The sequence below is a fragment of the Pseudophryne corroboree genome, chromosome 11 (genome assembly GCF_028390025.1).
Source record: "Pseudophryne corroboree isolate aPseCor3 chromosome 11, aPseCor3.hap2, whole genome shotgun sequence".
Taxonomy (NCBI): Eukaryota; Metazoa; Chordata; class Amphibia; order Anura; family Myobatrachidae; genus Pseudophryne; species Pseudophryne corroboree.
This window is the reverse complement of record NC_086454.1, coordinates 126,405,982-126,694,339: the sequence shown is the minus strand read 5'-3', so window position 1 is coordinate 126,694,339 and position 288,358 is coordinate 126,405,982. Positions and strand designations below refer to the sequence as shown.

General features: G+C 46.1%; 2 protein-coding genes across 6 annotated transcripts in view; one reads left to right on the top strand and one right to left on the bottom strand.

Annotated features, from left to right (window-relative positions):
* The window catches only part of LOC134969091 (lamin tail domain-containing protein 2-like), a 211,852-nt gene extending 195,097 nt beyond the window's left edge, over positions 1 to 16,755 (bottom strand). Inside the window, exon 1 of one of the 4 annotated variants that reach the window (XM_063944798.1) lies at positions 16,454 to 16,755. In XM_063944798.1, the coding sequence (XP_063800868.1) occupies positions 16,454 to 16,609 (156 nt within the window). In that variant the 5' untranslated portion in view covers positions 16,610 to 16,755. The remainder of the gene's footprint in view (positions 1 to 16,453) is intronic. The other 3 variants (XM_063944797.1, XM_063944795.1, XM_063944796.1) reach the window with 3 other exon arrangements.
* Positions 16,756 to 125,646: 108,891 nt separating this feature from the next.
* Positions 125,647 to 224,789, top strand: RASSF7 (Ras association domain family member 7). 2 transcript variants are annotated; one of them, XM_063944793.1, is made up of 6 exons: positions 125,647 to 125,803; positions 200,085 to 200,280; positions 202,160 to 203,055; positions 208,012 to 208,180; positions 214,776 to 214,871; positions 224,424 to 224,789. In XM_063944793.1, the coding sequence occupies exons 2-6, from the start codon at positions 200,178 to 200,180 to the stop codon at positions 224,453 to 224,455; spliced, it is 1,296 nt and encodes a 431-aa protein (XP_063800863.1). In that variant the 5' UTR covers positions 125,647 to 125,803; positions 200,085 to 200,177; the 3' UTR covers positions 224,456 to 224,789. The 2 variants fall into 2 exon arrangements, with proteins under 2 accessions (XP_063800863.1, XP_063800864.1); XM_063944794.1 differs by lacking the exon at positions 214,776 to 214,871.
* Positions 224,790 to 288,358: the final 63,569 nt, after the last annotated feature.

Genomic DNA, 288,358 nt, shown 5'->3' with positions numbered 1-288,358 from the left:
TACATGTAATGGCCCCCCCAGTAGTAGCGTCCATAATGCGTGCGCACACAGACGTACCTCACACACACAATTCACACATATATACACACATGCACACCCATCATACACACACACACACACACACACACACACACACACCCACCATACACACACACCCCCCCCACCATACACACTCACATATATTGCTCTGCAACTGCCACTGGCAAGGAAGTCCAGCCTTATGGTTCAGGAGATTTTGTGATGAGTCAGTGGTATTTGTTTTTTTTATATATAGATTTCAGATATAAGTACTTAACCAACGTTCAGATATAAGTACTTAACCAACACTGGGTCCCAGGTGAAAACAGAGACTGACTCATCCAGAGCCGGCGCTTCCATTAGGCAGCTTTAGGCAGCTGCCTATGGGCGCCGGTACCTGAGGGGGGCGGCCCGCTGAGACTGCCTGGTAGAAAAATGAAGGATGTCTCTGAAAGAGAGATACCCTTGTTTTTAGATTAAGGGTCGGCGGGCATAGGAGCAGCGCAGGTGTCATCAGCTGCTCAGGGAGTTAGGCACAGGTGACTCCCAGCCATAGAGATCAGCACCACTGCCATCAAGAGAGGACGCAGAGCTGACAGGCAGGCGTCAGGGACAGAGGAGGACAGCGCGTTACCTACCGCTGGAACTTCCAGGTTCCCTGCAGGCGTCTAAGTGGCATTGCACTTGCGCAGAAGCTGAAGCTGTACCCGGCCAGCACTTTCAGCTGCAAGTCCTGAATTCTTGCCAGCAAGGACCGTCGGACAAACAGCGCTTGACCTGAGCCGCCCCCACAGCACAGTATAGTCGCCAGGCAGAGGAGGAGTAACGAATCTGAGGTGAGGAAGAATCTCCCCTCAGCATACACAACACTGAACTGCCAGTGCAGTGCGGGAGCTTGTATCCCCCACGATGCTCTCTTCCTCCACGATGTTCCCAGGTGAGGTCCTGTGTCCCAGCTCCCCCCTGATGTCCCTAGGTCCAATATACCTCTTCCCCCCCTGATGACCCTAGGTCCTATGTACCTCTTCCCCCCTCTGATGTCCCTAGGTCCTATGTAACTCTCCCCCCCACCGATTTCCCTAAGTCTTATGTACCTATTCCCCCCCTGATTTCCCTAGGTCCTATGTACCTCTTTCCCCCCCCCCTGATTTTCCTATGTCCCATGTACCTCTTCCCCCCCTGATTTCCCTAGGTCCTATGTACATTCCACCCCCCTGATGTCCCTAGGTTCTATGTACTTCTCCCCCCCCCCCCCCCCGATGTCTGTAGGTCCTATGTACCTCTTCCCTCGCTGATATCCCTAGGTCCCATGTCCCTCCTCACCCTTCTCCCATCTTGTGCCCAATGTTCTGTGTCACCCTTTCCCCCTTGTGTACTGTACATATCCTGTGTCACCTCCCCCCATGTCTTCAGTTCCTGTGTCCTCCCTCCCTTCCTCCCTCCACCCTCATGTGCCCAGGTACTGTCACCTTCCCCCCCTCATGTGTAAATGTCCTGTGTTACCTTCCAATGTCCCCAGGACCTGTGTCCCACCTCCCCCCCCTGATGTCCCTAGGTCCTATGTCACTACTTCCCTTTCCCCCCATCTTGTGCCAATGTTCTGTGTCACCTCCTCCCACTCATGTTCCCAGGTACTGTCACCCCTTCCCCCTAATGTGTCCAGAGCTTGTGTCACCCACCCATATCCTGTGTCACCCCCCTGTGTCCCCAGGTCCTGTGTCCCTCCTATCCCTCTCTCTACCCTCATGTCCCCAGGTCCTCTGTCATCTTCTCCACCTCTTGTGTACTGTACTTGTCCTGTGTCACCTCCTTCCATGTCCCATGGTTTTGTGTCCCCCCTCTCCCTCATGTGCCCAGGTCCTGTGTCACCTCCCAGGTCCTGTGTCACACCCCCTCATATCCTTAGGTTATGTGTCCTCCATCCCCTCCTACCCATGTCATGTCCCCATGTCGGCCCTCGTGTGCCCATGTCCTGTGTCACAGCTTCACTGGGCTCCTCCATCCCTTCAGGGGGCAGAAAGATTAAACTTTGCCTAGGGTGCTTAGAAACCTTGCACCGGCCCTGGACTCATCCCATACAAAAACAAAGGTGTTGGATTTTAGGAAGGCTGATTTTGTAGGGATGGGAAAATGTGTAAGCAATTCTTTGGCAGAGTGGAGGAACTTGGAAGAAAGTGGCAGGACAGGTGGGAAACATTAAAAAGTGCAATATTAAAAGCAACAGACCTTTGTATCAAAAGTGTTAGGAAAAACACAAGAAAAATGAAGCCAGTGTGGTTTGCGAAAGAAGTAGCAAATATTGTGAAAGCAAAAAAGATGGCTTTTAGGAAATATAAGCAGATACAAAATAATGAAGACAAAGGGATATATCTTGTTAGACAAAAGGAGACTAAGAAGGTAATCAGATGTGCAAAGACACAAGCTGAGGAGAAAATGGCCCAGGGAGTGGGTAAAGGAGGCAAAACTTTTTTTTAGGTATATAAGCGAAAGGAGAAAAACAAAAGGTGGAATAATAAAACTAAAGACAGAGACTGGGAGTCTTGTTGAGGGAGACAATGTTATAGCAGATTATCTTAATAATTATTTTTGGTAAGTATTCACTAATGAAAGAGAGGGGAAGGGGCCACAGTTAAGTCGCAGGGATATTGAGGAAGATGAAACAAGTACATTTACAGAGGAGAAGGTACTAACAGAACTCTCAAAGCTGAAAGTGGACAAATCTATGGGGCCAGATGGGATACATGCAAGGATACTAAAAGAACTTAAAGAGGAGATGGTAGCACCATTGACAGAATTATTCAACCAGTCATTAGCTACAGGAGTAATTCCAGAGGACTGGAAAAGAGCGAACGTAGTCCCACTGTACAAAAGTGGAAGCAAGGAAGAGGAAAACAACTACAGAGCAGTGAGTCTTACATCAGTAGTAGGGAAACTGATGGAAACACGCAAAAATAAAGAAAGAGTTGTAGATTATCTCAGATCCAGCAATTTACAGGATCCCAAACAGCATGGATTCACTAGGGGGAGATCATGTTAAGCAAATCTTATTGACTTTTATGACTGTGTGACTAAAGTGATGGATAAAGGTGGAGCTGTGGATATAGCTTATCTAGACTTTAGTAAGGCTTTTGACACTGTTCCACATCGCAGACTGCTAAATAAATTTGGAAGCTTGGGATTGGATACTAGGATTATTAAATGGATAAGATCTTGGTTGCAGGACAGAAAACAGAGAGTTGTGGTAAATGGAGTGCATTCACAGGCAGTGGAATACCCCAGGGATCTGTACTTGGACCAGTGCTCTTTAATATCTTTATTGGTGGCATTGCAAATGGCATTAAAGGGAAAGTATGCCTTTTTGCAGATGACATAAAGGTATGTAACAGGGTACACACACCAGGTGGGGTAAAACAAATGACTGAGGATCATGGTAGACCAGTCAAGAGTGTTGCAATTACAGTTTAATGCCAAAAAATGCAAAATCATGCACTTTGGTCTCAAAAATCCAAAGGCTAAATATAGTATAAATAGCACTATACTGGAAACTACTGAGGAGGAAAGGGATCTAGGAGTCACTATTTCAGGTGACTTAAAGGCAGGTAAGCAATGTCACAAAGCAATGAGGAAGGCTAGTCAGATGCTTGGCTGCATTGGGAGAGGAATCAGCAGCAGAAAGAAGTAATAATACCACTGTATAGGTCATTGGTACGGCCTCATCTAGAATACTGTGTTCAATTCTGGAAGCCATATCTTCAAAAGGATATGAATACATTAGAGACTGAACAAAGAAGGGCAACTAAAATGGTGCATGGCCTACATCACAAAACATACCCAGAAAGACTAAGAAATCTCAATATGTATAGTTTGGAGCAGAGAAGGGAAAGGGGGACATGATAAAAGTTTTCAAATATATCAATGGTTTTAACAAAGTCCAGGAGGGAAACATTCTCCAAATGAAGAGAAGCAATAGGAAACAAGGACATGCACAGAGACTGGAAGGGGGGAAGTTCAGGGGAAATTTGAGGAAAAATTACTTCACAGAAAGGGTAGTGGACAAGTGGAATAGCCTTCCATCAGAGGTGGTAGAGGCTAAGACAGTAGAGCAATTTAAACATGCATGGGATAGACATAAGGATATCCTTACATAGAAATAAGGATCAAATAAGGTTTGAGATAAAAAAAAATATGGTACAAAAAGGGGCAGACTAGATTTTCCAAGTGATTCGTATCTGCTGTCAAAATTCTATGTTTCTATGTAACCAATTTCCAGTCAGGATAGGATAGTGTCTCAATTATCAGAGGTTAACCGGTCACTTGAGCTAAACATTGCCGAACCTCTCAGAGAGCAATAGGAGGAAAGGAGACATAGATATTTTGACTCTTAAATGCATTAAAGGAAAGCTTGATAGTGCTCATCTGCTGTGTAAAGGGTACCAATAGCTCTCCAAGTGACCTTAAGTGTTGTGTGAAAATCTTTACCTTTTGACCTCAAAGGAGGAGGCCTAAGGAGAGTGAGAAGCTAAAGGAGACGAGGGCCCTTTGGAATAGAGTCAGCCTATCCCTGCAAACCTTACATATTTAACATACAGCGGGCGGAGCTTTGCCTGTCATCCCAGCATTTATAGCACTGAGCAGGGCAGCATTAGAGGCAGGACGGGCAGAGGAAGAGTTGGATTATTCTCCTCAGCGCTAGCTGTTGTAAGGAGTTTATCTACAGTGGTGATTGAGCTGCAGTATGATTCTCCTGTTGCCTAAGGCTACGGCCACACATAGCAGCCAAGCAGGTCCCACTGAACAGGACCTGCTTGGCTGAGAGGGGGTTTTTGTGTGCACACGGATCCTGTTTTTGGCTGGGAGGGGTTTTTTGTGTGCACACGGATCCCGCAGAACAGGATACAGCCAGTGACACACGGGATTTCAATAGCACACAGTGCGGCGCAGCCACACTGTGTGAACACATACATTGATATGTATGTGTTCACCTGAAAATCCGGTTGTCCTGCCATCCGGCTCAACCGCAGCATGCTGCGGTTGGTTCCTGCGGTGGTGGGACTGCCGCACATATGTGGGCGACTGCATAGGTGCCCTTGTGCAGTCTCCTTCCGACCAAGCGGGTCCCGCTGAATTGGACCCGCTTGGCCGCTATGTGTGTCCGTAGCCTTACTGTGACTGCTGCAGCGGGGATAGCAGCTACAGTAAGTGGTAAGATCTACATAAAGAGATTATTTCTAGGGGACTGAGTACAGGACTATATGGTTGGGTTTGCATGCAATATTAACAATCTGTTTTACTCTACCTCTCTCTGTACTCTGCTATATTATCTATTTATTGAATGTCCACAAAATATATTTGTGACTTTGCATAGTCTGCTTGGAAGAGCTAATTAATACCAAGTGTCTTACTTTTAATACAACTAATTGGCGACCTGACTAACAACCGCATGCTGCTAATGAGAATTGTCATCTAATTATTTCTGTCGGCTAATTACCCTACTAAAAAGCTGCAAGGGACAATACACATATACAATAGCTTGAACTGAGCTTAATGTGTCCTTTTTGCTTGAAATACTGTTCAGTAGGGAATTGCATTATTACAATTGTTCTTTATGAAAAGAACTGATGATTCCACCGTTTAAATAGCATATTCTTAATCATGTTATTGGTATACTTATGTGTTTTACATGTTATATAGTTTATGTTGATGTACAATTGTATGTTATTAATAAATGATCAATTAACTGATACCGCTTCTCCACTGACAAGAATATCCAGGGTTATTGCATGTGAACCCGGGACTTTAGACAGTGGAAAGGGCTCATCCTTGGTCCAGTAACTCAGGAATCCAACCGTCCTAGCAAGTAGGGTTTTTTTCCCGGGAAGGTAAGGCGTAGTGAAACCAGGTCAACTTGGTTTACAGCATAGAAAGAGCCGGCAGTAGGACAGTAGGAGAAGATCTCATCTCCAAGTGCCAGGGCTATACCTGTGTGCAGTGTCATCTCTGCCACCAGTCAGAAAGGGGTCTCAGTGGGGTCACATCCTAGTTGGAGCCATCTGCAAAATCCTGGGTGCAACCCGGCATTTAAGTCTGAAAGCGGTATAACAGTACTTTTCTATTTCTATAGTTTAACTCTGATTACATTGCACTCACGTAACTAAATGTGCATACTAGACTGTACACAGCTGTACGCACCTCTGGGACTGCACCGTCCCTATGTATATGCTCAGTTTCATAGTCATCATATTACCAGCATGTACTTGCAACAGCCCTATACTAGGTATAAGAGACCACCTGAAAACAGACAGATCTCTGTATATGGACAACTCTCCATAGTCTGCAAGCTTGTGGCGGCCTCATCAATACAAAACATCCCTTTGTAGAATGAAACAAGCTAAATTAACATTTTCTAGCAGTGAGTGAAGACCGTCTGTAAAATAGCTGCTTTAAATATTTGGTAGTTGCTTGTGTTCTCAAATGACAGGTCTGCATAGTCTACCAGGGTCTTATATATAAGAGCTGGGCAATTCATATGACAATTTCCATGGACCATTCTTTTAGAATGCCAGAATTTAAAAAAATAATATTTTATATGGCCCACATCTTTGTATACAGGATAAGTATTTATCCCACATTAAAAATAATTGGTATCAAGGTAGAAATTCTAGTGGAGCAGTTATCAGATGTGTTCAAACAAGGTAATGTGCAGCACCCATGTACAACATAAGGGGGCAGTGTTTTACAAGAGGGGGGAAAAGAGAAGGTTAACTCATTGCGCTTATGTGGTAGGTTGCCACTCTACGAATGTGACTCCCAGCAGACCTAATGCAAAATTGTATTGACACAATGGGAAGCATGTATAAGCACACAGCTATTGGCCCTCATTCCGACTCGATCGCACGTTGCACTTCCTCGCAGCGGTGTGATCGGGTCTGGAATGTGCAAGCGTGGTGTGTGCATTGCGCATGCACTTCGTTGCCCGACGACAGCCGTCGCTGGTCAACGACACTGACAGCGGAGAAAGCGGTCGCAGCGGCGACCGCAAGAAGATTGACTACAGGAAAGCATTCCGGGGCATCAACTCACCATTGGAGGCCATTTTTGGGAAGTGGTAAGAAAAACACATGCGTGTCCAGGCGAACGGAGGGCGGATGTCTGATGTCAAAGCCGAGCCCATCATCGCTGGATCCGTCACACAGGGTAAGTATGTCCAGGGCTGGTCTTGATTTGTGAGAAACTTTTTTAGCATAGCAGGGCTGCACAATGCGAACGCAGCCCTGCTATACTAAAATACACACACCCCCCGCCCCCCATAGGCGGAGATTAGTTGATCGCACCAGCAGCAAAAAGTTGCTTGGTGCGATCAACTCGGAATGAGGGCCATTATTAGAAGGGGAGAGGACAGGAGTAAGTTTATTTGTCCCTATAACTACTACTTCTGTTGACTCTAGAAATTAATAAAACACTGTAACACAGATGCAAATCTTCACATTTTGGTTGCCTTAGGTGTCAAATCATTTAAAACAAGCAATGTAATGTTTTTTAAAAATATTAGAAAATAAAAAATACAACAAATATAACATTAATAACTAAAGTTATTACTAAAATCCTTTCCCTTTTGAACCAGGAATAAAACCAGAACTGCTGTAGTATTATCATAAATAACTTAAAGAGCCAAACGTCAGGACAATTGCGCTAGGTACACACTCTGCAGATTTCTCTTCAGACAAGATAATCCTTCCGATCCTCGCAGCAATTATCCGATCGATGTGACCCTATTATTAGCTCAGTGTTTACGTTCTTCATTGGATCGGGAGGTCGGGCATCTTAAATTTTAAGCAGCTCATAAGGAGTGACCTCCCGATCCGACCATTACCAGGAACGTTTTAAGGAAACACCTATACAATAATTGGGTCTATCAGCCGATATCGGCTAACCAGCCTAATAATTGTATAGGTACTGAATGAACCTAATCTTACTTATCTTAAGCTCCTTGCAACATCCCTCTATTATCAGCGCAACAATAGTAATAAGTCCTGTCTCTCAGAATGTGTCATTTAATAATCAGTATATTAGACATTACTTTGATGAGCATAGGTAGCCATCTCCTAACAGTATTATAACATGGTAATACAGAAGCCAATAAAAGAGATGAAAGTACAGCAGTGTGATACAACTGCCCTGTAACTAGTTTTACTGGGCTGTAAAATATGCAAGCAACAAAAACAAAGAAACAACTAACAAATCCAGCCGTAACTAACAAACTTTTTCTCCCGTGGAGGATCTGGTCTCAAGGCCAGGGCCGGATTAAGCCTTAGGGGGGCCCGGGGCACTTAGGACAGGGGAGCCCGGGGCAAGTAGGGGTATTAGATTGTGCATACCTCCCAACATGACCCATTCCTGGAGGGATAAATTGCTCTGCTACTGGACTTCCCTCTTAATATTACGATTGTAGTCACCTGTGTTGAACTATTTAATTGTTAAGAAAGGTATTTCAAACACAGGTGATTGCAATCATAAATTAAGAGGAAGGTCCAGGTAGAAATAATTTTGTCCCCCCGGAATGGGTGTGTTGGAAGGAATGGGTTGTGTCTATTAAATTTAAACCAATGGTGTATATTAGATTTAAACTAATAGTTTAGTAATGCCTGGGTACTGTTTATAGTTCCCCCTAATTGAGAGACAACTGCTTTATAAAGTTTTCTTGTAGTGGAACAAAGACAACTTAAACAAACTTAAAATACACATTGAAAAATATAATCTATAATTTATCTTGTCACATGCAAGAATAGCAGCAGCCTCTGTATTACTCACACACTGGGACAGGACTCAGGAGGACTACTTGGTTCTGCTGCCACAAATGAGGCAGAGCTAGTGATGTTGGTGTGCTCCAGCTGGGGGGGGGCACCTGATAGAGGGGGGCCCGGGGTACAGTATCCCCTGCGCCCCCCCTTATTCTGGCTATGCTCAAGCCCCACAATTACAAATGTATTGAATTTACAAGAAAAAGATGTCTCTCTCAGAATTAGCTCCCATTCCTCCTCCTTTCTCTCCCCGGGTAGTGAGGTAAAACCAGAGGTGTAGCGAGGGTGGCTCCAGTGGAGCGCGAGTTTCGGGCGCCGAAAAGGTTAGAGGGTGTGCTGCCGTCCGCCCTTCCCCCTCCCCATCGCGGGCAGTTGTACTGGCAGCCACAGAGCAGGAGGAGGAGAAACAGTGAGGCGCACACTGACTCGGAATTGGAGACTAGGTAGGAAACAGGGCAGGCCATAGGTGACAGCAAGAGACACTAACAGCCGGCAGATGCCAGTGCTCTGCCCGCCCTCTTAATATGTCTCACTGTCTGCTTGTAGCTGTGCAGCAGGGTTACTTCTGTCCTGCTACACCACTCTCTGCCCCCGATTCTGCAGAACCGCTTTCTGCCCCGGCTGCTGCAGCACCTCTCTCTGCTCCGGCTGCTGCAACTCTTTCTGCAGATGGCTACCCGCCATGTTAAGGGTCATAGCTGCTGTGTGTGACATCACGCAGCTGCCGCGGCCCGCTTTGTAAATGGTCCAGACGTGCCTGCATCATCCAGAACTCACCACTAAAACGAAGCATCCACACCCACAAAACACGGCGTCGATGCCCCATACCCACTCCCCACCATGTCTTAAACTGCGTTTTGCACATCAGCATCATGGACTGAAATGGCACCTAGGCCCCCAATTCAGTACAGGGGAGGGTGGCGCTAAAACATACCCTTGCTCCGGGCACCATGGCACCTAGCTACACCTCAGTGTACAACTAGGAGATTGTCATGCCCTCTTATTACAGACTTGCAGCTGTAGCTTAATAAGCAGCTTGTTACCTGGCTGGCAATCCAGAAGACTCTGGATTGGGCCAATGTAGAAGAAGCCTTCACTCTTTCCCTTATTCACCCCAGGGATCCTTAATACATTTTCTACTTGATCCTAACACATTGAAACAGCATGCAGATACATACTAAAATTTGATGTAGTATTTAAAAAACATACAAAAACCTGGAATATTGATGCTTATCTACCATTCATGTTTTCTGCTTCACATATAACATATGTATTCTCTCACTATAGAGCAGAGTGATACCTTCACTTAGCATTTTGGGAGCAGCAGAACAGAGAAGGAGCATGTTGATGATCAAAGAGGTGGTAAAATATAGATGTGGCACACTGTGCAAAATGTAAGTATCATTTCAAAGTCTAACTTCCCACCAGGGGCGTATCTACAGAGGAGGAGGACCGTGTGCAGGCTCCATCTGGGCCTCCTCCTCTCTAGCCAGCAGTGCTGTAGCTCTGGGAACTAGAGTCCATAGGGGTCCCTAGCGCTGTCCCATAGTCTAGAGCGCATGTGCAGATCTCCAGGAAAATGGCGCAGCAGCCATTTCCCCAGTGATTTTCCAACGGCGCATGAGCGGAACACCAGGAAAATGGTGCTGCGGCATTTTCCCAGTAATTTCTGAAGCGCTGCGGGACTCCGGAGGGTAAGTATTAAAAATAAAAAATAAATGAGTGCAGGGTGTGCGGTGTGGGCCCCCGCTGCACACACTGTACCCATTATAAATATGCCAGTGCTTCACACCCATACTTTACCTATAACCACCATCTCAATGCTGAGAAATACAGACAGGTACTTATCCATCATGCAATACCATCAAAGATAGCAAAGGAGAGAGTTGTCAGAGGGGATCATAAAGAAACTTATAGACAAGAATGTTAAATGTAAAGGCTGAAAGACTATCTCCAAGCAACTTGATGTTGCTGTTCCTACAGTTGCAAATATTATTAAGAAGTTTAAAAGCTGAACTCAGGGTCATGCTACTGTACCTCAGTGTCTGATCGCACCATCTGACACTTTTTGAGCTAATGATCTCCATGGGAGAAGACCTAGAAGGACTCCATTTAAAAAAAAAACCACATATATATATATATATATATATATATATATATATATAAATGCAAGATTGGAACGCACACACCTTCAGCAGTATTGGTAGGGTGCTCGGTCACAAGTAACATCCAGATATTGTGAAACAGTCCACATAAACCAGCACACCTTAGTAGCAGCAAACAGTTTACTGAATTTTCATTTTAAAGTGCAGCGTGCAAACATTGGTGCATATAGCTATACAAAGCAGATACTTAGCAGCTCAGTGCATTATGGCAGCTCCAACAGCTGTTTCGGTGCAGCAGCACCTTCGTCAGGGAAAAGCCAGTAGTATACTGTTTGCTGCTACTAAGGTGTGCTGGATTATGTGGACTATTTCACAATATACATATATATATATATATAAAGCCAGACTGGAATTTGATAAAATGCATATTGACAAGCCAGATAAGGAGAAGGCTCGGCTATGTTTAAGGGTTTCTTTGCTGTGCCGGGTACAGGGTGCCTTGAATCTGTGCAGGGCACAATGAAATCTCAGGACTATCACGGCATTCTGGAGCTAGACATACTGCTTAGTGTCAGAAAGCTCTGTCTTAGTAACAGATCAGGAGTCCTCCAACAGGATAATGGGGGTCATTCCGAGTTGATCGCTTGCTGACGATTTTCGCAGCGCAGCGATCAGGTGAAAAAATGGCATTTATGCGCATGCGTATGGGCCGCAATGCGCATGCGCAACATATGGGTACAAAGCTCTTTGTGGTTGTGCTCAGGTTCTAGCTAAGTTTTCCTTCGCACTGACGGCCGCAAGAAGATTGACAGAAAGGGGGCAGATCTGGGTGTCAACTGACCGTTTTCAGGGAGTGTTTGCAAAAACGCAGGTGTGTCTGAAAAAACGCAGGCGTGGCTGGGTTCGCTGGGCGGGTGTATGACGTCAAATCCTGACACAAATAGGCTGAAGTGATCGCAAGCGCTGAGTAGGTTCAGAGCTACTCAGAAACTGCACAAACTGTTTTTGCAGAGCTCGGCTGCACATGCGTTCGCACTTCTGGGCAAACTACCTGTTGGCAGGTACAGAGCTCCCACTGAGATCTATAGAAATTGCATGATTGCAGTGAATGCCTGAACAGGTTGTGCAACAAAATATTAGGTTAAGGATCCCATTTTTTGTGTCTATGCCGTATTCCAGCGTGCATCCGTCCGCCCACTTAGTAAGTAAAGTTGGGGGTCCGGGCAGTCGATGGCGCGATTCTTGCTGAATTTCATCATCATAGCCACGCCCCCTGCAGTATAATGCCGGTAATATCAGCATTACAGAGTAGGGGCATGGCTTAAATGATGCACCACTGTAACCACATGTGGCGTCAGTGGCTGGTGAGGCACTGCAGCCATAATGTCCGCTGAATCATACTGATCACCCCTACCGCCGCCGAGCCAGAACTCTGTAATTTACTAAGAATTTGTATTCCCAATCACTGCCGACATTAGCCAAACACTGCTGGGAAAGCATAGAATTCGTAAAAAAATGGAGCTTTCAAATAGACCTGCTTTTTGCTGGCGTGTCCCTAGTAACCACGCCTCCGTTCCACCTCTGCCCTGCACCATTCCGCCTCCGCCCCTCTGTGCATCATGGCCCCGCCCCTCTGCTGAACCAACCTGGCTGCTCTCTCACGGAGAGAGTAGCCACGATGTCGGCAAGTATGATGCAAAGTCTGATAAATATTACATATAGAATAAACAATGGTGAATGCTTATTCTAGCTTTTTTTTTGTATTGCGTTATCATTCTAGTGCTCTTTGTTTGGTGTATACACTTCCAGTATGTGTGAAAATTTTTTTTTTTTTTTTCAATAAGAAGTTTTGGGGGAAAAACAAAAACAAACAATGAGGAATGCCAATTACTTTTGTCACTAAAGTTATTTCAGAGAAAAATATGGGTTCTTAATTTTTTTCATGTAAGGGTACCAAGAAAATTGTCCATGACTGCATATATATGTACAATCCATTTTATTCTTGTGTAATGTTTTAAAAATCTTGTCAGAAGCACATTTATCACACCTCCCAACTGTCCCTTTTACAGCGGAACAGTCCCGAAATTCAGACACTGCTCCGCTGTCCCTATCGTGGGTCACAGTGTCTGCGGGCGAGGGGGAGAATGGGACGGTTGGGTGAGCCTTTGGTTATCGCTGCTCCCCTGCACAGCAAAACAGCAGGGGATCCTTAAAAAGATGCCTAAGCAGTGCAGGGAGGTAAGCTTGGGGGCTGCCCAGCTTATCAGGGGCACTAGGCACACCCCAAACTGATCAAAATGGGGGACGTGCCACAAGGCCACACCATCCCACACAAGGCTTTGCACCAGTACAGACAAAGGCTTTTTCAGGTGGCGTCCATATTTTAGCTGCTAAATTGTTAGGAGGCATGCATTTATTGGTTTTATATATAGTGATCCATAAACATTTATCTAATACAAATTATATGTATTGCTTTGCAAATCTTGGATGTACAAATAACACAAAGGGTCTGTCATGGACTACCCAGATAGAAAATGACTGAGCAGGGCCGGCCCAAGCTTATTTTTTTTAGTAAGCAAAAATCTATTTGATGGGATAAAAGGGGTGTGATCTTACGAGAAAGGGGTGTGGCTACACAATTGTACTCCCCGTGGTACAGGGTGATAGTGGGTGACAGGGAGATAATGGGTGACTGAGGCAGGGTGACATTGAGATAGTGGATGACTGATGTCCCCAGTGCAGATACACATGTCCCCACAGTGCCAGCTATGCCCCCAGTGCAGATACACATGTCCCCACAGTGCCAGCTATGCCCCCAGTGCAGATACACATATCCCCACAGTGCCAGATATGCCCCCAGTGCAGACACACATATCCCAACAGTGCCAGCTATGCCCCCAGTGCAGATACACATATCCCCACAGTGCCAGCTATGCCCCCAGTGCAGATACACATGTCCCCACAGTGCCAGCTATGCCCCCAGTGCAGATACACATATCCCAACAGTGCCAGCTATGCCCCCAGTGCAGATACACATGTCCCCACAGTGCCAGCTATGCCCCCAGTGCCAGATACACATGCCCCCACAGTGCCAGCTATGCCCCCAGTGCAGATACACATGTCCCCACAGTGCCAGCTATGCCCCCAGTGCAGATACACATGTCCCAACAGTGCCAGCTATGCCCCCAGTGCAGATACACATGTCCCCACAGTGCCAGCTATGCCCCCAGTGCAGATACACAAATCCCCACAGTGCCAGCTATGCCCCCAGTGCAGATACACAAATCCCCACAGTGCCAGCTATGCCCCCAGTGCAGATACACATGTCCCCACAGTGCCAGATATCCTCCCTGTGCAGATACACATGTCCCCACAGTGCCAGATATCCTCCCTGTGCAGATACACATATCCCCACAGTGCCAGATATACCCCCAGTGCTGCTACACATGCCCCTACAGTGCCAGATATGCCCCCAGTGCTGCTACACATGCCCCCACAGTGCCAGATATGCCCCCAGTGCTGATACATGTCCCCACAGTGCCTTCCACAGCGCCAGATATGCCCCCAGTGCTGATACATGCCCCCACAGTGCCTCCCACAGTGCCAGATATGCCCCCACAGCGCCAGATATGTCAGATATGTCCCCAGTGCTGATACATGTCACTGTGACTCACTCTCTACAGCAGCGCCCTCTACGGCCCGGCGCTCAATGCGGCTGCGTAGCCCGCGTATGCGTCGGGCCGGCCCTGTGACTGAGAGCAAGAGATAGGTTTCCTAAAAGACGTATATGAAGAACATGCCCTTACTGTTCAAAGCAAATGCTTATCCATCACATGCTATCACTGTTTCACCTGTCCAATACACAAAATGTACATATGACCAACTTATAAATGAACGCACGACACCCAGCAGGGCTCCCAACAGAAATCTGTGATTACCTGAGAGTCATATATTCTGCAGTAAATAGCTACATGATCAAATCATACCTCCCAACATGACCCTCTCCAGGAGGGACAGAATGCTCTGCTCCTGGACTTCCCTCTTAATGTAGGATTGCCATCACCTGTGCTGAAACACCTTTCTTATCCATTAACCTGTTCAAAACAGGTGCCAGCAATCATAAATTAAAAGTCCAGAAGCAGAGCATTCTGTCCCTCCTGGAGAGCGTCACGTTAGGAGGTATGTCAAATATCTGCTATCAGTAGCGGATCTTGCCACGGGCAAGCAGGACTTTTGCCCGGGGCGCCGCCTTCCGGAGGGCGCCACACCATGGCAAGATCTGCCACTGTGCCCCCAGCAGTGCCTCCCGCTGGTCCCCCGCTGCGAAGGGAACCAGACGCTACGTGTCTAGTTTCCCTTCGTGGAGAGCACCTTTGCTGTGCGGTGCGCGATGACGTCATCGCGCACCGCATAGCATTGTGGCACAGACGCTAGTGGTCATAATTGACCTCTAGTGTCTATGCTGTGATATGGGAGAAACGTCATGACTGACGTCTCTCCCATAGATCGGAGGAGAGGAGAGGAGAAGAGCGGCGCCGGTGGAGGTCTGCAGCACTCTGGAATCAGGAGCGGGGATCGTAAGTATAAATTTTTATTTTTTGTTTCTTTCAGCGGCGCTTCAAGGGGGAAAAATAGGGGCATAACTGACCACGCCCCCATATGAACCCATGCCCCTATATTTTTTGCCCAGGGCGCCACAAGGGCAAGAACCGGCCCTGTCTGCTATTCCTGTTAATCTAACCACAATATGTGGCTGAATTCTAGGAAACTAAGAATTCCAAATTATATGGTTCTGTCAGCAAAATTGGACTTATCTGAAGAAACTGGGGCGTGCCACTAGCTTTATCCACATAAATCACCTTGTGTACAAATATTGGGGGTCATTCCGAGTTGATCGCTTGCTGCCGTTGTTCGCTGCGTAGCGATCAGTGAAAAAATGGCTAATCTGCGCATGCGTGTGCGCCACAATGCGCACGCGCGTCGTATGGATACAAAGTCCATTGCACTGGTTCTAGCGACGATTCCATTCGCACAGCCGGCCGCAATGAGATTGACAGAAAGAGGGCATTTCTGTGTGTCAACTGACCGTTTTCAGGGAGTGCTTAGAAAAAATGCAGGCGTGGCAGAAAAAAGGCAGGCGTGGCTGGGCGTTCGCTGGGCGGGTGGGTGACGTCAAAAGACATCCCTCCGTCGTTAAAATCAATGCACATGAAGAGTAACTACAGGGCTACTCTTGTTTTGGACAAAACCATTTTGGAGACGCTCTGCTGCACAAGCGTTCGCACTTCTGCAAAGCTAAAATACACTCCCCAGTGGGCGGCGACAATGCGTTTGCACGGCTGCTAAAAATTGTTAGCGAGCGATCAACTCGGAATGACCCCCATTGTCCTGGAGATTGCTAAATCACATGCTTATAACAGGTCAGATAACTTTTAGGCTTTGGTTAAAAAAAAAAAATGATTAGCTTGATTAAAATATATTCAGATTTTTTTTTTAAATTATCATTATTAATTCAGAATAGGGAGCATGTACCTGTCTGCTGTAGTAGGGGAATCCATTCTTCTGTCCCTTGTTCATGGCAGCTGTAAGATGTACAACTCTGTTGATGTTACCATAGCAACAAGGCCCATAGTCCAGCCTGTTCAGAAACAGGGATCTGTCACAACTGAAAAGCAGGAAATGTCTCATTCACTAAAGAAACACAAGTCATTCTTCTCTCTGTTATGTGATACTACAGCTGAAAGTAAAACCTTTTCTCTAACGTCCTAGTGGATGCTGGGACTCCGTCAGGACCATGGGGAATAGCGGGCTCCGCAGGAGACAGGGCACATCTAAAAAAGCTTTTAGGTCACATGGTGCGTACTGGCTCCTCCCCCTATGACCCTCCTCCAAGCCTCAGTTAGGTTTTTGTGCCCGTCCGAGAGGGTGCAATCTAGGTGGCTCTCCTAAAGAGCTGTTTAGAAAAGTTTTTTTTTAGGTTTCAATCTCAGTGATTCCTGCTGGCAACAGGATCACTGCATCGAGGGACTTAGGGGAGAGATTTCCAACTCACCTGCGTGCAGGATGGATTGGAGTCTTAGGCTACTGGACACTTAGCTCCAGAGGGAGTCGGAACACAGGTCAGCCTGGGGTTCGTCCCGGAGCCGCGCCGCCGATCCCCCTTACAGACGCTGAAGAGACGGCAGAACGGAGGTCCGGAAAGCAGGCGGCAGAAGACTCCTCAGTCTTCTTGAAGGTAGCGCACAGCACGGCAGCTGTGCGCCATTGTTGTCACACGGCTCACTGACTCAGTCACGGAGGGTGCAGGGCGCTGCTGGGGGCGCCCTGGGCAGCAATATAATTACCTTTAGTGGCAAAATAAATACATCACATATAGCCATTAAGGCTATATGTATGTATTTTAACCCAGGCCAGTTTCTTAAAAACCGGGGGAAAGCCCGCCGAAAAAGGGGCGGAGCTTATTCTCCTCAGCACTCAGCGCCATTTTCCTGCTCAGCTCCGCTGGTGAGGAAGGCTCCCAGGTCTCTCCCCTGCACTGCACTACAGAAACAGGGTAACAAAGAGAAGGGGGGCATAAATTGGCGATATTTATATATTAAGAGCGCATATATAGTAAACAACACCTTCTAGGGTTGTTTATATACATTTATAGCGCTTTTGGTGTGTGCTGGCAAACTCTCCCTCTGTCTCCCCAAAGGGCTAGGGGGTCCTGTCTTCGATTAGAGCATTCCCTGTGTGGCTGCTGTGTGTCGGTACGTGTGTGTCGACATGTATGAGGACGATGTTGGTGTGGAGGCAGAGCAATTGCCGATGATGGTAATGTCACCCCCTAGGGAGTCGACACCGGAATGGATGGCTTTAGTTATGGAATTACGTGATAATGTCAGCACATTACAAAAGTCAGTTGACGAAATAAGACGCCCGGCAAACCAGTTAGTACCGGTTCAGGCGTCTCAGACACCGTCAGGGGCTGTAAAACGTCCTTTACCTCAGTCAGTCGACACGGGTACCGACACAGATGAATCTAGTGTCGACGGTGAAGAAACAAACATATTTTCCAATAGGGCCACACGTTATATGATCACGGCAATGAAGGAGGCTTTGCAGATCTCTGATACTGCTGGTACCTCAAAAAGGGGTATTATGTGGGGGGTGAAAAAACTACCTGTATTTTTTCCAGAATCAGAGGAATTGAATGACGTGTGTGATGAAGCGTGGGTTAACCCCGATAGAAAACTGCTAATTTCCAAGAAGTTATTGGCATTATACCCTTTCCCACCAGAGGTTAGGGCGCGCTGGGAAACACCCCCTAGGGTGGATAAGGCGCTCACACGTTTATCAAAGCAAGTGGCGTTGCCGTCTCCTGATACGGCCGCCCTCAAGGATCCAGCAGATAGGAGGCTGGAAACTACACTGAAGAGTATATACACACATACTGGTGTTATACTGCGACCGGCAATAGCCTCAGCCTGGATGTGCAGTGCTGGGGTAGTGTGGTTGGATTCTCTGACTGAAAATATTGATACCCTGGATAGGGACAGTATTTTATTGACTCTAGAGCAATTAAAGGATGCTTTCCTTTATATGCGAGATGCTCAGAGGGATGTTTGTACTCTAGCATCAAGAGTAAGCGCGATGTCCATATCTGCCAGAAGAAGTTTATGGACGCGACAGTGGTCAGGTGATGCGGATTCCAAGAGGCATATGGAAGTATTGCCATATAAAGGAGAGGAATTGTTTGGGGTCGGTCTTTCGGACCTGGTGGCCACGGCAACTGCCGGCAAATCCACTTTTTTACCTCAGACCCCCTCCCAACAGAAAAAGACACCGTCTTTTCAGCCGCAGTCCTTTCGCTCCTATAAAAAGCGACCAAAAGGACAGTCTTATCTGCCGCGAGGCAGAGGAAAGGGTAAGAAAGGGCAGCAAGCAGCCCCTGCCCAGGAACAGAAGCCCGCCCCGGCTTCTACAAAGCCATCAGCATGACGCTGGGGCTTTACAAGCGGACTCAGGAACGGTGGGGGGTCGACTCAAGATTTTCAGCAATCAATGGGTTCACTCACAAGTGGACCCGTGGGTCCTGCAGATAGTATCTCAGGGTTACATGCTGGAGTTCGAAAGGTATCCCCCTCGCCGGTTCCTAAAGTCTGCTTTACCAACGTCTCCCTCAGAAAGGACGTCGGTTTTGGAAGCCATTCACAAGCTGTATTCTCAGCAGGTGATAGTCAAGGTACCCCTCCTACAACAGGGAAAGGGGTATTATTCCACACTATTTGTGGTACCGAAACCGGACGGTTCGGTAAGGCCTATTCTAAATCTGAAATCCTTGAACCTGTACATAAAGAAATTCAAGTTCAAGATGGAGTCACTCAGAGCAGTGATAGCGAATCTGGAAGAAGGAGACTTCATGGTGTCCTTGGACATAAAAGATGCTTATCTACATGTCCCGATTTACCCCTCACACCAAGGGTATCTCAGGTTCGTGATACAAGACTGTCATTATCAGTTTCAAACGCTGCCGTTTGGGTTGTCCACGGCCCCTCGGGTCTTTACCAAGGTAATGACCGAAATGATGGTTCTTCTACGAAGAAAAGGCATATTAATTATCCCTTACTTGGACGATCTCCTGATAAGGGCAAAGTCCAGAGAACAGCTGGAAGTCGGTGTAGCGCTAACACAAGTAGTGCTTCAGCAACACGGGTGGATTCTAAATCTTCCAAAATCTCAATTGACCCCGACAACACATCTGCTGTTCCTGGGCATGATTCTGGACACGGTTCAGAAAAAGGTATTTCTCCCGGAAGAGAAAGCAAGGGAGTTATCCGAACTTGTCAAGAACCTCCTAAAACCAGGAACTGTGTCAGTACATCAATGCACAAGAGTCCTGGGAAAGATGGTGGCTTCGTACGAAGCGATTCCATTCGGCAGATTCCATGCACGAACATTTCAGTGGGATCTGCTGGACAAATGGTCCGGATCGCATCTGCACATGCATCAGCGGATAACACTGTCACCGAGAACAAGGTTGTCTCTCCTGTGGTGGTTGCAGACTGCCCATCTGTTAGTGGGCCGCAGATTCGGCATACAGGACTGGGTCCTGGTGACTACGGATGCCAGCCTACGAGGTTGGGGAGCAGTCACAAAGGGAAGAAACTTCCAGGGCGTGTGGTCAAACCTGGAGACGTCTCTTCACATAAATATACTGGAGCTAAGAGCGATCTACAATGCTCTAAGCCTGGCAAAATCGCTGCTTCAGGGTCAGCCGGTGTTGATCCAGTCCGACAACATCACGGCAGTCGCCCACGTAAACCGACAAGGCGGCACGAGAAGCAGGAGTGCAATGGCAGAAGCTGCAAGGATTCTGCGCTGGGCGGAGAATCATGTCGTAGCACTGTCAGCAGTGTTCATCCCGGGAGTGGACAACTGGGAAGCAGATTTCCTCAGCAGACACGACCTTCACCCGGGAGAGTGGGGACTTCATCCAGAAGTTTTCCACATGATTGTGAACCGTTGGGAAAAACCAAAGGTGGACATGATGGCGTCTCGCCTCAACAAAAAATTGGACAGGTATTGCGCCAGGTCAAGAGACCCTCAGGCAATAGCTGTGGACGCTCTGGTAACACCGTGGGTGTACCAGTCAGTGTATGTGTTCCCTCCTCTGCCTCTCATACCAAAGGTACTGAGAATTATACGGAAAAGAGGAGTAAGAACAATACTGGTAGCTCCGGACTGGCCAAGAAGAACTTGGTATCCGGAACTTCAAGAGATGCTCACGGAGGATCCGTGGCCTCTACCTCTAAGAAGTGATCTGCTTTAGCAGGGACCTTGTCTGTTCCAAGACTTACCGCGGCTGCGTTTGACGGCATGGCGGTTGAACGCCGGATTCTAAAAGAGAAGGGCATTCCTGAGGAAGTTATTCCTACTTTAATTAAAGCCAGGAAAGAAGTGACCGCACAACATTATCACCGCATTTGGAGAAAATATGTTGCGTGGTGTGAGGCCAAGAAGGCTCCAACGGAAGAATTTCAATTGGGTCGATTCTTACATTTCCTGCAAGCAGGATTGTCTATGGGCCTCAAATTGGGGTCCATTAAAGTTCAAATTTCGGCCTTATCAATTTTCTTCCAGAAGGAATTGGCGTCAGTGCCTGAAGTACAAACTTTTGTCAAAGGTGTACTACATATACAACCCCCAATAGTGCCTCCAGTGGCACCGTGGGATTTGAACGTGGTTCTAAATTTTCTCAAATCTCATTGGTTTGAGCCTTTAAAATCGGTAGATTTAAAATACCTTACATGGAAGGTAACCATGCTGTTGGCCCTGGCTTCAGCCAGGAGAGTTTCGGAGTTGGCAGCTTTGTCATACAAAAGCCCATATCTGATATTCCATTCGGACAGGGCAGAATTGAGGACACGTCCTCAATTTCTCCATAAGGTGGTTTCGGCATTTCACTTGAACCAGCCTATTGTGGTGCCTGCGGCTACTAGCGACTTGGAGGACTCCAAGTTACTGGACGTTGTCAGAGCATTAAAAATATATATTTCAAGGACAGCTGGAGTCAGAAGATCTGACTCGTTGTTTACATTGTATGCACCCAACAAGTTGGGTGCTCCTGCGTCTAAACAGACGATTGCACGTTGGATATGTAGTACAATCCAACTTGCACATTCTGTGGCAGGCCTGCCACAGCCTAAATCTGTAAAGGCCCTTTCCACAAGGAAAGTGGGCTCATCCTGGGCGGCTGCCCGAGGAGTCTCGGCATTACAACTTTGCCGAGCAGCTACGTGGTCAGGGGAGAACACGTTTGTAAAATTTTACAAATTTGATACTCTGGCTAAAGAGGACCTGGAGTTCTCTCATTCGGTGCTGCAGAGTCATCCGCACTCTCCCGCCCGTTTGGGAGCTTTGGTATAATCCCCATGGTCCTGACGGAGTCCCAGCATCCACTAGGACGTTAGAGAAAATAAGAATTTACTTACCGATAATTCTATTTCTCATAGTCCGTAGTGGATGCTGGGCGCCCATCCCAAGTGCGGATTGTCTGCAATGCTTGTACATAGTTATTGTTACAAAAATCGGGTTATTACTGTTGTTGTGAGCCATCTGTTCAGAGGCTACTTCGTTTGTGTTATCATACTGTTAACTGGGTTCAGATCACAAGTTGTACGGTGTGATTGGTGTGGCTGGTATGAGTCTTACCCGGGATTCAAGATCCTTCCTTATTGTGTACGCTCGTCCGGGCACAGTACCTAACTGAGGCTTGGAGGAGGGTCATAGGGGGAGGAGCCAGTACGCACCATGTGACCTAAAAGCTTTTTTAGATGTGCCCTGTCTCCTGCGGAGCCCGCTATTCCCCATGGTCCTGACGGAGTCCCAGCATCCACTACGGACTATGAGAAATAGAATTATCGGTAAGTAAATTCTTATTTTAACTCCTATACTGCCTTCTGTTCCTCTTGTGTCATATATATCCATAGCATAGTGTTTTGTCGTACATGGGTCCTATTTTTCAGAGCTGTACTTTTAATTGCTTGCTTTGTTTTAGATTTGTTTTCTTCTTATGCTGCTCTCTCAACTTTTACTTATTTGCTAGTTATAATGTAGGCTGACCATATTATCCCTTAAACCTGGGACACTCATGAATTACACAGGTACTGTTGCTGATTAAAACTAGAGATGTGCACCGGAAATTTTTCGGGTTTTGTGTTTTGGTTTTGGGTTCGGTTCCGCGGCCGTGTTTAGGGTTCGACCGCGTTTTGGCAAAACCTCACCGATTTTTTTTGTCGGATTCGGGTGTGTTTTGGATTCGGGTGTTTTTTTTTAAAAAACACTAAAAAACAGCTTAAATCATAGAATTTGGGGGTCATTTTGATCCCAAAGTATTATTAACCTCAAAAACCATAATTTCCACTAATTTTCAGTCTATTCTGAATACCTCACACCTCACAATATTATTTTTAGTCCTAAAATTTGCACCTAGGTCGCTGGATGACTAAGCTAAGCGACCCTAGTGGCCGACACAAACACCGTGCCCATCTAGGAGTGGCACTGCAGTGTCACGCAGGATGGCCCTTCCAAAAAACACTCCCCTAACAGTCCGCGGCCGTGTTTTGGATTCGGACGCGTTTTGGCAAAACCTCCGTTAAATTTTTTTGTCGGATTCGGGTGTTTTTTTTTTCAAAACCCCTCAAAAACAGCTTAAATCATAGAATTTGGGGGTAATTTTGATCCTATAGTATTATTAACCTCAATAACCATAAATTCCACTCATTTTCAGTCTATTCTGAACACCTCACAATATTATTTTTAGTCCTAAAATTTGCACCAAGGTCGCTGGATGACAAAGCTAAGCGACCCAAGTGGCCGGCACAAACACTTGGCCCATCTAGGAGTGGCACTGCAGTGTCAGACAGGATGGCACTTAAAAAAATTGGCCCCAAACAGCACATGATGCAAAGAAAAGAGAAAAAGAGGTGCACTGTGGTCTCTCGATGGCTAAGCTAAGCGACACAAACACCTCAAAATCACAGGAATTATTTGTTCTAATCAATGGTATTATTGGTCCAAATCACTGGAAGAAAATGACAAAATCACAGGAATTATTTGTTCTAATCAATGGTATTATTGGTCCAAATCACTGGTAGAAAATGACAATCACTGGAATTATTTGGCAAGATCACTGTAATTAAAATTATAAATCACTGATATTAATTGGTAAAATCTCGCTATCGCCTGCCTAGTGAAGTGGAATCTAGATGGGATTTTGTACCGGGGATACAATAACTTCATCAATTGTCTAAATCCCAATGCACTAATGGCGAAAAACGGGCGCACGTCTAACAGCGCACTGATTATACTGAGAACTAATTATACTGATCACTGATGATACTACGGAGAACTGACACTGAGCAGCGAGAACAGCACTGGACTATTGTACTGTAGTATACTGGTCACCACAATGCAGCACTGACACTGAGCACAGATATTAAGCACTGATCAGGATACTAGAAGTGACACGGTGCAGCAAGATAACGCTATGGCCTACTGTACTGTACTACTATATACTGGTGGTCACCACAATGTAGCACTGTACTACTATATACTGGTCCCCACAATGCAGCAAAGATATTGAGCACTGATCCGGAGAATAGAACTGAGTCTGACACAGAGCTGCAAGACACAGCAATGGACAACTGTACTGTACTACTATATATACTGGTGGTCACCAAAATGCTGCACTGTACTGCTATATACTGCTCACAACAATGCAGCACATATATGGATACTTGTAGTGACACAGAGCTGCAAGATACAGCAATGGCCTACTGTACTGTACTACTATATACTGGTGGTCACCAAAATGCTGCACTGTACTACTATATTCTGCTCACAACAATGCAGCACAGATATGGATACTTGAAATGACACAGAGCTGCAAGATACAGCAATGGCCTACTGTACTGTACAACTATATACTGGTGGTCACCAAAATGCTGCACTGTACTGCTATATTCTGCTCACAACAATGTAGCACAGATATGGATACTTGAAGTGACATGGAGCTGCAAGATACAGCAATGGCCTACTGTACTGTACAACTATACACTGGTGGTCACCAAAATGCTGCACTGTACTACTATATTCTGCACACAACAATGCAACACAGATATGGATACTTGAAGTGACACAGAGCTGCAAGATACAGCAATGGCCTACTGTACTGTACAACTCTATACTGGTGGTCACCAAAATGCTGCACTGTACTACTATATTCTGCTCACAACAATGCAGCACAGATATGGATACTTGAAGTGACACAGAGCTGCAAGATACAGCAATGGCCTACTGTACTGTACAACTATATACTGGTGGTCACCAAAATGCTGCACTGTACTACTATATAGTATACTGCTCACAACAATGCAGCACAGATATGGATACTTGTAGTGACACGGAGCTGCAAGATACAGCAATGGCCTACTGTACTGTACTACTGTATACTGGTGGTCACCAAAATGCTGCACTGTACTGCTATATTCTGCTCACAACAATGCAGCACAGATATGGATACTTGAAGTGACACAGAGCTGCAAGAAACAGCAATGGCCTACTGTACTGTACAACTATATACTGGTGGTCACCAAAATGCTGCACTGTACTACTATATTCTGCTCACAACAATGCAGCACAGATATGGATACTTGAAGTGACACAGAGCTGCAAGATACAGCAATGGCCTACTGTACTGTACTACTATATACTGGTGGTCACCAAAATGCTGCACTGTACTGCTATATTCTGCTCACAACAATGCAGCACATATATGGATACTTGAAGTGACACGGAGCTGCAAGATACAGCAATGGCCTACTGTACTATACTACTATATACTGGTGGTCACCAAAATGCTGCACTGTACTACTATATTCTGCTCACAACAATGCAGCACAGATGTGGATACTTGTAGTGACACGGACTTGCAAGATACAGCAATGGCCTACTGTACTATACTACTATATACTGGTGGTCATCAAAATGCTGCACTGTACTACTATATACTGGTCTCACAACAATGCAGCACAGATATGAATACTTGAAGTGACATTGAGCTGCAAGATACAGCAATGGCCTACTGTACTGTACTACTATATACTGGTGGTCATCAAAATGCTGCACTGTACTACTATATACTGTTCACAACAATGCAGCACAAATATGAATACTTGAAGTGACACAGAGCTGCAAGATACAGCAATGGCCTACTGTACTGTATTATATATACTGGTGGTCACCAAAATGCTGCACTGTACTACTATATACTGCTCACAACAATGCAGCACAGATATGGATACTTGAAGTGACACAGAGCTGCAAGAATCAACAATGGCCTACTGTACTGTACTACTATATACTGGTGGTCACCAAAATGCTGCACTGTACTACTATATAGTATATACTGGTCACACAACAATGCAGCAGATATTGAGCACTGATCATTCAGGATTCTAGAACTGAGTCTGACACGGAGCTGCAAGATACAGCAATGGCCTACTGTACTGTACTACTATAATATACTGGTGGTCACCACAATGCAGCACACTGAGCACAGATATTGAGCTTTTCAGGCAGAGAACGTAGCCATGTCCTCTCCGTTCAATCTCCAATGCACGATTGAATATGGCGGCGACGCGCGGTTCTTTATATGGAATACGAATCTCGCGAGAATCCGACAGCGGGATGATGACGTTTGGCCTCGTTCGGGTTAACCGGACAAGGCGGGAAGATCCGAGGCTGCCTCTGAACCGTGTAAAACACGTGAAGTTCGGGGGGGTTCGGATCTCGGGCGAACCGCACCCGCTCATCTCTAATTAAAACCAGGTGAAATGCAGGCTTGTAGTCAGCCAGCCACAGAACCTGTGTAATTCAGGAGTGTCCCAGGTTAAAGGGATAATGGGGGTCATTCCGACCCGTTCGCACGCAGCGGTTTATCCTTTATCGCTGCGGTGCGGACAGGTGCGGAATGCGCATGCGTGGCGGCCGCTGTGTGCGTGCGCGACGTTGCCCGGCGACAGATGTCGCCTGGTTATGTCGCGTCTACAGAAGAAAGTGGTCGCAGGACGGACTGCGAAGAAGATTGACAGGACGGAGGCATGCCGGGGCGGATCCGGACCGTTTGGAGCCGTTTTCGGGGAGTGGTGAGTATAACACAGGCGTGTCCAGCAGAACGGAGGGCGGAGGAGTGACGTCAAAGCCGGGCCCATCATCGCTGGATCCATCGCACAGGGTAAGTATGTCCAGGCCTAGTCTAGTTTCGCTTGAATTTTTTTTAGCTTAGCAGGGCTGCACAGGCGATCGCAGCCCTGCTAAGCTAAAATACACTCCCCCATAGGTGTGGACTAGCTGATCGCACCAGCAGCAAAACGTTACTGGCTGCGATCAACTCGGAATGACCACCAATATGGTCAACCTACTTAATACAATCATCTTGGTTAGCCACAGTACTGTATTTGATTATAGCTCACCATCATTATGTTTTGTTTCTAACTTGTGCCCCTCAACACTTCTGTAGCCTATAAAGATAAAGGGGGACATGTACTAAGCAGTGATAAAAGTAGAGAAGTGAGAAAGTGGAGAAGTTTCCCATGGCAACCAAACAGCTGCTCTGTATACTTTTAGAGTATGCAAATTATAAATGTTATGTCACTATTGATTGGTTGCCATGGGCAATTTCTCCACTGGCTCACTTCTCCACTGTTATCACTGCTTAGTACATCTCCCCCTTAAGTTAGTATTTAAACCTCTAGGGCTCCCTTTGAATGTACTAAATATCGCATGCAGACCACTGGCGTGCGCAGCACATTTTATTAGGGGGTGCACTGTCGGAGGGGTGTGTCTAGCACCACCCTTTGGGCGTGTCTAACACCATCTATTGATGGTCAACGCATATAAAATATCCACCTTTGTACCAATCCTAATAATGCAGATACATTGTCAGATGTTGTGGTGTACACCAAAAAAAACACCCCGGATGGCACTCACTGCAATTACACTGCTCCTCCTCAGCCTGGTCTGGCTGCCCCTCTCTTTCCCCTGCAAGCTGCAGTGACTCACTGACACTGACAGTCGCAGACTAGTACTGCTGCTGCTGGAAAAACGAGTGACGTGTCAATGCTGCTGCCGACCGCCTGCCAGTATTGAATTTGTCTTCCTAAGAGGAACGCTGGCTGCATGCTGCTCCTCATCAGTGGCTGGCATTGGCATAGCATAGAAGGAAAGAGGTGGACGTGTGGCAGGTATGACGGGTGGGCGTGCGAGCAGCATGACATCATCACTTCACATCACGCTGTTTTTGTACATGGAGGTGGAGTCGGGAGTTTGAAAGCCGGTGGCAGTGGCACCCTTGATTAACCCAGTTGTCCGGTCAGTAATGCAGTCCTGACAAGGTGCAATGCAGAGGGGACAGTAATCAGCCTGCTCGGCGATCGCTGCATCAGGCTTGTGAGATCGGGGTGCCAGACATTAGGGGGTGCCTGTGCGCACCAGGCACCCCCCCTGCGCACGCCTATGATGCAGACGTGTAAAGAAGGAAAAACGAAAGCAAAAATTTTCCTTCCATATCGGGAGTCGGGGGAAGTTCTGCTAAAGTGCTGTCAACAGACCCCGCATGTGCGGCAGCCTTTGCGAGGGAGGGTTCTGGAGGGTTCCTCTAACAGTGGTTTCTGTGAAATAGTAGCCCTAAGGCTACTATAGGATAATGCTCTCTGGAGATGGCGATATCCTAATGGCCTAAGTTCTTGATTCCAAAGCTTGGTAAATATGACAGCTTCACAGCCCCCATAGAAGCCTATGGGAGCGACGGCTGCCGAAAATGGATGGACCATAGTACATTCGAGAGATTCTTAATATTTGCAGCTATCCCCCGAAAACACCAATATCACGTAAATATTATTTGTTAAATAGGCCCCTTAGTTTGGTGTTGTTCATACCATAGCTATTATGGTTGCGAGGCATAGGCAAACGCGTAGGAGAAGGTGGTGGGGGGGGGGGAAGTTGGGGTTCCAGTTGCCCGGAAAACCCTCTCATCTCTCAGCTTGACCAGTGACTCAAATTATGACAATAGCAATAGTATATAATGGCCCTCATTCCGAGTTGATCGGTCGCAAGGCGAATTTAGCAGAGTTACACACGCTAAGCCTACGCCTACTGGGAGTGTATCTTAGCTTCTTAAAATTGCGACCGATGTATTCGCAATATTGCGATTACAAACTACTTAGCAGTTTCTGAGTAACTTCAACCTTACTCTGCCTGTGCGATCAGTTCAGTGCTTGTCGTTCCTGGTTTGACGTCACAAACACACCCAGCGTTCGCCCAGCCACTCCTCCGTTTCTCCAGCCACTCCTGCGTTTTTTCCGGAAACGGTAGCGTTTTCATCCACACGCCCATAAAACGCTGTGTTTCCGCCCAGTAACACCCATTTCCTGTCAATCACATTACGATCGCCGGAGCGATGAAAAAGCCGTGAGTAAAAATACTATCTTCATTGTTAAATTACTTGGCGCAGTCGCAGTGCGAATATTGCGCATGCGTACTAAGCGGATTTTCATTGCGATGCGATGAAAAATACCGACCGATCAACTCGGAATGAGGGCCAATATTATTACTAGAGCTGCTACCACATCATGCAGTTTAAGGGACAGAACAAAGCTGCGGCACATACCCAGTGATAGCAGCTTCTCCTACAAAGTTTGCTGTGTGTGTGTGTGTGTGTGTGTGTGTGTGTGTGTGTGTGTGTGTGTGTGTGTGTGTGTGTCTAGATCTGAGCCCTCAATCAGTGCACTGGACCAGAGAGTAGCTGCCAGGAAGAAGAGACAGGTGCCTTACCATGAGGTGGGAGAATGTGTGCTTTAAAATTGCAGTTCTGTGTCTACTGGTTCTATTATGTTTGTGTATTTATTTATTTATTTATTTATTTATTGTGGGATGTTTAACCTTTTCCTGACCACTTATTTTATTTATTAGTTAAATATGTTTGATCCGGCCTATACAATACACCATCTATAGTGTTAAATATAAATACTGTATACCATACAGTGTCCAGTGTATAAAAAGATCAATGGATACATAAATGTCCAGGGTACTAGGTTCTATTACCACTCACCACACTCCCGCACTTGCTCTAATATTCCTCAGAGTGGGAGATTGTGGAATGCATTTGGAAACCCCCCATCTAGAAATCCTGTGTTTGTCCCTGCGAGTAGTTGTAATATCATGGATATATGATACAGAAGCATTATTGCAATGTAGAAGAATAAAAATTGTTCACTGCAAAGTGACACACTTCAGTCTTGGAAAACAATACATGGTACCAGCATTTTTTTGCCAACAAAATATCACATAACTGTAAATTGTGTGTGCTGCTTTACTTTATCAGCTTCACACTGTCCAGTGATTTCTAATTCCCAAAGGTAAGTAGGGCGTCTTCAAAAATGTGAACCGTTGTATCTGGAAAGCACATCTGCTACATCATTTCTAACCCAAGGACTATCACGAGTCTGCAACAGAATATTAAGTTACAGACATTTAAGCACTAATGTATGAAGGACGTAACTGAGCGGATACACGGATTAACACCTCTACCACAATCACATTGTCAGATTGAAAAACAGCGTGAGAGTTTATTTCATAACAACATAGCGTAACTAGACCCAGGAACAATTCCAGCAAAGCAAAATGACAGGGCTGATTCTCAGTCGGATGGATCCTGTGTATGGACGCAAATGGCGAGTTCTAGCATACAGGGCATGCGCAGATGCAAATGTACTTATATTGCATATTTCCATCCTATTCTGAGTCAGACAAAACTCGGCCGGATCTATCTTTCGGAGTAGAACTGTGTGGCGACAATGCAATGATTATAAAGAACTGTTCTGGTGCGTGGGAGTGTCGTGGGCATGACTTTGAGTCATGGGTACAGAGAATGGAAGCCTCTTTGCGTCTGACTCGGAATCAGCCCCTATGTGTCAGATTGATTCATCTAGGCCTTATCTAGAGTTCCACCCATGTTGGCATCATTGTGGTCAGAGAAATAAATGTGTATATTTGCCTGTATTCAGGGTTGCATACACGTATTCCCCTGCATCTGTAATATCACTCCACTTGAGCTACAAGCTGTCATCAATATCACTCAGACTTGCACCAGCCTATACTCATTAAAGAGATCTATTTGAGATGAAATGGATCTTTGATTACACACAACTCTACATTGATTGCAACTCTGCCTACATGCCCATGACATACCCCCACTCAACTAATCCTTTTGCACTGCCTAAAAACCTGGGTAATTGTGTCTACCCAGGACACGGCTCAGTGGAAACAGCTCCTAGGAAAAAATCCTGAGTCTACAGACCCAGGATTTTTTCACAGTTATTGAGCAGGGTTTTTAGCAGGTAAAACCCAGGAACACTGCAGTGGAAACTGCTCTTACCCGGGTATTTTGACCCAGGTGATTGCAAAAGCCGCTGATTGGGCTCTGGCTGCTGAGGTAATCACCCAGAGACCAGAGACGCATTGTGAGAGGCAGTTTATGTGCGCACACAGATGAGCAAGCCTGGGCACACACAGACTGGGCACAGAGTGGGCATGAAAGGAGAGCTGTGTGCACACAGACTAGGCACAGAAAGGGTCTGGAAGGTGAGCTGGGCGCTGGGCACAGAGTGGTCCGGGAAGGAGAGCTTGGTGCTGGTCGCTGGCCACAGAGTGGTACTGGAAGGAGAGCTGGGCGCTAAGCACAGAGTGGTCCTGGAAGGAGAGCTGGGGCATGGAAGGAGAGCTGGGCACTGGGCACATACAGGCCTGAAAAGCAATTGGAAAGCTGGGTGCTGGTCACACAGGTCTGGAGAGAGAAGGCCCTGGGCACAGGTCTGGAGAGGCTGTCTAGCATGTGGTCTGATGAGGACATCCAGAAGATTCTAAGCATCAGGAGTGAGGTGGAAATCAGGCGTCAAATGACGGGTACAGTAAGGTATGCCACCGTGTATAATAACTAGAGATGTGCACTTGAAATTTTTCGGGTTTTGTGTTTTGGTTTTGGGTTCGGTTCCGCGGCCGTGTTTTGGGTTCGACCGCGTTTTAGCAAAACCTCACCGAATTTTTTTTGTCGGATTCGGGTGTGTTTTGGATTCGGGTGTTTTTTTCAAAAAACACTAAAAAACAGCTTAAATCATAGAATTTGGGGGTCATTTTGATCCCAAAGTATTATTAACCTCAAAAACCATAATTTCCACTCATTTTCAGTCTATTCTGAATACCTCACACCTCACAATATTATTTTTAGTCCTAAAATTTGCACCGAGGTCGCTGGATGACTAAGCTAAGCGACCCTAGTGGCCGACACAAACACCTGGCCCATCTAGGAGTGGCACTGCAGTGTCACGCAGGATGGCTCTTCCAAAAAACACTCCCCAAACAGCACATGACGCAAAGAAAAAAAGAGGCGCAATGAGGTAGCTGTGTGAGTAAGATAAGCGACCCTAGTGGCCGACACAAACACCTGGCCCATCTAGGAGTGGCACTGCAGTGTCACGCAGGATGGCCCTTCCAAAAAACACTCCCCAAACAGCACATGACGCAAATAAAAATGAAAGAAAAAAGAGGTGCAAGATGGAATTGTCCTTGGGCCCTCCCACCCACCCTTATGTTGTATAAACAGGACATGCACACTTTAACCAACCCATCATTTCAGTGACAGGGTCTGCCACACCACTGTGACTGAAATGACGGGTTGGTTTGGACCCCCACCGAAAAAGAAGCAATTAATCTCTCCTTGCACAAACTGGCTCTACAGAGGCAAGATGTCCACCTCATCATCATCCTCCGATATATCACCGTGTACATCCCGCTCCTCACAGATTATCAATTCGTCCCCACTGGAATCCACCATCTCAGCTCCCTGTGTACTTTGTGGAGGCAATTGCTGCTGGTCAATGTCTCCACGGAGGAATTGATTATAATTCATTTTAATGAACATCATCTTCTCCACATTTTCTGGAAGTAACCTCGTACGCCGATTGCTGACAAGGTGAGCGGCGGCACTAAACACTCTTTCGGAGTACACACTTGTGGGAGGGCAACTTAGGTAGAATAAAGCCAGTTTGTGCAAGGGCCTCCAAATTGCCTCTTTTTCCTGCCAGTATAAGTACGGACTGTCTGACGTGCCTACTTGGATGCGGTCACTCATATAATCCTCCACCATTCTTTCAATGGGGAGAGAATCATATGCAGTGACAGTAGACGACATGTCCGTAATCATTGTCAGGTCCTTCAGTCCGGACCAGATGTCAGCATCAGCAGTCGCTCCAGACTGCCCTGCATCACCGCCAGCGGGTGGGCTCGGAATTCTGAGCCTTTTCCTCGCACCCCCAGTTGCGGGAGAATGTGAAGGAGGAGATGTTGACAGGTCGCGTTCCGCTTGACTTGACAATTTTGTCACCAGCAGGTCTTTGAATCCCAGCAGACTTGTGTCTGCCGGAAAGAGAGATCCAAGGTAGGTTTTAAATCTAGGATCGAGCACGGTGGCCAAAATGTAGTGCTCTGATTTCAACAGATTGACCACCCGTGAATCCTTGTTAAGCGAATTAAGGGCTCCATCCACAAGTCCCACATGCCTAGCGGAATCGCTCCCTTTTAGCTCCTCCTTCAATGCCTCCAGCTTCTTCTGCAAAAGCCTGATGAGGGGAATGACCTGACTCAGGCTGGCAGTGTCTGAACTGACTTCACGTGTGGCAAGTTCAAAAGGTTGCAGAACCTTGCACAACGTTGAAATCATTCTCCACTGCGCTTGAGACAGGTACATTCCACCTCCTATATCGTGCTCAATTGTATAGGCTTGAATGGCCTTTTGCTGCTCCTCCAACCTCTGAAGCATATATAGGGTTGAATTCCACCTCGTTACCACTTCTTGCTTCAGATGATGGCAGGGCAGGTTCAGGCGTTTTTGGTGGTGCTCCAGTCTTCTGTACGTGGTGCCTGTACGCCGAAAGTGTCCCACAATTCTTCTGGCCACCGACAGCATCTCTTGCACGCCCCTGTCGTTTTTAAAAAAATTCTGCACCACCAAATTCAAGGTATGTGCAAAACATGGGACGTGCTGGAATTTGCCCATATTTAATGCACACACAATATTGCTGGCGTTGTCCGATGCCACAAATCCACAGGAGAATCCAATTGGGGTAAGCCATTCCGCGATGATCTTCCTCAGTTGCCGTAAGAGGTTTTCAGCTGTGTGCGTATTCTGGAAACCGGTGATACAAAGCGTAGCCTGCCTAGGAAAGAGTTGGCGTTTGCGAGATGCTGCTACTGGTGCCGCCGCTGCTGTTCTTGCGGCGGGAGTCCATACATCTACCCAGTGGGCTGTCACAGTCATAAAGTCCTGACCCTGCCCTGCTCCACTTGTCCACATGTCCGTGGTTAAGTGTACATTGGGTACAACTGCATTTTTTAGGACACTGGTGAGTCTTTTTCTGACGTCCGTGTACATTCTCGGTATCGCCTGCCTAGAGAAGTGGAACCTAGATGGTATTTGGTAACGGGGGCACACTACCTCAAGAAATTGTCTAGTTCCCTGTGAACTAACGGCGGATACCGGACGCACGTCTAACACCAACATAGTTGTCAGGGCCTCAGTTATCCGCTTTGCAACAGGATGACTGCTGTGATATTTCATCTTCCTCGCAAAGGACTGTTGGACAGTCAATTGCTTGGTGGAAGTAGTAAAAGTGGGCTTACGACTTCCCCTCTGGGATGACCATCGACTCCCAGCAGCAACAACAGCAGCGCCAGCAGCAGTAGGCGTTACACGCAAGGATGCATCGGAGGAATCCCAGGCAGGAGAGGACTCATCAGAATTGCCAGTGACATGGCCTGCAGGACTATTGGCATTCCTGGGGAAGGAGGAAATTGACACTGAGGGAGTTGGTGGGGTGGTTTGCGTGAGCTTGGTTACAAGAGGAAGGGATTTACTGGTCAGTGGACTGCTTCCGCTGTCGCCCAAAGTTTTTGAACTTGTCACTGACTTATTATGAATGCGCTGCAGGTGACGTATAAGGGAGGATGTTCCGAGGTGGTTAACGTCCTTACCCCTACTTATTACAGCTTGACAAAGGCAACACACGGCTTGACAAATGTTGTCCGCATTTCTGGTGAAATACTTCCACACCGAAGAGCTGATTTTTTTGGTATTTTCACCAGGCATGTCAACGGCCCTATTCCTCCCACGGACAACAGGTGTCTCCCCGGGTGCCTGACTTAAACAAACCACCTCACCATCAGAATCCTCCTTGTCAATTTCCTCCCCAGCGCCAGCAACACCCATATCCTCCTCATCCTGGTGTACTTCAACACTGACATCTTCAATCTGACTATCAGGAACTGGACTGCGGGTGCTCCTTCCAGCACTTGCAGGGGGCGTGCAAATGGTGGAAGGCGCATGCTCTTCACGTCCAGTGTTGGGAAGGTCAGGCATCGCAACCGACACAATTGGACTCTCCTTGTGGATTTGGGATTTCGAAGAACGCACAGTTCTTTGCGGTGCTTTTGCCAGCTTGAGTCTTTTCATTTTTCTAGCGAGAGGCTGAGTGCTTCCATCCTCATGTGAAGCTGAACCACTAGCCATGAACATAGGCCAGGGCCTCAGCCGTTCCTTGCCACTCCGTGTGGTAAATGGCATATTGGCAAGTTTACGCTTCTCCTCCGACAATTTTATTTTAGATTTTGGAGTCCTTTTTTTACTGATATTTGGTGTTTTGGATTTTACATGCTCTGTACTATGACATTGGGCATCGGCCTTGGCAGACGACGTTGCTGGCATTTCATCGTCTCGGCCATGACTAATGGCAGCAGCTTCAGCACGAGGTGGAAGTGGATCTTGATCTTTCCCTAATTTTGGAACCTCAACATTTTTGTTCTCCATATTTTAATAGGCACAACTAAAAGGCACCTCAGGTAAACAATGGAGATGGATGGATACTAGTATACTTATGGATGGACCAGCGACTGCCGACACAGAGGTAGCTACAGCCGTGGACTACCGTACTGTGTCTGCTGCTAATATAGACTGGATGATAATGAGATGAAATTAATATATATATATATATATAATATCACTAGTACTGCAGCCGGACAGGTATATATATTTATTATGTAATGACTGATGACGGACCTGCTGGACACTGTCAGCTCAGCAGCACCGCAGACTGCTACAGTAAGCTACTATAGTAGTATGTATCAAGAAGAAAGAAAAAAAAAAAACACGGGTAGGTGGTATACAATTATGGATGGACCAGCGACTGCCGACACAGAGGTAGCTACAGACGTGGACTACCGTACTGTGTCTGCTGCTAATATAGACTGGATGATAATGAGATGAAATTAATATATATATATAATATCACTAGTACTGCAGCCGGACAGGTATATATATTTATTATGTAATGACTGATGACGGACCTGCTGGACACTGTCAGCTCAGCAGCACCGCAGACTGCTACAGTAAGCTACTATAGTAGTATGTATCAAGAAGAAAGAAAAAAAAAAAAACACGGGTAGGTGGTATACAATTATGGATGGACCAGCGACTGCCGACACAGAGGTAGCTACAGCCGTGGACTACCGTACTGTGTCTGCTGCTAATATAGACTGGATGATAATGAGATGAAATTAATATATATATATATATATATAATATCACTAGTACTGCAGCCGGACAGGTATATATATTTATTATGTAATGACTGATGACGGACCTGCTGGACACTGTCAGCTCAGCAGCACCGCAGACGGCTACAGTAAGCTACTATAGTAGTATGTATCAAGAAGAAAGAAAAAAAAAAAACACGGGTAGGTGGTATACAATTATGGATGGACCAGCGACTGCCGACACAGAGGTAGCTACAGCCGTGGACTACCGTACTGTGTCTGCTGCTAATATAGACTGGATGATAATGAGATGAAATTAATATATATATATATATATATATATAATATCACTAGTACTGCAGCCGGACAGGTATATATATTTATTATGTAATGACTGATGACGGACCTGCTGGACACTGTCAGCTCAGCAGCACCGCAGACTGCTACAGTAAGCTACTATAGTAGTATGTATCAAGAAGAAAGAAAAAAAAAAAACACTGGTAGGTGGTATACAATTATGGATGGACCAGCGACTGCCGACACAGAGGTAGCTACAGCCGTGGACTACCGTACTGTGTCTGCTGCTAATATAGACTGGATGATAATGAGATGAAATTAATATATATATATATATAATATCACTAGTACTGCAGCCGGACAGGTATATATATTTATTATGTAATGACTGATGACGGACCTGCTGGACACTGTCAGCTCAGCAGCACCGCAGACTGCTACAGTAAGCTACTATAGTAGTATGTATCAAGAAGAAAGAAAAAAAAAAAAACACGGGTAGGTGGTATACAATTATATATATATTATATACAATTATATATATATATATATATATATATATATATATATATATTAAACTGGTTGTGATTAATTAAACTGGTGGTCAGGTCACTGGTCACACTATCAGCAACTTGCAAGTAGTACTCCTAAGCAGACAATCACAATATATATACTGGTGGTCAGTGTGGTCACAATGGCAGTGTGGCACTCTGGCAGCAAAAGTGTGCACTGTACGTTAAAATATGTACTCCTGCTCTCAGACTCTAACTGCTCCCCACTGTCTCCCCCACAAGTCAGATATACAGTCACACTATCACTTCAGCAAGTAGTAGTACTCCTCCTAATGCTCCCCAAAATTACTAAAGTAAATACTGTGTCTCTCTCTACTCTAGTCTCACTCTCTACTCTATAAACGGAGAGGACGCCAGCCACGTCCTCTCCCTATCAATCTCAATGCACGTGTGAAAATGGCGGCGACGCGCGGCTCCTTATATAGAATCCGAGTCTCGCAATAGAATCCGAGCCTCGCGAGAATCCGACAGCGGGATGATGACGTTCGGGCGCGCTCGGGTTAACCGAGCAAGGCGGGAAGATCCGAGTCGCTCGGACCCGTGTAAAAAAACATGAAGTTCGGGCGGGTTCGGATTCCGAGGAACCGAACCCGCTCATCTCTAATAATAACTAGAGATGTGTGGCGGGCACTTTTCGTGTTTTGTGTTTTGGTTTTGGTTCCATCCTCGTGTTTTGGATCTGGATTGGTTTTGCCAAAACCACCCTTTCGGGTATTGGTTTTGGTTTTGGATCTGGATGATTTTTGAAAAAAACATAAAAACAGCTAAAATCACATCATTTGGGGGTAATTTTGATCCTACAATATTATTAACCTCAATAACATTCATTTCCACTCATTTCCAGTCTATTCTGAACACCTCACACCTCACAATATTGTTTTTAGGCCAAAAGGTTGCACCGAGGAGGCTGTATGACTAAGCTAAGCGACACAAGTGTGCGGCACAAACACCTGGACCATCTAGGAGTGGCACTGCAGTGGCAGACAGGATGGCAGATTTAAAAAATAGTCCCCAAACAGCACATGATGCAAAGAAGGAAAAGAGGTGCAATGAGGTAGCTGTATGACTAAGCTAAGCGACACAAGTGTGCGGCACAAACAACATGGGACATGCTGGAATTTGCCCAGATGTAATACATGCACAATATTGTGGCACAGGATAGCGTACACCTAAACCAAACACACACATGGCAAAGCTTGTAAAATAAATTTGGATAATAATAACCCTTTTATTTGAAGCTATTATAATAACCCTGTATAAATTATTTGGATTAAATATTAATAACCCCTTTATTTGTAGTAAATAATATACAGCATAGGACAGCACCACTGAACTTATATGGCAGCACCACTGGACTGGATTTATACGGAATTATATGGACTTATATGGAATTATACGGCAGGATCACTGGAGTTATAAGCCAGTACCAATGTAATTATACGGCAGGGTCACCGGATTTATGCGCCAGTACCATTGTAATTATACGGCAGGATCACTGGACTTATACGGCAGTACCACTGGAATTATACGTCAGGATCACTGGAATTATACGGCAGGATCACTGGAATTATACGGAAGGATCACTGGATTTATACGGCAGTACCGCGGGACATATACAGCAGTACCGCTGGACATATACGGCAGTATCACTAGACATATACGTCAGGATCAATGGACATATACTGCAGGATCACTGGACATATGCGGCAGGATCACTGGACATATATGGCAGGATCAATGGACATTATACGGCAGTATCACTGGACATATACAGCAGGATCACTGGACATATACGGCAGGATCACTGGAATTATACGGCAGGATCACTGGATTTATACGGCAGTACAGCTGGACATATATGGCAGTACCACTGGACATATACGGCAGGATCACTGGACATATACGACAGTACCATTGGACATATACAGCAGTACAACTGGACATATACGGCAGTACCACTGGACATATACGGCAGCACAGGGACACCACAACTGGACTGATGCAGGACAACACAGCACCACTGCAATGGACTGGACTTATACAGCAGCACTGGACATATGGCAGCAGGGGACACAACCACTGTGACTGGTCACTGGACTGACTGATGCACAGGACACTACCACTGGTCTGATGCAGGACAACACAGCAACACTGTAAGGGACTTGTTATTATACAGCAGCACTGGACATATGGCAGCAGAGGACACCACCAGCGTGACTGGACTGATGTAGCACAATACACCACCACTGAACTGATGCAGCACAAGACAGAACCCTATACAGCAGCACTGGACATATGGCAGCAGAGGACACCACTGTGACTGGACTGATGTAGCACAATACACCACCACTGAACTGATGCAGCACAACACAGAACCCTATACAGCAGCACTGGACATATGGCAGCAGAGGACACCACTGTGACTGGTCACTGGACTGACTGATGCACAGGACACTACCACTGGTCTGATGCAGGACAACACAGCAACACTGTAAGGGACTTATTATACAGCAGCACTGGACATATGGCAGCAGAGGACACCACCAGCGTGACTGGACTGATGCAGCACAAGACACGGACACTGAGGAAACTGAGAGAACGGAGACACGTCCTGTCTCTACACTCTCCAATGCCGGAGTGAAAATGGTGGCGACGTGCAGCTCCTTATATGGAATCCAAACCCCGGTAGAATCCAACAGCGGGATGATGACATTTTGCGTTGTTCTGCTTTCCGAGTCAGGCGGGAAAACCCGAGCCTGACTCGGTCCCGGGCTCGGAGCATGAAGTCCGGTAGGGTTCGGTTCTCGGATAACCGAACCTGCTCATCTCTAATCATAACATCACCAAGATACTGGCAAGTCGTGTAATACAAAGGTCCCAGCAGCAAGTGATAAACAAGTTGAAGGTCTATGTGCAAGATGTTTATCAAAGTACATAAACATAATCGCAAGAAAAGTGGTGCAAATAGGATGGAATGGAAGTGCTATGAATCATGTTACCCCATTTTTGGCAACTTTGCCATAATAAATCTGGTCAGCCTGTTGTCTTCTTTATCCGTCACCAACAGCAACACCAGTCAAAAATCATTTATTCCTTAAGAATCTGCCTGGCGCAGGGAAACGCATTGGAAGGATTTTCTCTACACATGGAAATCTACCAAAAGAATGGAGGATCGGGCGCTTACAGGTGCTGTGTCTCTAATGCCGCTGCTGCTATAACGTTTGGGGGTAGTCACACCCCAACCATACACCAAAATGAGAAACCAAAAAGAACAATAGCAGCGCTAGTTGAAATACTGAGTATAAATTATAATAAGAAGGATTGAGTGATAAGAATTTTCAATTTAATAAAACATGGAATTAGGCCTCATTAAAAATTGGCGTGAAAACTTATATATACCTACAGCTAGAGATAAATCTCAAACTGTATATATATCTGGCGCTAAAATAATGTATGGTAGTAATTTACCAGATGGTAATCAGTGAAAATTGTGATCTCTAGGGCTGCTGAGCAAAAACAGCTGGTTAGGCTGAACAACTAATTGAAATACAAAGGAGAAAGAAATGCTCTGCGCACCAAAAATCACTTTGAATTGATTGATTGATTAATTAAGTGCAGTCTAGCAAGGAGAATGATTGACTCAATGAAACTTGACCTTTTTTATAGTGAAAAATATTTTATAAAACAGTTAATGACACAAAACAAAGTAAATAAGACAAACAATACATATATATATATATATATATAGCAGTATAAAAACCGGAGGTATTTCACCTCTTGCAAGTGTAAATAGAAACACTGTATCTAACTTTTATAAACGTGCTGTTTAAACAGCATACACTGTATCTAAAATGCAGATCGGATATCTTAAGTGAAAGAGGCTCTATACAAAGAGCAACAATCGATTCTAACACTGGCGTCCCAGTGTGGAATCAAATAAAATGTCCACAGATGGCTCCACAATAAAATTATTAGAAGCAAAGCAAGTAATAATAGTTACCCTCGTGCTGATTCCTGAGATGTAATGCAGAGTCCTGTATGCATTTGCACGGGGAGAATGTAAAGATTGGTAGTTGCTGCCACAATGGTAATTAAAAGACAGACTTGTTGGAATATTTATTCTCCGTAATAATAGCCGTCAGTTGACCGTCAGATGATGACATGTAGGGAGTTTCCCAGCAAGGGACCTGATCCGTATGGCTATCGGTAACAGCATGGAACGGCAAAACCGCTGATGGCTGGCGCCGCACTGGTGTCACAGCGGAGATCCGTCTATATCCAGCTTGTCGCAGCGGGATTCTGATGTAGAAGTGCCGTTAGCAGCTGGACTCCCTTTAACCTCACTGCGGAGGTATAATTACTGTAGGTCACTTGGCTTAGATGTGGACGGAACCGGAATAGCAGGACCGAGATGGTAGGAGCCCGTCTGTGGAGTAACTGATATCCACTGCACTGCACTCGTAGAAAGGGGCGTCAACGCGTTTCGTCTCCTAGCAACGGAGACTTCCTCAAGACAAATACCTTGCTACTGGGATATACAGCATTTATACCTAGCTAATTGTGTGAATTGAATCTGGTGTGTCAATTAGTAATCAAACACACCTATCGGTATGGTTACTAATATTAAGTTATACTGATAGGGTTTTGAATAGATATTTTTCAGTTTATTTTATTTATAATTCATGCTTATATTAGAGTGACCAAACGAATTCAATCATGATCATATGGATTTATTGTCATTGCTTCATTTCAAATTTAAATTAATATTGAACACATTTTTGTACCTATATGCATGTAATTTCTATATATGCGTATATGTATAATTGTTAGAAATATATATATGGTTGAATACACACTTATAAATTAATCCAGAGGAATCATATAATTTTACACCAATAACTTGTGTTGTTGACACCACCATAAATTCTTTGTAATGTTTGCCTAGGTAAGGCTGCAATATAGTATAATTGAGACCTTATCTATTAAATTAATCAGCAAATAAATAGACAGTTTTTATTTGGATAATAGCTGTTAGAAATTGTACCATCATTCATATTAGTCGTTAGAGAAACTGGAGATTGTGTGTAACTCAACAGATTCATATCAATTCTTAATCGTCTGTTTCAGTACAGAGAGGGTTAAAGCATGACTATCTTTCCCTCTCTGGTTTGAGATAGGTTGCGTTAATTTGGATTTGATTAAGTTTAAAATACATAAAGATAGATCTTTTATGATTCTCTATTGTCTTATTTTTACCCAAATGAAGATATATTACTATTGACTCAATGCTCCGCTGACCTTTTATGTTTATTTTATTTTTATTGTAAGGTATTTCTGCTTTTTATTCTGTTTTAGATATGTATGTAATCAGGATTCTGCCTACTGTGTGTTTGATTACTAATTGACACACCAGATTCAATTCACACAATTAGCTAGGTATAAATGCTGTATATCCCAGTAGCAAGGTATTTGTCTTGAGGAAGTCTCCGTTGCTAGGAGACGAAACGCGTTGACGCCCCTTTCTACGAGTGCAGTGCAGTGGATATCAGTTACTCCACAGACGGGCTCCTACCATCTCGGTCCTGCTATTCCGGTTCCGTCCACATCTAAGCCAAGTGACCTACAGTAATTATACCTCCGCAGTGAGGTTAAAGGGAGTCCAGCTGCTAACGGCACTTCTACATCAGAATCCCGCTGCGACAAGCTGGATATAGACGGATCTCCGCTGTGACACCAGTGCGGCGCCAGCCATCAGCGGTTTTGCCGTTCCATGCTGTTACCGATAGCCATACGGATCAGGTCCCTTGCTGGGAAACTCCCTACATGTCATCATCTGACGGTCAACTGACGGCTATTATTACGGAGAATAAATATTCCAACAAGTCTGTCTTTTAATTACCATTGTGGCAGCAACTACCAATCTTTACATTCTCCCCGTGCAAATGCATACAGGACTCTGCATTACATCTCAGGAATCAGCACGAGGGTAACTATTATTACTTGCTTTGCTTCTAATAATTTTATTGTGGAGCCATCTGTGGACATTTTATTTGATTCCACACTGGGACGCCAGTGTTAGAATCGATTGTTGCTCTTTGTATAGAGCCTCTTTCACTTAAGATATCCGATCTGCATTTTAGATACAGTGTATGCTGTTTAAACAGCACGTTTATAAAAGTTAGATACAGTGTTTCTATTTACACTTGCAAGAGGTGAAATACCTCCGGTTTTTATACTGCTATATATATATATATATATGTATTGTTTGTCTTATTTACTTTGTTTTGTGTCATTAACTGTTTTATAAAATATTTTTCACTATAAAAAAGGTCAAGTTTCATTGAGTCAATCATTCTCCTTGCTAGACTGCACTTAATTAATCAATCAATCAATTCAAAGTGATTTTTGGTGCGCAGAGCATTTCTTTCTCCTCATTAAAAATTGGATACAAAAATCCAAAGACAATTTAAGACAATAAAAACAGCAAATATGGGTCATATACTTATAACTGCCTATCACATTAGCATCCGTTCCTATTGATAAACCTGGATCATGCAGCAGATGGAGACAGACTGACAGCGCAGTCACACCAATGCACTTTACCCGAAAACCGCTAGAGGTGTAGTCCCTTAAGAGTGTCTCTGATGTTTTGCTCAAAACCAGCCAGGTTTGGGATCCTCATTATAACACGGTGTCCTCTTTATGAAGAAAGGGTTGATGGTGTTTCCAGTTGTAAAGGATTTGTCTCGCTTTTTCTGCAGATGGCAAAGTCCAGTAGTTGGTCCGGGTGTGATACGGCAGTAAGAATTGACGTAATTGTCGACCCAAAGGAGGACACCGTGTTATAATGAGGATCCCAAACCTGGCTGGTTTTGAGCAAAACATCAGAGACACTCTTAAGGGACTACACCTCTAGCGGTTTTCGGGTAAAGTGCATTGGTGTGACTGCGCTGTCAGTCTGTCTCCATCTGCTGCATGATCCAGGTTTATCAATGGGAACGGATGCTAATGTGATAGGCAGTTATAAGTATACGACCCATATTTGCTGTTTTTATTGTCTTAAATTGTCTTTGGATTTTTGTATCCAATTTTTAATGAGGCCTAATTCCATGTTTTATTAAATTGAAATTTCTTATCACTCAATCCTTCTTATTATAATTTATACTCAGTATTTCAACTAGCGCTGCTATTGTTCTTTTTGGTTTTCTCTACACATTGCTGAGTATTGCCACCTTATTGCGCCACCACAGGATATCTCTACAGCTCTGCTGTGCACTTAACCAACAATTGACTTGCTTGTCACGGACACATGCTCTCCCCCACAAGTGGTGAGGTTTTGCAGGACAAGCCTTGTCTGGTGCTCTTACTTAGGAAACTGCTGCTGGCCACTTGAGCTTCAATTGCAAGTAGCGCCACACATCAGTGTCCTGGCTAGGGGGGCTAATCCCAGGCCATTTTTTTAAACCCAGGAATCGGGATTGAAAAATGTTCAATCCCAGGATTCCCAGGATACCCGGGATTGGCTGCATTTCAGTGGAAATTGCATTAGTGAAACTGCACTAGGGGGGTAATTCTGAGTTGATCGCAGCAGCAAGTTTGTTAGCAGTTGGGCAAAACCATGTGCACTGCAGGGGGGGCAGATATAACATTTGCAGAGAGAGTAAGATTTGGGTGGATTATTTTGTTTCTGTGCAGGGTAAATACTGACTGCTTTATTTTTACACTGCAATTTAGATTTCAGTTTGAATACACCCCACCCAAACTTAAAGGCCCATATAGACGGGCCGATGCAGGAGAGATGTGTGCTGAGCGAACCGCTCAGCACACATCTCTCCCGCCGCTCAGCACAGCGCGATCTGTGCTGAGTGTGCGGGGGGAGAAGGGGGGGCCGCTCACTTCACCCAGCGGGTGAAGTGAGCGACCCGCTAGATTGGCCTGCACGGCAGGCCAATCTAGCACCAGCAATGGCGATGCGCAGCTATCGCTGTTAGGGCTACACACGGAGCGATCTTGCTAAAAATCTAAGCTTAGATTATCGCTCCGTGTGTAGTGTACCCCCCTTAACTCTCTCTGCACATGTTATATCTGTCCCCCCTGCAGTGCACATGGTTTTGCCCAACTGCTAACAAATTTGCTGCTGCGCTCAACTCAGAATTAGGCCCTAGGTGGCATAGTCCAGGGCCGAAACTAGGATTTTGGGCACCCGGTGCAAGGAAGTAATTTAGCGCCCCCCATGCACACACACACTTTGGAACCGTGTTAAAAACACAGTAATAAACAGTTGGCAAAATGACAACCTGCGTGCCAGTCAGGACCTAGGGCCAATTAAAGAGGAGGAGTACAAACTTTCTGAGGAGGGGGATACCCAATGTGGGTTATCCTGGCTGCAGAGAGGAGTCCCTAGGACTGGCTGGTGTTGTATACCTGATGTGAGCCATGCAATCACTGTATCTCACACACACACACACACACACACACACACACACACACACACACACACACACACACACTTGAAGGGGTGATGACTCCCACTGTCCAACTGCTGTAGGACTACAAAGCCCTGCATGCCAGTCAGGACCTAAGACCACTGTTTGGGAGGCAGCAGCTGTCCTGGCGTATAGACCTCACCTCAGTGCCCAGACTAATTATCGGCTGCTGCTGCTTCCTCTTGCCCTTTCCTCCTCTGGTGGAGCTGCCGTGCAGGAAGGAGCAGGCACTGAGGAACAGGACCGGGGACAGACATAGTTTACACAGGCACAGGAGTGTGTGAACGGTCACCCTCGCCCCATTCATAAATGTTCTAGTTGCTGGATGGGCTAGTTTCCCAGGAGTCCACATTGGTGGTACTGAGGAGCTGGGACCTGCAGCGAGGGTTCTGTCTGGGACCTGGCAGTAGGTAGCCCCTTGGGGCCCTGTCCTCCTCTGGTGGAGCTGCGGGAAGCAGTAGGCACTGGGGAACAGGCCTGGGAGTAGACATCACTTACACACACAGGAGTGTGTGAGCGGCCATGGACCAGCGCTCGGGAAATGAAAGGAGGCAGCTGAAGAGTCCATGGTCACCTTCCCTGCCCCATTTATTAGCCTTCTAGTTGCCGGAGAGGGGGGAGTTTCCCAGGAGTCCACATTGGTGGTGCTGGGGAGCGGGTACCTGCAACGAGGGTTCTTCGACCTAGCAGCAGGTAGCCGTTTTAGGGCTGAGAGGACATCTCTGCGCCCTCTCAGATTCTGAATCCGGGTCGCATGCTCCTTAGCCCCCGCCTAGTTGCGGCCATGCATAGTCTCACAAGCTGCATCTTGCTTGTGTAAAACAGCAGAAAGCTGCATACAATCAGGTCTCTGGGATGCACACAGGTACTCCGTCAGCCATCATTGCTGCAATGTTGTGTTCAGTCCCCACCCCTCCCATTTGTTCCCTTTTATGTGACCTCATCTTTGTGAGCCTGAATAAATGCCATTTTTAATGACATCCACAGGTTTTGCTGTGGTTACCTGGCTTCAGTGGAAATGGAGATGACCCAGGAAAAACCCAGGACGATGGTGCAGTGGAAACAGGATAAAAGCAAATAAGCTGGATAAGACCCGGCAAATATCCTAGGACAGTCCCTGGATTTTGGTGGAAAAGGGGTATAAGTCTACGTGTGAATGCCCACTGCCACTCAGTTATGCCTATTCAGCCATAGGTGAGATGCAGCGACGGATCCAGGGAGGCGGGGGGGGGGGGGGTGATCAGTGGTTTTGTCTCTGCCCCAGTGCTGTAACTAGACATTTTAGTGCTGTGTGCAAAAAACAGCATCAACACCCAAACCCCTATACGTAAAACAGGTCTAGTGCGCGCCGTAGGTGCGCACCATAAATGTAGGGGCGTGGCTTCATGGGGAAGGGGCATAGCCACAAAATAATACCTGTTCCTATTACGCTGTACAGTAGTCTCCATTTTTCAAATTATTCAGCACAGTAGCGCCACTTACATACATTTTATCAAGTAGAGCCCCTTTTACACATTACGGCAGGTAGTGCTCCCTTTTACACATTACACTAGGCAGAGTCCCCTTTTTACACATTACAGCAGCAGAGTCCCCTTTTTACACATTACGGCAGACAGCGTCCTCTTTTTACACATTACGCAGGCAGAATACACTTTTTACACATTACAGCAGGCAGAGTCCCTCTTTGTACACATTACACTAGTCAGAGTACCCTTAATACACATTATGGCAGGCTTTTACAAAAGAGAGTGAGAGAGAGAGAGAGAGAGAGAGAGAGATAAAGGCAGGGGGAGAGAGAGAGGGAGAGAGAGAAAGAAAGGGAGAGAGTGAGTTATAGTTCCGTTTGCTCCGGGGCAGCACTAAGAGCAGAGGGCGAATAGTCGCATTCCCCCAGCACTGCCCTGCAGTCTGACACAATGTGTACTTCAATATCCTCAGCAGTGATATGGGGGAGGGGGAGCAGCGGCGTCCGATATAGGTGTGTGGCTCATGGGAATCGGAAGAGCAGCATCTCTGTCTCCACATCCTGCTCCCTATGGCCAGGCTTAAGGGTCACCGTGGTCGCGTCTTATCAGGAGCTAGTCAGCGCTCCCCTTTATTGGCTGCTGCCTCCGCTGGCACAGTACCCAGGAGAAGAGGCGAAACACACACAGGACAGGCAGCGCTGCCCGCTATACTGTATATCAGTAGCAGTGCACCCAGGAGAGAAGGAGTCAGGTACATTGCTACTGTTATACATTGCAGTGGGCTGCGCAAAAACATTTTGGTGATCACGTGGTGAAGCGGACGGTTGCGCCCACAGAGCAACTGCGCTGTGTGCAATGCACCATCCGCACTGCCCTAGTTACTGCCCTGCCCCCCAGTAACACTACACCCCCACTCACTACCACTGGCCACTGTATAGCAGTGCAGCAGCACATTGGTCAGGAAGAGAGCAGAAATTGCTGTTGTTCAGCAATGACAGGTCATACATACACAGGCCATTTTTCTTCATGTCAAGTAAAGATCCTACATAATGTTAATTAGAGATGAGCTGGTTCAGTTCCCTGAGAACCGAACCCCCTTCCCCTACCTCCCCACGAACTTCACTACCCGAACCCTGGTCCGAGCCCGGCTTGTGTTTTCCCGCCTGACTCGGAAACCAGAACGAGGCAAAACGTCATCATCCATCTGTCGGATTCTCGCGGGGTTTGGATTCCATATAAAGAGTCGCGCGTCGCCGCCATTTTCACTCCGGCATTGGAGAGTGTAGTGAGAGGACTTGTCCTCAGTGTCTGTGTGGGAGGGAAAGTGGAGAGGCGATTCCAGTGCTGTCTTGTGCTGCTCAGTCCAGTGTAGTGTCTTATGCTGCATCAGTCCAGTCACAGTGGTGTCCTCTGCTGCCATATGTCCAGTGTAGCTGTATAAGTCCAGTGCAGTGGTGCTGTGTTGTCCTGCATCAGACAAGTGGTAGTGTCTTGTGCTGCATTAGTCCAGTCACAGTGGTGGTGTCCAGAGGCGTATCTAGGGTAGGGCGAGTGGGGCACGTGCCCTGGGCACCTTGGCAGGCCCAGGAGAGGGCCAGGGCACCGGCCAGGGCATCATGCCCCACTCGCCCCCGTCAACCCGAAATGTGAGGGGAGGAGAGCGCACCGCCGCTGAAAGCCCTAGCAGCGCTGCCAGCAGCGCTGCTGTGTCCGGTCTCCGGTGTTAGCCAATCAGAGCTTGCGGACCGGCTCCTTTTTTTTTTTTTTTTTGTGTAAACTGTTTTTATTGATTAAAGCAGCAGACAAAACATTACAGCAATACTTTTCCGAAAAAGGGGGGGACAAAAACATCACATATCATATATGTCAGCACACTACACATAGAGCGCCCAAAGTAGAAAAATAATTTGTCTGCTTCGCTTACAACATCAGAACTTATAAAGGAGGAACATTTTAACAAAACAGCATAGGAAAATGGGAAAGAGGAGAAAGCGAGAGGAGAGAAGAAAGAGAAAGGAGAAGAGAGGGAAAATTAAGACAGGTAGAGTCAGGTGTGAGTGTCTGCGCAGTAGGGACAGGTTATTTGGGGGACGGAGGGGGGGTCTCCACCAATTAAGGGTCTGAGGCATATTAGAAAGATATCGTAATCGGGATATGAATATGGATATGATTATGAATATGAATATGGGGGGGGTTATGTCGCCATGTAGGACCGATACAAAGGTGTGTCCTTAAAGTCGTACCAGGGAAACCAGATAGCTGTAAAGTTAACGGTTTTCCCGGATGAGAAGGAGACAAGGTCTTCCATGTCTAAAAAGTAATCGATCTTTGTGAACCATAATTTAATCGAGGGTGGTGAGGTGGATCTCCAAAGGATTGGAACAACCGCTTTTGCTGCGTTGCTAAGATGCGGACCGGCTCCTGATTGGCTGCCGGTCCGCAAGCTCTGATTGGCTAGCGAACTGGTGCCAGACAGCCGCCAGAAACCTGGAGCGGTGAGGGGAAGGAGAGGCGCTGCACTGCGCTCTCCTCCCCTCACATATCAACAACAAGCGGCCGGTGAGTGACCGGGGGGGGGGGGGGCACAGTGGGGCATGTATCTGGCACCAAATGGGGCATGTAACAGGCACTGAGTGGGGCCTGGCACTGTGGGGCATGTATCTGGCACTGTGGGGCATGTATCTGGCACTGTGGGGCAATGTATCTGGCACTGTGGGGCAATGTATCTGGCACTGTGGGGCAATGGAACTGGCACTGTGGGGCAATGGAACTGGCACTGTGGGGCAATGGAACTGGCACTGTGGGGCAATGTAACTGGCACTGTGGGGCAATGTAACTGGCACTGTGGGGCAATGTATCTGGCACTGTGGGGCAATGTATCTGGCACTGTGGGGCAATGTATCTGGCACTGTGGGGCATGTATCCGGCACTGTGGGGCAATGTAACTGGCACTGTGGGGCAATGTAACTGGCACTGTGGGCCATTTTCAGTGGCCACACCCCTTCTGGAGCATGGCCACACCCCTTCTGGTGTGTGGCCACGCCCATTCATCCCGCTGTCGCATTCTCGCAGGGTCGAATTCTCGCCCCATTTTCACTCCGGCATTGGAGAGTGTAGCATCCTCAGTGTCTGTGTGGGAGGGAAAGTGGGGTGGCGATTCCAGTACTGTCTTGTGCTGCTCAGTCCAGTGCAGTGGTGTTGTGTTGTCCTGCAGCGTATCAGTACAGTGGTAGTGTCTTGTGCTGTTCAGTCCAGTGTAGTGTCTTGTGCTGCATCAGGCCAGTCACAGTGGTGGTGTCCTCTACTGCCATGTGTCCAGTGCTACTGTATAAGTCCAGTCCAGTGGTGCTGCTGTATAAGTCCAGTCCATTGCAGTGGTGCTATGTTGTCCTGCATCAGTCCAGTGGTGGTGTCCCTGTGCTGCTGTATAAATCCAGTGGTACTGCCGTATATATCCAGTGGTACTGCCGTATATATCCAGTGGTACTGCCGTATATATCCAGTGGTACTGCCGTATATGTCCAGTGGTACTGCCGTATATGTCCAGTGGTACTGCCGTATATGTCCAGTGATACTGCCGTACAATTCCAGTGGTACTGCCGTATAAATCCAGTGGTACTGGCGTATAAATCTAGTCCAGTGATACTGCCGTACATGTCCAGTGATACTGCCGTATAAATCCAGTGGTACTGGCGTATAATTCCAGTCCAGTGATACTGCCGTATATGTCCAGTGATACTGCCGTATATGTCCAATGATACTGCCATATAAATCCAGTGGTACTGGCGTATTAATCCAGTCCAGTGATACTGCCGTATATGTCCAGTGGTACTGCCATATAATTCCAGTGATACTGCCGTAAATGTCCAGTGGTACTGCCGTATAAATTCAGTGGTACTGGCATATAAATCCAGTCCAGTGATACTACCGTATATGTCCAGTGATACTGCCGTATAAGTCCAGTGATAATGCCGTATAAGTCCAATGGTACTGGCGTATAAGTCTAGTGATACTGCTGTATAAATCCAGTCCAGTGATACTGCCACATATGTCCAATGGTACTGCCGTATAAATCCAGTCCAGTGGTACTGCCGTATAAGTCTAGTGGTGCTGCCATATAAGTTCAGTGCTGCTGTCCTGTCCTGTATATTATTTACTCCAAACAAAGGGGTTACTAATATTTAATCCAAATCACTTTTACAGGGTTTGCCCTGTGTTGTGTAGAGGTACGCTCTCCTGTGCTGCATTTTGTTATATAACTCCAGAAAAATAATGGAGAACAAATATTTGGAGGATAAAATAGGGAAAGATCAAGAACCACTTCCTCCTACTGCTGCTGCTGCCGCTGCTGTTGTTGCTGCTGGGAGTCGATCGTCATCCCAGAGGGGAAGTCAGCAGACCACTTGTACTACTTCAACTAAGCAATTGACTGTCCAACAGTCCTTTGTGAGGAAGATGAAATATGACGCAGTCACCATGTTGCAAAGCGGATTACTGAGGCCATAACAACTATGCTGGTGTAAGACAAGCGTCCGGTATCCGCCATTTGTGCAGTGGGACTGTAGTGCCAACCCTAGATGGGCCACGTGTTTGTGCTGCACATTTGTGTCGCTTAGCTTATTCATACAGCTACCTCATTGCACCTCTTTTACTTATTTGCATGAAGTTATGTTTGGGGACTAGTTTTTTAAGGTGCCATCCTGTCTGACACCGCCCTACAAGTCCAGGGGTACTGCGATATAAGTCCAGTCCAGTGGTGCTGTCTTGTGTTGCATCAGTCCAGTGGTGGTGTCTTGTGCTGCCATAAGTGTCCTGTGCTGTATATTATTTACTCCAAATAAAAGGGTTATATACATTACTTATATTATTATCCAAATAATTTTTACAGGGTTTGCCCTGTGTGGTGCAGGGGTACGCTCGCCTGTGCTGCATATTATTATAATAGCTCCAAATAAAATGGTTATTATTATCCAAATTAATTTTACAGGCTTTGCCTTGTGTGTGTGGTTTAGGGGTACGCTCTCCTGTGCCACCAATATTGTGCGTGTATTACATCTGGGCAAATTCCAGCACATCCCATGTTGTTTGTGCCACACACTTGTGTCGCTTAGCTTAGTCATACAGCTACCTCATTGCACCACTTTTTCTTCTTTGCATGATGTGCTGTTTGGGGCCTAGTTTTTGAATAGTGCCATCCTGTCTGCCACTGCAGTCCCACTCCTAGATGGGCCAGGTGTTTGTGCCGCACACTTGTGTCGCTTAGCTTAGTTATACAGCCACCTCATTGCACCTCTTTTACTTCTTTGCCTGGGGGGGTCATTCCAAATTGATCGCACGTAGCAACTTTTTGCTGCTCGTGCGATCAACTTGACGCTGCCTATGGGGGAGTGTATTTTAGCATAGCAGGGCTGCGATCGCTTGTGCAGCCGAGCTATGCTAAAAAAGTTTCAAGCAAAACAAGACTAGCCCTATACCTGCTTACCCTTTGTGACAGATCCAGTGATGCAGGTCCCGGATTTGACGTCAGACATTCGCCCTCAAAACGCCTGGACACGCCTGCGTTCGCTGGACCACTCCCGGAAAACGGTCAGTTGACACCCCGACACGCCTTCCTCCTGTCAATCTTCTTGCGATCACCGCTGTGACCGCTTTCCTTGTTCCCGGCGTCGTTGCCCGGCGATGGCAATGACGCGCGTGCACAATGTGCATACCGCGCATGCGCAGTTCCAACCCGATCGCACCAGTGCGAGGAAGTGCAGCGTGCGATCGGTTCAGAATGACCCCCATAATGTGGTGTTTGGGGACTATTTTTTCTTAAGTGCCATCCTGTGTGCAACTGCAGTGCCACTCCTAGATGGGCCAGGTGTTTGTGCCGCACACTTGTGTCGCTTAGCTTAGTCATACAGCTACCTCATTGCACCTCTTTTTCTTTGTATGATGTGCTGTTTGGGGCCTATTTTTTTAAAAGTGACATCCTGTCTGACACTGCAGTGCCACTCCTAGATGGGCCAGGTGTTTGTGCCACCCACTTTTGTCGCTTAGCTTAGTCATACAGCCACCTCGGTGCAACCTTTTGGCCTAAAAACAATATTGTTAGGTGTGAGGTGTTCAGACTAGACTGGAAATGAGTGGAAATGAATGTTATTGAGGTTAATAATACCGTAGGATCAAAATTACCCGCAAATTCTGTGATTTTAGCTGTTTTAATGTTTTTTTCAAAAATCATCCAGATCCAAAACCAAAACACGAAAGGGTGGTTTTGGCAAAACCAATCCAGATCCAAAACACGAGCATGGAACCAGAACCAAACCAAAATACAAAAGGGGTCATTCCGAGTTGATCGCTCGCTAGCAGTTTTTAACAGCCGTGCAAACGCATAGTCGCCGCCCACGGTGGAGTGTATTTTCGCTTTGCAGGAATGCGAACGCCTGTGCAGCGGTGCGCCTGCAAAGACATTTTGTGCAAAATAAGACCAGCCCAGTAGTTACTTATCCTGTGCGATGATTGCTGTGACGAGTGACACGGTAATGACGTCAGATACCCGCCTAGCAAACACCCGGCCACGCCTGCGTTTTTCCAAACACTCCCAGAAAACGGTCAGTTGACACCCAGAAACGCCTTCTTCCTGTCAATCTCCTTGCGAACGGCTGTGCGACTGAAAGCTTCACTAGAACCTGTGCAAAACCACGATCATCTTTGTACCCGTACGTCGTGCGTGCGCAGTGCGGTGAATACGCATGTGCAGATTAGCCGTTTTTTTCACTGATCGCTACGCAGCGAACAACGGCAGCTAGCAATCAACTCGGAATGACCCCCAAAACACGAAAAATGCCCACCGCACATCTCTAGTGTTAATGCTTTCACAATTAAGAAAAAAACAACACATAAAATGAATATCAGAGACCCATAAAATAACTTTCATAGCTCAAATCAGCAACCACCTTTAACAGAGAGCCACCTTAGGACATTATGGGGCAGATTTATTAAGCTCGGTGAAGTGATAAAGTGGAAGGTGATAAAGGACCAGCCAGTCAGCTCCTACCTGTCATTTTTCAAACCCAGCCTGTGACATGGTAGTTAGGATCTGATTGGCTGGTCCTTTATCACCTTCCACTTTATCACTTCACCGAGTTTAATAAATCTGCCCCTATATTCCCACACCAGCTCCCACATGGTATTAGTACAAACCTCACCCCAGTCTACAGTTATTGCTGCTCTTGTAATCACGGAGTTAAGTCTTTGCTTGCTTATACTACAGGGTAAGGTATGGGTGACCGGCGTTTGGGATCCCGCCAGTCAGCATACCGACGCCGGGAACCCGAGGTTTAGATTGCCGGCGGGGATGGGGGGTGAGTGCAATGAAGCACCTTGCGCGCTCACTGCACTCGCCACTGGTTCTATTCCCACTCTATGGGTGTCGTGGGAATAATCCCTGTTAGTCGGCATGCCGACTGTCATGTTTGCAATCACTCAGGATCCTGGCATTGGTATAGTGACTACATAACTACACCCCATGCTACAGTAGAAATTCATTTAACAATATATGCTTGGTCTCAAAATAAATATATATATATATATATATATATATATATATATACACACACACACACACAGTGGTCAAAGTGGAAATTTTGAAGTGGGGGTACGGAAAAGTGGAGGCTGTAATTCTGCGCGTGATGAAGGCGCGTGCGCGCTCCGGAAAAGGGCACGTGGCCCATAAAAAAGGGGAGTGGCCACTAAAAAGGGGCATGGTCTTACGTGTAGTGTACCTCACCATATACCCCTTATACACATTATGCACCGCAACTATCTAGTACTGGTGCCCCTTACACATTATACCACACGGAATGAGCCAAAATTCACATTATGCCACACGGAATGAGACAAAATTCCCACAGAATGAGTCAAAATTCACATTATGCCAATGGCCGCTTACACACATTATGCAAGGTATAGCCACTTATACACATTACGGGAGGTAGAGCCCTTACACACGTTACGCCAGGTGCAGCCCCTTGCACACGTTATGCCAGGTACAGCCCCTTGCACATGTTACTCCAGGTACAGTCCCTTGCACACGTTACGCCAGGTACAGCCCCTTACACACATTACGCCAGATTCAGCCCCTTGCACATATAACGCCAGGTACAGCCCATTGTACACGTTACTCCAGGAACAGCCCCTTGCACACGTTACGCTAGGTACAGCCCCTTGACACACGTTACTCCAGGTAACCCTCCCCGATAAAGCACTCACCGGTCCCTTATAGCGGGGACATGGCGGGGGTAGAGGAGAGGTAGGTCGCAGTGTCATGCTCTGGGCTCGGGCTCCAGCGGCGGCAGCTAAATGGGTGAAGGAACCGGGCGCAACCCACGTGGGCACCCGGCACCTAATGATGTACAGCTGGCCACTCCCTCGAGTCTGCACACTGCTATTAGTTGAAAAAACTTCTGGGTCAGTGGTGAAGTGCCGGTATGCCATACCGTTGCATACCAGCCCACTTCGACTACTGTATATATACATATACACTGGTTCCTTACATTGCTTATGTGTTATTGGTGGTTATGCTTAAGCGATGTATGGTGACTCATACTTAAAATTGTGACAATAGATCATAGTCCAATTAAATACTATGTATTTAACCTCATAAATGTTTAAAAGGCACTTAGAGACACTAGATTACAAGTCATCCACTGCAATAAAAAATGACCAATCCTTTATAGCTATATGTTTGTCAGGATCAAATACTTTGTGCTGATCAGATATGAGTCAGATGTCTACCTGTCCTCATATTAATAAGTTAGAAGTCTAGCTATATACCATATATACTGTAAAGACTTATGTATGTCTAGGCAGCCACATTATAGAAAGATGGAGAGCCTTATTTAGAGAATGTTGCATTTCGCCACCTGAATTAACTCATAGGGTGGAATTTAATTCTTATCTGGGTCTCCGTACTCACGTGTGCCCGCCAGCAGCTATTCAACTGTTTCTGCCGACAGGCACAAAAACTTAATTTCAGCTCACTACATCCTGGAGTGGCGAACTGAAATGCATGAAAAGTGACCTGTTTGGGGCCCAAATGGGACTAATTGCGTTGTGCCCATTCATTTAGTCTTGTTTTGCTGGTTTACGCAGCTAAACCTGACTAATATGGGCGCGATCAGAGCAATAAGGGGGATCAATTGAATATCGCTCTGCAATCTCTTGTCACTTTAGATGGGAGATCGGGTGTGAGAAAACAATTGAATTCTGCCCATATTGTCACAAATATTATTTAAGATACATGTAACTGAATACACTGTTATTATATGTTTGAATCAAGATATGTTCAGATTGTATCTTGATAGGGGTGCAATACATACTTGACGACTCGAGTTTTGGAGTCTCTCCCTGCCTCCTGACAGAGTTGGCTAGTCTCCTGGTGCAGCCCACTTCCCAACTGAAATGGGCAGCCAGAAGGTTGAATAATGCGATTCACATTGACTCGTGCCATCCCAGACCTACCCCAGCTGTAAAACGCCTTACATCGAAGCTTTAAAAAGCAGGGATGGGACCACAATAACACAACAATAACACAATAACATACAGCAAGGGCGTTTGGTATGCAGTCTGAGCCTACCTTGATACAGTCCAGTCATGCGATCCTCCTATGTTACACGCAGCTCATCCAGCCAAGTATTGAAAGTGTTGATCTCTCTTGAATTGTCTTTGCTAACCAAGTGTAGGGGACGTGTAGCGCCTCATTTCTTAGGAACAAAACTCAAATCCAGACATTCTCTCAAAGAAAATAAAGCATCATTTTTTTTACTACCCCCTTGTTAAAACATTTGTTCCATTTACCACGTGCCTAGCTTTAAACATCATTAGGAAGAATCCTCCTACGGATCTCTGCTGCCTATCATAACATGGCTGACAGACTCAGAATGTTTTTGTACTTCTTTCCCTGTAAACAATCCTGCACTGTATAGAGCACCAGGGCCCTCATTCCGAGTTGTTCGCTCGTTATTTTTCATCGCATCGCAGCGATTTTCCGCAAACTGCGCATGCGCAATGTTCGCACTGCGGCTGCGCCAAGTAAATTTGCTAAGAAGTTTAGTATTTTACTCACGGCATTACAAGGTTTTTTCTTCGTTCTGGTGATCGGAGTGTGATTGACAGGAAGTGGGTGTTTCTGGGTGGAAACTGGCCGTTTTATGGGTGTGTGTGAAAAAACGCTGCCGTTTCTGGGAAAAACGCGGGAGTGGCTGGAGAAACGGAGGAGTGTCTGGGCGAACGCTGGGTGTGTTTGTGACGTCAAACCAGGAACGAAACTGACTGAACTGATCGCAGTGGCAGAGTAAGTGTCGAGCTACTCAGAAACTGCTTAGAAATTTCTATTCGCAATTTTGAGAATCTTTTGTTCGCAATTCTGCTAAGCTAAGATTCACTCCCAGTAGGCAGCGGCTTAGCGTGTGCAATGCTGCTAAAAGCAGCTTGCGAGCGAACAACTCTGAATGAGGGCCTAGATTGGGATCAGCATGGAATGCCGGAGCACGGGATGCAAAATGTCAGTATGCCGAGATCAGCATCCCTTGCGCCAGAATGCTGGCAGGGGGGCGAGCGCAATGAAGCCCCTTGCGGACTTGCTGCGCTCACCGCGCTGTGGGTTCATTGGCGAGCTTCACAGGTTCTATTCTATGGGTGTCGTGGACGGGATGTAGTTATGGGACCGGCGGTCTCACCATACCTCCACGTGCATCCCGAACCCTGAAAATCCCGACAGTCAGCATGCCAATTAAAAGGGACTATTCTGCACTCCCCCCCCCCCCCCTCCACCCCAACCGCCGGCAACTTGCGGCAACATATAAGTGTCCACAAATCTCAGTGTTTTTCCTGTGATTTTGGCCTCCAAGTAACTGTGCATTGGTTTAAACCCAAAGGAGGTAAGGGCCAATTTTGGCATGTTTATGTCAGGTTTGGGGGAGGGGGGGGGGGGGGGGAATGATATACCCTATTGCTGGCAATATTTTTTTTTTGCTTTCTCCAATACATCAAAGTCCTATTGAAGGAGATAATAAGCCTTCAGCTGTAGACGAGTCACTGGTGAAGGTATCCCCATATCTTTGCACAAGGAAGCTTAATCATCAAGTACTGCACAGTGCTTTGAGGTCTATGGGGGTCATTCCGACCTGATCGCATGCTAGCTATTTTTTGCAGCGCTGCAATGCGCAGGCGTGTCGTACAGGTACAAAGCAGATCCATTCGCACAGCCGATCGCAAGAAGATTGACAGGAAGAAGACGTTTATGGGTGTCAACTGACCATTTTCAGGGAGTGGTTGGAAAAACGCAGGTGTGTCCAAGTGTTTGCAGGGCGTGCGCCTGACGTCAATTCCGGGACCGGACAGGCTTAAGTGATCACAACGGCTGAGTAAGTTCAGAGCTACTCTGAAAATGCACAAAACTTTTTTGTACCGCGCGGCTGCACAAGCGTTCGCACACATATGCAGCAACTATCTGATTGCAGCGCTGCAAAAAATAGCTAGCGAGCGATCATCTCGGAATGACCCCCTATGTACTAAGCCTTTGAGAGAGTTAATGTGGACAGAGATAAAGAACCAACCAATCAGCTCATGTCACTTTTCAAATACAGCTTGTAAAATGGCAGTTAGGAGCTGATTGGCTGGTACTTTATCTCTGTCTACTTTAGCTCTCTCCAAGGCTTAGTACATAGACCCCAAAATCTATTATCTACAACATGCCTAAAACCTACAAAGCTGCTGGACTTTCCCCAGCTCTCTCTGGGGAACATTTACTAAGCAGTGATAAGAGCGGAGAAGTGAGCCAGTGGAGAAATTTCCCCATCAACCAATCAGCAGCTCTGTATCATTTAATTTTATAGTATGCAAATTATAGATCTTACTTCAGTTCTAATTGGTTGCCATGGGCACTTCTCCACTGGCTCACTTCTCCGCTCTTATCACTGCTTAGTAAATGTACCCCTTAGTGTTTAGATGCCACGTGCATACACATCACATTCACTGTGGTGGTGAGAGTGTGATCTCCCAACCCTTTCCCCTTCCACAGGACACTGTGGCCCAAATAAGTATGACTGGGTTGTATGCTCAGCGGCACTGTAATCTGTCTCACATTTATGTATTATTAGAGGGACTGTCTAATTTGCTCTTTACAATCGATAATAATATTATAATTAACAGTTTCTTATATAGCACAGCATATTCCTTTGCACTTCATAATTGGAACAACAGTAATAGAACAAAACTGAATAATAACAAACAGACAGAGGTAGGAAGGTACTTATTTATAAATGGGCTTTAAATTAATGTAAGTGTAAATCATATAAATACTTATGTACTGTAGAACAGAATCTGGGAAACATTACACATTGTTATGTATTTTTCTTTATTCATCAAGTTTCCATTTTTTGTAATTCAAAACTAAACACAGGGATGGCTATAGACACAAACTCAAAGCCAAAACGTGATAGCTTGTTCAACCGTAGTATGAATTATAAAATAAACATATGTTATCTGTATGTCTAACTATACATTAGGTAATAGCTGTATCTGTAATTTTTTAAAATATGTATTTAGAAATGTATACACTTTTACAAAATTAAGTATCTAATACTAGAAGAAAACAATATGTTAACTAGCAAACTGCAAAAATGCAGAAATATGGCAATGGCAGAGAGTGCACAAATATACATATAAAACAAAGAACAGCAGGCCATTATCGGGATGTGGTCAATATACTGGCTGTCGGTTCAGGAGACTGATGCCGGAATCCTGATAGTCGATGACATACCGACACCCAGAACCCAGACAAAGGCAGGGTGTTCCCACACCACCAACCTTCCACAGGGAAGAGAACCTGTGGCGAGCGAAGCAAGCCACCGGGCCCGATGCGTGGCGTGCACAGCGAGCCCAAGAGGAAACTCACTGCCTCGCTGCCAGGATTCTGGCGGATGGTATGCCATTGTTGGTATAGTGATATCATATGTATTCTCCATTATTAATCTTAAAAGCCAGTGTATACATTAGAAAGATAGGACAACATAACTAAGTAAAATTAAAGGAGAAGGGTAACAGGGAGGAAGGAAAGTGGGAAAAGGAGTAGAGGAACCCATAGGATGCAAGGACCTGATGGAGAAACATGAAGGTGCCAGAGAGTGACACTGGAAATCAAAGGAACAACAGGAAGAATCTGGTGATATTACTATAGAGCAAAAGGTCTGACAGTCCAGAGGAAGAGGCAGAGCTGGGGAACAATTTGTGGAAAGAATATACCTGTAGGAACTTAGGCGATCTGTTATTTAGGTAAGCTATAATTTTTCCCATTGCAACTAGGTACCAATTTTTAGACACCACTGCATGCAAGTGTGATACCCCTGACTTCAATGGAAGCGTGTGGACACTGTTGTACCAGTGGCTACCACCAGGTAGAGCTGTAGAGTGCAAGCAGACAAGCTAGCAATGAAAAAGGTACTTGGACATGCACAGTGGAGCAAGAGAGACGCAGAGGAGCATGGGGGAGGTGTCGCATGTCTCTGAGCAAGGACTGATCAACTGACAATGCAGAGGTAGTATCAAGTGTCAGAGCCACTGAATACCCACTGAAAGAGTGCAGCAGAAGCTAAGTAGTTGTGACAAACCTGTGCCCACCCATTACCTCCCACAAGTGCAAAATGATTGTCATTCTGCATCCAGTTTCACTCTGCTGCCACCTTCCATATCCAATTGTAAGGCGTGCGAATCAGACGCTTGTTAAAAAAAAAACCTCAACTGTGTAAATTTCGACATTGGGGTAAATTTACTAAGAATCGTATTTTCCCGTTTGAGGTCAAAGTTCAATCACGAATGACATCGAAAGTGTAAATATGCAACTTTTTGAATTGATTACGACTAATTTACTAAGCTGCCGTATTCTGCATTTTCGGTTTTTCCGATGTCGATGTCATTCGTTTTTTTAGGCAGTGTTTTACGTAAGTGATTAGTAAAACACTGCCGACTTTAATACAATGAATCTCGGCCGGATCTGAGAGATCCGTGCTGGGCTTCATTGTGCACCTTGCAAAAATAAATAAAAATGTTTAAACTTAAAAAAAAAATTGCGTGGGGTCCCCCCTCCTAAGCCAAACCAGCCTCGGGCTCTTTGAGCCGGTCCTGGTTGCAAAAATATGGGGAAAAAATTGACAGGGGTTCCCCCATATTTAAACAACCAGCACCGGGCTCTGCGCCTGGTCCTGGTTCCAAAAATACGGGGGACAAAAAGCGTAGGGGTCCCCCGTATTTTTGTAACCAGCACCGGGCTCCACTAGCTGGACAGATAATGTCACAGCCGGGGGTCACTTTTATACAGCGCCCTGCGGCCGTGGCATTAAATACCCAACTAGTCACCCCTGGCCGGGGTACCCTGAAGGAGTGGGAACCCCTTAAATCAAGGGGTCCCCCCCCTCCAGCCACCCAAGGGCCAGGGGTGAAGCCTGAGGCTGTCCCCCCCATCCAATGGGCTGCGGATGGGGGGCTGATAGCCTTTGTTGTAAGTTATGAATATTGTTTTTAGTAGTAGTACTACAAGTCCCAGCAAGCCTTGAGAACCACAAGTACCAGCATGCGGCGGAAAACCGGGCCCGCTGGTACCTGTAGTACTACTACTAAAAAAATACCCCAATAAAGACATAACACACACACCTTGAAAGTATAACTTTAATGCATACATACACACCACCATATACACATACTTACCTTATGTTCACACGAGGGTAGGTCCTCTTCTCCATGTAGAATCCATGGTGTACCTGTTGAAAAAATTCAACTCACCAAATCCAGTGTAGAGGGCTCCTCGGGTAATCCATTTGTAATCCACGTACTTGTAAAAATAAAAAAAAGGACACCCGACCACGAACTGAAAGGGGCCCCATGTTTTCACATGGGACCCCTTTCCCCGAATGCCAGAAACCCCCTCTGACTTATGTCTAAGAGGGTTTCTTCAGCCAATCAGGGAGCACCACGTTGTGGCACCCTCCTGATCGGCTGTGTGCTCCTGTACTGTATGACAGGCGGCACACGGCAGTGTTACAATGTAGCGCCTATGCGCTCCATTGTAACCAATGGTGGGAACTTTGTGGTCAGCGGTGAGGTTACTTTCGGTCACCCGCTGACCACAAAGTTCCCACCATTGGTTACAATGGAGCGCATAGGCGCTACATTGTAACACTGCCGTGTGCCGCCTGTCATACAGTACAGGAGCACACAGCCGATCAGGAGGGTGCCACAACGTGGCGCTCCCTGATTGGCTGAAGAAACCCTCTTAGACATAAGTCAGAGGGGGTTTCTGGCATTCGGGGAAAGGGGTCCCATGTGAAAACATGGGGCCCCTTTCAGTTCGTGGTCGGGTGTCCGTTTTTTTATTTTTACAAGTACGTGGATTACAAATGGATTACCCGAGGAGCCCTCTACACTGGATTTGGTGAGTTGAATTTTTTCAACAGGTACACCATGGATTCTACATGGAGAAGAGGACCGACCCTCGTGTGAACATAAGGTAAGTATGTGTATATGGTGGTGTGTATGTATGCATTAAAGTTATACTTTCAAGGTGTGTGTGTTATGTCTTTATTGGGGTATTTTTTTAGTAATAGTACTACAGGTACCAGCGGGCCCGGTTTTCCGCCACATGCTGGTACTTGTGGTTCTCCAAGTACCAGCTTGCGGGGGAGGCTTGCTGGGACTTGTAGTACTGCTACTAAAAACAATATTCATAACTTACAACAAAGGCTATTAGCCTCCCATCCGCAGCCCATTGGATGGGGGGACAGCCTCGGGCTTCACCCCTGGCCCTTGGGTGGCTGGAGGGGGGGACCCCTTGATTGAAGGGGTTCCCACTCCTCCAGGGTACCCCGGCCAGGGGTGACTAGTTGGGTATTTAATGCCACGGCCGCAGGGCGCTGTATAAAAGTGACCCCAGGCTGTGGCATTATCTGTCCAGCTAGTGGAGCCCGGTGCTGGTTTCAAAAATACGGGGGACCCCTACGCTTTTTGTCCCCCGTATTTTTGGAACCAGGACCAGGCGCAGAGCCCGGTGCTGGTTGTTTAAATATGGGGGAACCCCTGTCAATTTTTTTCCCATATTTTTGCAACCAGGACCGGCTCAAAGAGCCCGAGGCTGGTTTGGCTTAGGAGGGGGGACCTCACGCAATTTTTTTTCTAAAAATGAACACTTTCCCATCCCCTTCCCACTGATAAACATGCACGGATCTCATGGATCCCTGCATGCCTATCCAAACACGGGATAAAAAAGCAGGTCTGTTTTTTTTTAGCACTTTTTTACGAATTGTATTTCTGCACGGCAGTGTTTGGCTATTGTCGGCAGTGTTTGTGATTTGCACTTTTTAGTAAATTCCCGATTTCTACCAAATTGCAGGCGTATTTGACCGATGGTGTATTGATTCGTGATTTTTTCTTAGGACTTCCAAAATATTACGAATGCCCTCATCACTGCCGTGATTTTTGCTTAGTAAATTACCGAGATGACACTTTGAAGAAAAAACGGCATCTCGGTCAAAATCGGGACCTTAGTAAATATACCCCATTGTGCCCGCTTCTGAATCAGATCCTTTGTGTTTACTTTAAAGTAAAATACTAATTAGTCTGATGTATTGCTAGCTTGCTGAGTAATAAATAATGCATTTTGATAAACCTTTTTATGTACTATTGAGAAGGTTATTGTGTGTGTAGAATATAGGGGGTCATTCCGAGTTGTTTGCTCGTTGCCGATTTTCGTAACGGAGCGATTAAGGCAAAAATGCGCATGTGCATGGTACGCAGTGCGCATGCGCTAAGTAATTTAGCACAAAACTTAGTAGATTTACTCACGTCCGAACGAAGAATTTTCATCGTTGAAGTGATCGGAGTGTGATTGACAGGAAGTGGGTGTTTCTGGGCGGAAACTGACCGTTTTCCGGGAGTGTGCGGAAAAACGCAGGCGTGCCAGGATAAAATGCAGGAGTGTCTGGAGAAACGGGGGAGTGACTGGCCGAATGCAGGGCGTGTTTGTGACGTCAAACCAGGAACGAAACGGGCTGAGCTGATCGCAGTGTAGGCAGGGCCGAAACTAGGATTTTTGTCACCCGGGGCAAGGTAGTCATTTGACACCCCCCACCCCCGCAAAAAATAAAATAAAATTCTTTTACAATAAATAAATAAAAATAATTAAAAATAAATAAATAAATAAATGAATAAAAATATTATATATATATATATATATATATATATATATATATATATATATATCTCTTTCAGAACTTTTTTACCTGAAAAATTGCCTTTTCTAACATAAATTTCATATCCAGGAAAAAGTGTCCCCATTTTACACAGTACGACAGGCGAGTGTCCCCATTCCCCATTTTACACATTGCGGCAGACAGGTGACCCCATTTTACACATTGCGGCAGACAGGTGTCCCCATTTTACACATTGCGGCAGGAAAAAGTGTCCCCATTTTACACATTGCGGCAGGCACGTGTCCCCATTTTACACAGTACGCTGGCAAGTGTCCCCATTTTACACATTGCGGCAGGAAAAAGTGTCCCCATTTTACACATTGCGGCAGGCACGTGTCCCCATTTTACACAGTACGCTGGCAAGTGTCCCCATTTTACACATTGCGGCAGGAAAAAGTGTCCCCATTTTACACATTGCGGCAGGCACGTGTCCCCATTTTACACAGTACGCTGGCAAGTGTCCCCATTTTACACATTGCGGCAGGAAAAAGTGTCCCCATTTTACACATTGCGGCAGGAAAAAGTGTCACCATTTTACACATTGCGGCAGGAAAAAAAAGTGTCCCCATTTTACACATTGCGGCAGGCACAGGTCCCCATTTTACACAGTACGCTGGCAAGTGTCCCCATTTTACACATTGCGGCAGGCACAGGTCCCCATTTTACACAGTACGCTGGCAAGTGTCCCCATTTTACACATTGCGGCAGGCACAGGTCCCCATTTTACACAGTACACTGGCAAGTGTCCCCATTTTACACATTGCGGCAGGCACAGGTCCCCATTTTACACAGTACGCTGGCAAGTGTCCCCATTTTACACATTGCGGCAGGCACAGGTCCCCATTTTACACAGTACGCTGGCAAGTGTCCCCATTTTACACATTGCGGCAGGCACAGGTCCCCATTTTACACATTGCGGCAGGTGGTGGAGGAAGAGAGAGAGAGAGAGGGCGGGATGTACTAAGATGTTACCCTGCGCTAATAGCCCTCTTACCGCTTCGAAGCATGTTAAAATCATCCTCAGCCTCCCGACGCTGTCATTCTTTCTAAGCAGTTTCTGCATCATGTTTCGATAGTGCATACAGTGCCTGCGGAGGACCAGTACAGCCAATGGAGTCAGGAAACAATACGAAGGTATCACGTGATGCAGAAACTGCTTGGAAAGAATGACAGCGCCGGGAGGCTGAGGAGGATTTTAACATGCTTCAGAGCGGTAAGAGGGTTATTAGCGCAGCGTAACATCTTAGTACATCCCGCCCAGAGAGAGGAAGGGAGAGGGGCTGACTTACATTTGAAGCGGTTCTCGCCGCTCTTCAGCCGCCTCTCCCTCCTCGTCTGCGCGGCTCCCCCTTCTCCCTCCTCCGGTGGGGTTTCGTGGAATGACGCGTTTGCGCCGTGACGTCACGACGCAATCGCGTCATTCCGCGAAACCCCGCCCCCCGAGCTGGGCACTCGGGAGAAGGGGGTTTCAAAGTCTAAAAGTGCCGCGGCGGGTGTTAGGGGGTCTCGGCGCCCCCTCCAATCCGGCGCCCAGGTCGCCTGCCCCCCTAGCCCCCCCCTAGTTTCGGCCCTGGTGTAGGAGTAAGTCTCGAGCTACTCAGAAACTGCTAAGAATTCTCTATTCGCAATTCTGCTAAGCTAAGATACACTCCCAGAGGCCTAGCGTGTGCAATGCTGCTAAAATCTGTTAGCGAGCGAACAACTCGGAATGAGGGCCATAGTGTGTTCAAGTAATGAAGAAGCTTTATTTTCTATAGTCATAACTAAAGAAGTTTCTAAAAACAGAGGCATCCTCTATCATCCCCCCCCCGCACAAATACAAAAGGATCGCACAGCGGCAATGCTTTTGTATTTCTGGAGTAACTCCCGGCCAGCGCAGCTCCTGCGGCTGGCTGGGAGTTGTTCTTCGCTGCCGCTGGCCGCAGCGGCTGCGTGAGACGTCACACAGCCGCCGTGGTCCGCCCCCCCCAACGGTCCGGACCGTGCCCCCTTAACGCCGCCTTCCAGCCCCCTCCCACCCAGCGACCGCCTCTGTCTCAGAGGCGATCGCTAGGCAACGACGACTGCCATGCGGCGCCGACGCATGCGCAGTTCCGACCCGATCGCTGCACTGCGACAAACTGCAGCGAGCGATCGGGTCGGAATGACCCCCTATGTTGCTAGGCAACGACTATTGGGGTTCCCGGTCACTGTACAGAGAAAACGACACCAAAAAAATAAGAAACTCATGTCGAAATTTTGCCCTGTCGACCTAGACCATGTCGACCTAGAGAGACCCTGTCGACCTAGAGACCCTGTTGACCTAGTTATGTTGACCAATAGTGGTCGACCTAGTTACTGTCGACCTAATTACTGTTGACCTAGAGAACAGATCCCATATATTATAATGGACCCTTCTATATAGTGTCAGTGTGTATATAATGGACCCCTGTATAGTGTCAATGTGCAGCACTATCTGACAGCAGCACAATCCCCACATCACTGACGGCGGTGCATCCCCCTCTCACTGACGGCTGCGCATCCCCGCCCCACAGACGGCGGCGCATCCCCGCCCCACTGATGGAGGCGCATCCCCCTCTCATTGATGGACGCGCATCCATGACTCGCAAACAGCGGCACAAACCCCGCCTCACTGACAGTATATATATATATATATATATATATCTACTAGGTGCTTCATCGCGCCCTACGGGCGCTCTTCACACCGTCGCAAGGGGCTTCGCCCCCTTAACCCTTGCATGCCTTTCTGGGGTTCAATATTTGTATTATGTGCCAGGGTTGCGGTAGGGGGTCCGGAGGCACCGTGGGGGGGATGGGGGCAGGTGCGGGTGGTGCAGCGGATGGGGAAGGGGGTCTGGAGGCGCTGCAGGTGGTGGGGGGGCAGGTGCGGGGGTGCCGTGGGTGGGGGAGGGGTGGGGGAGAGGGGGACCACGGATGGAGGAGGGTGTCTGCAGATGCTGCGGGTGGAGGGGGGGCAGGTGTGGGGGGAGACATATATGGGGGGTGGATGGTGGAGGGGTCTGGAGGTGCTGTGGGTGGTGGGAGGGGCGGGGGAGTGGGAGCCGCGGGTGGTGTAGGGCGTCTGGAGGCACAGCGTGTGGGGAAGGGGTGGAGTGCCGCATGTGGTGGAGGGGAAGGTGCGGAGGTGTGGTGCATTGGGGAGGGGTCTGGAGGCGCTGCCAAAAAGGTAGTTGAAGGGTATGCAGTAACAGGGCCAGGACAGGGGTGACAGGGTCAGAACAGGGGTGACGGGGCCAGGACAGGGGTGACAGGGTCAGAACAGGGGTGACGGGGCCAGGACAGGGGTGACGGGGCCAGGACAGGGGTGACGGGGCAAGGACAGGGGTGACGGGGCCAGGACAGGGGCGACGGGGCCAGGACAGAAATTACAGGGACAGGATAGGGGTGACAGGGCCAGGGTAGGGGCGGCAGGACCAGGACAGGAGTGACAGGGCCAGGATAGGGTTCACAAGGCAAGCATAGGGGTGACAGGGCCAGGATAGGGGTAACAGGGCCAGGATAAGGGTGACAGGGCCAGGATAAGGGTGAAAGGGCCAGGGTAAGGGTGAAAGGGCCAGGATAAGGGTGACAGGGCAAGGCCAGGGGTGACAGGGACATGACAGAACACAGGGCACGGGAGAGATTGGTATTAGGGACAAAACAGTGGTGACAGACAGATGTGTCTTACCTGAGTCACTGCTGCTAGCTGCTGCTGTTCCACTCCAACCTGTTGGGATCTGCTGCTGGTGGAGACTTGGCATGGTTGACTCTCTCAGGCTGGAGTCTTGCTTCCTCTGCCTGTCCGCATCCCTCCCCCCCTCCTCAGTCACACACCGTGGACCTCGTGTGGCTGCCGGGCACTGTGGTAAGGGGAGACTGGGAGTGACTGGTTAGCCCCCAAGAGACGCTGCGGCTGGAGGGAGGAGGGGGTCATAGCATGCACACAGCGCGGACCTCGCGGCTTCTGAGCACTGTGGTAAGGGGAGACTGGGAGTGACTGGTTAGCTCCCAGGAGACGCTGCGGCTGGAGGGAGGAGGGGGTCGGAGCCTGCAAGCAGCGCGGACTTCTGCAGCGCTACCCGCCGGCTAAAGTGTGTGAAGGAGCTGGGCGCACCTCACTGCGGGTGGCAGTGCTGCAGCTAGCGGTGGGGTTCCCGGGGCTGGAGAAAACAGAGGCAGTACGGAACCTGCACAGCGGCAGGTGCCCCACAAAACTGCAGCTAAGAAGCGTGGAGTGTGCTGATGTGGGGGGTCAAGCACACAGTGAGCCGGTGCCCATCTGTCTGTATGGCATACCCCCTCACAAACACCCATATCTCCCAGCTGTCCCAATTTTTGCGAGACAGTACCATTTTTTGGGGTCTGTCCCGCTGTCCCACCTGTGGGCCGCAGTGTCCCGTGGTGTGTGGGGTGGGGGGGCAGTTGGGAAGCTCCTGCACTCGCTGTTCTGCTTAGCAGAGCAGTGGTGAATAGACACTGTGCGCATGCGCACAGCGTCTATTTAGTGGAGACAGAGGGAGAGGGGGCATCAGGGGGTACGGATTAAGGGTTAAGAGGGGTTCCGGCAGCAGAGCCGGATTAAGGGGGGGCCCAGGGGGTACGTACCGCAGGCCCCACAGTTTTAGGGGGCCCCTTGGCTGGAGTAGCTCTGTCCCAGCTCTGAAGCTCCCCCGTCCTGCCAGCAGCAGCAGCAGCAGCAGCATTGTGCTACAGTCAGCACACACTGCTGCTTGTTGGCAGGTCTGTGGTGTTGCAGGGAGGCAGCAGCCTCCCTGCTTTCTTCTGCCTGTGCGGATGTGTAGGGGGGAGCGACCACCCCCTCTGGATTTATCCCTAGCTGAGGGGCCAAAATCACATATTAAAAAAAAAAATCCCGGAATTTGCATAAGGGGGCGTGGCCACGCGTACACAATTAGGCCACGCCCCCAAACCCACAGCAGGCACAGCAATGAGATAGGGCACCCCTGTCTCAAGTGCCCTGGGCCACCCAGACTCACAGAGCCCTGGGCATGCCCCCTCACTGACGAAAACAGGGGCGTGGCTCACGATCAGGGGTGTATCTTCCTATTGGCCAGGATGGCACTCGCCAGGGGCGCCAGTCGAGGAGGGGCGCCATCCAGAGGTGCCACCCGTGGGCAGTAGGTACTGTAGATTCACTTTTAGATGCAGCAGCTATACCCCCATCCCCGTGTAGTTCCTAACCAGCATGGATGCCCAGTAACGATCACAGCATGCAGCAGCGGCTGCTGGGAGGTGTAGTTTACAGTATGTAGAGTTTCTTGTCTGTATTGTGGTGCGGTGCTGGACCCCAGTGCCAATTACAGTGGCTGTTGCTGCATTATTTGATCATTAATGGGCATCCCTGCTGTTAAGGAACTACAGTACATGGGGGTGGGGGGATAGCTGCTGCCTCTAAAAGTGAATGTACCTAAAAGTGCTGCCTTTAATAGTAAAATCAACATGGGCTAATATGTGTGTCTGGCACTGTGGGGGCATATGTGTATCTGGCACTGTGGGGGCATACATGTATCTGGCACTGTGGGGGCATACATGTATCTGGCACTGTGGGGGCATACGTGTATCTGGCACTGTGGGGTACATACGTGTATCTGGCACTGTGGGGGCATTTGAGTGTCCGGCACTGTGGGGGCATACGAGTGTTTGGTACTGTGGGAGCATACTGTATGTGTATCTAGCACTGTGGGAGCATATGTGTATTTGGCACTATACTCGGAGGCATTATGTGTATCTGGCACTGCACTACTAGGGTCATTATGTGTAACTGGCACTATAATGGGGGACATTATGTGCATCTGACACTATACTTGGGACATTATGTGTAAGGAGATCTACTGTGGGTAGTGGGGGTCATTCCGAGTTGATCGCTCGCTGCCGATTTTCGCAGCACAGCGATGAGTGCAGAAAACAGCATTTCTGCGCATGCGTATGCCCTACAATGCGCATGCGTGACGTATGGGTACAACGAACTATGTGGTTTTGCACAGGCTCTAGCGCAGATTTAAGTCGCACTGACAGCCGCAGAGTGATTGACAGGAAGTGGGCGATTCTGGGTGTAAACTGTCCGTTTTCAGGGAGTGTTTGGAAAAACGCAGGCGTGCCAGGGAAAACGCAGGCGTGGCTGGGCGAACGCTGGGCAGGTGTGTGACGTCAAATACGGACACGAATAGGCTGAAGTGATCGTAAGCGCTGAGTACGTTTTGAGCTACTCTGAAACTGCACAACCTGTTTTTGCAGAGCTCGGCTGCACATGCGTTCGCACTTCTGCTAAGCTAAAATACACTCCCCAGTGGGCGGCGGCATAGCGTTTGCACGGCTGCTAAAACTAGCTAGCGAGCGATCAACTCGGAATGACCCCCACTGTGTGTAAGGCTGCTAATTGTGTGTGTGCCCATGTGTAGGGGGTGTGATTATATATTTATAATTTGATATCATAATATAAAATTTGTGAGGCCACACCCACTTTCCCAGGAGCGTGCACGTCTTCCCATACATATGGGCACTACTGTGTGGCATAATGTGTATAAGGGGTAGTACTCAGTGGCGTATCTATAATGGGTGCAGTGTGTGCGGCGCACACGGGCCCCTGAGTCCAGGGGGGCCCACACCACACACACTGCACCCATTTCTCCTATACTTTCCTTTCCAGAGTCCATCGCTGGCTGTGTGTGGGCCCCCTCCTCTCCCGTAGCTGTCACCACTGCTGCTAGCGAACTGAGCACTAGAGACTCTGGCACTGTATAGTGCATGCGTAGGACTTAAAAAAAATGGCGCAGTGGCCATTTTTCTGAGTCCTACGCATGAGCTGTAGACTCTGGCACTGTGCCAGAGTCTACAGCGCTCAGAGCACTAGCAGCAGCTGTGACAGCTACGAGAGAGGAGGGGGCCCAAACATGCAGTGTGCCCACAAGTCCCCTTCTATCTAGAGATGGCCCTGGTACTACTGTGTACTGTACATTACTGTGCTGTGTAATGTGAGTAAGGCACACTATTGTGGTGTCATTTGAATAGGGGTACTATTGAGTGGCCACGCCCCTTTTTTGGCACACGTGCCTTCCCTATTTCAAATATGGGGGGCACCAGTCCTTTACTTTGCCAGGGGCGCTCGGACCCCTAAATACACCCCTGCTCACGATCGCGGGTCCTCCCGTGAAGCCACGCCCCCTTTTCGTTGGGCATGCCCCCTTTTCGCCGCGCGTGTTTCCCTCCTTCTGCCTGAAGAAAGCTGGAAGGTATGCACCCCTGATTGCCTGAAGAAAGCTGGGAGGTATGCACCCCTGCCTGTGCCATGCCCATACTATCTGCTTCTGCTCCTAGTCTCCTATAGATTTGCCCAGATCTGTGACTCATTTGACTAACTCCAACCAGCGTTGTGACTCCGCCCAGCGTTAGCAAATGAGGCACAAAGTCACAGATCTGGGCTATTATATAGGAGATATATATATATACATAGGCGTGCGCACGGGGGGTGCCTGGTGCGCACAGGCACCCCCTAATGTCCGGCAACCCTGACATTTGACAGGTGGCAGCGGAGAACGTAGCGGGCAGTCAGAGCCGGCCCTATCTATAGGCAAACGCCAAGGGGCATGCCAGAGCTGGCTCACCTAGACGTTGGGCAATGGAAGGACCTGATAGTCCCCCCCACCGTGGACAAATATTTTTTTTTTCTAGTGGGTCCCTGTCCCGGCGATTGAAGCCCCGCCCCCTCGCGGCTATATGCCGCGATTTGCGGGTCGGTGCTGAGGGGCGGAGCCATTATTACATGTTTCTCTTTGAATGGTGTCATATTGGCTCCACCCCCACCGACCCGCGAATCGCGGCTTAAGCCACTAGGGGGCGGAGCTTAATGATGAAAAGTGCCGTGCACGACCCCCAGCACTGCCAGCACTGATCTGTTCCTGGTTTCTGCAGCTACCGCCAGGCTCCATCCTCCAGGTGTCAGTGGGTTTGTAGTGTCTATATATCTGCAAATGTATGTGTTCTGTGTGTGTTTGTTTATATGTACTGCATGTGTATGTGTTCTATATGTGTATATGTATGTTTTGTATTTGTGTGTATATGTACAGTGTGTGTACTATGTCTGTGTATGTGTTAGGATCCTGGCCATTGTAAGTATAGCCACAGAGCTTTGACTACTGCCGGAAAGGGGGGAGAGGGGGGGGGGGGGGGTAGATTTAGCCAACACTGTAGGGGATAGGGTTAGGCTGCGGACAGGGGGGTTAGGGTAAGGCACCACCGGGTGGAGGTTAGGGTTAGGCACTAAGAGGGGAGGTTAGGGTTAGGCTGCGAGAAGGGAGAGTTAGGCTTAGGGGGGTAGGGGACAGGGGTTAGATTAGTTAAATCACCCCTGTCAGGATTTCATTCCTCTGGATGCTGGCATCTGTATTTTGACTGCCGGCATCCCATCCAGCTGTCATGCATACCAAACCCATATGTGTGTTTATATGTACAAACAAAGAACCCAGCACTCACCAAAGTAAACTCACTTATCCTCAACAATTCAATAAATAAATGATGGGGGTTTAGTTGGTGGATTGGCCAATGCACGGAAGCCTGCATACCGATTTTCAAGGTACCCCACCTTCATGCAGGTCCTACACTATCACAGAGTCTTAAAACCTGACTACTTCACTGCTGTTACACACATCATCTGCCTGCTAGATTTAATGTGTACCTGCCACACCTTTATGGCTTTTAAAGGTACACTAGTCACCTTTTGCACTGGCTCAAAGATGATTGCTAAGGAACAGCTGAGACAGCTGTTCCTTAGCAATCATCTTTGAGCCAGTGCAAAAGGTGACTAGTGTACCTTTAAAAGCCATAAAGGTGTGGCAGGTACACATTAAATCTAGCAGGCAGATGATGTGTGTAACAGCAGTGAAGTAGTCAGGTTTTAAGACTCTGTGATAGTGTAGGACCTGCATGAAGGTGGGGTACCTTGAAAATCGGTATGCAGGCTTCCGTGCATTGGCCAATCCACCAACTAAACCCCCATCATTTATTTATTGAATTGTTGAGGATAAGTGAGTTTACTTTGGTGAGTGCTGGGTTCTTTGTTTGTATTTATTAGAGCGATGTGGTCATGGGCTACATGCACCCCGCCCTGTGAGTGGTAAGTACAGCTGTGTACCCCGCTTTTGTGGTGGAGAGTGCTGTGTTACATGCACCCCACCCTGTGAGTGGTAAGTGCATAGCTGAGCCCCGCTTCTGGTGTGGTGAGTGCTGTGGTTTTTTCTCTGTGTGTGTTTATATGTATATGTTCTATGTGTATGTATATGTTAGGAGGGCAACTAAAATGGTGCATGGCCTACATCACAAAACATACCCAGAAAGACTAAGAAATCTCAATATGTATAGTTTGGAGCAGAGAAGGGAAAGGGGGGACATGATAGAAACTTTCAAATATAACTTTCAAATATATCAAGGGTCTTAACAAAGTCCAGGAGGGAAACATTCTCCAAATGAAGAGAAGCAATAGGACACGAGGACATGCACTGAGACTGGAGGGGGGGGGGGGGGGGGGTTCAGGGGAAATTTGCGGAAAAATTATTTCACAGAAAGGGTAGTGGACAAGTGGAATAGCCTCCCATCAGAGGTGGTAGAGGCTAAGACAGTAGAGCAATTTAAACATGCATGGGATAGACATAAGGATATCCTTACAAAGAAATAAGGATCAAATAGGGTTAGAGATAAAAATAATATAAAAAAAAAAGGGGGGGCAGACTAGATGGGCCAAGTGGTTCTTATCTGCCGACAAATTCTATGTTTCTATATGTATGTGTTCTATGCATAGGCGTGCGCATGGGGGGTATTGCACAGGCATACCCTAATGTCAGGTACCCCTCAGTGTTAGCCTATTACATATACCAGCTCCACAGTCACGGTGAAGCGGGTCCACTAAGGATCATGGAGAAGCGGGCAAGTTTCTACTCCGCAGGAGCCGTCTGTACTCCCCCCAGCGGCCCCTGCTCTTGTGTGACATGACTTGTTTGACAGATTCTGTTTAAAGGATGCCATGGCTGCAGGACCCGCGGAGGTGATGAATGGAGCAGAGTGCACACTGAAAGAGCTGCTGAGGGGCCGGGACTCAGAGCGTCTGCAGGACAAGGTGTCGGCGGAGCTGAGCCAGCTGGTGGTACTGGAGAGAGTAGCCGCCCGCAGCCAAGGTTTGTCCCACTTACCCAACTCTCTGATTCATGCTGGCTCTTCCCCGTGTCTGTCAGTGCTCCACATTAATGGATGTGGTGTGGCCAGGGTACCTGGTCTTCTCTCAGCTTTTTTATTAGGAGCGTTCTCAATACAGTCCCACCTGCTGCCCACACATGCTCCACTCTCCCCTCACAGCTCCAAATGCCCATCTGCTGCACCCCCAACCTTCCTCCATGTCACCCAGTATGTATCACTAGTGTCTCCCTATGCATGTCACCCACTACTTGTCCATAGTATGCCCTTCTGTCTATCTCCCATTGCCTCACCCCAGTGTCACCCTCTCTGCCTGTCCCCACTACATGTCCCCAGTGTCACCCTCTGCCTGTCATCTACTAAGTATACTCAGTGTCACCCTCTGCCTTTCTCCCACTGCCTCACCCCAGTGCTACCCTCATGGCTGTCACCCTCTCTGCCTGTCACCCACTACATGTCCCCAGTGTTACCATTTGCCTGTCACCCACTGTGTAACCCCAGTATCACCCTCTGTATCCCACTACATGTCACCCTCTGCTTTTCTCCGACTGCATCACCCCAGTGTCACCCTCATGGCTGTCACCCTCTGCCTCACCCCAGTGTCATCCTCTGAATATGAAAACCAGAATATGAATTTCGGCTCATACCCTGTGGCATATTCTGAATTTCAGCTCATGCCTTGTGGCGTAATGTGAATTTCGGCTCATACCTTGTGGCATAATGTGAATTTCGGCTCATACCGTGTGGCATATTGTGAATTTCGGCTCATACGTTGTGGCATATTGTGAATTTCGGCTCATACCTTGTGGCGTAATGTGAATTTCGGCTCATACCATGTGGCATATTGTACATTTCGGCTCATACTGTGTGGCATATTCTGAATTTCGGCTCATGCCTTGTGGTATAATGTCAATTTCATCTCATACTGTGCGGCATAATGTGAATTTTGGCTCATACTGTGTGGCATAATGTGAATTTCGGCTCATACTGTGTGACATAATGTGAATAACACAAATGTTCGCCCCCCTAAATCTCACATACTTTTCAGAGTGTCCCACTCAAAATCAGGGTGTAAGTGCTGGGGGTGCAAGAGAATGCATATGCACCTAGGCCCACCACTCTCTAGTTCTGCCACTGGGTCAGGGATAGGTTGGGGAAGTGTAAGCAGCGACAGGGTGCAGTGGCAGCTGGGGCTCAGGGTTATGCCATAGTGGAGTACTGGCCAGTGGTCTCGCCATTATGCTTCATTTTATTAATTTTATTTCTCTGAGGTGTATTATATCTACATGTACTATTAGGAACTAGGGATAAATTAGATTAAGCCATGTGATTTTACTGAGAGAATGTAAAATAGTGCTAGACAAGCCCCTCTGGCGGTGCACACCCTAATAAAATAAGCTGCGCACGCCTATATATATATATATATATAATATAATAAATATATATATATAATATAAACATACAACATCAAAAAATCCGGCACTGTACCACCTGTACATATATGTCAGCAAGTGACAACATTATACACCCTCACTCTGCCAAAAAGTATACAATGAATTGGCCTCTGTTCTGCCACTCCAAGTTTGTTGTTTATGTGATCATTTGCCCATGCGGCCTATATTACGTGAGCAAAACCGAGTGCCAGTTTAAAATCTGTATGGCACACCATAGGCAGGCTATTCGAGCGCCACTGAAACAGGGAGCAGTGAACAACCAGTGGCACGTCATTTTGCGCTGCTGAAACACAGTATGGCCACTTTAAAATATCGCATCGAAGACCAAGTGCCCGAATCTTTACAAGGTGGTAACAGAGCTAAAAAAACGACTCCAACTAGAATCCAGATGGATTTATATATTGGACACCCTACGGCCAAAAGGCCTGAATGAGACAATGGGCCTTAGTCATTTTATTTGAAAAAAATGTAACTTCTTCCACCAAAAACCATTGGCTGCAGGTAGTGAATATTATAAATAATGAGATATATACTTAAATATATAGAGAGAAAGGCTATTGCCGTATAAAAGAATAGATTCTCTTTGATTGTTTTTATGCCCGGATAATGTATCAGTGTAATGTTTGTATGTTCTCTCTTTTTGAATTTTAAGAGGTTTATCAATATTTTGAGGGGTTTTATTTATGGATTGGGGGGGATAATGTTGAGGAGAATACATGTGGATTCAAAACAGCGCTCTTTTACACTTAGTTACCGTTTATAATGCACATTGAACTCACTGTTTCATATTTATAAGCCTGAGGGCTGTTTGTTTTAAAATATGATATACACTTACTGATGGAGCTTTTTTTTTTATCACGCAAAGACCCTTTATATTTCTCTAACGTCCTAAGTGGATGCTGGGGACTCCGTCAGGACCATGGGGTTTAGCGGCTCCGCAGGAGACAGGGCACAATAATAAAAGCTTTAGGATCAGGTGGTGTGCACTGGCTCCTCCCCCCATGACCCTCCTCCAAGCCTCAGTTGGATTTTTGTGCCCGGCCGAGAAGGGTGCAATCTAGGTGGCTCTCCTGAGCTGCTTAGAATAAAAGTTTAAGACACCGGAATGGATGGCTTATTTAGGAATTACGTGATAATGTCAACACGATGCAAGGTCGGTTGACGACATTAGACGGCCGGCAAACAAATTAGTACCTGTCCAGGCGTCTCAGACACCGTCAGGGGCTTGTAAAAACGCCCATTTACCTCAGTTGGTCGACACAGACACGGACACTGACTTCAGTGTCGACGGTGAAGAAACAAACGTATTTTCCTTTAGGGCCACACGTTACATGTTAAGGGCAATGAAGGAGGTGTTACATATTTCTGATACTACAAGTACCACAAATAAGGGTATTATGTAGGGTGGGAATAATCTACTTGTAGTTTTTCCTGAATCAGATAAATTAAAGTGTGTGATGATACGTGGGTTTCCTCCGATAGAAAATTATTGGAGGTATACCCTTTCCCGCCAGAAGTGAGGGCGAGTTGGGAAATACACCTTAGGGTGGATAAGGCGCTCACACGCTTATAAAAACAAGTGGCGTTACCGTCTCCAGAAACGGCCGCCCTCAAGGAGCCAGCTGATAGGAAGCTGAAAAATATCTTAAAAAGTATATACACACATACTGGTGTTATACTACGACCAGCAATCGCCTCAGCCTGGATGTGCAGCGCTGGGGGGGCTTGGTCGGATTTCCTGACTGAAAATATTGATACCCTTGACAGGAACAATATTTTATTGACTATAGAGCATTTTAAGGATGCATTTCTATATATGCGAGATGCGCAGAGGGATATTTGCATTCTGGCATCAAGAGTAGATGTGATGTCCATATCTGCCAGACGATGTTTATAGACACGACAGTGGTCAGGTGATGCAGATTCCAGACGGCACATGGAAGTATTGCCGTATAAAGGGGCGGTCCATCGGACCTGGTGGCCATGGCAACAGCTGGAAAATCCACTTTTGTTACCCCAAGTCACATCTCAGCAGAAAAGGACACAGTCTTTTCAGTCTCAGTCCTTTCGTACCCATAAAGGCAGGCGGGCAAAAGGCCAGTCATATCTGCCCAGGGTTAGAGGAAAGGGAAGAAGACTGCAGCAGGCAGCCCATTCCCAGGAACAGAAGTCCTCCACAGCTTCTGCCAAGTCCGCAGCATGACGCTGGGGCCATACAAGCGGACTCAGGTGCGGTGGGGGGTCATCTCAAGAGTTTCAGCACGCAGTGGGCTCACTCGCAAGTGGACTCCTGGATCCTACACGTAGTATCCCAGGTGTACATTGGAAATTCGAGACGTCTTCCCCTCACAAGTTCCTGAAGTCTGCTTTACCAACGTCTCCCTCCGACAGGGAGGCAGTATTGGAAAAAAATTCACAGGCTGTATTCCCAGCAGGTGATAATCAAAGTACCCCTCCTACAACAAGGGAAGGGGTATTATTCCACACTATATTGTGGTACTGAAGCCAAACGGCTCGGTGAGATCTAAAAGATTTGAACAATTACATACAAGGGTTCAAATCAAGATGGAGTCACTCAGAGCAGTGATAGCGAACCAGGACGATATGGTGTCACTGGATATCAGGGACGCTTACCTACATGTCCAAATTTTGCCCTTCTCACCAAGGGTATCTCAGGTTCGTGGTACAGAACTGTCACTATCAGTTCAGACGCTGCCGTTTGGATTGTCCACGGCACCCCGGGTCATTTACCATGGTAATGGCCGAAATGATGATTCTTCCTAAAAGAAATATGGACGCTTTCCTGATAAGGGCAAGGTCCAGAGAACAGTTGGCGGTCGGAGTAGCACTATCTCAAGTAGTTCTACGACAGCACGAGTGGATTCTAAATATTCCAAAATCGCAGCTTTTTCCGACGACACGTCTAATGTTCCTAGGAATGATTCTGGACACAGTCCAGAAAAGGATGTTTTCTCCCGGAGAAGAAGGCCAGGGAGTTATCCGAGCTAGTCAGGAACCTCCTAAAACCAGGAAAAGTATCAGTGCATCATTGCACAAGGGTCCTGTGAAAAATGGTGGTTTCTTACAAAGCGATCCCATTCGGTAGATTTCACGCAAGAACCTTTCAGTGGAATCTGCTGGGAAAATGGTCCGGATCGCATCTTCAGATGCATCAGCGGATAACCCTGTCTCCAAGGACAAGGGTGTTTTCTTCTGCGGTGGCTGCAGAGTGCTCATCTATGAAAGGGCCGCAGATTCGACATTCAGGACTGGGTCCTGGTGACCACGGATGCCAGCCTGAGTGGCTGGGGAGCAGTCACACAAGGAAAAAATTTCCAGGGAGTGTGATCAAGTCTGGAGACTTCTCTCCACATAAATATACTGGAGCTAAGGGCAATTTACAAGGCTCTAAGCTTAGCAAGACCTCTGCTTCAAGGTCAGCCGGTATTGATCCAGTGGGACAACATCACGGCAGTCGCCCACGTAAACAGACAGGGCGGCACAAGAAGCAGGAGGGAAATGGCAGAAACTGCAAGGATTCTTCGCTGGGCGAAAAATCATGTGATAACACTCTCAGCAGTGTTAATTCCGGGAGTGGAAAACTGGGAAGCAGACTTCCTCAGCAGGCATAACCTCCACCCGGGAGAGTGGGGACTTCAGCGGGAAGTCTTCCACATGATTGTAAACCGTTGGGAAAAACCAAAGGTGGACATGATGGCGTCCCGCCTGAACAAAAAACTAGACAGATATTGCGCCAGGTCAAGGGACCCTCAGGCAATAGCGGTGGACGCTCTGGTAACACTGTGGGTGTACCAGTCAGGGTATGTGTTCCCTCCTATGCATCTCATACCAAAAGTACTGAGAATCATAAGAAGGAGATGAGTAAGAACGATACTCGTGGTTCCGGATGGGTCAAGAAGGACTTGGTACCCGGAACTTCAAGAGATGCTCACGGAAGAACCGTGGCCTCTACCTTTAAGAGAGGACCTGCTCCAGCAGGGGCCTTGTCTGTTCCAAGACTTACCGCGGCTGCGTTTGACGGCATGGCAGTTGAACGCCGGATCCTGAAAGGGCATTCCAGATGAAGTCATCCCTACCCTGGTCGAAGCCAGGAAGGATGTAACCGCAAAACATTTTCACCGCATTTGGCGAAAATATGTTGCGTGGTGTGAGGCCAAGAAGGTCCCTACAGAGGAATTCCAACTGGGTCGTTTCCTACATTTCCTGAAAACAGGACTGTCTATGGGCCTAAAATTAGGGTCCATTAAGGTTCAAATTTCGACCCTGTCAAATTTCTTCCAGAAAGAACTGGCTTCAGTGCCTGAAGTTCAGACATTTGTAAAAGGGGTAGCATATACAGCCTCCTTTTGTGCCCCCAGTGGCACCTTGGGATCTCAATGTTGTTTTGAGTTTCCTAAAGTCACATTGGTTTGATCCACTCACCACTGTGGAATTAAAATATTTCACATGGAAGGTGAAGATTCTATTAGCCCTGGCTTCAGCCAGGCGTGTGTCAGAATGGGCGGCTTTATCATATAAAAGCCCTTACTTAATTTTTCATTCTGACAGGGCAGAATTGAGGACTCGTCCTCAATTTCTCCTTAAGGTGTTTTCTGTTTTTCACATGAACCAACCTATTGTGGTACCTGCGGCTACTAGGGACTTGGAGGACTCCAAGTTACTTGACGTTGTCAGGGCCCTGAAAATATATGTTTCCAGGACGACTGGAGTCAGAAAATCTGACTCGCTGTTTAGCCTGTATGCACCCAACAAGATGGGTGTTCCTGCTTCTAAGCAGACGATTGCTCGCTGGATTTGTAGTACAATTCAGCTTGCACATTCTGTGGCAGGCTTGCCACAGCCAAAATCAGTAAAAGCCCATTCCACAAGGAAGTGGGCTCATCTTGGGCGGCTGCCCGAGGGGTCTCGGCTTTACAACTTTGCCGAGCTGCTACTTGGTCAGGGGCACACCCTGACTGAGGAGGACCTGGAGTTCTCTCATTCGGTGCTGCAGAGTCATCCGCACTCTCCCGCCCGTTTGGGAGCTTTGGTATAATCCCCATGGTCCTGACGGAGTCCCCAGCATCCACTTAGGACGTTAGAGAAAATAAGAATTTACTTACCGATAATTCTATTTCTCGTAGTCCGTAGTGGATGCTGGGCGCCCATCCCAAGTGCGGATTGTCTGCAATACTTGTACATAGTTATTGTTACAAAAATCGGGTTATTCTTGTTGTGAGCCATCTTTTCAGAGGCTCCTTCGTTGTTATCATACTGTTAACTGGGTTCAGATCACAGGTTGTACGGTGTGATTGGTGTGGCTGGTATGAGTCTTACCCGGGATTCAATATCCTTCCTTATTATGCACGCTCGTCCGGGCACAGTATCCTAACTGAGGCTTGGAGGAGGGTCATGGGGGGAGGAGCCAGTGCACACCACCTGATCCTAAAGCTTTTATTATTGTGCCCTGTCTCCTGCGGAGCCGCTAAACCCCATGGTCCTGACGGAGTCCCCAGCATCCACTACGGACTACGAGAAATAGAATTATCGGTAAGTAAATTCTTATTATTGAGCAGGGGTATTAATGCTGACACTTCATTGTTTAATGTAACTGATTATTATCCTGTAGTGCTGAATTTTGGCTCCTCTGCTTTGTTTACAGCATCGCCATGGTTACCAGTCCGGAACCCGTTACATCACTTCCGCCGGAAGTCTCAAACCCAGTAGTGCGGGACACGGAGCCAGGCTAACAGCATATAGAAATCCTATGTAGCGGCACTCCGACGTGTATAATATAACTGGACTGAAGACATGAAAGTGAAATGCCATGAAAGCTATGCCTTGAGTCCAGTTATACATTTCGGAGTGCCGCCGCAGAGGATATATGTATACAGCCTGGCAAAATGTTGAATAAATTAAAATTCCTTACTGTTTTAAATGAATTTAGTGCTGGCACTTTTTAAGCTTCTGCTGCTTTGCGGTTGGGGATAGAAGACCAGTGGATCGCCTTCATCAGTGGTGGCGCAGTGCCCGGAGTCGGACTCCGCAAAGGACCATGGGAGGAGGAGCTGCTGCTGATGGGCATGCGCAGCAGCCCTCCTCCCGGAGCAGTGGCCATACTTGTGATGGGCCGCTGACGCTGGAATGCCGACTGTTCCTACAGTGACGCCACATACGAATGTAGCTGTAGGTACAGTCTCTGCACCCACTCCGGCGCTACGGCAGGCGGCTCTGCTCAGATATGCCAGAGCAGAGCCGCCGGCGCTGCCGAACATTGGGTGCCCCACGGACCACCAATGACATTTGAGCCGGTCCCTACGTGAAGGCAATTGCCTAGTCCGCCTATAGTTAAGGCCGCCTCCGCTTGGCCTTAACTTAATTAAATAAGATGAAATAAAATTCTAAATAATAATTAAGCTCAATTATATGAAAACATTACTTCTAGTCAGGTTTCCAGCAACACCATCCCCTGAGGCTGCCCTCACAAGAAGTGATCAGTGATCTACTTATAATAAATTCTCAGGGGTTCAGTTGTCAATAATCACATTTGCAGTTCAATGTGGTCATAATATTAGCACCCAAAATCATATTGCAAGATACGATTTTACCACCCGAATGTATTAACGAGCACATGCATGGAGTGGGGTACAGGCATACAGCATACCTCCCAACATGACCCTCTCCAGGAGGCACAGAATGCTCTGCTCCTGGACTTCCCTCTTAATGTATGAGTGCCATCATTTGTGCTGAAACACCTTTCTTATCAATTAACTAGCTCACCACAGGTGATGGCAATCATACATTACCAGGAAAGTCCAGGAACAGAGCATTTTCTCCCTCATGGAGAGGGTCAGGTAGGCAAGTATGCCCTGTAAGTCTATCAAATCCTCACTTTATGTACCTGTGTCCTAGCTCCCAACATGACCCTCTCCAGGAGGGACAGAATGCTCTGCTTCTGGACTTTTGTCTTAATGTATGATTGTCTGCACCTGTTTTGAACAGGTTAATGCAGTGTTTTTCAACCGCTGTGCCGCGGCACACTAGTGTGCCGCCAGCGGTGCTCAGATGTGCCACCACAGATGCCCGAAGCCTAGCTGCTGCTACCCCCACACTGTTTTTGACGGCGCTGGACTGCGGCAAGTAACCTATGACACGCAGCGTGACTCGCGCATGCCATGTCACCTTCCCGCCCGCCCGTCCATCCGCTTACCTGCCCGCTGTCTCACCCTGGGCTGCTCCTCCGGCTGCATGCACTCCAGACGCTGAGGCAGGGAGAGGGAAACACAAGCTGTCCGCTCACCTGTCTGCTCTCTCATCCCGTGCTGCTCCTTGCTCCTCCGGCTGCATAAACTCCAGTGGCTGAGGCAGGGAGAGGGAAATGAGCTTCATATCCATTGACTCCCAGGTAGGGGCCCAGTGAATTTGTATTTATTTAATAGCTGTGGGAGTCACTGTGTGGAAATACTGTGGGTGTGCAATGTGTGGAAATACTGTGGGGGCCAATGTGGGATATTACTGTGGGGGGCAATGTGTGGAATTACTGCAGAGGTCAACGCATTTGTTTAATTACTGGGGGGGCCACTGTGTGTGTGTGTGCTTTCCCCCCAATGTGTGTGTGGGATTTTTTTTTGTGGGGGGGGGGGGGGGGGGATACTGATGGTGTGCCTTGGCAATTTAAAAAATTTGGTCGGTGTGCCGCGACTTAAAAAAGGTTGAAAATCACTGGGTTAATGGATAAGAAAGGTGTTTCACCACAGGTGATGGCAATCATACATTACCAGGAAAGTCCAGGAACAGAGCATTTTCTCCCTCATGGAGAGGGTCAGGTAGGCAAGTATGTTACAGGGATGTTCGGTGTGTTCAGTGTGCGGCTCTCTGTTGTGGGACTGCACGTGCCAGCATGCCCTGCCGCAGTTTTAGCAGTCCCTAATAGCAACACTGAGGTAAGGAGTGCTGGGATTTGTGGTTCCACAGTGGCTGGAGGGCCGCATGTTGAACCTACTGGACTAGAAAAACCATTCCAGCTCATGTTTATCACCCACAATTTGTGGCCATTAAGGACCGGCAATACTATAAATAATAATAAGAAACCCTTTAGTTTATAGTTTTATACAGATTTGAGCAGAGTCAGCCTCCTGATATTCAGGCCCACTAAACTGCCTTCTATGCCCTGACATGCCCACTTTCAGGTAAGTCCCGTCCCTTATAAAATCCATGAAAACCCTAATTGTGCAAACAACAAAGTACAAATAAAAATAAAAGCACAGTTACCTTACTCCAGCAGAATGGTCAGTATACTGCAAAAGGGAAACAGTCCATGTCTGCACCCGAATGCCTTCTCACTCCTGTCTCTGCCTATAATACTACACAAAATACTAAAATAATAATAATAATAATAAAATTATCCCTAAACTTAACAAAACTATCACTATCGCTAACACTATGGGGGTAATTCAGAGATGATCGCAGCAGCAAATTTGTTAGCAGTTGGGCAAATTAACCATGGGGGTTATTCCGAACCGTTCGCACGCAGCGGTTTGTCGCTGCAGTGCGAACGGGTCCGGAATGCACTTGCGCGGCAGCCGCACTGCGCATGTGCGACAATGCCCGGCGACAGGGGTTGCCAGGTTACGTTGCGTCCTACGAGAAAAGCGGTCGCAGAGCCGACCGCAAGAAGACTGACAGACAGAAGGCGTTCATGGGCGGATCCGGACTGTTGGCTGCCGTTTTCGGTGAGTGGTAAGGAAAACGCAGGCGTGTCCAGGAGAACGGAGGGCGGATGTCTGACGTCAAAGTCGGCTCCAGCATCGCAGAGATCGTCGCACAGGGTAAGTATGTCCAGGGCTAGTCTTGTTTTACTTGAATTTTTTTTAGTTTAGCAGGGCTGCACAAGCGATCGCAGCTCTGCCAAGCTAAAATACACTCCCCCATAGGCGTGGACTAGTTGATCGCAGCAGCAGCAAAAAGGTTGCTGGCTGCGAACAACTCAGAATGACCACCCATGTGCACTGCAGGGGGGCAGATATAACATTTGCAGAGAGTTAGATTTGGGTGGGTCATATTGTTTCTGTGCAGGGTAAGTACTGGCTGCTTTATTTTTACACTGCAATTTAGATTTCAGTCTGAACACACCCCACCCAAATCTAACTCTCTCTGCACGTTATATCTTGCCCAACTGCTAACAGATTTTCTGCTTCGATCAACTCTTAATTAGGCCCTATAATAAAACACCACCAGCTCCAGAGATCGCTTCCTGCACTAGTGAGGACCAAGCAACAGGATAAACACTAGTGTGCTGCCCTGGCTTACCATTCATTGCGGGATATCAATTGTTTTGGGTGTCTAATTTTCCATCTTAAACTACACTGTTTAGATGCCCAAATAATTATCACAATTCAGTTTTTGTTTGGGTGCACAATGCACATGCATATCGCACATGTTGCACCCAAACAGACAGGGTTTAGCTACGTATAATGGCTAAACCCATCTAAAGTCCTGATTTTTGGCATCCAAACTACTGTTTGGACAGCCAAAGTGCTGAATTTGCACACATTACTCTCACATATTTAATATTTGGTAATTTCATTAGCAATTTCAGAAAATTCAGTATAGTATGCTACAATGTTGATCAGAAATAGCACCACCCCCTCCACATATTTGTTGCTATGTTGGCATATAAGAAATATCTAACTACAACCCTATATTATGGTCCCCATACATTGGCAATAAATTGCTGCAATGTCCCTATTCCCCAGCTGGTGGGTCAAGGAATCGGGAATATTAAACACGTTCCAAAATCCCAATTCTGACCGTTTTTGGTCAGGCTCGGGGAATCTGGCATTTTTAACATGTTTAATTTCTCCAATTACCTGACAGATCAGCAGATCATTAGCCGCTGTTGTATGGGGCGAAAAAGTATACTTATAATGGACAACTGTAAAGATGAAGGAATATTTTATGCAACACGTATTATATGCCATAAATAAATACACAGTGATTTGCAATATGGTCTTATTCAAGTGATGTTGCCATCTTTTCTGGCATCCAACATACTGTTGGGGTGAAACCTCTACCATTCATCTGCAAAGGGAATCCGTATGATATCCCAACTGTCGGGATCCTAGTGTTCAGCAGTCTGACACCAGAGTCCCCACACCGTGTCCTCTCGGGGGCTCGATGCGCTCACCACGTTTCAGGCCCGGTGGCGACTATTAATCTATTGCCCCTCGGGTGGTGGCGTGGATAGAGGATCCGGAATCCTGACCGCCGGTATTTCACCTGGTGTCAGAATTCTGGCGTCAGTATCCTGACTGCCGGGATCCCAACAGCTGGCTACACGATTGCCTCCCCTTTGGTTAGAATTTTTACAAATATTGAAAATAATCCTCACATGTGACAGGAGGAAAACTGCTTTCCCTGGAACTTTAGGGTCTGTTTATCAATACATTTTTGTGGATAACCCCCTTAAAACACCCTATTTTAGGGGTACCCACAAATATTAAGTATTCCCTGAATGTATTTAAGACAGAAGGGGGGGAGGGGGACTGCAGCAGATAATGGAGATATCTGCTGCAGTCTCACATATTACCACAGAAAAGCAGCCCCCATAGGTTTATTGTGCAATTAACCAAGTTTCAGAATGTAAAGGAAACCGCGCATATACCAAGGGGGTCACAAAAAAGAAGGGATGTGATCAGGTCTAGAACCCGATAATTAATAAATATGATCCTTAGTGGACAGCTTACATATATTTGAAGGAATGTACAATCTCAAGCAAGCATCTCCAAAAGTGTACCACTTATGCAAATATGTGGTTGCTGGATGAATATTTGTAATAAATTAATATGTGCAGCCTGACTCTCATCTGCGTTTCTTTTTATTGACCCTCTTCCCTTAATGTCTGTAATTAAAGACTATAATAAGGGGCCGATTCAAGTCCGAGTCCTGTGTGGCTGCAGAGCTAACTTGAAATTATAGTACAGTACAGCAATATTGCTCCTTTTACCCCTGTGCACCTCTATGAAGTTGCCATTCAATATGAGCTATGCTGTGTTCAAGATATGTCACTGTACAGGCTTTCTGATGATACATTGATACTAAAAATGTGCACCGACCCCTGTGTCTTGGATCTATATTAACTTTGTGTTTTGGTTTTGTCAAAACCGCCCTCAGGTGTTTAGGTTTTGGATCTGTATTTTATTTATTTTTTTATTTAAAATTAAATTGAGAAAAACTGCTAAAATCACAAAATGTGGGCCTTTTTTGTTCCTACAGTATTATTAACCTCAATCACAATAATTTACAGTCATTTACAGTCAATTTGGACCACCTCACCGCTCACAAGGGGGGTCATTCCGAGTTGTTCGCTCTGTATTTTTCTTCGCATCGCAGCGATTTTCCGCTAACTGCGCATGCGCAATGTTCGCAATGCGACTGCGCCAAGTAAATTTGCTATGCAGTTAGGAATTTTACTCACGGCATTACGAGGGTTTTTCTTCGTTCTGGTGATCGTAATGTGATTGACAGGAAGTGGGTGTTTCTGGGCGGAAACTTGCCGTTTTATGGGTGTGTGTGAAAAAACGCTACCGTTTCCGGGAAAAACGCGGGAGTGGCTGGAGAAACGGAGGAGTGTCTGGGCGATCGCTGGGTGTGTTTGTGACGTCAAACCAGGAACGACAAGCACTGAACTGATCGCAGATGCCGAGTAACTCTGGAGCTACTCAGAAACTGCTAAGAAGTGTCTATTCGCAATTCTGCTAATCTTTCATTCGCAATTTTGATAAGCTAAGATTCACTCACAGTAGGCGGCGGCTTAGCGTGTGCAAAGCTGCTAAAAGCAGCTTGCGAGCAAACAACTCGGAATGACCACCAATATTCTTCACCAATATTGGCTAAAGGTTGGCTGGCTAAACTAAGCAATAAAGCAGCGGCACAAACAGCATGTATATCTGTTTAAAAATGTGTTGCAAATTAGTAATGCAAATACCATTCTCAATGTCCCCACAAATACAGCTCATTATTAAAACAAAAGTGTTGCTAGATGGAATTTTCCTTGGCCCCTCCCACCATCTTTTATGAAGGACATGCACAGTTTAACAAATCAACCACTTCAGAGACAGGGACTGACACTTTTCTGAAGTGCTTGGTTTGTTTGGACCCCCACAAACCAATTTTTTGGAATGACTACCTCCAATCACTAAGGAGGTTGAGGATAAGGGTATGAATTACATTATAATCTTGTAAAATACATTTAATAAACTCACTGAAAATGACATAACATGGAGGAGGTGCCTAGATGGTTAATGTCCCTACCTCTACTAATTTTGGCCTCACAAATACAGTAGATGCCTTCAAAAACATTGTCAGGATTTGGGTAAAAATAATCCCACACCCAAGAGGTGGCTCTTTCGGTCTTATGCCCAGGCATCACAATCACTTTCTTTATATCATGGGCAAGAACTGCAGCCACTGGTGACTGGCTTACACAAAAAAAATCATTAACAGCATCATACTCAGTGTCAAAAAATATATATTGTAGTATACAAATATCCCACCATCCTGTTCCACTTCCACACAAGCATCCTTAATTTCTATTATGTCCTCACCACTATCTTTACTTATACTGCTTCCCACATGTTCAGATGGTGCAGAAATGGTGGATGGAGGAAAAAGAGGCATATTTACGAGGATAGTGTGAGAAATGTCAGACTCAAACATAGCTAACATGGACATCACTAGACTCTCCTTAGGAATTTGTGAACACAAAAATTGAGCCTTAGTGCTCTTTTTTGGGCACTAATTTGTCACTTTTTATGGTGACCCCTTTATACTTTTTTTGACATTGTAAACAATTTTGATTTCAGGTGTCTTTTCCTAAACTTTTTCCACCCTGGACCACCTTTAGAACTGTCATGATTGGCAGCAACTGCAGTGCTAGTATTTGGTTGCTGATACTCTTCTCTCAACTAATCGTTATCCATATCAACTAACACAATAAAACAATATTTTCTTTTCTACTTTTTTTTTTTAATTCACAGCTCAGCTCATACTGTGGAAACACAGCACTTATATATGTACGTGAACAAATGTACTGGGTACAGCACAAAGATGTAGTTTAAACAAAAGAACAATATATATATATATATATATATATTTTTTTTTTTTTTTCTTCTTTTTTTAATTCTCAACTCAGCTTACACTGCATGGAGTCATAGCACTTTTAAATGTATGTGAATAAACACAGTGGGGTACAGCACACAGACTTAGTATAAACAGCAGAACATATATATATATATTTTCTATTCTTTAATTCACAGCTCTGCTCACACTGCGTGGAGTCACAGCGCTATTATATGTACATGGACAAATACACTGGGGTACAGCACACACAACCATTTGTAAGAAATGAGAATACTTTTAACTTATTTTACGTTTTTGTTACTTTTCTTCTCAGTAAATGACAAATGACACTGTGAAGTCAAAATGCTTATATTTCTATGAATGCACTTGGGGACAGCACACACAGGTTGTACAAAGTTTTTAACTTTTTTTACATTTTTCATATTTTCGCAAATGATAACTGACACTGCAAAGTCATACTGCCTATATTTACGTGAAAGCAATGGAGTATGGCATGCAGAGTCACAGTGCAACACCTCTGTGTGACAGATTAGTAATAATTCCTGTACTATAAAAAACAGTGATAAACAATGATTTGCTATCTACCTGTATGGTGAATCTAGCTTGGCCAATATTAACACTAAGGGGACTGGAGTGGACAGATAGGTCAGCTCAGCTCAGCCACTGGACTGGATGAACACAGCAAAGAAGCAGCCACTAGAGAGGATGGACATAGCAGCTACTAGAGTGGATGGACACAGCACAACAGCCAGTGGACACAGCACAGCCACTTTAGTGGATGGACACAGGGAGTGAATGGACACAGCAGCAGCCACTGGAAACAGGGAGTCCATGAACACAGCACAGCAGCAGCAACTTGAGTGGATGGATACAGCACAGCAGCCATTGGAGACAGCACAGCCACTTGAGTGGATGGACACAGCACAGCAGCATAGACAGTGTGAAATGATGCTTGAATCACAGCTGGAGGGACTTATATAGAATCCAAGATGCAAGAATCTGATGCTGGGATGATGATATTTTGCATCAATTTGGATTTCGAGCAAGGCAGGAAAACCCGATCCGCTGCTTGGATTCACTCGGAAACTGGAAGTTCCGATGGGCTCGGTTTTCTGAAAACCGAACCCGCTCATCTCTATAAAGTGGTCTATTTAACTACTAAAGAGAACTACTGCCAACTGTTTATCTATTACTGCATTGCTAACAATTGTCCATTATATCCGTTTTGTTTCATTTGTGTCTAATTGCCTGTCATATGGTGATCCTTATTTTGCTGCCTATTTTTTTACAGCCATGGGAATTTAGGGGGTTATTCAGAGGTGTTAGCAAACCCAAAAAGTTAGCAACTGGGCAAAACCATGTTGCACTGCAGGTGGGGCAGATGTATATCATGTGCAATTCCACACAGTGTTTCCCACAGTAATTCCATCACGCACTGTCCCCCATAGTTATTTCACACACTGTCTCCCACTGTAATTCCACCATACACTGCCCTCCACAGTAATTCCATCATACTCTGTCCAAATAGCAATTCCACACATAGTCATCGTTTCGCCCCCCCCCCCCCCCCACCACCACCACCACCACCACCACCACCACTGTATTTCCAATACACACTCTTCCTGCACACTGTCCCCCATAGTCAGTGTCAGACTAGGACATGAAGGGCCTTCCGGGGGAACGCCCATGCTTAGAGGCTTGGCTAATCATTAGCGAGTGCATGGACTGGGATCCATGCTCATTGCCAGGGGTGTTCAATACTCATTGCCAGGGCTTCATGCTCTGGGTGTCATGCTTGTTGCTCATGCTTAATGCCAGGGGTGTGTAATGCTCATTGCCATGGGTGTATACTTGTTGGCGCTAGGCCACCAGCACTGCTATCTGCTCCCACTCCTCCCACCCAGAGTAATATGCTCGGGGGCGGAGTTTTTCAAAATGACGTTGTTGCATGGTGACATCATGATGCAACTGCGTCAGTTCACAAAACTCCACCCCCCAAGCGAAGTACTACAGGAGGGAGAGCAGGATAGCAGCTGGCAGCTGTCGTGGCGGGCACCCCATGTGATCGCACAGCTCGCCCACCGCTAGAAATGGCTCTGCATAGACATCACAAAGAATTAAGGAGCCTATTTATTACACTGTGAAAGCTATCACTAAACTATTATTTCTTCCCTAGGATAGCATCTCATTGGATGTCCCAAATGGGGATTCTTGTAAAATGCCCCAAAGCACCATATCACTGCAAATAGCGGCTATAGGAGATCATATTTAACAACACAAATTTGTGTTATTTAAAAAATATGCCCCTAAAACTCACAATATTCTGGATAAAAAAAAATGTTTTACAGTATGTTTCTGTGTTATGTGTGTTATGTAACTCTAAATAGTCTGTAGTTGCTCAAAGTTGTATGCAGCATCTGACGCCTGATCATGTATTTCTTCTGTGAAGATGTATTGTTAAAGAACAAAATGAAATACTATGGAGGTAGTAACACTTCCGCGCGTTGTCAGCGGCATCTTAGCGATATCGTTCTGGTGTGTGAGCACCTTTACGGCCATGGTGGAAATTTGTCTCCAGACCTGAATGCTGAGAGGCAGTAATGCTAACCCTTACATAATCCATGCTGCCCAAACTGATAAATTACTATCACCTCTATAGTATATCAATTTCTCTTATACAGTTCTATCTGGACAACTGACATTTTATAATAAATAAGTAGCTATATACAGCCTTGTGCCATTCAACCTTTAAAAATAGCCTGTCATATGGATTTATATATATACTGACTTTCCCTGTTATAAAACACATCACAGTCACCATTTCACTTTGATGCTGTGTGACCTTCAGGAAAATCATTCTAGTGTGACTTCTTTTTGACTTGTTCATCCATGTGTTTGTAATGCTATTACATAGGTTTTATAAGCATTTATTACTGTATACCTAGCCACCTTACGAATATGTCTGTCTAATTAATCATGCTAGCAGCATTCACGTAGGATAGCATCACCAAAAGTTTTATAGCTGCATTCAAGTTGATAATGACTTGACTCGCATTTCCTATTAATCTTAGGATATCATTCATGTGGACTTATTTAGATGGATTTACACATTTAGGAAGCGCACCTGATGTGCCCACATAACTCCTGGATGAAAGTGAGTATGGGGGAACAAGCAATGCATTGTGCAAAAACGCATGGGCTGTAAAAGTTCGTAGTGCCCCAGTGCTATGAGAGGGGACATGGCCACATATGTGTGTATCGCAAAACATGTATTACAAAGATTGGAGTGTATAGAAAACCTACTCCTCAACAGAGTTAACAAATTTCACCTAATATGGGAACCCTGGTACACCCTAATTCTAATTCTTCTTTTATTTTCTGTAACTCTCTTTGGGCTCATGTTTGGCTGGCCATCATAAGCTTTCTTGTTTTCCTAATTTTTTCCCCTCTTATCCCTTATATTTCAGTCACAGGATAAATAATAAAACTTCAATAACATTGCCTTATCATAGACTCTAGTTTTAGAGTAACTGTTTTCCTCTTTTTTGTATAGTGCTTTATTTGGATTGTTTGTACAGTTTTGTTAGGTTTGCTATGTTTTTGCATTGTCGGTTTGTCTTAATATGCTAATGTCTTATATAAAGAGAAAAAAACTCTCACCCTAAACTAGAAAGCTCTTTTTTACCTTTCCCTCCTTCTTACATATTCAACCTCATTTCCCTCCACACAGCCTCCCACCTTCTCCAATCAGCCACACAGCCCCATCCCATGGAACATTCTCCCTCATTCTGTCAGACTCACCTCCAACATCCAATGCTTCAAACACTCCCCAAAAACTCACCTATATTCACCCTAGCCTATCATATCTCTGCTTGACCTGGTTTCCCATCCTTCATCCTCAACCCCTTGTATCTCCCCCAATAATGCCATTCCTTCCCCTTTCTTTATAGAATGTGAGCTCTCACAAGCAGGTCCCTCCTTCCACTTGTTTCATCCCGCTCCTTAGGTCCACTATCTCAGCCAATAGGTATAAAATATAATTATGCCTACAGTTGTAACAATGCTTATATGCTATTCTGTTTACACTGTTTTATGTAAAATCTTTTGAGCTGAACAGCACTGCAGAAATTTGTGGAGCCTCATAAATAACAACAGAAAAAAATGATCAGATTTTGATCTTCTTTAGTCTTGACTATGCAACACCTGAATAGCTTACGCTGAACTGTATAATCTGACGTGTGTTGACCTATTGTGAGAGATACCACAGATGGGTGTGGTATGATGACTAGTTGATATTCAGAAGGTCAACAGGTTCAGAATGTCGGCATGAACGTTAGGTCAACTACCAATATGTAGACATGTCCTTAGATCACCATGGTTAAAATGCCGACATGTTAGAACCTTGACATTTAAGATGTCTGCACCAAAATGTTGACATATGTTTTTTTGCCTTTTTTTTAGCCTAATACTAACCCTAAACCTACTCTTAAACAGCACAAAAAAAAAACATGTCGACGTTCTGGTGGTAAATGTAACATTCTGAATGTGTTGACATTGTTCCAATCGATCTGATTATATGTTGACGTACTGGTTGTCGACCTAACATCCATAGCGTTATTCTGAATGCCATCATTTAGATGATGTCAGCTTTCTAAATGTCAACAAGCTGACCGGTACTACACAGATATCTAAAAAAAACAATCAGAAAATCTACATTATTTCATTATTGTAGAGTAGCTCCCAAATTGAGTCTGGCATATATACAGGTCTCTATAAAAATGATATTTAGCAAATACAAGGTCACAGTTGTAGGAACGTTAATGACGTCACTGTACTCTTGACCCAAGAGTTGCAAAACAGAACTTGAAACTTTGTATTGATCTGTGAGGTTACAGTCCCATGGGCTCAACTGAGGGTGAGGAACAGCCAGAGCTGCCATCCATCAGAAATTGTGGGGCCCGGAACTAACAAAATAGACAGCACCTCCCCCCCCACTGTTTATATATCTATATATATATATCCACACACACACACACACACACACACACACACACACACACACACACACACACACACACACACACACATTAAATAAAAAGAAATGTATATTTAAAAAAAATCCCATGCAAATACGGAGCAACACCATATTATGCCCCTTGCACCATATTAAGTCCTCACAGTAATGCCCCGACACCGTATTATGCCCCCACAGTTTTGTCCATCACAATATTACGCCCAACAGAGTAATGCCTCTGACACCATATTATGTCCCCACATTAATGCCCTTGTCGCCATATTATGCCCACACAGTAATTATTGCAGTACCTGCTCGTTTTCAGGGGTTCTGCTCATTGTCAGGGGTTCAGTTCATCGTCAAGGGGTTCTGCTCATTATCAGCCCCCCAGCCACTGCCACAGTGGGTCTGCCGCTGTTGCTATTGAAAATGTCTCTCTCAAAATGGCCACCGCCTTAGAGGAGACAGTTATTAAATGTACTAGAACCTCCTCTAGTATCTTTAATGACTGTCTCGTCTGAGGTGGCGAGCATTTTTGGAGGAACATTTTCAATGTGGCACGTCGGCAGAAAGATGGGGACGGATGGGGACAGACCATGGCAGGCGGACGACACCAGAAGCAGTCCAGGCCCTCTCCTCTCTGTTAGAGAGGCCTGGCCCAGGACAGCTGTGCCCCCAGTACCCCCCTGATGGTGACCCTGGGAACAGCTTGGTTAAACTGTAGTGTTAACTAGAAATATACTCTGGTGTTGACATTCTGAATGTTGACATAACATACCACACCTGTTTGACATAGTATATGTAATATCAGAGGCATCACTCACCTGTAAAACACCCAGTGCGGCCGGGCGCAAAAAAGGGTGCAGCTTTGCGGGATGGGGCATGGTTTCATGGGGCAAGGGCATGGCTTTGCGTGACTAAGCGTCCAGACCCCCATTTTTGTCACCTCGGTGGTCCGGGAGAAGTGGCCTTTCTTCAGTGCCAGCTTCTACAAGGTGACAGGAGCCGGGTTGCTGCACGTAATATTACAGTGCAGCACCTAGCTTCTGAACTGAGCAGGATCTGGCACTTTGATGTCACCCCTTGGCGGGTGACACCCAGGTGTGGGCCACCCCCCCCCCCCCCAGCACTCCCCTTGTGACGCCACTGTATTATATACTATAAGTTAGTAGCCCCAAGCATCTTTTTGTTTAAATTCCTGAAGGAAAAAATGGCAAATATTATTTTACAAAGAAATGTTGTGATCAATGTATACAATAATCACAATGTTAGATGGCACTACTGTCTTTGTAAAATTGGTACTACTAAACAATATCAGACATCCATACGTGCTAAACTGCTGATAAACACTAGTATATATATATTCTATGTAGCTTACTACCAGCTATTGGCCCTCATTCCGAGTTGATCGCTAGCTGCTTTCGTTCGCAGCGCAGCGATCAGGCAAAAAAAACGGCAGTTCTGCGCATGCGTATGCGGCGCAATGCGCATTGTACTATTACAACGAACGATGTAGTTTCACACAGGGTCTAGCGAAGCTTTTCATTCACACTGCTGACCGCAGAGTGATTGACAGGAAGTGGGTGTTTCTGGGTGTCAACTGACCGTTTTCAGGGAGTGAGTGAAAAAACGCAGGCGTGCCAGATAAAAATGCAGGTGTGGCTGGGGAAACGTAGGCATGGCTGGCCGAACGAATGCAGGGCGTGTTCGTGACATCAAAACAGGAACTAAATAGTCTGCAGTGATCGCAAGCTAGGAGTAGGTCTGGAGCTACTCTGAAGCTGCACAAAATTATTTTGTAGCCGCTGTATGATCCTTTCGTGCGCACTTCTGCTAAGCTAAGATACACTCCCAGAGGGCGGCGGCTTAGCGTTTGCACGGCTGCTAAAAGCAGCTAGCGAGCGAACAACTCGGAATGAGGGCCATTGTCTTTTGTTATCAGCCATTTTCTGCAAAAGTGGCTAAAAGTTACTGCCACAAGTGAGTTATGTGGAAAATACACAGAAGCACAAGCGAAACCTATCTCAAATATTTACCTTTCTGATAAGGTACTTAAACATTTACATATATGTTTGTCAGTGTTATTAGCACTGTAGCGCTTTTATATAAACCAAGTTATAGTGTAGTGGTCCTTTAAGAATCACTGATTCTGGTAGAATGGTGGGAAAATTAGTCTGAAAAAGAAAAAAACATGAAAATACAGTTTTGGTTGACTGAACAACAACATTTACTATTTAGACAATTATCTTTTGAATAGATATCTACAAAATACAGTATAATACCCATTATGTTATTAAATGTTAACTTGCTCTTTTCTAGATAATGTTATTTCACAGACTGAATCAACATAGGAATGGATGTTGCAATATATTTTTTTCACAAGCAATGTTGGCTTTTTAGGACAGCTTTTACTTCTTACTGTGCTAACAATATGAACTAACCCAGCCAACCGTTCATTAATAAGGGACAAGCTCATGACTAAATCTGATTCTATTGTATGAAGAAGAAAAGATGACCCTATTTTCTATCCTACAGAAAATCCGTAGTCACATGCTTCTTTTTCCAGCTGTGAAGCTGCAGATTTGGTAGGACATGGTTTTAGTAATTATTAATGCAAAACTGTAACCCTACGTGCTATCTAACAGGGCTTGTTGTAGCTGGATGAAAAAAATAAAAAATAAATGTAGGACTGTCCCGATATTTTTGCCAAAAGGTTGTGACCTAAAACTTTCATAGGAATGTGATGTGGTTGGGTGAATCTGGACAAGGTTTTTTCAAATTTTGCCCTGATTATACTTTTTTATACATTGGGAGACATACATATTTACATCATAATAAAATATTAGTCATTCCGATCATTTTGAACATCGGTAATCGATATATCTACTGATGATTGCGACTTTACATTTTCCAGGCGACAGCTCCTCTCTTTACATGCTGGGTGTGCACAGGGAAAGTGACGGATGCTTCTTTTACATTTCCCCAGCGGCTGCTAATCTCTGCGCCCGCGGGCTGGGGGTGCTGCGGGGCTCCCTGAACAGCATTAATTGTCTGCACTGCGGATACTGGGGGAAGAAACCAGGAGGTAGATGGGCCAGGAGGTTCTCCTGAGTGCGGCAGCTGCAGGAAGATTCTCTTTAAGCAGCCGCATAGTGAGCTTTCTGACTGGTCACATCAGATGCGACCATGTCCGGGAAAGCCCAGTCTGTTGGGGTCACATCTGATGTGACTATAATAGGCAAGTGGTTAAGCACCTTAGGAGTTACTGGATCTCACAGGTGATAATTTCCCACATGCAATGCAGAGTGGTGAAGTCAGAAGAATATAAACTAAAAAAAAATGCTTTATCTTTTCAATAAGCATTATTTCTTTTTTCTTTTTTTTTATCTTTATAGTACAGTTTTATCCATTTTTAATCTTCATTTGTTCACGACGTAAACTTAAAGCCCCAGCCTAGGCTGGACATGTGTCAGTCATGTAGCCTTGTCACACAAGCACATATACCCCTAGATTGTCCTGAGAAAGTGATAAGCATTAATGCTCCCATCGGCCAGTTTCTCTGAGATTTTATTGCTACACTTTTGTAATAGGTGTTTTTCTGTCACTGCAATAAGCCGTGATAGAAAATCAGCCCTTTCATCATATATTGAGAAATAAGCCTGTACAGTATATATTTCAGCTATGACAAGATCAGGGATAACATACAAAAGATGAATTAGTGTAACCTGTGGATTCACTGTGGCCAACGCAGAGTTGAACATACACCTGCTCTGTGCTTGCCCCAACCGTATGAAATTACATTTAGTCATACACGTCTCAGTTGCAGATATGTGCGCAGCAAAACAGAGGGCACATCTCTAAGAATTGAATTGGGCTTTTAGTGCTTCAAACCATATTAACTTAGAGTTCAGCTTCCCTAATTGGGATAAATGATTACACTCAAAGTTGCATAAGCAATTATAAAGTATTAGGGGCTAATTCTGAGTAACATTCGTCCTTACATCTTCTGCTGCAGTGCAGTTGCCTGAAACTCTTCCCTGTTGTACATTCGTCCTCTGGCAGTGTCCGCAGATGTGAGCAGTTGAGTGTCTCTGTACGCAACCTCTTTCGGCGTCACACCTGCAACACTTCCATAAGACACAACGGGGTATATTTACTAAAATTCGTATTTTCCCGATTGAGGTTAAAGTTCAATCACGAAAGACATCGAAAGTGTAAAGTTGCAACTTTTTGAATTTATTACGACTAATTTACTAAGCTGTCGTATTCTGCATTTTCGTATTTACCGATGTCGATGTCATTCGTATTTTTTTGCAGTGTTTTACGTGAGTGACTTGTAAAACACTGCCGACTTTAACACAATGAATCTCGGCCGGATCTGTGAGATCCGTGCTGGGCTTCATTGTGGACCTTTATTAAAATAAAAATCATTGTTAAAATCTTTAAAAAAAATGCGTGGGGTCCCCCCTCCTAAGCCAAACCAGCCTCGGGCTCTTTGAGCCGGTCCTGGTTGAAAAAATATGGGGGGAAAAGTGACAGGGGTTCACCTATATTTAAACAACCAGCACCGGGCTCTGCGCCTGGTCCTGGTTCCAAAAATACGGGGGACAAAAAGCGTAGGGGTCCCCCGTATTTTTTAAACCAGCACCGGGCTCCACTAGCCAGGTACATAATGCCACAGCCGGGGGACACTTTTATATAGGTCCCTGTGGCCCTGGCATTACATACCCAACTAGTCACCCCTGGCCGGGGTACCCTGGAGGAGTGAGGACCCCTTCAATCAAGGGGTCCCCACCCCTCCAGCCACCCAAGGGCCAGGGGTGAAGCCCGAGGCTGTCCCCCCCATCCAAGGGCTGCGGATGGGGGGCTGAAAGCCTTTTTGTCAAAAATTTAATATTGTTTTTAGTAGCAGTACTACAAGTCCCAGCAAGCCTCCCCCGCAAGCTGGTACTTGGAGAACCACAAGTACCAGCATGCGGTGGAAAACCGGGCCCGCTGGTACCTGTAGCACTACTACTAAAAAAATACCCTAATAAAAACAGAACACACACACCTTGAAAGTAAAAGTTTAATACATACATACACACCTCCATACACACATACTTACCTATGTTCACACGAGGGTCGGTCCTCTTCTCCATGTAGAATCCATGGGGTACCTGTTAGAAAAATTATACTCACAAAATCCAGTGTAGATCGATCCTCTTCTTTTCTATTTGTAATCCACGTACTTTGCAAAATAACAAAACGGACACCCGACCACGCACTGAAAGGGGCCCCATGTTTTCACATGGGACCCCTTTCCCCGAATGCCAGGAACACCCCCTGACTTCTGTCTAAGAGGGTTCCATCAGCCAATCAGGGAGCGCCACGTTGTGGCACCCTCCTGATTGGCTGTGTGCTCCTGAAGTGTCTGTCAGGCAGCACACGGCAGTGTTACAATGTAGCGCCTATGCGCTCCATTGTAACCAATGGTGGGAACTTTGTGGCCAGCGGTTGACCGAAAGTAACCTCACCGCTGACCGCAAAATTCCCACCATTGGTTATAATGGAGCGCATAGGCGCTACATTGTAACACTGCCGTGTGCTGCCTGACAGACACTTCAGGAGCACACAGCCAATCAGGAGGGTGCCACGACGTGGCGCATCCTGATTGGCTGAAGGAACCCTCTTAGACAGAAGTCAGGGGGGGGTTCCTGGCAGTCGGGGAAAGGGGTCCCATGTGAAAACATCGGGCCCCTTTCAGTGCGTGGTCGGGTGTTCGTTTTGTTATTTTGCCAAGTTCGTGGATTACAAATAGACCAGAAGAGGAGCCAACAACACTGGATTATGTGAGTATAATTTTCCCAACAGGTACCCCTTGTATTCTACATGGAGAAGAGGACCGACCCTCGTTTGAACATAGGTAAGTATGTATGTATGGAGGTGTGGATGTATGTAATAAACGTTTACTTTCAAGGTGTGTGTGTTCTGTTTTTATTGGGGTATTTTTTTAGTAATAGTACTACAGGTACCAGTGGGCCCGGTTTTCCTTCGCATGCTGGTACTTGTGGTTCTCCAAGTACCAGCTTGCGGAGAGGCTTGCTGGGACTTGTAGTACTGCTACTAAAAACAATATTCAAAAATTGTCAAAAAGGCTTTCAGCCTCCCATCCGCCACCCTTGGATGGGGGGGGGGACAGCCTCGGGCTTCACCCCTGGCCCTTGGGTGGCTGGAGGGGGGGACCCCTTGATTGAAGGGGTTCCCACTCCTCCAGGGTACCCCGGCCAGGGGTGACTAGTTGGGTATGTAATGCCAGGGCCGCAGGGACTAAGATAAAAGTGTCCCCCGGCTGTGGCATTATGTATCTGGCTAGTGGAGCCCGGTGCTGGTTTCAGAAATACGGGGGACCCCTACGCTTTTTGTCCTCCGTATTTTTGGAACCAGGACCAGGCGCAGAGCCCGGTGCTGGTTGATTAAATATGGGGGAACCCCTGTCAATTTTGTTCCCATATTTTTTCAACCAGGACCACTGATAAACATGCACGGATCTCATGGATCCGTGCATGCCTATCAGAACACAGTAAAAAAAAGCAGGTCTGTTTTTTGTTAGCACTTTTTTACACTTTGTATTTTTTCACGGCAGTGTTTGGCTATTGCCGGCAGTGTTTGTGAATTACACTTTTTAGTAAATGACCGAGTTCTACCAAATAACAGGCGTATTTGACCGATGGTGTATTCATTCGTAATTTTTTTCCTGCACTTCCAAATAAATACGAATGCCCTCAACACTGCCGTGATTTGAGTTTAGTAAATTCCCGAGATGACACTTTGAAGAAAAAACACCATCTCGGTCAAAATCGGGACCTTAGTAAATATACCCCAACATCTGTTTGCATCACTGCATCCAAATCTTTACTGCGTCTACGTTTCTGTGCAAACACCATCGGGATGTATGTGCAGTGCGACTCAGACATATGCGCATATGAAAAACATTGCTCCACTGCATCTGACATCACTGCGTACTGTCAGAATCAGGCCCTTAGTGTTTAGTGTAAACTGTGTAATATTGTTGTATCATTTCTGGAATAAACATAAGTTTATTACTACACATGTTGCTCAAACTGCTCCTGGATACTCTGTGGATGTCATCTGTTGTGACAAAGAGATATCACTTAGATTGGTACCTACAGTAACATCTCAGTCTGTCAGTTTAAGCCTTAATCCATCTTTCCATAGAATTGACGGGTTGGGTTACCGCCGGCCGGAATCCCGGCAGCAGAATGCCAGCATGGACACCAACGAGTGGGAATAGTCCCCGTTAGTCTGCATGCCGAATGTCGGGTTTTGAGAGCCGACGGGATGTCAGGATCGGTTTTGTGTACCGCCGGACACATAACTACATCCCGAATTGACATATGTTTGAGTGTGCAGATTAAAGCACTATTTCTCTTTAGTATTTTGAAGATTGTGATTGCTTTCCTTTCTTCCAAACATCCTACCAATCCTCCCATAGGTGCTTTTAACAATATCATACCTACCAACAATAGCAAGTTTTAAATCAGGACAGGATGCATGGTGTGATTGCATTACAGTGGGTGGGTGTGACCATGCCACCCTACCCCACCCCCTGCCCCGGAGACCGCCCCGTCTCCCCCAAATCATGATGATCATGATGATGTTGCAGTGGAACTCTCAGATAACCTTATACGACCCCTATTACTATACCACTGTTTTTGAGCCACCTACACCCAGAGGCGGTTTGGCCATAGGGTCTACAGGGAAGATTCCCGGTGGGCCGGCGCACCCGCGGGGCCTGTTTAGTATGAGGACATGTGGTCGTATTTATAGACATAATGAATAAGATGCCAAACAATTTGCATACATGAAAATAACTTTGCCACTTAGACTGTGATTGCAGATGATCTAGTGTATGCTCTGTCTGCCTGCTTGGCTGACATATAAGATTGAGTGAATAGTGATTGGGATAAGGTTGGTGTAATAAGCAAGAAAATATATCTTTCTAAAAAATTATATAGTTTTCTAAATTCCAAAAGTGTATCATATAATGTGCTCATAACATTTAATTTTATTTCCTTTTAACTTCCCCTTGATGCTGGACATCCCCACTATCTGCAATGTCTTGGGGGAAGGGTGCTGCTGCCATGGCCCATGGCTAGACCTTACATCTCTGAGGCTGCCCAAGTGGGGCCACTAGTACAAATTTTTCCAGGGCCACTTTTTGTTCCCAATCCGCCCCTGCCTACACCCATACAAATCATTTTCATGACTGTTTTGTCTAGGCTGAGACTATGAGCCTAATGCAGATCTAATCGTAGATGTGCTAAATTTAGCACATCTACGATCATTTTCTCAGACATGCGGGGGGACGCCCAGCACAGGGCTAGTCCGCCCCGCATGTCAGGCCCTAAACCATACTTGCCGATATTGCTGCCCCCTCATCCGGGAGGGGTCAGCCTGGTCGGCGAACAGGGGGGGCGTGTCTGGTAGTGAGAGGGCGTGTTCAGGTGGTGGCGACATAGAAACATCATTGTGCTTTGCCCCACGCTAGTCAGTGCCGAGGAAACAGGCACTGGAGAGCGGGGGCGGGGATACGATGACGTAATTCAGCATGAATCATGGTGCTCCGTTGTGGGCGGCCGGGAGGGGGGGGGAGCTGGCGGCAGCTGAGGGACACTTGCCGACCTTTCCAGGGGGCCGGGAGTGCCACCTGATTTTTGGGAGCCTCCCGGCCGTTCCGGGAGGGTAGGCAGGCATGCCCTAAACCAGCGATGTAGGCTGAATTAGCCCCTGTGTGTGTTTACAGTTAACTCCATTATGAATTATTATTATTATTATTATTATTATTATTATTATTATTATTTTTTTTATAGGGAAAACAGTGCAAAACAGACTAGCAAATCTCAATACCAAAATTTTTTTTTTTTTTAGAAACACCAATATCCAAATTGTAAACAAAACCAAACTGATGAAATGAAACAGTTTAGCCAGGGGCGTAACTAGGGTCAGTAATACCTGGTGCGTTAAACAGCCCTTAGCATGACTACCCTACCCCATTTTCATCACTCTGGGTGCATACTCAGCATTACCTGAGATGGTGGGTGACCCAGTGGTGCAAGTTCGTCCCAGTTGCCCGCAGGTGTGTGTGTGTGTGTGTGTGTGTGTGTGTGTGTGTGTGTGTGTGTGTGTGTGTGTGTGTGTGTGTGTGTGTGTGTGTGTGTGTGTGTGTGTGTGTGTGTGTGTGTGTGTGTGGTGTTCTGTAAAAAAATTTATATACTGTATTTATCTTTTATTTTAAATCACACATTTCTTATCAGTAATACCCAGGATTAGAACCCATGACCTGTTACACTGACGGTAGACACTTTACTGATAGAGCTAGTTGCTCCTGTACAGGAAGCATGAGAATTCTAACTATATGAAGTTACGTGTAATTGTCAGAGAAGTATCTTCATATAGTTAAACTTCTCATATTTCCTATACAGGAGCAAACAGCTTCATCAGTAAGGTGTCTGCTTCCAGTGTAATAGGTTGTGGTTTCTAATCCTGGGTGTGACACTTGTAAAATGTGTATAATAAAGAGGGTGTGATCTGTAAGGTGCAGGGACCAGTGAGGAAGTCGGCCACTGAAAAGACAGTGACAGCGACCAATTAACTTAATTCATGGTGTCACAGAATGGGAGGAGAGGTGCCCCCCTTCAGAGCTGGACCCCGGCGGCAGATGACTCCATTGCCTCCCAGAGTTCTGCCTCTGGGGTGGCCCCCAGATACTGGTCTGCCTGCACTGCCGGCTCCTCTTCAGAGACAAAAGCCAAGTGCTGCATGATAATGTCACATTGCATAACCTGGCTCCCTGTCACTGCAGAGCTGCCTCCATATAAACGTGACAACGCTAATGACTGTCTATCTTTTAACTGTCTATGAGCTATACCACACCCAACTGACCTGGGGGCTATTTATCACATACCACAATATAAATATGGTGTGGATATGATATGATAATAATTACTAAATTAACAGCATGAAAAAGATTTATTAGCATCCTCCTCAACCTCTTGCCCTCCGATAAGAGCCCATCCTGGCGATAAGCTGGAAGCAGAGTGATAACTTACACTATTGCTCCCGGCAACCAGCATACCGGCGCCAGAATCCCAACCGCCGGCATCCCAACCGCCGGCATACCGACAGCTGGGCGAGCGCAAATGATCCCCTTGCGGGCATGATGGCGCGCGTCTATTCTCCCTCCAGGGGGGTCGTGGACCCCCAAGAGGGAGAAGAACTGTCGGTATGCCGGCGGTCAGGATTCCGGCGCCAGTATGCTGGTCGCTGGGAGCCCGACCGCTGGCAAAGTGAAGACCACCCATTGCTCTGTTCCTAGGATCAGTGTTGTCACGTTTTATAGTGTCTAACTAATGACTGTCTATCTTTTAACTGTCTGTCTATAGACAGGAACCCGGTCAGTTATTCTTACTGTTATGGACAATGATTCTTCCACTATGAAACTGTGATATTTTCTCATGTACACAATTACAGCTCACTGCCTCTCACCAATAAAATACTTAACTTACTAACAGTGTACTTTGGTAAAAAATATCCACTAGACCATAGCAACCAATCATACCCCTTTAAGGTATACAGCAAAACCTGGGTTGCTTCCCTTGAACGTGCATCGTCCCGGGTTTTTGCTATGTGTTGACAGAAATGACCTGGGTCAAAATCCCGATCCATGACCCTGCTCTTTACCAGGGTTTTTCCTGTGTGCGACCCGATCGCCGTGAATGCATCCACCCTGGGTTTTTAGACCCAGGTAGGAAGAAAAGTGTCTGATTGGCTGTTAAACTAATGGCTATAACATAACCCAACTAAGTTTAAACTATTACACAATAGACTATGCAAATCTATATATATAAAAGGCAAATACCACTGACTCATCACAAAATCTCCTGAACCATAAGGACTAGGAACTTGAAATTTGTACAGTAGCTTGCTTTTGTGACATAGGCAGTGTCGGACTGGGGCATGAAGGGCCCACCGGGGGGATTCAGTTTTAGGGGAACATTCTTATGGGTGGGGCCAGCCCCCATAAAGTCTTGGCTAACCATTAGAGAATGCATGGTCTGGGCCCATTGATAAATATCTATAGTAAATGCTGCTAGCGCATATATGACAATGTACCAGATTAATAACAGCAATGCACAGTACAAAATACACCATCATTCTGTGCAGTATAATGTAACATATTTATATCGTACTGTATAATTAAAGTGCACAGTCTGGAACCAGGGTGGGTCCCACCGGGGGTTTGCCCGTGTACCCCTGTGGGCCAGTCCATCCCTGGACGTAGGCACCCACAAAGAAGGGATCATTCAAAATTCCACCCACTAAGGTGTTAAAAGGGGTGAGATGATTCCCCCCTCACAGAGGAGAGATAAGACACCCAGCCAGGGCTATAAGGAATGCATGGTGCCAGTGATACAGAGGGTGGAGCACACAATGCTCTGTTAATGGACCTCCTTGCAGTGGCAGTTGCACAGCACTCCATTATTCAAGTAGTGGAGCCACATCAACCGCCACCCTTAAACACTGTCAAACATCGCTGAGTTTGGCTCCCCTATTTGAATAATGGACTGCTCTAAAACTAACATTTGCAAGGAAGTGCAGCCTTATGGGTCAGAAGATTTTGTAATGAGTCAGTGGTATTTACCTTTTACATATATATACCATATATACTCAAGTACAAGTCGACCCGAATATAAGCCGAGGCACCTAATTTTACCACAAAAACCTGGGAAAACGTATTGACTCGAGTATAAGCCTAGGGTAGGAAATGCAGCTCCAGTTGTACACAGCCCTCATACTGCCAGGTATGGCCCCACAGTGCCAGATATGCCCTCATACTGCCAGATATACCCACACACTGCCAGATATGCCCCCACAGTGCCAGATATGCCCTCATATTGCCAGATATGCCACCACAGTGCCAGATATGCCCTCATACTGCCAGATATGCCCCCACAGTGCCAGATATGCCCTTACACTGCCAGATATGCCCCCACAGTGCCAGATATACCCTCAAACTGCCAGATATGCCCCCACAGTGCCAGATATGCCCTAACACTGCCAGATATGCCCCACAGTGCCAGATATGCCCTCACACTGCCAGATATGCCCCCACAGTGCCAGATATGCCCTCATAGTGCCAAATATGCCCCCACAGTGCCAGATATGCCCTCACACTGCCAGATATGCCCCCACAGTGCCAGATATGCCCTCACACTGCCAGATATGCCCCACAGTGCCGGATATGCCCTAATACTGCCAGATAAGCCCCCACAGTGCCAGATATGCCCTCATAGTGCCAGATATGCCCCCACAGTGCCAGATATGCTCTCATACTGCCAGATATGCCCTCACACTGCCAGATATGCCCCCACAGTGCCAGATATGCCCTCATAATGCCAGATATGCCCCCACAGTGCCAGATATGCCCTCATACTGCCAGATATGCCCCTTCAGTGCCACATATGCCCCCCCAAGTGCCAAATATGCTCCCCCAGTGCCAGGTATAACTTATCTTCCGCCGCTCCCGCGCTGTCTTGTGAAGGAGGGACACGGAGGGCACAGCGCACGCCTCTCCTGTGTCCCTCATGTGTCTCCGGCGGCTGCGGCGGGTCTGTTAAATGAAGTGCCGGTTCATGAGCCAATCAAAACTCACGAACGGGTACTTCATTTAATAGACCCACCGCTGCCGCCGGAGACGCAGGAGGGACACAGGAGAGGCGCGCGCTGTGCCCTCCGTGTCCCTTCTTCCACTGACTCGAACATAAGCTGAGGGGGCTTTTTCAGCACACAAAAAAGTGCTCAAAAAGTCAGCTTATACTCGAGTATATACGGTAGATTTCAGCTATAAGTATAAAGGGGGCATAACTTTTTTAAGTATATAAGTGAAAGGAGAAAATCAAATGGAGGAATAATAAGACTTAAGACAGAGAGTGAGCATTTGGTGGAGGGAGACAAGGCAATAGCATATCACCTAAATCATTATTTTTGCTCAGTATTTACTACAGAAGAAGGGATGGGGCCACAGTTAAGTTGCAAGGACATTCATAAAAATAAGGCAGATGAAAGTACATTTACAGAGGAGAAGGTCCTAATAGAACTTTCAAAACTAAAAGTGGATAAATCAATGGGACCAGATGGGATACACCCAAGGATACTCAAAGAGCTAATAGATGTGCTGGTTACACCTTTAACAGAATTATTTAACCAGTGTAACACTGTAGGGGTGCAAGGCGCCTTTTCCTGGGGAATATGGTAGTACGCAGCAGCTGAGGAACAACACAAGTCCAGTTTCTGGTACAACTGACCCCGGCCAGTTTTATTGAAACAGAAAATAAAACAAACCCCAAAATAAAAATACCTTGCCTGTCCGGCACTAACTAAACATAAGATATTCCTAACTGTCACTAAACAAAACACAGAGTTCTTCAGTACATACTGTATAGCTCACTTGCATCAGAAAGCGTGTCTCTCACACACAGATCCCTCAGCCTTCCCAGGCAGTCTGCCCATACTAATCAGGTTAGCAGCACTATAACACACTTACACAGCTGAAACCCTGATTAGCCCTCTGTGAGGCCAAAGACCCGAACTGGGCCCAATGTCTAGAACTCGCCTTATCTCTCTCTCAGAGCCTTTACCCAGCTTTTACAGCAAACTGAAAAGGTTCAGACAAAACAAAAAGCATTTTTCCTAGAAGTTAACATTTTCTAAAACATGTAAGACAAGAACCTGGGACAAATATACCTGCCCTCAAACACTATCCCAGTGTTCTTGTCACATATCCCCCTCCCCTGTTTCGACCTAGGGGCCGGAACACTTGTAGCCCCCAAACAGAAGATGCGAGACAATGCATCTGCGTTGGCCAATTGTGTTCCCGGTCTATGTTCGACAGTAAACTTAAAGTCCTGCAACGCTAGAAACCATCTAGTTACACGAGCATTCTTGCCTCTATTTACATACATCCATTTTAAAGGGGCATGGTCTGTCACTAGTCTGAATTGTCTACCCAAGAGGTAATATCTCAAGGTATCTAGTGCCCACTTAATGGCCAAAGCCTCCTTTTCCACAATGGCATACCTTTTTTCATGCTCATTGAGTTTCCTACTCAAATAAATGATAGGGTGTTCGTCCCCATCTCTGGTTTGGGACAGCACAACACCTATCCCTACCTCTGAGGCATCTGTCTGTACCACAAATTCTTTTGAAAAATCTGGTGTTATCAACACCGGTTGTGAACACAAAGCCACTTTTAACGCTTGGAACGCCTTTTCTGCATCAGGGTTCCATTTCACCACATTTGACTGCTTCCCTTTGGTAAGGTCTGACAACGGCACCGCTGTGGTCGCAAAATTAGGAATAAACCGTCTATAGTACCCAGTAATTCCCAAAAAAGCCCTTACCTGTTTTTTATTCACTGGACGAGGCCAGTTTTGAATAGCATCAACTTTATTCAATTGGGGCCTAATCAGACCTCTGCCTATGGTGAAGCCCAAGTATTTGACCTCCTCCATTGCGAGGCAGCACTTCTTTGGGTTAGCAGTTAACCCTGCCTCTCTGATTGAGTCCAGTACTGCTTGTACTTTAACCAAATGGGACCCCCAGTCTGTACTGTGAATTACCACATCATCCAAATAGGCAGCTGCATATTTTCTATGGGGCCTCAAAATTTTATCCATCGCCCGTTGAAAGGTTGCTGGAGCCCCATGCAACCCAAAGGGTAACATCTTATACTGGTACAGCCCCTCCGGAACCGAAAAGGCTGTTTTTTCTTTGGCGCTATCAGATAAAGGTATTTGCCAGTAACCTTTGGTCAGGTCCAATGTGGTGAGAAACCTGGCTGTTCCCAGCCTTTCTACAAGCTCATCCACACGGGGCATGGGGTATGCGTCAAACTTGGACACCTCATTTAACTTACGAAAGTCATTACAGAAGCGTATGCTACCGTCGGGCTTCGGGATGAGCACTATGGGACTGGACCACTCACTGTTAGACTCCTCTATGACTCCAAGTTCTAACATGGTTTTAACTTCCTTAGAAATAGCTTCTCGCTGAGCTTCAGGAATCCTATATGGCTTTAAATGAACCCTGACCCATGGTTCTGTGACAATGTCATGTTTTATTATGGTCGTTCGGCCAGGCAGCTCTGAAAATACCTCCCTATTTTGGATGAGAAATTCTTTAACCTGATTGTTCTGATCAGCTGATAATGTCTCTGACACCTTCACTGCGGGAAGCAACCGGGGTGAAGACACCGAAGGGCAAGGCTCCGCTGACAGAGACAACCTATCTTTCCAGGGTTTGATTAAGTTAACATGGTAAATCTGTTCGGGTTTTCTCTTTCCCGGCTGGTATACTTTGTAATTAACCTCATTCACTTTTTCCCTAATCTCAAATGGACCCTGCCATTTAGCTAGGAATTTGCTTTCCACAGTGGGTACCAAAACAAGAACTCTATCTCCAGGAGCAAATTCCCGTATCTTGGCACTCCGGTTATAGACCCTCTGTTGAGCACTTTGGGCCTGTTCCATGTGCTCTCTGACAACAGGTACCACGGCTGCAATCCTATCCTGCATTTGTGTTACATGCTCAATAACGCTTCTATAAGGAGTGGGCTGTCCTTCCCACGTCTCTTTGGCAATATCCAACAGCCCTCTGGGGTGTCTACCATACAACAAATCAAATGGAGAAAACCCCGTAGAGGACTGAGGAACTTCTCTGATGGCCATTAACAAGTAGGGCAACAAACAATCCCAGTTTTTCCCATCTCTCTCAACAACCTTTTTTAACATACTTTTTAATGTTTTGTTAAACCTTTCCACCAACCCGTCAGTTTGGGGATGGTAGATGGACGTCCTGAGGTGAGTGACCTTAAATAACTTGCACAATTCTTTCATGATCCTTGACATAAATGGAGTACCTTGGTCAGTCAAAATTTCTTTTGGTATTCCCACTCTACTAAATACCTGCACCAGCTCCTTAGCTATCGCCTTGGTTGTGATAGTGCGTAAAGGGACAGCCTCAGGATATCGAGTGGCATAGTCCATAATTACCAGGATATACTGATGGCCCCGAGCAGACTTTAACAAGGGCCCCACGAGATCCATGGCTATTCTGTCAAACGGGACCTCTATAATAGGCATGGGAACTAGTGGGCTCCTGAAATGGGGTCTAGGGGCATGATACTGGCATTCAGGACAGGAAGAACAATATTCAGATACTTCTTTATAAACCCCTGGCCAAAAGAACCTTTGTAAAACTCTTTCAGTGGTTTTTTCTGCCCCTAAATGTCCTGCGGTAACGTGACTATGAGCTAAATCTAGTACCGTTCTCCGATAAGGCTGGGGAACTACCAGCTGTTCTACCACATCCTCACCCCTTTTGACAATGTGGTACAATAGCTCATTACAGATGGCCATGTGGGGATACGTAACCCTGTCACCTGGTACCACAGGTTCCCCATTAACAATCTTAACATTCTCTCTAGCCTTTATTAAGGTAGGATCCTTTAACTGTTCAGACGCAAACAGATCCTTCTTTACCTCCAGGTCAGGCATGCTTTCAGTTCTAACTACTATGTCTCTGTTCCCGGCAAGAGGGTCCTCACTGGACTCCCCATCTGTCACTTCCCCAGCCAAACTAGCAAAAGGCAAAGGGCCAGAAAGTTCCGAAGACCCACGTACATCCATAAAATCACCGGTATTATCAACTGGCTTTTTACTTCTCACATCTGTTGATAACCGTGATTCCCACAGTTTCCAAAAATGAGGAAAATCCCTCCCTATTATGGCCTCATGCACCAAGGTAGGGACCAGTCCCACTTTAACCATTGCTGACCCACAACAAGTTTCTATATTCACCTCAGCAGTGGCATAATGTTGGGTATCCCCATGTATGCAAGTTACCCCAATAGGTATTTGCTGGACCTTTAAGGGGTTCACTAACCCAGCTTTCACGAGGGTAACTAAACTTCCTGAATCTAGCAAGGCCTCTACCCGGTTACCCTCTAAGAACACATCACACATTTGTTTTTCCAGCTCAGGTGAAGGTACCACAGTACAGGCTAACCTAGCAAAGAAAGACATTCTGCGACATTCAAAGGCAGCATCACATTGCATGGGTTCTTGCATGACTGGGCAATTGGCAACAACATGACCTGGCATACCACATCTAAAACATTTAACCACACGATTATCAACCCGTTTGGGCAACATAGACCGTTCTAGCCCCATTGGCCTGTCTCCAGGGCCAGTGTTTACAGTCTCTCCAGCCTTGCGTTCTCTTAACCGCCCAGCAACGTTTTCCCACGGAACAGTCTTACCAGTCTTTACTGAAGGGCGCTGTCGAGGATCTATGGGTTGCTGGGTGGTCATCAGTAGTTCCTCTGCTGCCAAATACCGCTCTACCATGTCTACTAATTGGTCAGCAGTACCCTGGTTTCCATGGCTCACCCACTTGCGCAGGACCATGGGCAAAGATCTCAAGTAGCGGTCCATGACGACTCTTTCAACCATCTGGGGACCAGTTAATGTCTCTGGCTGTAGCCATTTTTTTGTTAGCTGAATAAGGTCGTGCATCTGAGAGCGCGGAGGCTTCTCCATGGCGTACACCCAACGGTGCACCCGTTGTGCTCGTACTGACAGCGTGACTCCCAGGCGGGTCAGGATCTCAGTCTTTAGTTTATCATAGTCCCGAGCCTCAGCAGGGCTTAAATCAAAGTACGCTTTTTGGGGCTCACCTGACAGAAAAGGTGCCAGCAGACTGGCCCACTGTGCTTTTGGCCAGTTCTCACGCTCTGCAGTCCTTTCAAACGTGGTCAAGTAGGCCTCCACATCGTCAGCCTCTGTCATTTTCTGCAAGAAGTGACTGGCCCGTATAGAACTAGAGCTGGTCGGAGCACTGACGGCCACATCTCCAATCCGGGCTGCAAGGCTCTGCACCACTTCTGTTAAGGCCTCTCTATCCTGACGCTGTTGCCGGTAAAGTTCGTCAATAGCCACCTGCTGCTGTCTCCTATTTTCCTCCATTGCCACCTGCTGCTGTCGGTTGGCCTCCTGCTGAGCCGCTGTAGCTTGCAGCAAGGCTTTAAGCAGATCCTCCATGTCGACAGATTTTTCAGGCGGCTTTGTAGCTGCTTTCACCCAAGACATATATCAAACCCTCAGGGGTGAGTCTCAGTAACTTCACACTGGGCTGTATCTGCATAAACCACCGTTTTCTGCAGGCCTCACAAAGCTGCTGCTTTCACTTATGCGCAGAACGGGGTTGCTCGCATTCTCCACCAAGTTGTAACACTGTAGGGGTGCAAGGCGCCTTTTCCTGGGGAATATGGTAGTACGCAGCAGCTGAGGAACAACACAAGTCCAGTTTCTGGTACAACTGACCCCGGCCAGTTTTATTGAAACAGAAAATAAAACAAACCCCAAAATAAAAATACCTTGCCTGTCCGGCACTAACTAAACATAAGATATTCCTAACTGTCACTAAACAAAACACAGAGTTCTTCAGTACATACTGTATAGCTCACTTGCATCAGAAAGCGTGTCTCTCACACACAGATCCCTCAGCCTTCCCAGGCAGTCTGCCCATACTAATCAGGTTAGCAGCACTATAACACACTTACACAGCTGAAACCCTGATTAGCCCTCTGTGAGGCCAAAGACCCGAACTGGGCCCAATGTCTAGAACTCGCCTTATCTCTCTCTCAGAGCCTTTACCCAGCTTTTACAGCAAACTGAAAAGGTTCAGACAAAACAAAAAGCATTTTTCCTAGAAGTTAACATTTTCTAAAACATGTAAGACAAGAACCTGGGACAAATATACCTGCCCTCAAACACTATCCCAGTGTTCTTGTCACACCAGTCACTAAATACGGGTGCTATTCCAGAGGACAGGAAAAGAGCAAATGTAGTTCCACTGCACAAAAGTGGAAGTAAGGAAGACGCAAGTAACTACAGACCAGTAAGCCTTACATCAGTAGTAGGGAAAGTAATGGAAAAACTATTAAAAGAAAGAGTTGGGGAATATCTTAAATCAAACAAATTACAGTATCCAAAACAGCATGGATTTACTGGTGGGAGATCATGCCAAACAAATCTTATTGACTTTTTTGACTTTGTGATGAAAATAATAGATCAAGGAGGAGCTATAGATGTAGCATATCTAGACTTTAGTAAGGCATTTGACACTGTCCCACGTCGCAGACTGCTAAATAAACTTGAAAGCATGGTGGTGGATTATAAAACAGTTAAATGGATAAGAACCTGGTTGCAGGATAGGAAACAGACAGTTGTAGTCAATGGAGTGCAATCTATGGATGGAAATGTTACCAGTGGAGTACCCCAGGGATCTGTACTTGGTCCAGTTCTCTTTAATATCTTTGTTGGTGACATTGCAGATGGTATTGAAGGGAAGGTATGCCTTTTTGCAGATGATACAAAGATATGCAACAGGGTAGACACACCGGGAGGGGTAAAACAAATGACTGATGACCTAGGTAGGCTTAAGAAATGGTCAATAATATGGCAACTACAGTTTAATGCTAAAAAATGCAAAATCATGCACTTGGGTCTCAAAAACCCAAAGGCTAAATATAATATCAAGGGTGTCACGATCCGGGTATCTGGACGCCATTACTTGCCTTTTAGATGTCTCCTGAGGCTGGCTCAGCGTTCCAGGGCCGGATTTCATCTGTAATACTGATGTCCACATTCTGCATTCATCTCCTGTCACCCTGAGACGCTGTCACAGCGGCGCCATGTTTACTTCCTGAATGGCGTCTCCCATCCTCCGCGGCCTCCGCCGCCGTTCCTGTGTTTCAGTATACAGGATATCAGAGTGGCGCCTCATGCCAGCCGCGGCCTCCGCTGTCGTCCACGTGGTTCTAGTGTGCAGTCATCAGTCTGGCGTCTCCTGTCTTCTGCGGCCGGTGCCGCCATTGCTGCTAAGTTTCCACATGGATTACCAAACCAACTTTCCCTCCAAGTGACTACATGGGCGCAGCCATGTTGGATTCTGTCACCTGTTCAATTTCCACCAATCCGTTGCTCCACTGAAATCTGCATAATTGCCTAGCCAATCACTTCCTTGCTGCAGGTATAAGTATTCCGTGCCTGAGCAAGGAAGGCGTCAGTGCTTTGGTTGTCAAACCTAGTTCCAGTCTGTCTCTCCCCTGTGGTTGTTTTCCAGGTTCCAGTTCCTGTCTCCAAGCTTCCACTAAAGAGACCCGCTCCAGTCTACCACCTGCGGTGCAGCCTGACTCTCCAGTCCTCTGGGACTCATCCGTTTCCAGCTACAGATTCACCTGCTTCCAGCATTTAGCTTCCAGCAGAGATCAGCTCTTCTTAAAGTGCCGGTACCATTTCTGCAGATTTCCATTTACCACCGGTACTATTATTTCACCGCTCTCAAGCTCCATATATCATTCATATTTCATCGCTCTCAAGCTTAATTTATTATTTGGCTGGTTCCATCCAGTAATCCACTCCATGTCTACATCTGTCTGGTTCCAACCAGTACCCACAGCAGCCACCTCTTCTACAGCAGCCCAGCTTTCCATGGAACATCAGCTGGTATGATCCTGGGCTATCTCCATTACTACAGTCAGGCCTGGTAAGGACTTTCCATCTAGAGGATAATAAGAACTGTCTCATACTACCAGAGCCCTGTGGCCCTTGTCATCCTGTAGTACCCAGGAACTGTGTTATATTTCTGCTGATTTTATATTTCTCTTTTACTACTGCTGTGTTGCATGGAGTTTGTCAAATAAACATCATTGACTTTTATCCTGGTTGTCGTGGTCACGCCTTCGGGCAATCCTTCTACGTGTAACTTACATGTCCAGGGGTCTGATACAACCTCCCAGGTTTCTCTACACCTCAGCCCCTACAACTGAGGCTGCCTCCCGTCAGCTCAGGCCCTCAGTTGTGACAGTAAACACTGACCATATGAATCCAGCCGGAGACCAGGATCAAGCGGCCAGGCCGATGCAAAAACAGGCAGCCAGACTCGAACATCATGAGGCTGCACAGGGCCACATCATCCGCTGTCTCCAGGATCTCTCTATTCGGCTGGATGGGATTCAGACAACCCTCCGTGGATCAGGCGCGTCCTGTGCGTCATCCACAGTGACTCCAGCTGTAACCCCACCCACCATACCCATTTCTGCTCCACGTCTTCATCTTCCAACGCCAGCAAAATTTGACGGATCTCCAAGATTCTGCAGGGGATTTCTCAACCAGTGTGAAATCCATTTTGAGCTACAACCTGGCAATTTCCCCAGTGATCGTACTAAAATTGCCTACATTATTTCTCTTCTCAGTGGCTCAGCCCTTGACTGGGCATCACCGTTATGGGAGAAGTCTGATACCCTGCTGTCCTCCTATACTGATTTTGTAACAACATTCAGGCGCATCTTCGACGAGCCAGGCCAGGTAACTTCAGCTTCATCTGAGATTCTCCGTTTACGCCAGAGATCGCGTACTGTGGGACAGTATCTTATACAGTTCAAGATCCTGGCATCCGAACTGGCATGGAACGACGAGGCCCTGTATGCTGCATTCTGGCATGGCTTATCAGAGCGCATCAAGGATGAGTTAGCTACCAGAGACTTGCCCTCTAAGTTGGATGAGCTAATCTCACTATGCACGAAAGTTGATCTACGGTTCAGAGAAAGAGCAACTGAGCGAGGGAGATCATCTGCTCCAAAATCTTCTGCTGCTCCTCCTCCTCGTCAACCGTCTCCATCCAAAGATGAGCCCATGCAAATTGGTCGTTCCCGTCTATCTCCTGCTGAGCGCCGAAGACGTCTTTCAGAGTCTCTCTGTCTCTACTGTGCAGCTCGTCTCACACCATCAATGCCTGTCCCAAACGTCCGGGAAAACTTCAAATCCTAGCTCGCCAGGGAGAGGGCCGGCTAGGAGTAATGATCTCCTCTCCATCTCCTCATGATTGTAACCTCCCAGTCTCGCTTCAAATTGCTCAACGTTACAGGAATGTCATTGCCCTCCTAGATTCCGGAGCAGCTGGGAATTTCATGACTGAAGCATATGTTAAACGGTGGTCCCTACCCACCGAGAGACTTTCCTCGTCCATTTCCTTGACTGCCGTGGATGGCAGTAAGATTTTTGACGCAGTTATTTCTCTAAGGACTCTACCAGTTCATCTGAGAGTGGGAGTTCTTCATTCAGAATTTATTTCTTTTCTAGTGATTCCAAGAGCCACACATCCAGTGGTTTTGGGCCTTCCATGGCTCCGTCTCCACAATCCATCAATTGACTGGACGACTACGCAAATACTGGCATGGGGTCCCTCCTGTACTGAGACATGTTTGTTTAAAGTACTTCCTGTTTGTTCTTCCTCCTCCAGGTCGTCTGATGTTCCACCTCCTCCATATCAAGACTACACGGACGTGTTCAGTAAAGCTTCTGCTGATGTCCTTCCTCCTCATAGGGAATGGGACTGTCCAATTGATCTCATCCCAGGGAAGGTTCCACCTCGAGGCCGAAATTACCCGTTGTCCTTACCAGAGACGCATTCCATGGAGGAGTACATCAAAGAGAATCTGGCGAAGGGTTTTATTCGACCTTCCTCTTCCCCAGCTGGCGCAGGCTTCTTTTTCGTAAAGAAGAAAGACGGTGGCCTGCGGCCGTGCATCGACTACAGAGGTTTGAACGACATTACCATCAAGAACCGATATCCTTTACCCCTGATTACTGAGCTCTTCGATAGAGTTAGCGGAGCAACCATCTTTACAAAGTTGGATTTGAGGGGTGCCTACAATCTCATCCGGATCCGTGAGGGTGACGAGTGGAAGACCGCCTTTAACACCTGTGATGGACATTATGAGTACCTCGTCATGCCCTTTGGATTGAGCCCTGTGGCCTTGCCATCCTGTAGTACCCAGGAACTGTGTTATATTTCTGCTGATTTTATGTTTCTCTTTTACTACTGCTGTGTTGCATGGAGTTTGTCAAATAAACATCATTGACTTTTATCCTGGTTGTCGTGGTCACGCCTTCGGGCAATCCTTCTACGTGTAACTTACATGTCCAGGGGTCTGATACAACCTCCCAGGTTTCTCTACACCTCAGCCCCTACAACTGAGGCTGCCTCCCGTCAGCTCAGGCCCTCAGTTGTGACAAAGGGTACTATAATGGAAACTACTGAGGAGGAAAGGAATTTAGGAGTCACTATTTCAAGTGACTTGAAGGCAGGAAAGCAATGCAACAAAGCAATGAGAAAGGCAAGTCAGATGCTTGGTTGCATAGGGAGAGGAATCAGTAGCAGGGAAAAAGAAGTGATAATGCCACTGTATAGGTCATTGGTTCGGCCCCATCTGGAATACTGTGTCCAATTCTGGAGACCATATCTCCAGAAGGATATGAATGCATTAGAGAGTGTACAAAGAAGGGCAACTAAAAAGGTGCATGGCCTACATCACAAAACTTACCCGGAAAGGCTAAAAAATCTTAACATTTATAGTTTGGAGGAGAGAAGGGAAAGGGGGGACATGATAGAAACTTTCAAATTTATCAAGGGTCTTAACATAGTTCAGGAGGTAAACATTCTTCAAAGGAAGAGAAGTATTAGAACTCGAGGACATACACGGAGACTGAGAGGGGGGGGGGGAGGTTCAGGGGAAATTTAAGGAAAAATTACTTCACAGAAAGGGCAGTGGATAAGTGGAATAACCTCCCATCAGTGGTGGTAGAGGCTAAGACTGTAGAGCAATTTAAACATGGTTGGGATAGGCCTATGAATATCCTTACAAAGAATTAAGGTTCAAAAAGGGTTGAGATTGCCTAAAGGATAAAAAAAAGGGTCAGACTAGATGGGCCAAGTGGTTCTTATCTGCCGTCAAATTCTATGTTTCTATGTTACTTAACCAACTTATTTCCAGTCAGGAGAGGACAGTGTCTCAATTATCAGAGGTTAACCTGTCACTTGAACTAAACATTGCTGAACCTCTCAGACAGCAATAGGAGGAAAGGAGATATAGATAATTTGACTCTTAAATGCATTAAATTAAAGGAGCATGTCCTGTTGTACATCTAATTAGTTTACCAGGAAGTCCCTCAAAATTAATGTTATACGCACAGAAATACTAGAAATTCCGTAGCGAAGCATGGGTATTCAGCTAGTGCTGTATACTTACACCAAGTTCACACACGAGAAAGGCAGATCTGAAACTGGGGAATGGTAATACTGGTTGATAGCTGGGTGTGGGATGGGGAATGTGAGTGGGAGCATGCTGGGATTGATTTGCTGGTGGTCAGAATACCGACCGCAGCATCCCAATGTTCAGGAAGTTAAGTATACTTTCCTTCCCCAATGGCTCTTAACCCATCCTCTCAGCAGCCTAAACCTAACCCTCCCCCCTCCCTCTCGCAGGCTAACCCTAACCCTCCCCACTGGTGCCTAGTCTTAACCCACCCTCCCTGCAGCCTAAATTAACCCTCTCCTCCCAACAGCCTAACCCTAACCCTCCCCCAGCAGCCTTAACCAAACCAACTACCCCAGTCCCAGCTGCCGGGATCCGGACCGCCGGGATCCTGATAGGATCCAGTGGTAGCACCTTAGTAAGAAAAAATAATAATAATTCCTTGTAAGTAGCACAGCATTAAACCAAAATGTATGTTAATCGGAAATAAAATCTCAAATTTGCCATTCACAAATATCAGAGGCTGAATAATATACATGAAAGTGTCCCCTTTAAATAAAAACCAAGTTCTAGGGCAGACCCGGGTTCAGTGTGAACGCATCTGAACTGGGATTTTCCAAGGTTTTTGGTGTAGTTTGAATGGGGAACGCAGACAGAGACCCGGGAAATTCCTGGGTTTTTGGTGTAGTGTGGGTGCTGAGACCTGTGAAATTCCTGGGTTTTCGGTGTAGTGTGGATGGGGGCTGAGACCTGGGAAATTCCTAGGTTCTTGGTTTAGTGTGAGAATGGGGGGACTCAAACTGAGACCCGGGAAATTCCTGGGTTTTTGATGTAGTGTGAATGGGGAACTCAGACTGAGACCAGGGATATTCCTGGGTTTTTGCTGTAGTGTGAATGGGGAACTCAGACTGAGACCCGGGAAATTCCTGGGTTTTTGGTGTAATGTGAATGGGGGCTGAGACCTGGTAAATTCCTGGGTTTTTGGTGTAGTGTGAATGGGGGCTGAGACCTGGGAAACAGAATTGGAATTGGATACGGGTCCTTCCCGGGTGCGACCCGGCATTGAACCCTGAGAACATGCTTCTTGACCCGGCAATATGCTTGCCATCCAGGGGTGGGGACCGCTTCAGCATCGGGGGCAGGTACGGAGGTGGCGCTGGAGATGAGATCATGCTGTGAATGGGTATCGGATCGCATCAACCCGGGTAACCCATTCACACTGCGGCTGTCCCGGGAATAACCCTTCTTTATTCCCAGGTGAATTACCGGGTCAGGCAACCCGGGAATTTGGCAGTGACCCGTTCACACTGCACAGTGACCCGTGTCGACCCGGCAAAATACCATTTTGATACCGGGTTATTTGTGAAGTGTGAACAAGGCATTCATGTGAATAAGGGCTGAGACCTGGGAAATTCCCAGGTTTTTGGTGTAGTGAGAATGGAGGACTCAGACTGAGACTCGGTAAATCCCTGGGTTGATAAACCTGAGTTGTACCCGTGTATTTCCCAGGTCTCATGTCTGAAACGGATGTTAAGACATTTGTTTCCATTGCATAACTTGCACTAGACAGGTGAAAGGTTGTTGATTGGTTGCAATGATCCATTGAACATGAATGCAATAAACTAGCTGTGAGCATTCCTATGTGATTGGCCAAAAATTATTCTGTAAGCACCCAATTCAAGATTGGGGACATACCATTTCCCTTGCTAAACACATCTCGGAAAGCAGCTGAGATAATGCTTATTAAATAGGAATTATTACAGATTATAAATAGGGGAAGTATTAAATGAATACCCTTTGTCTGTGGGTGTGGATTAAAAGAAAGCACACAGGTGTGGATTAAAGGATTGACAATAGTTTGACAGTCAAAAGGCCGATAACATATGGTCAACATGCATTAGATCAACAGTCAAAAGGTCGACGCTGAAATGGTTGACACAAAAAAGGTCAACACAAGTTTTTGTGGTTTTTTTGGGTCTTTTTGTTTTTAGTGGGAAGGTGTATAATTGCGATCTCACTTCAATCACCATGCTTCGGGCAAGATTACTATTCCCAATCGTAGTACACATTGAGTAAATTAAGCCAAAATAAAAAAAAAACATTAAAAAAAAACCCCATGTCAACCACGTGTGTCGACCATTATCATGTTGACTTTTGAACCTGTCTCCCTTAAGCACTGTCTACCTTTTACATATATACCTTTGTACCTGTTGACCTAATTAATGCATGCTGCCAACCATATTTCCTGGTCACTGCTGAGTGTCAGGTTATACACTACCCACGTGCAGCTGTGCATTCTTTAATAGCCACAGATAACATCTATACAGTTGCAAAAATTCCTTAAAGGGGTTTTCCACCTTCAGATAGCAAATCTGGAGTACACATTGGGACTTACAGGCAATTATTACACAATTTTTCCTGCATGCATCTTTGCTGCAACGTATTCCCATTGTACAGTACTTCTTGCATCAGGCCCATAATGCTGACTTGGTGACAGAAAGACTTTGGTTACAAATAAAGAAAAAGTTTTCTCACGAATAAAGGAATGTATCAATGTTCCAGTAACATATGTCCAACTCGGCAAGTCAATAAATGAAAGTGGTCTGAAGGTGTTTCCCTCTCAGCTCCACAAGAAGTGTTCTGCGTCCTGTGGCTTAGAAGCTGTTACTGCCTGTTGTGGTGGAGTATAAGTGTAGTTAGGAGTGTACACCCAAGGGACTGTCTAATCATCCTGTTTCTATAGTGCATAAGTACTGTCAAGGTACTCGCTTACATTATTGGTGAGACAGTGCACACAGATTTGTCCTGGCCATACCTGGTTATACCTCCAGGATGTCTAGATTTTCAGTCACCAAGAACATCTGTGATCATATAAAGTAATGTAACTGCAGAACAATTCTAATTATACAGAGCAGGAATTATAGAATGGCTTAAACTGTCCTCTAAAATGACATTTGGCAATGTTATTCCTTATAATACATGTCTTCATGACACCGATATTTATGCACCATGTACACAGATGCTATTTACCATAGTTAATGTCACCAGTGAATTACATTACTATAAACGGTTTCTCAGCTTTCACAATTAACTTTCTTGAAAAAGAAAACATAGCCATATCACCTTGCATAATAATCACTTTGTATAATAGGGCTTTACTGTGTGTCTGGGTTTATTCAGTAAAATGTAAATCTTAGTACAAGTTAGAGGAAGATTTTTATTAATGTACTCATTCCTGTTATCTTTCACCACATTCTCTTCTAGTTCTGCTTTGAAGATTGTGCTTGCAGGACCTTTACCCTAGCCCCCCTCGCAATGCCCCCTCACCCTCCTCCACTCTCATCCATCCTTTCTCTCCCAGACATTGCTGCACCCCACACAAACACAAACTCACACACTCACAGCTTTTCTGATTGGTCACAACCTTCTTTTTAAATACTAGGTGTCCGTGGCAACCACAAGCCCTCTTGTATGAAGAGATGCCCACCCACCAGAGTGAGTAACAAGTGGGATGCTCGATAGCACGGCATCATCAGGCCAAGAAATCAGTAAAGAATCTACAAGACTTTTTTTTTCCTGAGACTAATTGTTCCTGTTCTATTTATCATCTGACCAAGTAAGCAAAGCGATAAAGGTTAAAAGCATAGTTAGGACATATTCGTATTATGGGGATGTCTCATTGTTCTGTACATAAACTGTTGCAGTTTAAAATATTGTGGTTACTTTAACATTTTGTAGTTCTTCTTAAATATGTCATCAATAAATTGTGAATTTGGTAGTAGACATTAGCAACACTGTAGCTCTGAGGCTGTTGTAGACCTACAGTTCTTTGTAAGCTATCCTGGCAATACATGCTGGTACTTGTAGTTCCACATCAATTGAAGAGACAAAGGTTGCCTACCTCTGGTATATAGACAGAATAGGGCAATTCGACTATTCATTCATTTTTTATATTTTTTTTTAATTGTTGACTTTATTTAAATATATAAAGTATGCAATATTTTATTTTGTGTTAATATGTGTAGATTCAGTTGTACCTTACCAAACCTTGAAATATTATATAAAGACTCTCACATGAAGATGGGTGATGAGTTTACAAGTCAAACAACCCTGTAAACCAGGGTTATTTAATCCTCTCCTGAAGACACAAAATCAGATGTTATTTAAACCAGCTAGTTCTGAATTGATCCATACCACACAGTTGTCAGCAAATATCTTCTCACTCATCTTACCTTCAAACTAGCTCATTGCCAAACTGTTTCATTTTTATCTTTAATATGCACCAAATCTAAAGTTTGTCCCCTGCAGTCACTTGGTGGCGCTTCTATTTATAAAGCAGGTCAGAGACAGACTGAGTCAGGTCTGTGTGATCCGGAATTGTATGTGAGTCTGAATAGTGGGAGGATTCAATAGTTCGCCAGCATTAGTCATTGTTGCCATTATGACCTTTACAACCAGTGTAGTGGAATGTTTATGTTTGTTTTTATACAAACTCTTAAAGTTGCAGTTTAAGGTGTGATAACATCAAAATAAAAGTAAGACATTACATAGTGATATATGTCTGTCTGTCTGTCTGTCTGTCTATCTACTGTATCTATCTATACTATCTATACACAAACATATATATAAATATATATATATATATACTGCTCAAAAAAAAAGGGAACACTTAAACAACACATCCTTGATCTGAATGAATGAGATATTCTTATTAAATGCTTTGTTCTTTACATAGTTGACTGTGCTGACAACAAAATCACACAAAAACTATCAATGGAAATCAAATTTATTAACCCATGGAGGTCTGGATTTGGAGTCACACTCAAAATTAAAGTGGAAAAACACTACAGGCTGATCCAACTTTGATGTAATGTCCTTAAAACAAGTCAAAATGAGGCTCAGTAGCGTGTGTGGCCTCCACGTGCCTGTATGACCTCCCTACAATGCCTGGGCATGCTCCTGATGAGGTGGCGGATGGTCTCCAGAGGGATCTCCTCCCAGACCTGGACTAAAGCATCCGCCAACTCCTGGACAGTCTGTGGTGCAACGTGGTGTTGATGGATGGAGCGAGACATGATGTCCCAGATGTGCTCAATTGGATTCAGGTCTGGGGAACGGGCGGGCCAGTCCATAGCATCAATGCCTTCGTCTTGCAGGAACTGCTGACACACTCCAGCCACATGAGGGCTAGCATTGTCTTGCATTAGGAGGAACCCAGGGCCAACCGCACCAGCATATGGTCTCACAAAGGGTCTGAGGATCTCATCTCGGTACCTAATGGCAGTCGGGCTACCTCTGGCGAGCACATGGAGGGCTGTGCGGCCCCCCCAAAGAAATGCCACCCCACACCATTACTGACCCACTGCCAAACCGGTCATGCTGGAGGATGTTGCAGGCAGCAGAACGTTCTCCTTGGCGTCTCCAGACTCTGTCACGCCTGTCACATGTGCTCAGTGAGAACCTGCTTTCATCTGTGAAGAGCACAGGGCGCCAGTGGCGAATTTGCCAATCTTGGTGTTCTCTGGCAAATGCCAAACGTCCTGCACGGTGTTGGGCTGTAAGCACAACCCCCACCTGTGGACGTCGGGCCCTCATACCACCCTCATGGAGTCTGTTTCTGATCGTTTTAGTAGACACATGCACATTTGTGGCTTGCTTGAGGTCATTTTGCAGGGCTCTGACAGTGCTCCTCCTGTTCCTCCTTGCACAAAGGCGGAGGTAGCGGTCCTGCTGCTGAGTTGTTGCCCTCCTACGGCCTCCTCCACGTCTCCTGATGTACTGGCCTGTCTCCTGGTAGCGCCTCCATGCTCTGGACACTACGCTGACAGACACAGCAAACCTTCTTGCCACAGCTCGCATTGATGTGCCATGCTGGATGAGCTGCTCTACCTGAGCCACTTGTGTGGGTTGTAGACTCCGTCTCATGCTACCACTAGAGTGAAAGCACCGCCAGCTTTCAAAAGTGACCAAACCATCAGCCAGAAAGCATAGGAGCTGAGAAGTGGTCTGTGGTCACCACCTGCAGAACAACTCCTTTATTGGGGTGTCTTGCTAATTGCCTATAATTTCCACCTGTTGTCTATTCCATTTGCACAACAGCATGTGAAATTGATTGTCAATCAGTGTTGCTTCCTAAGTGGACAGTTTGATTTCACAGAAGTGTGATTGACTTGGAGTTACATTGTGTTGTTTAAGTGTTCCCTTTATTTTTTTGAGCAGTGTATATAATATATATATATATATATACATACACACACTTTAAGAAAACACACACACACACACACACACACACACACACAGGCCCTCATTCTGAGTTGATCGCTCGCTAGCTGCTTTTAGCAGCAGTGCACACGCTAGGCCGCCGCCCTCTGGGAGTGTATCTTAGCTTAGCAGAAGTGCGAACGAAAGGTTAGCAGTTCTGCCACTAAAAAATGTCATGCAGTTTCAGAGTGGCTCAAGACTTACTCCTAGCTTGCGATGACTGCAGTCTGTTTAGTTCCTGGTTTGACGTCACAAACACGCCCTGCGTTCGGCCAGCCACTCCCCCGTTTCTCCAGCCACTCCTGCGTTTTTACCTGGCACGCCTGCGGTTTTTAGCACACTCCCTGAAAACGCTGAGTTGCCGCCCAGAAACACCCACTTCCTGTCAATCAAACAATGAACACTCGAGCGACTGAAAAGCGTCGCTCGAGCTTGTGTAAAACTACAAAGTTTTGTGTGAAAGTACTTAGCGCATATGCGCTGCGTACCATGAGCATGCGCATAAATGCAGTTTTTTCACCTGATCGCTGCGCTGCGAAAATCGGCAGCGAGCGGTCAACTCGGAATGAGGGCCATAGTGTGTGTGTGTGTGTGTGTGTGTGTGTGTGTGTGTGTTTTTACAATGTATACTTTGTTTTTCATGTATGCACCAAACCTACAACTGACTTTGTTTGTATAATTGCAAATCAAGCACAAGTATATTGTATTTATAAATTGAATCATTATGCACTAAAAGTTTTTAAGATATTGTAAGTGCATATTTTTTTATACTGCCAATAAACTCTGCTGTGATATTATTCACATAAAGTATGTATAGTTTGTGATCACGTATGTTAGCATGGCTGATCATATATACAGTCTATGAGTACTGTTATTAATAACAGGATCTGTAGTTGTACAATTTGAATATTCTCTTTAGGAAAGTGATGTCATCAGTGTTCTTTGGACAGGAGTGGGTTAAACACACCACCTAGGCTCTGCACAGAATGACATCACCTTGTAGATGACACCTAGCCACGCCCACACCTGCACACAGGTGAGATTTGGGCAACAGATAGGCTCAGGGTGGTGTGGGCGTGGACAGGAGGCCGGGGGATGGCCAATCAGAGGAGTGTGATGTGCTTCAGGTCTCTTCCTGGCTCTCAGTTAGTACAGGAGAGTGCGGGTGGGGGAAGGATCAGCTGATCAGCTCTGTGACTCCTAAAGTGCAGAGGAACAGGACCGATTCCCGGACTGGACCTCTGTTTATGCCTCTTTAGGATTCACACAGGGAGTGTAATCTGGATGTAGTGCTCTTACCAGGTAAGCCGGCCAGGGCTGCTACTACTCTCTCCATATACTGTACTGGGTTTCCCCTTCTCACTCATAAACCTGTCAATTGCTTAGTAGTTTTTACTGATAGATAATTGTGTGGCTACAGGTGGCTTCTTGCGACCTGTTTTATTTTTTGGTAAAAATAACTTGTACATAACAAGGTCGGTTACATGATATAATGTATGTATATTGTGTTATGGGCAATACTAGTCTTGAACACTAAATATATATTTTTTTTAGCAACTAAACTGCCATTGAAATATACTAGGAATTACACTGGTCCTGTTGATTTACAGCAACTATTGACTCTAATTATTATACTGTGTGCAACAGATGAACCATTCCATATAACATATTGAAATAAGGATGTGTAGTACATATGGTATGTTCTACCTGCTTGACAGATATAGTATTGAAAACATTTACAGCACCTGGCACTCCCTTAGTAATATATTACATACAGTGATCAGTCATTACATGTGTTATAGAAATGTGCATTTTAATGGCTTGATTGAGACTAGAGCTCTACAGAGGTAGAAGTACTGTACAATTACCATATATGTTCTTACATTTTCACGTTATCTTTGTGAGTTGGCCACACGTGAACAGATCTGTTTGTTTGATTTCAGTTGTTTCTTTTGGAAGTGTCTGGTAAAAAATTGGTTGAACAAATATTTCTGCATGTAGTGACCCACTAGGCTAAATACTGCCTGGAAGTTGTCAGGTTTTAGCCTAGGGCTATATAAAAAAAAAAAAAAAAAAAAAAAAAGGACAGTGATCTGTTCAAAATCCTCTACTGTGCACTTTTGACATTAACAGAAAATTCAATTGCCCAAAGACAGTGATTGATGTGTGTGTGTGTGGTCCATGAACCGGGCCCCTTTAAGCAGGGTTTGCCATTGTGGTCACACATATTTGGAGATAACTAACATTTTCTTGTTGCATGGGCTGTTTAAGTGGCGTACAGTATGTACTAAGCCTTGGGCAGAGATAAGCTACTAACCAACCACCTCCTGACCCTTTTCAAACCAAGCCTTTAACATGGCAGTTAGAGCTGATTGACTGGTACTTTGTCTGTACACTTTTTTCTCTCTCACTCACTCACTCACTCACTCACTCACTCACTCACTACCATAAAGTTTCATACTTCTGCTTACTTCAGTTCTACCAGTTCAAGAAGCCTCTGAATGGATCTGACCCAACATACATATTATATAGGTATAATGTACAATTACAACAGCTGGTATCCGTAGGTTGGTAAACCTGGGTACACTGTGTCAGGTTATATGTACATATTAGAGATGAGCGCCTGAAATTTTTCGGGTTTTGTGTTTTGGTTTTGGGTTCGGTTCCGCGGCCGTGTTTTGGGTTCGAACGCGTTTTGGCAAAACCTCACCGAATTATTTTTGTCGGATTCGGGTGTGTTTTGGATTCGGGTGTTTTTTTCCAAAAACACTAAAAAACAGCTTAAATCATAGAATTTGGGGGTCATTTTGATCCCAAAGTATTATTAACCTCAAAAACCATAATTTACACTCATTTTCAGTCTATTCTGAATACCTCACACCTCACAATATTATTTTTAGTCCTAAAATTTGCACCGAGGTCGCTGTGTGAGTAAGATAAGCGACCATAGTGGCCGACACAAACACCGGGCCCATCTAGGAGTGGCACTGCAGTGTCACGCAGGATGTCCCTTCCAAAAAACCCTCCCCAAACAGCACATGACGCAAAGAAAAAAAGAGGCGCAATGAGGTAGCTGTGTGAGTAAGATTAGCGACCCTAGTGGCCGACACAAACACCGGGCCCATCTAGGAGTGGCACTGCAGTGTCACGCAGGATGGCCCTTCCAAAAAACCCTCCCCAAACAGCACATGACGCAAAGAAAAAAAGAGGCGCAATGAGGTAGCTGACTGTGTGAGTAAGATTAGCGACCCTAGTGGCCGACACAAACACCGGGCACATCTAGGAGTGGCACTGCAGTGTCACGCAGGATGTCCCTTCCAAAAAACCCTCCCCAAACAGCACATGACGCAAAGAAAAAAAGAGGCGCAATGAGGTAGCTGACTGTGTGAGTAAGATTAGCGACCCTAGTGGCCGACACAAACACCGGGCCCATCTAGGAGTGGCACTGCAGTGTCACGCAGGATGTCCCTTCCAAAAAACCCTCCCCAATCAGCACATGATGCAAAGAAAAAGAAAAGAAAAAAGAGGTGCAAGATGGAATTATCCTTGGGCCCTCCCACCCACCCTTATGTTGTATAAACAAAACAGGACATGCACACTTTAACCAACCCATCATTTCAGTGACAGGATCTGCCACACGACTGTGACTGATATGACGGGTTGGTTTGGACCCCCCCCAAAAAAGAAGCAATTAATCTCTCCTTGCACAAACTGGCTCTACAGAGGCAAGATGTCCACCTCATCTTCACCCTCCGATATATCACCGTGTACATCCCCCTCCTCACAGATTATCAATTCGTCCCCACTGGAATCCACCATCTCAGCTCCCTGTGTACTTTGTGGAGGCAATTGCTGCTGGTCAATGTCTCCGATGAGGAATTGATTATAATTCATTTTAATGAACATCATCTTCTCCACATTTTCTGGATGTAACCTCGTACGCCGATTGCTGACAAGGTGAGCGGCGGCACTAAACACTCTTTCGGAGTACACACTTGTGGGAGGGCAACTTAGGTAGAATAAAGCCAGTTTGTGCAAGGGCCTCCAAATTGCCTCTTTTTCCTGCCAGTATAAGTACGGACTGTGTGACGTGCCTACTTGGATGCGGTCACTCATATAATCCTCCACCATTCTATCAATGTTGAGAGAATCATATGCAGTGACAGTAGACGACATGTCCGTAATCGTTGTCAGGTCCTTCAGTCCGGACCAGATGTCAGCATCAGCAGTCGCTCCAGACTGCCCTGCATCACCGCCAGCGGGTGGGCTCGGAATTCTGAGCCTTTTCCTCGCACCCCCAGTTGCGGGAGAATGTGAAGGAGGAGATGTTGACAGGTCGCATTCCGCTTGACTTGACAATTTTGTCACCAGCAGGTCTTTCAACCCCAGCAGACCTGTGTCTGCCGGAAAGAGAGATCCAAGGTAGGCTTTAAATCTAGGATCGAGCACGGTGGCCAAAATGTAGTGCTCTGATTTCAACAGATTGACCACCCGTGAATCCTTGTTAAGCGAATTAAGGGCTGCATCCACAAGTCCCACATGCCTAGCGGAATCGCTCCCTTTTAGCTCCTTCTTCAATGCCTCCAGCTTCTTCTGCAAAAGCCTGATGAGGGGAATGACCTGACTCAGGCTGGCAGTGTCTGAACTGACTTCACGTGTGGCAAGTTCAAAGGGCATCAGAACCTTGCACAACGTTGAAATCATTCTCCACTGCACTTGAGACAGGTGCATTCCATCTCCTATATCGTGCTCAATTGTATAGGCTTGAATGGCCTTTTGCTGCTCCTCCAACCTCTGAAGCATATAGAGGGTTGAATTCCACCTCGTTACCACTTCTTGCTTCAGATGATGGCAGGGCAGGTTCAGTAGTTTTTGGTGGTGCTCCAGTCTTCTGTACGTGGTGCCTGTACGCCGAAAGTGTCCCGCAATTTTTCTGGCCACCGACAGCATCTCTTGCACGCCCCTGTCGTTTTTTAAAAAAATTCTGCACCACCAAATTCAAGGTATGTGCAAAACATGGGACGTGCTGGAATTTGCCCATATTTAATGCACACACAATATTGCTGGCGTTGTCCGATGCCACAAATCCACAGGAGAGTCCAATTGGGGTAAGCCATTCCGCGATGATCTTCCTCAGTTGCCGTAAGAGGTTTTCAGCTGTGTGCGTATTCTGGAAAGCGGTGATACAAAGCGTAGCCTGCCTAGGAAAGAGTTGGCGTTTGCGAGATGCTGCTACTGGTGCCGCCGCTGCTGTTCTTGCGGCGGGAGTCCATACATCTACCCAGTGGGCTGTCACAGTCATATAGTCCTGACCCTGCCCTGCTCCACTTGTCCACATGTCCGTGGTTAAGTGGACATTGGGTACAACTGCATTTTTTAGGACACTGGTGAGTCTTTTTCTGACGTCCGTGTACATTCTCGGTATCGCCTGCCTAGAGAAGTGGAACCTAGATGGTATTTGGTAACGGGGGCACACTGCCTCAATAAATTGTCTAGTTCCCTGTGAACTAACGGCGGATACCGGACGCACGTCTAACACCAACATAGTTGTCAAGGCCTCAGTTATCCGCTTTGCAGTAGGATGACTGCTGTGATATTTCATCTTCCTCGCAAAGGACTGTTGAACAGTCAATTGCTTACTGGAAGTAGTACAAGTGGGCTTACGACTTCCCCTCTGGGATGACCATCGACTCCCAGCGGCAACAACAGCAGCGCCAGCAGCAGTAGGCGTTACACGCAAGGATGCATCGGAGGAATCCCAGGCAGGAGAGGACTCGTCAGACTTGCCAGTGACATGGCCTGCAGGACTATTGGCATTCCTGGGGAAGGAGGAAATTGACACTGAGGGAGTTGGTGGGGTGGTTTGCGTGAGCTTGGTTACAAGAGGAAGGGATTTACTGGTCAGTGGACTGCTTCCGCTGTCACCCAAAGTTTTTGAACTTGTCACTGACTTATTATGAATGCGCTGCAGGTGACGTATAAGGGAGGATGTTCCGAGGTGGTTAACGTCCTTACCCCTACTTATTACAGCTTGACAAAGGGAACACACGGCTTGACACCTGTTGTCCGCATTTCTGGTGAAATACCTCCACACCGAAGAGCTGATTTTTTTGGTATTTTCACCTGGCATGTCAACGGCCATATTCCTCCCACGGACAACAGGTGTCTCCCCGGGTGCCTGACTTAAACAAACCACCTCACCATCAGAATCCTCCTGGTCAATTTCCTCCCCAGCGCCAGCAACACCCATATCCTCCTCATCCTGGTGTACTTCAACACTGACATCTTCAATCTGACTATCAGGAACTGGACTGCGGGTGCTCCTTCCAGCACTTGCAGGGGGCATGCAAATAGTGGAAGGCGCATGCTCTTCACGTCCAGTGTTGGGAAGGTCAGGCATCGCAAACGACACAATTGGACTCTCCTTGTGGATTTGGGATTTCAAAGAACGCACAGTTCTTTGCGGTACTTTTGCCAGCTTGAGTCTTTTCAGTTTTCTAGCGAGAGGCTGAGTGCTTCCATCCTCATGTGAAGCTGAACCACTAGCCATGAACATAGGCCAGGGCCTCAGCCGTTCCTTGCCACTCCGTGTGGTAAATGGCATATTGGCAAGTTTACGCTTCTCCTCCGACAATTTTATTTTAGGTTTTGGAGTCCTTTTTTTTCTGATATTTGGTGTTTTGGATTTGACATGCTCTGTACTATGACATTGGGCATCGGCCTTGGCAGACGACGTTGCTGGCATTTCATCGTCTCGGCCATGACTAGTGGCAGCAGCTTCAGCACGAGGTGGAAGTGGATCTTGATCTTTCCCTAATTTTGGAACCTCAACATTTTTGTTCTCCATATTTTATAGGCAGAACTAAAAGGCACCTCAGGTAAACAATGGAGATGGATGGATTGGATACTAGTATACAATTATGGACGGACTGCCACGGTTAGGTGGTATAAAAAAACCACGGTTAGGTGGTATATAATACAATTATGGATGGACGGACTGCCTGCCGAGTGCCGACACAGAGGTAGCCACAGCCGTGAACTACCGCACTGTACACTGGTTGATAAAGAGATAGTAGTATACTCGTAACAACTAGTATGACGACGGTATAAAGAATGAAAAAAAAACCACGGTTAGGTGGTATATATTATAATACAATTATGGTTGGACGGACTGCCTGCCGAGTGCCGACACAGAGGTAGCCACAGCCGTGAACTACCGCACTGTACACTGGTTGATAAAGAGATAGTAGTATACTCGTAACAACTAGTATGACGACGGTATAAAGAATGAAAAAAAAACCACGGTTAGGTGGTATATAATACAATTATGGTTGGACGGACTGCCTGCCGAGTGCCGACACAGAGGTAGCCACAGCCGTGAACTACCGCACTGTACACTGGTTGATAAAGAGATAGTAGTATACTCGTAACAACTAGTATGACGACGGTATAAAGAATGAAAAAAAAACCACGGTTAGGTGGTATATATTATAATAATAATACAATTATGGATGGACGGACTGCCTGCCGACTGCCGACACAGAGGTAGCCACAGCCGTGAACTACCGCACTGTACACTGGTTGATAAAGAGATAGTAGTATACTCGTAACAACTAGTATGACACTATGACGGTATAAAGAATGAAAAAAAAACCACGGTTAGGTGGTATATATTATAATAATAATACAATTATGGATGGACGGACTGCCTGCCGACTGCCGACACAGAGGTAGCCACAGCCGTGAACTACCGCACTGTACACTGGTTGATAAAGAGATAGTAGTATACTCGTAACAACTAGTATGACACTATGACGACGGTATAAAGAATGAAAAAAAAACCACGGTTAGGTGGTATATATTATAATAATAATACAATTATGGATGGACGGACTGCCTGCCGACTGCCGACACAGAGGTAGCCACAGCCGTGAACTACCGCACTGTACACTGGTTGATAAAGAGATAGTAGTATACTCGTAACAACTAGTATGACACTATGACGACGGTATAAAGAATGAAAAAAAAACCACGGTTAGGTGGTATATATTATAATAATAATACAATTATGGATGGACGGACTGCCTGCCGACTGCCGACACAGAGGTAGCCACAGCCGTGAACTACCGCACTGTACACTGGTTGATAAAGAGATAGTAGTATACTCGTAACAACTAGTATGACACTATGACGGTATAAAGAATGAAAAAAAAACCACGGTTAGGTGGTATATATTATAATAATAATACAATTATGGATGGACGGACTGCCTGCCGACTGCCGACACAGAGGTAGCCACAGCCGTGAACTACCGCACTGTACACTGGTTGATAAAGAGATAGTAGTATACTCGTAACAACTAGTATGACACTATGACGACGGTATAAAGAAAGAAAAAAAAATACCACGGTTAGGTGGTATATATTGTAATACAATTATGGATGGACGGACTGCCTGCCGAGTTCCGACTGCCGACACAGAGGTAGCCACAGCCGTGAACTACCGCACTGTACTGTGTCTGCTGCTAATATAGACTGGTTGATAAAGAGATAGTATACAATACATACAACAATATACTACTATACTGGTGGTCAGGCACTGGTCACCACTAGTCACACTGGCAGTGGCACTCCTGCAGCAAAAGTGTGCACTGTTTAATTTTAAATTAATATAATATTATGTACTCCTGGGGGCTCCTGCTATAACAACCTGCAGTGCTCCCCAGTCTCCCCCACAATTATTATAAGCTTTGCCTTTTATACATTGATGTGCAGCACACTGGGCTGAGCTGAGTGCACACAGACTGAGTCACACTGTGTGACTGGCTGCTGCTGTGTATCGTTTTTTTTCAGGCAGAGAACGGATATAGCAGAGAACGGACGGATATATTATATTAAAATAAATAAAAGTTAACTAACAACAACTGCACTGGTCACTGTGGTAAACTCTGTCTGACTCTGCACAATCTCTCTCTCTCTTCTAATCTAATTTCTAATGGAGAGGACGCCAGCCACGTCCTCTCCCTATCAATCTCAATGCACGTGTGAAAATGGCGGCGACGCGCGGCTCCTTATATAGAATCCGAGTCTCGCGAGAATCCGACAGCGTCATGATGACGTTCGGGCGCGCTCGGGTTAACCGAGCAAGGCGGGAGGATCCGAGTCTGCTCGGACCCGTGAAAAAAACATGAAGTTCGTGCGGGTTCGGTTTCAGAGAAACCGAACCCGCTCATCTCTAGTACATATGGTGAAATTCAATATGTAAAGCGAACATCAACTAAAGGGATGTTTGCTACAGCTTCCCTACCTGAGGCAGGTATATCACAGTCACAGGATATTAATTAGTGGCAGGACTGAAAAGGATAGACTCATTGGCTGAAATTAAATACATTGAATTTATATAGCTTTGTTGTGTGCATTATTTGCATTGAAAACACACACACACACACACACACACACACACACACACACACACACACACACACACGTGCGCTAAGGCTTTCTAACTTCAACAGGGTACTAATATTAAAGAGTGTATTTCCAAAGCAATTTTTATATTATATATTGAATGTACTCCTGGCACATTATTGTGTTTGTTTGTTCTTCTCCTGTGGTGCATCCTTCCCTGTTGTTTAAAGAGCGAATGACAATCTAGTGTGCTTATCTCACCTGTACATGTTCCAGCCTGGTTACCTGTCACAGGTGAGTGTGGTCATGTGATCGGTTTGCCAGCTGCTCAGGTAATAATATTTCAGCTAGTTATTATGCTTCATGTTCTTCACTAATGGACAGCATGATGGCTTGTAGGAATAGGACATTTTTGAAATTAGGAATTAGATAAAAGCAACGAAGCAAGATATTTATTACAAGAGACAGAAAGTGTGTATATATAGTATTATTAAACCTGAATAATAGCAGGTAGGAATGTACAGAAATACTTTGTGTCCTTGATTTTGATGTAGTATGTTCATTATCAGGATGTGGTGGTCTATAGATGACTGAAATCTGAACACAGGGCTCTGAGTGTGCTGCTTATCCAGGGAAAGAGAAAAAGAAGAGGTCAATTTACAGCATATGTTATTTGTATAAAAGGACCAGATTATGGGCGCAACAAAAAAAAAAGTATAACTAAAAATAATCCAGTCTATAGATTAATGTAGCAATCACGAATCTCATGGCCCAAATAAAGTGTGTATATGAGGTAACTCCTATAATATTGTTCCAACAGTTGTTTTCCAGTAAAGCACATCACAGTGATGGCGTTTATTTTGTGCGAGTATGTCATGATGTTGATGCGTCTGCCTGCTTACTCCCAGCTCCTCTCTGATGTTGCAGGAAAGTACACTCCTGCCCTTGCTCTGCTGATTGGCCAGAGCATATCCTATGGGACTCGACCTTTTTTTTTTTTTTTCATACCACTGTCATTGTGTGTGACACAATAGGGACCAGCTCATGGCACATTAAGGTGTCACAACTCATAGTTTGAGAATCACTGGTGTAGGGGGGTAGCAGCCTAATTGGGTTCAAGATTTTTGGAATGCTAAGATGGTGGTTCAGAAATTGATAGGGCTGAGGTGAGTATTGGGAACAACCGAAGGCTGGTGGCTAGGAGAAAGTCTTGTGTGAGGGAGTGTATTCCGCAGCTGGACCAGGCCATGTCATTTGGAATGGGAGCCGGTAATAACTGTTGAAGAGGAATTCAGATCTTGTACATAGCAGATGGATTGATTGGGAGATATTTTGGACTGGATAAAATCGGGATACTGGCGATTGGGATGCCGGCGGTCAGAATACCGACAGCGGCATCCCGATGTGCATGATCCCGACGCCTGGAATGCAAGTAAGCTAACCCTCTATTACTGCAGCCTGACCCTACAGCCTGACCGCATCTGTGAGAGAAATCGAAGGATTGTATGCACATTTTAGGTACATTTCGGCGCAATGCGCAGGCACACCGGTCGAATCTCGCGTCTCAAGATAGTATGTGCTGCACTTAATATTTATCGAATCGCAGTGCGATCGCAGGTGTTTTTAAAAACACATGCTATATATCGCACTGCGATGTGCGATGGCCACCCGCCGGGTGCGGACGGAGGCCGCTCCCACTCGGTGGTGACGTGCCCATCACGTGATTATCATGCGATCTATTGCATGATCGCATGGTAATCACTTTGGCAGTTCAGGTACGATTTCTGAACTGCCGATGCCATGAGATGCCCTGTGATGTCGCTGGGCATCGCACAAGTGTATGGGCACCATAAGTAACCTATCTGAATGTGCAGCCTTCCTGGATTTACAATCCCATCTCCCTCTCCTGACTCACAGCAGTGAGGCTGGCAGAGCTAGGCACAATATGAAATTCTTGGCATTCCTTTATGAGTAACCCTCCCACTTCAAAGACCTGGAAGCCAGTCTGTTTCACATCTCCAATCTCCAAAATTGCCTGTGGTTTTGGTATTAATTAAGTCAGTTTTTAACAAAGTTGTTCAGAATCCAGATTGCTTCCTTCTAGTGTCTGGTGCAGACTTTTTCTATTGAGTGAGGTTTACATCAATCAAAGTGTCATCAACCTTGACGTGCTCTAGGTTTTATTGCCATTACACTCTGCTCATGTGAAATGTTCCTCACAGGTGCATGTTATCCCATTCAAGCCTTTGTAAGTGCTTCCCTTTTTATTTATATGTCACTTTATTTCAACATCCTATAATCTTTACAGAAGTGGAAACGCAAACACAATTCAGCAGCACTAAGCTAGAAATGTAAAACACAATACATTTATATACTAGACCTAAACCTACATAAGAATCCCGTTCAGAAAAATACCCATGTTACACCTTCACCATATGTAATAGGATGGACCTGCTGTGCCACCTCTTGGCCCACAGGCTTTATCAGGTTGTCACTGACTACCACTACAGGTGCCGGATTACAAGCCAGCGCCACCAATAATGTTTCTTTTTTTTTTTTTTTTTATACATTCGGTCATACTTCTTAGATCTTTATACTTTGAGCATGCACTATACCAGCAACATAGTAATACAGGTCCCTGATTTTTAGATGGGAGTAAAGCAAAATAAGAGCACCTGACTTTCCACCTTGACAAAACCATGATGCCTTCAGGAAGGGGGGGGAGATGTAACATGTGCAGCATTGTTGTCTATTCTCCCGAAACTGACGGAGAGCAGGCAAGAAATTGGGGAGGTGGGAAGTCTCCCAGAGCTGCCCGCACCCCTGCCACCCTGCCGCCCATGTACAGAGTAAAGTGGGTGGACCGGGTGGCTCCCGGAGAGGGCATCCTTAACTTTTCAGCTATGGTGTCCAGAGAGGTTTACATTTGAGATGGACATGTACAAATTGCAATCTAAATTTCAGAATAAAAATAAATGTGTCCAGTATTGGTGGGTTGCATGCAAAAGGAGTTGGGTGTGAAATGCCTGCTATTGGGATGCTGGCGGTCAGGAGATCGGGATCCCGACCGTCAAGATTGTAACCACATCCCTGCAAAAGCAGGCAGTATTTATTCTGAATGCAAAATAACTAAATGTACCTGCACCCCTTGCATGGTTTGTCCAGGTGCACAGTTACCTGCTCTTTTTTACATTACTCCCAACTAAGGGCCTAATTCAGACCTGATCGCTAGGGTGCGTTTTTTTTGCATCCCTGCAATCAGGTAGTCGCTGCCTACAGGGGAGGGGGAAATCTCTGTGCAGGGGTGTGAGCGAATGTGCAGGAGAGCTGCACAAACAGAAGTTTGTGCAGCCTCTACACAGCCCAGGACTTACTCTTCCAATGCGATGATTGGGGCCGGAGCTGACATCAGAATCTCTCCCTCCAAACGCCTGGTCCCTCCTGCGTTTCTCCGGACACTCCTTAAAAACAGTCAGTTGCCACCCACAAATGGCCTCTTCCGGTCAGTCACCTTGCGGCGATCGCTTTTCTCACTCATCCCGTCACTGCCCACCAATCCCCGTTCCTGCAGACCGACGCGCCTGTGCATTGCGGGGCATGCGCAGTTCAGACCTGATCGCAGGTTGTACGAAAACACAGCCTAGCGATCAGATGTGAATTAGGCCCTCCGAATCAGGCCATAAGTAGCAAAACTTGCATAAAATAGATCTGCACAAGCCTAGATAAATGGATGTACGCACATATTCCTGTGCAGATTTGCATGATCATGACACACCCGCATGGGCCTGGAAAGATAGGAAGGAATGATTCTAGCAAAGGCAGACTACAATTACGCAGGGTGCACAGAATGCAGAATAGATAAATTCTCAGATCGATTATCAGATTGTTCTGCATCCTGTTTTTTGCTCATCATCTGCTCTGTTCAAAGGGTTTGAGAGGCCAGATATCACTATTCTTAAGCAGGACTAAAAATCCTGACATCGCAATTCGACAGTCAAACTAGTGTTTGAAGCCATTTATCCATAGGGATGGCCATTGGCTTTACCTCCAGCGATGGTGACACAAATCATCGATGGTAGGTAACTATTCTGTGTATATCCATCAATGGTTTTACCATCTGTGTTTATGGTGGATGGCAAGTGCACATAGACAATGCTAATGACTGTAGCCAACACTAATGACCTGCTTCTAATGACAGATTGTCACTGAACCCAGGTACTTTTCATTGTTGGTGCATATGAAGTTTTTGTGTGCATGTTTTTGCAATTATTATTATTTTTATTATTATTTATTTTACATACAATGGAAAGTTGTACCTGGTTATAGGAGTTTTTTTTTTTATGAACCCCAAAAAACTCTTGTGAATGCGTGTGTAAGTGTATGCAACGTCTTTTAATGTAGACCTGTGGCATAACCTTCGGGTGCTGACCTGAATGCAACTTGCAACAGTTGCAGCTTTGCAAGTGCCCAAAATTGTAGCTTTTATTTATTGTTTACACCAGCAGTTTAGGCACAATTGCTGCCAATTCTGCATCAGCCCCAAACCCTCCATCCTTCTCTTAAACCAAGGTATATCATGATTGATGTTCCATGCTTTCTGGTGTGTTCAGTAGTGGTTTGGGGTGGCTGTGTATACAAAGCTTTGCTTTTTCGTTGCTTTGTATCAGGAAGTAACTGATATAGGAAAGGAACTGGTATTATATTGGAGATTACCATACAATGAAGTTATTTATCATTGCTTGGACTCCTTTTATTTCTGACAGTGAAACTGGCAGATTGGCTGGAGAGTGGAGTGTAAACTATTCTAGAAAGGTTTTAGACTGTTGAATAGGTGTCAAGCTCTGGATCCTTAAATTAATGTGAAAGTAACGTATTTATTGTAAAGATATTCCCTGACATATTTCTATGGACCACAGCTGTATTTTTACATTTCAGGGGCCCATTAGTTAAAGCATACCTCCCAACTACCCTGCTTTTATCAGGGCAGTTTCTTTTTTGGGGGACTGTCCCGCTGTTCCATCCTCAGGCCGCAGTGTTCTGGGGGGGGGGGGGAGCAGGATCACTCAAGCCCACCTCAGCCCTGCATGGCATCTATTCAGGCTAGGGAGAGCCTGCTGGCAGACCAGCATTTTTGATAATGCCGGGCATGCCCCTAGAGTTATTATGACAACAGCCGCATACTGCAAGGCCTCGTGCCTTCCCCTTCAAGGCCACACTTTTCTATTTTTTTTTTTTCCAGACATGTGTGCCAGAATTGGAACGCAGACATTTTGGGAGGTATGGTTATATAAAAAATATTGCTTACCATAACACTCCCCCTCCCCCCCCCTGTCATACCTTTCAGGGCTGTAGGTGGTTGGTGCCATGCCAGGGACCTATGTACTTAAGGAGAACTTGCCCTTCTAAGGGATGGCTCGGTTCTTCTCAAGTGGGAGCTGGGGACAAACAGTACTGTGTCAGTAAATACATAGGATCTGTCCAGTCCTGTCTGAAGTTGATCTGCTCCTGGTTTTCAACACTGGGATAAGAAGTGTTTTCTAATGGATTGTGAGAATCCCTGGCCTGGGACACAAGCTTCGAGCTAGTTGGGGGAGGGGAACATTGGATAAAAGGTACATTTTAGGTGGGGTTACTTTAGTGCTTAATATGCATTTACAGAATATTTGTTTTTGCAGCCTTCACTATTTAGAATGCAGAGCCTCACTATGTAGTTAATCAGTAAAGACTGTATTATTGACTGATATTCTAGGTTTATTCTAAAAGCTGGGCAAGACTTTTTTTTTTTTTTTTTTAACCTCCTAATTTCCCCATAGATATCACGTATAGTGATCACAACTGTGGGAGAAACTAAATGTTGGAGCTCCAGAAAGTTTGCATTGAAGGTCTGATAGCCTTGTGATCCTGTTCTAGTCATAGCATTCCATCAATCAATGGGGGGTCATTCCGATTTGATCGCTCGCTAGCTAGTTTTAGCAGCCGTGCAAATGCTATGCCGCCGCCCACTGGGGAGTGTATTTTAGCTTAGCAGAAGTACGAACGCATGTGCAGCCGAGCTCTGCAAAAACAGTGCAGTTTCTGGGGTGGTCTTCTGTATGCCGAATGTCGGGATCCCGGCGCACAGTATACCAGCGCCGGAATCCCGACACCCGGCATACCGACAACTATTCTCCCTCGCGGGGGTCCACAACCCCCCTGGAGGGAGAATAAAATAGTGTGGCGCGCGTAGCGCGGCGAGCGAGCCCGCAAGGGGCTCCTTTGCGCTCGCCACGCTGTCAGTATGCCGGCGGTCGGGCTCCTGGCGCCGGCATACCGTACGACACCCCAGTTTCTGAGTAGCTCTGAACCTACTCAGCGCTTGCGATCACTTCAGCCTATTTGTGTTCGGAAGCAAAAAAATGTTTTAACCAAGGTTAAATTCAGGCGCAGAAATGGGGTGATGTTCTAATTTAGCTGCTGCTATAAAAACAGGATTAGTCAGTCCTGTAAATACTGAGAACAAAAAGAAAGAAAGTAGCAGCGCTTCAATATAGAATTGGAGATGAATAACTGGAGGGTTGTTAGCACAGTCCTTTAGTAACATTACCACTGGGAGGTGCTACTCCAGACCATCCACCATATATCTGTATGCTGCTTGTGCTATATCCGGACCTTTATTGGACCTTTACAACCGTATGCAGACGCACTTTGATGAACACCATCACCAACTGGCACCACTGTCCATCCGCTCAGCATTGAGGCTACCGCACATCTGGTGAGGATTTGGGTCCCCAGCAACTTCCACCCACTCAAAAGGGACTTTTTCTCCGGGACTTCTTCCTCCAGCGGCTTTCCCAGTGGTAATGTTAAGGGGGGTACTCACGGGAGAGATGTGTGCTGAGCGATCTTAACACAGACCGCTCAGCACACATCTCTCACCCCGCTCAGCACAGCGCGATGTGCTGAGCGAGGGGGAAAGCCGACGGGGGGCCGCTCACTTCACACAGCGGTGAAGTGAGCGACTCGCTAGATTGAGCCTGCATGCAGGCTCAATCTAGCACCGGCGATAGCGATGTGCGGGGCCGCGCATCGCTATCGCTGGGGGGCATACACACGGCAGATCCGTGCTTAAAATCTAAGCAATCTAGCAAGATTGCTTAGATTTTAAGCACGGATCTCTCCGTGTGTACCCCCCTTAACTAAAGGACTGTGCTATCAGCCCTCCAGTTATTCATCTGCATATATACCATCTTTAGTCCAACAAAAATAAGGAACGGACACAATTATTATAGCAGCCTTTGTGGTGGTTCTGGTTGTTTTAAACATTTATTAGCGTAAATCAGTATGTTATATGTATTGTCAATTGTTTTATTAAATTGAATGTTTTTTTTACCTCCAATCCATTCATCTCCACTGGCTCTTTAAGATACTTCCACATACATATTAATTGTATCAATTCTATATTGAAGCGCTGCTACTTTCTTTCTTTTTATTTGTGTCCGGAATTTGGCGTCATACGCCCGCCCAGCCACGCCTGCGTTTTTTTCAGCCATGCCTGCGTTATTGCAAACACTCCCTGAAAACGGTCAGTTGACACCCAGAAATGCCCCCTTCCTGTCAATCTTCTTGCAGCCGTCAGTGCGACTGAAAACTTCGCAAGAACCTGTGCAAAACAACAACGGGCATGCGCAGAAAAGCCATTTTTTAGCCTGATCGCTGTGCTGCGAACAACGGCAGCTAGCGATCAACTCTGAATGACCCCCAATGTTCAGACAAATGACTGAAGCAATCTATTATACTGTCTGGCACCTTGTGCTAAGATTTTAATCAATTGACATTACTGGCAATCTAACAAAACTTACCCATTCTGTGGGAGGAGATCTATCAAACATTGGAGAGACAAGAAAAATAGAGAGTGGTCCACAAGCGCTGTTGAGATTAATCCCCGTAGATGGTTCTCTTGACTCTCTCTCAAATTTCTTATTCTCTCAAATGAATCAAGAAAGCAGGAAAACTTGATCAGGTACCAGGGAGTAATCAATTATTCATCAATATTTTATTCTGGGAGCCTTTAACTCACCTAGAATCAGTGAGATGCGTTCATCAAAAGGTATCTTTGATTTTCACTCATTCACTACATCAGAGCACATAAATTCTTCATTAAATTGACACTCACCAGTGGAATGGTCCCTATGTTCCTCAAGAAGTATATTTAAATGTGTTGTTTCCCAACATGTATACCTCAAGAGGCACCAACTCCAAATGATCATCAAACATGTAATCCTCCACACAGATATTTATTTGCACGATTCCAGACAAACTAAATCCAACGATCCATTAAAAAAGCAATTAAAAATGTATTCAACATGGACTGGTTTGTTCCACTCTACTCCATAAGGTACCAGAAACATATTCTTCTTGCCATTAAGTCCTGGGGAAGAAAAGTGAGGCAGAAAAGTTTTGGTTAGATGGTTATATGTTACCCAATGGTCAGCAGAAGTGGAAATCCAGACCATGAAAGCACTCACTGTGCGGCAGTTGGGAAAGCGCTAGATACACCAATTTATCTATTTTTGTAAAACATTGGAGAGAGATGAAGCTGAGAGAGATACAGAACCAACCAATCAACCTGCTTCTGTTGTAATGTCACATGCAGCCGCTCTGAAAAAAAAATGGCCGCTGACAGTGGACACCTCGGAACTAACGTTGACCCCTGGCAGCACAGCCTGACATTTCCTTGCCCGGTGTTGGTTCATCTCTGCACATGCTGAGGGACAAGGGGTCTATTTACTAAATCTCAGTTGGAGATAAAGTGGATGCAGATAAAGTACCAGCCAATCAGCTCCTAACTGCCATGTCACAAGCTGTGTTTGAAAAATGACAATTAGGAGCTGATTGGCTGGTACTTTATCTCAGCCCACTTTAACTACATCCAAGGTTTAGTAAATAGACCCCCAAGTTCGGGAACCCCTGTTCTAGAGTAATTTTGTTAAACATCAGCTTCCAAGGGAGTTCCTATCTCTTGACATACGGCAGATCTGAGGAACAAATAAACACACGTTTTACAGTGGATTAGGGAAGCTAAATCTGACAGGCTATCTTGGTTCAGTCGTTAGATGAGTAACAATGGGTGGGCCATGAAGACGGGCATGTTTTACAGTGAGTTTCCTAAATAAAATACATATAGGTATTTGGATTTCATTGGAAGTAAAACAGCTAACAATGTCACTCCCTTGTATCCTTTCCTTTCATCAGCTCACCTCCTCTCCCCATCGTCACACCTGCAGATCAAAGCCAAAACTCTTTATAGAGCTAGCAGACGGCCTCCTAGCCTTTCATCATGATCTGCTCTGATGCACTGAATAAGGCTTGCTACCTACAGGTGTATCAAAGCCTCCCTCTGGGCCAGCCACATTGCACCACTTACTTTTGCTGGTTGGATCAACTATATTTTTCTATTATTTAATATGTTGTGGGAAAACGCCTTAATGGACAATAGCATTTTTTTGTTGCCAATAAATAAAGATGTTTTTGTACAGCCTAGCTTTATTTATACATTTATTTTTATCAACAAATAACACTGCTACACAGCAGAGGCCTGTTCTTGAGAGATAACAGAAAGTGTAGAAAACAAAGGTCCAGATTAATGGCTGACAATAAATCACTGTGTCAGCTGAGCTATTTGTTGTAAACAACATACGTTAAGTCAGAATATGAGAATATTTCAGCCTGCTTTAGGGGTTGAGTTAGCCTGTTGGTATCATCTGTGGGTGACGTCACTGACATGCCCTCCAACATTTTACACACAAAAATCGGTACAAATTAGAAAAAGGGGCGTGGCCGCAGGCAAAGGGGGGCGTGGCCACGCCCCTTTTCCTATACTTTCAATGGAAGTTTGGAGAGCCAAAAATAGGTACAGACCATAAAAAAAAAGGTACTGTACCTATTAAAAAGGTACAGTTGGAGGGTATGCACTGATGATGAATTAAAAATGTGTACTTTGTTACTGAGACACTAAAAGCAGATGGCGTATCAGCCAGGAATGCTACTGCTGCTACTTTGCACAAAGGGTCTTCATTTGGATTTTGGAGGATTTTTTTAGGCCGTATATTTGCAACTTAGTGAATAAAGCATAAATGAAGAATTGGGAAAGTATGTTCTGCATCTTGTTCTACTTGGGTTGTCCTTTCATGCTCCCATAGTTTATAAATGGCAATTAAACTTAAAAATCTATCAGTAATTGTCCCTATCAAGCAGACTCTGACCTTTTGTATAATCGTTGCTAGATAGGCACCACTTCCCTACATGTACTACTTCTGCGGAGATATTCACTGACAGGGTACCTGGGGGTGTGGCCTAACTAGCAGTGCTTGTACAAAGGTGCGCAGTTCTTCTCAGTGAAACCTGGCAGCACAAGTTATGTCTTGCATGTCTAATATAAGGAAAATGAGTGAAAAAATGATACTGAAGCCTGATATTGTATATTTAAAGAAGTTTATATTTTAAATTCTACTTGTGCATTTATTTGTGGCATAAAATATATCTACTAAATAAAACAAATTTTATTGTTATTGGTTCGACAGGCTGTCTTTAATAATCTGGAGACAGTCTTATTCAAATCATAAGACTTTTACCCAAATCTTAGCAGTGACTTAATTCACACATCACTCAGTAGGAGTGGACATGATTTTATAATATCAAGCATGCCCACCACTGCCTGATGATGTGATTCGTGTCCTTGTACAGAGGAGTCGGGCCTTCTGACACAAATCGTATCATCATCGCCCTGGTCACTTCACAAGAAAGAGAAGCAGGGTGACCTACTCACCTGCAAAATCAGAAGTCTCCCAGACACAATGGACAAACGTAACTTCAGTGGCCATTTCTGGAACTTGCAGTATATATAGGCTTACCATAGTATCCATTCATACCGGGAATGAATTACACAGGTTCTGTGGCTGGCTGACGTCAAGCCTGCATTTCACCTGGATTTAATTAGCTAGAGAACATGTGTAATTCATGAGTATAATGCGTTTAAAAGGATAGTGTGGGGCCTAAGTATATAAACCTTCATAGTACACATGTTTCTATTTTCACTCTGTTGTCTTCAAAGTTGGATTGTTAAATAAAGTTTGTGTTCAAAACTTGGGACCACCTTGATTTTATTTCTGCCCATGACTATATGACCCTTGCATCTTCAGATCTCGCTGTTGTACAATTGTATAGCAGTTGACTTTGATGTTGTGCAATGTGTAATATAAGTTAACAGTTTGCCAAGATTCTTTGGTTTACAACTAATTTTATGGCTTCAGTTCCTATGTTGTCATGATGCACTATGGGCCAGGGATTTACAGAAATGCATTCGCAGCAGCCAATGTGTATGGAGTGACTCTGTGAAAATATGCAAATGCTGCAGTCACCTGAAATTGTATTGAGATGCTCAGTGGCTGCTGTGCAATTCCCAGTGGCTGCGTACAAAGATGCTGTGTCGGATGTAGATCAGTCGATTATCAAAAGGCAGAAGAACCCTTTGGTCGGATAGCGTAGCCGCAGGACGTAAGATGCTGGAGCCATTGCAGATGGTACAGGATCACAGCCGCAAGCTGAGACACGCACTGAAAACTGTCACGACGTGCCTTAGTTTTTTACGCCACTCCCCTTAACTGCCCCCTGATGATGATAATATTATTATTATTATTATTATTTAAGCCTGAACCTGGAATTCTTTTTATGGAGAGTATGGGACATATGTTACCGTGCAGAAGGTTGGGTATGCGTTACCGCCGTTTCGGATCTGGCGTTCAGCATACCGACACCGGGATCCTGGCGGCAGAATGCAGACGGAGGGGCGAGTGCAACAGCCCCTTGAGGGCTCACTGCAGTCGCCATGCTGCGGGCTCAGAGTGGGAATAGTCCCTACTAGTCGGCATGCCGACTGTGGGGATTTAGAGGGTCAGTCACATAACTACATCCCCTTAAGACCTATTAGTAAGTAACGGACTCTCTCTGTCTTCGGACTGATCTCTCTACTTCTCATTTTATACCTTAGCGGTCTCTCTGCCTTAAGTACCCCACGCCTCAAAAAGACTTAATCCAGCGCCACCAACAAAGATTATCTCCACAGCGCATACATACTGTTTTGTTTTTAAAGTTCTTTTAACTGATAATACTTTGGAGTCATTAATCCTAACATAAATCTTCAGCCATGTGTATTCTGCACCCAGTGACTACTTGATTCATTGCCAAGTGCTTGTCCTTCATTCACAAGCACTGGCTTAATGGTTAATAGGTTTTTTTTTTTTATGTTGAATGGGGGAGGGAGTGACCTTCCAGCTCAGCGTTTCTTATCAGCCTAATGTCACCTGTTTCTGTACAGGTAAGATCCTGGTGTGTAAGCTATATATTGGGTTACCAATTTCAATTTGGGGTATCATGCAGTATTGATATTCTAAATATGCCCAGAATCTAGAATCAGATTCAACTACCTATCAACCATTAAACTAGAACATCACCCCAAAATGCAATGGATGAATGCTGGGCATTCTAGTCCAGCAACAGCATAAATGATTCTGCTGCTAACCTAAGCATTCTCTAAAACTCATGTCTTGGTTTTTATTACTGCAGAACATTACATGCTTGCAAGTCCACTTTAGCTGTAATATCACAGAAATGTAGTTTGAGTAAATCCTTGCATAAGATTAGTAAAGTTTCATAATAAAACTTGTTTAGCTGAGTTGGTTCTCAAATGACCAAGGGTCTAGTCCCATGCAAGTTATGGCCTTATGTACCTTAAACTCGGGGTATATAGTTATATTATAAAAATAATAGGGACATTTTGTTTTGTGTAACAGTACTGGTGCTTAAATTGCACACTAGTTTAGGACTACTCCTTAGAGGTAGGCAGGAGATGGTGTCACACTCTGCTCAGACAAGCCTCAAACTTTTGACTTTCAGAGTGTTAAATTGTACTGCTGCAGCGTCCGGGGCCGAATTAAGGGAGGGGCGACAGGGGCGGTCATCCCAGGACCCCCCTTCACATTATGGACCCCCACACACAACTGTTTTAAGTGGTACACATACAGTGGCTGAGCTGTTTAGGGACCATGCTAGTGGCCACCGGGGAGGTCGTCCATCTCCAGTGAGTCTTGTAGGATGGAAAGGTGAAATACTGCGAGACAGTGTGCTTGAGTTAGCAGCGTGCGATGCTAGGTTGCACTGATCCTACCTGGAGTGCTGCACCCTGATGGTCCAGGTAGAGAAAGAGAGAGAGGAGGTGCGTGTGTGTCTGTACGAGGAGGGTGTCTGTACCGGGGGGAATTGTGTGTCCGTATCGGGCTGTGGGTGTTTGTCAGCAATTTTACTACTGGGGGCTTTGTTGCCCTTGGGCCCCCACCACCCTTAATCCAGCCCTGGAAGCGTCCCTATAATTGTGTGGGGATGGTGGTGTGCTGTGATTTGTACATCAAATTAGAATATATCTGACACATCCCCTGTTTTTGAAATTGGTAAATACATACTTTACTTAATACTGACATTTTTTTTTTTTACCCATTATGTATTATTTCATACACTGCTGTATAATTACTTCCAACATATTGCAGGGAATGCATTTGAAACGGTTTATATTTTTATCTTGGAGGAGTGTGTGTGCAAAAAGTACTAATGAAAATGTCAACATGAAAGTATGTACCGGTAAGTGTCATCTCTAAGGTCTCTTTTATACTCTCTTAGCAGTTTGATGCGCTGTATATGTTGCGTGCAATATGGTTCTGTAGTAGATGTTGGTAATACAATAGTACTTATTCATCTCTACATTTATAGTTTCCCTGACAGTGCCTTGGAAGAGGTTGTTACTGACTTCTCCCACACACAAAAGACCCTTTTAGTGTCAGGTACAATATAAGCAAGGGAGGCCAAGCTTGGCAGGGAGGGAGGGAGAAGTTTTGGGTAAAGTAGATAGTAAGGGGGAGGGATATTTCTTGATTCCAAATAGAGATGAGGCAGAGTAAAAGGAATACAATATGTGCGGGATGCAGTTAAAATGCCGGCTGTTGGGATCCCGGCGTGGATCCGCATACATGATGCCATTAGGTTTAGCAGACCTGAAGCAGAAGACTGGGCTGGGTCTTATTTCATGGTTACAAATTCAGTACAATGAGAGACACCATGCATCCCATCTCAGATAACTTAAGAACCATCACTCCTCTCCTAAGAACCACAGAAGCTTCTTTTCAGTACAGACGAAGACATCCTGCTAATTGATAATAGATTACTGCATTCCGACACATTTTTTTATGGTATGTCCATTAAGTCCTTTAGCCACTATCACTTTAAATTCAGAAAACCTGTCATGTGAGATGAGAAATGTCATGCGATACCACAATAGGGTGAAAGCTTAATCCTAAATCAGTATTAGCCTCATTAGAATAACAATAAGGTTCCCATACTCTGTCTCGCTGAGAAACTTTTTTGCTTTGGGGGTGTTGTCCTGGCTTTTACTGAAGCTCACTAGAGACCAAAGATCATATAATGAAATGACTGAGAAAAGTAATGTTACGGAGTCCGGCTGTTACATTCCCATCATTATTAGACCTTTTTGTTACAACTGTCAATCTAACTTCCATACAAAATAGAACCGTGCCCATTGTCAGTTGTGTGACAGTGATGCCAATTGGGAGATGTAATGCATCAAACCACGGCCTTTATAGATATTTATATGATAAAATGATACTTTTCTGTGGGGACAGTGTTTAACAAGATCTGCTAAGTAAACCTTTGTGGATCTTGTCTGCATGGGCTAATGCCATCTTCAGATTACATGAAGCTGGGCGGCCCATGCTGGAGGTGAATCTTGTGACCCATCTCTGGTGGACCACAGGACATCCCGTAGTGCATCACAACTTTTTCTGTTTTACGCATGCACAGCTGGAAAGTGGAATTAAAGTGACCCCATATGCAATCACTTTATCTCTTGCTGAGTGCAGGGACAGTCAATTATTGATGCCAGTGTCCCAGTGATCTAAAATGATATGATAGACATATGCATGTATGGGACACGACCTATTAATTTACAATATATTCACTCCAATTATCTTATTCCCAGTATGCTTGCTTTTCATGCTATAATTATCTGTCCGATCCGCCCATCAGCAGCAGATCGGCAAAGTAATTGGTGTGTGTATGCAGGTGACCAATCCGGTAATATCGGTCAGTCAGGCATGCCGGATCATCTAGCATTTCCCTCCAATTTCATATTTGAAAGTGTCATGTTGGCCACATCGGGCAATGTATACCCTGCCGTGGCCGAACAACGCACATTCCCCTGCTCCTTCACATGGGAAGGGATGGAGAAATTACTCCTCCCCCGGGGCTGGGGGCTGATATAGGGTGATATACAATGCGAGAGATCTCAGTGTATGCCTGTGATATCTGCAGTGTCAGATATAATGCCTGTCTGTCTGACAGGCATTTTATCTGCCTGTGTGTTCCCAGCTCAATATACATTATTTACTTATGTTAACTTTTATCACGGAAAATAACTTATTATAGCAGTTTTACAACTAACTAACACGTGTTCTCCAGATACTGATTTCTTTTCTGTCACTGTTGATCCCAGTGCTTCTCAAATACAGTCCTGGGGACGCACTAAAAGACGGTGCATGTTTTCCATATCTAATTGCTAGAGCACAGGTGTATTCGACACATTTTAAAAGGTCCACAGTGTTAGGCGCCGGGGTCCGCTTGTCGGTGCGGCCCGGCGCCTAGCAACCAGGGACGCCGTGCGCGTACAGCCGCCGGCTCCCTGGCAACGCTAGACGCCGGGCGCACGGAGCCGCACGGACCCTAGCAACGGGGACGCCACTGGCGGACCGCGTTCCCCGTTGCTGGGTCCATTTAAATTAATAGGGCACCTGTTTCCTGGCCGTGCAGCAAGGCAGCTGCACGGCATTTAATCCAATCAGCCTCTGAACAGCTGATTGGAGGACTCCCTGTTAAGTACACTTCCAGGGCTTCTCACAGCCGCCGGTAATAGCTTCCTGCATGCTGTATCTGTTTGCTGAGAGTGTTTCCAGTCCTGCTGTACCCGGTCGTTCCTGTCCTCAGTTGTCCTGTACTCGGAAGTCGTCATCTGTTCCTGGAGTCCTGACTGAGCACCTTTAAACATACAGTGGTGTTCGTGAGTCACGGCGTAGCCGTGTGTTGCGGCTTGGCCGCTTTATTACTTATTATTTATTATTTGTGTTTCTGAGCTTTTGCGGAGGATTCCGCTCCCACAGATCCACTCTGGTATCCAGCGGTGCTGGGTAGGAGTAACGGACTAGTGAATTTTGGTTGTCCTTTTATCTGGCGGTTTCTCCGCGCATACTTCTGGTTTGGTTAGTTAGCTTGTTGCCCCTGGCCTGTTGTCAGTCAGAGGTCCTCTTGTCATCATCCTGCCTCGGATTTCCCTTTGTCTCTCACTAAGACCGGGGGGGCACCGGAGTTGGGCAGACATAATCCGCCTTTTAAACGTGGCTGCCAGGGGCTCAAGAAACCATAGTCTCGCAAGGGATTTTCGATAGCACGGGTGAGACAATAGAGTTAGGGCGCCAGGGGCAACTAGTCTTTCTAGCTCCCGTAACCAGCATTCCCCTTCCAGTACTCTGGCCATTGTCATTAGATCTCCTCCGGTCAGGAGTACTGGAATCATAACATTATTACCGGCCATACCAAAACTTAAAATTAAACAGGGTTTGATTTTTTCCTTATTTGTAAGAGTTATCGGCCTCATGAATCCCACAGGTTTAGGGCCAAATCCTGGCCAGCTCCTAGTCAGCCAGATTCAAGAACTTACTCAGATGGTTCAGGATCTTTCCCTTCGGGTGAAGTCGCAGGAAGATCTTTTACGAACTTCCCCGAGGGTAGTCCCTGAACCAAAAATGCACTTGCCTGACCGTTTTTCTGGTGATAGGAAGGAGTTTTTTAATTTTAAAGAATCCTGTAAACTTTATTTTCGTTTAAGACCGATCTCCTCAGGTACTGAATCTCAGCGGGTCGGAATTATTATTTCTTTGCTCCAGGGGGATCCTCAGAACTGGGCTTTTGGTTTTAAAGCAGAGGATCCGGCATTGTTGTCAGTAGACGCCTTTTTGGGGTTTTTAGGGCTTTTGTATGATGACCCTGATAGAGAGGCATCCGCTGAGAGTCAGTTACGCGCTCTCAGACAGGGTAGAAATCCTGCAGAGGTTTATTGTACAGAGTTTCGCCGTTGGTCGAACCACTGTGGCTGGAATGACCCAGCCCTGCGCAGTCAGTTTCGCCTCGGCTTATCTGAGTCTATAAAAGACAGTCTCCTTCAGTATCCCGCTCCTGAGACTCTCGATAAACTCATGGAGCTTTCTATTAAGATTGATCGTCGTCTCAGAGAGCGGAGGGCTGAAAAAGGAGCACCTGTCAGGTCTACTCCATGTGTATTTTCCATTCCTGAGGACATAGAGGAGCCCATGCAGATGGGTCTCTCCCGGCTGTCTCCAGAAGAAAGAGCCAGAAGGCAAAACTCTGGTCTTTGTTTGTACTGTGGGGGTAAGGGACATTTTGCCCGTAATTGTCCGAACAAGTCGGGAAACGCCTCGACCAAGTGAATTGTGAGGGGGTTCACTTTGGTCTGCAGCTTATCTCCTCGAATAACTCCCTTTTAGACACAGCTAAAGTTTCCTTTGGCAGCCTCAGTTCTTCGGTGTCGGCTTTTGTTGACAGTGGAGCTGCAGGGAACTTTATGGACTTAACGTGGGCCAAAGCCTTAGGTATTCCTCAGTTAGCCTTGGGTAGGTGTATCACCATGCATGGTTTAGATGGGAGTCCCTTGTCCAATGGGGTTATTTCCCTCTGTACACCCCCTATACTACTTACGGTAGGAGCTCTTCATTCCGAAAAGATCGAGTTTTTCCTTACCCATTGCCCAGCAGTTCCAGTGGTTCTGGGTCACCCTTGGCTGGCCTTTCATAATCCCATCATTGATTGGCAGTCGGGGGAGATTTCACAATGGGGTACCATCTGTAATAAGGAATGTATTACGTTTCCCGTCAGAATAGCTGCTGCCATTCCCGAACTCATTCCCGTGGAATACCAGGACTTTGTTGATGTGTTTTCCAAGGGCAATGCGGACATTCTGCCTCCCCATCGGCCTTATGATTGTGCTATTGAGCTAATTCCTGGTGCCACATTGCCAAAGGGAAGGTTATATGCATTATCCGGGCCAGAAACTGCGGCCATGAATGAGTATGTTAAGGAGAGCCTAGGGAAAGGATTTATCAGGCCATCTAAATCCCCTTTAAGTGCAGGCTTCTTCTTTGTGGAGAAAAAAGATGGATCACTCAGACCTTGCATTGACTTTAGAGCCCTGAATAAGATCTCAGTTAAAAATACTTACCCTCTGCCGCTGATTTCTGTCCTCTTTGATCAGCTGCGTTCGGCTGTGATTTTTTTCTAAAATTGACCTGAGGGGAGCGTATAACCTCATCCGAATCAAGTCGGGAGATGAGTGGAAGACGGCTTTCAGTACTCAGTCGGGTCACTACGAGTATCTGGTGATGCCGTTTGGCTTGTCTAACGCTCCGGCAGTTTTCCAGGATCTCATTAACGATGTGCTCCGTGATTTTCTAGGAAGATTCGTGGTCGTTTACTTAGACGACATCCTGATCTATTCTGACTCAATTGAACAACATGTTACCCAGGTGCGTCAGGTTCTTCAAAAATTACGTGAAAATCACCTATATGCCAAGCTGGAGAAGTGTGAGTTTCATGTCACGGAGGTATCCTTTTTAGGGTACATTATTTCCCCTCGGGGATTCTGTATGGAACCTAAGAAGCTCCAAGCCATCCTTAGTTGGGCGCAACCCACCAACTTAAAAGCAATTCAGCGCTTTTTAGGGTTTGCGAATTATTATAGAAGATTTATTCATTATTTTTCCGACCTGGTTGCTCCCATTGTGGCACTGACTAAGAAGGGAGCGGATCCTACCAACTGGTCACGTGAAGCTGAGTTATCCTTTCAGGCCTTGAAACAAGCTTTTGTCTCAGCTCCAGTCCTCAGACATCCCAACCCAGAATTGCCCTTCATTGTTGAGGTTGATGCCTCGGAGGTTGGAGTGGGGGCTATCCTATCTCAGAAGGATCCGGACTCTCTGGAACTACATCCTTGTGCCTTTATGTCCAGGAAATTCTCATCTGCTGAATCCAACTACGATGTTGGTAACCGGGAGTTACTGGCTATTAAATGGGCTTTCGAGGAGTGGAGGCATTGGCTTGAGGGAGCAACACATACCATTTCAGTATTGACTGACCACAAAAATCTTCAGTACATCGAATCAGCTAAGCGGCTGAATGCCCGGCAGGCTCGTTGGGCTTTATTTTTTACTCGTTTCAAGTTTATTATCACTTTTAGGCCAGGTTCCAAGAATACCAAGGCGGATGCCCTGTCACGCAGTTTTCTTCCAGTTCATAATAACAGTCCTGTTACTCCCATACTTCCGTCTTCAGTCATTTGGGCAGGCCTCACACAAGATTTGTTTACCCAGTTAAAGCAGCTTCAACATCAAGCTCCGGGAAATACTCCTGCTGGTCGTCTTTACGTCCCTGAGTTTTTGAGAGCTACTGTTTTGACTGAGTTTCATGATAGCAAAGTTGCCGGGCATCCGGGGATCTCTAAGACTTTGGAATTAGTCTCCCGCTCAGTATGGTGGCCTGGTCTTTCTAAAGACATTAAGGAGTTTGTTTTTTCTTGTCAGATCTGTGCACAGCATAAGGTTCCCCGTTCCTTGCCTATCGGGCAACTTATGCCCTTAAATGTTCCTCTCAGGCCATGGTCTCATATTTCCTTGGATTTTGTGGTAGACCTCCCTCTGTCAGCCGGATTCCGAGTCATATGGGTGGTAGTGGACCGTTTTAGCAAGATGGCCCATTTCATTGCTCTTCCCCGACTGCCATCTGCCCAGGGATTGGTTGTTTTGTTTCTCCGCCATGTTTTCAGACTTCATGGGTTGCCCACTGATATTGTTTCTGATCGGGGTCCACAATTCATTGCACAATTCTGGAAGTCTTTTTGTGCCTCATTAAAGATGAAATTGTCTTTAACATCCGGCTATCATCCCCAATCCAATGGGCAGACCGAGCGAGTTAATCAATCATTAAAACAGTATTTGCGTTTGTACTCAGCCAAACTCCAGAATGATTGGTCCGAGTTTCTTCCTTTGGCGGAGTTTGCTTACAACAATTCTTGTCATTCCTCCACTAATGTGTCTCCATTCTTTTCAGTTTTTGGTTTTCACCCCAGAGCTAATTCTTTTTTTCAACATTCCTCTGTTTCCTCGCTAACCTTAACCTCTCATCTCAGAGTCATTTGGAAAAAAGTGCACCTTGCTCTCAGAAAAGCGGCATTTCGAGAGAAAAAGTTTTCTGACAGGCTCCGGCGTCCTTGCACTTTTAAGGTGGGAGACAGGGTATGGTTGTCGACTCGTAACATTAGACTTCGACAAACCTCAGCTAGATTGGGCCCCAAATTTATTGGACCATTTCATATTATTAAAAAAATCAATCCAGTTGCTTTCCGGTTACGTTTACCAAGAGCTCTCCGAATCGGAAATACGTTCCATTGCTCCCTGTTGAAACCATACGTTTCTTCCAGTAGATTTCCTCGGAAGATCTCTCAGGGGAAATCACCAGTAGATGTACAGGGACATCAGGAGTTCTTGGTGGAGAAGGTTCTCGATTCCAAATTGTCCCGGGGTCGGCTTTATTTTCTGGTGCACTGGAAGGGCTATGGTCCAGAGGAAAGGTCTTGGGTCCTGGATAAGGATCTCCATGCCCCGAGGCTCAAGAGGGCATTTTTTCGGGAATTTCCTCGGAAACCTGGCTTTAGGGGTTCCTTGACCCCTCCTCAAGGGGGGGGTACTGTTAGGCGCCGGGGTCCGCTTGTCGGTGCGGCCCGGCGCCTAGCAACCAGGGACGCCGTGCGCGTACAGCCGCCGGCTCCCTGGCAACGCTAGACGCCGGGCGCACGGAGCCGCACGGACCCTAGCAACGGGGACGCCACTGGCGGACCGCGTTCCCCGTTGCTGGGTCCATTTAAATTAATAGGGCACCTGTTTCCTGGCCGTGCAGCAAGGCAGCTGCACGGCATTTAATCCAATCAGCCTCTGAACAGCTGATTGGAGGACTCCCTGTTAAGTACACTTCCAGGGCTTCTCACAGCCGCCGGTAATAGCTTCCTGCATGCTGTATCTGTTTGCTGAGAGTGTTTCCAGTCCTGCTGTACCCGGTCGTTCCTGTCCTCAGTTGTCCTGTACTCGGAAGTCGTCATCTGTTCCTGGAGTCCTGACTGAGCACCTTTAAACATACAGTGGTGTTCGTGAGTCACGGCGTAGCCGTGTGTTGCGGCTTGGCCGCTTTATTACTTATTATTTATTACTTGTGTTTCGGAGCTTTTGCGGAGGATTCCGCTCCCACAGATCCACTCTGGTATCCAGCGGTGCTGGGTAGGAGTAACGGACTAGTGGATTTTGGTTGTCCTTTTTATCTGGCGGTTTCTCCGCGCATACTTCTGGTTTGGTTAGTTAGCTTGTTGCCCCTGGCCTGTTGTCAGTCAGAGGTCCTCTTGTCATCATCCTGCCTCGGATTTCCCTTTGTCTCTCACTAAGACCGGGGGGCACCGGAGTTGGGCAGACATAATCCGCCTTTCAAACGTGGCTGCCAGGGGCTCAAGAAACCATAGTCTCGCAAGGGATTTTCGATAGCACGGGTGAGACAATAGAGTTAGGGCGCCAGGGGCAACTAGTCTTTCTAGCTCCCGTAACCAGCATTCCCCTTCCAGTACTCTGGCCATTGTCATTAGATCTCCTCCGGTCAGGAGTACTGGAATCATAACACACAGTTGGTTCTACTTATTTCAATTGTGTGTCTGTGAGGGGACCTGGAAAACATGCACTGTTAGTGTGCCCCATGGATTGATTTTGGGAAGCACTGGTTTACTCTATGGGGGTCATTCCGAGTTGATCGCTCGCTAGCAGTTTTTAGCAGCCATGTAAACGCATAGTCGCCGCCCACGGGGAGTGTATCTTCGCTTTGCAGGAGTGCGAACGCCTGTGCAGCAGAGCGCCTGCAAACACATTTTGTGCAAAACAAGACCAGCCCTGTAGTTACTTATCCTGTGCGATGATTGCTGCGACGAGTGACACGGTAATGACGTCAGATATCCGTCCAGCAAACGCCCTGCCATGCCTGCATTTTTCCAAACACTCCCAGAAAACGGTCAGTTGACACCCAGAACCTCCGACTTCCTGTCAATCTCCTTGCGTTCGGCTGTGCGATTGGAATCGTCGCTAGAACCCATGCAAAAACACAAAGGACTTCGTACCCGTACAACGCGCGAGCGCATTACTGTGCATACGCATGCACTGATTAGCCATTTTTTTTTTCACTGATCACTACACAGCGAACAACTCGGAATGACCCCCTATAGCCTTTGGGTGGTTTGGTTCATTCAATGGTAACTCGCATTACAAAGTTACACAGCAAACAATTAGCAATTCCTGGATATAATTGGGTTTTTTTTTATTTTATTTTATTTTTTATTTTATTTTTTAAAGCATGACGGGTCTTATTATTTTCTCAGTAAATAAAATAAATTTCATATAAATTAATTTTGCTGTTCATAACCATGTATATACTTGCTATGTCACTCTGAAATGTGACTTACAGCGAAATGACCCGTTTGCATTCATTGTCACTTTTCGTCTGTATATAATGTTGGTGTGGACCAAAGAACTGACAATCTATGAGATATTAGTTATGCTCTGTTCTGCCAAACTACAAGTTACACCCTCTGGCAGTGTGATAAAAGAGCCATTGTGTTCTGTAGGAAGGGCTGGGCTATTCTGCCTGCAGTCTCGTTGTGGTAATGAAGTTCAGTTTATCTGCAGAAAATGTATGACCTGTAAATCACAGAGTCATTTTATAAATATCAGAAATCTTATGATGTTTCGGCTGTGCCTGCTGCAGTAGGTTACATAAGAGATGAATTTTTTTTTCTTTTTCTTTTTTTTTGTGGTGCTCAGCAACAAGAAAACATTTTTTTTTTCTTTTTTGTTTTAACAGTGTGATTCAAGTAGATAACAGTAACAGTCATGAGTAGGTACAGTTCCTCTCAATTTTCTTATCTTAATTCTCCTGGAGGAGTTAAGGGTCCTACACACTAATAGATTTTGAGCGATATGAACGTTCTAGTTTATTAATGAACGAGAACTCGTCCATATCGTGCAGTGTGTAGGCACCAACGATGAACGATGCGCGGCCCCGCACTTGTTCATCGTTGGTGCCCAGTCGCTTATGCATGGAGCCGGGTGACCGTATCCGCCGTCGGGCAGCTCAGTTGCATATCGCAGAATGTGTAGGGGGCATTACTGCATCCTGCTCTAGAATTCCAATATAGCTCTTCACAAGTTACAGCCCATCAAATTACTGTATCTAATTTATATATTTCTGTTGTAACTTATTTGTTTAAAAACTGGCAAAAAGGTTTTGAATACTCGATGGCATTGCTAAATTCATTCAAGTATCTGTTACCAACTATCTGTTGGCACAGCATAGATTGTGACGGCAAAAATAACACCTACGAAAAATGGTGTGTCAACCTTTTTTCATGTGTCTCCTTTTGGTACGACCTTTTACAATGTTCACCTTTTTTAGAGGCTGACCTAATGGCCATGTTGACATTTTTGGTGTCGACCTATTTATTGTAGACCTTCTTATTGTAGATCTATTGAACTGAAGCCAGTAGAGAATGCTGCCTGGCCGCTCCTGATTGTGTGCAATTCAAAATCAGAGCAGCCGGACAGTATTCTCTACCTGGTTACCAAGAAGCTGTGGTGCCACCGGCCAGGGAGATATCTGTCCGTCCTTACTGAAAGGCCCCTAGAATGGTGGTGTCCTGGGCAGCTGACCCAGTGTGCCCATATGTTAAGATGGCCCTGGATGGCCACATATATTCATATCAGGGTTGTTGTTTTTTGTTTTTTTACTTGATTCCACATGGGTAATTGTCAGTGTACCCGATATATTTGTTACAGAGTTAGTGAAATAAGATGGAGGAATTGTTTGCTTCAAAAAGACCTTTTAATGATCACTGTTGTGTTGGCCACATACCCAGTGGTGTCCCTGGGAATCCCAGCCATATGTTCCATGTGGCAGGGTGTATGGTCCTAAAACGAGCATGTTACCTGATAATTGGATCAGGTCATTATCAGCATTCCTGTGTATATAAGGTTTAAAGGTGATTTGGTGTGTGTATACATTGCTCTTCAGGCACTGACTACAGTGTTTCAGGAATGATGTATACATCCTGTTTGAGCGGCTAGGGCCAAAAAGCAGCACTGGCCCATGTATTCAGCAGCATGAAAAGGGGATCTGCTTCTATTTGCCCCTTTTCTTAGAGACAAGTTTCCAATGTTTTGACCCACATTGTTTTCATTCACTGTAAGTTTTTGGCTTCTAAGTTTGATATAAGTATATACAACATGTGTTTTTTTTTTTTTTTTTTTTTTACTGGGTACTGGGCTTCCCAAGTGTCATGATAGGTTGGGCGGTTATCTGCTTGGGTATGGGCACATGTCAGGGCAGAAACTAGGATTTTTGGCGCCCGGGGCAAAGCAGTAATTTGGCGCCCCCTATGCACACAAACACACACTTTGGAACCATGTCAAAAACACAGTAATAAACATTTGGCAAAGTGACAAACAGCACCATCAGGGTGTATCCAGCACACATTCCCTAGGAAAATGGATAGGAACACAAGAAAATTAACATGCACCTCAGACTATACAGTATTGTGCGGGACTCTGACTGGCCAACTGCTGTAGGACTACAAAGACCAGCATGCCAGTCAGGACCTAGGGCCAATTAACAAGGAGGAGTACCAACTTTCGGTGTAGGGGACACACACAATGTGGGTTATCCTGGCTGCAGAGAGGAGTCCCTAGGACTGGCTGGTATTATATACCTGATATAAGCCATGCAGTCACTGTATCACACACACTGGGGGAAGGAGGACTCCAACTGGCCAACTGTTGTAGGACTACAAAGCCCTGCATGCCAGTCGGGACATAGGACCACTCTTTGGGAGGCAGCAGCCGTCCTGGCGTATAGAGACCTCACTAATTATCATCTGCTGCTGCTGCTTCCTCTCACACCTTCCTTTTCTAGTGGAGCTGCTATGTAGGAATGGGGAGGCACTGAGCAACTGGGCCAGGGGCAGATATAGTTTACACAGGCACAGGAGTGTGTGAATGGTCACCCCCGCCCCATTCATAAGTGTTCTAGGTAATGGGGTGGGTTTTTTCGGAGTAGTCCACATTGGTGGTACTGAGGATCGGGGGACCTGAACCGACGGTAGCCCCTTAGGTTCCTGTCCTCATCTGGTGGAGCTGCGGGAAGGGGGAGGCGCTGGGGAACAGGCCTGGGGGCAGACAGCGCTTACACAGGCACAGGAGTGTGTGAGCGGCCATGGAACAGCGCTCGGGAAATTAAAGGGGGCAGCTGGAGAGTTAATGGTCACCGCCCCTGCCTCATTCATTAGCGTTCTAGGTGCCGGGGAGGGGGGAGTTTCCCAGGAGTCCACATTGGTGATGCTGGGGACAGAGTACCTGCAGCGAGGGTTCTTGGACCTGGCAGAAGGGCTGAGAGAAAGGAGAGGAGGCAGAGTACCCATCTCTGCGCCCTCTCAGATTCTGCACACGGGGCACATGCCCCCTTAGGGCCCCCCTCCCCCTAGTTGCGGCCATGCACATGTCTTATGTATTTGAGTGCTTCTGGTTAGAGTAATCTTTCATTTTCTTCTTTAGTTATTTGAGATGTATGTAACCAGGAGATCCCAGCTACCTCTTAACTGGCCATTGTTTAGGAATAAAAGTCACTTTACTGCATGTAAGAAAGCTGATCTCTTTAAGCATGTCCTTCATAGAACCTTAAGTATTCTGCATGCCTGGTGGGATTTTTGTGGGCTCCCTGTTATCTTGCATTATATGCCTTTTTGGTTTTTCCTTTTGGGTCTGTTCATGTGAGCTTCCAGATTAGTTTGTTTCAAGAGTCCAATTTACAGTATGTAAAAAAGGGAGGAGGACTGGAGAGGACCTAGGAATGTTAATAATTTCCCTGAGGTTATCACTAGGTGGATGATAAAGGTACTAAAATGTACAACTTCAATTTAACTCCTTCTTTACAGTAGTGAGATTTGTAAAACATGAGTACTGTATACTGCTGAAAAAGAACTTGTCATTGCTTGGTATACCCCAATAAGGTATATTTTTACTGTTTATATTCCCAGGGCTTTTCTTCTGGTAGCAAATTGAAACAAATATTGAATTTATTATAATAATGTAGGAGAAAACTTTGTTGTACTCGGTGGTGCAAGTAAAAAAAAATGTCTTGGTTGTACTGACAGTAAAAATGTGTGTGGTCATATGAAACTAGAGGAGTGGCTACGTGACAATAGGGGCATGGCCACATTATGCCACACACCGTAATGCCTATTACATATTATGCCACAAATAGTTATGCCACTGACACCATTTTATGTCCCACACACAAAAATGCCCCTTATAAATTATGCCCAACTGTAAAGGGCCCTACACACTGGCCGACATGACTGCACGATATGAACGATCTCGTTCATTAATGAACGAGATAACATTCATATCGTGCAGTGTGGAGGCTCCAGCGATGAACGATGCGCGGCCCCGCGTCACTGCCCCCCCGCCGCCGGGTCGGCCGTATCCGCCATCGGGCAGCTCGGCGGCGGATCGGCCAGTGTGTAGGGCCTATAAGGCTTCTATTTACTTGCTGCCAGGGGTTTCATGGCAAAAGATACAGCTTTCTGCATCTTCTCCTGGTGGCGCCAGCGTTCCCGGCACTTCTGAGTAATGCTATACATGCAGTGGCGTAATTATAAATTGTGCGCGCCCCCCCCCCATGGCATTTTAGTGCCGCTTACATGCTTAATGTCCCCTGTAGTGTCGCATACGTGCATAATGCTCCCTGTTGTGCTGCTTAAACGCATAATGCCCCACTAGTGCCGCTTACACACACAGGGGCAGATGTACTAAAGTGCGCAATGTGCTTTTTGTACATAGCGCACGCTAACTCCCGCTGTAACCGCATCCCCAGGATGTATGATGCGGCTCCTTAAGGAAAGCAGGTAGCGCACGTTGCAGGTTCGTCTGCGGCGCTGCGCCTATCTGCAGGTGTTGTGTCCCCGATGTATTAAAGTTGGGGCAGTGTCTTACCGTTCGGTAAGCTCCCTCTGTCCTTTCGTGTGGTCGGGGCTGGCGATGACGTTCTGCAAGGTGGTCGTTATGTGTTTTTTTTGTTTATCAAACTAACTTTATTGCTCGTCGCCACACACCTCAACAGCGGCGTCTGACATCACCCCCACACGTCTCCCCGCATCTCCTCAATGCCCGGCGCCGCACGGCGTCCTCACAGCTTAACCGCGCATGCGCCGGATCACTGCACAGGGCTCACTAAGTGCTGGGATGACTGCGCATGCGCACACACATTACGAACGGTGCTGCAAAACAGCGATTCGCCGAGGGACCTAGATAGCGCATCGCTAAGAGGGCAGGCTGGGGGATCATACATTCCGGTGATATGTGCAGACAGATCCCGGCGAAAAACAGGAGAAGAGAGACGGCGTCAATAAGGAACGTAAAGTAAATTATAATACATCTGCCCCATAATGCCTCTAGTAGGACCGCACTGTATGCTCATTGCCAGGAGTTTCTTGCTTGTTGCCAGGGGTTTCTTGCTCATTGCCAGGGGTTGCATGCTCATTGTGGACAGAGACCCTGCGGCGCCGGCGGTGGGCTGGTGGTAATGCGTACCACCATATTTCTTAATGGTTCTCCGTACCACTCTACTTTCAGCACTGATTGTACTCCTGTTCAAGTATAACTTTCTGAATGTAGACATAAACATATTTGTTTTTGTTCCTCCCTCATTTCTTTATGTACAGTACTTGCTGAGTTACAAACGCAGATTAGAAATGACAACTGTTTTGCTTTTCACTATAGAAGTTTCAAAATAAAAGTAAAACGCCATTCATTTGGGAATAATTCAAGGTTGATTGAAAAACAACATTTTCCTCTAATGGGCAAAATCATGTGCACTGCAGGTGGGGCAGATGTAACATGTGCAAAGAGAGTTATACCGCTTCTATACCAAATCCGGCTGCGACCCGCTTCAGCCCCCTTTCCTACTGAAGTCTCTAACCCAGCATATTGCCTGGTTGATGACATCAGCGGCAGGGATGTCGCTTGGAGATCACATGATCTCCAAGCACGCCTGTACATCACTGTGAACTGGAAGCCAGATCGATGCGACCCGGCTCCCGTTTACACTGCACCGTTTGCCGGGTTGAACCAGTGTTCAGCCATGCAAACTGCCCGAGTTGGAATACCGGGTCACTCGACCCACATTATTCAACTCTGCTCTTTTACACCAACCAGCAACACGAGTAATGAACGCTTACATGCAATAACCCGTGTTATATGCTGGCAGTGTAAAAGAGGTATTAGATTTGGGTGGGGTGTATTCAAACTGAAATCTAAATTGCAGTGTAAAAATAAAGCAGCCAGTATTTACCTTGCACAGAAACAAAATAACCACCCAAATCTAACTCTCTCTACACATGTTACATCTGCCCCACCTGCAGTGCACATGGTTTTGCCCATTAAAGGAAAATGTTGTTTTGCAATCAACCTTGAATTAGGCCCTAAAGTAGATAATCTTGCTGGCGTGATTGTATTGAAATTTGAACATGTCATTTTTTCTCTTGGTACCGAGTCATTGATAATATGCTAATTGTTTATATGCAGTCTGCAGGAAAATTTAATAAATACACATTTAAACTTGTCCTAGAATTAATCTTTTCCTAGGATAGCTCTTTTGTTGATCGATATAAAATACTTTATTGACAGTGTGGCTGAACTAACCTGTATTCGTCACTTAAACCAGAAGTTCCTAAACTCTGTCCCCAAGGCACCCTAACAGTCCACACATTAAGGATAACCATGCTTGGGTACAGGTGACTTAATTAGTATCTCAGTCAATTTGATTTAGCCATCTGTGCTCAGAAATGGATATCCTTAAAACCTAGACTGTTAGGGCGCATTGAGTACTGAGTTTCGGAACCATTGTCTTACACAAATCGTGTGCTGTGTAAACCCAAATCAATCCCTCCCCACTTCTATCTATCTATCTATCTATCTATCTATCTATCTATCTATCTATCTATCTATCTATCTATCTATCTATCTATCATGGACCTGAACACTTGGTTTTCTATCAGTGTTGATTATACTGGAGCTTATGATGGCTTATACGTTTTAATTTACATAATAGAACTTTGTATTTCTTAAATCATTATTTCTTGACACTGTAATGCTGATTGGCAAATTTTTAACAAAATGGTCACGTAGGTAGAATTTCAAAGTGTGAGTAAAAAGTTGCTGCTGTCCAAGCATGACTCTCTGTACAACCTGTCTGGCAGGCACTGTCACTTGTTCAGATTTTCATATAAAAACAAAAAAAAAATTGTTTCTTAACTTATCTAAGACTTCCTACTCTTTTTCATCCATTTATGAGAACAAGTTAAGAGTATCAAAGCAGAAGACAAAGGTTCTGTGTGTGGTTGAGTGTGTTTATTTGTAACCTAGCATTGTGTGTACAAGTGACACTTGAGACACTACAGGAGAGTATATGACTATCACCAAATGCTGTGTTTACTCAGATTGGCAAATATTCTCCTGCAGATACTACTGCACCTGAACTTGTCACACGTCAGGGCTCTTCCGCAGGTAGTAGAGGAAGTCTCCACTAACTACTCCATTTGTACAGAACAGGCAGACAACAAAGAGGTCACTCACAAGTCAATTCAAATTTCATATAGCATTGGCTCAAGTGCAAGGCAATTAAATTAGGCATATGGTACCATTTTGTGGGTGGGTTATGTAATCTGTGGTACTTATTAATTAAAATGGCTGCACCCATCCTGCATTAAAGTCATTGGCTGGGATGTAAGGAAGTCTGAGTTCGGTGGCCGTGCGGGATGTCCTCCAAACTCGGACATTTTTTTTAAGGGGCTTTCATTTACCAGGCATGGTGGAGCCTAGTAAATTATTTTATTATTATTATTATTATTATTATTATTCCTGGAGCAGGAGAGTGAGATGGGGAGATTTATCAAAGCTTGTAGAGCGAAAGTGAAGAGAGAAAGTACCAACCAATCAGCTCCGATCATTTCACAGGCTGTGTTTTAAACATGACAATTAGGAGCTAATTGCTTGGTACTCTAGCTCTCTCCAAGCTTTGATAAATCTCCCCCTCCATGTGATACTCAGCTGATCAGTGGTACTGACCATGGTAAGAGTAACCTTACTGTTCACGGACTCTCGTCATATGTTCACACGTGACCCAACACCGAATACAGTGGAACTGGAAGCCCAGACTTTCAAATCCACTTGTAAAATAAATACTAAGAACATATTTTAGAAAATTATAAACTGGAAATAATTACAATTTAAAAAAAAAAATGTATTTGGAATACTTGCTGCCATCGCCACCCTGATATGAAAATAACAAAAGGATGAGGGAGGCCCTTGTTAAATAGGATTTTTTTGTGTGCAAATGCACAGTGAAAGCCCACACAAAGTTAGATCTTCCATTATTATTATTATTATTATTATTATTATTATTATTATTATTAATATTTTATTGGAAGACTGGGAGGCCATATAATAATGGGTCTTGATTCTAAATTGGGAGCAAAAACAGGAGTAACTTTGCACCCGCACCAAGTCCAAACCATGTTGTACTGTAGGTAGAGCTGATTTAAAATGAGCAGGGAAATCTAGATTTGAGAGGGGTGTGGCCTAGCTCAAATGTAAATAAGATTGAAGTTGTCCAATATTTGTAGGCTACATGCAAAAGCAGTTGCTATTTACGCTACATGCAAAAAAAAAAAAAAAAAATAGATTTGCACCCCTTACATTGCAGCATGGTTTGTCCAGGTGTAAAGATACTTTTTTTTTTTTGCTTTGCTTCTCAATGTTTTTTGTGTTTTTTAGGAAGTGAAATCCACCTCTTGTCCTAAAGTAAATATGTAGAACAGTCAAAACAGGATCGGTGTGATTTGCCGATGGATGGGATGCCAGCGGTTAGAACACCAACAGCAGCATCTAGTCCATCAGAATCCGGACAGCCCCCATTATGCCCCCCTAACCGTCCCTGGTGGTGCCTAACCCTAACACTCCCCGCTTTGTGCCTAACCAACCCTCCCTTCCCCGCTGCTTAAACCTAACCCTCCCCGCTTGATGCCTAAGCCTAAAATCCCCTTCTGTGTGCCTAACCCTCCCTCCCCAATCCCTAACCCTAACCTACCCTGCAGCCTAACCCTAACCCCCCTTCTGCCTAAACCTATGAATGTAAGAAAGATGGATGAGGGGGGAAGGGGGGACACACATGACTTTTAGGAGACAGATGGTCACATCCTCACCTCAGTAATGTCAGTGGGAATTTCCCACTGTTATGTGGGTCACTGTCTGATCCTGCGGAACTCCGTCAGCGGTCAGCCACAGAACACTTCAAGTTCTTTGTGTGGGTTGGCGGGCCGCGGGCAGGAGGACAGGACAGCGCAGGACGGGTGAGCGTGAGGGAGCGCTGTATGATGTCAGCACGTCACACCCTGGCCAGGAACACAGCACAGGGTGGCCAGGAGCACAGCGCAGGGCAGGCAGGAGGGAGCGCAGTGTGACGTCCGCATGTCCCTTCACGAGCTGGCCGGTGCTGGATGGGGCTATGTCTCGGCAGTGCGACCATCCATTACCCCAGGAATTTCATTTTTACCCCATTTGGGCTAATTTACCCCAGTTCCCTGACCACTGCACTAGAGGGTGTGTCAGGTTTTTATTCCTGTTGCTAAGTTGTGAGGGGTACATATTCTGAAAGTTAAGGAAGCGGAAAGTGGAAATAAAGGAACTTTCATGTTTCAAAATGACCTTTCCGGCTCAGGGCATGTGGCAGTGCAAAGCTGTGTAATGGGACCTATGCTTTTATCGTTCATGCCAGTATCTAACTGGCTCCTTAAATTGTCACATAGACTAATTCATTAGGGGGCTTATTTATTAATCATTACACCCAGGGTCCATTAACTTTTTTATTTTACATTATTAGTATTTGCAGAAGCTGGACGTGCATGCCCTGTGCCGTAATATGAATGCTAAAAGGGGTAAGATCTCTCTTTGGCAATGATAGAGTTACAACAGATGGCATTAACAGTGCACCTTCGAAATTTGGCAAGCTTCTTGGAGCTCCACACATCAGTCCCCAATTGGAATGATAATGAGGGGAAGGGTCCATCAGTCTGAGTAGTACAGGTGGTAGGGTAGGTGTAGTGAGGGTGTACCTGGATGAGTAGGAGCAGAGTAGGAAGTGAGGAGTAGTACAGGTGGCAGTAGGGTAGGTGTGATGAGGGTGTACCTGTGTGGATAGTAGGAGCAGGATAGGAAGTGAGGGAATACCAGTCTGAGCAGTACAGGTGGCAGTAGGGTAAGTGTAATGAGGGCATACCTGGCTGAGAAGTAGGGTAGGAAGTGAAGAGTAGTACAGGTGGCAGTAATGTAGGTGTATATGGCTGGGTAGTAGGAGTAGGGTAGGAAATGAGGAGTAGTACAGGTAGCAGTAGGGTAGGTGTATATGGCTGGGTAGTAGGAGTAGGGTAGGAAGTGAAGAGTAGTACAGGTGGCAGTAATGTAGGTGTATATGGCTGGGTAGTAGGAGTAGGGTAGGAAATGAGGAGTAGTACAGGTAGCAGTAGGGTAGGTGTACATGGCTGGGTAGTAGGAGTAGGGTAGGAAGTGAAGAGTAGTACAGGTGGCAGTAATGTAGGTGTATATGGCTGGGTAGTAGGAGTAGGGTAGGAAATGAGGAGTAGTACAGGTAGCAGTAGGGTAGGTGTGGTGATGTGCCAGTCTTAGCAGTATAGGAAACATTAGGTTAGGCGCTTAAAAAGATCTGAAGTATTGGGTGAGCCTGATTAGGTGTGGAAGGCAGTATCTTAAAGTGGGTTGGAACTTGGAAGGAAAGCACAAGTTAAAGACAAATCTGATTAACTGTGCACACAAGCAGATAATACAAGCTAATAACTGTTCCTGACATATAGATAATATCCTAAGCTGAACATTCTGTAATAAACAGTTGTACAAAAAATCTGACCATAAATGATTTATCGCTAGGTCTGTACATCCCTGTACTGAAGTATAATGCACGTTTGGCTGCTGTACTGTAGATCGCTTCCTTGTAGTCATTCAGATGATCAGTGGCATTGTATTTCTTAGCCTGGTCACATGACTTGCAAGTACTGTGTTGTTGACACAATGAGGTAAGAGGAAGTTTCTATTCACACAGTGACAACCTGGAGATGTTCCAATGTTACAGATGTTATCAGTTGAGCAACATGGCAACAATCGGTCACAATGTATTCTGGCATTTTACATCCAATAATAAAACTCTATGTAAATGCAAATATTGCATTATAGACTAGTTACAATCCTTTGTAAATTTGATATTGTTGCATTTCCTTTTGTAACATGTACTGGGAAATGACAGAATCTGAATTATAGCACTTTACTTTGCGTGGCTACCTTTATCAGTGTCTCATGCATGCCTCCATTAAGAAAATAAAAATATTAGTCTCTCAACACATATTAGAGCAATATGTTAAGAATAGAAGGAACAATGCAGAGCATGCAATCTGTGTCTTTTCACACTGGTATATTCAATTGAAGTCGGAACTGCCGTCTAGTCGGAAAGACGGCAGTTTCCGACTATTTTTTTTTTTAAATTCAATAGTTTTTATTGGATTTTCAAAGTAAACATTGACAATTTACACAAACATAACGAACAATTACATACACGCACCTAAAGCGTGTGAACAGCTGTACATATATGATATTGATAAGGCATTGAGTGAATATATTGTCTCGTAAATCACACAGTCACAGATTATCGGTGTCTGAAAGTAACAATCCATAAACATATCACTTCCGATATAGACAGAAGTATTGCAGAAGAGGCACAACAATACCTAATATAACACAGCATGGCCGGCCGCGAGGGTGTCCACCCCCACACAGTTCTTCCATAAAATAAGGAGAGAAATACTCATCTATACTTTATCTATCCTTGAAATATCTAGAATCTATCCACCTGCCCCAGATCATGGACAATTTCCTTTCTACCTTCCTCGCCAGGAACACAAATTTTTCGTGTGCGATAGTTTCGTTGACCAGGGATATCCAGGCCTTCAGTGCCGGGGCCTCCCCTGCTAGCCACAACCGGGCTATACAGACCATAGCTAAAGCACATAGATTGGTAACATATCGCCTGCTAGGTGGGTCTAAAGCCTCTTCATCCACAATCAGCAGCGTACACAGTGCAGGCGTACATACGGAGGCGGGAACACCCGTATCACATATGGTGCATATAACAGCCGTCCAGAACCGAGACACGCCAGGGCATACCCATAGGAGATGCCAGAAGTCGGCACCCACAGCTCCGCATTTGGGGCACCGTGAGTCATGAGACCCCCCAATATGTGCCAGCCTCACCGGGGTCATATACACTCTATGCAGAATGTATAATTGTATTTGCTGGTATCTAACAGAGGAAGTGGAGATCCGATGGGCTCCCATAGCAGCACTCCATGCATCGTCTGATAACACACCCACATCAGTCTCCCACTTGCCCCGGAGAACAGCTAGAGGGTCCATATGATGCATCCGGAGAATACGGCCATATATCTTAGAGACTTGGTGTCCCGAGTCCAGCGTTTGCAACATTAATTTGACCGGGGAGTCAATGAGGGCCGGAGGGCCATTTGGAAATTGGGCAGCCAAAGCGTGTCTCAGCTGAAGGAATCTAAAAAAGAACCCCGAGGGGACATTATGTGCCTGTTGAAGTTGTTGGAATAAGGTAAGGGTCCCATCACTATACAGTTGTCCTAGGGAATGCACACCCCAATTACCCCAAACCTCCCGGACCTGGAGCTGACACAGTTCCGGCAACCCGTAAGCATTATCCAGTGGGGTATCAGGATCGACACCGTGGCCGCGCATCGCAGAGTGCACCAGCCTCCATATTAGGATGGATTGTTTAATCAGTGGCATTGTGGACATTTTGACGCTACCACAGAGGAGTAGCTGTAATGGGGAGCCCCCAGGATAATCATGGTGCAGCATCAGCGAGTGCAAGGCCAGGGCATCAAGATCGGTAACCCACTCCCAAACATACGTCAGCTGCGCCGCATAGTAGTAGAAACGGAAATTGGGTAGAGCCAAACCCCCCATTTCACGTGCCCTGGTCAGAGTATCTAATTTCAAACGTGCCCGCTTACTAGCCCACACCAGGGAGGAGAGTAACCCATTTATTTGTTTAAAAATCTTCTGCGGAATATAAACGGGAGAGTGTTGCAGGACATATAGAAGTTTGGGCTGGAAAACCATTTTTACCATATTAACCCTCCCCGTGACCGTTAGAGGTAATTTTCCCCATGCCTTCACCCGACTACGAAGATATGTTATTTGTGGGTCAATATTTAGGGAGGAGAATGTTTGAGGGTCATTAGACACCCAAATGCCCAGATATTTGAAGGAGTCTACCCAACGCAGCGGAAGAGCCACCAACGGGGAGGCAGGAACCGCGCCCTGGAGTGGAATAATAGAGGATTTCTCCCAATTAATCAGGAGCCCAGAGTATCGCCCGAACCCAGCAATAATTTCCAGAATCCCAGGCATAGACTCAGCATAGCGACTCACAAACAGCAAGACGTCATCAGCGTATAAGGCCACCCTGTCCTCACGGGCACCCACCTTAAAACCAGATATCCCAGCATCCGCCCTCAGAAGGCACGCAAGGGGTTCAATGGCCATAGCAAACAGAGTAGGGGACAGTGGGCAGCCCTGACGTGTACCTCTAGATAAGGGGAAGGAGTGAGATACGAAACCATTAACCGCCAATACATCAATTGAACATATTTAATGAAATTTGGGCCTATACCGAATCTACTCGTAACTTCAAACAGATAGGCCCACTCCACCGAGTCAAAAGCCTTAGCGGCATCCAATGAGACGACTATGGAGGAGGCGGGGTCCTTGTGGGGGAGTTGTAGATGGGTAAACAGACGTCTAAGGTTAATGGAGGTCGATTTATTGGGCATAAACCCCGTCTGGTCCGGGTGTATAATGTGAGAGATAACGGAGTTTAATCTGCCCGCCAGCACTTTAGCCAATATTTTTATATCCGTGGGTAAGAGGGATATAGGGCGATAGGACTCAACTTTCTTAAGATCCTTGTCAGGTTTGGGCAGGACCACTATCACTGCCTCCGCCATAGATGGGGGGAGAGACTCCTGCGCAAAAATCTGGCCATATAACTCAAGTAGTCGGGGGACAAAGAAATCCAGGTGTTGCCTATATACCTCAGAAGGTATTCCATCTAAGCCCGAGGCTTTACCACTAGGGGAGGCGTTAATAGCAGCCATAATTTCATCGGAAGATATAGGCGCCTCCAATAGGCCACAGGCCTCGCTAGAAAGAGTGGGAAAACAAATACTGTCTAGATACTCATTTAGATGCGACTGAGTGCATTCCATTTTAGATTCGTACAGACGGCTATAATAGGATACAAATTCAGCCGCTATCTGTGGAGTCTGAGTCAGGGATTCGCCATCAGAGTTCACTATCTCAACCACCACATTATTAGGTCTGTCCCCCCGGGCCAAGGAGGCCAGGTATGACCCCGGCCTGTCCCCAGTAGCGTAAAAAGCATGTGCTGAGAAAAGAAGTCTATGCTGAGTCTTCTCCATTAGATAATCCCTCCAGTCTCTCTGAGCCGATAACCAGGCCAACTTAGAGCTATCCAAGGAATCCTGTAAGTACTGCAATTCTGCAGTGACACTCTGGGCCTCCAACTCCGCCTCCCGTCGCTTATAGAAGGACTTCAAACTAGATACTCGCTTAATCAAACTCCCCCGCATAAAGGCTTTAAACGTGTCCCATAAAGTAGAGATAGCCGTTTCGGCACTGTTCAAATCAAAGAATTCCCGCCATGCGGCCACTAGGTCAGAACCATCCCCCATATGAACGAGCCAAAATGGGTTAAATTTCCATACAGCTTGGCCCCTAGAACAATTAAGGTCCAAGGTAAGAGTCACAGGGGAGTGGTCTGATATACCCCTAGTCTCATATCTAATACTACCAACCCGGGGAACCATGTCACTCGAGAGGAGGGCCAGGTCAATCCTGGAGAACGAAGAATGGGAGTGAGAGAAACAGGAGTATTGTTTGAGAGACGGGTGTCTCAGTCTCCAAGGATCGACCAGGCCCAGCCCCGACACCACATTTGCAAAAGTGGATTTCCCAGGACGTATAACAGGTGAAGACACAGAGAGCCTATCCATCTCCGCATCTAGCACATTATTGAAATCCCCGAGGCAAATAACCGATATCCCAGGGTATGAGGCCATAAACCCAGCAGCTTTCTTAAGAACATCAGGAGAGTAGGGGGGAGGCACATACACAGCTAGAAGGAGGACTGGGACATAAGAGAGTCTACATTTCAAAAACACATATCTCCCCCATGGGTCCGTCTGCATAGACTCCAGCACAAAGGGGACGGTCCGCTTAATAAGGACTGATACCCCCCGAGAGGCTGAAGTGTGCATGGAGTGGTATGCCCATCCCACCCATGGCCTTTTTAGTGAAAGAATCTTACTCCCCACCAGGTGTGTTTCCATAAGGCAAATAACATCAGCGGCATAGCTTTTGAGCTGTCTGAGTACCAGGGACCTCTTAACTCTATCATTGAGCCCCTGTACATTCCACGCTAGCACTTTAATCCCCGTCATATTGCATTCTAGATAAAATAAATGTAACACCTCGCGGCCAGCCATTTCTGCCACGCGCAGATTCAGTTACTAGACACCAATACCTCAGTAGTACAGCCACATACCTTATCCATTCACATCGTACACTTCCATGCAAACAATAACTACTACCCAGAGCCTTCCCCCACCCCCCTCCCTGTATACCACCCCCAACATGCAGCATACTTGGATCCCAAAACTCAATACGAACACTTAAAAATCAAAAAGAAACAAACCTTGTAGCACCATTCACTGGTGCAAACACTCCTTAATCGGGGCCAAGAATATAATGACTCTCGGGAGAAATAGAAATAGAGAGAGCCTCCAGCCACCAACCATCACCCCCCCGAAAAAAGGAGGGGAAATCATAAAATCCACCCCCTAGGTCTTTCAATACCCAGAGTAAAACAACCACGGATATCAAAAGCCAGACATATCAAGCCTGAAATATAACCCCCCCCCCCCCAACGAAAAAACACCCGCCGAAACTAGGATAAGTTCAAGAGCATACCCAGGATATCAGAGTAGGCAAATTAATAATCACATACCCTGTCTTAGCCGTGGGTACATAATAGCAGGGATACAGTGGGCCCCCTCATCTATCACCCACCTCCGCATCCCAGGGTAGCTGACTTATATAAAGCTACCATAATAAATGACAACACATGAGATAGTCAGCATTAGAGTCAGACCGGAGATTCACGGGTCTGCAAGGGCACGCCTCGCTGGGAACCGCCTGTCCAGCCAGACCATGGCCTCACGAGGAGTTGTGAAGAATCTTGTTTCCCCATCGGCCACCACCCGCAGCTTGGACGGGAAGAGCATGGCATATGATAGGTCAAGTTCACGGAGTCTCCTCTTGACCGGCAGGAATTGAGCCCTTTCCTTTTGCACATCCACTGCGAAATCCGGGAATACTGATATAGGTGACCCATTCCATTTCAGCGGGCCCTTGGTACGAGCCAGCCTCAGCACGGCGTCCCGATCACGGAAGTGGAGGAACTTAGCAATAAAAGTGCGTGGTGGGGCCCCTGGAGGCAGTGGGCGCATCGGAACTCTATGGGCCCGTTCGACGGTGAAGTAGGGCGAAAACTCCTCAGATCCAAAGGCATCCCGGAGCCATTTTACGAGGAATTCTTCAGGAGCTGATCCCTCTTCTTTCTCGGGCAGACCAATGAATCGGACATTATTACGCCGCAGACGTCCCTCCATGTCTGTCAGCTTTTTGCGCACATCTGTCATCTGAGATTCTAAAGCATCGGTGCGACGACCCAGCAGGCCAACAGAGTCTTCAACATTAGATATACGGGTCTCAGCCTCTCCCACTCTCTCTCTCACCCGCTGAAGATCCTGATGAATAATGGAGAGATCGGATTGTACTTGCCCAATTTTATCAGATAGGCGCGCTTCACTGGCAGTCACCGCATCCAGTATTCTCTGCAGTGCGGCATCTGGAGGGTCAGAAGAGGCGGAACTGTATGCAGGGGATGGGGGTGATGCCTCAGGTCTTACAGTCTCTCCCCTTCGCTGCTGAGGGCCAGGGTCACGAACAAATTTATCCATTGCTCCCGTATTAGCGCCAGTCTGGCGGCCCTTCACCATTTTGGACAGCAGGTTGGTGGTCCCTCTAGTCTGCAGGATAATTTACAACAATTGCAGGCGAGGAGGGGTGCCCTCACCACCACCTTATACACCGGCCAGTGGGTGCAAGAGTGTATGTAGATGTATATATGTAGAATAAACAACAGAGCAAAAGTCCCCAGAGTTAATGCAAAGTGTCCACCTAAGAAGGAATACAGGGGCTGCCACCTCCAGACAGCTCTGTGGGGTGTATAGGATCAATCCCCCGGCAGGAGCCTCCAGATGCAGCAGGGAAACTCTCACCACATATGAGTTGGGCCAGGTTAGTGAGCCAGAGGAGGGATGCAGGCAAAAAGGGGTATATGCAGCCCAGTGATTTTCCAGCCAAGACTTCAGGTGGTAGCTCTCCCCACCTTAATCAATGTGCGCCCCATGTACCTGATTCCAGCGCGACTGGGGCCACATAGCAGCAGGAGGTCCATGAAATGGCGACAGGGGCTGGTAGGCAGTCGGTGGTGCGCAGGATGGCCTCTCTCCCCTCCAGACTTCACCCAGGAGGCAGCCCAGTCCCGTGATCCGCGTCCTGGAGGTCTCGGCTGGCTGCAGCGGGCGGCGGTGGGTAGCGGGAGCCGCACTTCCGGTCCCCTGCACAGCGCGAGTCCTCCCCGGCATGGCGATGCAGGAAGCCCAGCAGGACTTCCCCTGGTCACAGCAGGTGGCAGACGAAGCAGCAGGGAGAGCGCGGCGCCCCCGTCTCTTCAGTGTTCGGCTGGTTACAGCGGGCGGCGGCGCGGAGGGGAGAGAAGAAGCCGAACTTCCGGTTAGAACACGGGGCAGCAGCAGACCAGGGCCCGCCAGTACAACAGGCTCCAGCACCCCCACAGACAAAGGCAGCAGGCTCAACTCTTCCCAGGGGGGGCAGGAGGTATTCACACACCTATGGCCCCAGTATCAGACCCAGGGGGGGAATACAGGATATATATCAGGATGAATTGGCTGGAGAGCTGCACTATGCAAGTGCTACTCCATGCCCGTCCAGGCCACGCCCCTCAGTTTCCGACTATTTTAGGTTGGAAGGGGTTCCGACCTATTTAATCGGGCTTCATTTTTTCCGACAAGTTGGGAATTTCCGACTTGTCGGAAAACGCGTGGATCGGTGGATTAGCTGTGGATCTACGCGCTTTTGTCGGAAACGTGGCCAAATCCGACAGGTTTTGGCCCCGGTTTCCAACAATCTCAAACCGACTTTAAAATTTTTTGGATTGAGATGAGACAGGGAGCGGGGATATCTTTTGAGGGGTATAGGGATGGGGGAGGATAGGAGGAAGAGACGAGAGGGGAGATGGAGCAGGGATGGGTGAGGATGAGGAGGAGCTGAGATGGGTTGTGACCTCTACTGTACATTCGGTGCCGGAGCCGGGACCTCGCTTGCTGGACCGGGTGGAAGCCAAGTGGCGTGAGGTCTGGCAGCGGCGCCCCAGCCTTTTTCTAGCGGAACGGAGCCACGTCTTTACCGGAAGGGCTCCTGTGTGCTTTCAGACAAATGTCAATCCGACTTTAAAAAAAAAGTCGGATTGGCATTGTCGAGAAAGGCCAAATCCATTGAATACTGTTTTGTCAGATCCTTTCCAACAATGTTTGTAGGAAAGGATCCAACTTCAATTGCATATACTCCTATGGGGGTGATGAATCAAACCTTGTAGAGAGACCTAAAGTACCAGCCAGTCTGTTTCTCTGAATTTGAAAAATGACTGGAGCTGATTGGTTGGTACTTTATATCTCTCCACTTTATCTCTTACCAAGGTTTGATACATCTCCCCTTGTCCATGCTCCAGAGCAGAGCATACACAACTAAGGGCCTAATTCAGACCTAATCACAAAAGCAAAATCTTTCTCTAGTGGGCAAAACCATGTGCACTGCAGGGCGGGCAGATATAACATTTGCAGAGAGGGTTAGATTTGGGTGGGTTATTTTCTGTGCAGGGTAAATACTGGCTGCTTTATTTTTACACTGTAACATAATAACATAGTAAATGAGGTTGAATAGAGGCAAAATGCCCATTGTGTTTAACCTGTATTCTGTATTAAGTTGAGTTGATTATAATGTACCTGTTGAAGTAATGTTTTATGACTAGTTAACAGCTATAAATCATGTTCCGGATTATCAATGTCAATATTTTAAATGTTATAACCTTGGATATCATTTTCAATCAGAAATTTATCCAATCCGTTTTTAAATGCATTTACAGAGTCTGCCATTACCACCTTCTCTGGCAGGGAATTCCAAATCCTTATTGCCCTAACAGTGAAGAACCCTTTCCTACGTTGAGTACAGAATTTTCTCTCCTCTAGCCTCAGTGAGTGCAATTTAGATTTCAGTTTGAACACACCCCACCCAAATCCATCTCTCTCTGCACATATTATATCTGCCCCACCTGCAGTGCACATGGTTTTGCTCATTAGAGAAAAATTTTGCTGTTGTGATCAGGCCTTAAGGGCCTTGAAATTGCACAGCGGGTGATTATCAAATGACTGCGTATGCACTGCAAAGTGCACATGCTTTGACAAACAGTAACAGGACGGTGCGAAAGTTTTGATTGCTAGGCGCTGGCACGGTGACTGCCAGGAAGGAGACATTTGGGGGTGGTAACTGGCCGTTTTCTGGGAGTGTCAGGAAAAACGTTGGTGTTCCCAAGCATTTTCTGGGAGGGTGTGTGACGTCGGCTCCGGCCCCAAACAGCCTGTTTGTATTGCACTGTAGGAGTAAGTCCTGGGCTACACACAGACTGGAAAAATCATTCGATGGTGAGTGAGTTGCAAACGGATTTGCAGATGTCCGCTGTCAGGTGAAGTTTTTGCATGGCGTTCGCATGCAAAAACGCAGAGGAGCAATCAGGTCTGAATTAGGCCCTAAGTGTGATGCATAATCGTACGCAACTCGGTCAGGCATAATTCTGCTTACAGGCTACTATTAGAGACAAACTTAATAGGAGGTGCGAGGGCGGATATCTTGGATTTTTTAGGAGGCATGATGCCCGTCTGAAGAGTATAATAATAAACCGCAATAAAAATGTCAGAAAGGTAGAAATTTGTGGTTCCGCTTCAGGCAAGAGGCGTTAGTGGTTCCATGGGTGCATAGGAGAGACGTCACACTGGCAGCATGGTGTGAAGGGGGGCAGCCGCTGGGCGTCTACACCGTACCTGTGGTGGTCCGACCCTCGGGAGCTATATATATATATTTTTTGTTTTCAGCCCCAGAGGTACACTGTCTCAACCCCGAGGCAAGATGAGCCAGTTAATAAAAGGGCCGAGCAGGGGGACAGTAATAATACAGTTGGTGCGAGAAATCAGCACCTAATGAACAAGCTAGGCTGCTATGAGTTGGTGAATGTAAATATGCACGGCAACTGTGTGTTTAATTACAGGAGCAGGGGAGTATCAGCCCCTCCACATGAGCCTGCTACAGGTGAGGGACAACACTTAGTAACTTCTGCAGCCCCACACACAGCAGGGTCTCCACGGGACTGTAGCCCGCTAACTCAGCATGGAGAGGAGGGGGGCCGCAGCTGGCCGGCAACAGCGGGAGACGCGTGCCCCTCCCGCACCGCTCAGTGTTCTGCCCGCAGCCGCGAGCAGACTCCTGAACAGGCGCGCGGGTAAGCAAGCGGGAAGGGCGACCCACCGCCTGCATGGGACCGCCGCTGTCGGGCAGACGATCCGGACGTCGGCTGTCGAGACCCAGGGGGAGCAGTTGCTGGTGCTGCTGCCTCACTCCTCGCAGGGACAGGTGTTTTGTTTTTTTAGTTTTTTTTTTCTCCCAAGCTCCGCCGCCGATCCTCCCGCACAGCTGGACTTCCGGTCAGGGGTAGAACACACTGCAGTCCCCGGCTACATGGGGGAAGGCCACAACCTGCGGGGACCCTTAAGAGTCCCCCGGCTCCGCAACCCAGACCTCCACCCGATCCCAGACGGTAGATGGGGGTAGCAGTAGTCGATGGAGGGATTAAGGACCCCCTAGAGCACCATTAAACCAGGTAATAAAGCAGGGCTAGCAGGAGCTCTCGGGATTCACCTTCTCACAGCTCACAGGCTAGGCCACGCCCCCGCTTACAGGCTACTATAAGCATTTAGTTCTGCGCACGCAATGCGAAAACAATTCTGACCAGCTTGCATTTCACTCTGCATCTGCCCAAGAGAATCAAAACTGGTTATGTGTTGTATAAATTAACATGTCATTTTTGTCATGCAAATATTTTCGCACTTACGTGATTATCATCCGACACTGCGCACATGCCAGGGTATTTTAGCAAAGATGCTTGCAGTGAGGATTAAATCACAAGTGATTGACAGTCAGAGACTGTTTGGGTGCAGTTATGGATAGTAGGGGTGTTTCAGCTGGGTGTAGTATGGTATGCCGGGCTCCTGGCGACAGGCATACCGGCGCCGGGATCCCGACCGCCGGCATACCGACAGCGTGGTGAGCGCAAATGAGCCCCTTGCGGGCTTGTTGCACTCGCCATGCTGCGGGCACGGTGGCGCGCATATTTATTCTACCTCCAGGGGGGTCGTGGACCCCCAAGAGGGAGAAAGTGTCGGTATGCCCGGCGCCGGCATACAGACAGCCGGCAAACTGAAGACCACCCTTTCAGCCAACATCTGCAATCTCCTATTGAGAAAACATGGCAAAAGCATCTCAGTTCACTCGTCCGTTCTGCGTATCCCTAGGGTTATTCAGATGGTGAATTATCTGAGGATCTGAGGCCACCGCTGTGCGTTTGTATGCAGATGCTGGTATTTGCCAGGCTGTTTGTGTGCATCTCAATGCATTTCTAGGTGGCTGCAGCATTAGCATATATGTGCACATACACTGTTATAATTGCATTAGCCACTGCATCTGAATTGGGCCCAGTAGCAACTGGTATGTAGGACGGGTGTAGTGTGGTATGCCGGCGTCTGTGCTCCCGGCGACCAGTATACCGGTGCCGGGAGCCCGACCACCGGCATACCGACAGCGTTGCGAGCGCAAATGAGCCCCTTGCAGGCCTGCTGTGCACGATATTTATTCTCCCTCCAGGGATGTCGTGGACCCCCACGAGGGAGAATATCTGTCGGTATGCCGGGTGTCGGGATTCCGGCGCCGGTATACTGTGCGCCGGGATCCCGACATTCGGCAACCTGAAGACCACCCTGTAGGTGTTGGACATATGCTGGTAGTGATTCAGATTTGGGAGCAAATTATGTAAGAAAAAGGAAAAAAAAAAGAGCAATTGTCAATTTGGCAAAACCATGTTGCACTGCAGGTGGAGCGGATTTAAAATGTGCAGAAAGATTGGAAAGTGAGTGTCCTAGCTTCATTCTAAATCTCAGTGTAAGAACAAAGCTGCCCGGTATTTGTTCTCTACATGCTTAAGCAGCCAGTATTTTCCTTGCGTGCAGAAAATTAAATGCATTTGCTCCCCTTTACATTGCAACATGGTTTGGTCCACGACCAAATGTATCTGTTTTTTTGCTCCTTTTTTTATTTCGGAATCAAGCTCTGAATCAGGCTCTGATACGGAACTTCCTATCTTTACGGTAAGCTCTTTGTGCAGTGTTGTCATACCTGTTTGTTAGTAATATATAAACGTTCTATTGTATTATAATAGAACGTGTTATATAGCACATAATAGGTTGGTATATGTGCTTACTTTTTTGGCCTTTCTAAGCTGCTGATTATAGTAACGGTTGGGTTTACCTCCATGACCATTCTACTCTAGCAGTTTACACCTGCTGTGCCTGTGGTAAGTACTCTTGTGAAGGTGCCGCTTCTTGATTTGTCTGTATTACAGCCTAAATTTAGATGATAAACCAATGAGAAGCAGAAGAATATGCCAATTAACTGATTTTACCAGGGAGTCTCATACTAAACATTCATTTGTGAGTAAGGAAAACACACCTCAAGTAGGTTTGGTAGGGGTTGTGACAGTTTTACAAGACCATATAAAATGGCTGTCAGTCTGTGGAGTTTGTCTTTGTGAAGATTATGTACTGAGATGCAGTTGACTGACTATACAGTTGCTAAGTGCCAACATTTTCTCTGTTTATGCTCTGGCTGAATTCCAGATGCTCTTGTCTAGTGCCAAATTAATATGAATTTCACCTAAGATGAACTGTGACAGTGGCGAGCTTTAGGGTAGTTTATCACCGTAATTCTGAAAGCTGCTATTTACTGTGCTGCAATGTTTAGGTAGTGGAAAACGGATGATCCAGTGGCAGTGTGCCGTCTGAATGTATAGTGACCCATAGTGTTATGTCAGGCTCATGTACAAAGTTTGGCATATCAGTTTAGTTCACCACTTTTATCTGGTGGCGAACAATCCCAAACATTATCAATCTACAGTATGTATTCTAGCTTCTGATCACCCTCGCACCCTCACAACCACCACAGTTTTAACCCTAGGAAGATTTCCCGGCTAGGGGAGGGCAAGTAAAATAATTCCCATAGGAGGTAGTGCAGCTTTAGGAATGCAGTGCTACCCTCCTTCATATACAAAAAGTTGTAACGTTTCATGGCTTTGTGCAGGGAAGTGATGGTGGTTATAACTGGTTAAAATGTTTGGTCTCGGGCTGCATCCAGACTGGCATATAAATGATCTCCGAAATACCTGCATAATGATGACATTCTGAAAAAGGTGTTTGGTATGTTTTGTCAACATCCAGCATGTTGATATTCAGCATGTCGAAACTGATGACATGTCGACGTGCTGAGTGTCAGAAAAACAGTGGGTCCTGGCGCTGCAGCGATCACCACCTACATCCATTCAACGCCAGCAGTGCAGCGGTGTCTTCTGGGCCTGGTGGTGTCAGTTGATGCAGAGCTCTGGTATGCTAACCTTCATCGCAAACACTCCCCTGTAGCCCAACCCTAATGTCTGCATTCTGCAGATGTCGACATGATTCGTGTCAACCTTTTGAGTGTCGACACAGTGACCGCCTCCCAAGGAAAAATAAGAATTTACTTACCGATAATTCTATTTCTCGTAGTCCGTAGTGGATGCTGGGACTCCGTCAGGACCATGGGGAATAGCGGCTCCGCAGGAGACAGGGCACAAAAGTAAAAGCTTTAGGATCAGGTGGTGTGCACTGGCTCCTCCCCCTATGACCCTCCTCCAAGCCTCAGTTAGGATACTGTGCCCGGACGAGCGTACACAATAAGGAAGGATTTTGAATCCCGGGTAAGACTCATACCAGCCACACCAATCACACTGTACAACCTGTGATCTGAACCCAGTTAACAGCATGATAACAGCGGAGCCTCTGAAAAGATGGCTCACAACAATAATAACCCGATTTTTGTAACAATAACTATGTACAAGTATTGCAGACAATCCGCACTTGGGATGGGCGCCCAGCATCCACTACGGACTACGAGAAATAGAATTATCGGTAAGTAAATTCTTATTTTCTCTGACGTCCTAGTGGATGCTGGGACTCCGTCAGGACCATGGGGATTATACCAAAGCTCCCAAACGGGCGGGAGAGTGCGGATGACTCTGCAGCACCGAATGAGAGAACTCCAGGTCCTCCTCAGCCAGGGTATCAAATTTGTAGAATTTTGCAAACGTGTTTGCTCCTGACCAAGTAGCAGCTCGGCAAAGTTGTAAAGCCGAGACCCCTCGGGCAGCCGCCCAAGATGAGCCCACCTTCCTTGTGAAATGGGCATTTACATATTTTGGCTGTGGCAGGCCTGCCACAGAATGTGCAAGCTGAATTGTACTACACATCCAACTAGCAATCGTCTGCTTAGAAGCAAGAGCACCCAGTTTGTTGGGTGCATACAGGATAACAGCAAGTCAGTTTTCCTGACTCCAGCCGTCCTGGAAACCTATATTTTCAGGGCCCTGACAACATCTAGCAACTTGGAGTCCTCCAAGTCCCTAATAGCCGCAGGTACCACAATAAACTGGTTCAGTTGAAACGCTGACACCACCTTAGGGAGAAACGGGACGAGTCCGCAGCTCTGCCCTGTCCGAATGGACAATCAGATATGGGCTTTTGTGAGACAAAGCCACCAATTCTGACACTCGCCTGGCCAAGGCCAGGGCCAACCGCATGGTCACTTTTCATGTGAGATATTTCAAATCCACAGATTTGAGTGGTTTAAAATGTGATTTGAGGAATCCCAGAACTACGTTGAGATCCCACAGTGCCACTGGAGGCACAAAAGGGGGTTGTATATGCAGTACTCCCTTGACAAACTTCTGGACTTCAGGAAGTGAAGCCAATTTTTTCTGGAAGAAAATTGACAGGGCCGAAATTTGAACCTTAATGGACCCCAATTTGAGGCCCATAGACACTCCTGTTTGCAGGAAATGCAGGAATCGACCGAGTTGAAATTTTTTCGTGGGGCCTTCCTGGCCTCACACCACGCAACATATTTTCGCCACATGTGGTGATAATGTTGTGCGGTCACCTCCTTCCTGGCTTTGACCAGGGTAGGAATGACCTCTTCCGGAATGCCTTTTTCCCTTAGGATCCGGCGTTCCACCGCCATGCCGTCAAACGCAGCCGCGGTAAGTCTTGGAACAGACATGGTACTTGCTGAAGCAAGTCCCTTCTTAGCGGCAGAGGCCATGAGTCCTCTGTGAGCATTTCTTGAAGTTCCGGGTACCAAGTCCTTCTTGGGCAATCCGGAGCCACGAGTATAGTTCTTACTCCTCTACGTCTTATAATTCTCAGTACCTTGGGTATGAGAAGCAGAGGAGGGAACACATACACCGACTGGTACACCCACTGTGTTACCAGAACGTCCACAGCTATTGCCTGAGGGTCTCTTGACCTGGCGCAATACCTGTCCAGTTTTTTGTTCAGGCGGGACGCCATCATGTCACCTTTGGTCTTTCCCAACGGTTCACAATCATGTGGAAGACTTCCCGATGAAGTCCCCACTCTCCCGGGTGGAGGTCGTGCCTGCTGAGGAAGTCTGCTTCCCAGTTGTCCACTCCCGGAATGAACACTGCTGACAGTGCTATCCCATGATTTTCCGCCCAGCGAAGAATCTTTGCAGTTTCTGCCATTTCCCTCCTGCTTCTTGTGCCGCCCTGTCTGTTTACAAGGGCGACTGCCGTGATGTTGTCTCACGGGATCAATACCGGCTGACCTTGAAGCAGAGGTCTTGCTAAGCTTAGAGCATTGTTTTATGTGGAGAGAAGTCTCCAGACTTGATCACACTCCCTGGAAATTTTTTCCCTGTGTGACTGCTCCCCAGCCTCTCGGGCTGGCATCCGTGGTCACCAGGACCCAGTCCTGAATGCCGAATCTGCGGCCTTTTAGTAGATGAGCACTCTGCAGCCACCGCAGAAGAAACACCCTTGTCCTTGGAGACAGGGTTATCCGCTGATGCATCTGAAGATGCGATCCGGACCATTTTTCCAGCAGATCCCACTGAAAAGTTCTTGCGTGAAATCTGCCGAATGGAATCGCTTCGTAAGAAGCCACCATTTTTCCCAGGACCCTTGTGCAATGATGCACTGACACTTTTCCTGGTTTTAGGAGGTTCCTGACTAGCTCGGATAACTCCCTTGCTTTCTTCTCTGGGAGAAACACCCTTTTCTGGACTGTGTCCAGAATCATCCCTAGGAACAGCAAATTGTCGTCGGAAACAGCTGCGGTTTTGGAATATTTAGAATCCACCCATGCTGTCGTAGAACTACTTGAGATAGTGCTACTCCGACCTCCAACTGTTCTCTGGACCTTGCCCTTATCAGGATATCGTCCATTTTCTTTGAAGAAGAATCATCATTTCGGCCATTACCTTGGTAAAGACCCGGGGTGCCGTGGACAATCCAACCGACATCGTCTGAAACTGATAGTGACAGTTCTGTACCACGAACCTGAGGTACCCTTGGTGAGAAGGGCAAATTGGGACATGGAGGAAGCATCCCTGATGTCCCGGGACACCATATAGTCCCCTTCTTCCTGGTTCGCTATCACTGCTCTGAGTGACTCCATCTTGATTTGAACCTTTTGTATGTAAGTGTTCAAATATTTCAGATTTAGAATAGGTCTCACCGAGCCGTCTGGCTTCAGTACCACAATATAGTGTGGAATAATACCCCTTTCCTTGTTGTAGGAGGAGTACTTTGATTATCACCTGCTGGGAATACAGCTTGTGAATTGTTTCCAATACTGCCTCCCTGTCGGAGGGAGACGTTGGTAAAGCAGACTTCAGGAACCTGCGAGGGGGAGACGTCTCGAATTTCCAATCAGTACCCCTGGGATACTACTTGTAGGATCCAGGGGTCCTGTACGGCCCCAGCGTCATGCTGAGGACTTGGCAGAAGCGGTGGAGGGCTTCTGTTCTTGGGAATGGGCTGCCTGCTGCAGTCTTCTTCCCTTTCCTCTATCCCTGGGCAGATATGACTGGCCTTTTGCCCGCTTGCCTTTATGGGGACGAAAGGACTGAGGCTGAAAAGACGGTGTCTTTTTCTGCTTAGATGTGACTTAGGGTAAAAAAGGTGGATTTTCCAGCTGTTGCCGTGGCCACCAGGTCCGATGGACCGACCCCAAATAACTCCTCCCCTTTATACGGCAATACTTCCATGTGCCGTTTGGAATCTGCATCACCTGACCACTGTCGTGTCCATAAACATCTTCTGGCAGATATGGACATCGCACTTACTCTTGATGCCAGAGTGCAAATATCTCTCTGTGCTCTATAGTCAATAAAATACTGTCCCTGTCAAGGGTATCAATATTTTCAGTCAGGGAATCCGACCAAGCCACCCCAGCGCTGCACATCCAGGCTGAGGCGATAGCTGGTCGCAGTATAACACCAGTATGTGTGTATATACTTTTTAGGATATTTTCCAGCCTCCTATCAGCTGGCTCCTTGAGGGCGGCCGTATCTGGAGACGGCAACGCCACTTGTTTTGATAAGCGTGTGAGCGCCTTATCCACCCTAAGGGGTGTTTCCCAACGCGCCCCAACTTCTGGCGGGAAAGGGTATACCGCCAATAATTTTCTATCGGGGGAAACCCACGCATCATCACACACTTCATTTAATTTATCTGATTCAGGAAAAACTACATGTAGTTTTTTCACACCCACATAATACCCTTTTTTGTGGTACTTGTAGTATCAGAAATATGTAACACCTCCTTCATTGCCCTTAACATGTAACGTGTGGCCCTAAAGGAAAATACGTTTGTTTCTTCACCGTCGACACTGGAGTCAGTGTCCGTGTCTGTGTCTATGTCGACCGACTGAGGTAAATGGGCGTTTTAAAGCCCCTGACGGTGTTTGAGACGCCTGGACAGGTACTAATTTGTTTGCCGGCCGTCTCATGTCGTCAACCGACCTTGAAGCGTGTTGACATTATCACGTAATTCCTTAAATAAGCCATCCATTCCGGTGTCGACTCCCTAGAGAGTGACATCACCATTACAGGCAATTGCTCCGCCTCCTCACCAACATCGTCCTCATACATGTCGACACACACGTACCGACACACAGCACACACACAGGGAATGCTCTGATAGAGGACAGGACCCCACTAGCCCTTTGGGGAGACAGAGGGAGAGTTTGCCAGCACACACCAAAACGCTATAATTATACAGGGACAACCTTTATATAAGTGTTTTCCCTTATAGCATCTTAATATATAATCATATCGCCAAATAAGTGCCCCCCCCTCTCTGTTTTAACCCTGTTTCTGTAGTGCAGTGCAGGGGAGAGCCTGGGAGCCTTCCCACCAGCAGTTCTGTGAGGGAAAATGGCGCTGTGTGCTGAGGAGATAGGCCCCGCCCCCTATTCCGGCGGGCTCTTCTCCCGGTTTTTCTGAGACCTGGCAGGGGTGAAATACATCCATATAGCCTCAGGGACTATATGTGATGTATTCTTTTTAGCCAGAAAGGTATTAACATTGCTGCCCAGGGCGCCCCCCCCCAGCGCCCTGCACCCTCAGTGACCGCCGGTGTGAAGTGTGCCTGAGCGCAATGGCGCACAGCTGCAGTGCTGTGCGCTACCTCATGAAGACTAAAAAGCCTTCAGCCGCCGGTTTCTGGACCTCTTCTTACTTCGGCATCTGCAAGGGGGTCGGCGGCGCGGCTCCGGTGACCCATCCAGGCTGTACCTGTGATCGTCCCTCTGGAGCTAGTGTCCAGTAGCCTAAGAAGCAAATCCATCCTGCACGCAGGTGAGTTCACTTCTTCTCCCCTAGGTCCCTCGTTGCAGTGAGCCTGTTGCCAGCAGGACTCACTGAAAATAATAAAACTATCAAAACTTTTACTCTAAGCAGCTCTTTATGAGAGCCACCTAGATTGCACCCTGCTCGGACGGGCACAAAAACCTAACTGAGGCTTGGAGGAGGGTCATAGGGGGAGGAGCCAGTGCACACCACCTGATCCTAAAGCTTTTACTTTTGTGCCCTGTCTCCTGCGGAGCCGCTATTCCCCATGGTCCTGACGGAGTCCCAGCATCCACTAGGACGTCAGAGAAAACCCAGATACAACTACCTATTTGCATAGTTTTTGTTAATCAGAAAATACTGGGTTCAGACATATAAAGGGTGGATTGACCCATTTTCCAAACTCCTAGATGTTGCTGCATGTTATAAAGAAAACAAATTGGTCATCCGGAAGTACCGCAACAGGATGTTCAGGCAGCGACTGGCAGCCTGGGTCCAGCAGTATGTACTATAGCCTAGAACACCGTCTATGAGTACTATCAGTGAAACCATTGGTCAGAGCAGCCTGGGTCCAGCAGTATGTACTACAGCCTAGAACGCTGGCTAGGAGTACTATCAGTGAAACTATTGGTCAGAGCAGCCTGGGTCCGGCAGTGAGTACTCATAGCCAGTGTTCTAGGCTTAGGACAATCCGTGAAACAATTGGTCAGAGCAGCCTGGGTCCAGCAATATGTACAACAGCCTAGAACACCGTCTATGAGTACTATCAGTGAAACCATTGGTCAGAGCAGCCTGGGTCCAGCAGTATGTACTACAGCCTAGAACGCTGGCTAGGAGTACTATCAGTGAAACTATTGGTCAGAGCAGCCTGGGTCCAGCAGTATGTACTACAGCCTAGAACGCTGGCTAGGAGTACTATCAGTGAAACTATTGGTCAGAGCAGCCTGGGTCCAGCAGTGAGTACTCATAGCCAGTGTTCTAGGCTTAGGACAATCCGTGAAACAATTGGTCAGAGCAGCCTGAGTCCAGCAATATGTACTACAGCCTAGAACACTGGCTATGAGTACTATCAGTTTTCCAACAACTCTGATGTTTTTGGAAATACTGATTAGTATTTGCTAAGTAAACTACAATTTAACTGTTTGGATTACAAGTGCTATTTATTGTAAATGTCCAATGAAAGGAATCCTAATTATGCTTTAAGTATTTACATTTCCTTAGGAAAGATAACATGGATATAGCTACAAAGGTTGTACAAGGTGCAGTGTCAGATGATCTCATCTTGTCAGAAAGGTAATTGTCTCATTATATCAGTTACACATCTAAACCGTTGACAAACTTATTCAAATGAACATCCTTTTTTATACTGAAGATACTGCACTAAAGCCTGTGTATGTTTATTCTGTTAATTGTCTATTTGCTGAATACAGTAGATACATTTAAATACAATTCCTGTGGAAGATAATACAATTATTTTCGGTCATTGTAGCGTTATAAACCGGTTATTTGGTGGTCAGTGAAATGTTTTCAGGCTGTGTATTTACAGTATATAACTTCAGATGATATTAGAAACCTGCAATGCACCATGGGGCTAATTCAGACCTGTTCACTCGCTAGGGTTTTTCTGCAGTCCTGCGTTCGCATAGTCGCCGCCTATATGGGAGTGTATTTTCGCTTGGCAAGTGTGCGAACATGTGTAGCAGAGCTGTACAAACAGATTTTGTGCAGTCTCTGAGTAGCCCAGGACTTACTCAGCTGCTGGGAACACTTCAGCCTCTCCGGGACCGGTATTGACGCCAGGAACCCTCCCTGCAAACGCTTGGTCAGGCCTGCGTTTTTCCAACCACTCCCAGAAAACGATCAGTTGACACCCACAAATGCCTTCTTCCTGTCAATCTCCTTGCGAACACCCGTGCGATTGGATCCTTCGCACAAACCCATCGCTGAGCGGCGATCCGCTTTGTAGCCATATGTGCATATGCATGCGCAGTTTAGACCTGATCGCCTGCTGTATGAAAACGCAGCCTAGCGATCAGGTCTGATTTAGGCCCCATACTAGGTATTTATGTGGTTTTAACACAAATGTATTTATTTGTACATTCTTATTCACTGCTTGGAACATTGGGCCCTTAGCCTTGCAGAAAAGAGTCTATTTTCTCCTCTTCTGGATTCCCACCTGGTTAACTTTGACCGCATATTTGCAGGAAGTACATCTCCCGCATTGATTCTAATATGAACCTTTACAGAACACAATTATGATAACCCAAAGGATTGCCTGAGGATAATGCTACTCCTGAGGATAATGCTACTGTTTTCTCAGATGTCTCTGTGTTGGAATACTCATGTTTGTTAATGGAGCTTTCCAGATCAGCACAAGGGATATGTTATAAAGGAGGTGGTCCCAAAGATGTGGTAACTACAGGTCGCAGATTTCACATAATACATGCCAAAGACCCCATTCAGACACCCAGTACAAGCACATTGTCCTGTGCTAGGAGTTGCCCACAAAAGATGGTTTGATCATCAAAGGTCTGGATCAGATATGCTTACATTTTCTGTCACATGCAGCACTTTTTGTGTCATCCACAATTCTGTCAATAGCCCAAAAAAGCTGTATTATATTGGATTAACGAAAAAAAAAAAAAAAAAAGCTTCAGGAGATGTTTATATTGACGCCTCCTGCTGACTTCTCTAAACTGCTGCTGCGGCCGAAGCTTCGGATCATCCGCGTGAACAGCAGCCATTTGTGTATTCCTCAGGTTACTCAGGATGGCCAGTGTTTTCATGCTGCCTGGTGCCAGTGAACGACACAGCCACTTGCCTCAGCTTCCACCTCCCCACCCATTCCCACTTTCTGAAACTCTGCCCGCTGCCGCTGTTTCCCGCCCCCAATCATGCTGTGGCTTAGGAGACACTCTGACCTCTGTCACAGACCTAGATCCGCATATGCACACATTGCCTAACATAAGAGGTGTGTGTTAATGGGATGCAGTCAATTTAGCTCCAATCAAAATCCCGACGGTGGAAATCCCGACAACAATTGACCGACGGTCAAAATCCTGACATGGACAAAATACCGACATTTGAAATACCGACAAGGTCAAAATACCGTCATGTAAAATGCAGACAGGTCAAAATGTCGACATGAGTTTTTCAAGATTTTTTCATTGAAACCGACTTGTTCATACTTTACCATCCCAGTGGAACTGGAGGGGGAATATAATAGTGTGCCTAGCGCAGCGAGGCACCGTGCCGAAGCATGGCGAGCGCAGCGGTACACTTATATGGTGCCCATGTCGACATACAAACATAAACCAATGAAAAACGCATGTCAGCATTTTACATGTCGGCATTTTGTCCATGTCTGTATTTTGACCATCGGTCAATTTCTGTTGGGATTTTGATTGGAGGTATTTCATACCGATCTCGTGTTATCCTATGGCTACATGTACATCTCTGAAAGAGGCCCAAGATCATCTTGTGCTGGTGGTTACCTTAACCCTCAATGAAGGTAATTTCTACGTGCTTATGTATGCTCCCCCATTCATACATAATATAGTTATGCCATGCCTTTTGATGCCAGTGCTATAGAAGAAGCTAAGTAGGGACCTCCCAAAAAATGGATCACCATGTAATTCAAGCAGTACTTGCTGTGCTGCTGTCAGTGAGGCAGTGCTGTGCTGCTGTCGGTGAGGCAGTGCTGTGCTGCTTCTCTGTGAGTAATGTATCTGAGTGATGCTTTTGTTAATGCTTGTGGAGTGATACTGCTGTGACAGACACAAAAATAGATATAGGTGCGCTATGTTATATATAAAAGTTCCAATCATAATACTAATAGTCCGTGCTTGCACACAGACACTTTCTAAAAAGTATGCAATGCACTGGTTCCCGCTAGAGATTCGGAACCGCTGCTCCCCTCTGCCAATGGATTATTTACTCGTATAGCGCCATCACATTCTGTTGCATGTTACAAATATATATATAATGTATATACACACACACACACACACACACACACACACACACACACATACTACATAATGTTCTCCAAATCCGTTTTCTACTTGTCTCCAACATAAAAGTGAATTAAAAAAAAAGTGTAGAACCCCTATGAAACAGTAGATTGTGCCAGATAAAGGACTAAGGGGTCTATTTACTAAGCCGTGGATGGAGATAAAGTAGCAGCCAATCAGCTCCTAACTACCATGCTACATGCTGTGTTTTTAAAATGACAGTTATGAGCTGATTGGCTGGTACTTTATCTCTGTCCACTTTATCTCCATGGAAGGCTTAGTAAATTGACCTCTAAAACTCTTTCTATAGTAACTCATTGTATTGCCAGATACTGTTCTAGAGGAGTAACCTGCAGAGTGATACCCGAGAATCTTCATAACCTATTGTTATGCAAAGTCAGTGAATCCCTGGGAGTAAGTGAAAGTTGATCACATGTTCATTGTATCTGCTTGGACACCTGTTATGGCTACTCTACTGTAATGCCCTTGCTTGAAGCTGGCAGGTCTTCTTCCTCCTCAATGATCAGGCCACACCAGCTGGTTTCCCACAAATGTAACATCTTCTATTCCAGAGTTCTGATTGGCTGTTGTTACTTTGGTATTGCCACAAGAGTCAATATTATAGCTAGTAGTCAAAATGTTTCTCTATACAGAATAAGACAGTGGAAAAGTGAAGAAAGATTGATCCATTAGACAGTATTACATTTCTAATATACAGATAATCTACAACCTCGTATAGTAGATATAGGATAAAGCAAGCTTTGTCAGTAAAAGTTCATCACCAACTTAATACAGCTGAGAGAGACTGAACCTTTACCCCAGATAAGACCTTCATGGGTAGTAATTACTACTGGTCAATAAAAACAAGTTCAGTGATCAACTCTGTTTTCACAACAGTTGGGTAAACTGGATCATTCTAAAGAGTTGCTTTGCTTGAAGGTGGATTTCTAGTAAAGTTTGCTTTTTCAGTTGTGACTATAAATAAAGCACAGGTACAATGTGTATCGGTATTGCACAGGTACACTGTGTATCTGTATTACTGTCAATAATACCACTTAATCAGATACACTTGGGTTTAATTCATATCAAAATGTCTATTTCTGGGCAATATTCATTCTGACTAAACTGCTGATACCAGTATGTATGTATGTATGTATGTATGTATTTATTTATGACTCATGAGTGCTGCCTCTCTTCCAGCCTATGCATATTTAGGGGTGCAATTGGAGATAGAAATAAATATATATATATATATATATATATTTCTCTCTCTCTCTCTCTCTCTCTCTCTCTCTATCTATCTATATATTTATACATCTATATCTACACACACACACACACACATATATATATATAGTGTGTGTGTAGATATATATATATATATATATATATATATATAGTGTGTGTGTGTGTGTGTGTGTTTTATGGGTATTAATTAATTGCATCTGTCCACCTCGCAGTCTTTTTGTCTATGAGTAGGCTGGTTCTACAAGTCCAGCAGCCACTCCTGTTTACCCTGAAACTGGGCAGGGGGAAGAGAGAAGCTGAGGGTGGGGGCTTATTAAAAGTGAACTTTACAAAAGGACATTTAAATCTGTTTAAAGGCAAGACAGTAACAGATATTATCATTCTCATAGCACAAAGTTTTCTGACTGAAAAATATGTGAGATGACTTATTTATTTTTTGGCCAGTGTAAACTTTTGTGGGGAAATAACTCGTTAAGTACTACCAGATGTACAAGATGTGGGTATCTGTAACAGTATCGTAGGACAGGTGACTGACTCACCCTTTCAAAATATCCCAGGAATCTCCACTGAGCAAGGTACATGTGTTGTAACTACAGTATGCTGCTATACTTGAAATGTTTCTTGTAAGAGTTATTAATCAAAACATCTTTACTTGAGATACTGTATCCTCCTTGTAATGAAGTTGAAACATCTGAATTGTAATGTTATTGTGGTATTGCATTGACTGTTGTAATTATACTTTTTCAAGTATTTTATTTATGGATCTGTACATGTAAATCTGTTAGTGACATTTCAAGGGTCATCTTATTGTTGTATATAAAAATGTCATAGGACTTTTCCCATTGAGGAAAACAAGGGAACTACAATCTCTACATAATATGATTAAATAGTAATGAACTTGTAAAGCACAAATATGTTTAGATGTTAATGCTTGTTTCGGGCTTATTGAGCAAATAGGCCTACAACTGTGAGGCTGCTCTATAAAGTATAAATGTAACAGCATTGTCTCCATGCTTTTAACAAAAATCTTATTTTAAAGCTGCAATTCATTATATATTAACATGCATGTGTTGTCTAATAAAACAAATTGCCAAGCTAATTTTATATTTGATATTACAAAAGTCAGTTTTGATTTTACACCCTTTTCAAACCCATCAGATAACAGCAACTTTTGGTTATCTTGTGGGTGGGTTTTTAATGTCCTTTAAAAGTTTAAATGTTTCGTGACTGCAATACAGGTTGAGTATCCCTTATCCAAAATGCTTGGGACCAGAGGAATTTTGGATATCGGATTTTTCTGTATTTTGGAATAATTGCATACCATAACGAGATATCATGGTGATGGGACCTAAATCTAAGCACAGAATGCATTTATGTTTCATATACACCTTATACACACAGCCTGAAGGTCATTTTAGCCAATATTTTTTATAACTTTGTGCATTAAACAAAGTGTGTGTACATTCACAGAATTCATTCATGTGTCATATACACCTTATACACACAGTCTGAAGTTCATTTAATACAATATTTTTAATAACTTTGAGTATTAAACAAAGTTTGTGTACACTGAGCCATCAAAAAACAAAGGTTTCACTATCTCAGTCTCACTCAAAAAAGTCCGTATTTCGGAATATTCCGTATTTCGGAATATTTGCATATGGGATACTCCAACCTGTATATAGAAAGGCCAATCTACACTTAAAACTATCTACATAGTGTACATGTAAGGAAACCATTTGAATAGGTTGTGTTTTGTTTTTTTTCTCTGCTATGGGAGAAATTGTAATTTTAGAATTGCTCTCTGTAAATATTGGTGCCATGTATTCCTTTCCCAGCTTGTCTGTGTGTAGTTTGTATGTCTCCCCCCCCCCCCTTTTCCATGTTGGGTTTTGTTTTTTTGTTGGCTTCCTGAAGTTGATCAGATTTCCTCCCACACACCAAAGACAAACTGGGAGGTTAATAGACTTCTGACAATTTTAGTCCTAGCCTGTGTGTCTGTTATCAATAATAATGGTAAGGAGGGTGATAGTAGGATGCCATTCAAAATATTCTCTCATGGTTATAAAATATTTAATTTTTTAGTGTTTTATTTAAAAGTTATAATTGTGGCACCCTGAGTCTCCCATACTGCTGGGAAAGTAGACCACCCTCCCCTTGAGGAAGTGAATTGCAGCTTTCTGGCCTCACTTTGATACTCAATGACACTTGCCCCTTAGAGATTCTGAGGCAGAGGTCCAAAAAGTAGGCAAATATGATACTTTGGTTAATATTTGTAAAGTAGCTATCCTCTACATATAATGGAGAAAGCCAGTATCTGGGCAGTGCTAAGTTACCAAGACCCACTAGCTCAGTGGTTCTCAAACTTTTCTGAATCATGGCACCCTTGAGGATCATAAAAAAAAAAAACACTGCACCCCTAGGCCAAAAGTTTCTTTATGAGAAATTGAGAAAGAAATATTAAATTAGGTAAATATGTCATCCTTAGGTTTATTTGTGTGGTGAGGGACAAGATTTGCTTCTTTTTCTCCACATTTGTTATCATTTGGAAGCCAACAGCACAGGTTTTGCTTATTACATTGACCATAAATAATTTGAATTGGTCCTGGGCCATCAGTCCAAGACACCCCTGCAAGTGTCCCGAGGCACCCCAGGGTGCCACGGCACATGGTTTGAGAAGCACTGCACTAGCTTGTTCCCATTGAGTAAGAATGTTTGTTCATCCCACAAAATGGCTGTCTTCAGTGCATATAGGAGACACGTACACTTTTAGTTTAAATCTGCAGAGGAAACAGTATGGCAGCTGACAGACATACAACTAATAAATGCATATTTCTCTGTTTTGGATAAAAAACCCAGAATATACGGGTTATGTCCAATCAACAGAGTTGTGACTGCCTACTACCATTTAAGACTGGCCAAAATGTTGTGCTAAAAATACTTGAAAATGGGACAGGCCCACAAACAATGACAAATGTCTGCTTCCTCCTGGTGGCAATGCAAGCAAGTGTGGCTCTCCAAGGTGCCCATAACTGAATATACTCTTTATTAAATGTAACTATGTCTGTGCATTGGTACAATAATGCATTAGGGAGGATTAATGTTTGAAACCAAGCCTAATAACTGTGTTCGCTACTATGAGTAAATCGGGCACATGATGATCTATTATAGCAGTGGTTTCCAAACTTTTTTGAATCACGGCGCCCTAGAATATCAGGATTTTTTTCACGGCACCCCTAGGGCAAAAATTTCTTATTGAGAAATTTAGAAAGAAATATTACATTAAGTAGATCGCGTTTATATGTCATCCTTAGGGTCAGTTGTGTGGTGAGGGACAAGATTCGCTTCTGTTTGGCCACATATTTTATGACTGGCAGCCACCAGCACTGGTTTTCCCTATTATATTGACCATGAATAATTTGAATTGGTCCTGGACCACCAACCCAGGGCACCCCTGCAAGTGTCCCGAGGCACCCCAGGGAGCCATGTCACACAGTTTGGGAACCTCTGTATTATAGTGAGGCACATTCCTGAGGGGAACAAGTAATACCATATAAAACAGATCTATTTCAATCGCTCACTTCATCCATTTACCTTAGCGACTGTGTCATTGTTGTGCATACATTTTACCTTTGAATGTTTGGGAAGGGTGGACTTTTCATTTAAAGAAAAGAAAGAAAGAAAAGAATTGCCCACCTGGCTTACTCATGTGAAACAAATTCAAAATATATTGTTAATGATTGTCCCTGGCGGGATTAGTTTCCAAAAAGGCAACATTTAAATAAAATTAAAAAATTACAGCACTGCACAAAAGCAAAATAATATTATATGCTGATCTCCATTCTCTATGGGAGGTACTAGACTCCATAACAATATATTGATAGGCACTCTTCATTCACCATCTTTCCTCCACCTGTCATTGGGAACACTGTTTCTGTTGTCCCTCAGGACCTGCCTAGTTTGGATCCAGTATACGGACAGCAGCGGATGATGTGACAGACAGGTGTCCTTACTATCATTAGTTACCACCTGATGTCCTTCCTCTTTGCATTCATCAGCCGTAATGCTTGCAGGGAGATCACAAAGACCATGTAGCAGATAGGTCTAACACGGGAGAGTGATTTGTCCATGATAATTACATCCAAATGGTAGCCATGACTGTGTAGTCTCCCTTCCAGGTGTGCTCTTTACATGGAGTGTGTCCTGAATGATGAAACGTGGCCATTGACACGTACATTTTTCTCGTTGACTAGGTTCAGATTAAGAACAAATGATCAATTATAATAACAGTACAGATTTGTGGCATGGTTAAAATAACCACCATTCAACAAACTTGACTTCATCCGCTTTCCCAAATTTTATTATCCAATTAAACACACACACACACACACACACACACACACACACACACACACACACACACACACACACACACACACACACACACACACACACTCTCTCTTACAATCTGATAATGATGTCTTTAACCAGCTTCAGTATGCATGCTCTCTCATCTGTTTTGTGAGCTGGAAACCTAAACCTAGAACTCACAAGACTAGCATTTTGTCACGATTAGGCCGATTGCGATGCATCTGAACTATACATCGCGCAGTGTCCACGATACAGATGCGTGGTCCCGCGGGTCATATGTCATAGCCTCACATCTTTGGTACATGCAGCAAGATCTAGTCAGCTCGTTAACGAGACGTACGCTTTATCATTGGTCATATTGCACACTTTTATGCACAATATTGTTTGTCCGGGACTGCTGGGGAGTTCAAAGGAAATCTGTGACGACATTGCGAGTCGTCTAGTATGTGGGCACCTTAAGGGTTTGATTCTTGCTGCATTATACAGGTTGAGTATCCCATATCCAAATATTCCGAAATACGGACTTTTTTGAGTGAGAGTGAGATAGTGAAATCTTTGTTTTCTGTGGCTCAATGTACACAAACTTTGTTTAATACACAAAGTTATTAAAAATATTGTATTAAATGAACTTCAGGCTGTGTGTATAAGGTGTATATGAAACATAAATGAATTGTGTGAATGTACTCACACTTTTTTTAGTGCACAAAGTTATTAAAAATATTGGCTAAAATTACCTGCAGGCTGTGTGTACAAGGTGTATATGTAACATAAATGCATTCTGTGCTTAGATTTAGGTCCCATCGCCATGATATCTCAATATGATATGCAATTATTCCAAAATACGGAAAAATCCGATAATCAAAATACCTCTGGTCCCAAGCATTTTGGATAAGGGAGACTCAACCTGTATATAAAATATATATGGATTTATTTTCATGGATGACCTCACCAGAACCATTACCATAAACTTGCTGTGTCTGCATTCTTTACATTGTTTGTTGTAATTTCCCTATGCAAATCATCACTGTTAATAATTGTGTGTTGCTAAAGAGATTAATTCTTTTATTGCTCCAGAAGAATCTAATTTGGTTTCTTTTGCATCTGTGTTAAATTGTTTAGCACTATTAAGGTGGCCATACACCTGAATATTGATTGTCAAATCTGGTATCCGTTCACATGGTCGACCATGTTATGGTCGACAGTCATTAGGTCGACCACTATTTGTCGACATCGACATGGACGGCACATGAAAATGGTCAACACATGAAAGGTCGACACATGAAAAGGTCGACATGAGTTTGTTGATGTTTTTTTTGGGGGGGGGGGACTTTTCCATACTTTACGATCCACGTGGACTACGATTGGAACGGTAATCTGTGCCGAGCGAAGCGAAGGCACCATGCCCGAAGCATGGCGAGCGAACGCGGTGCACTAATTGGGGTTCCCAGTCACTTTACGCAAAAAAATGGCGCCAAAAAACGTTAAACGCATGTCGACCTTTTCATGTGTCGACCTTTCATACCGGAACCGTCAAATCTGGCTGGTTGGAAGGAAAATCTGGTAATGGATGAGAGCAAATGACAATTGGCCATTTGCTCCCAAACACTGAAAAGTAGACAAAAATGGTCAACCAGACAAATTGGTTAAATCCATTGATTTAACCAATTTGTCTGAACGACTGTTTTTGTCAGTTTTCTGGCATTTTGGAGCAAATGGTCAGTTGTCATTTGCTCCCATACATTACCAGATTTTAATTCCAACCATTGGACAATAAATCTTTAGGTGTATGGCCAGCTATACACACCAATGTCTTGTAAATCTGCATATTTATCAACCTGACCATTGTTAGCGTATCTTCCACCATTATTTCATATGCCTAAAGAGGGACACTGTAAAATTCAACGATCACATTCACACATTGGCGTATGCCTTGATCTGATTACCTCACCAGGTTCACTACAAGCTTGTCAGCAAAGTAAAGGTGTCCCTTGTTATGTAGAGTGGCAGGTAAATCTTTACAGCAGAGGTTCTCAAACTCGGTCCTCGGGGGCACACACAGTGCATGTTTTGCAGGTAACCCAGCAGGTGCACAGGTGTATTAATTACTCACTGACACATTTTAAAAGGTCCACAGGTGGAGCTAATTATTTCACTTGCGATTCTGTGAGGAGACCTGCAAAACATGCACTGTGTGTGCCCCCGAAGACCGAGTTTGAGAACCTCTGCTTTAGAGTTTAGGCAGGTAAAATCACAGTAAAATAAGCTCTACTTGTGAGGATGTCGCGACAGTGGGGCAGATATATTAACCTGGAGAAGGGATAAGGAAGTGCTAAACCAGTGATATGTGCAAGGCGATAAAGGCAGCAGCCAATCAGATCCTAACTGTTAATTTACATATTGAAGCTGATTGGCTGGTGTATCTATCACCTTGCACATATCACTGGTTTATAACTTCCTTATGCCTTCTCCAGGTTAATACATCTGACCCAGTGTTTGAGGGGTTTATTCATGAAGCAGTGAAAAGAGTGGAGAAGTGAGCCTGTGGAGAAGTTGCGCATGGCAACTAATCAGCTGCTCTGTACAATTGTACAGTATGTCAATTATAAATGTTACTTCAATGCTGATTGGTTGTCATGGGCTCATTTCTCCACACTTTTCACTGCTTCATGAATAGACCCCTCTAGTGGGGCCCCATTATTTAAGTTGCTGTACAAGAAACGCCTCCCCCCGACAGCAAATTGCTCACAGTCACTATCCCGTGAGACTGACATGGAGGAGCTCCTCTGCAGCTGCTGTTAATAAATAGTTGAGCCACAAGAGGGAGACTCCTGATTAAAAGCTCACTCTGTGTGGGCCCCTGCATTATTGGCTGTTGGAACTATAGTTTTCTATGACAGTCTGAATCTGTCAGGAGTGTTAACAGCTCAGTGATTGATATCCGCTGTTTGAATATAATCACTTTGATTGATCTCTAAAGCTTGTCAACAATTTCACAAATGTAAATGGTTGCCGAGATGCTGTTGTGAAATCTGGTGTGGCCATGGGCCCTATGGGGGTAATTCTGAGTTGATCGCAGCAGCAAGTTTGTTAGCAATTGGGCAAAACCATGTGCACTGCAGGGGAGGCAGATATAACGTTTGCAGAGAGAGTTAGATTTGGGTGGGTTATTTTGTTTCTGTGCAGGGTAAATACTGGCTGCTTTATATTTACACTGCAATTTAGATTGTAGATTGAACACACCCCACCCAAATCTAACTCTCTCTGCACATGTTATATCTGTCCCCCCTGCAGTGCACATGGTTTTGCCCAACTGCTAACAAATTTGCTGCTGCAATCAACTCAGAATTAGGCCCTATATTAGGGATCTGAAAATACACAGGACACAGAGTTCCTGCTTCCAGGACCTGGAATTGTTGATATTCAGGAAAATCTCAAATGACCAATCTCTATTTTGATATACAAATTCACATTTACTTTTGTCACCAGAATATGTATCTGGCTAGAGCTAACATTTGTATTCGGTACATGTTATGGATACCCCAGAATACATGACCTTCATCTGTCATACCTTCCAGTTAATATGTGCAGAATGGCTGTCATTCTTGTGCTGTATACATGTGTGAATAGTGTTTGTACATGCAAATTATCTTCCACGTGTATATCTTAGCAATGTAGTGTAACCTTTATGTTCAGTCCTGCAGAGAAAACACCTTATGCAAACACATGGCTGGTAATAAGAAACATTCAGTAATCATTGAAAGACTGAATGTTTTTCCTGATAATGATCTGTACAGTGAGAAATCGTGTGGTGTACATGTGTGGATATAAATATACCTTCACTTGATTTGCATGTCATGTCTTGGGATTTTTAGGTTCTGACTCACCAGCATCTCCTCCCATTTTAGGGAGTGGTGGCCATCTTCACTTCCACGGTTTCTGAGGCTATTCTGTTTATAAACACGCTACCCTCTGTCATTGTACCTGTAACTCTGCTGGTATTTTTACATTCCACTGCTTGTATTTGGCTGTATTCATGTTACAATAAATATGGTCTACTGGACTAACACTCAGAGCTCCTCACGCAGACTTCATTAAAGTGCTTATGAAGTTTACACAGTGCAGGCAGCCATTTTGTAGCCTCAGTCAGGTTTCAATAGAATTCACCTTTCAAAAAATTTACAAGATTACTATGGTATATGATGAAATTTCATGGTATTTTATTCATTTACCATGAAAAATACATAAACTTTTTGTAAGGTTCAACACTATGAGATTCTTTAATACGGTGTGTGTCTGAATATTGTCATGATGTACCTCAGGGATGATACAGATTCCTAGCAAATTGATGGGCTAAATTTTTGGTTCTTATTGGTTAAGACAACATAACATATTTTTGTCTATGGTCTGTGCAGATGACAAGTTATATCAAGGGAAAAAAATATAAAAAAAGTTCTTGGAATGTTAGAGACAAAATGTAAAGGCCAGAGTGGACCCAATGAATGTAAACCATGCTCACTTACACTCTTGGGATGTCCAGGAGACTTCTGAAATACTGATCGTTTTCCTGGGAGATGAGATCTCCCAGGAGTGAAGTAGACAGTCCAAGGGCTTTATGACTTGGTTTGCAGTAAATCGTATCATCTTGACCTTGCTTAATGACAAGCCCACCCTGGATGTCCCCTAAGGACAATAAAAATGCAGCAAGGTTGTTGTAAACGCTACCATGTCTTACAGTACAGCTTTTCATTCATTCCTCTATTTTAAGTTTTGCGCTGATCAGTTTTACAATTCCTTTTATTTATTGTTTTCTCTCTAGGATTACACCTTGTGAATTGTGATGAGGAGCTACTAAGCAGCAGACATCCACTTCACCCAGTCTTCTCCTGCACACCTAATCTTTGTCTTCAGCATGGAGTTAAAAGTGTGGGTGGATGGGGTACAGAGAGTCGTTTGTGGGGTCAACGAGCGAACATCCTGCCAGGACGTGGTCATAGCACTGGCACAGGCAATAGGTAAGTGCATGCTGTATTACTTTTCAGACCATTGCAAGCCTGTCAAAATGACGGCACAACATAACAGTAATGTCGGGTGCGAGTCATCGCGGCAGTGGATGCACTTTATGGCAGCCTGAATTTGCACAAAAGTGCTCCCCACCTTATAGAGGTCCGAGCAATTTTGTGCAAATTCAGTCTGAAACCAGCACGTGAAGGATGCAAGATCTGGTGCCGTTGCTGGCTTTGAAACAGTGCGGCAACGGGACATTGCACCATTCACGGCTAATTGGATTGAACCCTTGAAATGCTCCGTCGGTAGCCAACTAGTGGTCGCCGGCACACAAAACACTTGACACACACACAGAGTTGAGGAGCAGCGTTAGCCTTTTATTATAGAGGATGGGAAGCATTTAGTAAGATAATGAGGCTTTGATTTAGTTTAGAATGTAAAAACTTGCAAGCACTTAGAATAAGTTTATCTTTCAAAATTCTACATATTTTCATATCACGATGGATCCCTGTTCAGTTTACCCTCCTCTTGTAAGAAACAAAGAATGAAAACTGTTAAAAAAATAAATAAATAAATAAAATCTGATAGAATTGTTTTTTGTTTTGTAGAACAAAGCATATTTAATGTTCTTATTCACAAATCGCTACCAATGCTTATAGTTTGTACACACGAGCTTGAAATTTGCACAGTGTTTTACATGTGATTCTTTTGGAGCTAACACCATATTGTAGATTTGTTTATTTCACTATCAGCATTATTGTTAATTAATTTGAAATCTGTTTTATGTAGAGCAATCTTTGCTTTATAAAATAAGTGTTACTGGAAGGCAAGTTCTTACATTTCTTGTTATACCTGTAACTGTTGGAAAACCAGAATTTGGGTGAGAACACATGGGTCTGGTATGAATGCTCGACATTCATTAGGTCGACCACTATTGGTTGACATAGACATGGTCAACATGGATTAATAGTCGACACTTGAAAATGGTCGACACGGGACAGGTCAACACATGAAAGGTCGACATGGATTTTTTAACTGTTTTTGGTGTTTTTCCGTAACATAACCAGGAGCCCCAATTAGTGTACCGCGTCCCCTTGCATGGCTCGCTGCGGGCAAAGTGCCTCGCTCCACTACCTCTGTGCTCGGCACAGGCTACCGTTCCCAATCATAGTCCACGTAGATGGTAAAGTATGAAAAAGTAAAAAATCTATTTAAAAAAAAAAGCCATGTCCTGTGTCGACCATTTTGATGTGTCGACCATATGTCTGTGTTGACCTTGTCAATGCCGACCAATAGTGGTCGACCTTAACATGGTCGACCATCCAAATGGATACCGAACACATAATTCCATCACAGCCCTGTGCTCATGTAGCTGAATGCACAGACAATAAGGAATAACCAGAAAGTGAACAAATATTTTTTATAGATTCTCCATTTGTAAAATAGAATCTGTTTTCACTTTCTGTTAATACTATTATTTATGCAAATAAATGCATCACCATTGGACCATGCAGTGGAGTTGCCTTACATTGCCTGTGCTAAAATGCATTTATTGGCCAGTGCATGGATTATTACACTGTGACGCTCCCTACTTCATTCCATTAATAATCGGGTATGTTAACAATTTTGCTGCATGCTTTGTGCATTTCTACATTTTAATCAAAGATCCTATTTAATCTACTGATCACCAAGCAGTAAGTGCTGTCAACTTAATAAAATTGTGCAACATTTCTGAAGTGTTTTTAAGATAATTTCACCCCTAATTCTGAACCTGAACCTTTCTCTAGATGTATTTACAAAACAGTTGGCTACCAGGAATCTTTGTTTGAGGTTTTCTCTGAAAATCCTGATTTCTTATTAATTCCATCCTAATTATTGTTCTTACAGGTCAGACAGGACGTTATGTGCTCATCCAGACACTACGGGACAAAGAAAGGCAGCTTTTGCCTCATGAGAAACCTTTGGAATTCCTGGCCAAGAGTGGACAGTATGCCAATGATGTCCATTTCATATTGAGGCGCACAGGACCTAGTTTAGCTGAACGCCCCTCCTCTGACAGTGTTCCTCTACCTCCAGAGAGAAACTTTGTAAGGTCCAGCCTGCCTCTGAACCCTCGGACACTTAGCACAGAGGTCACAAGGTCAAAAGAACCTAAAAAATCTTTGACTTTTAATCTAGGACCTATGAGTTCAAGTGACATTTTGCTCAAGCACAGGCAGAAGCAGCAAAATGGTAAAGTTATTAAAGATGGAGCCCATAGACAGCCAAGCAAGGAGGATCTGTTTAAGATGGTACTACAGCAACAAGAGCAACTGAAGACACTGGAAATGCAAAATGTCTCCTTAGGCAAGGACTTCCAAACATGGGAAAGAGGCAGGGCTGGTGGACCTCATGAGGAGGAAGAGGACGAGGTGGCTTTCTTGAAACGACTTATTAGTCGAAATGACGCTGAGCTGGGAGAGGAAATGTTTTGGTTAGATGAACTGGAAAGAGAACGGTTAGAGGAGCAACAAAGGCAGGAAAAAATTAGAAAATTAAGAGCAACAATGGAAGATTACTCACTTAAGATCAAAGAGTTGAGTGAAAGGACTGAATCCCTCGAGCAGGAAATCCAGAAAGAGGCCTCAAAGAGACTTTCAGGGCAACCTAGTCACACTGAAATTGAAGAAATGGTAACCAAAATGAGAAAGGAACTAGAAGCCAAGAACGGACAGAGCCAGGAACTGGAGAACAACCTGTCTAATGTGGAGAGGGCTTGTGATGTGGCCAGGAGGAACATAGAGGTAGGCTTACTGCTCAGCTGTAGAAAAACCAGGCTTGGGTTAGGCATGTGAAATCAGAAATACTCACTACAATGCTATTCCTTTGCGTGTAAATAAATTAAAGCAAGTGTTTAAAGATCAGACAGAATGAAAAGTTGTGCTGAAGTGATTTGTTAATGGGTTTAACACATTAAACTGTGACTTTAGACCAAAGGTTCCCAAACTCGGTCTTCAAGGCACCCCAACGGTCCTGGTTTTAAATGTATCCAATCCATGCCTGGCCACAGGTGACTTAATTAGCACCCTAGTCAATTTGATTTAACCATCTGTGCTGAGCCATGGCTATACCTAAAACCTGGACTGTTGGGGTGCCTTGAGGACAGCGTTTGGGAACCTCTGCCTTAGACTATTGTAATGTTCTATACTGTAACACACTAGAAAGGTTCATAAGAAAGACAGGCGCTCATTTTCAAAGTAAAAAAATTGTGTACTAGGGTTGGGCGACATCACAAATTCCACCACGATAACTATATTTGGAATTTATTTAGAATCACTTTAATGATTTGTATCGCAATAATTATTTGTTTAAATAGTTTAATTTTGTTCAATGAAAGTTTGACAGTAAAGTATCCAAATGACTGAAATGCTTCTATATAGCCACCAAGGTCAGGTATAGTGTTCTCTCTAAATGCAGGGTGCTGATCAGTCATGAGGGCATATTTTAATTCTGACGGGCAAAATTTTAGATTTGATGTATCGCTACAGCTGCTGTAGCAATACATCACATCTAAAAATTTGCCTTTCAAAATTAAAATATGCCCTCATGACTGATCAGCACCCTGCGTTTAGAGAGAACACTAAGGTAGCATCACTAGCTGGTATTGGTGGCTATGGACCTAATTTAAGGTTGACTGAAAAACAACATTTTTCTCTAATGGACAAAACCATGTGACCTGTGGGGGGGGGGGGTAGATATAACATGTGCAAAGAAATTTAGATTTGGTTTGGTTATTTTGTTTCGGTGCTGGATAAATACTGGCTGCTTTATTTATACACTGCAATTTAGATTTCAGTTTGAACACATCCCACCCAAATCTAATGCTCTGCACATATTACATCTGCCCCACCTGCAGTGCACATAGTTTTGCCCATTAGAGAAAAATTTTGTTTTGCAATCAACCTTGAATTAGGCCCAGTGTCAAGCAGTGCTTCTTTCTGGTATTGGTGGTTATGTCTGATAAAAGGAGAAGCTTAACATGAATAAATAGCACAACACCATTATATAATTGGTTACATGTGATTATTCCTCAGGTTTTATGAATACACCTCTGACAGAACTATTTTATATGATTGAGATATGGCTTATAAGAGGTTACTTTTGAACGGGTTAAAATGTGTTTCCCAACACTACACATGATTTCTGTGGAATTTGATCTTGTGTAGTTTACACTAGATATGCATATGTTGTGTAATATGAGGTTTACTTCAGTGTTATGTAACTGTTTAAAATGTTTTGTCTCTTAATAAAATAATCTTTGCAAAGATAATCAGATTTATAGATAGATTTTTCCAGCGTATTCCAATGTATAAACTTTTTGTCTGTGAATTATCTACTTCATATGTAGATAACCTTTTATTCCCAGTTTCCCACCACACTGCAGTTGAAGGAATATAATAGGAAATCAATGTACCTATATTTACATTAAATTGGTGTAACAACAATGAGTTTCAATACTAAAAGTTAAACAAAAATAAATAACCACAATATCCAAATGATTTACAGCGGAAGTTGTTTTTTTTTTTTTTTTTTACAGCAAAGGTGCCCAACTTCTGAAACCTACATTTCACATTCTAAAACTCAATAGTGACCTCTTGTGGAACATTTCAAATCTAAAAACTCCTAATCTGGATTAATGCTCTATTTAACCGTTATTTATTTAGCACAGCACTTTCCAGAGAATATTTTATTATTCACATCCGTTCCCTCTCCATTGGAGACGGTCTAAATTTGTTTACCTGCAAATAAGGGTTTACGGTGGTCTCCTAGAGTTTAAACCAAAAACAAACCAGAAGCAAAACATTTTGAAAAACCAATTGTCTAGAGGAGTGTTACCAATATAGCACAAGATATATACTCGTATAAAAACTAAAATGTCCCTAGAGACCTATGAAAAATAAAATGTATAAAATTAGATATAGAGGTGTATATTTGATGGGCATCCTGGTTGTTGAACATAGGATATTACTAAGTGATTATGAAGTATTACTGTTTTGAGGTGATCTAGATCATCTGGTATCCTGTCTATAGAGCTACACTAAAAAGGTCTACACTCAATAGGTAGACATGCATTAGGTCAACAGGGTCAAAAGGTCGACATCTAAATAGTAGACTGTTCAAAAGTTTGACATGACAATAAAAGACACACGCATAGTCAACACAAGTTTTTTGTTTGTTTTTCTTTCAACTTTTTCACACTTTACCTTCCATGTGAATTATGATTGGAAATAGTAACCTTGCCTGAAGCATGGCAAGCGAAGCAGTACACTAATGGGGATTTTCTGTGGCAGAAAAGTGACAAAACACCCATAAAAACAAAACAAAAAATTCAACCTTTGTTGTGTCTACCATTTCCATGTCAACTTTTTGACCCTGTCTACCTTTTCTACTTTCTACCATTTCCATGTTGGCCATTTGACCCGGTCAACCATTAGTGGTCGACCTATTGACTGTAAACCTTTTTTAGTGTAGATCTAATGATTCACACCCGATCATCCATGGGTGGCCAAAATGTACTTAATCCAACTGGCAAGTGCCCATTGATATTCCCCTTGACCAATAAGTGCTATGATTACATGCTACACACACAGGCTGAGAGGCCATCTTTCAGCTGGGCCTGTGGGCATTCCTGATAACGATCTGAAAAATTGTGCACAGAACAAGTCTGGCGTAGTGTTTCATTTGGCGTTACACATGCTGTGAAATCAGGATTATTTTTCAGTATAGACCGCAATCTTGCCATTTTAACAGTTGCTGCATACTAACATTTCCCCTAATCATGGCATCATCATATTGTCGATGTTGACCACGCCTACATTCATCATGTAGACAATGGTGAAATGTCAACATGTTAGAATGTCAACATGTTGTCCCCGCGGGGACTTAGCTTCTCCTATCGGCTGCAGCGGCGTCTTCTGGTCCAAATGCTCATGTGACCACCACTTCTGGGTCAGACCTCCAATGTTCTGTAGTTCCGGTAAGTATCACTAACTCTAATCCCTTCACCACTCTCTAGTGTTTACCCCCCCTCCCCTCCAGCAACCCTAATGTCGATATTCTGACAATGTCAACATTTTGCCTGACATTGTGGTGTCAGCATTATGAATTGCCAACATAATTAACCTCAACCTTTTGACTACATCCCATATATATGGGAAACCTCTTACTTTGTATGGCATTTAATGTTTGAGTAAGGGTTATTTCCTGTAGACACCTATTGCACCTTGTTTAAAGCTGCACACTTTACAGGCAATTCCGATCACTTGGGCTGAGAAACCGGCAACCAAGCCGCACAGGAGCCTACAGGAGAATTGATCAGCCATCGTGTTCGTTTATCACCAGCAGTAGCAATCCTTTTTGATTAGGGTTGCTGATTATTTTGCCGTGTTAGTGCAGCAATTTCAGGATGTATGTCCCTGATCTATGTACATATTCTTATTTTCTAACATCTTTTTTGAATGAAAGTATCTTGAATTTGTTTGCTATTTACTGTGCTCGAATATCCTTTACGTTCTGGAATGTTTCACTGCTATCCACTGACGGCGACATTTTCATACCGAACCCTTAATGGACATAATAACATTTAATTGACCGTTTTAAATGTAGTTGTAAATATCCTTTTAATATTGTGGTTTACGTAATTGGCCAGTCATTTATTCAAGAGCAAGTAAAGCCACTGTGTGACATTAATATAAAGCTGAATAATATACATGAAATAAATGTAGTTTTTATGCATAACACCATGGGGTCAATTCAGTCAGCCATGACTCTACTTTTATCTAGGGGATTTTTGTTTGCGGCCCCATAGGACTGCATCACCATACTGTAGTTCACTCCTCTGCAAGTGGGTTGTCAAGTTGGGGGGGCGGTGTCTCTGTAACTAAGCAGACAGTAAGTGACTGACAGCCAGTTAGTCTTGCTTTGCAGAAATGTAGTGGGGGATTAGTTGATTTATACATGACTAGGGAAATCCATCGTCCGCCTTTGGACCTGTATCAGATCCCATGATAGGAGATGGAACTCCTGGAAAGAGTGTTTATGGAGGAGGATGCACTTTATCAACAGTGGAATGTCCACTTAACATTCCAAAATGTAATATTACCTTTACAGTACATAAAATGATGTACACATTTAAATTCTGGTACATTGTGGACTGTTTTGTTTTGCATTGTGGAAAATTACCCCTGTGAACAAACCGGAGGTGATCATTGAACCTGCTCACACAGAAGGCCAGCGTATCTTGTGAATCCAAGCTAAATTATGTATGGTCAGTCAAGCAAGAATAGCCTGCATTGTCTAATTGTTTTACAATAGTCAACCTGAGAACTATCATTTCAAAACTAGAATACTTCTCACCACGTCCTATAACACGCAGCCCTTTCTCTATCGCACAATAGAAAGGATTCTGAAATAGTCATGTGTTAGAATTTAGAACACCGGCTAAGAGGTCCAAATGAAATGTTTAGCAAAGTGACCACATGGCTTTCTGCCTGAGAAGTTAGCAATCACTATTATTGCTTGGGCAGCAACAACTAGGCTGGATTTATCATGTGTTTATTTAGAAAACCAAATGTTCCAGGTATTATATCAGTCAGTGACTAGGACTGTGTACCAAGGCAGCAAAATAAAATAAGTTATTTTATTCTGTGTAATAATGGATATTCACTGCAATGGATTTTCATGGGAATGTTTCTCTACAGGCTAAAAATCAGGAGCTGGAGGAGCTCAATAAGGACCTCAGACAGTGCAACCTCCAACAGTTCATCCTACAAACGGGCTCGACCCTCACAAATGGCCAGCTGCGACCGGATGAAGAGTCTCTATCAGAACCAACAAGCATGCATTGGGAAGAGCAGCATAGGAGTAGAGGTATTCAAAAACATTTTTATAATTTTATCTAAGGTTAAGCAGATTTTGGATAATGGCAAAAATAAATGATGTGCTTACTTTTAGGTAGCTGAGAAAGTCCATCTCTTCTCAGTTACAATATTCTCATATTTATTATATGCACAGTTCATTAGAGTGGGGGGCACTTTAAAGAAACTAGTTTTAAAGTTGGCCACAGATTGATTTTAATACTGTCCATCAGATTAGTTCTCAATTACCATGAACATCTGATGGTTGGAGAGTTGGAACAGTGACAACCAGATTTGGAAATGGATTCCATCCGATGTTCCCACAAATAATATCCAAATTCAGTGACCTTTTACTACATGTACATTTTACTACAAGGAAGTGTGTGTGAATGTCCTTAATGAAAAATATTGATACTAATAGAGTATTTCGGCTTTAGGAAGGAATATTACAGCAAACAAATCGGATTGTTAAGCCTGTAATTCAGTTTGTAGTATGATGGTGAATCTACCAGCATTTCTCTGACGTCCTAGTGGATGCTGGGAACTCCGTAAGGACCATGGGGAATAGCGGCTCCGCAGGAGACTGGGCACAAAAGTAAAGCTTTAGGACTACCTGGTGTGCACTGGCTCCTCCCCCTATGACCCTCCTCCAAGCCTCAGTTAGATTTTTGTGCCCGGCCGAGAAGGGTGCACACTAGGGGCTCTCCTGAGCTTCTTAGTGAAAGTTTAGTTTTAGGTTTTTTATTTTCAGTGAGACCTGCTGGCAACAGGCTCACTGCATCGAGGGACTAAGGGGAGAAGAAGCGAACTCACCTGCGTGCAGAGTGGATTGGGCTTCTTAGGCTACTGGACACCATTAGCTCCAGAGGGACCGAACACAGGCCCAGCCTCGGAGCTCGGTCCCAGAGCCGCGCCGCCGGCCCCCTTACAGAGCCAGAAACAAGAAAAGGTCCGGAAAAAGCGGCGGCAGAAGACATCTGTCTTCAACAAGGTAGCGCACAGCACTGCAGCTGTGCGCCATTGTTACTCAGGCACACTTCACACTCCGGTCACTGAGGGTGCAGGGCGCTAGGGGGGGGCGCCCTGAGCAGCAATGTAAAACACCTTGGCTGGCGAAAATACATCACATATAGCCCCCAGGGCTATATGGATGAATTTTAACCCCTGCCAGATTCCACAGAAAAACGGGAGAAAAGGCCGCCGAGAAGGGGGCGGAGCCTATCTCCTTAGCACACTGGCGCCATTTTCTCTCACAGCTCCGTTGGAGGGAAGCTCCCTGGCTCTCCCCTGCAGTTACTACACTACAGAAAGGGGTTAAAAAAGAGAGGGGGGCACTAATTAGGCGCAGTATAACAATACAGCAGCTATAAGGGGAAAAACACTTATATAAGGTTATCCCTGTATATATATATATATATATATATATATATAGCGCTCTGGTGTGTGCTGGCATACTCTCCCTCTGTCTCCCCAAAGGGCTAGTGGGATCCTGTCCTCTATCAGAGCATTCCCTGTGTGTGTGCTGTGTGTCGGTACGTTGTGTCGACATGTATGAGGAGGAAAATGATGTGGAGGCGGAGAAATTGCCTGTAACAGAGATGTCACCCCCTAGGGAGTCGACACCTGAGTGGATGAGCTTATGGAAGGAATATGTGACAGTGTCAGCTCTTTACAAAAGATTGATGACATGAGACAGCCGGCGACTCAGCCTGTGCCTGTCCAGGGGTCTCAAAAGCCATCAGGGGCTCTAAAACGCCCGTTACCGTAGATGGCAGATACAGACGCCGACACGGATACTGACTCCAGTGTCGACGATTAAGAGACGAATGTGACTTCCAGTAGGGCCACACGTTACATGATTGAGGCTATGGAAAATGTTTTTATACATTTTTGATAATACCAGTACCACTAAAAAGGGTATTATGTTGGGTGAGAAAAAACTGCCTGTAGTTTTTCCTGCATCTGAGGAATTAAATGAAGTGTGTGATGATGCGTGGGTTTCCCCCCGATAAAAACTGTTAATTCCTAAAAAGTTATTAGCATCATACCCCTTCCCGCCAGAGGATAGGGCACGTTGGGAAACACCCCCTAGGGTGAATAAAGCGCTCACACGCTTGTCTAAACAGGTGGCACTACCGTCCCCGGCTACGGCCGCCCTTAAGGAACCTGCTGACAGAAAGCAGTAAAATGTATATACACTCACACGGGTGTGATACTGCGACCAGCAATCGCTTCAGCCTGGATGTGCAGTGCTAGGGTGGCTTGGTCGGATTCCCTGACTGACAATATTGATACCCTAGATAGGGACAGTATATTACTGACTATAGAGCATTTAAAAGATGCATTTCTATATATGCGTGATGCACAGAGGGATATTTGCCGACTGGCATCAAGAGTAAGTGCGCTGTCCATTTCTGCCAGAAGAGGGTTATGGACAAGACAGTGGTCAGGTGATGCTGATTCCAAAAGGCATATGGAAGTATCGCCTTATAAAAGGGAGGAGTTATTTGGGGTAGGTCTAACAGACCTGGTGGCCACGGCAACGGCTGGGAAATCCACATTTTTACCCCAGGTAGCCTCTCAACATAAGAAGACGCCGTATTATCAGGCGCAGTCCTTTGGGCCCCATAAGGGCAAGCGGGCAAAAGGCTCCTCATTTCTGCCCCGTGGCAGAGGGAGAGGAAAAAGGCTGCAGCAAACAGCCAGTTCCCAGGAACAGAAGCCCTCTCCCGTTTTCTGCCAAGTCCTCAGCATGACACTGGGGCTTTACAAGCGGACTCAGGCACGGTGGGGGCCCGTCTCAAAAATTTCAGCGTGCAGTGGGCTCACTCACAGGTGGACCCCTGGATCCTTCAGGTGGTATCTCAAGGGTACAAATTGGAATTCGAGACGTCTCCCCTTCGCCGTTTCCTAAAGTCTGCTTTACCGACGTCTCCCTCCGACAGGGAGGCGGTATGGGAAGCCATTCACAAGCTGTATTCCCAGCAGGTGATAATCAAGGTACCCCTCCTACAACAGGAAAAGGGGTATTATTCCACGCTGTTTGTGGTACCGAAGCCGGACGGCTCGGTGAGACCTAATTTAACTCTGAAATCCTTGAACACTTACATACAAAGGTTTAAATTCAAGATGGAGTCACTCAGAGCGGTGATTGCAAACCTGGAAGAAGGGGATTATATGGTGTCTCTGGACATCAAGGATGCTTATCTCCATGTCCCAATTTACCCTTCTCACCAAGGGTACCTCAGGTTTGTGGTACAGAACTGTCACTATCAGTTTCAGACGCTGCCGTTTGGTTTGTCCACGGCACCCCGGGTCTTTACCAAAGTAATGGCCGAAATGATGATACTCCTTCGAAGGAAGGGAGTTTTAATTATCCCTTACTTGGACGATCTCCGGATAAGGGCAAGATCCAGGGAACAGTTGGTAGTCGGGGTAGCACTATCTCAAGTAGTGTTGCGGCAGCACGGTTGGATTCTTAATATTCCAAAATCGCAGCTGATCCCGACGACACGTCTTCTATTCCTAAGGATTATCCTGGACACAGTCCAGAAAAAGGTGTTTCTCCAGGAGGAGAAAGCCAGGGAGTTATCCGAACTAGTCAGAAACCTCCTAAAACCAGGCCAAGTGTCAGTGCATCAGTGCACAAGGGTCCTGGGAAATAATGGTGGCTTCCTACGAAGCAATTCCATTCGGCAGATTCCACGCAAGAACTTTCCAGTGGGACCTGCTGGAAAAATGGTCCGGATCGCATCTTCAGATGCATCAGCGGATAACCCTGTCACCAAAGACAAGGGTGTCTCTTCTGTGGTGGTTGCAGAGTGCTCATCTTCTAGAGGGCGCAGATTCGGCATTCAGGACTGGGTCCTGGTGACCACGGATGCCAGCCTGCGAGGCTGGGGAGCAGTCGCACAGGGAAGAAATTTCCAGGGCTTGTGGTCAAGCCTGGAGACATCACTTCACATAAATATCTTGGAGCTAAGGGCCATTTACAATGCCCTAAGCCAAGCAAGACCTCTGCTTTAAGGTCAGCCGGTGCTGATCCAGTCGAACAACATCACGGCAGTCGCCCACGTAGACAGACAGGGCGGCACAAGAAGCAGGAGGGCAATGGCAGAAGCTGCAAGGATTTTTCGCTGGGCGGAAAATCATGTGATAGCATTGTCAGCAGTGTTCATTCCGGAAGTGAACAACTGGGAAACAGACTTCCTCAGCAGAAGTCTTCCACATGATTGTAAACCGTTGGGAAAAACCAAAGGTGGACATGATGGCGTCCCGCCTAAACAAAAAATTGGACAGGTATTGCGCCAGGTCAAGGGACCCTCAGGCAATAGCTGTGGACGCTCTGGTAACACCGTGGGTGTACCAGTCAGTGTATGTGTCCCCTCCTCTTCCTCTCTTACCAAAAGTACTGAGAATTATAAGACGGAGGGGAGTAAGAACTATACTCGTGGCTCCGGATTGGCCAAGAAGGACTTGGTACCTGGAACTTCAAGAGATGCTCACGGAGGACCCGTGGCCTCTACCTCTAAGAAGGGACCTGCTCCATCAAGGACCCTGTCTATTCCAAGACTTACCGCGGCTGCGTTTGACGGCAGGGCGGTTGAACGCCAGATCCTGAAGGAAAAAGGCATTCCGGATGAAGTCATCCCTACCCTGATCAAAGCCAGGAAGGATGTAACCGCAAAGCATTATCACCGCATTTGGCGAAAATATGTTGCGTGGTGCGAGGCCAGTAAGGCCCTGATGGAGGAATTTCAACTAGGTCGATTCCTGCATTTCCTGCAAACAGGAGTGTCTATGGGCCTAAAATTGGGGTCCATTAAGGTTCAAATTTCGGCCCTGTCAATTTTCTTCCAGAAAGAACTAGCTTCAGTTCCTGAAGTTCAGACGTTTGTAAAAGGGGTACTGCATATACAGCCTCCTTTTTGTGCCTCCAGTGGCACCTTGGGATCTCAATGTAGTTTTGGGGTTCCTAAAGTCACAATGGTTTGAACCACTTGAATCTGTGGAGTTAAAATATCTCACATGGAAAGTGGTCATGCTGTTGGCCCTGGCCTCGGCCAGGCGCGTGTCAGAATGGGCGGCTTTATCCTGTAAAAGCCCTTATCTGATCTTCCATTCAGACAGGGCGGAATTGAGGACTCGTCCTCATTTTCTCCCTAAGGTGGTTTCAGCGTTTCATCTGAACCAACCTATTGTGGTACCTGCGGCTACTAGTGACTTGGAGGACTCCCAAGTTGTTGGACATAGTCAGGGCCCTGAAAATATATGTTTCCAGGACGGCTGGAGTCAGAAAATCTGACTCGCTGTTTATCCTGTATGCACCCAACAAGTTGGGTGCTCCTGCTTTTAAGCAGACTATTGCTCGTTGGATTTGTAATACAATTCAGCTTGCACATTCTGTGGCAGGCCTGCCACAGCCAAAATCTGTAAAAGCCCATTCCACAAGGAAGGTGGGCTCATCTTGGGCGGCTGCCCGAGGGGTCTCGGCTTTACAACTTTGCCGAGCAGCTACTTGGTCAGGGGCAAACACGTTTGCAAAATTCTACAAATTTGATACCCTGGCTGAGGAGGACCTGGAGTTCTCTCATTCGGTGCTGCAGAGTCATCCGCACTCTCCCGCCCGTTTGGGAGCTTTGGTATAATCCCCATGGTCCTCACGGAGTTCCCAGCATCCACTAGGACGTCAGAGAAAATAAGAATTTACTTACCGATAATTCTATTTCTCGTAGTCCGTAGTGGATGCTGGGCGCCCATCCCAAGTGCGGATTGTCTGCAATACTTGTACATAGTTATTGTTAACTAAATCGGGTTATTGTTGTTGTGAGCCATCTTTTCAGAGGCTCCTTCTGTTATCATGCTGTTAACTGGGTTTATATCACAGGTTGTACGGTGTGATTGGTGTGGCTGGTATGAGTCTTACCCGGGATTCAAAATCCTTCCTTATTGTGTACGCTCGTCCGGGCACAGTATCCTAACTGAGGCTTGGAGGAGGGTCATAGGGGGAGGAGCCAGTGCACACCAGGTAGTCCTAAAGCTTTACTTTTGTGCCCAGTCTCCTGCGGAGCCGCTATTCCCCATGGTCCTTACGGAGTTCCCAGCATCCACTACGGACTACGAGAAATAGAATTATCGGTAAGTAAATTCTTATAATTTTTTTGTTTGTTTTTTGTTCTCTTTTGCACCAGTGTTCATATGTATAGCCTTAAGGGGCTGATTTTGATGCTAATACCAGTGCATGTGGAAACTCGTGCTATCCATTTACGCCAACTGCCGCAACCACCATCAATAGTATACCATGCTAACTCCAAGAGCTCAGTTGGAAACAGACTTCCCTTCCCAATAAGCATGACACTCCCACGCCAGGATGTTACGTGCGATACCATTGTCACCACCCAGTTAATGCACCAAGACCCCCTATTTAATGGGAAAACCGTTCCTTCCAAGCTCTGTCTAACTTGGAATAGGTCAGACTTGCACAAAAATGCATTAATTTACTTTAGCGCTGTATACAAAAACTCTCCATTTGCGTCAATGGTGTCTCAGAATCATCCCCTAAGCATGCAGATAGAACAAGTTGTAACTATTGTCACCATTTCCTACAGGTCCCACAGACTCTCTTTCACGACTTACTCCGAATCATCTAGTGGGTCACCCTCGTAACTTGCAGAACTCGCTGCTCACCAGCCGGAACCCAGAGGGTGTGTATGTGTGACGCCTCACTCTCTGCACACTGCTTCTTGCTTTCTTGGTGGTGGGTTCTTTCTGCATGTATATCAAACTGCTTACTCGTTCAAGCCTAAGAGCGGTGGTGGGTGCACCTCAACGTCTGACATTCGGGATATTCACTGATCTTTCAAAATAAAATCCTCTGTTGCTGGGACTATCGGTAAAATGCACAGAAGACACCTCTGGCTTTTAACAATTGCAATTGTACAGAAACCTTTGTACAAGTGATATAGGAGTTATTCAGAGTTGTTAGCAAACCAAAAAAGGTAGCATTTGGGAAAAACCATGTTGCTGGTGGGGCAGATGTAACATATGCAGAGATTTAGCATTGGGTGGGATTTATTGTTTCTGTACATGGTAAATACTGGCTACTTTATTTATACACTGCAATTTAGATTTTGGTTTGAACACACCCCACCCACATCTAACTCTCTCTGCACATGTTACATCTGCCCCACCTGCAGTGCACGTGGTTTTGCCCAATTGCTAACTTTTTTGGTTTGCTAGCAACTTTGAATAACCCCCTTAGTGAGGTATTCAGAAGCCTGTAATATCTACTTATAGATATTCATGGGGTCCACACCAATACTCAATCTCTCCCTAGCATCTTGGATGCAATTGCAATGTTGGACTAACCACCTGCTAGTGTTCTTAGCTTATTTCTTCGCCTGTGGCAATCAGCCTGATTTTCTGTTGCTGCAACAGAAAAATCTGTTCTTACTGCAGCTTAGTCATAAAATATTGCTGGCGCAGCGAAGTATCTCTGGTGATGTTGGCTGGCACTGGTGAGACTAAACTTACCACTTTGCTGCCCGGTCTGCATATACCCATGGGCTGTAATCCCAGACTTTGGCTTCAAGTTCTATTTTTTTTCAAAATTAAAAAAGGGTAACAAACCCTATTACTAATCACTTATTTACATTATAAAAATCCTTCATGTACATAAACCTTTTTCTCTAACGTCCTAGAGGATGCTGGGGACTCCGTAAGGACCATAGGGATAGACGGGCTCCGCAGGAGACATGGGCACTTTAAGAAAGACTTTAGGTCTGGGTGTGCACTGGCTCCTCCTTCTATGCCCCTCCTCTAGACCTCCGTTTGATACTGTGCCCAGAGAAGATGGGTGCACTTCAGGGAGCTCTGCTGAGCTTCCTGACAGAAAGTATATTTGTTAGGTTTTTTATTTTCAGGGAGCCTGCTGGCAACAGACTCCCTGCATCGAGGGACTGAGGGGAGAGAAGCAGACCTACTTCTGTGAGTTTAAAGGCTCTGCTTCTTAGGCTACTGGACACCATTAGCTCCAGAGGGATTGGTACGCAGGTCTCACCCTCGCCGTCCGTCCCAGAGCCGCGCCGCCGTCCCCCTCGCAGAGCCGGAAGATAGAAGCCGGGTGAGTATGAGAAGAAAAGAAGACTTCAGAGGCGGCAGAAGACTTCATGATCTTCACTGAGGTAACGCACAGCACTGCAGCTGTGCGCCATTGCTCCCATTTACCTCACACACGGCAGTCACTGTAAGGGTGCAGGGGGGGTGGGGGGGCGCCCTGGGCAGCATATAGACCTCTTTTGGCAAAAATAAGTATATATACAGCTGGGCACTGTACATATATAAGAGTTCCCGACAAATTTTGAGATTTTCAGCGGGACAGAAGCCCGCCGCCGAGGGGGCGGGGCTTCTCCCTCAGCACTCACAGCGCCATTTTTTCTCCACAGCACCGCTGAGAGGAAGCTCCCCGGACTCTCCCCTGCTTATACCACGGTAGACAGAGGGTTTTAAAGAGGAGGGGGGGCACAAAATTGGCGCATATTGTATATGTAAACAGCGCTATCTGTGTAAACATAATATTATTGTGTTTTTGTCCTGGGTCATACAGCACTGGGGTGTGTGCTGGCATACTCTCTCTCTCTGTCTCTCCAAAGGGTCTGGTAGGGAAACTGTCTTCAGATAAGAGGTTCCCTGTGTGTGTGGTGTGTTGGTACGCGTGTGTCGACATGTCTGAGGTAGAAGGCTCACCTAGAGAGGAGGGGGAGCGTATGAATGTAAGGTCTCCGTCGGCGGTGCCGACACCTGACTGGGTGGATATGTGGAATGTTTTAAGTGCTAGTGTGAACTTATTGCACAAGAGATTAGACAAAGCTGAGGCTAAGGAACAGTCAGGGAGTGAACCCGTGTCTGTCCCTCTGTCGCCGGGACCTTCAGGGTCTCAGAAGCGCCCACTATCCCAAATAGCAGACACTGATACCGACACGGATTCGGACTCCAGTGTCGACTACGATGATGTAAAGTTACAGCCGAAAGTGGCTAAATGTATTCGATATATGATTATTGCAATAAAAGAAGTGTTGCATATCACAGAGGAACCCCCTGTCCCTGACACGAGGGTACACATGTATAAGGGAAAAAAGCCAGAGGTAACTTTTCCCTCCTCACATGAGTTAAACGAATTATGTGAAAAAGCTTGGGATTCTCCAGACAAAAAACTGCAGATTCCCAAAAGGATTCTTATGGCGTATCCTTTCCCGCCAACGGACAGGGTACGGTGGGAATCATCCCCTAAGGTAGACAAAGCGTTGACACGCTTGTCAAAAAAGATAACGCTGCCATCACAAGATACGGCTACCCTCAAGGATCCTGCAGACCGCAAGCAGGAGATTACCTTGAAATCCATTTACACACATTCTGGTACATTACTCAGACCGGCAATTGCGTCGGCCTGGGTTTGTACCGCGGTTGCAGCATGGACAGATTCCTTATCGGCGGAGATTGAAACCCTAGATAAGGATACCATTTTATTGACCCTAGGCCCATATAAAGGATGCTGTCTTATATTTGAGGGATGCTCAAAGAGACATTAGTTTACTGGGTTCCAGAATAAACGCTATGTCAATATCTGCTATGGACCCGGCAATGGACAGGTGATGCCGACTCAAAGAGGCATATGGAGGTTTTACCTTACAAGGGTGAGGAATTGTTTGGGGAAGGTCTCTCGGACCTGGTCTCCACAGCTACGGCAGGTAAATCGAATTTTTTGCCTTATGTTCCCTCACAACCTAAGAAAGCGCCACATTATCAAATGCAGTCCTTTCGTTCAAATAAAAGCAAAAGAGTGCGTGGATCATCCTTTCTTGCCAGAGGTAAGGGCAGAGGTAAAAAGCTGCACAGCACAGCTAGTTCCCAGGAACAGAAATCCTCCCCGGCCTCTGCAAAATCCACCGCATGACGCTGGGGCTCCGCTGGGGGAGTCCGCCCCAGTGGGGGCACGTCTTCGACTTTTCAGCCACATCTGGGTTCACTCACAGGTGGAACCCTGGGCAATAGAAATTGTTTCTCAGGGATACAAGCTGGAATTCGAAGAGGTGCCTCCTCGCCGGTTTTTCAAATCTGCTCTACCAACTTCTCCCCTGGAAAGGGAGATAGTGTTAAATGCTATTCACAAATTGTGTCTTCACCCTGTTTGTAGTTCCGAAACCGGACGGTTCGGTCAGACCCATATTGAATTTAAAATCCCTGAACCAATACTTAAAACGGTTCAAGTTCAAAATGGAATCGCTCAGAGCGGTCATCGCCAGCCTGGAAGGGGGGGATTTTATGGTATCCCTGGACATAAAGGATGCATACCTTCATGTTCCCATATATCCACCTCATCAGGCGTACCTGAGATTTGCGGTGCAGGATTGTCATTGCCAATTTCAGATGTTGCCGTTTGGGCTTTCCACGGCCCCGAGGATTTTCACAAAGGTAATGGCGCAAATGATGGTGCTCCTGTGCAAGCAGGGTGTCACAATTATCCCGTACTTGGACGATCTCCTCATAAAAGCGAGATCACGAGAGAAGTTACTGAACAGTGTGTCACTTTCAGTGAAGGTGTTACAGCAACACGGCTGGATTCTCAATATCCCGAAGTCGCAGCTGGTTCTTGGTTCCTGAGCTTCTTGGGCATGGTTCTGGACACAGACCAGAAAAAGGTTTTTCTCCCGATAGAAAAGGCTCAGGAACTCATGATTCTAGTCAAGAACCTATTGAAGCCAAAACAAGTGTCTGTGCATCATTGCACTCAAGTCCTGGGAAAAATGGTGGCAACATACGAGGCCATTCCCTTCGGCAGGTTCCATGCAAGGACTTTCCAATGGGACCTATTGGACAAGTGGTCCGGATCACATCTACAAATTCATCAGCGGCACCCTGTCCCCCAGGGCCCGGGTATCTCTCCTGTGGTGGCTGCAGAGTGCTCACCTTTTGGAAGGACGCAGGTTCGGCATTCAGGATTGGATCCTGGTGACCACGGACGTGAGCCTCAGAGGGTGGGGAGCAGTCACCAGGGTAAGAAACTTCCAAGGACTCTGGACAAGTCAAGAGACTTGTCTTCACATCAACATCCTGGAACTGAGGGCCATATACAACGCCCTACGTCAGGCGGAGAACTTACTTCGCGACCAACCAGTTCTGATCCAGTCAGACAACATCACCGCAGTGGCTCATGTAAACCGCCAAGGCGGCACAAGGAGCAGGGTGGCAATGGCGGAAGCCACCAAGATTCTTCGCTGGGCGGAAAATCATGTAAGCGCACTGTCAGCTGTGTTCATTCCGGGAGTGGATAACTGGGAAGCAGACTTCCTCAGCAGACACGACCTGCATCCAGGGGAGTGGGGACTTCATCGGGAAGTCTTCGCACAGATTGCAAGTCAGTGGGGACTGCCCCAGAACGACATGATGGCATCCCGTCTCAACAAAAAGCTACAGAGGTATTGCGCCAGATCAAAAAGTCCTCAGGCGGTAGCAGTAGACGCCCTGGTGACACCGTGGGTGTTCCAGTCGGTTTATGTGTTTCCTCCTCTTCCTCTCATACCCAAGGTATTGAAAATAATAAGAAAAAGAGGAGTGAAAACAATTCTCATTGTTCCAGATTGGCCAAGAAGGACCTGGTATCCGGATCTGCTGGAAATGCTCACAGAAGATCCGTGGCCTCTTCCTCTACGACAGGACCTGTTACAACAGGGGCCATGTCTGTTCCAAGACTTACCGCGGCTGCGTTTGACGGCATGGCGGTTGAACGCCGGATCCTAGCGGAAAAAGGAATTCCGGATGAGGTCATTCCTACGCTGATAAAGGCTAGGAAGGACGTGACATCTAAACATTATCACCGAATATGGCGTAAATATGTTTCTTGGTGAGGCCAGGAATGCTCCTACGGAAGAATTCCATCTAGGTCATTTTCTTCACTTCCTACAAACTGGAGTGAATTTGGGCCTAAAATTAGGCTCCATTAAAGTTCAGATTTCGGCCTTATCCATTTTCTTTCAAAAGGAATTGGCCTCTTTACCTGAAGTACAGACTTTTGTGAAGGGAGTACTGCATATTCAGCCTCCTTTTGTACCTCCGGTGGCGCCTTGGGACCTTAACGTGGTGTTAAGTTTCCTTAAGTCACATTGGTTTGGTTTAAAACAGTGGAGTTGAAATATCTCACTTGGAAGGTGGTCATGTTGTTAGCCTTGGCTTCGGCTAGGCGAGTTTCAGAATTGGCGGCTTTATCACATAAAAGCCCCTATCTGGTTTTCCATATGGATAGAGCGGAATTGCGGACCCGTCCTCAATTCCTACCTAAGGTGGTCTCATCCTTTCATATGAACCAACCTATTGTCGTGCCTGTGGCTACACGTGACTTGGAGGATTCCGAGTCCCTGGATGTGGTCAGGGCTTTGAAAATTTACGTGGCCAGAACGGATAGGATCAGAAAAACAGAAGCACTGTTTGTCCTGTATGCAGCCAACCAGGTTGGCGGCCCTGCTTCAAAGCAGACTATTGCTCGCTGGATCTGTAACACGATTCAGCAGGCGCATTCTACTGCTGGATTGCCGTTACCAAAATCGGTCAAGGCCCTTTCCACTAGGAAGGTGGGCTCTTCTTGGGCGGTCTCGGCACTACAGCTGTGCCGAGCTGCTACTTGGTCGGGTTCAAACACCTTTGCAAAATTCTATAAGTTTGATACCATGGCTGAGGAGGACCTCCTGTTTGCTCAATCGGTGCTGCAGAGTCATCCGCACTCTCCCGCCCGTTTGGGAGCTTTGGTATAATCCCCATGGTCCTTACGGAGTCCCCAGCATCCTCTAGGACGTTAGAGAAAATAAGATTTTAAACCTACCGGTAAATCTTTTTCTCGTAGTCCGTAGAGGATGCTGGGCGCCCGTCCCAAGTGCGGACTACTTCTGCGAGACTTGTATATAGTTTTGCTTACATAAGGGTTATGTTATAGTTCCATCAGGTTGGACTGATGCTACGTTATTTTTTCATACTGTTAACGGTTTACTTGATACACAAGTTATACGGTGTGGCTGGTATGAATCTTGCCCTTGGATTAACAAAAATCCTTTCCTCGTACTGTCCATCTCCTCTGGGCACAGTTTCTCTAACTGAGGTCTAGAGGAGGGGCATAGAGGGAGGAGCCAGTGCACACCCAGACCTAAAGTCTTTCTGAAAGTGCCCATGTCTCCTGCGGAGCCCGTCTATCCCCATGGTCCTTACGGAGTCTCCAGTATCCTCTACGGACTACGAGAAAAAGATTTACCGGTAGGTTTAAAATCTTTTTTTTTTTTTTTTCTGTAGTCCTGAAATTGTGAGAACAGGATTCTGGTGGTACATGATGGGGGTGTAGTATGGTATGCCGGCGGCCGGGCTCCCGGTGACCAGCATACCGGCGCCGGGAGTCTGACCGCTGGCATACCGACAGCGTGGCGAGCGCAAATGAGCCCGTTGCGGGCTCGCCACGCTGCACGCGCCACTCTATTTTATTCTCCCTCCAGGGGGATCGTGGACCCCCACGAGGGAGAAAAGGTGTCGGTATGCCGGCGCCGGTATACTGTGCGCCGGGATCCCGACAGTCGGCATACTGAAGACCACCCCATGTACCATCACACTTCTCCTTAACAGGCTGGAAGGCTTTTGTACAAAATTAATGACTAGTTTCTCCGGTGGGTTCTACCGCTAGTTGTAATCCATTCGTTGATATTAGATGGGGAGAAACCCTTACTAAAGCTAGGTCCACATTAGACTGTTCTTTAAACTATCTGCCTGTTTACGACAGATCGCAAAGTCAAATTGTTAAAATTGTCCAGTGTGTATCCACTATGTCGCTGACTGTGTGTGTCGTCAGCGACATTGCCCGTAGGACCTGCATGTAGCTCAATCTGGCGACATTGCAGGTGAGGGCCATGTTGCCGAGTGCAGCATGGCCCCAACCCCCTGCCCCCGGCATCGGCAAGTGTGTATGCACTTCCTGCTACCAGCATCCCCACCTGGTCCCAACACCGCCGATGCCGTGCTAGGTACACATTGTCTAATGTGTACCCTGTTTACAACAAAAAAGCCCTATTTCAGGGGGACATGGGGCTTACCTCCCATTAGTAAATATGTATGGCCCTGTAAACAAAAGTTACTATAAAGTCAGTACTAGCCACAGTAATGTTATTGTCCAATAAACAGTGCACTGTGGCCAAAATAATGAAAAGAATTAGAAGCTCAATGGCACACAGTTGAGCTCCTAATTCGGTATACAGATACGAGCCATTTTTATATGCCGGCTGTCTGGATCCCTGCGCTCACCATACCGGCGCTGGGATCCCGACAGCCGGTATACCGACAACTATTCTCCCTCTTGGGGTGTCCACGACACACCTAGAGGGAGAATATACACGTGCCACCATGCCCACAGTGTGGCGAGCGCAGTGAGCCCGCAAGGGGCTCTTTTGCGCTCGCCCTGCTGTCTGCATGCCGGCGGTCGGGATCCTGGTGCCGGGATCCCAAGCGCCGGCAAAACGTAGTAGACCCATACAGATGTGTTCTCATACATCATTACAGCAGTAACCCCTCTCGGTGTGCCAGGTCCCCTGAGACTCCGCTAACTTCTGGCCTCTTTTCCAAAAAATGCAACAAGGACACCCCAGGAGCAGTGCTGATTAATTTGATATGCATCACTTGTATATTTGTGGAGGTTCACTCACGCCAGGCATCTCACGCTCTACAGCGTATTGAGGCTAGATATATGAGGACATATCTGTAGATGAGGGGTGAGCGCATAAGACACTGCAAACAAAATATGCAAAAGGAAAAAATGAGGCTAATAAAATCATAACACCGTGACACCGAGGCACAGATGACAGTAATAAAGGAAATGAGAAAATATTAGTGTTCTCTTGCTTAAGGCCATGGACACAAATTAGGGTACAATTAAATCTGAAAAGTGTTTGATATTGGGAGACCATTCTACTTTTAAGCATTGCAGCATTGTGTGTCTCTTCTGCATATACAGTATGACATATAGAGATCATGGTATATTAGTAGTTATTCCTTGCCAAGGGCGTAACTACCATAGATGCAGGCAGTGCATCTGCTATGGGGCCCAGTGCTGTGAGTGGCTCACTTTCCCCTTTCAAAGTTACATGTGTTATGTACATTTTTTGCCATTGGGTGGTACGTAGGGGTCCTTTCAAAGTTTTCCTTGGGGTCTGCAATATATCTAGGTATGCCCCTGGACCTGCTCATTGTAGTGTGGTATAAAATGAACTGTAGGGCATTTTAATGTTCTATAATATGAACTGGGGCACTGTAATGAGGCACAATATGAACAGGGAGCACTATATATCATAATGTGAATTGGGGGTACTGTGCGGCTTAATGTATACTGGCAGGTCTGAAGTGTGACATAGGGTGAACTTAATCACTACTGCGATTTATGTAAAGAAACTAGGGGGGTCATTCCGAGTTGATCGATCGATCGCTAGCTACTTTTAGCAGCCATGCAAACGCATAGTCGCCGCCCACGGGGGAGTGTATTTTCACTTTGCAAGTGTGCGAACGTGTGTGCAGCCGAGCGGGACGAAAAAGTTTTTTGCAGTTTCTGAGTAGCTCTGGACTTGCTCAGCCCTTGCGATCACTTCAGTCTTTTTGGTCCCGGAATTGACGTCAGACACCCGCCCTGCAAAAGCTTGGACACGCCTGCGTTTTTCCAAACACTCCCTGAAAACGGTCACCCACAAACGCTCTCTTCCTGTCAATCTCCTTGTGATCGGCTGTGCATATGGATTCTTTGTTAAATCCATTGCCCAGCACGATCCGCTTTGTACCCGTATAACGCGCCTGCGCATTGTGGTGTTTACACATGTGCAGTAGTAACCTGTTCGCTGCGAAAAACGGCAGCAAGCTATCAACTCGGAATGAACCCCTAGGGCACTACTATGGGGCATAACATTAAATAAGGCTCTACTGTGGTTCAGAAAATAAACTAGGGCACTATTCTAGTGCATAAAATTAACAACTGCTGCAGGGAAGTGTCTCTCTATAAGCATTGGGTCTGAGGCCAATTCAAAATGGTGCTACGGGGCCCACAAGGTTCTGGCTACGCCCCTGTTCCTTGCCCAACATCTAGCTGAAGATGCTTAGAGGTTAGTGGTAGAAGTGGTTGTAGCAGTATGCCCTGCACACACATCTGATGTTTATTACGATTAATCTCACCTTTCTATATTTCTTTACAGTTCTACCTTCACATGACACGTCATGGACTTAAAGAATAACCTCTAATCAGTGACACCAAAACATGTTATGAATATTTGTTGAAATATTTTAACTATATATGGACATATAATTTTATGTATAAATATATATGAATATTTTATAAATGTGTATGTATATATAATGTTTATATTGTTTTTTATTATACATTACTTTTTCTATACGTGTATAGAAATTTCTAGCCTTTTAATATGAATATACCAGATGTAATAGACCTGGCGTGGGGACACACCTGCGCGGACCTCAAGATAGGACATGGTGGTACATACAAGTGTACATTTTCACTTATCCAATGAGAAATAATAATAAAAAAGTACTATTTTTTTTTTTTTTGTGTTCTTAAGAATCGTTCTTTAACTATCAAAATACAGTGTCTTATGTTACTGTGGGAGACTCAAAACTGAGTGTATTCCATAGTGAAAGCTTCCACGAAGAGAAGGTGCAATGCACCAAATTTACTAACAGATTGTTGAGAGGAATAGTAAATCTATACAGCACGTGCATTCTCCTCTGCTAGGCACAATAAAGCAGAGACAATATTGCATATGTTAGGGTGCCTTTAAACATTTTATCTGTGAGTCGGCCAAGCAGGAAGTATGAGAAATATATGGCGTGACTAAACCTCCAATGTAAATAATTATTAACCAGACCGCAGCATAGCCATATAAAGACACAAAGCCACATGCATAGAGTTTCAACACTGCACACAACAACTCAGGCCTTTTTAATAGGAATATCCGCTTTAGGGAAGGCTAATTATGAAGTAATGACGTCAACGTGCCCAGATTAGCATATCCTTAGGTTAAAGCATGTCACCTGTTTTATAGAGGAGCCTCAGAGCTATTATACTCTGGGACACTTTCTGAGTGAGACTATTGCATAAGGAAATTCCTCTTTCTCTGATGAATGCACTTCTGTATACACTGAGCTCTAAGTATGGTTTAAAGAGAAGTGGAGGCGTTGCCTGTAGCAACCAATCAGATTCTAACACATTCTTTTATAGAATTTACTAGAAACTAGATGAAGGATAGCTAGATTCTGATTGGCTGCTATGGGAGACAAATCTTTTAAAAGAAGCTTTGCTAAAACTCCCAGAGAGAGCAGCAAAATGAGAATAAAACTAACCTGATGCACAGGCTTCTCTACTCTGATAACATACCTGATGCACAGGCTTCTCTACTCTGATAACATACAAATAATGCGCTCATATAGAGGATCGCTAAACACATCTGTTCATCTCTGGTTCAGAGGGATACACTTACCCCGCACAGGGAGAACTTTTAACGGGATACGGTCATTAGGTCGACCACCATTGGTCGACATACATTAGGTCGACATGGTCAATAGGTCGACATGAGTTTTTCACATTATTCTTACTTTTTTTACTTTTTCATACTTTACGATCCACGTGGACTACAATTGGGAACGGTAACCTGTGCGGCACCTTGCCCGAAGCGCGAGGGGACACTATGCACTAATTGGGGTTCCCCGTCACTTTACGAAGAATCCGACACCACAAACAGTAAAAAAAAAAACTAATGTCGTCCTTTTCCCATGTTTACCTGCATGTCGACCAATAGTGGTCGACCTAATGACCCATACCCCTTATAACTATGGGGTATTTTTGTCTTGGAGGCATGTCATAGGGTCCAAAGCTTGCAGGTGCGGAATGCCGACCAATCTTGGACGTTTTTGTTTTTTTTGTAAACGGCATTTACAAGGCATGCTTTTTCCTTGTAAATGATTGCCTTTAAAAAAAAACAAAAAAAAAAACCCCATCTGAGATTGGCAGGCATCCCGCAAGCTCGGCCCCTATTACATATGCCCCTTGGTTAGAGAGAGAGAGAGAGAAAGAGAAACTACCAGCCAATCAGCTTCTGTAATTTTTCAAACACAGCCTCCTGGCTGTCTCTCTCTCTCTCTGAAGGTGCATACACACTGTATTCTATTCAGCTGTGTTTTCAGTCTTCTCTACTTAAGGCCCCTGTGTATGTTATTGTTCAGTATATAACTTCAGTCACACTCCTCCTGCCAGCTGTGATTGGTCTTGTCCATGGAAACCTAGCACTGTAAACACCTAATAAAACGGGTGTGCAAATGATGCCAAGAAATGTGGCTCACTGTACATGATATTTGCATTAACATGAAAGCAAGCTGCCCACATGCAGCTCTTTCGAACAGGAATTGGAATGTGCATATTATTATGCAGGGAGATTAGATGTGTTTCTTATAGCCTGTATGACATAATACTTAGGCTAATAAGTAATGATTTATAGATTTGGCTAAAAGGAACAGTTCACTAATGTAACTTCAATATAAATCATGTTTACCAGTGAAAGTCCAACGGGAAAAAAAAAAACCCTTCTCTTATGCTTTTATTGTAATGAGTAATTATGGAGAGAAAAACAAACCAAAACATAACCATGACAAATATTTATCAAAGCTTGGAGAGAGATAAAGTGCTGACCAATCGGCTTTAGTCATGTTGCAGGTGGTTTGAAAAATGTCAGTTAGGAGATGATTGGTTGGTCCTTTATCTCCCTCCAAGCTTTGATACAGTGCATCCGGAAAGTATTCACAGCGCTTCACTTTTTCCACATTTTGTTATGTTACAGCTTTATTCCAAAATGGAATCATTTTTTCCCCTCAAAATTCAACTCGCAATACCCCATAATGACGTGAAATTTTTTTAAAATTTTTTTTCTCTTCTTTTTTTTTAGATTTTTGCAAATTTCTTGAAAATATAAAACTAAGAAATCACATGTACATAAGTATTAAAAGCCTTTGATCAATACTTTGTTGATGGACCTTTGGCAGCAATTACAGCCTCAAGTCTTTTTGAATATGATGCCACAAGCTTGGCACACCTATCTTTGGGCAGTTTCGACCATTCCTCTTTGCAGCACCTCTCAAGCTCCATCATGTTGGATGGGAAGCGTCGGTGCACAGCCATTTTCAGATCTCTCCAGAGATGTTCAATAGGATTCAAGTCTGGGCTCTGGCTGGGTCACTCAGGGACATTCATAGAGTAGTCCTGAAGCCACTCCTTTGATATCTTGGCTGTGTGCTTAAGGTCGTTCTCCTGCTGAAAGATGAACCGTCGCCCCAGTCTGAGGTCAAGAGTGCTCTGGAGCAGGTTTTCATCTAGGATGTCTCTGTACATTGCTGCATTCATCTATCCCCTCTATCCTGACTAGTCTCCCAGTTCCTGCCGCTGAAAAACATCCCCACAGCATGATGCTGCCACCAACATGCTTCACTGTAGGGATGGTATTGGCCTTTCCTCCAATCATGACGCCTGGCATTCACGCCAAAGAGTTCAATCTTTGTCTGATCAGACCAAAGAATTTTGTTTCTCATGGTCTGATAGTCCTTCAGGTGCATTTTGGCAAACTCCAGGTGGGCTTCCATCTGGCCACTCTACCATAGAGGCCTGATTGGTGGATTGATGCAGAGATGTTTGTCCTTCTGGAAGGTTCTCCTCTCCCCACAGATGAATGCTGTAGCTCTGACAGAGTGACCATAGGGTCCTTGGTCACCTCCCTGACAGTTTAGACGGCTGGCCAGCTCCAGAAAGAGTGCTGGTGGTTCTGAACTTCTTCCATTTACGGATGATGGAGGCCAAAGTGCTCATTGAGACCTTCAAAGCAGTAGATATTTTTCTGTACCCTTCCCAGGATTTGTGCCTTGAGACAATCCTGTGTCTGATGTCTACAGATGGGTGTAGTATGGTATGCTGGCAGTCGGGCTCCCGGCGACCAGCATACCGGCGCCGTGAGCCCGACCGCTGGCATACCCGACAGTGTGGCGAGCGCAAATGAGCCCCTTGCAGGCTCGCTGCGCTCGCAGCGCTGCAGGCACGGTGGCGCACTATGCTATTTTATTCTCCCTCCAGGGGGGTCGTGGACCCCCACGAGGGAGAATGTGTCGGTATGCCGGCGCCGGTATACTGTGCGCCGGGATCCCGACAGCCGGCATACTGAAGACCACCCCTACAGTCAACTCCTTTGACTTTATGCTTGGTTTGTGCTCAGACATGCACTGTCAAGTGTGGGACCTTACATAGACAGGTGTGCCTTTCCAAATCATGTCCAATCAACTGAATTTATCACAGGTGGACTCCAATTAAGCTGTAGGAACATATCAAGGATGATCAGTGGAAACAGGATGTGCCCGAGATCAATTTTGGAGCTTCATGGCAAAGGCTGTGAATACTTATGTACATGTGATTTCTTAGTTTTTTATTTTTAATACATTTTCAGAAGTCTCAAAAAAACTTTTTTTCATGTTTTCATTATGGGGTATAGTGTGTAGAATTTTGAGGGGAAAAAAATAATTTATTCCATTTTGGAATAAGGCTGTTACATAACAAAATGTGGAAAAAGTGAAGCACTGTGAATACTTTCCGGATGCACTGTAAATATCCTCCCATGTACTTAAAAATTCAAACTGGTAGCATTCATTAAGAGTATGACCAGGTGAACATTTTATCAGAAAGAGGCTCTATTTTTAATCCTATATCTCTTATTCCAACAAAAATTCCACTTTGGGTTAAGCGTCAAGTGTACAGTGTTTCAGTAGTTTTATAATGAGCAGTCGGTTAATGAACATGAATCCTTGTGTATGTATACAGCAAAGCAAACAGGAGTCTCAGACTAGAGTTTACACTTGAAGTGACTAAATTCTGCATATACAGTATAAAGATGCTGTTTGCTGAAGCCATAGATCAAGATTTACAACAGATAATACAGTTTAGATAAACAAGTCTGTCTACAGATGGCCCAGCTCTCAATTTGTGGTACGCCAACTATGCTCTGCACTCAGCAGTTTGTAGGAGGCAGCTCATACTGTATATACAAGAGAACAAGCTGCAGCCGAGAAGGTGGAACTCTGTACATGAATATTAACTAGAAGAAAATGAGAACTGGACAGAAGGCACCTAACAAAAGTCCTAAGCCTTTTAAGCACCAAGACTGCTTAACCCATACATACGCTGTGGATGGCAGCCATTCCTCTTCAAATTCAGCTAAACACCAAATACACAGTTGTGGATGCTTCAGGTCAGTGGTTCCCAACTCCAGACCTTACCACAGCAGTCCATTGTGCCCCCCTCTCTCCCATCCGGCATCTCAATTACTGTTTGGTGGGCACAGTAAAAGTGGAGGCTGCTGTGCTTGCTTCCAGTTGAAGAGTGGGCTGGGGTTGAGGTGGAAGGGACAGTTCCGATGGGGTGGGCCAGGGTTGAGGTGGAGAAGGCGGCTAGGTATCCTCCTTCTGGCAGGGAAGCTCAGAACAGTGAGTTACACCACCAATACGCCGCACTGTGCTGATGTTTGTCAGTGCCACGCGACGTTTGGCCATATCACCTCTGGGCGGACTGCCCAAGAAATATAGCTTAGGCAGAACATTAAGGGTGTTTCTCAGTACCTAGAAATGCTCGCCGACTAACCGCAATCTCAGCCCCGCCGCCCTCATTGCATAATGCCGGGATTTGCAAGGGTCATTTCGGCTCTGCCCCCTCCCTATACGCCTGCAAATCATGGCATTATGCTGTGAGTGATGGGGCCCTCATGACACAATTTACCTGACCCTGCCCACAAGACCTGCAGTGCACAACATCTTTCCGATGAAGGTGTGTATATATACACTTGCCTACCTGACCCTCTCCATGAGGGAGAAAATGTTCTGTTCCTGGACTTTCCTGGTAATGTATGATTGCCATCACCTGTGGTGAAACACCTTTCTTATCAATTACCTAGCTCACCACAGGTGATGGCAATCATACATTACCAGGAAAGTCCAGGAACAGAGCATTTTCTCCCTCATGGAGAGGGTCAGGTAGGTAAGTATGAGATAGATCATAGGTTCTCAAACTCGGTCCTCAGGACCCCACACAGTGCATGTTTTGCAGGTTTCCTCACAGAATCGCAAGTGAAATAATTTGCTCCACCTGTGAACCTTTTACAATGTGTCAGTGAGTAATTAATACACCTGTGCACCTGCTGGGTTACCTGCAAAACATGCACTGTGTGGGGTCCTGAGGACCGAGTTTGAGAACCTGTGAGATAGATAGATATCTATCTATCTATATATATATATATATATATCCCCCCCGCAAATACTGCATTTTTCCCAGCCATGTGCAGATGTGTTGTCCTACATCATCGCTGCAGTCACGTTAAGCAGCCCTTCTAGTCGCAAGCGCGTTCACTAAACAGGTGTGTTTTTGTGCATTATTTCTCTGAAAATCACATCGCTGTGTGAATAAGATGCACAAGCAGACTGTTGCGTAAAGTGATATGCAGCATGCCTATATTCTGTGTGCGACTATGGCTGTATCTGCATATAAAATGCTACGTTAGTGTTTTCCTGGTAAACACTGTAATGTAGCATTTCATATGCAGATGCAGGCACATACAGAATATAGGCATACCGCATATAGTTTTAATTAGAGTTTGCTTGTGCATCTTATTAGCATAGCGATGTGATTAAGATGCATGATCTACAAAAAATAAGATTTTACTTACCGATAAATCTATTTCTCGGAGTCCGTAGTGGATGCTGGGGTTCCTGAAAGGACCATGGGGAATAGCGGCTCCGCAGGAGACAGGGCACAAAAAGTAAAGCTTTTCCAGATCAGGTGGTGTGCACTGGCTCCTCCCCCTATGACCCTCCTCCAGACTCCAGTTAGGTACTGTGCCCGGACGAGCGTACACAATAAGGGAGGATTTTGAATCCCGGGTAAGACTCATACCAGCCACACCAATCACACCGTACAACCTGTGATCTAAACCCAGTTAACAGTATGATAACAGCGGAGCCTCTGAAAGATGGCTTCCTTCAACAATAACCCGAATTAGTTAACAATAACTATGTACAATTTATGCAGATAATCCGCACTTGGGATGGGCGCCCAGCATCCACTACGGACTCCGAGAAATAGATTTATCGGTAAGTAAAATCTTATTTTCTCTATCGTCCTAGTGGATGCTGGGGTTCCTGAAAGGACCATGGGGATTATACCAAAGCTCCCAAACGGGCGGGAGAGTGCGGATGACTCTGCAGCACCGAATGAGAGAACTCCAGGTCCTCCTTAGCCAGAGTATCAAATTTGTAAAATTTTACAAACGTGTTCTCCCCTGACCACGTAGCTGCTCGGCAAAGTTGTAATGCCGAGACCCCTCGGGCAGCCGCCCAAGATGAGCCCACCTTCCTTGTGGAGTGGGCCTTTACAGATTTAGGCTGTGGCAGGCCTGCCACAGAATGTGCAAGTTGGATTGTGCTACAGATCCAACGAGCAATCGTCTGCTTAGACGCAGGAGCACCCATCTTGTTGGGTGCATACAATATAAACAACGAGTCAGATTTTCTGACTCCAGCTGTCCTTGCAATATATATTTTTAATGCTCTGACAACGTCCAGTAACTTGGAGTCCTCCAAGTCACTTGTAGCCGCAGGCACTACAATAGGCTGGTTCAGATGAAATGCTGACACCACCTTAGGGAGAAAATGCGGACGAGTCCGCAGTTCTGCCCTGTCCGAATGGAAAATCAGATATGGGCTTTTGTAAGATAAAGCTGCCAATTCTGATACTCTCCTGGCAGAAGCCAGGGCTAGAAGCATGGTCACTTTCCAAGTGAGATATTTCAAATCCACCTTTTTTAGTGGTTCAAACCAATGAGATTTTAGAAAGTCCAAAACCACATTGAGATCCCACGGTGCCACTGGAGGCACCACAGGAGGCTGTATATGCAGCACACCCTTAACAAAGGTCTGGACTTCAGGGACTGAAGCCAATTCTTTTTGAAAGAAAATCGACAGGGCCGAAATTTGAACCTTAATAGATCCCAATTTGAGACCCATAGACAATCCTGATTGCAGGAAATGTAGGAATCGACCCAGTTGAAATTCCTCCGTCGGAGCACTCCGATCTTCGCACCACGCAACATATTTTCGCCAAATTCGGTGATAATGTTGCACGGTTACTTCCTTCCTTGCTTTAATCAAAGTAGGAATGACTTCTTCCGGCATGCCTTTTTCCTTTAGGATCCGGCGTTCAACCGCCATGCCGTCAAACGCAGCCGCGGTAAGTCTTGAAACAGACAGGGACCCTGCTGAAGCAAGTCCCTCCTTAGAGGTAGAGGCCACGGATCTTCCGTGATCATCTCTTGAAGTTCCGGGTACCAAGTCCTTCTTGGCCAATCCGGAACCACTAGTATCGTTCTTACGCCTCTTTGCCGTATAATTCTCAATACTTTTGGTATGAGAGGCAGAGGAGGAAACACATACACCGACTGGTACACCCAAGGCGTTACCAGCGCGTCCACAGCTATTGCCTGCGGATCTCTTGACCTGGCGCAATACCTGTCCAGTTTTTTGTTGAGGCGAGACGCCATCATGTCCACCATTGGTCTTTCCCAACGGGTTACCAGCATGTGGAAGACTTCTGGATGAAGTCCCCACTCTCCCGGGTGAAGATCGTGTCTGCTGAGGAAGTCTGCTTCCCAGTTGTCCACTCCCGGGATGAACACTGCTGACAGTGCTATCACATGATTCTCTGCCCAGCGAAGAATCCTTGCAGCTTCTGCCATTGCACTCCTGCTTCTTGTGCCGCCCTGTCTGTTCACATGGGCGACTGCCGTGATGTTGTCCGACTGGATCAACACCGGTTTTCCCTGAAGCAGAGGTTCTGCCTGGCTTAGAGCATTGTATATTGCTCTTAGTTCCAGAATGTTTATGTGAAGAGACGTTTCCAGACTCGTCCATACTCCCTGGAAGTTTCTTCCTTGTGTGACTGCTCCCCAGCCTCTCAGGCTGGCGTCCGTGGTCACCAGGATCCAATCCTGTATGCCGAATCTGCGGCCCTCCAATAGATGAGGACTCTGCAACCACCACAGAAGAGACACCCTTGTCCTTGGAGACAGGGTTATCCGTAGGTGCATCTGAAGATGCGACCCTGACCATTTGTCCAACAGATCCCTTTGGAAAATTCTTGCGTGGAATCTGCCGAATGGAATTGCTTCGTAAGAAGCCACCATTTTTCCCAGGACTCTTGTGCATTGATGTACAGACACCTTTCCTGGTTTTAGGAGGTTCCTGACAAGCTCGGATAACTCCTTGGCTTTTTCCTCCGGGAGAAAAACCTTTTTCTGAACCGTGTCCAGAATCATCCCTAGGAACAGCAGCCGAGTTGTCGGCATTAACTGGGATTTTGGAATATTCAGAATCCACCCGTGCTGTTTTAGCACTTCTTGAGACAGTGCTAATCCCATCTCTAGCTGTTCTCTGGACCTTGCCCTTATTAGGAGATCGTCCAAGTATGGGATAATTAATATGCCTTTTCTTCGAAGAAGAATCATCATCTCGGCCATTACCTTTGTAAAGATCCGAGGTGCCGTGGACAATCCGAACGGCAGCGTCTGAAACTGATAGTGACAGTTTTGTACAACGAACCTGAGGTACCCCTGGTGTGAGGGGTAAATTGGAACGTGGAGATACGCATCCTTGATGTCCAAGGATACCATAAAGTCCCCCTCTTCCAGGTTCGCTATCACTGCTCTGAGTGACGCCATCTTGAACTTGAATTTCTTTATGTACAGGTTCAAGGACTTCAGATTTAGAATAGGCCTTACCGAGCCATCCGGCTTCGGTACCACAAAAAGAGTGGAATAATACCCCTTCCCTTGTTGTAGAAGAGGTACCTTGACTATCACCTGCTGAGAGTACAGCTTGTGAATGGCTTCCAAAACCGTCTCCCTTTCGGAGGGGGACGTTGGTAAAGCAGACTTCAGGAAACGACGAGGTGGATCTGTCTCTAATTCCAACCTGTACCCTTGAGATATTATCTGCAGGATCCAGGGATCTACCTGCGAGTGAGCCCACTGCGCGCTGTAATTTTTGAGACGACCGCCCACCGTCCCCGAGTCCGCTTGAGAAGCCCCAGCGTCATGCTGAGGCTTTTGTAGAAGCCGGGGAGGGCTTCTGTTCCTGGGAAGGAGCTGCGTGTTGCTGTCTCTTCCCTCGACCTCTGCCTCGTGGCAGATATGAATAGCCCTTTGCTCTCTTATTTTTAAAGGAACGAAAGGGCTGCGGTTGAAAAGTCGGTGCCTTTTTATGTTGGGGAGTGACTTGAGGTAGAAAGGTGGATTTCCCGGCTGTAGCCGTGGCCACCAAATCTGATAGACCGACTCCAAATAACTCCTCCCCTTTATACGGCAAAACTTCCATATGCCGTTTTGAATCCGCATCGCCTGTCCACTGTCGCGTCCATAAAGCTCTTCTGGCCGAAATGGACATAGCACTTACCCGTGATGCCAGTGTGCAGATATCCCTCTGTGCATCACGCATATAAAGAAATGCATCCTTTATTTGTTCTAACGACAGTAAAATATTGTCCCTGTCCAGGGTATCAATATTTTCAATCAGGGACTCTGACCAAACTACCCCAGCACTGCACATCCAGGCAGTCGCTACAGCTGGTCGTAGTATAACACCTGCATGTGTGTATATACTTTTTTGGATATTTTCCATCCTCCTATCTGATGGATCTTTAAGTGCGGCCGTCTCAGGAGAGGGTAACGCCACTTGTTTAGATAAGCGTGTTAGCGCCTTGTCCACCCTAGGAGGTGTTTCCCAGCACTCCCTAACCTCTGGCGGGAAAGGGTATAATGCCAATAATTTCTTTGAAATTATCAGCTTTTTATCAGGGGCAACCCACGCTTCATTACACACGTCATTTAATTCTTCTGATTCAGGAAAAACTATAGGTAGTTTTTTCACACCCCACATAATACCCTGTTTAGTGGTACCTGTAGTATCAGCTAAATGTAACGCCTCCTTCATTGCCAAAATCATATAACGTGTGGCCCTACTGGAAAATACGGTTGATTCGTCACCGTCACCACTGGAGTCAGTGCCTGTGTCTGGGTCTGTGTCGACCGACTGAGGCAAAGGGCGTTTCACAGCCCCTGACGGTGTTTGAGTCGCCTGGACAGGCACTAATTGATTGTCCGGCCGCCTCATGTCGTCAAACGACTGCTTTAGCGTGTTGACACTATCCCGTAGTTCCATAAATAAAGGCATCCATTCTGGTGTCGACTCCCTAGGGGGTGACATCCTCATATTTGGCAATTGCTCCGCCTCCACACCAATATCGTCCTCATACATGTCGACACACACGTACCGACACACAGCAGACACACAGGGAATGCTCCTAACGAAGACAGGACCCACTAGCCCTTTGGGGAGACAGAGGGAGAGTTTGCCAGCACACACCAAAAGCGCTATATATATATATCAGGGATAGCCTTATAATAAGTGCTCCCTTATAGCTGCTTTGTTATATCAAAATATCGCCATAAATTTGCCCCCCCCTCTCTGTTTTACCCTGTTTCTGTAGTGCAGTGCAGGGGAGAGACTTGGGAGCCGTCCTGACCAGCGGAGCTGTGAGAGGAAATGGCGCCGTGTGCTGAGGAGATAGGCCCCGCCCCTTTTCTGGCGGGCTCGTCTCCCGCTATTTAGAGAAATCAGGCAGGGGTTAAATATCTCCATATAGCCTCTAGGGGCTATATGTGAGGTATTTTTAGCCTTTATATAGGTTACATTTGCCTCCCAGGGCGCCCCCCCCCAGCGCCCTGCACCCTCAGTGACCGCGTGTGAAGTGTGCTGAGAGGAAAATGGCGCACAGCTGCAGTGCTGTGCGCTACCTTTAGAAGACTGCAGGAGTCTTCAGCCGCCGATTCTGGACCTCTTCTGACTTCAGCATCTGCAAGGGGGCCGGCGGCGCGGCTCCGGTGACCATCCAGGCTGTACCTGTGATCGTCCCTCTGGAGCTTGATGTCCAGTAGCCAAGAAGCCAATCCATCCTGCACGCAGGTGAGTTGACTCCTTCTCCCCTCAGTCCCTCGCTGCAGTGATCCTGTTGCCAGCAGGAATCACTGTAAAATAAAAAACCTAGCTAAACTTTTTCTAAGCAGCTCTTTAGGAGAGCCACCTAGATTGCACCCTTCTCGGCCGGGCACAAAAATCTAACTGGAGTCTGGAGGAGGGTCATAGGGGGAGGAGCCAGTGCACACCACCTGATCTGGAAAAGCTTTACTTTTTGTGCCCTGTCTCCTGCGGAGCCGCTATTCCCCATGGTCCTTTCAGGAACCCCAGCATCCACTAGGACGATAGAGAAATATAAAAAAAAAAGTCACCTGACATTAACAGAGCTGCCAGCTGACTCGTGCCAGACATTGAGCAGTGCATGGTGTATTGAGGCTAGATGTAGGAGGACAAATCTGTACCACTAATAAGTCACTGTTTGTGGATTTCCTTAAATCATGCACAGGTGAATGAGTTTAGTTTGCTGGATCAGTAATTATCCTACCTGCTTACACAGACATGAGCTGTTGGGGGTACTTGAAGTTTGGAAATGAGAAACACTGGTTTAGGCGAATGCCCAAGAACTGTTCACGTTCCAGCCCCGTACAGCCAATGGCCTTAGTGTCTTGGAGGAAGCAGCAGAATGTTGCTCTGCATAATGTTTTGGCGTGAAATATGGCTCTGCATACGCTCTGATAACTTATAGGCCCTACACACTGGCCGATTTTTTGAAAGATATGAACGATCTCGTTCATAAATGAACGAGAACTCGTTCATATCTTTCAGTGTGGAGACTCCAGCGATGAACGATGCGCGTCCCCGCGCTCGATCATCGCTGGTCTCCCGTCGGCTGTGCATGCAGGCCAATATGGATGATCTCGTCCATATTTGCCTGCACTTCAATGCAGCCGCGTGACGGGGGGAGTGAAGAAACTTCACTCCCCCCGTCACTGCCCCCCCGCCGCCGGGTCGCTCGTCGGCCGTATCCGCCGTCGGGCAGCTCGGCGGCGGGTCGGCCAGTGAGTAGGGCCCTTTAGACTTACCATCACATGCCATAAATTTGCTTTATAACAAGACCTCAATTTTATCTCTCGTTTAAAGAACACTTTTTTTTTTGCTAGTTACAGCACGTGCTGCAACACCGCTCAAGATGACATTTATGAACTAGCACAAACATCATAATACAAGTATAAACTCTGTGTGCAGGGACACAATTACTAAAATGTGATACAATTTGACTGATGTCATATCTTAAAGGAGCACTGAACCTCTAAGAATAAACAACTCACATGTACGATAAACATTTACATTTTATTGAATGATTGATAAACAAAACAAAAACAGAGTCTGGTAAGTTCTGTTCTATTGGTCACTGACGGCATTCACTATTACCCCTTTTCCACTAGCTCAAAAAACACGGGTAAATGCACGGGGGCGCGCATTTACCCGTGTTTTTTGCAAGTGGAAAAGGGTAAACCCGGATCAAGTGATCCGGGAATCCTACCCTGGTAGCTAGCCGGGTGGAACACGTGTTCAACCCGGCTAGCTGTCTAGTGTGAACGGGAGCCGTGTCGAGGTGACACGGCTCCCGTTCACAGTGCATAGGGAAGGCGGCGCTGGGAGATCATGTGATCTCCCTGCGCCGCCCCTGCCGTGTCACTAGAAGCGTCACCAACCCGGCATTTGCCGGGTTGTGACTGCTAATGCGAAAGGGACCGAGCACGGGTCGCAGCAGGGGGCAGCTCCCGTGTCAGGCTCCCGGCTGCGACCCGTGCTCGTTAGTGGAAAAGGGGTATATGTGAGCCTATCACTGCTGCACTGTGTACAGTCCCATAGTGACTGCCATGCCTAATAAATGAATCATAATCGGTTTGGTCTTTATTGGTGGTGTGGATTAATAGATCGGCAGTGTTAATAGGCTGATATAAAAAAGGTTGACACGTTTGTGTTATTTTAACACTAAACTTAACCCTGTTCCTAGTGCTTAAACCTAACCGTACCCTTCCGCAGCCTAAACCAAGTGCTTAACCCTAACCGTTCCCTCCGGAAACTAACTTTAAAAATCATGAAAATCCATGCGTCAACCTTTTTTGTGTTGATCATTTACATGTTGACCTTTTGACCTACTGACGGTCTATCTTCCATCCGGATACCATTTAATGGCCATTCTGTGTGGACATCTTCTGACTACAGTCATAGAGGGGCAGATGTATTAAGCCTGGAGAAGTGATAAAGCAGTGATAAGTGCAAGGTGATAACGCACCAGCCAATCAGCTCCTGTCAGTTTACATATTGGAGCTGATTGGCTGGTGCGTTATCACCTTGCACTTATCACTGCTTTATCACTTCTCCGGGCTTAATACATCTGCCCCAGAGCTCTGAGTCACACTGGAGTTGGGCAGTTATATGTGTGACCAAACTGCCCCCTGATCCCAATATTTATTTGTGGCTGGCCATAGTGCACTCTCTAAAACTGTGCATTCACTATACAATTATCTGGCAGATCATCTGCCATATCTGGCTAGTTGGAATGAAGATCTGGCAATGGATGAGAACAAATCACAATTGACCATTTGTTCCCAAACATTGGAAAATGGACAAAAAAAGTATTGTTCATACAAAATTGGTTAGATCTGTGATTTAACCAGGTTATCTGAACAGGTTTTGTCCGTTTTCCAGTGTTTGGAGGCAGGGACAGACCCTCTAACTATATCATAATAATAATAATAATAATAAATACAATACAAACCACCCCACACTTTTTTGATGAGCATTAGAGACATTATTGGACTTGACAATTCAGAGAAGCACATAACATACATACCCAAGTAATGTATAGTTACTCTTTTGTTATATAAACAATTTTGAAAGTTATATAGCAAAGAACTCCTAAAAAAATAATATAACCCTGCCTAGGGACCACAGTAGAAGTATAAAGACTGAATAAATAGGACTGTGTGCTCAAAAACAGGTGGAGTAGAATCACTTGGACGGTTCCAGTACACTTGATGGGACGGTGTCATTCCAAGAGGCTGGTTAGCCGCTGTCACACGCACAGTGGTAATCTTATAGCAGCGCAATGTGCGTTAGTCAGTGGCTCACCTGCATCTGGAAGATCTCCTCTTCCCTGACTACAGCAATGAACACTTGGCTGCAGATCTTCTATTCTGATTTTCATAGGAAACGTCAGCTTTGAACAGTTGCAGATCATACCGGATTCCTGCAAGAACAAACCTATAATAAAATACTGGACAATAAACATTTAACTATGCATATTTAGACACGGCAAGAAGGGAAACTTAACTTTAACCCATTACATCTTCTAGTATCTTCTCATTTGTGTAAATTCAACCATATGAACGACTCTAGTTGCTGTTTTTTTTAAAGGATGACTGCATAACCCAAGCCCCTAGTTAGGAGCCCCTTCAAAGTTAATGTAAAACAGATGCTTCTATTTGGAAAGTAGGGAAGTCCCTTATGTTAGATGACATTTTAATTTCCATTAATAGTGTTCTTGAAAATGGCTGTTTCTGAAGGCCAATATAAAAATCAGTTGTTTAACACTTAGGGGGCATTCAATTAGTGCTGTTTTTTCTACCAGTCGGAAAAAAAACAAGAAAAAAAAACGCACTTCTCGCCAGTTTAGGTCGAATTTACATTCGACTTAATCAATGTACGTGCCATTTATTCGACTGGTTGAAAAATCTGGCACTGGCGAAAACCATGTGTAATGGCAAATTTGCCACCGATACACGTGTTTTGGCAAATTTGCGGGTGTTTTTGCCCATTTTTGGAGCAACTTTTGCCCATGCTGATTCGACAAAAAAAGAAAAAACAGTGAAATTGCATGGGTGAAAATGGTTTAAAAAACGTCCGAAAACACCCGCAATTTGTATACCATGTCGAATTAATTAAAAAAAAAAAAAAACACAGCACTTAATTGACTACCCCTTAGGGGTAGACATACTATTTAGCAGTTTGTCTAAGCCGTCAATGTTCAGCAGTTTTGATGGATATAGGGGGCGATTGAAATGTTTTTTGGGCATCCAAAGTAATGAGACCCCTCCAAAGTAATTAAATTGTTACTCTGATTGGGCGCCCATTACTTTTTAAGTGCCCAAAAAAAGCTAAACCAGACTAAAATAGTACCCACAGCACGAAAAGTCCCAGTTGGGCGCCCCAAACAGGACACTTTTCTGCTCATCACCTCAGGAGGCTGCGAGCAGAAATGCCGGTAGTGATCGCACACGAGCTGCAGAACAATTGACTTGCTGCTATCAGGTGCCATTTAGTGGCGGGTGCCTAGAAAACAATTATATCACCCCTTTAAAGCGGCAGCAGAAATAAATTCTAAACCAGGCTCGTGTAGCATTTGTTTCTGTCGCTATTTCAAACTATTAGTCAAAGCCACCGGTCATAGTCTTCTTTGCCAAACCGCTGAATACTAAATCTACTATTTATAAGCGGATTTATACAATTATTGGGCTGATTTGCAAATAATCAGGTGATCAGCATGTTTTGGGCATATACAGTCAGATAAAATGCCTGTCAGACCGACACCTTGCTAATATCCGGGACATACATGGGGAGATCTCGCACAGTGTATGATATCACTAGAGCGTCCACAGCTATCGCCTGAGGGTCCCTTGACCTGGCGCAATATCTTTTTAGCTTTTTGTTGAGGCGGGACGCCATCATGTCCACCTGTGGCCTTTCTCAACGATTTACAATCAGCTGGAAGACTTCTGGATGAAGTCCCCACTCTCCCGGGTGGAGGTCGTGCCTGCTGAGGAAGTCTGCTTCCCAGTTGTCCACTCCCGGAATGAACACTGCTGACAGTGCTATCACGTGATTTTCCGCCCATCGGAGAATCCTTGTGGCTTCTGCCATCGCCATCCTGCTTCTTGTGCCGCCCTGTCTGTTTACATGGGCGACCGCCGTGATGTTGTCTGACTGAATCAGCACCGGCTGGTTTTGAAGCAGGGGTTTTGCCTGACTTAGGGCATTGTAAATGGCCCTTAGTTCCAGAATATTTATGTGTAGGGAAGCCTCCTGACTCGACCATTGTCCTTGGAAGTTTCTTCCCTGAGTGACTGTCTCCCAACCTCGGAGGCTTGCATCTGTGGTCACCAGGACCCAGTCCTGTATGCCGAATCTGCGGTCCTCGAGAAGATGAGCACTCTGCAGCCACCACAGCAGAGACACCCTGGCCCTCGGGGACAGGGTGATCAGCCGATGCATCTGAAGATGCGATCCGGACCACTTGTCTAACAGATCCCACTGAAAGATCCTTGCATGGAACCTGCCGAATGGAATTGCCTCGTAAGAAGCTACCATCTTTCCCAGGACTCGCGTGCAGTGATGCACCGACACCTGTTTTGGTTTCAGGAGGTCTCTGACCAGAGATGACAACTCCTTGGCCTTCTCCTCCGGGAGAAAAACCTTCTTCTGTTCTGTGTCCAGAATCATACCCAGGAACAGCAGACGCGTCGTAGGAACCAGCTGCGACTCCTGCCGTGCTGTTGTAGCACTTCCTGAGATAGTGCTACTCCGACCAACAACTGCTCCCTGGACCTCGCCTTTATAAGGAGATCGTCCAAGTATGGGATAATTATAACTCCCTTCTTTCGAAGGAGTATCATCATTTCGGCCATTACTTTGGTAAATACCCTCGGTGCCGTGGACAGACCAAACGGCAACGTCTGAAATTGGTAATGGCAGTCCTGTACCACAAAACAAAGGTACACCTGGTGAGGTGGGTAAATGGGGACATGTAGGTAAGCATCCTTGATGTCCAGTGATACCATGTAATCCCCCTCTTCCAGGCTTGCAATAACCGCCCTGAGCGATTCCATTTTGAACTTGAACTTCCTTATATAAGTGTTCAAGGATTTCAAATTTAGAATGGGTCTCACCGAACCGTCTGGTTTCGGTACCACAAACATTGTGGAATAGTAACCCCGTCCCTGTTGAAGGAGGGGAACTTTTATTATCACCTGCTGGAGGTACAGCTTGTGAATTGCCGCCAGCACTACCTCCCTGTCCTGGGAAGTAGCTGGCAAGGCTGATTTGAGGTAACGGTGAGGGGGAGACGTCTCGAATTCCAGCTTGTATCTCTGAGATACCACTTGTAGAACCCAGGGATCCACCTGTGAGCGAACCCACCGGTCGCTGAAGTTCCGGAGACGGGCCCCCACCGCACCTGGCTCCACCAGTGGAGCCCCAGCGTCATGCGGTGGATTTAGTGGAAGCAGGGGAGGATTTTTGTTCTTGGGAACTGGCTGTATGGTGCAGCTTTTTCCCTCTACCCCTGCCTCTGGGCAGAAAGGACACGCCTTTAACCCGCTTGCCTTTCTGGGGCCGAAAGGACTGTACCTGATAATACGGTGCTTTCTTAGGCTGTGAGGGAACCTGAGGTAAAAATGTCGACTTCCCAGCTGTTGCTGTGGAAACGAGGTCCGAGAGACCATCCCCAAACAATTCCTCACCCTTGTAAGGCAAAACCTCCATGTGCCTTTTAGAATCCGCATCACCTGTCCACTGCCGAGTCCATAATACTCTCCTGGCAGAAATGGACATTGCATTAATTCTAGATGCCAGCCGGCAAATATCCCTCTGTGCATCTCTCATATATAAGACGACGTCTTTAATATGCTCTATGGTTAGCAAAATCGTATCCCTGTCGAGGGTATCAATATTTTCAGACGGGGTATCGGACCAAGCTGCTGCAGCACTACACATCCAAGCTGAAGCAATTGCAGGTCTCAGTATAGTACCGGAGTGTGTATATACAGACTTCAGGATAGCCTCCTGCTTTCTATCTGCAGGCTCCTTTAAGGCGGCCGTATCCTGAGACGGCAGTACCACCTTTTTTGACAAGCGTGTGAGCGCCTTATCCACCCTCGGGGATGTCTCCCAACGTAACCTGTCCTCTGGCGGGAAAGGGTACGCCATCAGTAACTTTTTAGAAATCACTAGTTTCTTATCGGGGGAAGCCCACGCTTCTTCACACACTTCATTTAACTCATCTGATGGGGGAAAAACCACTGGTTGCTTTTTCTCCCCAAACATAATACCCTTTTTAGTGGTACCTGGGTTAATGTCAGAAATGTGCAACACATTTTTCATTGCCGTAATCATGCAACGGATGGCCCTAGTGGAATGTACATTAGTCTCGTCCTCGTCGACACTGGAGTCAGACTCTGTGTCGACATCTGTGTCTGCCATCTGAGGTAGCGGGCGTTTTTGAGCCCCTGATGGCCTTTGAGACGCCTGGGCAGGCACTGGCTGAGAAGCCGGCTGTCCCACAGCTGTTATGTCATCGAACCTTTTATGCAAGGAGTTGACACTGTCGTGTAAAACCTTCCCCATATCCATCCACTCTGGTGTCGACCCCGCAGGGGGTGACATCACATTTATCGGCACCTGCTCCGCCTCCACATAAGCCTCCTCATCAAACATATCGACACAGCCGTACCGACACACCGCACACACACAGGGAATGCTCTGACTGAGGACAGGACCCCACAAAGTCCTTTGGGGAGACAGAGAGAGAGTATGCCAGCACACACCACAGCGCTATATAATCAGGGATTTACACTGACACAAAGTGATTTTTCCCTATAGCTGCTTTTCATATACAGTTTGCGCCTAAATTTAGTGCCCCCCCTCTCTTTTTTACCCTTTGAGCCTGGAAACTGCAGGGGAGAGCCTGGGGAGCTGTCTTCCAGCGGAGCTGTGAAGAGGAAATGGCGCCAGTGTGCTGAGGGAGATCGCCGAGAAAGGGCGGGGCTGACTTCTCCCGCTCTTATATTTATATTATGGCGGGGGATTTTTGCACATATATAGTGTTTTAGACTATATTATGTGCTGTTCGCCAATGTAAGGTACTCTAATTGCAGCCCAGGGCGCCCCCCCCCCCCCCAGCGCCCTGCACCCATCAGTGACCGGAGTATGTGGTGTGCATAGGGAGCAATGGCGCACAGCTGCAGTGCTGTGCGCTACCTTAATGAAGACCGGAGTCTTCAGCCGCCGATTTCCAGTATGTTCTTCTTGCTTCTGGCTCTGCAAGGGGGACGGCGGCGCGGCTCCGGGACCGGATGACCGAGGCTGGGCCTGTGTTCGATCCCTCTGGAGCTAATGGTGTCCAGTAGCCTAGAAGCCCAAGCTAGCTGCAAGCAGGTAGGTTCGCTTCTCTCCCCTAAGTCCCTCGTAGCAGTGAGTCTGTTGCCAGCAGATCTCACTGAAAATAAAAAACCTAACAAATACTTTCTTTACTAGAAGCTCAGGAGAGCCCCTAGTGTGCAATCAGCTCGAGCCGGGCACAAATTCTAACTGAGGTCTGGAGGAGGGGCATAGAGGGAGGAGCAAGTGCACACCAGATAATGGGGCAGATGTATTAACCTGGAGAAGGCATAAGGAAGTGATAAACCAGTGATATGTGCAAGGTGATAAAGGCACCAGCCAATCAGATCCTAACTGTTAATTTACATAATGGAGCTGATTGGCTGGTACCTTTATCACCTTGCACATATCACTGGTTTATCACTTCCTTATGCCTACTCCAGGTTAATACATCTGCCCCATAGTACCTAATCTTTCTTTAAAGAGTGCCCAGTCTCCTGCGGAGCCCGTCTATTCCCCACGGTCCTTACGGAGTACCCAGCATCCACTAGGACGTCAGAGAAATCTTTAATACATAATGCTCATTTTTCTATAATTCAGACACTATGGGGTATATTTACTAAACTGCTGGTTTACAGAAGTAGAAATGTTTCTTATAGCAACAAATCAGATTCCACTTATTTATCTAGCACCTTCTATAGGCTGAGTATCCCATATCCAAATATTCCAAAATACGGAATTTTTTGAGTGAGCGTGAGATAGTGAAACCTTTGTTTTCTGATGGCTCAATGTACACAAACTTTGTTTGAAAATATTGTATTAAATTACCTTCAGGCTGTGTATATAAGGTGTATATGAAACAAATGCATTCTGTGCTTAGATTTAGGTCCCATCGCCCTGATATCTCATTATGGTATGCAATTACTCCAAAATACGGAAAAATCCGATATCCAAAATACTTCCGGTCCCAAGCATTTTGGATGAAGGATTCTCAACCTGTAGAAGATAATAGGTATAATAAGATTGGTTGCTATGGGCAACATCTCCATTTCTATAAACCAGCACTTTAGTAAATATACCTCTAGATTTCCTTTTGACCAGTACCATGATTAATAATGATTGTTTACTATAACTGTTCTAACTTATTTGGCATTCACAAGGATGTAGGGAGTGGACTGTATGGCCTGAACCACCTGGCCCATCTAGTCTGCCCCTTATTTTTTATCCTTTAGGTAATCTCAACCCTTTCTGAACCTTAGGGGCAGATGTATTAAGCCCGGCGAAGTGATAAAGCAGTGATAAGTGGAAGGTGATAACACACCAACCAATCAGCTCCTAACTGTCAATTTACATATTGGAGCTGATTGGCTGGTGCGTTATCACCTTGCACTTATCACTTCTACAGGCTTAATACATCTGTCCCTTAAATTCTTTGCAAGGCTATTCACATGCCTATACCAAGCCTGTTTAAATAGCTAACCAGTCTTCGCTTCTACCACCTCTGATGGGAGGCTATTCTACTTATACACTACCCTTTCTGTGAAGTAATTTTTCCTCAAATTTCCCCTGAACCTAACTTCCTCCAGTTTAAGTGTATGTCCTTGTGTTCTAATACTTCTCTTCCTTTGAAGAATGTTTCCCTCCTGAACTTTGTTAAGAACCTTGGTGTATTTGAAAGTTTTTATCATGTCCCCCCCTTTCCCTTCCAGGCTCCATACTATACATGTTAAGATCTTTTAGCCTTTCCGGGTAAGTTTTGTGATGTAGGCCATGCACCATTTTAGTTGCCCTTCCTTGTACGCTCTCTAAGGTATTTATATCCTTTTGGAGATATGGTCTCCAGAACTGGACTCAGATATGTCAGGTTACATAAAGTTGCTGTTTATAAACTAAATTACGGGAGCCCTATACTTCTGGCCACATCTGTTCAGTTTAAGTGCCAAGAACATTTCAGTATTACGTTAGTATGCCAATGAATAATGGAGACACTTTCACAGCTTTAACCAGTGGTATGGCACAAGTTGTGAACAATAAAACTGTATGAGGCACATTCCGTTGGAACCTCACACTATACGAGTTCTGGGTATATATCTGATTATTTATTACAGGAATGCCTTAATTTTTGCTTGCACCTCTATGCCACAATAAAAACAAGTGAGGCTCTCCTGCTCATATAACCCATGTAGTGTTGATTATGACTAAATCCAAGTTGGCTAAAGGACCTCTGATGTCACTAGGGGGAGGAGCAAGGTCAGAACATGGTACCCGAAATGTACCCTCGCGGGCTTGTTTCGCTCGGTACGCTTCGGCTTGGTGGCTTGCTACCGGGTTACTGAAGGAAGTAGTTGTTGATGTGGATTGTGAAAGAACTGTCCCGCCGACCTTGCTCCTCCCCCTGACGTCAGAGGTCCGTTTTGCCCACTTGGATCTAGCATCAACCATGTAGTATTACCATAAGAGGTTCCAATGAAACCTTGTGATTAAATTTGCCTTGCACTATCAAACAGCACTGGTTCTCCATTTCATACAGTACCTACTGTGTATCTGCATCAAGCACAGCTGTAAAATAAGAATTTACTTACCGATAATTCTATTTCTCATAGTCCGTAGTGGATGCTGGGGACTCCGAAAGGACCATGGGGAACAGCGGCTCCGCAGGAGACTGGGCACAAAGTAAAAGCTTTAGGACTAGCTGGTGTGCACTGGCTCCTCCCCCTATGACCCTCCTCCAAGCCTCAGTTAGGATACTGTGCCCGGACGAGCGTACACAATAAGGAAGGATTTTGAATCCCGGGTAAGACTCATACCAGCCACACCAATCACACCGTACAACTTGTGATCTGAACCCAGTTAACAGCATGATAACAGAAGGAGCCTCTGAAAAGATGGCTCACAACAACAATAACCCGATTTTTGTAACAATAACTATGTACAAGTAATGCAGACAATCCGCACTTGGGATGGGCGCCCAGCATCCACTACGGACTATGAGAAATAGAATTATCGGTAAGTAAATTCTTATTTTCTCTAACGTCCTAGTGGATGCTGGGGACTCCGAAAGGACCATGGGGATTATACCAAAGCTCCCAAACGGGCGGGAGAGTGCGGATGACTCTGCAGCACCGAATGAGAGAACTCCAGGTCCTCCTCAGCCAGGGTATCAAATTTGTAGAATTTAGCAAACGTGTTTGCCCCTGACCAAGTAGCTGCTCGGCAAAGTTGTAAAGCCGAGACCCCTCGGGCAGCCGCCCAAGATGAGCCCACTTTCCGTGTGGAATGGGCTTTTACAGATTTTGGCTGTGGCAGGCCTGCCACAGAATGTGCAAGCTGAATTGTACTACAAATCCAACGAGCAATCGTCTGCTTAGAAGCAGGAGCACCCAGCTTGCTGGGTGCATACAGGATAAACAGCGAATCAGATTTTCTGACTCCAGCCGTCCTGGAAACATATATTTTCAGGGCCCTGACTACGTCCAGCAACTTGGAATCCTCCAAGTCCCTAGTAGCCGCAGGCACCACAATAGGCTGGTTTAAGTGAAATGCTGAAACCACCTTAGGAAGAAATTGAGGACGAGTCCTCAATTCTGCCCTGTCCGTATGAAAAATTAGGTAAGGGCTTTTATAGGATAAAGCCGCCAATTCTGAGACACGCCTGGCTGAAGCCAGGGCTAACAGCATTACCACTTTCCATGTGAGATATTTTAAGTCCACAGTGGTGAGTGGTTCAAACCAATGTGATTTTAGGAATCCCAAAACTACATTGAGATCCCAAGGTGCCACTGGAGGCACAAAAGGAGGCTGTATATGCAGTACTCCCTTGACAAACGTCTGAACTTCAGGAACAGAAGCCAGTTCTTTTTGGAAGAATATTGACAGGGCCGAAATTTGAACCTTAATGGACCCTAATTTGAGGCCCATAGACAGTCCTGTTTGCAGGAAATGCAGGAAACGACCCAGTTGAAATTCCTCTGTAGGGGCCTTCCTGGCCTCGCACCACGCAACATATTTACGCCAAATACGGTGATAATGTTGTATGGTTACATCCTTCCTGGCTTTGATCAGGGTAGGGATGACTTCATCCGGAATGCCTTTTTCCTTCAGGATCCGGCGTTCAACCGCCATGCCGTCAAACGCAGCCGCGGTAAGTCTTGGAACAGACATGGTCCCTGCTGGAGCAGGTCCTTTCTTAGAGGTAGAGGCCACGGGTCTTCCGTGAGCATCTCTTGAATTTCCGGGTACCAAGTCCTTCTTGGCCAATCCGGAGCCACGAGTATAGTCTTTACTCCTCTCCTTCTTATGATTCTCAGTACTTTTGGTATGAGAGGAAGAGGAGGGAACACATACACTGACTGGTACACCCACGGTGTTACCAGAGCGTCCACAGCTATTGCCTGAGGGTCCCTTGACCTGGCGCAATATCTGTCCAGTTTTTTGTTGAGGCGGGACGCCATCATGTCCACCTTTGGTTTTTCCCAACGGTTCACAATCATGTGGAAGACTTCTGGGTGAAGTCCCCACTCCCCCGGGTGAAGATCGTGTCTGCTGAAGAAGTCTGCTTCCCAGTTGTCCACTCCCGGAATGAACACTGCTGACAGTGCTATCACATGATTCTCCGCCCAGCGAAGAATCCTTGCCACTTCCATCATTGCCCTCCTGCTTCTTGTGCCGCCCTGTCTGTTTACGTGGGCGACTGCCGTGATGTTGTCCGACTGGATCAACACCGGCTGACCCTGAAGCAGAGGTCTTGCCTGACTTAGGGCATTGTAAATGGCCCTTAGTTCCAGGATATTTATGTGAAATGACGTTTCCATGCTTGACCACAAGCCCTGGAAATTTCTTCCCTGTGTGACTGCTCCCCAGCCTCTCAGGCTGGCATCCGTGGTCACCAGGACCCAATCCTGAATGCCGAATCTGCGGCCCTCTAGGAGATGAGCACTCTGTAACCACCACAGGAGAGACACCCTAGTCCTTGGAGACAGGGTTATCCGCTGATGCATTTGAAGATGCGATCCGGACCATTTGTCCAGCAGATCCCACTGAAAAGTTCTTGCGTGGAATCTGCCGAATGGAATCGCTTCGTAAGAAGCCACCATCTTTCCCAGGACCCTTGTGCATTGATGTACTGACACTTGGCGTGGTCTTAGGAGGTTCCTGACTAGGTCGGATAACTCCTTGGCTTTCTCCTCCGGGAGAAACACCTTTTTCTGTACTGTGTCCAGAATCATCCCTAGGAACAGCAGACGTGTCGTCGGAATCAGCTGTGATTTTGGAATATTTAGAATCCATCCGTGCTGTCGTAGTACTACTTGAGATAGTGCTACTCCGACCTCTAACTGTTCTCTGGACCTTGCCCTTATCAGGAGATCGTCCAAGTAAGGGATAATTAAGACGCCTTTTCTTCGAAGAAGAATCATCATTTCGGCCATTACCTTGGTAAAGACCCGGGGTGCCGTGGACAATCCAAACGGCAGCGTCTGAAACCGATAGTGACAGTTCTGTACCACAAACCTGAGGTACCCTTGGTGAGAAGGGCAAATTGGGACATGGAGGTAAGCATCCTTGATGTCCAGAGACACCATATAGTCCCCTTCTTCCAGGTTCGTTATCACTGCTCTGAGTGACTCCATCTTGAACCTTTTTATGTAAGTGTTCAAGGATTTCAGATTTAAAATGGGTCTCACCGAGCCGTCCGGCTTCGGTACCACAAACAGCGTGGAATAATACCCCTTTCCCTGTTGTAGGAGGGGTACCTTGATTATCACCTGCTGGGAATACAGCTTGTGAATGGCTTCCAATACCGCCTCCCTGTCGGGGGGAGACGTTGGTAAAGCAGACTTCAGGAACCGGCGAGGGGGAGACGTCTCGAATTCCAATTTGTACCCCTGAGATACTACCTGCAGGATCCAGGGGTCCACTTGCGAGTGTGCCCACTGCGCGCTGAAATTCTTGAGACGGGCCCCCACCGTGCCTGAGTCCGCTTGTAAGGCCCCAGCGTCATGCTGAGGACTTGGCAGAAGCGGGGGAGGGCTTCTGTTCGTGGGAAGAGGCTGTTTGCTGCAATCTTTTTCCCCTTCCTCTGCCCCGGGGCAGATATGAGTGGCCTTTTGCCCGCTTGCCCTTATGGGGACGAAAGGACTGAGCCTGAAAAGACGGTATCTTTTTCTGCTGCGAGGTGACTTGGGGTAAAAAGGTGGATTTTCCAGCCGTTGCCGTGGCCACCAGGTCCGATAGACCGACCCCAAATAACTCCTCCCCTTTATACGGCAATACTTCCATATGCCGTTTGGAATCCGCATCCCCTGACCACTGTCGCGTCCATAATCCTCTTCTGGCAGAAATGGACATCGCACTTACTCTTGATGCCAGAGTGCAAATATCCCTCTGAGCATCTCGCATATATAGAAATGCATCCTTTAAATGCTCTATAGTCAATAATATATTGTCCCTGTCCAGGGTATCAATATTTTCAGTCAGGGAATCCGACCAAGCCACCCCAGCACTGCACATCCAGGCTGAGGCGATTGCTGGTCGCAGTATAATACCAGTATGTGTGTATATACTTTTAAGGATATTTTCCAGCTTCCTATCAGCTGGTTCCTTGAGGGCGGCCGTATCAGGGGACGGTAACGCCACTTGTTTTGATAAGCGTGTGAGCGCCTTATCTACGCTAGGGGGTGTTTCCCAACGCGCCCTAACCTCTGGTGGGAAAGGGTATAATGCCAATAATTTTTTAGAAATTAGCAGTTTTTTATCGGGGGAAACCCACGCTTCATCACACATCCTCATTTAATTCATCTGATTCAGGAAAAACTACGGGTAGTTTTTTCACACCCCACATAATACCCTTTTTTGTGGTACTTGTAGTATCAGAAATGTTCAAAACCTCCTTCATTGCCGTGATCATGTAACGTGTGGCCCTACTGGAAAATACGTTTGTTTCCTCACCGTCGACACTGGAGTCAGTGTCCGTGTCTGTATCGACCTGAGGTAACGGGCGTTTTATAGCCCCTGACGGTGTTTGAGACGCCTGTACAGGTATTAACTGATTTGCCGGCTGTCTCATGTCGTCAACAGTCTTTTGTAAAGTGCCGACACTATCACGTAATTCTTTCCATAAGACCATCCAGTCAGGTGTCGACTCCCTAGGGGGTGACATCACTAACACAGGCAATTGCTCCGCCTCCACACCATTTTCCTCCTCATACATGTCGACACAGCGTACCGACACACAGCACACACACAGGGAATGCTCTGATAGAGGACAGGACCCCACTAGCCCTTTGGGGAGACAGAGGGAGAGTTTGCCAGCACACACCAGAGCGCTATATATATATATATATACAGGGATAACCTTATATGTGTTTTTCCCTAATATAGCTGCTGTATATATTAATATGCCAATTTAGTGCCCCCCCTCTCTTGTTTTACCCTGTTTCTGTTGTGCAGGACTGCAGGGGAGAGTCAGGGAGCCTTCCTCCAACGGAGCTGTGAGGAAAAAATGGCGCTTGTGTGCTGAGGAGATAGGCTCTGCCCCTTTTTCGGCGGCCTTTCTCCCGCTTTTTTGTGGAAAACTGGCAGGGGTTAAATACATCCATATAGCCCAGGAGCTATATGTGATGTATTTTTAGCCATTTAAGGTATTTTCATTGCGTCCCAGGGCACCCCCCCCCCCAGCGCCCTGCACCCTCAGTGACCGGAGTGTGAAGTGTGCTGAGAGCAATGGCGCACAGCTGCGGTGCTGTGCGCTACCTTATTGAAGACAGGACGTCTTCTGCCGCCGATTTTCCGGACCTCTTCACTCTTCTGGCTCTGTAAGGGGGCCGGCGGCGCGGCTCCGGGACCCATCCATGGCTGGGCCTGTGATCGTCCCTCTGGAGCTAATGTCCAGTAGCCTAAGAAGCCCAATCCACTCTGCACGCAGGTGAGTTCGCTTCTTCTCCCCTTAGTCCCTCGATGCAGTGAGCCTGTTGCCAGCAGGTCTCACTGAAAATAAAAAAACCTATTTAAACTTTTACTCTAAGCAGCTCAGGAGAGCCACCTAGATTGCACCCTTCTCGTTCGGGCACAAAATCTTAACTGAGGCTTGGAGGAGGGTCATAGGGGGAGGAGCCAGTGCACACCAGCTAGTCCTAAAGCTTTTACTTTGTGCCCAGTCTCCTGCGGAGCCGCTGTTCCCCATGGTCCTTTCGGAGTCCCCAGCATCCACTAGGACGTTAGAGAAAATAAGAATTTACTTACCGATAATTCTATTTCTCGGAGTCCGTAGTGGATGCTGGGGTTCCTGAAAGGACCATGGGGAATAGCGGCTCCGCAGGAGACAGGGCACAAAAAAGTAAAGCTTTACTAGGTCAGGTGGTGTGCACTGGCTCCTCCCCCTATGACCCTCCTCCAGACTCCAGTTAGGTACTGTGCCCGGACGAGCATACACAATAAGGGAGGCATTTTGAATCCCGGGTAAGACTCATACCAGCCACACCAATCACACCGTACAACTTGTGATCTAAACCCAGTTAACAGTATGACAACAGAAAGGGCCTCTTAAAGATGGCTCCTTAACAATAACCCGAATTAGTTAACAATAACTATGTACAAGTATTGCAGATAATCCGCACTTGGGATGGGCGCCCAGCATCCACTACGGACTCCGAGAAATAGAATTATCGGTAAGTAAATTCTTATTTTCTCTATCGTCCTAAGTGGATGCTGGGGTTCCTGAAAGGACCATGGGGATTATACCAAAGCTCCCAAACGGGCGGGAGAGTGCGGATGACTCTGCAGCACCGAATGAGAGAACTCCAGGTCCTCCTTTGCCAGGGTATCAAATTTGTAAAATTTTACAAACGTGTTCTCCCCCGACCACGTAGCTGCTCGGCAGAGTTGTAATGCCGAGACCCCTCGGGCAGCCGCCCAAGATGAGCCCACCTTCCTTGTGGAGTGGGCTTTTACAGTTTTAGGCTGTGGCAGGCCTGCCACAGAATGTGCAAGTTGAATTGTGTTACAAATCCAACGAGCAATCGACTGCTTAGAAGCAGGTGCGCCCAACTTGTTGGGTGCATACAATATAAACAGCGAGTCAGATTTTCTGACTCCAGCCGTCCTTGCAATGTATATTTTTAAGGCTCTGACAACGTCCAACAACTTGGAGTCCTCCAAGTCGCTAGTGGCCGCAGGCACCACAATAGGTTGGTTCAGATGAAATGCTGATACCACTTTAGGGAGAAAATGCGGACGAGTCCGCAGTTCTGCCCTATCCGAATGGAAGATTAGATAAGGACTTTTATAAGATAAAGCCGCCAATTCAGATACTCTCCTGGCAGAGGCCAGGGCTAGTAACATAGTCACTTTCAATGTGAGATATTTCAAATCCACCTTTTTCAATGGTTCAAACCAATGGGATTTGAGGAAATCTAAAACTACATTTAGATCCCACGGTGCCACCGGAGGCACCACAGGAGGCTGTATATGCAGTACTCCCTTGACAAAAGTCTGGACCTCAGGGACAGAGGCCAATTCTTCTTGGAAGAATATTGACAGGGCCGAAATTTGAACCTTAATGGATCCCAATTTGAGACCCATAGATAATCCTGATTGCAGGAAATGTAGGAAACGACCCAGTTGGAATTCCTCCGTCGGAACCCTCCGATCCTCGCACCACGCTACATATTTTCGCCAAATGCGGTGATAATGTTTCACGGTGACTTCCTTCCGTGCCTTAATCAAGGTAGGAATGACTTCTTCTGGAATGCCTTTCCCTTTTAGGATCTGGCGTTCAACCGCCATGCCGTCAAACGCAGCCGCGGTAAGTCTTGAAAAAGACAGGGACCCTGCTGTAGCAGGTCCCTTCTCAGAGGTAGAGGCCACGGTTCGTCCGTGAGCATCTCTTGAAGTTCCGGATACCAAGTCCTTCTCGGCCAATCCGGAACCACTAGTATTGTTCTTACTCTTCTTTGCCGTATGATCTTCAATACCTTTGGTATGAGCGGCAGAGGAGGAAACACATACACTGACTGGTACACCCAAGGAGTTACCAGTGCGTCCACAGCTATTGCCTGTGGATCTCTTGACCTGGCGCAATATTTGTCCAGTTTCTTGTTGAGGCGAGACGCCATCATGTCTACAATTGGTCTTTCCCAACGGTCTATTAACATGTTGAAGACTTCTGGATGTAGACCCCACTCTCCCGGATGAAGATCGTGTCTGCTGAGGAAGTCTGCTTCCCAGTTGTCCACGCCCGGGATGAACACTGCTGACAGTGCTATCACGTGATTCTCCCCCCAGCGAAGAATCTTGGCAGCTTCTGCCATTGCACTCCTGCTTCTTGTGCCGCCCTGCCTGTTTACATGGGCGACCGCCGTGATGTTGTCCGACTGAATCAACACCGGCTTTCCTTGCAGGAGAAGTTCCGCCTGGCTTAGAGCATTGTAGATTGCTCTTAGTTCCAGAATGTTTATGTGAAGAGACTTTTCCAGACTCGTCCATACTCCCTGGAAGTTTCTTCCTTGTGTGACTGCTCCCCAGCCTCTCAGGCTGGCGTCCGTGGTCACCAGGATCCAATCCTGAATGCCGAATCTGCGGCCTTCTAATAGGTGAGCCTTCTGCAACCACCACAGAAGTGACACCCTTGTCTTTGGTGACAGGGTTATTCGCAGGTGCATCTGCAGATGCGACCCTGACCATTTGACACTTTTCCTGGTTTTAGGAGGTTCCTGACCAGATCGGATAACTCCTTGGCTTTTTCCTCTGGAAGGAAAACCTTTTTCTGAACCGTGTCCAGAATCATTCCTAGGAACAGCAGACGAGTTGTCGGGATTAAATGGGATTTTGGAATATTCAGAATCCACCCGTGTTGTCTTAGCACCTCTTGAGATAGTGCTAAAGCTGTCTCCAGCTGTTCTCTGGACCTTGCCCTTATTAGGAGATCGTCCAAGTATGGGATAACTAATACGCCTTTTCTTCGAAGAAGAATCATCATCTCGGCCATTACCTTGGTAAAGACCCGAGGCGCCGTGGACAATCCGAACGGCAGCGTCTGAAACTGATAGTGACAGTTTTGAACAATGAACCTGAGGTACCCCTGGTGTGCGGGGTAAATCGGAACGTGTAGATACGCATCCTTGATGTCCAAGGATACCATAAAGTCCCCTTCTTCCAGGTTCGCTATCACTGCTCTGAGTGACTCCATCTTGAACTTGAACTTTTTTATGTAGAGGTTCAAGGACTTCAGATTTAGAATAGGCCTTACCGAGCCATCCGGCTTCGGTACCACAAATAGAGTGGAATAATACCCCTTTCCTTGTTGTAATAGGGGTACTTTGACTATCACCTGCTGAGCGTACAGCTTGTGAATGGCTTCCAACACCCTCTCCCTTTCGGAAGAGACGGTTGGTAAGGCAGACTTCAGGAAACGATGAGGAGGATCCGTCTCTAATTCCAACCTGTACCCCTGAGATATTATCTGCAGGATCCAGGGGTCTACCTGCGAGTGAGCCCACTGCGCGCTGTAATTTTTGAGACGGCCCCCCACTGTCCCCGAGTCCGCTTGAGAGGCCCCAGCGTCATGCTGAGGTTTTTGCAGGAGCCGGGGAGGGCTTCTGTTCCTGGGAAGGAGCTGCCTGTTGGTGTCTCTTCCCTCTTCCTCTGCCTCGTGGCAGGTACGACAAGCCCTTTGCTCTCTTATTTTTGTAGGAGCGAAAAGGCTGCGGTTGAAAGGTCGGTGCCTTTCTCTGTTGGGGAGTGACTTGAGGTAAAAAAGTGGATTTCCCGGCAGTAGCCGTGGCCACCAAGTCTGATAGACCAACTCCAAATAACTCCTCCCCTTTATACGGCAAAACCTCCATGTGACGTTTTGAATCCGCATCGCCTGTCCACTGTCGTGTCCATAAGGCTCTTCTGGCTGAAATGGACATAGCACTCACCCGAGATGCCAGTGTGCAAATATCCCTCTGTGCATCACGCATATAGATAAATGCATCCTTTATTTGTTCTAACGACAGTAAAACATTGTCCCTATCTAGGGTATCAATATTTTCAATCAGGGATTCTGACCAAACTACTCCAGCACTGCACATCCAGGCAGTTGCTATAGCTGGTCGTAGTATAACACCTGCATGTGTGTATATATTCTTTTGAATAACTTCCATCTTTCTATCTGATGGATCCTTAAGTGCGGCCGTCTCAGGAGAGGGTAACGCCACTTGTTTGGATAAGCGTGTGAGCGCCTTGTCCACCTTAGGGGGTGTTTCCCAGCGCGCCCTAACCTCTGGCGGGAAAGGGTATAATGCCAATAACTTTTTTGAAATTATCAACTTTTTATCAGGAGCAACCCACGCTTCATCACACACGTCATTTAATTCTTCTGATTCAGGAAAAACTGTTTGTAGTTTTTTCACACCATACATAATACCCTGTTTTACGGTATCTGTAGTATCAGCTAAATGTAACGTCTCCTTCATTGCCAAAATCATATAACGTGTGGCCCTACTGGAAAATACGTTTGAATTTCTACCGTCGTCACTGGAATCAGTGCCCGTGTCTGGGTCTGTGTCGACCGACTGAGGCAAAGGGCGTTTTACAGCCCCTGACGGTGTTTGAGGCGCCTGGACAGGCATTAATTGATTGTCCGGCCGCCTCATGTCCTCAACTGACTGTTTAAGGGAAGATAAACCATCACGTAATTCCACAAATAAAGGCATCCATTCTGGTGTCGACCCCCTGGGGGGTGACATCTGCATATTTGGCAATTGCTCCGCCTCCACACCAATATCGTCCTCATACATGTCGACACCACGTACCGACACACACCGCAAACTCACAGGGAATGCTCTAATGAAGACAGGACCCACTAGCCCTTTTGGGGAGACAGAGGGAGAGTCTGCCAGCACACACCACAAAGCGCTATATATACAAGGGATATCCTTATATTAAGTGCTCCCTTATAGCTGCTTTAATATATATATATATAGCCATTAATGTGCCCCCCCTCTCTGTTTTACCCTGTTTCTGTAGTGCAGTGCAGGGGAGAGACCTGGGAGCCGTTCTGACCAGCGGAGCTGTGACAGAAAATGGCGCCGTGTGCTGAGGAGATAGGCCCCGCCCCTTTTTCGGCGGGTTCTTCTCCCGCTATTTTTCCAGTCAGGCAGGGGTTAAATATCTCCATATAGCCCCTATGGGCTATATGTGAGGTATTTTTAGCCTTGTATAAGGTTTATATTTGCCTCTCAGAGCGCCCCCCCCCAGCGCTCTGCACCCTCAGTGACTGCCCAGTGAAGTGTGCTGAGAGGAAAATGGCGCACAGCTGCAGTGCTGTGCGCTACCTTATGAAGACTGAGGAGTCTTCAGCCGCCGGTTTCCGGACCTCTTCACGCTTCAGCATCTGCAAGGGGGTCGGCGGCGCGGCTCCGGGACCGGACTCCACGGCTGGGCCTGTGTTCGATCCCTCTGGAGCTAATGGTGTCCAGTAGCCAAGCAGCAAATCCACTCTGCATGCAGGTGAGTTTACTACTTTCCCCCTAAGTCCCACGTTGCAGTGATCCTGTTGCCAGCAGGACTCACTGTAAAGAAAAAAACCTAAACTAAACTTTCTCTAAGCAGCTCTTTAGGAGAGCCACCTAGATTGCACCCTTCTCGTTCGGGCACAAAATCTAACTGGAGTCTGGAGGAGGGTCATAGGGGGAGGAGCCAGTGCACACCACCTGACCTAGTAAAGCTTTACTTTTTTGTGCCCTGTCTCCTGCGGAGCCGCTATTCCCCATGGTCCTTTCAGGAACCCCAGCATCCACTTAGGACGATAGAGAAAATGTGTTCTAAAGGCTCTCTTCCATTGTGCAGTGTGCAAGGATTGCTGAACCTATCTGTCACATATATTATAGTCAGCGAAAGGTAGCAAGTCTGCATATAGCAAACTTCAAATATCAATTGCATGCACGGACACTGTATCCCGACTTCTGCATACGCTTTCATTTTACAGTGCTGATGGAAACTCCCACATTCTTCTGCAGGGGGCTTGACACGCATGCCTAGCCCTGCAACATATAGATATTCATTATAGACATGACAGGTTAATGCTTGTTATTCAGATTGGTTCTATATTTATCACTGTCACTATGAAGTAAACTTTAATTTCTTGATATAATAATGATAAACAGTCAATATAACTGTTTGTTCCTAGAAAGCATAATGAAAGATTGAAGAGGATGAACTAATAACTCTCACTGTATACTCATAATGATATATTGCTACCTGTGAGCTCTACATATACTGTAGCAAGTAAGCATAAACACAAAAGTTTACATGTATAAGTATTGCAAACTATATTGGGCACAGAATGTTTTATATTTAAAAAAAACCAAAAAAAAAAAACCTGGAGTCCCGTACTAGAAACCCTTTCAGCAGATAACTATGATAGTTTACATATAAATATCTGAGAATTAAATATAACATCCATAGTATTAAGTAGCCCCAAAATATAAAACCATTCCAAAAAACATCTATCCAGTAATATAATAATGCATACAACAGATGTGTAAGATCAATGGAAATATTTTACAACACATTCAGTACTACTTACTTGAGCTCGCTTATCTAGCATGCTATCTGATCATAGAGGAGCTACCACAGCAGAAATCAGAATTAAAGCGGAAAGTTATTAGATAGACTGGGTCGCATCAGACTGTAAGTTGCAGCTGCTGGAACAGCCCTGCCCACACCACCTGCCACCCGCAACAGCTTCATCCGCCCTTTTGCTTCTACAGCGCATCATCCAATCAGACTTTATCACTCCGCCGAAATGTACCGCCTTCATTTGACAAGTAACCAATCACGAATGAAGAGGGCGTGTCACGCCACTCAGCTCACTCCCATTCTGCTGGATGGGGTGCGGCGCGTTCGTTTCTGCACGTCTTACTTTGAGGAGTGTACCAACTGTCACCCCACCCAGAGGTGGGACCTGGTTTTCCTCATGATGAGCCGTTTACAGAATCCGCCACCTCGGACGTATAAGACGTAGACAGATATTATATTAGCCCTGGAATAGCAGCTGCACACCCAGTTCTCACTCTTACGGGTTCTCTAGGTGTGATTCTAGGGATATTATAAATAGATCCCTCCTCTTAGGTGGGAGGGTCCAAGCCAGTGGTTCGGCATCTTTGCCATGAGTAGTGGGTCAAGTCGCACGTACCCCAGAAATTGTCTGACGTTATTGGGCGTGCTTTACACAGAGGGGCGTGGCCTTACGAGCGCGGGGCAATGAAACCAATTTTGGCTGCCTGAGTCTGTGAGCAATATGACAGCAGGCTGTCTATGGCACAGGTTCTCAATCTCGGTCCTCAGGACCCCACACAGTGCATGTTTTGCAGGTCACCTCACAGAATCACACGTGAAATAATTACCCCACCTGTGGACCTTTTAAAATGTGTCAGTGAGTAATTAATACACCTGTGCACCTGCTGGGTTACCTGCAAAACATGCACTGTGTGGGGTTCTGAGAACCGAGTTTGAGAACCTATGGTCTATGGTGTGCATTTGGACCTGGGCTGTGGGAGCGCTAAAATAGCGCTCCTCGCAGTGTAGTGTCACAGCTGCTGCTTGTACGACTTACGTTCTGTAATTTAGGGAAGGCAGTATGTCACTCCTTCAGGATACAATTATTATTAACCATTGATTCCATCGCTTTAGGTTTTTTTCTTTACAATGCCCACTTTTGAAAAATTATTTCAGGGAGCTCAGTGCTGCTGGAGGGAGCTTGTCATAAGGTTGGACTTCATCTTCTGACCGATGCCAGATTATTTTTTCTATCAGTGGGGTGGCTGACCATCGGTAACTCAACCGATGGTTTCATCGCCCAATGATGGACAACTTGATGGACAACCTGGCTTGGACTGTTTACTGGTGGCAATCAACCATTAATGGTTTACCACAGATGATCAGTGGTTTTGATAATGATGTTTGAGATCCGATGGTTCACTACCATCGCTGGCAGAGAACCCAGCAATGTTTTTGGTTGTTTTAATCCCCCCTGGGACCAGGTTGCATGGAGCTTATCTTCTCCCCCAATGTTACTCTTTCTCTGACTGACGCCAAGACCACCACCCATGATCAGGGCCAGATTAAGGTCTGTGGGGGCCCTGGGCAACAAACTTGTGGGAGCCCTATCAATTGGTAGGGGCCCATTACTGCTAGGGTTCCTTTATTACCTAGTCCTATGGTGGTAGAGAAGAGAGGTGAGACCAGGAGCCTTCTGCCTCATCTACAGCATACTGCCCTCTCTCCTCCAGCCTATCAGCCAGCAATGGCACAGGGGTACCTCTTCCGGGCAGCCCCATGGCGAGCATCACTAACCAGCCATAGATGCCTGGTCACATCATAGTATGGCACGCAATCCCCACCTCCCCTTCCCTGCCTCACCATTGTAAGCAGAGATGATGTTGCAGAAGTCTAGTTTGCGCGCCAGACGGCAGCCACAGGGAGAGGGGAATCCAGAGAATGGTGCGGGAGTCTGCCACAGGGTAACAGAGGTGGGGGTAGGCACAGGGCACGGTACTGGATGCTCTCTGGCTGCGCCGCTCAAGGCTAACTTGCTCTGCCGGCTGCTGGGAGAAGTTTGCAGAGTGCTGTGTACGCTTGCCTGGATCCCGCAGTTATGTTCCAGCTAATGCTGTCTCATGAATGATTGACTGGAGAACTGCTGCTGCTGCAATGTCACAATAGGAGTCAGCAGCGCCAGCCACACTCACTGCCGGTGCCGCTGAGGAAGGAGCTGAGAGCTCTTGTATGTTACACATTCCCAGAGCCCGGCTGTACACTGGGGACATCGCATCGGAGACACAGCTGAATCATGCTGTGCTCCGATTGCATTGCTGGCAGTGCCCAATTCAGGGGGAGTGTGTGTGTGGGCCCCGGGACGACAGCCCCTGTCGCCGCCTCCTTTAATCCGGCAATGCCCGTGATGTCCATCAGTGATGTAAACCAACAATGTTAGGGGCCATACACACAGAGCGATTTTTGCCTATTTTCTAAGCGACCTAGACAGAGCACGGATCGCTCCGTGTGTACACCCCATGGCGATGCATGGTCCCGCGTGTTGCAACTGCCCGCTCAGATCAGCTGGAGAGCCACAGGTTGGCCAGGCCTGGCCTAGCATGTGCATAAAGAGCACTGGTTAGCACACATCGCTGTGTGTATAGCGATGTGTGCTGAGTGATCTGTGCTAACCTAGATTGCTTAGCACACAGCACAAGTCGCCCTGTATGCCCCCTAATCCCCTCAATGGTTCCTCCAATTTATGTAAACCACCGATAGCATCATTGATGGGAGACCTCTCTATGGCCATTCATCCCTCAACAACACAGTGTGACAGCCAAGCTGTGTACACAAGGTTAGATTTATTCTTTCGATTTTGACTATATAGTCAAAATCTCAAGAAAAGTTAGTCCAAATCGCACACTGGTTAGCCAGCTGCGATACAGATGCGCACTCCAGTGGGTTCGGTATCGCAAGGACAGATAGACTGTGCAGGCAAGTCAATCCCGGCTATATTGTGTACAATCTAGTACAAAGTATAGTCAAAATTGGCACTTAGTCAAAATCGCTGCTCCTGGGCTCTCGGTGTTAGGTTCCTGGTGCTCAGAACAAGGGAAATGTTATGAAGTGAGTCCAGAGCACCAGGACGTAATGCTGGGAAAGGGGAATGGAAAGGGAATAGCCCCTGGCGCCCTATCTCCGTTGTCTCGCCCGTGCTGTTAGTACACTCTTGCGAGACTATGGTTGCTTGAGCCCATGGCAGCCGCGTTTGAAGGGCGGATTACGTCTGCCCAACTTCGATGCCCCCTCAGGTCTTAATGAGAGACAAAGAGTGAACCGAGACAGGGTGATAACAAGGGGCCCTCTAACTAAACAACAAGACCAGGGGCTACTAACAAACCTAAAACCAAAGTATGTGCGGCTTGCCGCCAAAGGAAAAGAACAACAAAGGAAATGCTGACCACACGCCGACACAATACTTTTGTGTACCGGCGGTGACAGCATAAGCAGAACCCTCTGCAAAACACCAGTGACAGAAATAATAACGGAATACAGCGGCCTAGGCCGACGGACGCGGCAGAGCCGCTACTCACGGAACCGGTACGAATACTGGCAAACGGACAGGAACCCCCAATGCTGCCGACACAGACTCTCAGAACTGGTGGACAGGCAGAATCCCAAACGACAGACCGGTGGACACCAAGAAGACAGAAACTCGACCAGGCATAGGCAAAGCCACAGGACTTCTGGACAGGAACACTTCACGGCAGGACACGGGATCAGACACAGGAATCGACACAGGGACTGACACAGGAATCGACACAGGAAGCAGCTCGACAGACACTGCTACACAGGAGCTCAGGAACTGGCAGGAACAAGCTCAGAACTCAAGCAGACTGGAAACCTAGAAATATCACCAGCGTCTGTGAATTGCACTCAGCCAGCATATAACAGAGAGGCCTAATTAATTATGTGATGCAGCTGCCCTGATGCATGACTCCAAACTGACAAGATGCAATTAGCAGCCAGGTGAGGCTGAACACATGGGAACAAGCTGCAATTACACAGACTCACCACCGGCAACAAACAAGAGTATTCTTAAACAGAGCAACGGGAAATCCTGGCCTGCAAGACAACTTATAAACATAAAATAGGAATGAACCACTACCTGTGGTTCATAACAGTATCCTCTCCTTAAGGGAGAGCTCCAAGCACCCCATGACACCCACGGGGAACATAAACAGAAGTATAAACATAAAATACCTAACCGATATGCAAAACAGGAATGAGCCACAGCCGTGGCTCATAACAGTACCCCCCCCCCTTGAGGAGGGGTCAAAGGACCCCAAAATACAGACTATCCAAAACAAGGGATACAAAAAAAACCTGACACACTGGTCTAACAGACAAGAAAACAGAAACAAGCTGTAACAACAGCTTGTAACAGTGCCCTCCCCTTGACGGTGGCCACTGGACACAAGACAAGGAAAAAAATCTTTTTTTTTTTTTTTTATCAAGGCAAGAGTAAAAAATTATTTCTTTTTCTTCTTCTTCTTTTTACAAAGCTCTTTAGGTCTGACCAAGGTAATTCCCCAAACATTGTCTGAACTGATGGTACCACCCAGCAAGGCTGCGTTCAAATCAGAGATAGGTTTCTTACCCTTGGGAGCTGAACTTTCAGGCAAAGTACTCCTATTAGAAGAAGAAGTCAGAAAAGCACATCCTGCAGTCAAAACAACGGGCTGGGACTCTTGTGCCGAGTTTACAGTATTTGGTGGACTCTCAGCAGACAAGACGGGTGACTTAGAGGAACCTGAACCAATTTCTTTGGAACCATATCTTTTAATAATTGCATCACTGAATGCGGGGGGATCCTGAAGAATGGGATCTTCAGCTTTTATTACGCTGGTCGCCCACTCAAAAGGCTCTCCTCTAAAAGAATAAATCAGATAGAGCACAAGGTTTTCTGAAGTGATGCCCAGAAATGGTCTAGACAACATAATAATGTAATAGTGTTTGTAAAGTGCCAGAAATTGGGCTAAGTCCCCATCAAAGATTATGGATGTTGAGATATCAACAGAGTCAAGATCTGTTTCCTTCCCATCTGACTGACTGGAGTGCTTTGCTAGGACCTGGTCACTATTGACCTTACTCGAGGCTGAGACTCTCTGAACCCCACCCGGGGCAGTGACTTTCTGAACCCCACCCGGGGCAGTGACTTTCTGAACCCCACACGGGGCAGTGAATCTTTGAACCCCACCCTGGGCAGTGACTTTCTGAACCCCACCCGGGGCAGTGACTTTCTGAACCCCACCCGGGGCAGTGACTTTCTGAACCCCACCCGGGGCAGTGGCCTTCGGGAACCCCGCTGGGGCAGTGGCCTCCGGGAACCCCGCTGGGGCAGTGGCCTCCGGGAACCCCGCTGGGGCAGTGGCCTCCGGGAACCCCGCTGGGGTCAGCACCTCGGAATCTTTTACTGGGACCGAGCCGTCGGCCTCCCCCACTGGGACCGAGCCATCGGCCTCCCTCACTGGGACCGAGCCATCGGCTTCCCTCACTGGGAGTGAGCCATTGGCCTCCCTCTCTGAGTCGATAATTATCGAAACTTCTCCCGGGACTATGACTTCCGGGACTTTTGCTGAAGCTTTAACCTTCAGAACCTCCACAAATGCTATGCCTCTTAAGTTCTTTCCTGGGGAAGCGACCTCTAGACCCTTCTTTGAGGCTGCGTCTCTCGAGACCCCACTTGGGGATATTACTTCAAAGATCCCTTCTGGGGTTTTGCTTCTCGAGTTCCCTTCTAGAAATATGGTTTTAGATACCCTTTCTGGGGTTGCGCTCTTCAAGTCCCTACCTGGGGTAACAGCTTCTGAGACCCCTTCTGGTATGGAAACCTGAGCTATAATATTTGATGTCCCTCTATAAGCTAGAGCATCGGGTAACGCTCCAGTGCTCTGGGCATCGGGTACCGTTCCAGCACTCTGGGCATCGGGCACCGCTCCAGCACTCTGGGCATCGGGCACCGCTCCAGCACTCTGGGCATCGGGCACCACTCCAGGAACCTGGGCATCGGGCACCACTCCAGGAACCTGGGCATCAGGCACCACTCCAGGAACCTGCAACTCTGCTTCAACAGGAACCTCAAGAGAGGAGAGAAACATTCTCGTTTGATTCCTGAATCTATAATGGGGCTCCCTTGCCCAAGGACCCCAATTATAGGACAGAGAGCTTTTTAGTGTGGGTTGTGTGACAAGTACCTCTGCCACAGTAGAGACAGGAGTAGGTCTTGTATCCTGACTCAACTTGGCCAGAGGGCAAGACTCGTCACCACACTTTGGCTTGCGCAACTCACAGGTCTGCAGATAGTGGCCTAAACCCCCACAATATAGGCATAAGTTTAAGTTCCTGCGACGCAGACGCTCCTCTTCTGAGAGCCTGGGCCGCAGAAAACTTTTAAACCTTTTCTCTTCAATTAAACCAGAGGATTCTCTTGTCACCATACTGTGAACAAGAGTCTCTTTAGAGATAGATGTACTCTCAACGACTTCTGGCAAGATGAGCAAGATTTTAGTCAGAAGGTTTTGCAGTTGCTTTAAGGATTGCTGCAAAACTTCTAGTCGCTCTGGTCTCAAAGCACTGAAAGCAGAGTTCAGGGCTGAGAGAGATGCCTGCAGGGCTTGCATATTAGACATAGGAGGATTTAAAACTAGACAAGACAAGGCAAGACTAGACAAGGCAAGACTAGACAAGGCAAGATTAGACAAGGCAAGACTAGACAAGGCAAGACTAGACAAGGCAAGACTGAATTTTTAAACTAGACAAAACAATACTGTTTTTTTTTAAACACCGGACTGGATTCTAAACACCGGACTGGATTCTAAACACCGGACTGGATTCTGCACACTGAATTCTAGACAGGACTGGATTCTAGACTAGACACTGGACTGGGCCAAAAAAGAAAAAAGTTTTATTTCTTTTTTGTGGTGAGGCTGGTGATAATGTTAGGTTCCTGGTGCTCAGAACAAGGGAGATGTTATGAAGTGAGTCCAGAGCACCAGGACGTAATGCTGGGAAAGGGGAATGGAAAGGGAATAGCCCCTGGCACCCTATCTCCGTTGTCTCGCCCGTGCTGTCAGTACACTCTTGCGAGACTATGGTTGCTTGAGCCCATGGCAGCCGCGTTTGAAGGGCGGATTACGTCTGCCCAACTTCGATGCCCCCTCAGGTCTTAATGAGAAACAAAGAGTGAACCGAGACAGGGTGATAACAAGGGGCCCTCTAACTAAACAACAAGGCCAGGGGCTACTAACAAACCTAAAACCAAAGTATGTGCGGCTTGCCGCCAAAGGAAAAGAACAACAAAGGAAATGCTGACCACACGCCGACACAATACTTTTGTGTACCGGCGGTGACAGCATAAGCAGAACCCTCTGCAAAACACCAGTGACAGAAATAATAACGGAATACAACGGCCTAGGCCGACGGACGCGGCAGAGCCGCTACTCACGGAACCGGTATGAATACTGGCAAACGGACAGGAACCCCCAATGCTGCTGACACAGACTCTCAGAACTGGAGGACAGGCAGAATCCCAAACGACAGACCGGTGGACACCAAGAAGCCAGAAACTCGACCAGGCATAGGCAAAGCCACAGGACTTCTGGACAGGAACACTTCACGGCAGGACACGGGATCAGACACAGGAATCGACACAGGGACTGACACAGGAATCGACACAGGAAGCAGCTCGACAGACACTGCTACACAGGAGCTCAGGAACTGGCAGGAACAAGCTCAGAACTCAAGCAGACTGGAAACCTAGAAATATCACCAGCGTCTGTGAATTGCACTCAGCCAGCATATAACAGAGAGGCCTAATTAATTATGTGATGCAGCTGCCCTGATGCATGACTCCAAACTGACAAGATGCAATTAGCAGCCAGGTGAGGCTGAACACATGGGAACAAGCTGCAATTACACAGACTCTCCACCGGCAACAAACAAGAGTATTCTTAAACAGAGCAACGGGAAATCCTGGCCTGCAAGACAACTTATAAACATAAAATAGGAATGAACCACTACCTGTGGTTCATAACAGTATCCTCTCCTTAAGGGAGAGCTCCAAGCACCCCATGACACCCACGGGGAACATAAACAGAAGTATAACATAAAATACCTAACCGACATGCAAAACAGGAATGAGCCACAGCCGTGGCTCATAACACTCGGGGAGTTCAGGGGAAATCACAACGTCAAAATCGAAGATAGTCAAAATCTTACCGTGTGTATGCACCTTCAGTGTGTAACCGATGTGTGCCAAGATAGGTGGGGTGGTCCCCCTCACTGACTTAACACTGGCTGAGCTCAGCTGTGAGTCAGCAGTCAAAACCTGGCTCACTAACAGCAGCCGCCAGCGTAGAGGAAACCTTTATCCGCTGATTCTGTTTCTAACGTCAGCAGTGGCTGAGTCTCCTTTGCACATGCGTGAACCTCTGATGACAGAAGCCATGGAAGGTACACCATTTCATAGTTTCATACCATAGTTGGTTCCTTCTGTGTTTTCTATTGATGGAGGGCACACCAATGGGCTTCCCTAGTCTGCTGTCCATCTCTAGTAGACTTGGAGAGTTCCCAAACCAATTGATACATATTAATGAGGGGTACAGCATCTCACTCATAAAATTAAATGAATGCAAATTTTCTGACATTTTCAGGAAACCACAATAAAGTAGAAAAAGGCTTAGGCGCTCTGGTGGGTAGTGTTATATGATGTATGTCAGCAGCCACCGGGAAAAGGGAATTGCCAATCCCTTAAAACAAAGCACACAATAATAGGATTTTAATACCTACCGGTAAATCCTTTTCTCCTAGTCCGTAGAGGATGCTGGGAACTCCAAAAGGACCATGGGGTATAGACGGGATCCGCAGGAGACATGGACACACTATAAGACCTTGTATGGGTGTGAACTGGCTCCTCCCTCTATGCCCCTCCTCCAGACCTCAGTTATAGGAACTGTGCCCAGGGAGACGGACATTTCGAGGAAAGGATTTTTGTTACACTAAGGGTGAGATACATACCAGCTCACACCACAAACACACCGTACAACTGGATCAGCAGGAATACCAGATAACAGTATGAACGAAAAACAGCAACAAGCTGAACATAACCGATACACAACCTTCATGTAACCGAAAACAACAACGAACAATACCACTGCAAGTAACAGTCCGAACTTGGATGGGCGCCCAGCATCCTCTACGGACTAATAGAAAAGAATTTACCGGTAGGTATTAAAATCCTATTTTCTCTTACGTCCTAGAGGATGCTGGGGACTCCAAAAGGATCATGGGGTCTATACCAAAGCTCCAGAGCGGGCGGGAGAGTGCGGACGACTCTGCAGCACCGATTGAGCAAACATGAGGTCCTCATCAGCCAGGGTATCAAACTTGTAGAACTTAGCAAAAGTGTTTGAACCCGACCACGTAGCTGCTCGGCAAAATTGAAGTGCCGAGACCCCTCGGGCAGCCGCCCAAGATGAGCCCACCTTCCTGGTAGAATGGGCCTTCACTGACTTCGGCAACGGCAATCCGGCGTGCAATAGTCTGCTTGGAAGCAGGATTTCCAATCTTGTTGGAAGCGTACAGGACAAACAGAGCCTCCGTTTTAACAAGAGCCGTTCTGGCGACATAAATTTTCAAAGGTCTTACGACATCGAGAGATTTTGGCACCATCACAGCATAAGTAGCCACAGGCACCACAATAGGTTGAATTATGTGAAACGAAGACACCACCTTCGGCAGAAATTGTTGACGAGTCCTCAATTACGCTCTATCCTCATGGAAAATCAAATATGGGCTCTTGTGAGACAAAACCGCCAATTCCGACGCCCGTCTGGCGGACGCCAAGGCCAAAAGCATGACCACTTTCCAAGTGAAAAATTTCAACTCAACCTTTCGCAAAGGTTCAAACCAGTGAGACATAAGAAATTGTAACACCACTTCAAGATCCCAAGGTGCCATGGGTGGCACAAACGAAGGATGGATATGCAGCACTCCCTTCACGAAAGTCTGAACTTCAGGAAGGGCGGCCAATTATTTTTGAAAGAAAATAGATAAAGCCGAAATCTGCACTTTGATGGAACCCAATTTCAGGCCTGCATCCACGCCTGCCTGCAAAAAATGGAGGAAACGACCCATCTGAAACTCCTCCGTAGGAGCTTTCTTGGCTTCACACCACAACACATATTTTCTCCAAATACGGTGATAATAACTCCATAACGTTTATGTGGAGACAAGTTTCCTGGCTTGACCATTTTCCCTGGAAACTTCTTCCTTGTGTGACTGCTCCCCAGCCTCGGAGACTTGCATCCGTGGTCAGCAGGACCCAATCCTGGATCCCGAACCTGCATCCCTCCAGAAGGTGAGAACTTTGCAGCCACCACAGGAGAGAAATTCAGGTCCTGGAAGATAGACTTATTTTCCGGTGCATGTGCAGGTGAGACCCGGACCATTTGTCCAGCAGGTCCCACTGAAACACCCGGGCATGAAACCTTGCCAAACGGAATGACTTCGTAAGCCGCAACCATCTTCCCTAGCACTCGAGTGCACTGATGAATCGACACTCTTGCCGGTTTCAGAATTTCCTTGACCATGCATTGGATTTCCAGAGCTTTTTCCGCCGGAAGAAACACTCTCTGCAGTTCCGTGTCCATGATCATGCCCAAGAAGGGCAGCCGAGTTGTCGGAATCAACTGAGACTTTGGCAAATTTAGAATCCAACCATGATGTTGCAGAACCGTCAGGGAGAGTTCTACATTTCTTAGCAACTGCTCCTTCGATCTTGCCTTTATCAGGAGATCGTCCAAGTACGGGATAATTGTGACACCCAGCTTGCGTAGGAGTACCATCATTTCCGCCATCACTTTGTTGAAGACCCTCGGGGCCGTGGAAAGCCCAAACGACAACGTCTGAAATTGGTAATGATAATCCTGCACCGCAAATCTCAGGAAAGCCTGATATGGAGGATATATCAGGACATGTATGTAGGCATCTTTTATGTCGACTGACGCCATAAAATCCCCCCCTTCTAGACTGGAGATCGCTGCTCGAAGAGATTCCATCTTGAACTTGAAAGTCTTTAAATACAGATTTAGGGATCTTAAGTTCAGGATCGGTCTGACCGAACCGTCCGGCTTTGGCACGACAAAGAGGCTTGAACAAAACCCTTCTCCCCGTTGGGACGGGGGTACTGGGACAATGACACTCTGGAGACACAGCTTTTGTATCGCAGCACTCACTACTTCCCTTTCTGGGATAGAAACTGGCAAGGCTGATTTGAAAAAATCGGTGGGAGGGGGGCACCTCCTGAAACTCCAGTTTGTACCCTTGGGACACTATGTCTAACACCCAAGGATCTAGGCCCGAGTGAAACCAGACCTGACTGAAGAGTCGGAGATGCGCCCCCACCGGCACGGACTCCCGTAGGGGAGCCCCAGCGTCATGTGGTGGACTTGGCAGAGGCCGGGGAGGACTTTTGGTCCTGGGAGCCCCACACAGCAGGCAACCTTTTTCCCCTTCCTCTGCCTTTTAAAGCAAGGAAGGACGAGCCTCTTACTTTTTTTGTATTTATTAGACCGAAAAGACTGCATCTGATATTGGGGTGCTTTTTTCTGTTGTGCTGGAACATAAGGAAGAAAAGATGACTTACCCGCTGTAGTGGTAGACACCAGGTCAGCGAGGCCGTCACCAAACAAGACATTACCTTTATAAGGGAGAGCTTCCATAGCTTTCTTGGAGTCGGCATCCGCATTCCATTGATGAATCCACAGCGCTCTCCTGGCCGAGACTGCCATGGCATTGGCCCTTGATCCCAAGAGGCCAATATCTCTCGCCGCATACTTTAGGTAAGCTGCAGCGTCCCTGATATAACCGAGAGTCAAAAGAATGTTATCCCTATCCAGGGTATCCATGTCAGATGCCAAATTATCAGCCCACTTAGCAATAGCACTATTCACCCAAGCCGACGCCACGGCAGGTCTGAGGAGTGCACCCGTAGTGACATAAATGGCCTTTAATGTCATTTCCTGCTTACGATCCGCAGGATCCTTGAGGGCAGCAGTGTCGGGAGACGGAAGCGCCACCTTCTTGGACAGCCGGGACAGAGCCTTGTCCACATTGGAAGACGACTCCCACTTTTCCCTGTCGTCAGAGGGGAAAGGATATGCCATAAAAATTCTCTTGGGAACCTGCCACCTTTTATCAGGCGATTCCCAAGCCTTTTCACAAAGAGCGTTCAGTTCATGAGAGGGGGGAAACTTTACCTCAGGTTTCTTTCCCTTATACAAACAAACCCTTGTATCAGGAACAGCAGGTACATAAGAAATATGTAAAACATCTTTAATAGCCACAATCATGTACTGAATACTCTTAACCAATTTTGGATGTAAACTGGCCTCACTGTAGTCGACACTGGAGTCAGAGTCTGTGTCGGTATCCATTTAAGCTATTTGGGTAAATGAACGCTTTTGTGACCCTGAGGGGGCCTGTACCTGGGATAAGGCGTCCTCCATGGATTTTCTCCACGTTTGTGTCTGAGAATCAGATTTATCCAGCCTCTTATACAATAACGCCACATTTGCATTCAGTGTACTCAACATATTCACCCAATCAGCAGTCGGCGGTGCCGACAGAGTCACTCCCAAATCCTTCTCTGCGCCCCCAGTCAGCACTCAGACATGTCGACACACCGTACTGACACACACACTCTTACACTGGCAATAGGGGACAGACCCACAGGGAAGCCTGTTAGAGGGAGTATACCAGATCACACCCCAGCGCCCATATACTACTGAAAAAATAATATATGATTACTGCGCTGTTTTAATAGCACCAAATGACTGTGCAACCCCCCCCCCCCCGTTTTGCTCCCTGTACTTCATAAGGAGAGTGGAGGTCCGGGCCAGCATCTCTGCAATGTCTGTAAAGAGAGAAAATGGCGCTGGTAAGCTGTGAGGACTAAGCCACGCCCCCTCCCGGCACGCTGTAGTCCCGCTCATTTTCAAACATTTATACTGGCGGGGAGCTAATATTTAGTGCCTAGGCACTTAAAATATGCTTTCTTGCCAGTTTTATAGCCTCGGGAACCTCCTGCCCAGGGCGCCCCCCCCTGCGCCCTGCACCCTGTGAGTGCAGTTGGTGTATGTGTGGGAGCATGGGGCGCAGCGCGACCGCTGCGCTGTACCTCCGTTACTGCAGTCTTCTGTTGTCACTGAAGTCTTCTTTCTTCTGTATACTCACCCGGCTTCTTTCTTCTGGCTTCTGTGAGGGGGATGACGGCACGGCTCCGGGAACAAGCAGCTAGGCGCACCAAGTGATCGAACCCTCTGGAGCTAATGGTGTCCAGTGGCCTAAGAAGCAGAGCCTTTAACTCAGAAGAAGTAGGTCTGACTTCTCTCCCCTCACTCCCACGCTGCAGGGAGCCTGTAGCCAGCAGGTCTCCCTGAAAATAAAAAACCTAACAGAAAGTCTTTTCAGAGAAACTCAGGAGAGCTCCCCTAGTGTGTGTCCAGTCTCTCTGGGAACAGAATCTAACTGAGGTCTTGAGGAGGGGCATAGAGGGAGGAGCCAGTTCACACCCATTCAAGTTCTTATAGTGTGCCCATGTCTCCTGCGGATCCCGTCTATACCCCATGGTCCTTTTGGAGTCCTCTAGGACGTAAGAGAAAATAATAAATCCAAGTGGGGCTTAACAATACAAGGATTTTAAAATATTTATTTATGCAGAACACAATATCAATAAACCTCCTGGGGGTTTGATACAGATTGATTCACATAAATATAAAAAAAACATAAAAGATACAATGTTGCTAAAACTGAAATGACAAGTTATTAGATACATGTCACAATATGTAGCAATCAATATATGGAGGCTCTTTTACATAAGATGTAAAGTATCTCAAAGGCAGCGTAGTAAAATGAAGGCTCCAATGGTATTGCTTTATTATAATGGTATATAGTACAAGGGTTTCAAAGGTAATGCATGTCACTCACTGTATACATTGGGGCAAAAAAGTATTTGCACAGCCACCGATGTGCAAGTTGACCCACTTAAAAAGATGAGAGAGGTCTGTAATTTCCATCATAGGTACACTTCAACTGTGAGAGACAGAATCTGAAAGAAAAAAAAAAAAAAACTAGGAAATCACATTGTATTATTTTTAAACAATTTATGTGTATATTCTTGCGGAAAATAAATATTTGGACAATCAAAAAGTTTAACTCAATACTTTGTAATATAACCTCCGTTGGCAATTACAGAGGTCAAACGTTTCCTGTAGTTCTTGACCAGGTTTGCACACACTGTAGCAGGTATTTTGACCCACTCTTCCATGCAGATCTTCTCTAGATCTGTCATGTTTTGGGGTTGTTGCCGGGCAACACAGACTTTCAACTCCCTCCACAGATTTTCTATTGGGTTGAGGTCTGGAGACTGGCTAGGCCACTCCAGGACCTTGAAATGCTTCTTACGGAGCCACTCCTTAGTTGCCTGGGTGGTGTGTTTGGGGTCATTGTCACACTGGAAGACCCAGCCACGTTCCATCTTCAATGCTCTTACTGAGGGAAGGAGGTTTTTGACCAAAATCTCACGATACATGGTCCCATTCATCCTCTCCTTAATACGGATCAGTCGTCCTGTCCCCTTTGCAGAAAAGCAGCCCAAAAGCATGATGTTTCCACCCCCATGCTTCACAGTGGGTATGGTGTTCTTGGGATACCATTCATCATTCTTCTCCCTCCAAACACGGTGAGTGGAGTTTATACCAAAAGGTTCGATTTTGCTCTCATCTGACCACATTACATTCTCCCAATCCTCCTCTGGATCATCCAGATGGTCACTAGCAAACTTTAGACGGGCCTGGACATGTGCTGGCTTAAGCAGGGGGACCTTTCGGGCGCTGCAGGATTTCAATCCATCACAACGTAGTGTGTTACTAATGGTAACCTTTGTGACTGTGGTCCCAGCTCTCTTGAGGTCATTGACCAGGTACTTCCGTGTAGACCTGGAGCCCCAGGTCAAGGGAGATTGTCAGTGATCTTGAATTTCTTTAATTTTTTAATAATTGCGCCAACAGTTGATCTCTTCTCACCAAGCTGCTTCCCTATTGTCGAGTAGCTCATCCCAGCCTTGTGCAGCTCTACAAATTTGTCCCTGGTGTCCTTAGACAGCTCTCTGGTCTTGGCCATGGTGGAGAGGTAGCAGTCTGACTGTTTGAGGATGTGAACAGGTGTCTTTTATACAGATAACCAGTTCAAACAGGTGCCATTAATACAGGTAACAAGTGGAGGATAGAAGAGCTCTTAAAAAATAAGTAACAGGTCCGTGAGAGCCAGAAATCTTGCTGCTTGGTAGGTGTCCAAATATTTATTTTCCACAAGAATATACAAGTAAATTGTTTAAAAATCATACAATGTGATTTCCTGTTTTTTCTCTCCAGATTCTGTCTCTCACAGTTGAAGTGTACTTATGATGTAAATTACAGACCTCTCTCATCTTTTTAAGTGGGTCAACTTGCACAATCGGTGGCTGTCCAAATACTTTTTTGCCCCACTGTATATGAAAATCTGGGGCAGTCCTGTTCCATTAATACAGTATGTGTGCCAGGTCCAGTGCACCAATAGGAAAAGAACCCACGGTGATCAGCGGCAGTGAGCTCCGGTGCAATGACCACATCTGACCACTGCAATAGAAGTTCGACTCCGGTCATACTGTGTTGTAGTGAGCGGTGGAAAAGGGCTCAAAGTCACTTCCGCTGTGCGGCGGGAAGCATCTGTGCTTACAGTGGAGAGCGGACACCAGCGTCCACGGCCGGAGCGCAGAGCAGTGAGGATACGCTGAGTATGCAGGCCCACAACATAGGGGAGATGAATGGTCACACTGGAGGATAGAATGTGGATAGACAGTGTGCACACCTTGCTCCCAAGTGCAGCCAAAAAAAGGTACCCTGCTGTGATGCTGGCAGGGGTAATAGCGTTCCACAAATCAGTGAACCTGTGTCCTTAATGCGTTTCAATGCCAGCAGGGCATCTTTTTCAAAAGGCAGGTATACCAGGAAGTGGTAGTCTCCAGAACTTATACCTGTTCCACAGGTGAATCTGGATGTTGGCAATTTAATGAATTAATCACATTGATTCCTCCTCCATATACCCAGGAAACCACTCACTAACAATTCAAAATCTGCCAATCAACATATAGCTACACATGATGTCACAACATGGTAGCTTGAGCAGATTTCTAGTGAAGGGTTTTGTATCATCACGGGTTATGCAAACAATAATTAAGGGCAGCATCAAGGGTCACTGAATGCACAGTGAAGTAACTCATCTGACAAGCACACTGACGGTGTGAAGTAGCAGAGCAGTGCGGAGTCACAGGCCAGATCAGGGCCTGCAGCGCCTGTGTGTGCGTCTTTTGCCGTTATTGCTTCTGTGACGTTATGCAAATACAGGAACACCCTATACATTTTCAAAACATTTCAGAGACTGTGTCTCCCACGCACCTCAACTGCAGCTCCAACTGCGTATGGAATCTGGATGCATGATGTATGCGCAGAAGGAAAAACATCTGACTCTGACATAATATTGCATTAAGTGTGCTCGTAATGACAAGTTATTTGCAATTAAAACAGTTTCAGCTTTTAAATTACACTTATGACACATTTACCTAGTTGTGGAATTGTTGCCTCATGGTGAGGAAAGGCCTTGTGTAAATAAACAGCAGTAGGACTGTCACTGTTGCATTGCAGGACTCTCCCAACTCACACTATGAAGGGGTCACAAAGGGACTATGGGTCTAATTCAGACCTGATCACAACAGCAACGCTTTTTTCTCTAATGGGCAAAACCATGTGCAGGTGGGGCAGATATAACATGTGACAGAAATTTAGAGTTGGGTGGGGTGTGTTCAAACTTAAATCTAAATTGCAGTGTAAAAATAAAGCAGCCAGTATTTACCCTGCACAGAAACAAAACCACCCAAATCTAACTCTCTCTGCACGTTATATCTTCTCCACCTGCACTGCACATGGGGGGTAATTCCAAGTTGATCGCAGCAGGATTTTTGATAGCAATTGGGCAAAACCATGTGCACTGCAGGGGAGGCAGATATAACATTTGCAGAGAGAGTTAGATTTGGGTGGGTTATTTTATTTCTGTGCAGGGTAAATACTGGCTGTTTTATTTTTACACTGCAAATTAGATTGCAGATTGAACACAACACACCCCACCCAAATCTAACTCTCTCTGCACATGTTATATCTGCCTCCCCTGCAGTGCACATGGTTTTGCCCAATTGCTAACAAAAATCCTGCTGCGATCAACTTGAAATTACCCCCATGGTTTTGCCCATTAGAGAAAGATTTTGCATTTGCGATCAGGTCTGAATTAGGCCCGGTGGCTACTGCTGGGTTAGTAGGTATGTCAAAATGGTTAGTATAATGCAGAAGCTTTAGAATTCATTTTTGGGCCATCTAAAAGGTATGTAAGTAGTAGCCATGTATGTTGTGACTGAGAGCACGTACAAGATTTGTGTGTTGCCCTGTCACACATATCAGTGTATTGCCTGCACAGACTGTTTTACTGAGGTCACATTTTTAGCATTCCTGTGTACAATTAAATGGCTATAAACATTCATGGTTGTATGCGAAACACAATATATTAAACATATCTATCAAACATACTACAGGAGCTATACATGCATCCAGATCCTTCCTAATACATACCTTCTCTGTCAGCATTTGTCTTAGCCTGGCAATTTCCCATTTCTCTGTATGGAGAATTCAGTTGATGGTGGGAAATTTGAAAACTCCACTGCGCAGGGTTATCCTGCAGTCGCTGGGTTTTCCAATTAATCTTCCTTGATAGACGTTCATCGTCGGCAGATCCACTCTGTCAGTCCCTCCATTGGTTATCTGAATTCTGCCGTATTCAATATAAAATACTTTTACTCACACACAAGGCCATTAACCAAACTACACCAACGTACATCACTTCGCTTATCTCAAAATATCTCCCAACCCGACCTCTTCGCTCTTCACAAGATCTGCGTCTCTCATCCACACTCATTACTCACTCCCACTTACGATTGCAGGACTTTCTTCGGGCTTCACCCACTCTGTGGAATGCCCACCACGCACAATAAGACTCTCCTCTAGTCTCCAAACCTTCAAGCGTTCTCTGAAAACTCACCTCTTCAGACAAGCCTACCAAATTCCAGAACCGCCCACATAACTTTCATAAACCTTCCTATCAAATTGCATCCACTCTACACAGTCCACACATATCCTCACATGTCTTCTCATTCTTCACTTTCCCTTCCTCTCGGCCCCCGGTTCATCATTGCTGTGTGACCATATCATACAGCCCACCAGGAACCTTTGGAATCTAGTGGACGACTCTGCAATAGGTAGCATCTATCCTTGTGTATCCATGCCTATTTCCCTATAGATTGTAAGCTTGCGAGCAGGGCCCTCCTACCTCTGACTGTTTGTTATTACCCAGTTTTGTAATATCATTATTTCCAATTGTAAAGCGCAATGGAATTTGCTGCGCCTTATAAGAAACTGTTAATAAAGAAATAATAAATAATAATTCAGAGGATTGCAAATGGGACGCGGTGATATCTATACAAATCACTGCGTTTTGTTTCCGCACCCCCAGAGCAAGTTTGTTTTTTCCTAAACTCGTTATTTTTAGGAAAAATCACCAGGACTTACTCTGGGACCCTTGCTACACCCCCATGAGGACTAATTAAGCAATTAGAAGGTTACAATTAGTTTAATTTGTGTATAATTAGACATCTTACAAAGCAGTGTCTTCTGCATCTAACGCTGTGAGTTGATCGCCTGCAGCAGGTCATTGGGAGAACTTCATCTTTCAGCAGCCCTGGAGCCAGTGGTGGCACAAGGGGGGTGCGAGGGGTGCGGCCCGCACCCGGGTGTCACCCACTGAGGGGTGACACCAAAATGTCGGCTCCTGCTCAGTGATAGGAGCCAGGTGCTGCACTGTAATGTTATGAGCAGTACTCCTGTCAGAGTTGGGACGTGAAGCTCCGCCCCTCCCGTGAAGACAAGCCCCCTTCTTGTGAATCTCCACCTCCTTCATGCAGCACTGCACCGGGTGTCACTTTAGTAAGTGACGCCTCTGCCTGGAGCCTTTCAGCAGCCCTCTCCCCAGTGGGGAGATGAAGAGGAGACCACTGTGAGCCTCGGAGAGCACTAGGCAGGCAAGTATTTTGTTTTTGCTCATGCAACCCCACAACCATTTATTTTATTTAAATTGGACACCATGGGTATTGGGAGAGCGCATACCCACGCTTATCTAAAATTGGGCTTAAGTTACGCAAGTTTTTTTTAATATTAGATTTTTATTGAGGTTATGAACATCGTATCATAAGAAGGGGAACTGGGGGTACAGAAATAAATAATGGGGGAAAGGGACCAGGTGCAGTGGATATACACTAAAATATTACAGACATGTACATGAATATTGGAGCACAGAAGGTAGCAAGGGCCTTCCAACATGAATAAAATAACACAACTGTCACCCAGATATAAAGAGAGAGGGAGAGAAAAAATAAGTAGACATATATATATATATATATATATATATATATATATATATATATACTAGAGATGTGCACTTGAAATTTTTCGGGTTTTGTGTTTTGGTTTTGGGTTCGGTTCCGCGGCCGTGTTTTGGGTTCGACCGCGTTTTGGCAAAACCTCACCGATTTTTTTATGTCGGATTCGGGTGTGTTTTGGATTCGGGTGTTTTTTTCAAAAAACACTAAAAAACAGCTTAAATCATAGAATTTGGGGGTCATTTTGATCCCAAAGTATTATTAACCTCAAAAACCGTAATTTCCACTCATTTTCAGTCTATTCTGAATACCTCACACCTCACAATATAATTTTTAGTCCTAAAATTTGCACCGAGGTCGCTGGATGACTAAGCTAAGCGACCCTAGTGGCCGACACAAAAACCTGGCCCATCTAGGAGTGGCACTGCAGTGTCACGCAGGATGTCCCTTCCAAAAAACCCTCCCCAAACAGCACATGACGCAAAGAAAAAAAGAGGCGCAATGAGGTAGCTGTGTGAGTAAGATAAGCGACCCTAGTGGCCGACACAAACACCGGGCCCATCTAGGAGTGGCACTGCAGTGTCACGCAGGATATCCCTTCCAAAAAAACCCTCCCCAAACAGCACATGACGCAAAGAAAAAAAGAGGCGCAATGAGGTAGCTGTGTGAGTAAGATAAGCGACCCTAGTGGCCGACACAAACACCGGGCCAATCTAGGAGTGGCACTGCAGTGTCACGCAGGATGGACCTTCCAGAAAATACTCCCCAAACAGCACATGACGCAAAGAAAAATTAAAGAAAAAAGAGGTGCAAGATGGAATTGTCCTTGGGCCCTCCCACCCACCCTTATGTTGTATAAACAGGACATGCACACTTTAACCAACCCATCATTTCAGTGACAGGGTCTGCCACACGACTGTGACTGAAATGACGGGTTGGTTTGGACCCCCACCAAAAAAGAAGCAATTAATCTCTCCTTGCACAAACTGGCTCTACAGAGGCAAGATGTCCACCTCATCATCATCCTCCGATATATCACCGTGTACATCCCCCTCCTCACAGATTATCAATTCGTCCCCACTGGAATCCACCATCTCAGCTCCCTGTGTACTTTGTGGAGGCAATTGCTGCTGGTCAATGTCTCCACGGAGGAATTGATTATAATTCATTTTAATGAACATCATCTTCCCACATTTTCTGGATGTAACCTCGTACGCCGATTGCTGACAAGGTGAGCGGCGGCACTAAACACTCTTTCGGAGTACACACTTGTGGGAGGGCAACTTAGGTAGAATAAAGCCAGTTTGTGCAAGGGCCTCCAAATTGCCTCTTTTTCCTGCCAGTATAAGTACGGACTGTGTGACGTGCCTACTTGGATGCGGTCACTCATATAATCCTCCACCATTCTTTCAATGGTGAGAGAATCATATGCAGTGACAGTAGACGACATATCCGTAATCGTTGTCAGGTCCTTCAGTCCGGACCAGATGTCAGCATCAGCAGTCGCTCCAGACTGCCCTGCATCACCGCCAGCGGGTGGGCTCGGAATTCTGAGCCTTTTCCTCGCACCCCCAGTTGCGGGAGAATGTGAAGGAGGAGATGTTGACAGGTCGCGTTCCGCTTGACTTGACAATTTTCTCACCAGCAGGTCTTTGAACCCCAGCAGACTTGTGTCTGCCGGAAAGAGAGATCCAAGGTAGGCTTTAAATCTAGGATCGAGCATGGTGGCCAAAATGTAGTGCTCTGATTTCAACAGATTGACCACCCGTGAATCCTTGTTAAGCGAATTAAGGGCTCCATCCACAAGTCCCACATGCCTAGCGGAATCGCTCTGTGTTAGCTCCTCCTTCAATGTCTCCAGCTTCTTCTGCAAAAGCCTGATGAGGGGAATGACCTGACTCAGGCTGGCAGTGTCTGAACTGACTTCACGTGTGGCAAGTTCAAAGGGCATCAGAACCTTGCACAATGTTGAAATCATTCTCCACTGCGCTTGAGACAGGTGCATTCCACCTCCTATATCGTGCTGAATTGTATAGGCTTGAATGGCCTTTTGCTGCTCCTCCAACCTCTGAAGCATATAGAGGGTTGAATTCCACCTCGTTACCACTTCTTGCTTCAGATGATGGCAGGGCAGGTTCAGTTGTTTTTGGTGGTGCTCCAGTCTTCTGTACGTGGTGCCTGTACGCCGAAAGTGTCCCGCAATTCTTCTGGCCACCGACAGCATCTCTTGCACACCCCTGTCGTTTTTTAAAAAATTCTGCACCACCAAATTCAAGGTATGTGCAAAACATGGGACGTGCTGGAATTTGCCCATATTTAATGCACACACAATATTGCTGGCGTTGTCCGATGCCACAAATCCACAGGAGAGTCCAATTGGGGTAAGCCATTCCGCGATGATCTTCCTCAGTTGCCGTAAGAGGTTTTCAGCTGTGTGCGTATTCTGGAAAGCGGTGATACAAAGCGTAGCCTGCCTAGGAAAGAGTTGGCGTTTGCGAGATGCTGCTACTGGTGCCGCCGCTGCTGTTCTTGCGGCGGGAGTCCATACATCTAACCAGTGGGCTGTCACAGTCATATAGTCCTGACCCTGCCCTGCTCCACTTGTCCACATGTCAGTGGTTAAGTGGACATTGGGTACAACTGCATTTTTTAGGACACTGGTGAGTCTTTTTCTGACGTCCGTGTACATTCTCGGTATCGCCTGCCTAGAGAAGTGGAACCTAGATGGTATTTGGTAACGGGGGCACACTACCTCAAGAAATTGTCTAGTTCCCTGTGAACTAACGGCGGATACCGGACGCACGTCTAACACCAACATAGTTGTCAAGGCCTCAGTTATCCGCTTTGCAGCAGGATGACTGCTGTGATATTTCATCTTCCTCGCAAAGGACTGTTGGACAGTCAATTGCTTACTGGAAGTAGTACAAGTGGGCTTACGACTTCCCCTCTGGGATGACGATCGACTCCCAGCAGCAACAACAGCAGCGCCAGCAGCAGTAGGCATTACACTCAAGGATGCATCGGAGGAATCCCAGGCAGGAGAGGACTCGTCAGAATTGCCAGTGACATGGCCTGCAGGACTATTGGCATTCCTGGGTAAGGAGGAAATTGACACTGAGGGAGTTGGTGGGGTGGTTTGCGTGAGCTTGGTTACAAGAGGAAGGGATTTACTGGTCAGTGGACTGCTTCCGCTGTCACTCAAAGTTTTTGAACTTGTCACTGACTTATTATGAATGCGCTGCAGGTGACGTATAAGGGAGGATGTTCCGAGGTGGTTAACGTCCTTACCCCTACTTATTACAGCTTGACAAAGGCAACACACGGCTTGACACCTGTTGTCCGCATTTCTGTTGAAATACTTCCACACTGAAGAGCTGATTTTTTTGGTATTTTCACCAGGCTTGTCAATGGCCATATTCCTCCCACGGACAACAGGTGTCTCCCCGGGTGCCTGACTTAAACAAACCACCTCACCATCAGAATCCTCCTGGTCAATTTCCTCCCCAGCGCCAGCAACACCCATATCCTCCTCATCCTGGTGTACTTCAACACTGACATCTTCAATCTGACTATCAGGAACTGGACTGCGGGTGCTCCTTCCAGCACTTGCAGGGGGCGTGCAAATGGTGGAAGGCGCATGCTCTTCACGTCCAGTGTTGGGAAGGTCAGGCATCGCAACCGACACAATTGGACTCTCCTTGTGGATTTGGGATTTCGAAGAACGCACAGTTCTTTGCGGTGATTTTGCCAGCTTGAGTCTTTTCATTTTTCTAGCGAGAGGCTGAGTGCTTCCATCCTCATGTGAAGCTGAACCACTAGCCATGAACATAGGCCAGGGCCTCAGCCGTTCCTTGCCACTCCGTGTGGTAAATGGCATATTGGCAAGTTTACGCTTCTCCTCCGACAATTTTATTTTAGGTTTTGGAGTCCTTTTTTTACTGATATTTGGTGTTTTGGATTTTACATGCTCTGTACTATGACATTGGGCATCGGCCTTGGCAGACGACGTTGCTGGCATTTCATCGTCTCGGCCATGACTAGTGGCAGCAGCTTCAGCACGAGGTGGAAGTGGATCTTGATCTTTCCCTAATTTTGGAACCTCAACATTTTTGTTCTCCATATTTTAATAGGCACAACTAAAAGGCACCTCAGGTAAACAATGGAGATGGATGGATACTAGTATACTTATGGATGGACTGCCGAGTGCCGACACAGAGGTAGCTACAGCCGTGGACTAACGTACTGTGTCTGCTGCTAATATAGACTGGATGATAATGAGATGAAATCAATATATATGTATATATAATATCACTAGTACTGCAGCCGGACAGGTATATATTATATATTTATTATGTAATGACTGATGACGGACCTGCTGGACACTGTCAGCTCAGCAGCACCGCAGACTGCTACAGTAAGCTACTATAGTAGTATGTATAAAGAAGAAAAAAAAAAAAAACAACCACGGGTAGGTGGTATACAATTATGGATGGACTGCCGAGTGCCGACACAGAGGTAGCTACAGCCGTGGACTAACGTACTGTGTCTGCTGCTAATATAGACTGGATGATAATGAGATGAAATCAATATATATGTATATATAATATCACTAGTACTGCAGCCGGACAGGTATATATTATATATTTATTATGTAATGACTGATGACGGACCTGCTGGACACTGTCAGCTCAGCAGCACCGCAGACTGCTACAGTAAGCTACTACAGTAGTATGTATAAAGAAGAAAGAAAAAAACAACAACCACGGGTAGGTGGTATACAATTATGGATGGACTGCCGAGTGCCGACACAGAGGTAGCTAGAGCCGTGGACTAACGTACTGTGTCTGCTGCTAATATAGACTGGATGATAATGAGATGAAATCAATATATATGTATATATAATATCACTAGTACTGCAGCCGGACAGGTATATATTATATATTTATTATGTAATGACTGATGACGGACCTGCTGGACACTGTCAGCTCAGCAGCACCGCAGACTGCTACAGTAAGCTACTATAGTAGTATGTATAAAGAAGAAAGAAAAAAACAACAACCACGGGTAGGTGGTATACAATTATGGATGGACTGCCGAGTGCCGACACAGAGGTAGCTACAGCTGTGGACTAACGTACTGTGTCTGCTGCTAATATAGACTGGATGATAATGAGATGAAATCAATATATATGTATATATAATATCACTAGTACTGCAGCCGGACAGGTATATATTATATATTTATTATGTAATGACTGATGACGGACCTGCTGGACACTGTCAGCTCAGCAGCACCGCAGACTGCTACAGTAAGCTACTATAGTAGTATGTATAAAGAAGAAAGAAAAAAAAAACAACCACGGGTAGGTGGTATACAATTATGGATGGACTGCCGAGTGCCGACACAGAGGTAGCTACAGCCGTGGACTAACGTACTGTGTCTGCTGCTAATATAGACTGGATGATAATGAGATGAAATCAATATATATGTATATATAATATCACTAGTACTGCAGCCGGACAGGTATATATTATATATTTATTATGTAATGACTGATGACGGACCTGCTGGACACTGTCAGCTCAGCAGCACCGCAGACTGCTACAGTAAGCTACTATAGTGGTATGTATAAAGAAGAAAGAAAAAAAAAACAACCACGGGTTGGTGGTATACAATTATGGATGGACTGCCGAGTGCCGACACAGAGGTAGCTACAGCCGTGGACTAACGTACTGTGTCTGCTGCTAATATAGACTGGATGATAATGAGATGAAATCAATATATATGTATATATAATATCACTAGTACTGCAGCCGGACAGGTATATATTATATATTTATTATGTAATGACTGATGACGGACCTGCTGGACACTGTCAGCTCAGCAGCACCGCAGACTGCTACAGTAAGCTACTATAGTAGTATGTATAAAGAAGAAAGAAAAAGAAAACAACCACGGGTAGGTGGTATACAATTATGGATGGACTGCCGAGTGCCGACACAGAGGTAGCTACAGCCGTGGACTAACGTACTGTGTCTGCTGCTAATATAGACTGGATGATAATGAGATGAAATCAATATATATGTATATATAATATCACTAGTACTGCAGCCGGACAGGTATATATTATATATTTATTATGTAATGACTGATGACGGACCTGCTGGACACTGTCAGCTCAGCAGCACCGCAGACTGCTACAGTAAGCTACTATAGTAGCATGTATAAAGAAGAAAGAAAAAAAAAAAAAAACACGGGTAGGTGCTAGGTGGTATACAATATTATATATATATTATATACAATTATATATATATATATATATATATATTAAACTCATAAACTGGTGGTGATTATTAAACTGGTGGTCAGGTCACTGGTCACACTATCAGCAACTTGCAAGTAGTACTCCTGAGTCCTAAGCAGACAATCACAATATATATTATACTGGTGGTCAGTGTGGTCACAAACAATGGCAGTGTGGCTGGCACTCTGGCAGCAAAAGTGTGCACTGTACGTTATATGTACTCCTGAGTCCTGAGTCCTGCTCTCAGACTCTAACTGCTCCCCACTGTCAGTGTCTCCCCCACAAGTCAGATAATACAGTCACACTATCTCTCTCTATCACTTCAGCAAGTACTAGTAGTAGTAGTACTCCTCCTAATGCTCCCCAAAATTACTACTGTGTCTCTCTCTGTCTCACTCTCTTCTCGAATCTCTATAAACGGAGAGGACGCCAGCCACGTCCTCTCCCTATGAATCTCAATGCACGTGTGAAAAATGGCGGCGACGCGCGGCTCCTTATATAGAATCCGAGTCTCGCGATAGAATCCGAGCCTCGCGAGAATCCGACAGCGTGATGATGACGTTCGGGCGCGCTCGGGTTAACCGAGCAAGGCGGGAAGATCCGAGTCGCTCGGACCCGTGTAAAAAAAACTGAAGTTCGAGCGGGTTCGGATTCCGAGGAACCGAACCCGCTCATCTCTAATATATACCTGTGTGTGTGTATATATATATATATATATATATATATATATATTTATATATATATATTTACACATACATGTACATATAGGAAGAAAGCATACATAGCTACATATATTGGAATATCCATCGGACACACAGAGCTGATCACAATGGCCGGGTCCCACACAGCTTTCTCTGCCAGGTGCAGAGAAAGCTGGGGAAAAGGCTGCAGATTGCAGTGCCATAGAAAGTAAACACTGAAAGTGGGCATCACTGTCCTTGTATATTTGGATGGACGGATGTACACAGGGAAAGGCATTGTAGTGTCATTAGCACATAAAGTCACAGATGCTGCTAAAGATGCAAGGAAGGCCACAAATGCGCACAACTCAGAATCGGACCGTATGAGGAATTCCACCCTTTCAACAGACTACAACCCCACAACCAGGGCCGGATTATAGTAGGGGCGACAGGGGTGTGCATCCCGGGGGCCCCCACACATTGGGGACCCCCACACACAGTCCTTTGGTACTTTTTCACCCTTCTCCCCGGCGGCAACCAAGGCGCTCCTCACTATAGAGTAGACAAGAGCCGGTGTACCACCCTGACACAGTGCTGGATCAGCACCTTCAGCGCTGCAGCAGCCGGCTCTGGTACAGTGTCTCGAGGGATACCGTCGGCAAATCACGCGAGACACTGTAACAGTGCCCGCCGCTGCAGCGCTGAAGAGGCTGAGCCAGCACTGTGTCAGAGTGCTCCACTGGCTCCACACTCCTCTGAGTAACACTCCAGTGTGAGAGATGTGCATGCTCTACCAGCTCCCCGTACTTCCCGCTCCGGGGGTGGTGTACTCTATCGGCTACCCACACTTTCAGGTAATGCTCCGAGGGAAAGGGGGGGTTGTGCACAAACAGGTTGATTTTTTTTATGCACAAACAAGTTGTGCATAAATCAATGAAATTGAAATCTGTGTGTGTGCTATATGGGCTCCGTGCTCTCCCAGGTAACGCTCGGGAAGGGGGGTGGGGGTCTCCACATACACGGAGGGTTGCCATCAATTTTCTTAGTGGTGGCCCCCACAACTTAATCCGGTCCTGCCCACAACAGACCCCGCCCCCATTTAGGGCTGCTTCCATAAATTTCCCGGGCTGGTTTTCCATCCCAATCCGCCTCTGGACTTAAGGAGCATAAATTCATACCTCCCAACTTTTGACTGCCGTGAAGAGGGACAGCTGCGTGCGCACCCGAAAAGGGGTGTGGCCTATCAAAAAGGGGGCATGGCTTCATGGAGGGTCCACAATTGCGAGCCACGCCCCAGTTTCATCACTGAGGGGGCATGCCCAGCGCTCTGTGAGCTGCTGGCATGCCCCCTCTCCTCCAGTCTCCACTGAATAGACGCTGTGCACATGCGCACAGCGTCTATTCACACTGCTCTGCTAAGCAGAGCAGCGAGTGCAGGAGCCTCTCAACTGCCTCCCACACACACACACACTGCGGGACACTGTGGCCCGCGGGTGTGACAGTGGTACAGTCCCAAAATAACGGGACTGTCTCGTGAAAATCGGGACAGTTGGGAGGTATGTAAATTGGCTGTAACTGGATTTTTTCACATAAGCAAAGTTCATAGCTGGACGGAAGCTTATGGGGGTCATTCCGACCTGATCGTTCGCTGCAGTTTATCGTAGCGCAGCAATCGGGTTGGAACTGCGCATGCACCGGCGCCGCAGTGCGCTGGCGCATGCCAGCCGTCGTTGCCTAGTGATTGCCTCTGAGGCAGAGGAGGTCGCTGGGCGGGAGGGGGCTGGACGGCGGCGTTAAGCCACCGTTTAGGCGGCGCAGTCCGGCCAATGCAGGCATGGCCGGACCGCTGGGGGGGCGGGCCGCGGTGGCTGCGGGACATCACACGCAGCCGCTGCGACTCGGGGCAATGAAGAGGTTCTCCCGGCCAGCTGCAGGAGCTGCGCTGGCCGGGAGTAACTCCTGAGATGCAAAAGCATCCCCGCTGTGCGATGCTTTTGCATTTCTGCAGGGGGGGGGGGGGGGGCGGCACTGACATGCGGGGCAGACTAGCCCTGTGCTGGGCTTCCCCCCGCATGTCTGAGTGCCTGATCTTAGCTGTGCTAAATTTAGCACAGCTGCGATCAACTCGGAATGACCCCCTATATGCACCTTTTTAGAGGAGCATTTGCACCATCTACAGTAGGGGTGGGCAACAGGCGGCCCGCGGGCCGGATGCGGCCTGCGGACCGATCGTACCTGGCCCGCTGTGCCCCATTAGAGTGCAATGACAAGCGGCCCGACAGGCCGCTTGTCATTGCACTGCTCTCAGACGAGGCGCCGCTGAGGAAATCCCGGTCACGTCACAGGGTCAGCTGACCGGGATTTCCTCTGTTACCAAGCGCGCTGGGCGGCATGGGGGGCGGGCACTGCAGTAAGCAGGAGCGAGGAGAAGAAGCAGCGGCCAGCGAGCGGGAGCAAGAGAGGCCACATCAGCAGTGACTCCAGGCGGCATCATCGGACAGCGGGGATCGTCTGCCACTGTGACGAACAGGTAAACCCCCTGTCCTGCCAGACCCTGGATCACTGCTTAAGCTGCCATATAGGTTTAGGGGTGGGGAGGCAGCTGAGTTAAAAACTACAATATGGGTTTAGGGGAGGGAGGGGATAGGGGGGTAGGGACTGTCTGCCGTAATGTGTAAAAAAGGGTGATGCTGTCTGCCGTAATGTGTAAAAAGGGGGACGATGTCTGCCATAATGTGTAAAAACGGAGGCACTGTCGGCTGTGATGTGTAA

Bases quoted from the DNA above. Each gene is read 5' to 3' on its own strand.
- RASSF7 (XM_063944793.1), top strand. From the start codon at position 200,178: ATGGAGTTAAAAGTGTGGGTGGATGGGGTACAGAGAGTCGTTTGTGGG. The intron at 200,281-202,159 runs GTAAGTGCATGC...TTGTTCTTACAG, and splicing joins AGCACTGGCACAGGCAATAG to GTCAGACAGGACGTTATGTG. The intron at 208,181-214,775 runs GTATTCAAAAAC...CATTTCCTACAG, and splicing joins AGAGCAGCATAGGAGTAGAG to GTCCCACAGACTCTCTTTCA.